The 282,814-nt window shown below is 57.4% G+C and overlaps 2 protein-coding genes, 2 long non-coding RNA genes and 1 other non-coding gene across 7 annotated transcripts in view; 2 read left to right on the forward strand and 3 right to left on the reverse strand.

Moving 5' to 3' along the window:
- The first annotated feature begins 534 nt into the window (after positions 1 to 534).
- LOC128313314 (uncharacterized) lies at positions 535 to 197,460 on the forward strand. Its single transcript, XR_008293834.1, has 4 exons — positions 535 to 2,973; positions 46,985 to 47,533; positions 107,134 to 107,239; positions 194,896 to 197,460. It is a non-coding gene; the product is annotated as an uncharacterized LOC128313314 (long non-coding RNA).
- On the reverse strand, positions 93,671 to 102,693 carry LOC113604385 (uncharacterized). Its single transcript, XR_003426302.2, has 3 exons — positions 101,493 to 102,693; positions 96,268 to 96,382; positions 93,671 to 96,019 (listed from the first exon to the last, which is right to left on the reverse strand). It is a non-coding gene; the product is annotated as an uncharacterized LOC113604385 (long non-coding RNA).
- A 15,362-nt stretch (positions 197,461 to 212,822) lies between the features above and the next one.
- LOC128313313 (translation initiation factor IF-2-like) lies at positions 212,823 to 215,002 on the forward strand. Its single transcript, XM_053211166.1, has 2 exons — positions 212,823 to 214,390; positions 214,602 to 215,002. Exons 1-2 carry the CDS (start codon positions 213,666 to 213,668, stop codon positions 214,603 to 214,605), a joined length of 729 nt encoding a protein of 242 aa, XP_053067141.1. The 5' UTR covers positions 212,823 to 213,665; the 3' UTR covers positions 214,606 to 215,002.
- An 18,830-nt stretch (positions 215,003 to 233,832) lies between these two features.
- Positions 233,833 to 233,917, reverse strand: TRNAR-GCG (transfer RNA arginine (anticodon GCG)). Its single transcript has one exon. It is a non-coding gene; the product is annotated as a tRNA-Arg (tRNA).
- A 42,542-nt stretch (positions 233,918 to 276,459) lies between these two features.
- Positions 276,460 to 282,814, reverse strand: part of IRF8 (interferon regulatory factor 8) — a 22,638-nt gene continuing 16,283 nt past the window's right edge. For 2 of the 3 annotated variants that reach the window (XM_027076351.2, XM_053211161.1), the window contains exons 7-8: positions 280,304 to 280,690; positions 278,607 to 279,473 (exon numbers count right to left, since the gene is read on the reverse strand). In XM_027076351.2, the coding sequence (XP_026932152.1) occupies positions 279,070 to 279,473; positions 280,304 to 280,690 (791 nt within the window). In that variant the 3' untranslated portion in view covers positions 278,607 to 279,069. Of the gene's footprint in view, positions 279,474 to 280,303; positions 280,691 to 282,814 lie in introns of all 3 variants that reach the window. The other variant, XM_027076352.2, reaches the window with a different exon arrangement.

Below are 282,814 nucleotides of genomic sequence, written 5' to 3' on the forward strand. Positions count from 1 at the left end.
GCCTGGGTGGCTCGGTTGTTGAGCGTCCGCCTTCGGCTCAGGTCATGATGTCACGGTTCGTGGGTTCGAGCCCCGCGTTGGGCTCTGTGCTGACAGCTCCGAGCCTGGAGCCTGCTTCCGATTCTGTGTCTCCCTCTCTCTCTGCCCCTCCCCCACCCACGCTCTGTCTCTCTCCGTCTCTCAAAAATGAATAAACATTAAAAATTTTTTGAAGTATTTATCATCTCTCTCTCTCTCTCTCTCTGTCTCTCTTTCTCTGAATATCTGTCTGTCTATCCATCTGTCTGTCTCTTCCCAGCAGGCAGCTCACCCAGACGGAGGGCTTGTTCCCAGTATGTACTCAGACTTGGGACCCTTGGGTCAAAAAGTCTGTTTCCTGTGTCCCCTCCTGCCCACCGGAGGCGGCCAGAGGTGGAGAGGAAGGGGGTCTTCAGCAGGATGTGTGAAATGAGAAGCGGGTCGAGGGTCCACTGCCAGGAGTCTGTCGCATGCTGGGGGCAAGGGGGTTGGGGAGGAGGGGACGGAGCACTGAGGAGGGCCAGAGAAGGGCTGGCAGGACGGGGGGCATCCTGCTGCAACCACACCACTGGCACTGTCACGTGCTTCCTTGACCCAGTGCTCATGCAGTTGAGAGTCCTTTCTGTGTCTTCAACACCTGTAAGAACCACATAACCCCAGGGCCTTTGCACATGCTGGTCCCTCAGTGGGGTGTGTGCTCTCTCAGCTCATCCCTCGGCTGGCTGCTTCTCATCCTTCGGTCTGAGCTCGGTGGCCACTTTCTCAGAGAGGCGGCCCTTGCCTGCTCTGGGTGTCCCACCAGCCTGCCCTGCCCTGTTCGTTTTCCTCAGAGCTCTAATCGCTCTCTGGAATGCTCTGGTCCCTGTGCTGTTTTATTCTCTGTGTTATCTGTATTCTCTGGCCACCAGGGAGGGCAAGGATCTGGCCTGCCCAGCCCACAGCTGCACCCGCAGTGCTGGGATGCAGTAGGTGGTCAATAAAGCCTGGTTCCCATCAGTGCTCCTCCCACCCCCGCCCCCCCCCAAGGATAACAGGGCCTGGGGTGGGGGTGGGTTGTCGGGGTCGGAGCCGTGCAAAGGAAGAGAGCTTGGAAGCGGGTGAGCTGGCTGCCTGTGGCTCTTCCTGCTCCAGTTCAAAGTCGGCCCTGCCCCTGGAACTGCCATTGCAAGTTTAGATTGTTCCAGAATCCCGCTGCTGACTGTTCAAAAGGCTCCCAGCTGCTATCAGGAAACAGCTCAGGAAGGTCTCCGTTAAACACCAAGAAACTGAGATGCAATCAGCCGGGCTGGAATTCACGAAAAGTGCTAGCTCTGGGGTTTAAGAAAGAAAGAACGAGTTTCAGGGCGAGAGGAGGCAAACCAGCAGCCGAGCCCTGTTCTGCGTCCACCTGTCAGGCGCGGGCAAATCCGCTTCTCCCGTCCCAGCATCAGCGGCAGGAAGAGGCGGCCTCCCGCCAGGGCCGCGGCGCGTCCTCGCGTCCTCACGTCCTCGCCGCCGAACCCGGGGATCCCGCTGCCTGTGGACAAGAACGCTCTGTGACTGATACTTCTTCCTGCTCGTTGGCATCGGCCCGGAATCTTCCAGCCGTGGTCTTCAAGGCCAAACACGAACCAGGATTTTCCATTATGGCTGCAATTTCGGCTCGTAACTTTATCGCTCAAACTAAGCCCACTTCAGAAATGCCATAAACTAATTGTCACTGAATAAACTGAAACTTTTGAGGAGTTTATGAAAGTGATTTAATGAAAAAAAAGAGGGAAAGTAGAAAGCAAATGTTGCCTACAGAACCGTTGGCAAAAAGGTAAAACCTCGCTGTTTCTTTTGAAAGCGTGCCCCTGACTTGGCCGGGAGCCCCGTCCGCCCCGGCCCCGGTGCCCGGTGTTGGTGATGCTGTGTAAGATGCTTGTCTTCTCCGGGGAAGCCGGTTGGGGGCCGCAAGTAAAGGGGGCACAGACCAGATCAAACCCTCGTCCAGCGGAATGAATCCTGGTTCCTTGATTAAAAATCCCAATAACAACCAAGTGAATGTCGGGGTTAAGTGAATGCGAGTTAATTACGAAGCTGTGACCATTTTCACAGTTTCTGAAGCTAAACACGCCAACGCAAGCTGTCAGTTTACGTTAGGCGATCACTTGAGCGACTACCGGTTCACCGTTTCACCTCATTCCTGTTAAGAAACAATATACGAAGGGTATAAAGTGATCAGCTCTGTTTATGCTGAGGAGCCGGGTTGTAATGTCAGCGCACAGGAGCGGGGCAGAGGGAGAGCCTGTTCCTGGCTTCTGCTGATTGTTTATGAACGAAAATCTTTGGAGAAACTTCCAAACACCGACAATCTGGGAATGGTCAAGCGGGAGCAAAGCCCATCAAAGCATTCCCAGCACGGAACAGGGAGAGAAGCACGTTTCCTCCCCGGTGGGGCTGGTTGGCAAGAGGGGGTCCGTGGGACACACGGGATTTGGGGTCTGTTGAACTCCTACGAGAAGAAGCCAGCTGGGACCCATGAGGGCTGACTCCAGCATTTTCCGTGACTGCCGGGATGGAGCAGCGTGCAAGCAGTTGTACGAGTCTGAGCTTCCTGTTGGCTGAGGAGAGTGGGGTCGGGACGGGGGTCTGCCTCCCACCGTGGCCGCAGAAGAAACAAGAACCTCCTGCCTGGCACCCCGGGAGTGTCAGGTCTTCTGTGAGAACGAGACGCCAAGGCATCGGAAACCAGCCTGAATTCTGTCCCATGTATCACGGCAGCAGCCACGAGAGCCCGGAAGAATGTTTTCTTTAGTTAAGCCTCACTGAATGGGAGGTGAGGACACACGGCCCAGCCGTCCCTCAGCGGAGGGACGGACAGACGGAATGTGGCTTGCACGGACAACGGAATATTACTCAGCCTTAAAAAGGAAGCAGATTCTAACACCTGCTCCAACGTGGACGGACCTTGAAGACAGCACGCTGGGGGAGGTAAGCCCGTCACAACAGGACAGACACCGTAGGGTCCCCCTCACGCGTCCGGTCCATGGAGACAGAAAGCAGATTGGGGGGGGGGGTGGCGCCGGGGGCTGAGGACGGGGTGGTGGTTGGCGTGTAATGGGGACAGAGCTGTGGTTCGGGAAGGTGAGAAAGTTCTGGAAGCAGACGGCGGGATAGCTGCACAACACGAGTGTGCTCGATGCCCCTGAACCGACCCCTGAACACGGTGAAAATGGCAAATTCTGTTATGTTTGCCTCACAACAATAAAAGAAAAATAGTGTATGGGGCTCCCGGGTGGCTCAGTCAGTTGAGCGTCCGACCTCAGCTCAGGTCACGATCTCACGGTCCGTGAGCTCGAGCCCCGCGTCGGGCTCTGGGCTGACGGCTCGGAGCCTGGAGCCTGCTTCGGATTCTGGGTCTCCCTCTCTCTCTGCCCCTCCTCCACCCATGCTCTGTCTCTGTCTCAAAAATAAATAAACGTTAAAGAAAAGAAGAAGAAAAGAAAAATAGCATAAAATAGGTGTGAAGTTGAGACAAAGGAATACGTCCCAAACAAGTAGGCTTGGTTGGCAAAAAGGAAGCACTCGTGTATTTAAATATTCATTATCGTCATTATTACTGGCACCCCATAAATTCCTGTGGGTTGCTTTATGAGGGAGAGAGGGAGAGAACGAGGGAGGGAACGAGGGAGAGAACGAGGGACAATTGCCTTCTATTACTGATCTACAGCGGATGCGTCTAGAGTCGTTTTAAGTAGAAACACGGCCCCTGTGATCGTGTGAGCCGGGCCTTTAACATCAGCTCAGTCCTGCTCCCATGATTGCGGCCCCTAAAGTATTTGTGGGGCCTCCGGTACGTTCTCTACAGCCCGAAGCTGTGACCCACGGGACCACGGATCGCCCACGAAAACCCAGGACACGGGGCCTGCTCACGTGTCACCTTACGTCTCCAGTGAGTTAGACCATCTTCCAGACACTCTCCAACTTGGCCTCCACTTCTGTCCTCCCCACGGCGCCTCGAGGGCCACGGCAGGAACCATCTGTGGATGAGGAGCAGAGAGGGGCAGCCTGGCCACGGCCACGGCCACGGCGGGGCTGTCCCCGGCTGGAACAGCCTGGTCCGAGAGCAGAAACGACCTACCATCCGGGTTTCTATCTCGCCGTGGGGCACAGCCTCTTAATGGCCAGGTGTTTTTAATAAAGGGCGGCCGATTCTGGCTGGTATGTTGCACAAACACGGGGGAGGAGAGAGGACGACTTTGCCCTTGGGACGTCCATCCCTCGGACAGGGCCGGTGTCACGGCTGATGGGAGAAGGCGCCACAGACACCTTCCCCTAGAGACTCACTGCCCCCCAGAGCGAGCCGCACCTCCTCGGGGAGCGGCTGTCCCTCACCCCATCTCCCTCTCCTTCCCTCCTTCCGTCTCCTTCCCTCTCCTTCCTTTTTGCCTGGAAGAATGTTTCGGGCGGCTGCCAGGAGAGAGACCCAAAGCTGGGCACCAAGTCCGGCTTCTCCCACAGGAGAGAGCACTGTCTTTCGTCGGAAGGTACCCACTCGAGCTAAGCCCCCGAGGGCGTGCAAAGGAGGCTTCTGAGAGTGTTTCTGGGGTGCTAAAACCAGGCCGTCCCAGGAGAGCAGGAGTGAGCCGGTCACCCAAGCCCCCAGGCCGGGCTCCAGGCCTCTCGAGCTTTCCTCTGGCTTGAAACAGATCCCTGCGGCCCGGCCGCATCTGGACTGTGATCGGAGCCCTGTCTGCTCGAACCCCTAATTGGATATCTGGCAGTTAACGAGGGCATCTGATCTTATCGCCTTCTTCTCTGGCAAGCCTGGCTCCACCAAAATAACTTTTCTCTGGAAATAAAATAATACAATTAATGTCCTGACTGTCTAAAGCCCTCTTGGGTGACCTCAGCTCTAATGGTTTAATAGGTGTCCTTCATCCGTTAATTACACAGAGTGCTCATTAAGTCAGAGGCATTTCTGCTCAAAAACAAAGGCTGGGACGGATAGCGGTCGTGCACGATGAGAGGAGTTCGCAGGCACCGGGGATTTTTCGTTTTCTCTTCTCTATGTGGCGCTAAGATGGCCCCATCCCCCACACCCCACCCCTTCCCGGGGCAGGAAAACGCATGCCGCTCGCTCTCAAGTGTCTTGACTGCATTTACGTCACCTAAGAATTTTCTTTTTCTGGCTCGCTCTCTGGCATCACCCGGCCGAGAGGCTCCAGGAAAATCGTAAACCCCGATGAATGGCACCGCGGTAACAGCCTGTCCCGCTGGAACACATTTGTGCTTTTTGTCTTGTGATGTCAAAATGAGCTTGGCCGGGAAACCGAAGCCGCCAGCTGAGTGCGGGTTTGGCTTTCTGCGTCTCTGGGGTGGGGGCGGTGGGGGGGGGCGGGGGGGGCAGCCCGGGGCGGGGGGGGCTGAGTGAGGCCCGGCGGGCTCCCTCCGTGTCCTTGGTGGAGTCGCTTCACCCACCTCCGCGTCTGTAAAGTCAGGCCGCTGAGCATCGCCGCAGACCTTTGCCCCGACGGCCCCGTGAGGGCCTCCGCCACTCCCTCCTCCGGCTTGGGGCTGAGTGTGTCACACAGGAAGTCCTGGACGAAGAGGAACTCAGCCTGGCTGTGCCACGGCGTAGCTGTGTGACCTCGGGGCAGGCACTCCACCTCTCTGAGCTTCCACAACTGTGAAATGAGGGAAGACCGGAGCAGCCGGGAGTTTCCAGCTTTGTCTCATCCCGCGGTCTCGCCGTCTGTGGAGTCCTGCCCCGGACGTGACGTGTGTCAAAGGACTAAAAGCGGGCTCTGTCTGAGGCCGACCGTGTGCTGAGTGCCCCCGGCCCCCTCCTCAGGAGGGCTCTGGGCTCTACCCGCCGCAGCAGGTTCCATGCTGGGGGCTCTGCGTTCTGCGACCGCACTTTGGGCCTTCCTGACTCCCCTGCATTTGCCGACACGGAGGGCGTCTTCGCGTTTGGTTTCAGAAGCTTTTGAAGACAGGCCCGAAGCGCAAAGAACGGAGATACCGCCGTCCGTTTCTTAGCCGCTCTCCGAGTGAGCGCACCCCGTGTACTCAACAGGGTACCTACGTCCAACTTGACGTTGCTTTTCTGCCGCCCGGGGCCCAGCGACACACACGTCAGAGAATACTTGCGTCTATCAAATGAATTCTTTCCCCCCTTACGGTCCAGGGGGAAACAAAGTCCCGACCGGTTAGTAGACGCCTCAAGTGTCCATCCACTCGTGCCGGGACCTGGCCACACCCCAGGCCGGGAAGCGTCCTGCAGAATCCTCACTGGGCCCACGCGGGACGGGCCCAGAGACACCACCCGAGTGTCGCCAGGGGTGTCGAGGACCAGGGACAGTGGACGGCACAGTGAGGGTGCCCGCCGCACGGGCCCCGGTTGCAGACAGGACTGGGTCACCCGACACCACGGGTAGGTCTTCATACCGTGCTGCGGGGGGAGGCCAAGGAGAATTCCACGCATTTGACACGAGACCGCCGAGGCCGATTGCTTGACGACACACGGGCGCAAGGGACAGTTGCCCAGGTGGTGGGACGGGATTGCAGAAACAAAGCAAAGGGGTGTGTGGTCACCGGGCCCCGGGAGGAAACGGGAGCCCCCGCAGCTGACGGCTGTGATGGACCAGCCCTCTGTACGAGAGTCGAACTAAACACTCCTGAGCAAATCAATACATAAAAAGGGAAAAAAGAAAAATTCACACGCAGGCCCTGGGGGTCCGCAGAGAAGGAAGCTGACTCCTCCCCCAGCAGCCTCGGCCCCCCTGCACTCCGCGGGTGCCCCTCTCATCACCCCGGGACCCCTGCCCGCCCCTCCCACGAGTGCAGGGAGCAGGGCATCCGGGCCTGATCCGAAGACGGGCACGAAGCCGCGCGTGAGGGCTCCTCCTTGTTCTCCGCAGCCCCTCGCGGTCTGTGGTCCGTGCTGGGGGACACTGGGTTTCCCTGTGGAGGGTGTGGGCGAGCCCACACGTGGTCCACGGGCCAGCTGCGAGAAAATCAGCCAAGCCGCCTGACGCAAAACCCCCAAATCCCCAGGGTCTGCCGCAAACCAGGCCCTCCAGGGCTCAGGTGAAGGAATCTGGGGGTTCTTTTCTGCTCGTCTGTTTAATTTTTACCTAGGTTTTCGGGTGTCTGGGTTGAAACCCAAGTTAGAGCAAGGAGTGAGTGTCTCCCCAACCTGGTCTCCAGGTGCCCGGACGGGACTCCCCTGCGCCCCCTGGTGGCGAGGACGAAGTGCGCTAGGTGAGCCTGCGTTGAGAGCCCCCGGGGGCAGGTGGGCGTCAGGAGGATGGAGGGGAAGCCGCCGTGTCCAGGAAGGTCGCGTCCCGGGGGATGGCGGCGGGCGATACGTCGTCTGATCTCAGTACTGTTTTCACATGTTGCCTGTCCTGAGTCCAGAGGAGTGGCTTTTCTGGTGGGATTTTCGTCGTGGCCGGACCCCAGGGGGATGGTTTGCTGGAGACCTTCCTCCTTCCTTTTACGCACGTCTGTTCAGGTCTACGGGTAGGCCAAGCTCACCGACCCCCGTCACCGCTCAGAGGCCTGTCTGCTGGTGCCTAATGAGGAGGACACTGGCGTCCCCTGCATTTTATTAAGCGGGAAAAGCTGGCACTGTGTGCGTGTGAGAGAGGCTTCTACGCGTTTTATCCCAGTGGGTGAATTTTACCTCTTTGTTGTATCGGGCAAGTGCGGAGAACCAACACGAGCCAGAACTGTGCTGGGGGCTGGCACATATCCATGTGTGAACACATGTGGTCCCTGTCCCCCAGGAACTTGGAATGTATCAGGGAGGAGCATGTAGTCAAAGAACCACACAAACATGTAATTAGGATCGGAAGACCTGATGAAATTTAATCTGAGTCGACAGTGACAAGCCAGGCTGAGAGCACTCAGAAGGCAGGAACGGCATGTGCTAAGGCCCTGTGGCAGGAAAGGGCTTCCCCAGAGCAGCATGGGAGTCCATGAGAAGATGTGGGGTCGTGTTCTGTGAGTTTCTACACCGGGGAGGGGCTTCAGCAAGGGGTTGACATAATTCCATTTATATCTTTGTTCTCTCTGACACAATAAATGCACATAGTTAAGAAAGATCAAATAATCCGAAAAAACGTTTTAATAGAAAACACTGGCATGCTGCTTTACCCCAGCTCTTCCCCAGTTCCATTCCCCAGAGTAAGCATTTGGGACGCTTTTGGTTTCGTTCCTTTGTCATAAGCTCTGTGTTTTTATCCTGCTCACAACAGTAGAGCACATCACCCATCATTGAATGAATGAGTGAACGAATGAATGAGTGAATGAATGGATTCCCACCCCAAACCCGCCAGAGCCGACTCAGGAATAGCGTCTTAAGTTTTGGAAGTACCAGAGAAGCCAGCAGCCTCCGCCCCAAGCAGATCCAAGCACTGCCTGTGGGCCTGTTAGGAAGGGTTCCTGCTGTATAAGTAGGAGTGCTACCTTCTCGTGGGGGCTGCATGGACAGGAGGAGGCAGGACACATGATGCCGACAGCCTGGTTCTGGGGCTGGGGGGGGGGGGCGCGGGGGAGGGGGAGAACAAAAGCCGGGGCTCCATTTTCCCGGACAACCGTCAGGAAAGATTAAACCCAGCCGTGGGCCCGGGGCTTCGTTAGTGGCTCAGTGCTCGCGTGCGGCTGGGTTGTGGCATCTTAGTTCAGATGACAACAGCCATCAGGCCCTGGGCTGGGCCTGTGCCCCGTACCTCACCAAGAGCTTGGTGTCACCTCACTGGCTTCATCCTTACCAGCAGCTTACGAAGTGTCACCCTCCACCCCCACCAGGCACCCAGAGGAGAGAGCTTGTCCTGCACAGCCCCCCGACTCCAGCTCAGCCTGGTGACCACTGTGGGTGACAGTCCCTTGCCAGTGAGGAAAGGGACCCCCGAGCAGACACGGCCGGGGGTGAGGGACACTTGGCAGGGCCTGAGGGTTGAGGAGCAAACTGTCCTGGGGGCAGGTGCTGACCGGCCGGCCAGCGTGCCCCTGCCCTCTGCCCACAGGACCTCTAGCCCCGCCCTCTGAGTCTGGCGGGCCTGGGCCACACTCTGGGCTCTGCCTTGACCCCTCTGACTTCCTGGGAGGTAACTAGGATTTGCGTGCAGCTGGCCCCCTCCAGGCCTGGCTCTCCATCCCTGTGGGTGCATCCCTGCAGGCAGGGAGAGGCACTGGAGGGATGCACAGAAGTGGGGAGACACCTAGGGAGGGTGGACGGCTCAGCTTCTTGACTGGACGCTTCAGAGAGCTTCCCGCAGTCTGTCCTTCCTGAAGAAGGCTCCTGAGAGATGGGGCGTGTGGCTTGTTTTAGATCAGGAGTGGGTGTGCAAACGGATAGAAAGTTGTAAAGAATCCCCAGGTAGGGTGTTTGCCGTTCTCTGGTCCTGTGCGCGAAGCAGTGTCCTGTGACGGACAGCCGGTGTGTGGGGACCTTTTATCTCAGCGACATCAGCGGCAGGAAACTTGATAGGAAAATAAATTTCCCAGGAGAATGCCTATCACGGTCATCAGAAATGGCAGGGACCAGCCCAGAGTATGAGCTGAGAGCAGAGTGGAGGGAGGGAAAGGCAGGGAGAGAATGGTTCATCCATCCTTCCATCCATCCACCCATCCATCCATCAATCCATGCATCTATTCATGCATCTATCCATCCATCACCCATCCATCCATCCATGCATACAGCCTTCCATCCATCCATCCTTCCATCCATCTACCCATCCATCCACCCACTCATCCATCCACCCACCCATCCATCCATCCTTCCAGGTGGTCATCCTTCCATCCATCCATCCATCCATCCATCCATCCATCCATCCATCCATCCTTCCATGCATTCATCCTTCCATGTGGTCATCCTTCCTTCCTTCCATCCATCCATCCATCCATCCATCCTTCCATGCATTCATCCTTCCATGTGGTCATCCTTCCTTCCTTCCATCCATCCATCCATCCATCCATCCATCCATCCTTCCATTCATCCATCCATCCATCCATCCATCCTTCCATGCATTCATCCTTCCATGTGGTCATCCTTCCTTCCTTCCATCCATCCATCCTTCCATTCATTCATCCTTCCTTCCTTCCTTCCTTCCTTCCTTCCTTCCTTCCTTCCTTCCTTCCATGCATTCATCCTTCCATCCATCCACCCTTCCATCCATCTACCCATCCATCCATCTACCCATCCATCCATCCACTCATCCATCCACCCACCCATCCATCCACCCTTCCATCCATCTATCCATGCATTCATTCAACAAGTACTTGTGGGCACCTACAGTGTCCCAGGCTCTGCTGTCTGTGCTAGAGATGCCATTAAGGACCCTGTCCTCAGGAGGCTTATGTTCAGGTGTGGGAAGACAGGTGACAATGTGCAGCATGCAGAGGCACTGGTTTCTACGAAGAAAAGTCAAGCAGCATGAACAGGGTAGAGAGTGTGCGCTGTGTTATTTAAGTAGGGCTGTCATGTAGTCTGTGATCAAGTCATTTGATCTGGAAGAGAGTGGTGACCACAATGTGGATGCCTGGGGCTCTGAGCTCCTTGTGGAGAGTGGGTGCAGAGATGGCTCCATGACTGGGGGACAGCAAGGAGGCTGAGTGTGGGGAGCAAGTGTGGGAGGGACAGATGGGGCCAGGGAGGGCAGGGACCAGCTCATGCTTCAGGCCATTTTAAGGGAATTGGATTGTATTGTGCCCAGGTGGGAGCCCTTGGAGGGTTCGAGTAGGTCTAAAGAATCCAGTTGTCTGTTGCGTGAGAATTCATTGGTGGTGGGCAAGGTACAAGCCGGGAGGCCTTTGGAGGGCTGTTTGATACTCCAGATGGGGATGGTAGGGCTCTGGGCTCCGCCTGAGGGGAAGCAGGGGAGGGTGAGGGAAAGAGAGGGAACCTGAGTGGGAGGGGAGAGAAGGAGGAGGAGGAGGGAAGAGAGAAGAGAAGGGTGACCCACAAGTTTTCCGCCAGAGCGTCTGGGAGATGTTGCCCATCAGTTACGATGGGGAAGACTTGGGAAGGAGCAAGTTTAGAAGGTTCAGGGGTGGGGTGAGGGCAGTCGTGGCCTTGGGCTCTCAGGGGACACTTTTCAACCATGGGAGCCTGAGGGAAGGTTGGGAATGCGGCCAGGCCCGGGCAGCAAGACTCCTCAGTGCTGTCCCCACAGGTCCCCCACCAGAGGTGCCGATTCTCCGTCCCTGCCTGGCCTCCTGCAGGGGACGGGGCACAGTGCCCTGGCCACGTCTCCCCCCCAGAGGCTCTTCCTAAACCCCTGTGTCCTGGCTGTAAGTCCAGGCCTGAGCCCCCCAGGGCCCCGTGCCCCATCTTCCCACAGACTGGTCCACCCACTCCTGACTGCCAGTGTGCCATCCAGAAGACCTTGCATTTCTTCCTGGAGGGCTACCTGAAGGGGTGTAGAGCCCCCACACTCCATGCCCTTTGGCTCCAACCAGGTAGAATTTACATTTGCAAAAGGACAGGGAGTAGAAGGCCAGATGCACAGTGAGATAGATAGATAGATAGATAGATATATTATATATATATATATATATAATATATATATAATAAATAGATATATTTAATATCTATAATAATATAGATATTATATTTAAATATAGTTCTACCTAAAAACACTTATTTCTAGAGGATACATAAATATATAAGTAGGTATGGGGCACCTGGGTGGCTCAGTCGGTTAAACGTCTGACTTGGACTCAGGTCGTGATCTCACGGTTCCCGAGTTCGAGCCCCGCATGTGGCTCTGTGCTGACAGCATGGAGCCTACTTCAGATCGTCTGTCCCCTACTCTCCCTGCCCCTCCTGCTTGCACTCTGTCTCTCTCCCAAACGGAAATAAAAGCATTAAAAATAATAAAATAATAAACATATAAGTCTGTATTATGTTACATATAGTATATAAATTAAACATATCAATTATCTTGTGATCATTATTAATTATATAAATATGTTTATGTTACATATCCATACTTTGTATGGATCGAAGTATAATTTCATATAAATGAATGATATTTAATTATTACACTTATCAGTTATAATTACAATATAAATATTATAAAGTATATAATTACAAATATATATAAATACAGATGTAAAAACATTTATATGTAATAATGAACTATATAGTACATAAATTAAAAATAACATTTTATAGACTATGAATATAATAATAAATTATAATCTATATTATGTACTTATTCATGTAGTATATAAAAACATAATAAAATAATTACTAGAACACAATAAATAAATCTATAAAAATAAATAATAAGTAAGTAAATACTTTTTGCTCGGATGCAAAAATGTATACAAAATATACGAATAAACGTCTGTAACTTTCCAAGGAGCTTATCCTGCACCCTGCCTGGAGAGAAAGCCCAGGGAGGGCAGGTGTGCCTGCGTTAGTCTGCTGGCACGTGACTGCGAGCAAGGCTCTCTTGGGAATAACTTTTAAATGGAGAAAAGCCATTTCTTAGCAGGAGGCTGAGAGCTCCGAGGCTGAGTTGTGTCTGAGCCCAGGCCTGCCTCCCGGCCTCCCGTCTCTTTTAATCAAAACGCAAAGGTCTTTCCCAGAGTCCCTCTAAGAGCTGGTGGGAAAGCACATCGAGTGTTCCTCAGGAGGTTTATGAGTCCTGTTAGGTTCTGGGGCAGTGCCCCCGAGATAAGACACGAGCAACATGCAAAGAACTCGCTTGGGATGCCTCTCGCCCTGCAAAAATGCAGCTCCAGGAAGGAGGGGAACCACCCTGCGCCCCTCCCCCCAGACCCTCCCAGGTCCTGGTTCCCAGGGGCTCTGTGCCCGTTGCTGGCTGGCGGAGTAGACCTTTACTGAGCCCCGCCCTGGGCTGGGGGCCGGCCAGGGCCTGGGAATTCACACAAGCAGATAAGGCGCTCCCTGTCCCTTCCTCTGACCCCAGGAGCCTGGCAGACCCACTAAGTGACACGGGGTGCGTTTTGCATCTGCTCTGGGAACTTGGGAACCGGGCGTCCCGACAGAAAATAACCATGGTAGGAAAACTTCCAAACACCCATCGCAAGAGTGTGTACTGAAATGTCCAGAAAGGTGTGCAAATCACAGGTATGCAGCTTGGTGAATTTTCCCAACTAAACAGAGCCCTGGGACCAGCCCCTGCAGCCCCCAGAGCCCCCCACACCCCTCCAGCTGTGCCTCCCGCCCTCCCGCCTCCTGATAAGGCTTATCGGGCCGACGCAGCTGGGAAGGCACAGCCACCACGAGTGATGTGCAGTAACGGATTTATTGCGGGGATTAGACCGTATGTGGGTGTGGGAGGCGCTGCGGAGGGTTAGAGACAAGCCCTGCCCAGCCTTCCGGGAGCGTCCCTGCAGCGGACCAGCGTGGCTTGTGGGGAACGCGGGGAAGCAGGCTCCCATGCGGGCTGTCGGATGGGAGCGCAGGCAGAGGAGTCCGTGGGCGAGAGCTGCTTCTGTGGCGGGTGGTCTGCGAGGCCGGCAGCTGGGAAGGACGGGGAGGGAGCAGAACCAGGCACGACCCTCCAGCAGCTCGGTGCCGGCTCTCACCAGGGCGGCCGTGCCACGTCCGGAGCCCTTCCGGCTGGAGCGCACACCCCTCTTTCCGCCAACTCCAGCCGCGCCGGGCGAAGCGGCCTGGGCTCAGCCGCGTGTTCGCAGCCCGACACCCACACGGTTGGAGCGCGGATCCGGGTCGCCTGTCGGCTCGGCGGTACGTCCCGTCCGCGGCACGTTAACCAGCCGCGTTCCCGTGCGCAGCAGGAGATGTTCGTTCTTGCGTCGATATAGTGCATCGTATTCACTCACTCAGCTACGAAGGGCCTTTGAGCGGTTTCTGGTCGTTGGCGGTCAGGAGGCACAGGGCCCGCACGCGCCAGCACATGCGTTTTGGTGGCCCCCACACACATTCTCCTCGGTTTGCGCCCCAAGGCGGGCTTCCCGGTGAGGCTGGCATCCAGCTTTGGGAAGGCCAGCCGGTCACCCTGCTTTTTCCTTTCCAGCATTGCCTGTTTTTATTTAGTCTGTGTCTCGAGTTCGGGTTTTGACGACTCTGTGACCCGCAAGCTGAGATCGTGCCAGGGGCCCCTGGGTTGGGGGAGGGCTGGGCACGCACAAGCCGAGGAGGAGGGGGCCCTGCGTTGTGGCTTGTTGATGGCCTGCCTCTCCCGCCCCAGACGGGAGCTCCGTGCGATCAGAGACTGTTAGCAGAGTGAGGACCCTGGGAGACGTCACGTCCTGGTCCCCTGAGGCACAGGGCAGCTGGGGCTGCTCATCAGCTGACCTTGAACCCGGGAGCTTGTGCCGGAATACTTGGTGTCCCCGAGGTAACCACGGGGGTCCTTGGAAGCGGAAGAAGGGGACAGAAGAGAGCAGGGTCGTGGAAGTTGGAGGTGGGAGAGGACTGGACCCACTCCGGCGGGCCGTGAAGGTGGTGGACGGGCCAGGATGCGGCGCCTCCGGGGGCTGGAAAAGGCCGGAACCAGAGTCTCGCCTCGACCTTCCCGAAGGAGCCAGCCCTGTAAGCGCCTTGAGTTTAGCCCAGTGAGACGCCGCCATATCTCCGACCTCCAGACCGTAGGAGAGCACATGTATCATTTAAACGACTAAATCCGTGGTGTTTGCTTCAGGAGCCACAGGAAACGGGCACCGCCTTGCTCCCCGCTGCAGCCCCAGGGCCTGGCCCACCGTGGACTCGCGGTATTTGTCGAATGAGTCCGCATAGGGGAGGCAACCCTGGCCGTGTGCCAGCCACACGGTACACAGCCGGGCTCGCGGAGGCAGCCAGCAAAATGCAGGAGACCCAGGTAACTTTGAATTCTAGATAAACAGCAAAACGTTTTTATAAAAGGGGGTCCCATGCTGTACCAAAAAAGTCATTCATTGTTTCTTGGCCGTTCAGAGTGACCTGGGTGTCTTACATTTAATTAGAAGGTCATATATGCAGTCAGTTCCCCGATCGCTAAGTGTGTTCCAAGTTTACAGCTAGTTAGGGGCTGACACGAGGCTTGAAGGCAGACCCGTGCGACTCCCAAGGACCCCCTACACCTTCCACCCTCCTGTTCCTTATGGTGACAGGATGAGCTGAACGCGTGATCCCTGGCAGGATGCACCCTTCCCCCGCCATTCCCCACGTGCTTTGAGGAGGCGGGCCTGAGGGAGGGATGACTGGGCGAAAGCAGACACCGCGCAGCCTCTGTGGGCCTGTGAGGCCACGTCCCGTCCAGTCACTGAGCAGGAACCGCAACGACCGACGCGGGGCCCGCGGCCAGAAAGACCTTGGCCACTTGTGTCTTTCCTGCCAAGCCGGCATTGCCCCGAGCGGGGTCTGAGGAAGCCTGGTAAGGAAACCAGGGGACAAGGGAAGTCCTTCCTTCGCGGCCAGGAACCCTCCGGGAGGTGAAGCCGCCGGGATGCGAACTGGACAGGATCGGGCCGTTCTGTTTCAGGGACAACAGTACAGAAACAGGGTCCGTGGGGAACTGTCCCTCCCCCACGGCGCACCGCCCCTGACGCTGGCCACCCCGCTGGCCTCACAAACACCTCCAGGAAGTGCTCATACGTACCTGCACGAGCCCAAAGATAGCGTGGCGGGCAGCGCAGGGGGGAGGCTGGGCTGCTGTGGCAGCAGGCTTTTCGTGGTTTTGCTCCTTTTACTATTGGTGAGGACTCCAACCCACCTTGACTTTTCAAAGGAAATTAAACCCTAAGAGACGGAGGGGCCTGCCCAGGGTCCCGGAGTTCAGCAGAGCTCTGCCCGCCCCAGACGACGGGGGCCCGACTCCAGTGAACGTTAACGCCTCTGAGCCGGCACAGGGACTCCCAAAAGCCGCCAGCTTCAAACAGATTTCGGGTTTTGCGAGCTCGGCTCTGCAAATAGGATCGTGCACTTGGAGAAGTGAATTTTGAAGGGCTCCCTAACCGAGTGGAGGGCGTGTTGTCAGGCATCCTGGGGGCCCGGGACGGTGGTCCGTCAATCCGGGGGCTCTGGGGGGAGCTGCACAAAAGGACCACTGACAAAGCTGAGGACAGGGCGTGGGGACTGCAGGGCGGAGGGGCTGGAGGGGCGCCGTGGGCTGTCACCACCCAGGGCAGGTGAAGGGACACAGCCCGGAGCCTGCGCGGAGGAGGAAGGACCCCCGTCCTGCTGCAGGACAGGCCATGGCAGGCCTGCCTCCGTTTCTCAGGCAACACCCTTCTTCCCACCCCCCCCCCCACCCCCGCCCCGGTGGCCAGGCTCTCACCTCACATTCCTCAATGTTTTTCATTGTTGCCGATGCGAGGAAGTATCTGGCCTCTGTCTCTTCGTCTGGGTCATAAGAGGAAGCTCGGTGGCTACATTCCTGCCCCTGCCAATCCGTGTGCCGGCTTCCTCTCCTCTCTGTCAGCTTCCTTCTTGCTCACACACCTTGTCAGGACCTTGGCTGTCCTGTCACCATCTCCATGCCCGGCCTGAAAGGCCACACGCCCACCACCCCCTGATGGCCCCTCCGTGTCGCCCACCTCACGGCCTCCCGAGAGTCTCCACTTCCACGGCCAATGGATGAGCTGCATGCCAGCCAGCGGCCAACCGGCTGGGCCAACGGAGGCTGCCCAACACGGCCACCGCCACTGACCCAGAGAGGCCACGCCAGCAGCAGGAAGCATGCCTAGAAAGGGCCACTGAGGTGTAGATGAAGTTGTCACTGGACCAGGTTGGACAGAAACCCGGCGATGCTTGGGCGCTGCCCTTCCAAATGACCTCCCGCCATGTCTGCCTGTCAAGGACACTCTCCAGGTGGGAGAGCGAATGTGAACTCAAAGACAGCCGGGGTCCGATAATCACCCACCCGAATCCCTAGGATGCCAGCCTTGGGGCTGGCAGCCAGGCCCAAACCCGGGACAGGGTCGGATCTGGGGCTCAGATGCGGGCAGGGGAGGGGTGTGGTGCATCGCCTCCTAACTAGTCATTAACCTGTTGAGAACAAAACAAGAGGGAAGCAGAAGGGACATCCCCTTTTCTTGATGGATGCTGGTAAGTTACAGTGCGCCGTGTATCGGCAGGTCAAGTTCATTCTGATACCCAGTCTCAGGTTTAGGCAGATCTGTCCCGCCGCCACCCCCCCCCCCACCCCCCCCCCCGTCACAGGCAGCCCTGGACCAACCCGGGCCTCCCCTCTCGGAAACCTGTCCCTGCAAAGCTTAGAACGCCAAGGAACAAAGCGGAATGCATACTTCCCGTGCAGTTTCCTCCCGAGAGACAGAGGAGGCAGGGGGGCAGGGCTTAGCACACCCAGCTTCTGGCTCTAACTTCAGCAGCCCTGGGAAGGAAGGGCTGGGTGAGAAAGCAGAGATGCCAGGAGTGTTCCGTGAATGGGCTCCTTCCATGTGGAAGGAAACATCGGGGTGGGGAGGAATCGTTCTCCCCCAAACGGTAGCAGAACTCACAATTTAAAGGCTTAAACAATAAGAGAAATTATCTCACGCAGGAACTGTCTCAAGATCAGGTGATTCTAGGGGTGGTTAATTTAGCTTTCCCACTCTGCCCTTCCTTTCTGCCGTTTTCAGCCTGTTGGATTTGTCCTCAGCTAAGACCCTCATGGTCACAAAGTGGCTGCAGAAGCTTCACATACGCATCGTCACACAACATCCAAGAGCTGGTGGGTGGCACCATTTCCCCTGCGCCTCTGTGTTAGGGAGGACATCCTGTCCCCACGGGCTCCCAGCTGGCACCACACCTCCGTCCTCAAGTGGCCAGAGTTGCCTGTTGCACCCATGTGGAAAGCACGTGCTGCTGACAGACCGTGGAATGAGCCTGATTGGGTTAGACCGAGGGGAGCACTAGGGAGGGGTCAGGTCCCCGGAAGAACATGGCAACCCCGTACCTGAACAAAGTCAGGGGTCTGTTACCAAGTCATGCAAGGGAGGAAGGCACAAGGCTGGTCACGGAGTAGGGAAGGTATAGGACGGGTGAACCAAGAGAACTTGCCCTTCCCCCCGCCCCCCTCCCACACAACCCCTTCGACTTACAGAGACGGTTGCAGATCAAGTCTTGTAAATCGGATCCTTATCTCCTAGGGGACATCACGTGCCGCCACACCTGTAAAACCAAACGCTTCGGCTCAACCCGTGCCTGCCTCAGCTCCTTCCGGGGGACTTTTCCGCACAGCCGGCCTGGCTGAGGGGTCGGAAAGAGGCGTTTCTCAGGCTCGAAGCCTCTGAGGGCGGAAGCCGCCCGTGTCCCAGCTGCCGGGGCAGCCCGGGGCTCCAGAAGCGAGTGCACAGGCAGGGAAGGCCTGCGGGCGGCCTTCAGGGCCTTCCGACTGAAACGCGCACGTCATGGGTCTGGGCAACCTTGCCGCTGATTCAGCGTTCACGAACTGCTCTGGAATGTCAGTTCTGGGGGCGGAAGCAGTTTCCATGGTGACACAGCTCTCCCTGATTGGGGGGGGGGGGGGGGACCTTGCCCCGGGCTCGGCCGAGTCACTGAGACACAGGTGCAGAGTTCACGGAGGGGGGTGTTTCGGCCTTCATTTCGAAGTTCTCGCTCACGATAACGAGGGCTCTCAAAGCGGGTGTGGGGGATGGGGTGGCCGCAGTCACTACGATGGGGTTTCCCTGGAAGGCGGGGGGGGGGGGGGGGCCTGGGATTACCTACCTGCTCGTGTGTGGGGCTCTGGCAAGGGTCAGGCCCCCATCACCCGCAAGGCTGGGGGGAGTGTGACCAGAGGCGGGACTTGTAGGGGACCGGTAAGTGCTGGGGCGGGAGACCCCAACCCTGCCTTCTTGTCCCGGGATGGTGTCGTCCTGTCCTCAGAAGGTAGCCCTGATCTGTGAACACCCCCGTCTCTCGGTCCCCACAACACGCCATCCAGCAAAAACGTGTCACGTGTTCACTTCCCTCTTCCCAAGCAGCCAAAGAGAAAACAGATGGTGGGAAAGGAGCCAAACGCCGCATGGTCTGTTTTCTCCCCCAAAACATTACAGCATCTTCTTCGCGGGGTGACGTGGGGAAGAGGTCTCGTGCCATCGACTTCTCAGCCGCGTGAGTTCGCCAGGAGTCTGGTCACGAGGGAAGCCTCTGGTCCGTTTCTCCACGGCTGGGGGAATCCGGCAGGACTCCACGCTTCGTGCCAAGGCCAGCCGGTCCTCCAAATCCAATTACCTGAGATCATCAGCGGCTTTGGACGTGTCCCCGGGTGACTGTTCAATCATTTGTTGCTGGAAAGCAGTCGCGTTGGCACACGGCCCCATCGGTCGCCTTGGGGCCTCAGTCCTAGAGCCCTGCCTCAGCCTTACTTTCTCGATGGCTATTACAAGAATTACGGTAACATAACCGTCCAAAATGGCCCGATGGCCATGACATAGACGATTCTTGGGCTCTGAGTCATTCGACCAACTTGGTTGACTTCTGTCGTCAGTGACCCAGTTTTGTTGGGAGACAGGGATTGGATTCCTTTGGGCTAAGCTGGGGAAGCGTCTGGGGAGTTCCTACCCCCTCCACCCTCGTGCATTCTGGGCTCCGGGGCACCTTTGCTTTGGTTCGACTTGAATCGTGGTAGCGGGAACCCTGGCACCGTGTGTGACACCCACGAGGGCCCTGAGAGCGGGGGTGGGCACCCCACAGACACGAAAAGAGCTGGAGGAGAAGCTTCGTGTTCGTGGACACAATCACGCGGAGCCCAGCGGCTAGGAAAGCGGGGGGGGGGGGGACCCACCGGGGCTGCAGGTTGGGGGGTCCACCGTCCAACCCGATTTACCACGGTTCTGGTTTCTGCCTTGCTCTTGCATTTGTTCATTCCAGATAACTGGCCTGGCCGCGCCCATGACTGGAGCCTTTTCAAGTCAAGGAATGCGTGTCTGTGTGTGTATGTCCTGGGTCCCCCCTTAAGCCGTCGGTCTTGTTGTGCAGGGGCCCGGACACGCAGACATGGAGAAGCTCCCTGGGAGCGTCAGCTGTCAGGGACAGAGTACCCCAGGGGCCCGGAAGGATTGCTGGGGGGCCCTGCAGGGGAGGAGGCTGTGCGCACACACATTCACTCATTCGTTCAGTCAGTCATGAGCCCTTTATTTCGAAATAACTTCGGATCTTCAGAAAAGTTACCAAAGCAGTACAGAGAGTTCTGTGTGTTCCTGTATAGGAACAGGGACACTGTGTGTGCATCCGTATATTTATTATGTATATAAATTTATTAATATATATTAAAATATATAAATGTATAAAAATATATGTAAATATATATATTTTGGGGGGGAGGGTTCAAGATCTGATCCAGGAGCACAGGTTACATTCTTTTATCCTGTCTCTTTAATCTCCTTTATTCCAGAACATTCTTCGGACTTCTTCAGTCTTTCAGGAATGTGACATTTTTGAAGAAGGAAGGCCTGTTATTTTGTTGAATGGCTCTGTTTGGGTTTATCTGGTGTTTCCTCGTGATTGGATTCAGTTTATGACGCTCTGGCAGGAATACCCCCACGGTGACGTTGTGTCCTCGTCAGGGCCTCATATCAGAGACCGATGATGTCGTTTGTCCCGTTACTGGTGACAGTCACTGATCCCCCTGGTTCGGGGGTGCCTCTCCTCTGTAAAGTCGCTGTTCCTCTCTGTGTAAATGATAAAGCATCCTGTAAGCGATACTTGGAGACTGTGCACCCACCCGTCTCCCTGCCGTATTTCTCCTGCCCGTGTTGGACCCGTCAGTAATCTTGCGTGACCTAAGTACCACGAGGGTGGCTGACTTCTGTATCCCGTCCTTCCTTCTACATTTGTAGTGGCTTTTCCTTTTCCACCTCTATTCCCGGGGTTATAACCCGCTAATCCCAGCATCTGTGGTCTCGCTCCAGTTGTCCTAGATGGGGCCAGCGGGAGCCCCTGCAGGTGACTTTGACGTGTCCCCGGTACTCACCAAGCTCTTCCCTGCGTCCATCACAATGGGATGCCTCAGGCTCATCTTGAACTCTCCCCGCCACGCCTTGGGATGAGCCCCTCTCCCCATACAGATTTGACCCCCTTCTTGCCGCGTATTTGCACCCCACAACTGGTATTTACGTCATCTGATTCGTACGCCGGCACCGTCTCTGTTTTCGTGCACCTGCTATGCACGAAATGTAAGGCACTCTTCTCAGGAACAGACCGCCGAGAGGACCCAAGAATAAGTCCAGGCACAGGCTTCTTGGACTCGGTGCACGGGCGATGGCCTAAGAAACGTGCTGGCTACCCGGGGCTCATGTTCACCCCACCAACCACCCACCTGAAACTTCGCCTCAGGCCCCGGCAAGTCAAGCCCAGCTGGTGGACCCGGAGGATTGGAGGATGAAAACGGCTCCACTCAAAGATGAGGGGAGCACAGCCCTGGTGCACGAGGGCAAGAATGCTTAAGCTCCAGCTCCAGGGGGTGCCCCAAACCCCCCCCCCGGGGACACGCTTTCAACGCTTTGCTTTGCATTTGGAAGCCTCGATGAACACAAAGAGGTAGAAACCACACAAAGGTGACGTTCTGCTGGTGAGGTAAGCCCATATAGTATCTTTGTGCAAAGTAGGAGAAGATGCTTTGCCCCCCCCACCCCCCCACTCTGCTCCGGCAAACAGAACCCTGAGCCATGTGTAAGTCTTGTGAGTGCAGCGTGGGCTACCCACTCGCTGCCTTGGCTAGGCGCCTTGTGCAGTGGACGACCTGTATGACTGTACCCAGCTGCTCAAAATCAAGAGCGTCCTGGATGTTTTCTTTCTGCCGCAATTTCTACTGACAGTCCACAAAGAACAAAGAGGGCAACTGCGCGGTTAAATGTTAGCACGTAGCTGTGTACGGATTTCAACTCCTCAAAATCTTTGCTTTCTTGAATTCCAGGCTCAACTCTTGTTAAGGGAAAACTAGGTTAAGAGGCTCCTTGTCAGGACCTTTCCTTTGCTTATACCTCTGAGGAGGTGCTGGGGGTAAATAAGGGACCAACCGGAAGTTTGCCCGCGCTGGGGAAATAGCATTTCTGGGGCTGCGTGACTACCCGGTGGCCAGAGTGCTGATCGGCTGTGACACAGGGAGTCAGGGTCATCCCAGGCAATGCCGTGAGCATCTGAGGACGCGGGAGGGCGTCTCAGAGGGCAGACACAGGCCACGAGGAGAGTGTGGAGTGGACGGGGGGAAGAAGCAGGAGCTTCTTGGAGTCTAGGCAAGGGGGTGGCCTTCTGCCCATGCATTTTTATCTCCATTTCGCAGAAGAGACTCAGGGAGCAGTGAAGCTGCTGCCTCTCGTGAGCAGACAATTACTCACCCCTGCGATGATGGGGCAAAAAGCTCCGTCCGCATTAGACAGCTTACGTTGCTCTGGCCGTGGACCGTCTTCTTCACGCACATGACATCCCCTCACTTAGCCTCTGCAAGGGTCCTACCTTTCTATAGGTAAGCAATATAGGTGTTAGGACTGGGTGAGATGCATTTAACCTAAAACCCAAAATAGTGGTGGTTGTAACATATAAAAGCTTATTTTTCTCGTTAGTAAAACAAGTGTAAAAATAGGGAGTCCCGGGTCAATACAGTTGTCAGGGACTCAGATTCCTTTCATCATTTGCTCTACCCTTAGACTTCATGGTTCAAGATAGCTGCCAGAGCTCCAACCATCATGTTTGCATTCCAGGCAGCAGGGAGCAAAGGAAGTGTACTATTTGTCTGTTTATTTCTCAAGGAGCTTTTCCAGCTGTCCCACCCAGTAAGATTCATACGTTTCCTTAGCCGACCCTTGCTGTAAGGGGGGCTAGCAAATTACAGTCCCTTCAGTGAGTACATTACCTCCTGGGATAAACATGGGATTGTATTACTAAGTAGATTAATCAGGGGGGGCACTGGGTGGCTCGGTCGGTTGAGCATCCAACATCGGCTCAGGTCATGATCTCACGGTTCATGGGTTCGAGCCCCGCGTCGGGCTCTGGGCTGACGGCTCAGAGCCTGGAGCCTGCTTCGGATTCTGTGTCTCCCTCTCCCTCTCTCTCTCTCTCTGCTCCTCCCCTGCTTGCGCGCTCTCTCTCTCTCTCTCTCTCTCTCTCTCTCTCTCTCTCTCAAAAATAAATATTAAAAAAAGTTTTCTAAATCAGGTAGGCAAGGTGCTGAAATAAACTCCAACTCTCAGAAACTTGATAAAATAAATGATGTTTTGTGCTCCCATCACAGTATGGCACCGAATGAGTGGTGGGGTGGGGTGGGGTGCTGCACTGGGTCCGTCAGAGACCCAGGCTTCCGTTTTGTGGCTCCCCCTCCTCCGGGCGCTTAGAGGCAGCAGGTGGGAAACCCGGCGGGGACTGGGAATAGGGGGTTTGATGGGCCGGGCTGGAGGGGGCACGTACCGCCCCACTTACACGCCATCGGCCAGAGCTCGGTCAGGTGGCCACCTAACAGCAAGGAGCCTGGGACATGTCGTGCACAGAAGGGAGAGGGGTCACGGGCAAGTGCCGTGGCCGTGGGGCACACCGTGAGCGTGGGGCCGGGCTGTGGGAAGGGAAGTCACGGGCCCACGCGGGACTGGAGTTCAAACCGCGGGACCCCAGAAGGAAGAGCCAGCCTCCCTCCTTGGTGGCGGAGAGACTGAGCCCAGGGCTTTGGTGGGACGGCATCCCCTGCACTGTCCCCTCCCCGGAAGCGCGGGGGGCAGACCCAGCCTCCTGCTAAACTTCCTCTGAAGGATACAATTAGTGGAGATCTCCAGACAGGGGCAGAAAAGTGCGGCCGCCCCCCATGACCTGAATGGATCATTTGTGGCTCAAATGACAGACAAATGCAATAATTAGGCCTATTTAGTAAAGAGGGGGTGAAAGGTCAAACTAGGAGGCCAACTGTCTCCTGTTACCAGCCTGGTGACCACATCGGGCGATGTTTGCACAATAAAGCACCGTCGGCCGTCCAGGAACTTGGTTTCCAGGAGGCCACACCGGGCTTGCGGGACCGAGGCGGACCGTGTCCCTGACAAGCCCCCAGGGCTGAGACGCTCTCACCGCCGCCGCCATGGTGTTGTGTCACAGCGGGGGTCGGGGAACGGACTCGGGTCATCGCGGACAGACCGCCTCCTGCCCTGCGCTCTGACTCCCCAGCTTATCGCTTTCTTCTTCTTCTCCCCACAAAGCTGATTTCATTTTATTTTAACCCAAAGCAGATGATCCCCTAAGCCCTTCTGGTGCTCCCCGCCTGGGAGGGTTTTCTGAGGGTCCCGCGGGCTCGAGGGGTGACAAGGGCAGGGGCAGCCGGGCGTGGGCCCAGGATCACGGACACAGAATGACAAGTACGCGGCCTCGCTCCCCTCCTCCCTCCCTCCTGTGGCTCCTTCTCCTCTTCTCCCCGACCTCCAGCCTCCGGCTCGTCGTCCACACGAACACAGTGGGGACTGGGGTCCTTGAGGATGACAAAGCCAACACTGTCCCTGGAGCCTCGGCCTCCTGCCACGTCCTCCCCCGCCTGCAGGTGTCGTGCACTTGAGACGGTGGGGAGGGCTCAGGTGGGACCCGGCAAACAGCTCCCAGCACCCGGAAGGGTGGAACAGCGCCTTCGCAGCCTCTGTGTCAGGCATCTCCGGTCAGAGGAGAGGACGCTGGGGGGGCCGCAGCCCCTCCTGTGAGCCCCCTCCCTCCCCCCGCGCTGCCCACGAGGCTCAGAACAGGGCCAGGTGCCAGCCGCGTTTCTCAAATCCCCTTCTAGACCCTTCCTGCAGGGGGGGACAGTGGATCGTACACAGACCCCTCGTCCCCCGTTGGTTTCGTGCTCCTGGAGCCTTTCCACGACTCACTGGGAGCCGGGGGCAGGGAAGACAAGCTCATGACTGCAGGGACATCACAGGGAAGCCGCCCAGCTGTCTGGGCTCAGTTTCCCCATCTGTGAAATGGGTTTGTGGACATCACGGGGAAGCCGCCCAGCTCTCTGGGCTCAGTTTCCCCATCTGTGAAATGGGTTTGTGGACATCACGGGGAAGCCGCCCAGCTTTCTGGGCTGTTTCCCCATCTGTGAAATGGGAGTGAAAGCTCTTGTCTCAGCATTGACATAGGAACTGAAGGCAGGCGGCACCCCCACGGCCCTGGTTAGTGGGGGCCCCCCGTTTCCTTTTGTAAAGACTCCCCAAGGCCTCCGGGGGACAAGGGTTGCTCCTTCTTGCTTTGGGGGACCCTTTGGAAAGCCCCCTTCACATTCTCTCCTCATTCCTACCTGGTTATTCTTGCTCAAAAAGGCAGATTCAGCTGGGGAGGGGGCAGGGGTGAGGGTCATTGTCCTTGAGGGGAAGGCTTCATCCGGCCTGGTCACTCAGGAAAAATGGCCATCCCAATGTTCCGCCCCCTTTGGCCTCAAGAAGCCAGGAGGCCAGAGGCTCCAGGCCAGAGCCCCCGAGCCTGGCAAATTCTGCGTCCGAGCTCATGGAGCCTTTGCCAGTGCTTGGGGTGGGCACGGCAGGGTTTGGGGAATCTGCTCTCCAAATACAGCTTCCTGGTTCTCACAGCAGAAGGAGTTTTATGATTATCGTTTTTAGAAAAGCCTCAGTCTCTTTCCTGCCCGTCACACCAGGTTTTGCTCTGCCTGGTGCATGAAGGTGCGGGGAGCAGAAGCCAGCAGACCCGGGGTGATGCCCAGGGAGGGTATCGCGTGCGGGAGTCCTGCCTGGGATTCGGGCACCCCGCGCGCACGGCCACGGAGGGGAGGGGTACCCGAGATGCTTGTCTGCTCACAGTCTGCCCCCCGCCGAAGTCCAGGCAAACCCCCGCCGGGACCTGAGACCCGGACGGGTGGGGGTGGGGGTGCAGATAAGCAGCCCCCGCCAGGGAGGCCTGGCCTGCCAACGTGCTTTGTGCTTTGTCGGAAGGAGAGCCGGCAGGAAGGAGGCTGCTTTGTTTGTTTGTTTGTGGAGGACGTCCTTGTGCGCCCTCGAAAGCCCCCTTGACTCCGGGGGACAAGCCGGGTCCCTCGGGAGGGATTGTTTTTGTTTTATTGTACAAATTAGAGCCCAAGTGTTGAAGCCGCCGAAAGACACGGCCCTCGGAGCTGAAAATGCTGGAGATACGTTGACTGAGGGGAAAAACACCACGTTGTCCAAAAACACAGTGCAGGTCAACTCCAGAGACGCCTGAGGCCCTCCTCCCGTCGGCGAGGGTCTGGCCTCCCGCACAAGGTGAGACTTGCCAGGATGGGCGTTTCTGTCGTGCGGAGACGCGACTGTTCTCACGCCCGGCACCAAATCAGCTTCTTCTTCCAGGAGTTCACCTTCAATCCTTGTGGAAAGCCAGGCGCTTGAGTCACCTCTGGGCGTAGCCAGGGACCCTCGACTTGGGCTTTTCCGGAGCCGGGACGGGTGGCCGCGAGGCACGGTGAGGGAGACCCCCATCGGCCGCCCGTCCCGGCCTCCGGAGCTGCAGACGTCGGGCAGGGCGTCAGCACCCTCGCCTGGGCTTGTCCCCGGCCCACGGGGCCGGTCACGCTGCCACCCCCGGGACCTCAGCGCTGCCCAGATGAGGAGACGGGGGCACAGAGAGGCTAGGGCACGTGCCGAGGGCCGCAGAGTAAGCTGGGAAACCCGGCACCAAACTGCGTCCCAACCGAGTACCTTCCGGGAGCACGCGGTCCTCGCCTCACACGCCTCTGTGGGAAGCGTGACTCTGCCAGCATCCGAGCTTCGGACCTACAGAAACGTCCGTGTTGTGCGGCTGAACCCGACAAGAGGCATCCGGTGCGGGAGCCTCAGGCAGCTGAGAGGCGCGTTCCCCGGGCGGCTGGCGGCCCTGTGTGCAGGGCGCGTGTGCCGCGGTGGGAACGGCCGAGGGCAGCCGTACCGCAGAAAGTCACGGTGGCCCCCGGGGAGAAGAGTGTCACTTACAGAGAAAAGCAAACTGCGGGGCTGGGGGGTGGATCCGGTCTTGAAGCTAAAGACAAGGACCGTCTCCCCCCGGAGACTGTGGGCCTGACTCTTGCTTCACTGAGGAAATCACATTTTCCGGGGTGGACTCAAAAATACTAGAAATATTAACACTTGGGACGCCTGGATGGCTCAGTTCGCTAAGCGTCTCACGCTTAGTCTCGGCTCGGGTCACGATCTCACGGGGCGAGGGTTCGAGCCCCACGTCGGGCTCTGTGCTGACAGCTCCCGGCCTGGAGCCTGCTGGGAATGCTCTCTCTCCCTCTTTCGCCGCCCCTCCATCACTCGCGCTGTGTCCGTCTCTCTCAAACATAAAATAAATAAAGCTTTAAAGACACGTATGCTACCCAGGCTGGCTGCACGGAGATTCTGGCTCCTTGCAGCCCACCTGAGTGCTGTGTTCTTACCCACGTCTCTGGAATTGTGCGAGACAATTGGATATTTTTGTCCCCATTTTAAAGATGAGAAAATCAGGAGAAAAGGCGTGTAAGAAGCAGCATCTCGAAGCCCTGGGTCCTTCACTCCGGGGGGTCACAGCCGTCTTCCTCTCTGCTGGAATCTGTTTCCCAAAGAGCCTCGTGTTTCTGGCACAAGGTCACTGAAACCGACTAAGACGCAGACGTCGGTGCCTCGCTTCTAACCTACTGCAAATCTGATTTAGTAAAAATCCGATTTCCACTCTCTTGTAGTGGGTAAAAAAGAAAACTCTCTTTTCCGCGAGGTTCTGGTTTCGGTGCCTAATTAGGTTGGTTCTACCATTATTGCGTTTTCGGAGTAACACATGACTTTATCATGAACATGGAAACCGCAGCGCAGATAAGCGAGGGAGCCGCACCAGATGCTGGCACGCCGGGCGGGAGGGAGTCGGGTTCAGCTGACACGCGGCCGTGTGCAGCTGTCACCCGCACCCTGCACTGAAACGGCCCGTCCTTTCCTCCATGCGTTACTGTCCTTGAAAGGAACATTGGAAGGGAGAGGGCAGGGGTGGCTCAAACTGATCAGAACCTTTTCCAGAATGCAGCCTTGGCTGTGTTCCTCTCCAGCATTAAACACGCCGGGCCGGTTCTCGGCGGCCGCCATCCCCCGGCCTCCTCCCGTGTCCCGCTTTCTGGAGTCCACCCGGTGCACAGACATCGTCCCCAGAAACCTGAGCGCGGGTCCTCGCCAGAGGAAACTTCTGGGCCAGCTGCTTTGTATGGCAGATGTTCCGCTCAGATCCCCAGCCTGGCACGGACAACGGGGATGTTTGGGGGGCCGGCATTTCCCGAGACCGAGGGGACTCCTCCCTACCACTGACGTGCACACCTTATGGAGCTCAGTTCTTTGCAAGCACAGAGAAAAATTCCGCCCCAGGGCTGTGATCACAGTCGAAGGTGCGGAGGGAGTAAGCCACCTGTCAGTTAGCTGGAGCCCCAAAGGCTTCGTGGGTTCGAGCCCCGCGTCGGGCTCCGTGCCAACGGCTCGGAGCCCAGAGCCTGCTTCGGATTCTGGGTCTCCCTCTCTCTCAGCCCCTCCCCTGTTCACACACCGTCTCTCAAAAAATAAATAAATGTTAAAAACAGTTTAAAAAAATTTTTTTAACATTTTTGAATAAAAAGAAGAACTTTTCAAACGAAATACGTTAAGTGTATCAACGTAACTTCCTGCAGATGAGTTTCACAATTGTGGCGCGTATGCGTTACCGACGGCAATGGCATTCCGTAGCTGACATTTTGTTTCCTTGACCAGCATCCCTTGAGCACCTACTGTGTGCTAGACACTGTATTCAGAGCAGAGAGTAAGACAAAGACCCGCAGCCCCCAGGGGACCTCGTGGTGGACTTGGTGCTGGGTGGGGAAGGGAGAAGACGGAAAACAGATACCCGGCGTGCCGGATGGTGGGGTGGGTCTTGGAGGAAAGAGAGAGGAAAACAGAGGTGAGGGAGAAGCACTCGCGGTTCGAACGGGGAGCTCGGAAGTCATCGTGAGATTACCGTCTGTGCGCATTGAGGTGGGTGTTACGGCGTGCGCCCATTTTAGAGGTGAGGGAACCGAGGCTCAGCAGTCAGCTAAGGTCGTCCTAAGGTCGTCCAGACGGTGTCCCGATTCAGATTTAAATCCAGATTTGCCAGATGCGGGTGTCCAGGCTCTTAACCGTTTGCTAACTCCTTACTTAGCAGGGCACGTTCCTTCCTAACAGTTCAACTGGTGTTCTCGCGTCAGAGCCAGCCCCCTGCCCCCAAGCCTCAGCAGAAATTATTGTCCCTCTTATTGATGAGGAGACGGAGTTAGCCAGTCCCTCCACCCCGTCCGGGGGCTCCGTCCCACCGGGCCACCGGTACCTCTGAGAGCGAGGGACCCCCTCCCTGGCCAGATCTGCACGGAGGGACACAGTGACCTCTGACACGACTCGGTCTGCAGAGCCCCAGCACGAACAGACCAGAAAGCTGAGAGCACGCAGATTTCCGTGAAGATTGGGGCGTTTATCGCAGGAAACCACCTTAATTGCTGTTCACTTAAGCCCCTGCTACCCTGCGTGACCGCAGCTAGAGATCTTGATCTGTGCCTCGGGACGGGGGGGGGGGGGGGGGGGACAGGGAAGGGGGACCAGGTCTGCGGAGGACCTTAAGGAGACCGGCGGCCTCTGGGTATCTCTTCTACTCTGTTTGTTTGTTTTCATTAAAAATAAATAAATAAATAAAAAACAACCCAGCGTCAAAGTGGGTCTGCTCTGAGGGGCGGGGCTGTTGCGGAGGGCGGTGGCCCCTCCCCAGAGCCTCGTCTTCTGCAGGGTTGTGCAGGGGTGAGGAGCATTTGACTGTGCTCAGCCTGAAGCTCTGCTCGGGGTGGCTCACCCCTACCTAAACCAGCCTCTGCTGTGAGCAATTTCCTGGGCGTAGCTTTCTTCCTTTTATATACATTCCGCTACATCCCCCCCTCCCCACCGCTCTTTTTTTTTTTTAATTAGGAAAGGAATAGATGCTTGTTTTGACAAATGCAGCCAATATAGATGATTACAAATAAAAAGCAAGGCATGTCTCGCCTCACTCCATACTGTTGGCAGACTGGGAAATAGTTTGAATTTTCCTGTAGTTGTTCAAAGCCTCTTGTTTTGTGTTTTCTTTACAAATTAGGATTGTTGTGTCCATATTGTTCTTCAGCTTGCCTTGTCACTTACTAACTTACCGGGGATAATTCTCAAAGTCGGGATGAAAAAGTCACTTTTTTCCCACCGGAGTATTGGATTGATTCCATGAACAAACCAGTCGATGCAATTTCTTAAAGTTAGTCTTTTTCTTTGCCCAGTGAAACACGCATAAATCAACCTATTCCACCTTTTCCTTGGGCTGCCGGGAAGCTCAGTAAAAATTCCATTACTAGCTGACGTCATGAATCGCCCCCTCTCTTCCCTCCTAGCATGAAGTAGGTGACACTACCCTCACCTTCCATACTGTGACATCGGAGTTATTTTGTACAAGTGTTTACTCTGTGCTCCAAATTATAAGCTTCTTGCAAGCAGGACACATGTGCTTTTCATGTTGACTTTCTTCCTCGAACCAGGGCCCAGCACGTGCACGGTGGATCGTGTTTTATGGTGAATTAATGAAGGTACCTATGATGCCTAGTATCCCCTGTTCCTCCCTTTCACTGGCTTTGTTCCGTAGGAATTTGTCAATTATCTTGGTTTCCGTTCGGCTTTGTTTTAAAAGATGTGTTAAATTATTTGGGGGCCCAGGTGGGATATAAAACTTAATTATGCTTAAAACTAAAGAAAGATCCATCAAAGCAATGGGACAAGCTACTAAGTCAATTCCAAATCATCCCAGAAATTGCAGTAGGAAATTTCTCCCTGTGTCCCTGTGGCCCCTGAGGCCATGCTGGACAGTCCCTCTCCTTCTTACCAAGCTTGTCTCTGTGGAGACCTGGGGGCAGGATTTGTCTAGAACCACCACCACTTCTGATCCCGTTCTCTGCAAATACCCCTTTCCGTAACCTACCCCCCCTTCCCCATTACTGCTGACCGTGAGTGTCAATAGCCCAGCTCTATCAATAAACCAAAGCTGGACCAATAAATTCCTTCCACCTTGGCAGATCTTCCCACAGCCATGATGTGCCTCATCAATGACACAAAGCCTGATGATGTCCAGTGATGCCCGAAGATGTCCAGTTATATCTAGTGATGCCCAGTGATGCCCAGTGATGTCCAGTGCTTCTCAAAGATTCCCAGTGATGCCCAAAGATGCCCAGTGATGCCCAGTGATGTCCAGTGCTTCTCAAAGATGCCCAGTGATGCCCAAAGATGCCCAGTGATGCCCAGTGATGTCCAGTGCTTCTCAAAGATGCCCAGTGATGCCCAAAGATGCCCAGTGATGATCAGTGATGCTCAGTGATGCCCAAAGATGCCCAGTGATGTTCAGTGCTTCTCAAAGATGCCCAGTGATGCCCAGTGATGTCCAGTGCTTCTCAAAGATGCCCAGTGATGCCCAAAGATGCCCAGTGATGGTCAGTGATGCTCAATGATGCCTAAAGGTGCCCAGTGATGCCCAGTGCTTCTCAAAGATGCCCAGTGCTTCTCAAAGATTCCCAGTGATGCCCAGTGATGCTCAGTGATGCCCAAAGATGCCCAGTGATGCCCAGTGATGTTCAGTGCTTCTCAAAGATGCCCAGTGATGCCCAAAGATGCCCAGTGATGGTCAGTGATGCTGAGTGATGCCCAGTGATTCTCAAAGATGCCCAGTGATGCCCAAAGATGCCCAGTGATGCCCAACAATGTTCAGCAACGCCCAGTAATGTGAAGTGATATCCAATCATGTCCAGTAATGCCCACCGATTCCCAAGGATGCCCGTGACATCCAGCGTTTCTTAGTAATGCCCAGTGATGTCTGATGTTTCCCGTGGTACCCAAACGTGCCCAGGGAAGCCTGGTGGTGCCCAGTTGGAAGGGCTCTTTCTACAGCTGGAGTGCCAGCCCGCTCTGTGCACACTTCCCCTACTGCATAGCTGGGAAGCTTCTGGTTCGGTCCCATTCCAGGGGGTGTCCCTCATGCATCTGGCACGCTAGAACCAGACTGCCCTGTGTGCATATGTCCCAGTGTGTGCTGGACTCTTCATGTCCGTAAAGACTCGTCCTCAGACTACATTTCATAGCCCGTGACATTCCACATGACGAGAGCGGCATTTTCCTATGTTGTTGTACTTTCAGGCTGGCTCCAGCTTTTCGGTCCATCACAGAAGGCTTTGCTGGCCATGTCCGCAGTCTTATCTGCACACACCTTAATTACGTCCCAAGGATCTGCGCCTGGAAATACACACGCGCGAATGACCACACTGCTGAACCGTCCTTCTGGAAAGTTCTACCACCCGTACACCCCAGCAGTGCCGCTGTGCGTTGGTGACGGGCTTTTAAAGACGGACGTCTCCGGGCACCCGAGTGGTCAAGTGGGTTCGCGTCTGACTCTCGGTTTCAGCTCGGGTCGTGATCTCACGGTTTCGTGAGTTCAAGCCCCGTGTTGGGCCCTGCGCTGACAGTGAGGAGCCTGCTTGGGATTCTCTCGCCCTCTCTCTCCACCCCTCCCCTGCTTGCACTGTCTTTGTCTTGCTCTAAAAGTAAATAGACTTAAAAAAAAGAAAGATGGATTTCCCCAGGGCTTAGGCGCTCGCTCACTCTTGGCTGCATTGTTACAGCCACATGGGGAGCTTTTAGAAAGGAAAACATTTGCAGTAAGTGCCCAGGTGATTTCAGGAGGCAGACGGGCCAGAAACCCCCCAAGAGGGACCCTGCTTGCTCCTGCGCTCCTCTGTCCCTGGTCAGCGCGTGTTTCCGGAGCACCTGCTGTGAGCCACACTCTTTTCTTGGGTATCGGGAGCACACCAGGAAAAGCGCCTGCGCTCATGGGGTTTGCCAGTCTGAACGCACCACGGCCTGGGCGGCCAGGCCCCTTTGAGTCTGTCAGGCAAGCGCCCGCCACTGAAAGGGCAGAAACCCACCCACTAAGGGAGCCGGCGGGGCCCAGGCTGCTTCGGGCCGCTGTCTCCCTCCCCTCCTTCCTGGTGGCTGTTGCAGAGGAGATCAAAGACTCGGACCTTCCAACCACAGACATCCCCCCCCCCCCCACTTTGTCACTTGGCCACTGGGAGTTTGGTGGTGGGCGGGCCTCTCCGGGCAGCTGCAAGGGTCATCCGCAGGCCCCCGCAGAGCAGCGTGGCCAGGTCGTGCGACCGTCCCTCCTTTCCTGCCCCTCTCCACCCCTGCAATTAATTCTCTCTGAGGCCAGTCCAGAACTGATGGCCGCCACACTGGGACTCAGGCCTGGCTGCTGGGTGCCCGTGGCAGGGTGGCCTAGCACGTGCCTTGGCCCCCATTCCTCCCTCTTCCCTTCCTTCTTCCCTCCCTCTGTCCTCCCTTCCTTCTTCCTTCTTCCTTCTTCCTTCCGCCCTTCCTCCCTCCCTCTTCCTTCCCCCCTTCCTCCCTTCCCCCCTTCCTCCCTCTTCCCTTCCTTCTTCCTTCCCCCCTTCCTCATTCCCTTCCTTCCTTTCTCCCTCCCTCCCTCCCTTCTTCCTTCCCCCTTCCTCCCTCCATCTTCCCTTCTTTCTTCCTTCTTCCTTCTGCCCTTCCTCCCTCCCTCCCTCCCTCTTCCTTCCCCCTTCCCCCTTCCTCCCTCTTCCCTTCCTTCTTCCTTCCCCCCTTCCTCCCTCCCTCCCTCCTCCCTTCCTTCCTTCCTTCCTTCCTTCCTTCCCCCTTCCTCCCTCCATCCTCCCTTCTTTCTTCCTTCTTCCTTCAGCCCTCCCTCCCTCCCTCCCTCTTCCTTCCCCCTTCCTCCCTTCCCCCTTCCTTCTTCCTTCTTCCTTCCCCCCTTCCTCCCTCCCTTCCCTTCTTCCCTCCTTCCTTCCCTCCCTCCCTCCCTTCTTCCTTCCGCCCTTCCTCCCTCCCTTCCTTCCTCCCTCCCTCCCTTCCTTCCTTCCCTCCTTCCTTCCCCCCTCCCTCTTCCCTCCCTCCCTTCCTTCCTTCCTTTCCCCTCCCTCCCTCCTCCCTCCCTCCCTTCCTTCCTACCTATATTCATTCACTTACTCCTTTTTCACTGCTGTGTCCCTGGGGAACAGGACCAGCCCCTGCTGAAGCCCCCTCAGCTGGCCAGCGGCAGACCCGGGGCCGGAAGTCCGGCCCCGCACAGTGCTGCGCATGGGGCAGGTGATTCGCAAACACCTCCTGGTTGTTGAGTGAACTGACTCCTCTCATTTGGGCTCTCGGTCATCGGTGTACGTGGCCCAGGTGCCACGTGTGCATACGGGGCTCAGACTGGGGACGGAGGGACGACGACGACAAAAGGTTTGGTGACCTGGTCAGTGAGTGTGGGGAGGGAGCGGGATGTGAACAGGGACGGTGGCTGTGCGGGGACCTTGGGCCTGGTCTGCATGAGGTGGAGACTTTGGGAGCCATCGATATTAGCAGACGTTCAGTTGTTCTCACAGGGAGCAGACAGAGACGCGGCAACGTTCTGGGTTTCCTCGGATTTTAATTACAGAGCTGAAGCACTTCCGTTCAGGAATTTGGAGGAGCAGAGACCATAAGCCACTCAAATAATCTGCACCGAGTGAAGGTTGCCCCGAAGGAGAATGCAGCCCCGCTCCAGGGAAGGTCAGCCCTTCCTCAAGCCTGGCGGGTCTCTGAAACTGCCGTGCGCGTTCTGAAACGGAGGGCAGCGGCCCGGGGGCTCTGCCTGGGAGTCACAGACCCGAGGCCGGCACCGTGGGGGACACGCCTTGTTGTCAGACCCCCCGGTGCTGCGTGGAGGTGGGGGGGGGGGGGCGTGTCCAGAAACGTTAGTGCTTCCCTTTGAAGTCTGTGAGTGGATTGTCCTCAGAACAATAATAAAAATGAGACAAGACCCGCTCGCGGCAGGTGGAAGCCGGACAGAGGTTTCGCTAGAGAAAGTCGTGTTGGTGAAAGCACGCAGGCTTGTTTCTTCCCCGTGTTACCCTCCCGAGAGTGAGCGCCTGTGCGCCGTGGGCCTGGAAGGGGTCGGCCAGAGCCAAGGCCACGGCTGCCTGCGTTTCCCTCATTTGCAGGCCGAACCTCGTGCGTTCACGTAGGCGTCTGCAGGGTCCGGGGCTCCGTACTGGCGGTCTGCAGAGTGTGACGGGGACACGGGGGCTCCTGAGTCTGGGGCGCGATGCACGGCACCCGAGAGGGTACGGCAGGCTGGCGGAGACGAGCAAGAGAGGGGTTGAAAGGGTGGACAGAGACCTGCAGGGAGCGAGAGAGAGAGAGAGAGGAGGGGGGAGGAGACGAGAGACAAAAAGGAAACAGAGAGAAGGACAGAAGTGCACACCCGTGCGGACGGATGGACGGGGACAAGCAGAACGGAAGGCGGAAGGAGAAAGAGAGAGACAACTGGGCAGAGAAACGGAGACACAGAGAAAGAAACGGACCTGGAGAGAGAGACGCACAGATGGAGGCAGAGACCCGCCCTCTGGTCTGCGCCCCGAAAGCACTGTCACCCCCCATCCCCACCGCGTCCCGCCTTCACATGTGCCCCGTCTGTAGGCTGCGCCCCCCTTTCGTTCAAATAGAAAACACAGGTGTCCTGTTGAGACACAGAACTTCAAACATCTGAGCACCTTCTGGGGAAGCTTCCATGGGCAACCGCGTCCAGGAACATCTCAGCTTGCTTAGCTGGTGCCTCACAAGCGAGGCGTGCCCTCGACTCCACCCACACAGCTTTCGGGGGCCCGGGGCCCTGGCTCCCCTCCCGGAGCCTTGGACATGAGAAGAGAGCCCAGTGTCTCATGGGTCTTCAGTGGGACCCAGGGGGACCCGGGACACCCGGGGACCCCGGGATCCCCCGTCCGGGGTCTTGTGGCACAGCCCCTGACAAGGTCCCAGGGTGTCTCAGGGGGTTATCTGTATATTAGGACCCTTTGGGGTCTTTTCTGGGAGGACACAAACAGGAGACACCCCTTCTTTCGTGCCATTCTTTGCGGACAGGTAAGAGTGGAGCTGGAGGTACGGTTGAACATGAAGCAGAATCTGAGGACACGGACCCGAGCTGCTCCCCGAGGCTCCCCCAGGCTGCCGCATCCCCCAGGAGCACCCCAGGTTCCTCGGAGCCGACAGGGCGGGGGTGGGGTACAGACGTGGGGCATGCAGCACGGAAGGGTTGGGGTGCTTAGGAGGAGGGGCAAGAGAAGAGAAGAGGAAGAGGAAGAGAAGGAGGGATGGGGAGGGAGGGTGGGAAGGGGAAGGACCAAGAGAGTGAGATGGGGGAGGGGAGGGGAGAGGACACAGCAGGACAAGCAGCTTCCCCAAAACACCCCTGCTCGGCTTTCCCTGGAACCTCCCGGAAGCTCACGGCCAGGTGCAACCTGAACCACGCAATCCCTTGGTCAAACGTGTGAAATGAAGGGCCGGGACCTGAATCGACCTCCCCCCGCTGCAGCTCTGATATTCTGGAATTCCGTGAAATCATCGTGTAGCGGAGTCCTAATCAGGGCGCGACACCGATGGTATCGCGCCCCGTGTGCGCACTGCGTTTGCGGTAAATGAATATTATTTCATTACGAGAACAAATCATTATTATTGCCAAGCAGAGAGCAAGTGGGGCCAGGGATGATTAAAACCATACTTCCGACGACTGTCAGCTCCTGTACAAAGACATTGATCTCTCCTCCCGGGCAGCTAAGCCTGGAGAAATCCGCTTTTAATTACCAATCGGCATTGACTTAATGTACCATAGCTGTCTTATCACATTTAAAGTACATGTCTACTTAAGATATTTAATTTAAAGTGATATCCTTAATTTCCTCATGGTTTCCAAAGTTTATGTTAACCGTAACCTGCTCGTTTGCAAACGCTCTCCCTCTTTGATTGCAAGTCTGATCCCACACTTTTGTCTCCAGTTACCCCAGGGTCGAGGCCCGAGCCCGGGGTTGCTCATCCCTGCCCTGTCCGGAGTTCTGCGTTTCTGTGGCGCGAGGTGATTGTGATCAGGCCTCCGGGCACGTGACACTGACGATGCCGGCCGGCGCGGACTTGCGTGGCTGCTGGGTGCCAGGCAGGGGGCTGCGCTCGAGAGGGGTCATCTCCTGGCGCCCACCTGGCAACCCAGTGGGCAGGGGCCTCTACGTGCCCGTTTACGGAGGAGGACGAGGAGGCCCCGGTCACGCGGCTGCAGGGCAACAGAACCGGGAGCCCCCCCTACGTCTGTCTGCCTCTTTTAAGCATGACGCCTGTCCTGACAGACCTCGTGCCAGGGGCCCACCTGGGAGCGCCTGCTGGCGGCCCCTTGGGGCACATGGGCCAATAGCATGTGCGGCCAAAGCCTCACGCCAGGCGTCCCTCGCTCTGAGCCTCGGAGCAGGCATCCGCCGCCCCCTCTTTGCAGAGGGACATTCCACCTGCCCCTCTCCCCAGGTGACAATACTCACCTGTTGTGTCTCTCCCCACGGTGCTGCCGTTAGGCCCGGCCTGGAGGGGAGGGGGGTGCTGGGGTGCTCACGGCGCTGGTGCAGGGCCGAAGGGGCAGGACCAGCTTGGCCCCGCGGAGTGTGACTGCAGGTGGAAAGCCCCAGCCCCACACGGTGTCGCCGCCCACTGCTGAGGCAGGCGCTCCCGTCTGTTGCTAAGCCGCCCAGAGCAACCGTCCACGTCCACGGGAGCTGTGCCTCTGCCCCCTGGGTCGCTCGGTTTGAATAGACTCCTCCCCCAGGGGCAGCATCAGTCATGAATCTGTCGTGCTCTGTCCTTATCGTCCTTGTTCTCTTCCTTATCATCAGATATTTCCGGGAAAGAGCTGCCCCGTTTGAATTCCATAAGCCTCCATTAAGAGATTAAGTGTTTGTTTTTTTTTAATTTGAGAGGAGAAAATAAATGGATAAATCCCCCCTAGAAGGGAATGATGGGCGCCCGGGTGGCTCAGTCGGGTGAGCCTCCGACTCTCGGTTTCAGCTCGGGTCGCGATCTCACGGCTTCATGAGTTCAACCCCGCGTCAGGCCCTGCACTGGCAGCGTGGGGCCTGCTTGGGATTCTCTCCCCCTCTCTCTCTGCCTCTTCCCCGCTCGCACCGTCTCTGTTTCTCTCAAATAAATAAACTTAAAAGGAATAGAGCGAAGGGAATGACCTTGTAGGCTGGCCGCAGAGAGACTGTGCGCGGACCCTGGGGCCAGACCGCCTGGTTTGAGCCCGGGGAGCCTGGGACAAGCTCTGCGTCTGTCCCGTGCCGGTTCCCGCACCTGCCGAGCTGGGCAGGCGGCGCCCCAGCATGGGAGGGCTGCGGGAGGTGCTCTGGGTAAGTGCGCGCTCTCCCCACGCTGAGCGATGGTCACGCCAGTCCATGCTTCGCCGTTACTATTCGTTAATGACACGCCTGCTTCGCAGGGCGCCTTTTACCAAGCATGACGTCAAAACCTGCTGGTGAGGTTGGCAAACAGAACCTGCTCGCGAAAGCTCCCTCCAGGTCACCCACACCCCCCAGATTTGTGAGATGTCTCAGATACCTGGATCCTCCCCCTTTAATGCGCAATTGATTCCATTTACAATATGAAATTATAGCCCAGATTAGTCCCAAACGCTTAGCAGTGAGAACGGGTCACTCTTCGTCCATCCGTTCCGCCCGAAGCCCCCAGCCACCAAGCAAGCATCCCTGTCGTGTCTCGTCCTCAGGATCTTCCAAGAAGACCAACAACATGCTTGATCCTAAGTGACGCGTTGAGTGGTTTCCCCGCCGTGTTTCCTCCCCGGGTCATGGCAGCCAAGAGGCAGCGCTCCATTTCATGGATGAGGGTCCTGAAGCTTTTAGGACTTTGGTGAACCTCCCAAGGACACGCGCGTCCTGGTTGTCCACGGAACCCGGGCGCTGAGGCGTGGCGTTGCACTAGGAAGGGATAAAACTGACAACCGAAGACCGGGAGCGTCTGAGAGCACGTTGCACAGACGTTTCACGGAGGAAAAGGACTGAGTCAGTCCTAATTCCGTCAAAGACCTTACCGCACACAAGACCAGGCGGGATAAACACATGTGACTATTTTAGTTCCCCAATGACTAAGGCAATGCTCATTTTGCAACTCTTTTCAGAGCGCTAAATATATATTGGTTGCAGATTGACACAACTCTTGAGATTGTCTAAGTTTCACTCTTTTTATTTTGTAAGTCCTTCCTTTGCGATGTCTTCAGTTGCAGAGAGAAGTTCAGAGTTTTTCAATGTTTGCAAAAAGTTTTCCCTGTTAAATGTCAACGGCGAGTGCTAAAACAACAAAAACCAAAACAAACAAACAAAACATTCTATGATCTTCCCAGAATTATGGATTGAAGGGATCTGAGATAATTTTGGATCTGGGTCAGAGGGGATCCTCATTAATTAAACCCTTGGGCCTGGGAATTCTCCGGGGGCGCAGCGAGGGCTCAGGGCTCAGGGACCCCTGAAATTTCGGGTGGAGCCTGGGAACACCCGCCCCCAGACACAGGCCTCACGCCTTTCCTCATCGTTCTCGGCCTAGCTCATGACTCACAGCGTCCTGGGAGGGACGGGGCTCAGCACACCCCATGGCACGCCCACCCCAGTGTCACAAGGAAAGGGTCTGGCCACTCCCCTTCCTCTGGTCACCTAGCTGGTCGGTATTTGGAATCCACCAGGAAGTAGGTACTTGGGGTAACAAAAAATGTGTAATATTTTTGACCTAATTTCAGGAAATCACAAATACCCATTCCAGAGCAGTTATTCTATTTTTTTCCACTGGGAAAGGAAGTTTGCACACTTTAAAACATTTTTTTATCATAGAGGAATAGTAAAATAAATTATGGCACATCCATAAGTTGCCATATTGGACACGCATTAAAACGACGTTTGCACGGGTCCTTTAATGATGCGGGGACATTCTTATGAGATGCTGACAAGGGAGGGCAGCATGATACAAAACTCCTGACGCTGGCTTTGTGTAAGGATGCGTCGTATGAGACACGCACGTGTGCACACACATGCACACGCGTGCAAACGTTTGCACACACATACATACACACGCGCACGCACGTGCACAATGCTTTGTGCACAAGTGTGCACACACCCATATACACGTGCGCATGCACGCACACACCCGCACACATGCGTGTGTGCACAAACACGTGTGCACGCGTGCAAACGTTTGCACGTGCACAATGCTTTGCTCACAAGTGTGCACACACCCATATACACGTGTGCGTGCACGCACACACCCGCACACGGGCGTGTGTGCACGCGTGCAAACGTTTGCACACGCACACATACACACGCGCACACACGTGCACAATGCTTTGCACACAAGTGTGTACACACCCATATACACGTGTGCGTGCACGCACACACCCGCACACATGCGTGTGTGCACAAACACGTGTGCACGCCTGCGAACGTTTGCACACGCACACATACATGTGCGTGCGCGTGTACGCACGCTTGCACACAAGTGTGCACACACGCACATACACACGTGCACACACGTGCGCCAGACAGAAGGCAGTTTGCTGCCGTGCTGACTGTGGGCACTTCCGAGCAGCGGGACTGCGTGTCGCTTTAATTTTCCTTTTTAAAACTCTCCTAGATTTCCTCCAAGCAAAGAATATTATATTTATAACCAAAACCGGAGGATTCTTGTAAAGCACCGACTCTCTGGAACAGAGACTGTTGAATCAGGGTATGAAGAGAAAATTAGCAGCAATCGTGTTGTAAGCCGGAAGGTTTCAAAACGATCTTTAAAAACGTAAATCCAAGGCTTCAAGTTTAATTCAAACTTTTGGAAACGAGCAGATCCCGTTACACATGCTTATTTCTTTCACGTTTAAGCAGCCGCACGCAGGAGTCAGATTCCAGTCTCCCTGGCCGCTGCAAAGGCCGTGGCCGGCGTCGTTTCGGGGAGCTCCGCGAGGGTTCTGACCGCTGCCTGGCCTCCCTGGTTTTCCGTTTCTCCCTCCGTGTACCTTTTGGTGTGAGAGTTCAGGGGATCGAGATTCAAACCCGATTTGCGGTGTGGTCCACAAAGACCAAGGAGTATCCCCGTCCAGGCTAATTACTTCTTGTTTTGTCTAAAAAGTGAGGGAGCTTGGAGCTGGCCCCGGGACAGGGTTTCCAGAACGTACGAAGCATGGAATGGCAGGTCACGACACACCCGCCTCGCAGGCTGTTCCAGGCCAGAGGCCAGACCCGGGCGCCCAGCGGGCAGGGGCTGACCCTGACCTCCCGGAACGCGCCCCTCACCCCAACCCCGGAGCAGCCCCTCACCAGCCCCCGGCTCGTCCCCTGCTTGTTCCAAACTGGTGGGTCTGGACGCAGGCCCCGGGGTCAGCGCCAAGGCGGGGCGCCACTTTGCAGAGCTCACGCAAGGGCCTCTGCCCGAAGACGGAGTAAACAGACTCTCCTTAAAGGTCACTCCTTCAGGCTCCAGCTCCGGCGGCCAGAGGAAGCTGCAATCATTTTTCAGGGCTGTAAATGCCAGAAGAAAAACTCACCAAGCCACAGCTTCCCTCCATGCCCCTCGTCCGCCGAGCGCCTTCTCACAAGGCATTTCCTTGCCAAATAAAGATGCTTTTTTTAAGCCTGAACCCGGAATAGACCTCGAGTAACCTTTACACAAGGGTCTTGGGAGGCGAGGGTTTAAATTTAGTTTGCAAGCCTCGGTGGCCCCAGCCCGCAGGCCCTGGCCCCCGCGGGCACCTTCTGCCCCGTCCTGGCGCTCTGTGCACGCGGGACTGCCTGACTGACAGGTATGGACCCGGGGCAGAGTCTTTTCCATTGAAAGGGGTCGCAGCGTGTGCCTCTGTCGTGTTTTATTCTCATTGTTTCATCAGGTTCTGTTTGCTTTGGTTTGCCACAAAAGGAAAGATTTTATTTCTACGACCCAGTCTCCCTGAGATTAGATGTGGCCCCCTGTTGCTGGTTCATCCTGAGGACAGAGGAGTCCTTGAACAAGCAGGAGGGTGGGAGTGAGGTGAAATTTAAGGATTGATTTCAGTAGAGCTGAGACGTCTCCTTTCAGACTCAATGTGCCTGCCCCAATGCCCACATCCCGGACGCCCAGCTCATGGATGAACATGTCCCCTTTAAAAAAAAATAAGAGGTGGGGGGGAATGCTCTTTCTCGGTAGGGCTCAACCCTTTAAGGTGTTGGACTAGTTCGTACCAGAGTGTGACTGACTGATGCCAGAGCCTTGTTTTCAGAGATCTGCGGGCTAGACATACAGAGAATGAAGTTCTGAAGAGTAACAAGAAGGCGAGGGGGGCGGCTGGGAAGCAGGTGGCCGAGGCTGGAGAGGCAGGGCGGGAGAGAAGGCGAATGCGGTCATTGTAATGTCGTGTGTTCCCCTGTTTCGCGCAAAGGCGTTTCTGCAGGAAGAAAATCCAGTGTCTAAAAGCAGCTCGCGGAGGGAAAGAAAATAAGGGTGAATGCCGTGGCCTAATTTGGGTCTATATCAATTAAATTATGCTGTAGCCACTTTTGCCTTGTGGACCGGCGACATCTTGAGTCAACAGGGACATCCTGGAGGCTGGGCCAGGCCTCCTGCCTCCCGGGAGCCCCAGCACCCAGCAGGGCTGTGGTCACAACGCCCGAGGCTCTCACTTCAACAGGTTTGGGACAGTGGCTCTCGTTTCCTTGGGCAGCTAGAGAAAACGTCTGTAGGAGAGCCTTTGAGGAAGATTTTGAGGAGCTATCGATCTGTCTATAGTTTGAGAAAGTATTTTCTTTTGAAAGTCAGGTGTCTAACCAGCTTCACGTGTCCTTTGTGAGTTTCCATGGGCCGGAGAAAACAGCTCAGCTACTCTCTCTGCCGCTGTCCTGCTCTGCGACCCTCAGCAAGTTCCTTAGCCTTCTGTGTCTCTGTGAGCTTGACTGGAACAAAGATGGAATTAGCCACGTGCTTCCAGCATCCTCTGGCGCTCGAGATGCTGTTCACGGGAGGGACCAGCGCAGTTCCCGGGCAGGGCTGGGAACCCTCGGACCCTCAGGCGGTGGGGAGCCCGCCGCCCCCCCGCCCTCGCCATCTACAGGAGCGCCCAAACACCAGAGGCAGGACCATCTCTTGAGAGAAAGAGACGAGCCGGTTCAAGGAGGTGTGGGGTGGGGCTGGACCCATATTTGGAAAGCCGCATTTGCAGCCCAAAGACCCGGGGTTTAAATAGATGTGCCAGTCCATAGGTGCGTAAGCAGCTGGTAACTATGTGCAAAGTACTTTTTATTTTTAAGACAGAAGCAACATGAGCTCCTCCTTCCTACCTATGACATTGGCAGACCGATAGATTGGCAGAGGGTCAGGTGATACACCGTGTGAGGCAGGAATGGGACCCACGTGCAGCCTGTCAGTGGCCGGAAACTCGGTCACTCCTTGCTGAGACACATCTGTGTTCTGCGTGTGGGCACCTTCTGCTCACCTGGGGAGCTTACCCAGGGAGATTCGAGGTGCGGTGCTGTTGATGGTGCTGTGAAATCACTTATCGCTGAGCTAGAAGCAAAAGCAGGCCAGCAGCCGCGTGTCGGGTCCGTCCCCTTTTTGTCTCCTAGGACGCACGGGTCTCTCCGGGTATAATTTGCGCAGACAGACGTTGAATGAAATTTGACCAAAGCGTTATTTCTCGGTGACGAGGTTTGGGGTGGGACGATCATTCCTCTCTCCTTTCTCCTTTGATGATTTTCTTCCGGAAATTTTCAACGTGAAATTTTAAGTCGTTTCAAAAGAGTATGTATGTCCTAATTTTGCAAATAAGGGTGAAACGCGTAGCTGAGCCCTGCAGAAACTGTGAGCCGTGCCACGGGGGCCGGATCCACCTCACGAGAAGACATTCCAGGACAGGGAACTTTCAAGGACGACGGAAGACAGCTGACGGACGGCAGAGCCCCGCGGCCTATCTGGGCCGATGGGGTGATAGCCGCTCATGGGGCCTGGCTGGTTTCAGACCCAGGGCTGGTTACAGACCCCGCAGGCCCCAGCCTCTCTCTCTGAAGTAAACAGGAAGCAGAGCCCGGCCAGGCGCTGGTGGAGGACCTGTCTTCCCGGCTGCGAGCAGAGATCGGCCCCCACCCCACGCAGACCAAAATCCCCAGGAGACAGCAGGGTGGATGCTGGACACACGCTGCCCGCAGTGGACTCCGTGATGCCCAGCGTCCGCGTCCACACGGCACCTGCCCGTGCACACAGGCGCCCCCTCATGTGGGACCGTCGAGATCTGCCGGGGATCCTCGCCACGAAGGGGACAGCTCACCCAGGCCACACGCAGCCTGTTTGCAAGCCCACGTATTTGCGAGACGAGCAGCTCGAGGGGCTGTTTTGTGACAAAAGACACAAAAACATGGACGCGTGACTAAAGTGCCTTGAAATAGGGTTTATCAGAATAGAGGTTTTCCCTTTTTGTTGCTATTGTTTTTGCCACGCTTTTGTGTGTGTGTGTAAAGAAACAGTTTTAAGCGATTTTAAAGGTGTGGGCGTGGTAACTCTCCCTCTAATGGCAGCAATAAATGCCAGTTAGCCAGGACCCAGGGGTGTTGTCAGTGCTTTGCATCTATTAACTCACACCCTTCTCCCCACCATAGGTCCTCCCCATTTTGCAGACCAGGAAACCAACCGAGGCACGCAGAGAGGTTGAGTAACTTGCCCAAGGTCACACAGCTGTCAAGAGGCAGCCCCATAATCTGTGTGTGTGATCCCTTTGTCACAGGTCTGCAGCTGGAGATGTGACACTGAGAGTCACGAGTGCCTGTAGGCTGCTCCCTGTCGGGCTCTGCCGGGACATCTGTGTCCTCGTGTCTAATTAGCCCGCTTTGTGCGGCTAAGTCCCAGTCCCCTCCCGTTTCACCAGCGAAGGAGATGTCAAGTGACCCAACCAGGATCACAGACCCCGTGAGCGGGGGGGGCCCGCATCACACCAGGTCCGTGTGAACAACATCTGTGTCTTTCCACACCTGCTCGTCATCCCCATTCAGTGAAATGTGGAGAAACAAAGGAGCATCCCTGCGTCCAATCGTTGTCTGATGTCGATTCCGTGACGTTTCGAGTCTTTGGAGACGATACACTTATAGGGAGGGAAAAGAAAAAATGTCCTTGGAGAAAAACACAGCGACCAACTCAGCTTTCCTCACAGGAGGAGCCCATTGCAAAGTCCCTGCATGAGAATGACGTGGCAGTCTAGAGGCTTTGACCGTCTTTGCCCCACAGAAACGCTCGCCCCAGGGGGCTCCTCCCTTCCATTTGCACGACTCCGAGGAGAGAACTGATCAGGGGATGTGTCCTGCGTGCCTCCCTGGCCGCCCTGGGAAAACGTGCCCGGACCGGCGGCCCCTGGGTGGAGATGTGTTGGTTGCTGGAGCTTCTCCGGCCACCGGGCTGCTGGTCGTGGTGAGCCTCGTCCCCGCCCTCCTGTGTGCGTCCTGCTCACAATGCAGCCAGTGAAACTGGTTTCTGTGGGGCCAGACCCCTCTCCCGCGCTCTCTCCCGCTCCCTCCCGTGCGCCGAGAGCCTCTGGATTGCATTAGCTTCATAAATAACACGTCTGTTGTCAGATTTTCCCCTGGTGAGGAAAGGGCAGCTGGGGAAGCCGGTGGGTCACGACCTTCATGTTTCGCAGCGGGAGTCAAAACGCCTCCCATGCCAGGTCGGGAGCGGAGGGTCTGTGTTATGCTTGCGCTGGGCCCTGACAGGCACATGTGATTCCCGCGCTGGAGGGACCTGGGGTTTGTTTCACGGCCTGCCCGGCACCGAACATCTGCTGGGAAGTGGGAACGACCCCCCACCCCCACCCCCGCTGAACCTTCCAGGCTTGGAGCTCTAGCTCGGGCACCCAGCCAGGGAAGGGTCGCGGTTTCTCGATGCCCAGGTTCAGCAGCGGTGAACGAAGGGCACGGCGGGTCCCGAGCCCGGTCACCTGAGGGCTCTGTCAACCGAGGCTCCGGGCCCAGAGTCGGCGCTCAGCGAGTGGCAGGTGTCGCTGTGCCCTTGATCCCGAAGACACGGGGTCTTTCCTCTCTGGAGGCCGTGCTTCCTCCTTCTCCGCCCCAGGCCCTGCTTTGGGCAGGCTCGCAGCTCCCTCGGGTGCACGAAGGCCTGCACGTGGGAAGGAGCTCCAGGCCCAGAGCGCGTGCTTCTGGCTTCGGGTCCGAACCCTCATCTGCTTCCACGGGCGCCGGGGACAAGGCCTGACCCTCAGTTTAATGCCCGCGTCCTCACTGCCTATCTCTCCAGCGTTTAAGTGACTCTGCATTACCTCTTAGTGGTCTTATAAGAAAAGGAAAACTTGGGAGATGGGGGAACCCAGGGGAATGGGAAGATGATACACCCGTTTTGTATCAGGCACCTGTTTCGACTTTTAGAATTCCGTCTTCGCCGTCCTCCTGCTGACGGGGGTTTTAGACCCCTCTCCCGGACAAGTGCAGGGAGATTCGTGACTTGCCTTCGTCACCCCTCCCGTGGGATGCAGCCTGGACCCCAGCCCCAAGGGAAGGTCAAGCCAGCTTGGGCACTGGGATGAAAGCCGTCACCCTCCCACGGGTCCCGACCACGGGTCCTGAAAGTATATTCCGGTGAATTCTCTCCCCTCCGGCCAGGTCTTCCCTCTATTACGCTAATACAGTCCATTCCCTCTGTGCCTTTGTAAAGCACAGCCCTGCCCATTTTAGTGACCTCAGGGTTCCTCCTCTGTGGGAAGCCTCCCTACTATTCACTGATAATTTCACACCATCCCGAGGAGTCGGGACAGGACGGCATCTTTCCTCTCTGCTCAGGGTGGCAGATCTTCCCCAGCGTGCGTTTATGCCCCACACGGACTGAACACGGAGGGTCGCCCCGCGGGGACGGGCACTGTGGCCGGCTCTCCGGGTCTCACTGGGGCTTCGTGTGTGACCTCCTGCGGTCCTCAGAGCTCGGTACCCTTATCATACCCATTGTGCAGATGAGGACACTGAGGACTGGTGCACCGGGGAGCTGGACCTTGAAGGATGACCCGTGGTAATGGAGAACGGATTCTCAGGAGGCAGTTTCTGAGCTCTAAATCCAAACAGAGCCCGGGCCCAGGGCTGCTGACCACCAGCCAGGAAGTCGCCTGCCCAGCCTCCCCGCATCCCAGCCCCGTTTTCCCCTGTGTTCTCCCTACTCTCTGAGAATCTCATTTCCTTCTCTGCCTCTTGTGTGCTTCCCCCTCCAGATTACGAGGCCTCTGCCCTGATGTTCACCGTTACGTCCTCGAGCTGCACCGAGACCTCTCCTGGCGTTAAAAACGCATCGGACCTCAGAAACAGTGGCCTGGGTGGTGCGCGGAGGCCAAGAGAGCAGCAGAGCAGAGTTCAAAGGCACGGCTCTCGCCTGCTTCTCCCCTGGAGGCCTGCTCCCGGGGGGCCCCCGGCCTGCAGACCCTTCTGTATGGGGGTGCGCCCAGGGCTGCCATCCGCCCCCTCCAATCTGCACAGCTACACCCTTGAAGGGAGCTTCAAAGCGTGTCTGCCGATAGATCAAGCCTTCTCTCAGCCATGACAGCCCCCCATTGCTCGCCTCCCCAAATAAACCCGCGTAATGAAGACAGATGGCCCCGGTCAGCCGCCGGCCCCAGGCAAGGCCTGCAGATGGTGCTGTGGGCGGCCGGAGGCCACACACCCCACCCCGGAGCGGTGCTCTGAGGTGTCACCGGGATGGAGACTGGCCTCAGCCTGCACTCCCCCCATCGCCCTGGGGGCAACACCTCGCCACGATGAGCCTGGTGAGTCTGAGTAGATGGGCCCCCTTGCTAGGCGCGTCTGGAGCCTAAACCACCGCCAGCCCCGCCTTGGCCAGCGGGCAGGGGCTTTATTCACCTGGCTCCCCGTTAGGGAGGTGGCCTGGGATTCGGGAGCCCTCTGGAGATGGCAGAGTGGCCCGGGGGGGTCGGGGCCTCACCCTGGGGTGTCTGAAAGCGGGGCCCCGACGGGGAAGAGCACCTGCCCGCCTCGTGCCAGCCCACGGAAGTGGGGGAGTCCTCACGGGAGGGGCAGGGTCTCTGCGAACGTGCTGGGGGGGGGAGGGACAGCCGTTAGCGAGCGCTCCCCAGGGGCGTCCCACTGGGTGGGGCTTTCAGGTCACAGCCTCAAGTGTGCCAGGTGGCCTCTGTGTCTGAGGGTCACCTGAAGGGACTGGTCTGCAGAGGTCACTGCCCGCTGGGAGCTGGGTGGGGGCAGGACGGCGGCCGCCTGGTAAAGGGTGGCCGGTGTTCAGGGCACCGGCCTCAGCGGGATGTGGGCCACTTGCTGGGGGACAGTAAGAGTCACACGGGGGCCCGAGGGGTCCGTGAGCCATGGCCCCGGGAGGCTGGGTCCACACACCCCGCACACCAGCTGCTGTGAGCGTCCCAGCTCACAGATGGGGGAGACTGAGGCCTCAAGGCCCAGAGGGCCTGTGACCCCGAGACTCTGCCCCCTCGGCTTCTCGCGGCCAGTGGTCTCTGTCGCAGGGCCTGACCTGAGGGGGCTCCAGCGGGGGCCCCTGGAAACGCCAGGGTCAGCCATGGGTCTGCAACATCCAGGCGTTTCTAGACGCTTCTCCAAATCTCCTGTGGCGCGGGGGAAAGGCGCGGTGAGGCGAGGCCAGCCTTGTGTGCGTGTGGCGTAGGCAGAGGCCGGGCAGGCGGATGCCTGTGTGGTCCGAGGGGGCCTCGTGTGTGTGGTCCGTCACCAGCTCAACGCTGATCATCTGTCCAAAGGCTGCTAACTGCCTGCCGATGAGCACTGTGTTTACTTTAGTCCTGTCTGCGCCCACTGAGCTCCGAGCGCTGTCTCCTTCCAGCTGGACCTGCTCAGGGCGGGGGGGAGGGACACGGGGCACAATGGACAGGCTGTAAACGGGGCTCCGGACAAATCGAGACATCCCCCCACGGGCCGCATCCCCTCCATCGTTTCTCCAGCAGCGTCCAGCCTCCCCGGGGGCCTCTGGCCACCACCCCAGGTTGGCCCAGACGGACCAGGGTCATGAATCACCCGCGCCGAGTGGGGCCAAAGTGCTGTTCATGCTGCTGACCACGGACATAAACACGCGCTTGTCTGGCCGGGGCTTGCGTGTGTGTGCACACGTGTGCGTGTGCCCACGGCGGCCGCGTATGCGTGCCTGTGTCTGCATGTGTGGGGCGAGGGAAAGACGGATCTGTTGGGAGGTTTGGCCAAGTGTTGGCAGGGGTCTGCGGGCCCCCGGGGTCTACCCGCCGCATGGAGATCCTTAGCGTCCGTCCACTGCTCCGGGGTCTCACGGTGGGGAGGTAAACGCACTGTGCAAATACGTTTCGGAGCCCGCTTTACGACGCGCTCCAGAGGCTGTGTGGGATTCCGTAGAGTCAGTGGACGTGTTCTGATGACTTCCCCTCTTTGCCCCGATTTTACACGTTTCATCGGCAACCTGCTCTTTAATATTTACTTCCTCTAAATCATCTCCGATATTATGTGCAATGAAGAGGAATGGAAAGGAGACAGAGACAGGCGCACAAAGAGAATGCCTTTTTTTTTCCCTTTAAACTGTGGAGGTTCTGGAAGGTCTAGTTTCAGTGGGTGTCAAGCTGGACCTTTGCGTTAAGAAGTTAAGCCTGCACAGGGTTCGATATGACCAGACGCCACGTGCAGAGAGACTCCGAGATTCAGAGCAGTACTTTCTGAGCCACGTGGCACCTCGGTGGCCACCCACTCGCTCACCGGGGGGCACGAACACAGTCAGAAATCGGGTCCGTGAGCCTCGGGACAAACCGGTCGTCTGGCTTCCAGTCCAGGTCAGTTAGGAAATGCGCAACTCGAACAGAGACGGGTAACTCCATCACGAAGCTTATGTTACAAGAGAGAATCAGGATTTACCTAGAAAATCAGCTCCTTCTTACTCACCCACGGTGCTAAATGCAAACAGCTTAGCTGGGCTTTTGCTGTTGTTGGTGCAAAGATAACAGATGCCCGTGTAGAACATTCGATTCCCAAAAACCGTAAAGATGTATTTTTAAAAAAAAATTTCCCCTCCCAATTTCCCGTCCTAAGTAAGTGCAGGCAGCGTTCGGCGGCCCCCCAGCCCTCCCCACCCCAGGCGTCTCTTCATATAAACACTCGCTTTGAAAAAGCTATTGGAATCATATTGGGCTGCGAGTTTGGAGCCTGATTTTTTTCAGCCTAACGGTAGACATCACGGGCATCTCTCCACGTCCACATGTACCAATCCTCCACCACTTTGTGGCTGCCCGGGGCTCCTTCACCCTTGGGATGGGTGATTAGGTGTGAGCGTCTAGTTTTCGCTCAAGCAGATTGACTTTCTGGGCGGCATTCTTTGATTGGATTTGGGGGCTTGCTCCCAGGCAGGAGGGGCTCAGGAAGGATTTAAGAATTCTATGGGAGAGTTCTGGACTTACGGCCCCTAAAAATGAGGCCCGAGTAACATGCAGACGCCCTGGCTCAGTGTGCCTTTGCAGTGTGGGTGGGGAGTGGACACCAGCAGAGAGCAGAGACTGGGGGAAAGGAGGGCCCAGGGCACGTGACCGGACAGCAAGTGCCCCTGAGTGGGGACCTCGGGGCAGGAAGGCCGCCATGGCCCCTGGATCCTGGGCAGGAGAGACGGCTGCTGGGGGCTTGTGTGTGCACGCGTGTGCATGTGCATCAGCCAGAAAGAAAACAGAAATTCCCTGCAAAGGGAAGGATGTGTCCATCTTCCAGAACCGTCTCAGAACCTTGTAACAGCCCTCCCTCTGCCTCAGTGACATGAGGCGTTGCTCACAGAGATTCCTTCAAGCCAATCGTTTTGTTACTTATCTCAGACATGTGCTGTCTCTCCCCTTTGTCAAGTTCCCCGAGGCCTGGGAGAGTGTCGCCTCCTCCGGGAAGGCTTCCGGGGCTCCCGCTGGTCCAGGATGGATCCCCGCACGCACTCCTGTCTGCTCAGTCATATGTACTGCAGGCAGGCCTGTCCCCACTGGGGTCCCTCCCACATCCTGTCCTGTCTGCACCGCCACACTGCAAGCTCGGGGTCGGGGGGCACCGGCGTCTCAGGACCTGACCCCGGTCTTTGCACATGTGAACGCACAACACCGCGTGTGGGTGAGCAAACAAACCGTCGCTCTGAGGCCGCAGGCCCCCGGAAGCCGTGGCTGGTGCTGGGGTTTCTGAGAACACCAGGCTCGGAGGATGAGACTGTCCCCGGGGGCAGGGAGCAAGGGGAGGGGAGCGAAACCCTTGCCTCAGGCCCAGAATTGAAGGAGGTGCTGAAAAAACCCAGGCGTCAAGAAGAAAGGTCTAAATGAATGCAAACATAAATCCACGCAGAGTAAAATCTGACATCTGTAAGCAGAGACGGGACACAGGTCTGGCTCAGGGCGAGTAAGGTGGTTCGGGCAGGGGAGGGTCAGGTCTTGTCCTTCCTGCAAAATTCTGCTGTTTTGTTTATCGTGGGGGTTTTGCATTCATTATGAATTTTTTTAATATAGAAGTACAGTTTCTGTCTTGATGGCTGAGTTTCCAGTGCCCCCTTAATCGTGGTGCTAGAGGAAGTGCCTCCCTCACCCCGCCCTGGTGTGGCCCCGTGACACGTCTTGTCCCCGGTCCCCAGTGCCAGAGCTGGGATTCAAGCCCAGGGCTTCTCTGCGAAGCCGTTGGCCCCGAACCGTAACTGCCAGCAGGACCCCAGATGCGCCTGGGCCCCTGGGGCTCCCGGGGAGAGCACATGGAGGGAGGGACGGGCTGAGCTCAGGACCCACAGAAGTCACTCAGTAATTAATTCTCTTTGCTCCGTCCCCCCCGCCCCCAGCCCCCAGTGCCTGTCACAAGGTACACAGAGGTCCCTTACAACCCACGGGGTCGCTTCTGTATCAACGTGGCACGGTCACCCCGGGCGTGGCAGTGGCTGCCCTCGGGACTCACGCATTAACACTCCGGGAACAGTTTTGTGGACACGAGTCACGTATCTCACGGGGAATGTACACTTCGCTTACGATGTTGACGGCAGAACGTTTTCCTCGTTTTACTTAACGTATGATTTTTTTTTTAAACAAAATGTTCCCGGAACCCAGACCCTCAGAATCTGCAGAAGGGAAAGTTTACAGGACACACGGGAAGGGTCATTTATAAATTGATTTCGCTGCTGACCAAACAGTTGGGCCTGTCGTCTTCTTTTTTTTTTCCTTCAGTGAAACGATAACATTCTTAAAGCCAGCCCCTCGCCCTCCGAGGTAGAGCTCTGTTTTGCTAAGATCCAGACAGGTCCTGTCAGTGCGGGCTGTCTGCGGTGCTGGCTTCGGGGGCCCGCAGCCTGCCGGCTTTAACGGAGCTGGGCGACCGATTCACTTAAAACAGCAACAGCAACGACAACAACAGTGTAACTATTCGGTGGCACAGGGTAGCTTCCTGAGCAGAGCGTATCCGCCATGAAGACAGACGGGGAGGGGAGCAGGAACAGAGACAGGGAAGGCTTCTGTGTGGCTTGGGGGGGCCGGCTTGGGCTTCTCGGAGACTTGGTCCCCTGACCCGGAATGTGGGGACCCCACACCTCCTTCCAGGTGGGACGGGCCGTGCACCGCCTCTGGCTCCGGGCTCGGTCCCAGAGGGTCTCCGCTGTGTCATGTGCCATCCTCCCCCCGGAGGAACAGATAGTGTCCAGGAGGGAGAGGGCCATCTCAGAGGCGGGAAGGCTCGTGTTGGGCTTGGATGCCGCTGGGGGAGGTGGTGAAACATCCTTTAGAAAAAGCTTTATGTAACATCACATATTGAGCACCTGGGACGCGCCGAGGCCTCCGCTAAGCTGCTCCAGGAAAGCCCGACCGACCGCAGTGGGCTGAACGCCGCGGAGGGACCAGGCGGGACCCGGCTGGTCCTGGGGGAGGGAGGGGAGCCGGGGCCGAAAAGGCCGGCCTCAGCTTTCAGGGCTTCGATCCCCATGTCGGCGTCTCTCTATTGCAGGGGGGCTGCTGAGCCTCGACTTTTTGGGATTCTTGAGAAACAAATCATGGAAACGGTTTGCAAAGTGCCCTGTGTTTGTCGTAGAATATCTGGAAAGTGCCGCAGCACAAAAAGGAGGGGAAAAGGCACACCCAAGTGCACCGAGAGGTACCAGCTTTTCACGTCTTGGTATTTTTGTGTGCAAATTACACGCACGCACACACACACGTCAGGGAGGAGCAGTGAGAGCATTAGCTACTGTTACTACTGTTATTTATTTTCTCTCATCCTTATAAAAACAGGGCGACCTGTGCATGTGCAGATTTTGCAAATTACTTTATGTAATTGCTTGAACATTCCCTCCCTCCCCCCCCCCCGCCCCCCCCCCCCCTTCACTGATTTCCTACAATGTAATTCTTCCCGGCCTGGGAGCAGAAAATTGCTTCCGACTGCTACCCCAGTCCCCTCCCCGTGTGAGTCTCTGTGCTCAGCAACGCCTCCCGGGCAAAGGGCACCTCGGGGCCCACGGGCTCTGGGAGGCTTCCAGGACGAGCGACCCTGGCGCAGTTTCCGCCCGGCTCTTGATTCTGAAGTCCTGTGTCCCGAGCGAAGCCACCTGGGGGGTGGGAGGGAGCAGACCAAAGCAGCTAGAGCAGGGGAGTTTCAGGGCTCCAGGCAGTGACCAGGGGAGACTTCGGAGGTCCCCTGCCCCGCCCCCCTGCCATGGGATTGTCGCAGACCCAGGCCAGGAGGGCTGAGTCTTAGGGGAGCCAGTAGCGCTTCCTTTCAAGGCTCCTTTATCAAGCAGAGCCTCCAGCAAAGTCAGGGAGAGGGAATCTCAGTTCTGTGATGAGAAGGGTGCACATTCAGGGGCAGCTCCCGCTCCCCTGGGGCTCTGCCACCACTGGGGCTCCAGTAACAGGAGCACTGGGGTCCACACCCCTGAGCAACCAGGTCCCGCATACTGTGGCTGCCACGCCCCTCCCCTCCTCTGAGAGCCCCCAGAACCCAGTGTGGGAAAAGTCAGGGCTTCGAAGTCCGTCTTCTGGGAGCACAAACCTGGAGGGCTGACCTCTGCAGGTAAACTGCGGCCCGTGTTGTTCTGACCTGACACACAAGCCCCCTCCCCCCGCCCCAGCAATGGCCCCATCTCGGGCTCCCTCCCTTTCCAGGGACAACACCCACTGGACAAAGTGGGATTCTCCGTAATTTTAAGTCTTTCCTCTTAGGCGTTTCTGTCCCCAACTTTAAAATGTTCACCATCACAGGCTCAGATGGTGATTGAGTCAAGGCTCAATCTGGCCACCCCCCTACCGCGGTCTTTTTGTTCCAAAGGGAAGCTGGCAATGATCTTGCCCGGTGAGAGGTGGTCTAAGGGGGGCAGCTGCGGTGGCCCCAGGGCTCCCCTGTCCCGTGGAGCCGGAGGACTCAACTGTGCCACCCCTCCCCCAGCAAGCCCCGACCTTCCCCTTCACCTTTGAGGCCCGACTCTGGAGGTGGGGGGCAATCGGGGGATTTGGGAAGGTGGGGGTGCCCCATAGCCAGTGGGGGGGGGTGGTGGGGAGGGGAGGCCACGTGGAGGGAGAAGGCAGGAAGGAAGTGTGAAGGGTGCAGAGAATCTCCTGGGTAGTGAAGGGAGTGCTCGATGAGCAGTGAGTGTCAGAGGCCAGGGAGCACCTTAGTGGGGAGGAGGGGGAGAGGGAGGGACCGAGTGGCAAGCCGAGCAGGGGAGGGAGGCGGCAGGGGCTCCGATGTCACTCTGACCTCCCTCCTCGCTAGCTAGCTCCTGTGTGTCTCTGCCCTGCACCCGCCCTGGTGCCCAAAAGGAGTGGAATGTGACCCTCCCGACCCCCCATCCCTGCTGCTGGCCCCTCCACACACCCAGCTCTCCATTGTGCCCCTCCACCCCCCGCCCCGTCCCCCACAAAGGCTCCGGCACAGCGTCGTCCTCCGGGCACCCTCCCCCCACCACAGGCCGTAGGGGTGCGGGGCAGGGTGCTATGTTTACAGGGACAGAGCCCTGCGGGGAGAAATACAGGAAGGGCTCAGCTGGGGGCCTCTCCCTGCGGCATCTCGGTGCTGAGCTGTGGATTGGAGCACTCGTGGCCCCTCCGGCACAGTGGCCTCGGTGTTGGGTGTCTCCAGCAACAGCCACCTCCCCCAGGGCCAGCGTCCCGAGAGGACCCCGGGAGAGCTGCCCGCGGTGCCGTGATCTGGCCTCGCTCGGAAGGCACAGCGGCATTCCCACGGCACTCAACCGAACGAAGCGTCCCAAAGCCCCAGATTCAGGGGGAGGGGACATAGGCCTGACCTCTCAGTAGCAAGAGAGCGAGGCTGCCTGGGGGGCGGGGGACGGGACATGGGGTCGTGGCCCATCTTGGAGGGAGCTGCTCCTTCTGTTGGAAAAGTGTGCATTCGGTGCTTGGAACACCTCCGGGAATGACCTGACCTGTCTACAGATGGGTCATGGAGGCGGCTCAGGTGGGGCTGGACGCTTGGCCAAAGCCACAACTCTATGGGGCGCCTGGCGGCTCAGGCAGCTAAGTGTCCGATTTCGGCCCAGGTCCTGATCTCACGGTCCATGGGTTCGAACCCCGTGTCGGGCTCTGTGCTGACTGCTCGGAGCCTGCAGCCTGCTTCAGATTGTGTCTCCCTCTCTCGCTGCCCCTAACTGGCTCATGCTCTGTCCCTCTCTCTTTTGAAAATAAATGAACATAAAAAAGAAGCCACAGATGTAGATGGAGGTGGATCTGGAAGCAGCCCTGAGTCCGGGGAGAGGCCGCAGGTGCTTTAGTGGAGAAGCAGGATCTTCAGACTCACTGGCTGCCGGGGGTGGGGGCGGGGGCAGGGGGCGTTACTCAGACTGGGGTTCATCTAGTTCCCGGCAGGGTGGCCTTGGGCGCATCACTGCACAGACCGCTGGCAACATATTGAAGCAAAGATCGCCTGAGCACCTACTGTGCGCGGACATTCCATGTGTTTCCACGGATTAACTCATCAGATCCTAACAACACTGGATGAGGTGCGATAATGATCATCCCCGTTTCCCAGATGAGGACACCGAGGCACAAAGACCAAGGTCGTTGCCAGCAAAGAGTGGAACCAGGGCTTGGGCCCGAGCACTGAGCCTGCAGAAGTTCTGGTCTCCACCACGACACCGACAGGAGCTGTGGTCTGGGGACTGTGGTTTCCAAGTAACTTAACGAGATGTCGGGCTAATTGTGAAGGTCACCAGTGAGCTGTGTGACATGTCCCCCGACACAGCAGTTCAGCACTGCCCGTCAGGCCGGCCTCTACACACGCCACACGATCCCCGCCGGTTTTCAAACCCCAGCCAGTTCTCTTCGTGCAGCCCTCGACAAGGACGAGCCTAGCTTCGGCATGTTTATCGGAAACAAATGAGCGCTGTTCGTACAAGCTCAGCTAACTAACGAGCATTTGGTCTCCCACAGCAAGACTGTCGAGGGAGAGTGGGATGGCCCTGCTGTCAGAGCCTGTCTGCCTCGTGGTTGCGAAAGGGCTGCCTGGCCTCCAGCCTCCTCACAGCCTTCCTATCAGCCAGCTGCTGTTCCAAGGGCTTTGTACATATTAGCTCATTTAATGCCCCCAGCAAGCTGTGAGGAAGCAGCTCTTTTATGACAAGGGCACCGAAGCCCGGGGGGGTTTATGCAGAAGCGACAGGACTGGTAAATGGCAGGGGTCTGGCTCCAGACGATTGGGTTCACAACCACACTCCTCCATCTCGCTACCCAGCACTATTTCGGACAACTAGAAGGGTGGAGAGAGGGGGGTCTCCCGGAAACCCTCAGTTTATGCCTCGTTGGCCAGAAGGGCATCACAGAGCCACCTGTCCCTGCAGAGGAATCTGGGGTGACACCGGGGTCCCAGTAGCAAAGAAGGGTGCAAACCGCCGGGGGCAGCTGGCAAGACTGACAGGCAGGTCGCCTGTCTCTCTGGGCCTCATGCTAAGTTCTCCCTGTGGTGGCGGACAGAGCCCCGGGCTCGGGTCTTGAGGACACATTTGGCCTCCACAGACAGGACGGGTCAGCTTGGTGGTACCGGGAACTCTCACCCCGGGGCCCGGTGGCTCCGCGCTGTGGGTCCCCTTCCTCGTGAGCCAGGGTCACCTGGATCCGTCGTGAAGAGACCCAGGCGGACGGCCCCCGGCTGACACGTCGGTCCTGGGGAGCAGAGTGGGGCCCAGCCAGGGCTCCCCGCAGGCGTGCCCGTAAAGGAGCCACAATCTGTAGCCCCCCCTTGGACAGAGGTTGCCGTGTTTCACGGCCCTGCTGCGGAGCTATGTTGAGTTCGTTTTGCTTTGACGTGCCGGGGAGGACAAAACACTCAGTGACCTCCTGTCTCTAAAGCGGCTCTTTCTTTCAAAAGGGTCACGAGTTTTAAGGCTGACTTTGCACCCGGACGGGCTAGGTCTGAGGGTGACTGGCTGGTCAGGAAGCCCTGTGTTTAGACCCTGACCCCCCGCCGCCCCTGCTCTGTCATCTGGGGGAGCCACTTAAGTTTGCGGGCCCTCATTTCATCATCCATACAATGGGTGTAAGACGCCCCTCTGATTTGGCTCATGCCAGAGGGAGGGGGACCAGCGGCACCGGGGAGCATCAGCACCCCTCCCGGGCAGCCCGACCGGCCACTCAGCCCGGCCTTGACCTCCGCTTCCGCAGCTGGCCCTTTAGGGAGAGCCCGTTAGTGGAGACGGGGCCACGGGGCTCTCGCGGCTGGAGCGCTGGCCCTGCCACTTCCTGGTCAGTGACCTTGGGCTGGTTGTTTTACTTCATGGGCTCCGCTTGGAGAAAGGTCTTCAGTGGCTGCTCCGGAGACACCTGGCCTCTGCCTGGAGGGCCAGCGGGGGACCTGGTCCAGGGGCTGGGGAAGCGGAGCCAACACCTGTCTCCGTTCCGCGAACCTTCTGCCGTACGACTGGGCGGGGCAGGAGCAAGGGCCTCCGTCAGTTCAAGGGGATCTGGACACAGACCAGACAAGCTTCCCGCCCCTCTGGCTTCTCTCACCTTCCTGTGAACACAGACTCCTTCTGCAGAGGGCTCCAGGGGGCGGGCCGCCTGAGGCCAAGGTGCACGTGTGACGCCCTCACTCACTCATTCATTCGTTCCAAAAACAGGCGCCGTGAGCCTGCCACTGCTTCGGAGCCCCCCTCGCAGCCCCTCCCTACTGGAGCCCGCGCGGCCGCAGGGGAGCCCGGCCGGTCACCCAACAAGCACGCGGGTGGACTCGAAGGCCCGCGGGGAGGGGCCCACCTCTCCCGTGCCTGCACCTTGGACAGAGGCGTGGCCTTGAACCGGGGGAGCCGGGGCTGCGGGTGAGGATGGGCAGCCAGCTGGAGCTCTGGGCTCCAGACTTTGGATTCACAAACCGGGACAACCCTCCCCTCCGACAGAAGAAGAAATCCCCTGCGGGGAGCCAACCTTGAGCGGTCAGAGTTTGGTTTCCTTTCTGCCGACTAAGGGCCCTAAATGTGCTCTGTGCTGTTACCATCGTGTCCCGAAGGTCGTGTCCCAAGTTAGAATGGACGGGTCTCACTGCCCCTCCCTGGTCTCCTGCCACCTGTCCCCATAGCAGATCCCACCTACCTGGACCCCTTCACCCTCACCACGTCAGGGTGCACCTGCCCAGCTTTCCTCCTCCTGGGGCTGCCTCTGGTCTTTGCCTGCACGGCAATCTAGAAGTCCTGGGTGTTCAGTCAGTCTCTCCCTCTCTCTCTCTCTCTCTCTCTCTCTCTCTCTCTCTCTCTCTCTCCCTATCTCTCCAATCTCTCTCTCTCTCTCTCTCTCTCTCTATCTCCCTCTCTCTGTCTCTATCTCCCTCTCTCTCTCTCTCTCTCTCTCTCTCCCTATCTCTCCAATCTCTATATCTCTCTCTCTATCTCCCCCCTCCCTATCTCTCCAATCTCTATATCTCTCTCTCTATCTCCCTCTCTCTGTCTCTATCTCCCTCTCTCTCTCTCTCTCTCCCTATCTCTCCAGTCTCTATATATCTCTCTCTATCTCTCTCTCTATCTCCCTCTCTCTGTCTCTACCTCCCTCTCTTTCTCTCTCTCCATCTCTCTTGGCAACGGAACCCTTTGATAAATACCCAGCTGCCTCTGCGGGGATAACTGAGCACTCATGTACACTGGGTCCCAGAGTCTCCATAGCAGGACTGAGCTCAGTGGCCCATGATGTTTCCTGGGATCATCAACCAAACAGACTTCACTTAAATTCTGTCTCTGCATCTCTTGGGCAGGATCCCAAATTAAAACAGTCCCCAGGAAATCTGGCCGCCTTTCTCAGGCACCAAGGCTCTCCCAGACCAGCCCTCCATAGAAGATGCTCCTAAGAAGTAAACAAAAGTGAAGGACTCACAGACTCATGGCGACTTCCACACTTAGGACTGCCCCATGCGAGACTCAGGGAATGTCCCAGAAGCACCCCCTCCCCCCCCACCCCGCCCCCGGATGTTGCCCAGCTCCAGCTCCTTGAGTTGCCGGGAAGGTTTGGTTCTCGGCAAAAGGAGACCCGGGCGCCTGCTGTCACCAGCAGCCAAAGCGGGGATGTTATGAGAAGGAACCTTAGCCGGCAGCTGGAGATGGGGTCCGGGTGGGGAAGACCCCGCCTGAGAGGTGGCAGTCTGTCCCAGGGGCACTCCCTCTGCCCTGGGTGGTGACGGCAGGCCTGCTCGGCCAGACCGTGCACGGTGATGAACTCATCCGAGCCGTCCATGAATGCACGGACAAGGCTCCGAGGGTGGGCTCGCCCAGCCTGACGATGGCGAAGGCTTCCTACTCTTGGTCCTGGCAACCTTGACCGTCTGCGGTGACACAGAGCTGGCAGAGGCTTGAGGGCTGTGCTGGGTGAACTCTGCACTCGTGGTCGACTTAGGGAAAGAGAACTCGCTGTAGAGTGCCCAGCCCAACAACCAGCCACAAAGATGGAAAACCAAGCTCAGGAAAAAAGCAGCAGAAGAAAAAAAGACCCCAGGAGAGTGCAGGAGTCTAAGAAGCAGGAGCTATTTGATGGGCTCTGTAGGTCACCCCTGGGGGGGGGGGTGGGTATTGTATTTCTTTAAACACGTGTGCATAAAAAAAAAATAAGTAAAAAATAAACACGTGTGCGTATAGCTTTACTACTGCCAATGTACACATATGCGTCGAATCCTCGTAACGATCCTGTGAGGTCAGTAATGTTATTTAATCCCCGTATTTTAGACAAGGAAACGGAGGCAAAGGAGAATTTAAAATGACTTGCCTGTGGTCAATGGCAACCATAGCAAGAAGCAACAGGGTTGGAATTTAAGCTCAGGTAGTTTGCTTTTGGAATATTATTGCTTTTGCCATTAGGGTAAAAGTCCAAAAGATGGGGGATCTGGCTATTGGCCCCATGAAGGTCTTCAGAAGTCTTTCTTCTCCGCTTGGCAAACTTTTTTTTTTTTTTTGAGGTCTCACGGCCCAAGAAGGCTGCTGGAGCCCCATCCATGGCATCCACATTCCAGACAGAAAAAAGTGGTGGTGACGGAAGGAGAGAGACAGAAGGCAGTCCTCTCAGCCGATCAACACTTTAAAATATTTTCTGGGAAGAGCGACACAATAGCTCTTGCTTACATCTGAACGACAATAATAGATTGGCTAAGATTAAGTACATTAAAAATAAAGAGGGGCACCTGGGTGGCTCAGTCGGTTAAGCGTCCGACTTCGGCTCAGGTCGTGATCTCACCGTGCGTGGGTTCGAGCCCCGCGTCGGGCTCTGTGCTGACGGGTCGGAGCCTGGAGCCTGCTTCGGATTCTGTGTCTCCCCCTCTCTCTGCCCTTCCCCTGCGCGCGCTCTCTCTCTCTCTCTCTCTCTCTCAAAAGTAAATAAACACTAAAAAAAGAAAGAAAGAAAAAGAAAAATCCTTTTGCACCAACCTCTTTTTCTGGGGCCAGGTAGGAAGATCCATGTGAGGTTATAATAAAATCTGCCGTATCCTGACTAACACTAGAATTCCCGCATTTAAAACCTCTTTGTGCCGCTAGTGACTGCACAGCTGTCGTCCTGCAGGTGCGGAGCCCAGCTGCTGGGGTGCGGGCGGGCTTGGAGCCGTGAGCGAGCCGGTCCGGTTTCTGTGGGTGGGTTCAACGGGCAGTGCCGTTCCCCCGGGACAAGGCTTGCTCTCCAGTTCTTACGGGTGTAATGAAATGAGGTGCTTTGCAGAGAAGACCCTCCCCTGTTTACTTCTGCGCCCCAGAGAGGCAGCAGTCACCTCCTCCCTCTGGCCCTGGGAAGGTGTGACAGCCCACGACGGCCCCTGCTTTGGAGCCGCTCTAGTAGGCACGCCCGGTGTCACCCGCAGAACCCCGCGGGCAATCCCGTCCGGATTTCAGCACCACATCATGTCAAGGACATGTCTGGGGTTTGTTTGTTTGTTGGTTCGTTCATTCGACTTCCCGTTGGGACTTCAGAGCGCAGTATCCGGGGCCCCTCTAGGGACCTGGGGACAGGTGGCGCTGGGGCCGTTTGGCCCCGATTCCAGGGGGTGGGGGCTTCCTTCTAGCTCTTTGCTTCAGCCCTTGAGCCTGGGGGGTGGTGAGGTGAGGGCTTCGCTAACTATCAGCAGACAACTTTCCGGCTCTGAGCCTTGCCACGCCTTCTGGCTAGCTGTCACCCTGGGCGAGGTGGGTCGCCCTTTCTGGCCTCAGTTTCTTCATCTGCAGAGTGGGACGATCACGACTGGTAAGCCACGGGTGCTTCCAGGCATCGTGTTTGATTAGCTGTGAGGCCCAAACAAAGTGCCCAACGGAGAAGCTGAAGTCGTGAGCGGTCGTCTTTCCGTCCCCTGCCAGAGTTCTGTCCCCATCCCTGTATTTTTATCTCCCCGCCCCCAGGATGCTTCTTCCAGGCAGCAGCCTCAGGAGCTGATTGACAGTGACCTGGGCGTCTCCAAGTGTTCCCGTCCTCAAAGTGCGCGTGCCACACAGGGGCTCGGTCACCTGGTGAGACGCGCTTAGAGGCAGAGCCCGAGCACCCCGTGCGGACAGTTCCCGGGAGGGTGTTAGGTTTGTCGGTGCCTCTGAACTGCCTTCCCCTGGGGTTTTTAAGTTTGATTCCCTTGGCTGAGAATTCAGATCTCGGCCTCACCACAACCTCATGAAATATTAACAGCTTCCCCGCTGGAAATCGTGGCGGGGGGCGGGGGGCGGGGGGCAGGCGAGAGCAGCGACAGCACTTTCTTCTAGAAAACTTGGTTCAAGCGTGCCTGCCGCGCTGCGCGCCCCAGACCCTGGCCAAGCCTGTCTCCCTGATTCCTCCCGGCGCTCTGTTGGGCTGGGATTGTTTCTACTCCCATTCTAGAGATGAGGAAACTGAGGTCACACGGGAAACCGGAGGCTCGCCAGGGCCGCGTCGGTGGTCGGGGGTGGGGTCACGCCCGGACCCTGAGTTGGGCTGGGGATCCACCCGGAAGGATTGTGCCCAGCCCTGATTCTGGAACTTTCCCCAGAAGGCCCGTCCCCATCAGGGGAGCACCCGCACTTTCTCCCATATTCCACGAGGTCAGGCCCACGCACCCCACGCCTCCTTGGCTGGTCCCCAAAGCCCCCCGCGGCCCAGCCCCCAGCACCGCCAGCTCAGGCCGCCTGCGTTCCTTGGCAATGGGCCACACTCCTCCACGGCCCTGGGCTGTCTCTAGCGTTCTCTTCCATTGGCGGCCGTGGGCACGGCCGGCTTTGGTGGCCCCGCGTCACGCTCTCCCTGGCTCGGGCTGGCGCCTCCCTGGACATTCTTCTCGAAGCTTCTTTTCGCGCTGTGCTGATGTCCTCCCCTGTCGGCTCCTCAGGCTGGAAGGGACCTCCAGGGCCTCAGAGTTAGTTCATCCTCTCAGAGACAGGAAGAGTCGCCCTCGATGCTCCTGAGAGAGGTTTTCAGGTCTTCAAGGTGACCCCCCTGGCTGACCCCTCCCCAGTGACATCGATTTGACGCCTGGATGGACTTCTTTTCCTTCTGAAATCAATCCCAGCCTGGGTGTGAATCCCAGTTCTGCCATCTAATACTGTGTGACCTTGGATAAGCAGCTCAACCTCTCTGGGCCTCGTTTTCCTCCTCTCTCAAGTGAGACCAGCAATAACCCTCGCCTCACGGGATCATTGTGGCGACTGTGTTGGCTGAGGCACCCGGCCTTAGAGGGGCGCCCGGTGCACAGCAGGCGCCCGGGGCTTGTGGGTGCTGTCTCCAGCACATGTGTGGTGTTCCGGAGACCCGAGTGCCTCCTCGCAAGTCTAAGTGAGGCTGTGCTGTCGTGACTTTCACAGCCCTGGGTTCAAGCTGAGGCATATCTGGACTTAAACCCTGGAGTCCCCTTTTAAAAACAGCAAATCACACAGAAACCTGTGTTCCGGCACTTTGTTACGCAACGCTCTACGGGAGGGAAAACGGTACCGAAGAAAGGGCAAAGCGTATTTTTCGTCCAGCAAACTGAAATACCAGGCGTTAAAGGGAACGTGGGAATTTTCTGGCATTAAAACACTACTGCTCAAAATAAACCAGAGAATATGAATACCAGAGAGTTATGGACGGGTTAAGGTTCCAGGGGAGGCTGGAAAGGCTGCTTGCCGGGGTCATAGACAGCTGAGCCCGTGGGACTCCAGCGCCCCGGTTTCGGCCAAGACTCTTTCCCATGATCCCATGGCAGGACAGAAATCCCACCGGCTCTGGCCCTCCAGACACATCTGCGAACCAAGCAGGTGCTCCCGGCTTCCAGAAATGAGCCAGCGTCTCTGGATGTAGCCGAGGGGACAGATGGGAACGCGTGAGCCGTGGATATGAAAATACCACGAAATGCCTGCGTGGGGAGGTGGTATCCAGGGGAGCACAGGGGTCTCCTGATGATTGAAACGAACCGGTGAGGGACAGTGGGGCCCCAGGGGTGAGGTGCACAGGAGCTGGCAGGTGGCAAAGGGCACGGGACTTACTGAGCCAAGTAGAAAGACTCCTTCTTTGACTCCAGGATGGTTCAAGCGCTTGCCCCACACACCCCCTGAGAACAGAGCGGCCGGCCTCCGTGAGCGCCACATCCAGCCCAAAGTCAGTTTATAGGAGCGGTATTGAGTTTCTGAAACAAATTCACTAGGTGAAACCGTGGGTTCACGAAGGGGAAATATTAGGCGGCGGGTGGGGACGGGTGGGACCGTTTTGCGGCTAGAACCCCGACATTTTAGGGGCCGGGCACACAACGGAGATTATATGCGTGCGCCAGCCTGGGCGGCTCTCCAGGTCAGGACTCCTCCGTGTGGGCAGCGGCCCCCAGGGTGCTTCCGTCCCACGGCTGTAGCCTCCCGTCAAGTGTAGGGTTTGCCGCAGGACGGGGAAGATAGTCCCGGAGGGCCTTATGCAGGCAAGTAAATGCACAGCCCAGGAAGGGGCACATGGCACCTCACAGCCCACTGGCCACAGCCAGTCCCACAGCCCAGCTCAACGGCAAAGGGTGCTGGGAAGTGAGGTCTTTTCCAGGTCTAGGAAGGTGTAGAGATGCTCAGGCTGGTCACAATGTCTATGGGAGTTCCAGGACAGGGGCAGAAAAGAGACCCTTTTGTCCTGTATCTCCTTCATTAGTTAGAGGAAGCATTTCCCACATCCCATGGGTCACAAATGGGTCAGCATGGCCATTGCTAAACCAGTCACCGATGGAGGGAGTGGGGTTACGATGGCTGTCTTAGACTCCTAGGAATTTGCTCCTGAGCTGAGGTCTGAGTCACCTCCTTGAGGGATGGATAGTTAAGCAAAGTTGGGGTTTTCTTAGCAAGACAGAGGAGGGAGGAACCACATCTGGTCCAGATGGATGGATGGGTGGGTGGCTGGGTGGGTGGATGGATAGAGGAAGGAAGGAAGGAAGGAAGGAAGGAAGGAAGGAAGGAAGGAAGGAAGAAGGAAGGAAGGAGGAAGGAAGGAAGGAAGGAGGAAGGAAGGAGGGAGGGAGGAAGGAGGGAGGGAGGAAGGAAGGAGGAAGGAAGGAGGAAGGAAGGAAGGAGGGAGGAAGGAAGGAGGGAGGAAGGATGGAGGGAGGGAGGAAGGAAGGAGGAAGGAAGGAAGGAGGAAGGAAGGAAGAAGGAAGGAAGGAGGAAGGAAGGAGGAAGGAAGGAAGAAGGAAGGAAGGAAGGAGGAAGGAAGGAGGGAGGGAGGGAGGAAGGAGGGAGGAAGGAAGGAAGGAGGGAGGGAGGGAGGTGCCTTGCCTGTACGGTCCTGCGGAAGGGGCCGTGGGGGTGCGGCGGGAGGTGTCGCGGACGGAGGAAGAAGGGGGGGGGGGGCGGGGGGGGGGCGGGGGGGTGGGGGGGGGAGGCAGGATGAAGGAAAGCAAGGACAGCACGGCATGACAGTAATGAGTAACTTGAGGTAAGAAAGGACGGAGGGGTTCTGTCGTTCGTTTGGGTCGTTGTCTTTCTTTCCTTCTCCTTCCTCCTTCCTTCCTTCCTCCCTTCCTTCCTTCCTCCTTTCTTCCTGCCTCCTCCTTCCTTCCATTCCTCCTTCCGCCTTCCTTCCTTCCTTCCTTCCTTTTCTTTCTTTCCTCCTTCCTTCCTTCTTCCCTTCCCTTTCGTTCCTCCTTCCTTCCTTCTTCCTTCCTTCTCCTCTCCTCCCTCCCTCCTCCTTCCTTCTTCCTTCCTTCCTCCTTCCTTCCTTCCCTCATCTTCCTCCTTCCTTCCTTCTTCTCCTTCTCCTTCCTTCTTTCCTTCCTTCTTCCTCCTCCTTCCTTCCTTCCTTCCTTCCTCTTCCTTCCTTCCTCCTTCTTCCTTCCTTCTTCCTTCCTTCCCTCCTTCCTTCCTTCTTTCTTCCTTCCTTCCTTCTTCCTTCCTTCCTCCTTCCTCCTTTCCCTTCCTTCCTTCTTCCTTCCTCCCTTCCTCCCTTCCTTCCTTCCTTCTTCCTTCCTTCCTCTCCTTCCTTCCTTCCTTCCCTTCCTCCCTCCTTCCTTCCTTCCTTCCTTCCTTCCTCCTTCCTTCTTCCCTCCCTCCCTCCCTCCTTCCTTCCTCCTTCCTTCCTTCCTTCCCTTCCTTCCTCCTTCCTTCCTCCTTCCTTCCTTCCTTCCTTCCTTCCTCCTTCCTTCCTTCCTTCCTTCCTTCCTCCCTCCCTCCCTCCTTCCTTCCTTCTTCCTTCCTTCCTTCCTTCTTCCTTCCTTCCTTCCTTCCTTCCTTCCTTCCTTCCTTCCTTCCTTCCTCCTTCCTTCCTTCCTTCCTTCCTCCCTCCTTCCTCCTTCCTTCCTTCCTTCCTCTTCCTTCCTTCCTCCCTCCTTCCTTCCTTCCTTCCTCCTTCCTTCCTTCCTTCCTTCCTCCTTCTTCCTTCCTTCCTTCCTCCCTCCCTCCTTCCTTCCTTCTTCCTTCCTTCCTCCCTCCCTCCTTCCTTCCTTCTTCCTTCCTTCCTCCTCCTTCCTTCCTTCCTTCTTCCTCCTTCCTTCCTCCCTCCTTCCTTCCTTCCTTCCTTCCTTCCTCCTCCTTCCTCTCCCTCCTTCCTTCCTTCTTCCTTCCTTCCTTCCCTCCTTCCTTCCTTCTTCCTTCCTCTCCTTCCTTCCTCCTCCTTCCTCCTTCCTTCCTTCCTCCTTCCTTCCTTCTTCCCTCCCTCCCTCCCTCCTTCCTTCCTTCCTCCTTCCTTCCTTCCTTCTTCCTTCCTTCCTTCCTCCTTCCTTCCTCCTTCCTTCCTTCCTCCCTCCTTCCTTCCTTCCCTCCCTCCCTCCTCCTTCCTTCCTTCCTCCTTCCTTCCTTCTTCCTTCCTTCTTCCTTCCTCCTTCCTTCCTTCCTTCCTCCCTCCTTCCTTCCTTCCTCCCTCCCTCCTTCCTTCCTCCTTCCTTCCTTCCTTCCTCCTTCCTTCCTTCCTTCCTTCCTTCCTTCCTTCCTTCCTCCTTCCTTCCTTCCTCCCTCCTTCCTTCCTTCCTTCCTCCTTCCTTCCTTCCTCCTTCCTTCCTTCCTTCTTCCTTCCTCCTTCCTTCCTTCCTTCCTTTCCTTCTCTTCCTTCCTTCCTTCCTTCCTTCCTCCCTCCTTCCTTCCTTCCTTCCTTCCTCCCTCCTTCCTTCCTTCTTCCTTCCTTCCTCCTTCCTTCCTTCCTTGCTTCCTTTCTTCCTTCCTCCTTCCTTCCTCCTTCCTTCCTTCCTCCCTCCTCCTTCCTTCCTCCTTCCTTCCTTCCTCTCCTTCCTTCCTTCTTCCCTCCCTCCCTCCTTCCTTCCTTCCTTCCCTTCCTTCCTCCTTCCTTCCTTCCTCCTTCCTTCCTTCCTCCCTTCCTTCCTTCCTTCTTCCTTCCTTCCTCCTTCCTTCCTTCCTCCCTCCCTCCCTCCCTCCTTCCTTCCTTCCTTCCTTCCTCCTTCCTCCTTCCTCTCCTTCCTTCCTTCCTTCTTCCTTCCTCCTTCCTTCCTTCTTCCTTCCTTCCTCCTTCCTTCCTTCTCCTTCTCTCCTTCCTTCCTTCTTCCCTTCCTTCCTTCTTCCTTCCTCCTTCCTTCCTTCCTTCCTTCCTTCCTTCTTCCTTCCTCCATTCTTCCTTCCTTCCTGCTTCCTTCCCTCTTCTCCTTCCCTCTTCCTTCCCTCATCCAGTCCCCACACCGGGCACCCCTTCGCTACCCCCCACATGGACCGAAAAGTCCCACCCAACCATCATACCCCGAATCCTACACTAACCCCCAACCCACCTTCCTTTCCATCACCATACCACCCCCAGATTCCTTCCCACAACCACTAAAAGTATAGCCTCGTCCCACCCAAAAAGCCAGCCCCCCCTAGTCCTCCCCTCATGTCATACAGTTCCGCCAGTGTGATTGCCTGTCGCCACGCGGATTCCACCGTTCCGTGCAGCACAGGATATCCATGGAGCCCCCATCCCCTCCTCCAAAAAATGATGCTACACTGCCGCCACTGCTCAACCACCCCGACACGATGTGCCATGACCCGAGAAATCGCATCCGAAGTCCTACATCCCTCGCCATGGCCCGTAGATTCCAACCGCCCCTCGGTCCCGTGGCCCCGAGCAGGAGCCCGCCCGCCGAGGACGTGGTCCTGTTGTCGAGTTCCAGACCCTCCCGGCCTCGGGTTCTTCACCTGTGACATGAAAGTCCCTTCGAGGTGACAGTGTCTTCAACCGCTGGTATCTGAGGTTGCGGGAGGAGCAGGAGAGGAGGCTGCAAGGGGCTGGCCGGCGCGTGCCGGCCTGGAGATGTCAGCTGTGGTCCGCGAGGGACGGGACGATGAAGGGATCGAGGCGGCTGTCTTCCTGGTCGGAACCTGACTTGCACGAGAAAGGTGTCTGTGGCTCTTGATAACTCAACCTACCCCTGGGCTCGAGCTTCGGTCCCACTGGTCAGCTGACAGCTGTCGGCTCCGGGGCCTCCCTTCACCCGCGCCCGATGGTGTCTGAGCAGTAGGCAGGGCCCCTGAAGAGCCAACGACAGATGGAGGGAGACACGCCTGCCCTTGGTGTTGATGTCCACGTGGTCACCACAGACAGCGTCCTCCTCCCTGTTCGGGTGTGTTAGCCCCTGCCACACCACACTCAGGGCCACCGGAATCCCGTGGGGCCATCTGTTGCCCTCCCGGCGTACGTGGGCTCACGGCCATTCCCTCTTGGCAAGCAGGGGACAGGATCTCATTTGCATAATTTAGGAAGAAGGTTCAGCTTATGTAACAGAGACTCAAAGGTCCAAGGCCTGTTTCTCTCTCACGTTAGACGCAGACAAGCCAAGCTGAAATTAACCAGTGGGTGGAGGGTGTCAGGACTGGGGACGTCAGGTCTTTGGGGGGGGGGGGGTGGGCAGAAATCTGGGAGCTCTGGCGTGCTCATCTCCAACAGCAGCGAGGTTTCGGAGAGCCGGTCCAGTCGGGAGGCCAGGACTCGCAAATGGCCAAGGTGGATGAGGGGCGCGAACAGACAAATGTCTCTCTTTGTGCGGGATTACTCAAGGGACGTGGCCAGCACGCCCCGCTGGGAGGGGGGGCCCGGGGAAAGCGTACACTCAGGAGATGCACAGTTTCATCCTAAAAAATGCCCAGCCTCCCTTCTGATAGCGGCCGTCTTCAGACCGAGCCCAGGCTGCCTTGGGGACGGGCTAGAAGATGCTCAGAGCATTCCCCTGGCTGCACCGGTCTCTGAAGCCCGGTTGCGGACACGAACTAGGAGAAAAAGAAGTGTGGGTTCCCAGATCTCCACCACTTTACCTCCCTCCGCCTCTCCTGTCGATGACTAGAAGGCCTCGGTTACTGGAAGAGACGTCCTTTTTGTAAACAGTGTCTGGTCCCTTCTATGGGACTTTCCAAATGCTGCCCCTTTTCCCAAATCGAATGAGGAAAAGTGAGTTTGAAGTCACGGGGATTTAAAACTGAAAAAGAAAAAGAACTTGGTAAGGGTTCTCGGTGACGGAAAAATGTTGTTCTGCAGAAACGCTGGTAAGAGGCCACCGGGAAGGCGGGTACAAGAATAGGCTGAAGAAAGCATTAGTAACTCTGAAAATACTTCGTATGATCGCGTGGGCCCCATGAACGCGCTCGTCGGTCGTGTGTGTGACCCGTCCTCTCCCCGCAGCTGAGTGTTGGTATTGCGTCCAGACCACGGACGGAGAAGACAAGACCTCGCTCATGTTTAGGTGTCATCGGGTGAGCGAGTGACTAGGTAACAGTTGACGTCTGCGTAGTGCTCGTAACTTTTGCATAAAAACCGGGCAAAGAGAGACGTGCCTCCGTGCTACGGTCTGTTTCTGTAACGTACCCCCGGCTCGCAGGTCACAAGGCAGTGGCCTGGACGTCGGGCTCTCCTCTGCTGTCCCCCGGCCCCCGCAGACCAGCACCTCTTCTGTCCCACGTTCCCGCTGCTCACGTCGCGTGAGCACAAGGAGGGGCCTTAGCACGGGCCGGTGGATTTTCCTTGGGCCACCCGTGCGGTCAGAGGCCGAGGAGGGCTGTGAATGCCTCTCTGCTGAGTGCCGCTTCGGGAGGCCCCAGATGCTGCAAAGAGCACGGGGTGCAGGAGGGGAGACCTCCTGGGGCCGCCAGAGCCCAGGCTTTGAGTCCGCCTCCGGCGGGGGCCAGTCTCGGCCACGTGCCCCGGAGGGATGCCACCACACCGTGCCTGCGGACCCCAACTGGCCGGGGAGGCTCGGAGGAAACGGTAGCCTCATCCAGAGCGCCCCGGGTGGGCAGCCAACTGGGCGCTGAGCGGTCAGCACAAGGGAAAGGGGCAGCTTGGCGGGCAAGCAGGTGGAAAGCAGGGGTGCTGAGTAGGGAGACTTGGGTTCAGGTGTGGCCTTCCACACCTGCTCCAGATCCTCCCACCTACGACTAAAAACCCGGAACGCAGCACGACGGACCAGCCACGGGGAGCATGGAGAGAGGAGGACAGGCTGCTTCGGGATTTTGGCCCCAGAGGAGGGGTCGGCAGTGGCGTCCCCGGATTTCCTAGGGCCTCCCGAACATCCCGACAGAGCACTAGAGGAGCCTGGGAGCCAGAACCATCAGCGCACGTCAGGCAAAACGATGCTCCAAGGAGACATTGTTCCCCCCAGAACGAGGTACCAGGAAAAGTGTGGGTGAACAGAACAGAAAACCTTTATGACGAGACCGTCCTCCAGCCAGCCAAGCTCTGGGGGGCGGGGGGAGGGCAGCTGCCACTCCCCTGTGGTTTCAGGGTTGCTGAGCGGGATCCCCACCCCCTCGTGCCACCACGGAGGACACCCTCCACCCCCACCCGGTGGCATCGGCACAGCCTGTAGACAGTAGGCTCAGTAACAAAGAGCCCCAGACTGGTGGCTTAAAACAACAGAAATGAATCCTCTTGCCTTCTGGAGCCAGAAGTCCAAAATCAAGGTGTGGGAAGGGCTGTACTCCCTCGGGAGGGTCCTTCCTGCCTCTTCCAGGTCCTGGGAGCTCCCCACGTCCCTGGGCTGGTGGCCGCCTCCCTCCGGCCTCTGCCTCTGTCTTTACATGACCATTTCCCTGTGTGTGTGTGTGTGTGTGTGTGTGTGTGTGTGTGTGTGTGTGAATCCACATCTGTCTTATAAGGACACTAGTCAGTCCGGGTCGGGCCATCCGGATTCACACACACACACACACACACACACACCCCTCAACCCAGAGCAGGTGCTTTGGACCTGAGACACAGTAGCCCAAGAACCAGCTGGGCATCATTCTGACAAGCAGGGACACACAGGGCCCTCCGACGATCAGAACCCGGGTCCTCATCTAGGAAACACAGGTGAGCACCAGCTGTGCGTGGGACTCGGGCTCACATGTGTGGGACACGAGGGAGGGAAGGGACGTGGTGCAGGCCGTGCCGTGTGGGTGTCCTGGGATTCCGGGCTGAAACCCTTGTTTTTGTGAGCTGGTGGGGGACAGAGCCGCCCAGCTGGAGTGTGAATTGGGGGGGGGGGGATTTGTAGGATCACAGTGCTCTTCCTGAAGCTCTTTGGTGGTGGGGGGGAGGGTTGAGGGATCCCAGATGGGGCACGGAGCTCACGGACGCTGCGCAAAGTGGTTTTCAAAGGGCCAGGGCTGTGGCTCCCGGAGTCATCTGGCCCAGAGTAATGTAAACTGCCTTCCCTTCTAGACCTACGGTTTATTTGTACAGTTTGGGCCGTTTCTGTAAATGTTTGACCCGTTTGGAAATCCAATCCAAAGGGAAAGCAAATTGGGGCTTTTATTTTGTGCGGTGGTGTTCTCATCAGCGGTGCCGACATTTAACCTGTTGCGACGTATCAAATGCTGCGTTCGGCCAGCGAGGGGAGGAGAGGGCCTGTTCTGTTCTGCTCTGTTTTGTCTCTTTTAGAAACATGTCGAGGTGGAGGGTGTGGACGTGTGAGACGGAACGATCCCCTCACGCCTGGAGCCCCCAGCACGTGGCACAGGGCGCCGATCTTGGATGGACGGAAAGCCCCGGAAGCAGATAGTCGGGGCTTCCCGGGTCTCCAAAGAGGCACACTGTGCCTCACTTCAAACCACGAGCATTTCGCGCTTTTCTTGTTGATCGACGTGCTGCAGATACGCCGATGCGCTCAGTAGACTTACGTGGCTTCTGATAAAATGGCCAATTGCCCCCAGCTTCTCTTCTAACAGATTAATCTAGATTTTCACAAAGCCGGACTTGCTAACCTTTTGGGGGGAGGGAGAGAAAAGAGGAAGAGAGTGTGAGCGTTGTTGGTACCTGCACAACAGATTCCAGGTCGTTACTGTGACTCTGGTGCTGTGTGAGTTCTGGGATTGGAGATACAAACCACAGGAAACCGTTCAGCGGAAACTTTCCAAACCTTGAACCCCGGGCTCGGATGGCCTGGGTCCCGGCCCCTCACGGGGTTGCTGACCAGTTACGAGGTCCCCCATCTGGGATGTCACTTCTGTGCACACCAGATGGGACGCAGTCCTGCTTCGTGCAAGGTGTCACCGGGAACGTGAAGGAACAGCCCATGGCCCGTGGCCCGTGGGAGGGGCCAGACCTCAGTGCGGACAAGACCCTTGAGAGTCCGGATGGAACTTTGGACTCAGGGCCCCTTCCCCAGAGGGTCTGGCTCACCGACCAGGATCCAGGCCCAGGAGTCTGCTTATATGCAGGGGCCCTGAGGCCGCCCTGTGCTGTAACTGTGGGAGCAGAGACCCCGTCTGCACTGTTCTCTGCTCGGTGCCTGGCACACAGGAGCAGAAGCATGGCCGGGACCTGGGGGGTGACAAGGAGCTTCTGAGAAGCAGATGTACCGCTTGGTGTCAGGGTCAACAGGAGACAGGCCACTCGCATCAGGAGAATTTCAGGAGGGTCTGTTGACAAAGAGAATTCTATTCAGGTGGGGTTGGGGTGTGGGGGCCCCCGGGGGGAGAGCACAAAGGGGGGGTAGGGGACAAGGGGACTTGGGGGACAAGGGGAAGGAGAGATGGCAAGACTCAGGAGAGAGATTGGTGTAGAAGTGTCCGCCGTGAGGGAAACAGTGACCTCAGATTGAGGTCACGCCCACCCAATGTGACCTCCCAGGGGAACACCAGCAGGGAAGGAGGATTCCTGGTCCCTATCCTGCTCGGTCTCCCTGTTTTCCCCGAAGCTGTGCTCACCCTGGACTCACGGGGCACAGGGGCTGAGGACGGCAGAGACCCGGAAGGCAACGTCCTAGATCGTTCTCCAGGAACTCTGCTGTCCCCACTGCCCACATCCGCCCCCTCTTTCCTGGTCTGTTGTCACAGCCTCCAGACTGGAAGCCTCATGCCCTTGCAATCCCCCTTGCATAGGCCAAGAGCTGGGGTCCTAACACGGCCCAGATCACACCCTCCAGGGCCGCCCTCCCTGCAGGCCCCGTACCTGGGGTTTCCCTCAGCTTCTTGCTCCCACCTCCCCTGCACGCCCCCTCCTCACTTGTGCAGGCACCACCCTGGGGACCGGGAGTTCCTGGTGATTTCCTGCCTTTGAGCCTTTGCACGCCTGCTGCTTCCGGCTACCGTCCTTCGCCCTGGTCGCCGAGGGTCCTTACGTCTTCAAGATTCTGCTCTGGTGCACCTGCTCCAGAAAGCCTCCCCTGACCTCTAAGGCTGCATCAGGCCTCCTTCCTCCGAGTTTCCGTGGAATCTCGGCCCCTCATAGGAATGATCCCACATAAAGGGAGTTTATGCAGGAGCCGTGTGTTTGCAGGTTGACGTGGACATTCGAGGTAGGGACCTAAGGAAGAATTCTCCCCAAATGCCAAGGGGAACTGAGACACGGTCAGGCTAAGCGTGCGCAGTATGAGGTCCTGTAGTGATGATGTTGTCATTGCTGATGAGGGACACACCTCCTGTGCCAGCCGGGAGTCTGGCCGTCCCGTGCTGCGTGGGCATCGTGGAGGGCGTTGGCCAGGCTCAGCCCCGCTCCCTGAGAATCTTCCTGGGTTCAGTAAATGCGTTGTCCTTCAGGCCACTCCCCCTGTACCCCTGAGCCCTCGCCAGCGGGGGAGCCCCAGACCGGGCATGGACTCGGTCCTGATTTGGAAGATGGAGAGGCCTCTAGTCTCCTTGAACTAGGAGCCAGCTCGTCCCGGGGCTTTCGCCTTTCAGCCGGGTCTGCGGTCACATCTGCGCTGTTCGATTTCACCTAAGTCAGCCGCACCCAGGGTGGCGACCTCAGCCCTGCGGGTTTGGTGATCCTCAGTGCCAATTACCAGAAACGCCATCTGCCAGGGCCGTGCTGCCTTCGCTCAAGCCAGCAGCAGAGAAAGGCGTCGTTCCTAAGGTTAACCGAAACCAAAGTGAGACCACGCTGCTCCTTTGGGGGAACCGGCCCCGGCCCTTTGCCATCCCCCCACCCCCACCCCGCCCCCACCGCGTGGTGTCGGAGCGGGTCCCACCCACCGCACATTTTGATCTCTGTACAATCCACCTTTGCGGGGATCCGGGGTCTTTGAGGGGTTGGTTGAACCAACAACCCATGTGGACGTTAGCCTTTGGGGGGCAAACTGGGATCATTTCTCTGCCGGGCTACACGTCTGCGCTGTGGGGATTTTCGCCTTCACAGAGGCACTTGTGAGCTCTAGGATTATAAAAAACATAGAAACCAAGTCACAATAATTGGCGCAGAGAGAGGGGAGAGCAGAGTGACTGAGCCAGTGGGGTGTCGAGTTACGTCCGAGGCCAGTTGATTTCTAGAACCTGTCCAACCTTCTCGCTTGTCGGCAGTGATGAAATTGATTGTGAACCAGCTCGCCAAAGGTCTCTCTGGCAAGACCCAGCTGGCCGTTCTCCGCGGGGCCTTTGGCTTTTCTGTTGAGCAAAGGCTCAGTTCACAAGAAACAAAACTGAGCAAAGAGTGTAAGATTCCTTCCTGCAATGTCCGTGATGACTGAGAGGGTTTTATCTTCCCGTTCTGGGCTGTACCATTTTTTAAAGGTATCTTTATAAAAGTTGATTTATTTCTGTTTATCTTTTAAACAGCTTGAGATCTAAATGCAGGTATCATGAACTGGTTGACAATTCAATGAGTTTGGGTTCATGATATTATTAACTTTTTTTTTTTTAAAATTGTGGTAACATACACATAACACAAAATTTTCAGTTCTAACCGTTTTTAGGCATACAGTTCGACGGCATGACTTACCCCCCCCCCCCGGTGTTGTGCAATCACCCCCGCTCTCTGTTTCCAAACATCTCACCTCACCTCCGAAAATACCTTTTTCAAAGGAATCGTTGTTAACCTCCCCACGGATTGTGAGAATATCCAGATGAAAAGTGAAATAAAATCGTCAGGCTTCCTAAAGGTATTAACCCCAAAGTGCAGACACCTGGCTCAACTGGTTACTAGAAAGTTCCAGAAGGGACTGGTTCCTGAACCTGAGCTCCGCGGAGGAAGGGAATCGGGCACAGCGTCTCCGACACCAAGAGCTGTGTTCGGCCTCCGTGAGCGCGTAGTCAGTGTCTGTGAGATTTATTCTTGGAAGTGTCTTAAATTCGGGGTGTTGAGTTGGAACCACATGGCTGGGTGTGGGATGGTCGGCCAAGAAGGCAGGAAGGACTCTGTGGTGCGGTGGGGGGAGGTGGTGGGGTCCGGATCGGGTGTGTCCTGGGGCCCCGGGGGCCCCACCTGCCCACTCTCCACCCCATTCCATAAACACCGCGGTCTGCGTCTGTCCTCACGCTCTGTATTTTTTTTAGGACTTTTTATTTAACCTGAGAACTTTTATTACAAGGAGAGATGCTCATAGCATATTAATAAAAATGCAAAACCGTATTGCTCGCGATTATAGTGTTGCGTTAAAAAGCATCGATATGTCCGCTGGGCGGCCCCATGCGGCTCGGTCATCTTGCGGGGCCCGGGCCCCACGCCGTCCTCCTCGACTGCCCCTGACCACACCTCCCGCTCCTCCCCTCGACTCAGCCACACGGACGTCTGCCTCCCCAAGCACCTGCTGCTCATCACTTCCACTTTGCGCTTTCCCGCTTTCTGGAATGGCCTTCCCCAAACTTCCACAGGGGCGGCTAGCAACATCCTTCCTCTGAGAGCCTCTCCTGCCCACCCCACGTCTCCTTCTCCCCTTAAAACCCGCTGTCACCATGACCCGACGTCTGTTCATCTCCAGCCCGCACCCCAACCGGACCGGGAGCTTGTCCTGTGTGCCGTTACGGCCTCAGTGTCTTGTGGCACATAGTAGGTGCTCAACTAATACCTGTGGAGTGTTCCAGAGTCGCCCAATGGGCAAGCGAAGGGCGGCCGTCTGGAGTCCCACCCCACGCCTTCTCGTCCTGTCCCGGCTGTGCCGGCTGCCCCCTGGCCCCGCCTCTCATACCCCGTCCCCCGCCCTTCCCCTGCGGGCTGGGGCCTTGTGCAGGATGTAGCACTCCCTCCATTCCAAAGGGCTCAGACGTGAGGTGACCCCGTGGACGGATGCTTGGGGCTGACCTCCTCTGCGGGGGTCACGGCTGTGCAGGTGCTGGCTAGGGGGCTGAGTGATTCTGCAGCTGGGCTCCAAGCCCCTCCGTGGTCAGTGCCTCCGAAACCTCTCCGGGAGCCAGCCCCGCTTCGGGAAAGGGGCCCACGACAAGATTACCGCGACCCAGCCCCTGCCTCTGACTCTGCCGATGCTCTTTCGGTCTGCAGCCTCAGAGTGATGGAGAGACCCAGCCTCCAGCCTGGCCGTGCCGGGGGGCATGGAGACCCTGGCGAGATCGGTGCCAGCCACCTGGAAGGCTGCCTGCGCACCCCGCAAAGGAACCTCTATAAAAGGGATTCAGAAGCCGGTTAGCACAGCCCGGCCCGGCTGGTTACTCAGCACTGGGTGTCCAGAGCTCACGCTGTGCAGGGCGGACCCTCGTGGGGTAATGGCCCGGTGCTGGAGTCGCCCTCAAACGGCACGGAAATGCCGGGCATGGCCGGCCGGCCAGTGCTCCCCGAGGTACCCGGGCTGTAGGACAAAGCGCCCCGGTGCCCTGAGACGTGAGAATAGACCCGGCAGGTGCCACCCAGGAAGCCAGTGCTGCACCAGGACCAGGGGAGCTGGAAAACCCCTGCTTCCTAAAGCGTATTGTTCGGAGAGGGGTCGGCTGGTGCGTGCCATCTGGGTGTGCGAGAGTCTAGAGGCCAGGACACCTCGGGCCGAGAGGGGCGTGAACGTACCTTTGCGCCACGCGCTCCTGCGCCCGCCGATGGCTCCCTCTGGACACCGCCAGTTTTGCGGGGAATTTCTGCAACACCTGAGAGCAAATGGCAAGGCCCTTCCAGGGGGCAGTGGCTTCCGATCAGAGGGAGGAAGGCAGCCAGCCTGTGGGATGTTGGGAGACCTGATGGCAGAGGCAAGCGTGGGGCTGGGCAGGCAGCAACCCGTGCAAAGGGCAGAATCGCTTTTCTTGTTAGAAAAGCACGCGCAACACCCTCCCGGTTAAACATCATCCCCAGTGCTTTCTCTCTCTGTCTCCTCTCCTCTTCCCAGGATCCCCAGAGAGGGGGTTGAAAGAGGGAATTATCCTGAATTTTGGCTGCAGAACTGGGCTTGATGAGGTGGCTTGTCCAGCGTCCGGTGGGTTCAAGCGACCGAGTGGAGTCCGGGCCTGGGGAGCTCCCGCTGCGGGTGGGCCCCCTCCCCACCAGTCCCAGCAGTGGGGGCCGGCAGCGTTTTTAATCACAAGTATTCAGTGGATGCCAGCGCGTCAGCTCTGAGACGTTAAATCCCTCCCCCTCTGCCCTCGACATCCGCAATATTAACATCCTCAGGGGTCACTAGTTGCCCTGTTCTGCCAGTTACGCCGTGGCATGACTTCTTCCCCTGTTTGTGCCAAATATTTACACACCTGTTTGGGGCGGCAGTTTGGAGAAACGCTTTGGGGTGAGCGTGCCCTATCTCCACCTCCCGGCTGCATTCCATCCGGACCGACGGGAGGAAACCCGGGCATCTCAGCTGTTTGGGGGGTCTGCCCATGAGCCACCAGAACGGCGAGAACCCTGGTTCCATCTGGCACCCTCGGACGTTTGTCGTCCCAGAGACACAGCTGCATGGGCGACGTGGTGGGCTCTTTATTTACCGCATCCCTTCGGTTTTACTGGGGTCCCCATAAAACCCGCTTGTTGAATCAGAAGGTTTATGGTCCTGGCTGTGTTCTGGGGATTTCATATTCCGTGTGTCTGGTTTGTCATTTTGAGAAAAGCCACAAGTTTTGTTTTGTTTTGTTTTTGTGTTAAACAAAGGAATTTCAGGATTTGTGGGGAAGCTACATCCTGCAAAAAGGAAGAACTTTTTCTGGGACATTTTCAAAGAAATAGAAGCTACAAAGATCGAGACCCTTCATCTGGTGTTTCTCAACCTTTAATTTTGAAGTTCTTAAGTCTCTCTTTCTCTGTCTCTCTCTCTCTTTGTATCTCACACACATACACACACACACACATACACACACACACACACACACACACACACATACACACTGATGAAATAGCTAGAGACAAAAAAGGCAAGTTTCAGGAAAAATAGTAATCTCCACAAAATTTCCAAAGCCTTCTTGGTTCTCGTACTTAAACACAATTAAAATTTGCTCGCCAAGGTGAGAAACGCGTGTCTGTGATCTTATGGTTCGTGGGTTTGAGCCCCGCGTCGGGCTCTGTGCTGACAGCGCGGAGCCTGGAACCTGCATCAGGTTCTGTGTCTCCCTCTCTCTCTTCTCCTCCCCTGCTCCCGCTCTGTCTCTGTCTCTGAAAAATAAAATAAACATTAAAAACAAAAAGCAAACTTTTGGTAGGCAAAGCCACTATGGAAAGCCTATTTTAATGTAACGTCACCCGACACGGATACTTCACCTGTTTGCATATTTATGCACATTAAATGTACGTCTTCATCTCAGGGACAATGGATCATACTTGCCAGAGTACATTGTTAGGGTTACTATGGATGTGGACACAGCACAAGCCAGAGCGCGGTAAAAGGGTCTCCAGAGTGGCTCAAACTCAGACACGGCACAAACCAAAATGAACGACAAGGATTTTTGCAACAGCTCAAACCCGATCGCTAATTTTAATGGGGTTAGTGAGAGCATCTTCATTCGGGGTCTTGTGAATAAAACGCCTTTCATTCTGGCAATGGCGGAGTTGGTTCATTAGATAGAAACGCGCACAAGAGGTCTCTCTCTGTCCTCGCATTGTTTGAAATGAATGACCAGACGTAGGGCTCACGTTCCCCCTCCCACAAAACAGCAACAATCAAACGACCCCTGGGAGAAATGGCAGACGGAGGTCTTCCCGTGAGGACGGCAGACCGTTTCCCCCAGGACAGGGAGGGCCATGTGGAGCCACTGGCCAGGCGCGCTGTGCAAAAGCTGTGTCCCTCCTCCCCGGGTGAGACCAGCACATTCAGTGACAAGGGAGAAATGTGGCAGCTTCGGCTGGTCTCAACAGCAGGGTTTACAAAACCCACGTCTGGCAGAAAATGTGACTTGGGACTGACCTAATTTTTATGCCTTCAATGTGTATCTGTGGAGTCGTAGATGCGGTCTGAAATCCTTCGTTGTGACAAGGAGAGCGTGCAGGGAGGTGGACGTCCCCCTGCACCGTCTCCGGGGGGCTCCTTCCCGCCTGCCGACGGGGAGAGGCGGCTCTGAGGCTCTGGTTGAAGGGGCTGCACGCAGGACGCCTGGCCCCGGCCCCGGGCCGAGCACCTGCAGAGCCCAGGGGTGCGCCCCAGGCCGCTGGCTCCCAGGCTGGGCCGTGTCCCCCACACGCCATCGCCCATCCCCACAAATACAGGGGGCAGCCCAAGTTGCCCCTCGGTCCTGGCACTGTGGCTACGGCACCTTTTTATTCTCAGAAGCGTCCTGACCGAGATAACAAACGGTCACCTTCCTCATAAACACGTGTAAACATACATTCCCTTAGTGACTTGCGGCGAGTGCTGGATCCGGCGAGTTTGTTCTTGGGCACACGGAACCGACCCTGGGACCCCTCCCCCCACACACTGTCTCTTAAGTTAGAGTCAGCTGACATGTCACCACAGGACACCTGTGTTCCGTAAGGAAGGGCCCAGCTGCCTTCGGTGGTGATTGGAACTTGCTGCAAATGGGCCATGGCGTGTGTGTGTGTGTGTGTGTGTGTGTGCGCGCGTCTGCATGTGTGGTGTGTATGCTGTGTGGGGTGTGTATGGCGTGTGCATGCATGTTTGCGTGCGTGTTTGCACGTGCGTGCGTATGGCATGTGCACACGTGTGCGTGTGTGCATATGTATGCGTGTGTATGCGTGCATGTGTGTGGTGTGTGCATGCATGTGCGTGTTTGCACGTGCATGTATATGGTGTGTGCACACGCGTGCGTGTGTGCATGCGTGTGCGTGTATATGCATGCATGTGTATGGTGTGTGCATGCGTGTGTGTACAGCGTGTGTTTGCACATGCATGTATATGGCGTGTGCACGTGTGTGCGTGCATGTGTGGTGTGTGCATGTGTGTGCGTGTTTGCACGTGCATGCGTATGGCGTGTGCACACGTGTGCGTGTGTGCGTGTGTGTGCTGTGGTGTGTGTGTGGCGGGCACCTTTGGGAGAAGCGGGGCAGCAAGCCTGAGCAGCACAGCCAAGCGGGCCGGGCAGGCATCCACGGCCAACTCCAAACCCTGTAGGTTTCCAGCCCCGAATTTCCTCCATTTGCAGCAAAGGGGACAGGAAGTCAATCTGTTCCTCTGACCCCCCAGCAGGCTTCTGGCAGCACACGTCAGGTGTGACCGCCACTCCCACACTCGGGGTGGAGGAGGAGGGCGGGAAACATTTTGAGCCGAAGCGGTGCCTTCTTGGAGCTCAGCCGGCCAGAGCTCCCTCGACGAGTAACTTGCTCAGTCCCAAAACTCTGGAATGAGGGCCGGGAGTGCAGAGGCAGGGAACCTCTGGGTCTGCCCAGGTGTGGGCGTGGAGGGCTGGAAACAGCCTGCAGGGCAGGGCAGGGCAGGGGCCGGACACGGGGTGTGGCCTGCTAGCTGCCTCTGAGGGGCTGTGGCCAGGTACCATCGTGGACAGCTGAGACCGTGTGCCCCTGCCGCACCTCCCCCTAGATGTGGGTGGCCTGGGGGGAGGGGTCCGCACACCACGATTCCCCGGCCACCCAGGGAGAGGGTCGTGCCTACAGCAAGCCGGCTCTCTGTTCCTAATGGACGCACAGGGGTCACGTGCAGGGTCGAGATCTGACCAGATCGGCCGCCACGGCTGCCACTCGCTCCCGGGAGCCACGGGCAGTGGCCTGGGATGCTCAGCCGCGATGCCACCAGCCCTGGTGGCTCGCCCGTTACAGACAGAAGTGCGTGGTGCAAGGGCAAAGCCGTCAAGGCGTGTGTCAACACTGTCAGCGGCCACCGCCGCGGTCTCCCCAAAACCAAACTGTCCAGGCCGGCAGGCCGGCTCTCCCACCCCAGACCGTATATAGATCAGAATTGGCGCGTGTTTGCCCCTTAAGACCACACACGCAGCCTCGGTGAGAAGGGAGGGGGCACGGTCCCTGGGCTCCTTCTCGGCCGGTGCCCCCAACCGCCCCCCACCCCACGAGGACCGCGGTTCACAGTCACATGTCCACCACGGCCCTGACCTCCGGCTTGGCGTGCCGAGGGGCCGGGGGATGGCAGCGAGGAAAGGAAAGCACCTTGAAGGCGCAAGGAAAAGGGCAGGAAGGTAGTTTCATATTTTAAAACGCAGGTTACGCCCCCACCCGCCGGCCTGGCTCAAATTAACCGTCCCCGGGGAGGTGGGAAGCTGCGGCTGGGCGTGTGGACCTGCCCTGCGGAAGGCGACGCTAAGGTCGGCCCCGCCAGGCCTGTCAGGCGGTGGGGTGATTCTGCTCCCCGGGGCACGTGACCGGAAGACAAACGTGCGCGCGTCCGCGAATGCGCAGGCGCGCCCGGCTCCTGCGGCCGCAAGGTGGAGGCCGCTCGACGGTCCCCCCGCGGGACAAGGGGCAGGGAGCGTGGGCCGGTGTCCTCGGCGGAGCGGCCCAAGGCCATGAAGACGGACTCGAGCCCTGCCACGGGCGCATCTCAGTGGTGAGGAGCCCAGAAGCCGCCGCCCACAGGACGTTCCCAGCAGGTGGAAGCCTCCAGGACGCGGGGGGCCGGGAGAGCCGCCGACTTCGCAGGAGCGGGCCCGCGGACGGGAAGGGGCTTCGGGGGCGCCCGCGCCGCCGTCCTCCCTGATGAGGGCGGGGGCTCCGCGGGGGCGTTCCTGGTGGTCCACACGTAGGACCGGACACCTTTCCGTGTGTGCTTCGCGCAGAACATGGGGCGCCCCGCATTGCGTAGCAATAGATGTGTGCACCAGACGGTAGGAGGGAGAACGGCGGGCTGGCTGCGGGGCCTCGAGGCCCGATCCACACCGTACTCGCTATGGAAAGTGAGGGGTATAGGAGGTCTCCGCGGTGAGAGCGTGGGCCTCTCCAAAATGCTGTGGGCCCTCGCCCCGCAAAATGTACGTATGATGTTCTGCAAGCAAACTGCGGGGTCTCGTGGCCCATCCGGTGACGCCCAAAGGGGCCCACAGATCCCAGGCTAAGGAGCTCAACCCGGGGTGACTGGGGGTGCCGGGGTTAGGGAGCAGGTTCCGGAGCCCGACACTCTGAATCTGGGCCCCATCACCTTCTCGCTGAGGGGTCCTGGGGGCGGGGCTTGCTGTGGACGCTTCAGTGTCCTTGTCTGTAGGATGGGGATAGCGAAGCTCGTGGGGGGAACGGGTCCCCCTGGGGCTGGGAGGACGTACATCCCAGGAGGGCCTGCTCTTCTGCCCCGGGCTCATCTCCTCGTGCCAATAAGAGAGTATTTGTAGCGATAATAAAATAGGTCCATGGATTAACTATGTTCCTCCCTCCAATATTAGGGCTCTACAGGTCAGAGCCAGGCAGGACTCCTTCCTCAGGAGCACCAGCATCCCCTGGCTCCCCAGCTGCCCCTAGGCCCTGAGCCCCTCCATCTGAGGGTGGCTGGGTCTGAGAAGGGGGTTGCATCCAGTCAGCTGGCCCACTGTTGAAAGGAACCGGCCCCCCAGGTGTTATGGTAACTATCACCTGTGCTGCACGGCTGTAACATCGAGAACAGCAGGTGGTCTCCACTGAGGGCTCCCTGTGCTCAGAGTTGCAGTGAACTCTTCAAAGCACCTTCCAAGTCAGGGACCGTTTATGTCCGTTTTACAGAGAAGGAAATTGAGGCTTAAGGAAAGTAAGGCAATGTTAGTGATTGCTGAGGTTGGGATTTGACCCAGGCAGCACTGGTAGCCGTCTCCACTGTCACACAACACCCCCTTGATGCAGGTACGGGACCGTTTTCTTCATTCCTCACTTGGCGAAAGAAGTGCGTAAACTGACTACGACGTTTATAAAAAAAAAAATGACATGAACCCAAGTCTAAGCATCAGCAAACACCAGGAAAATCCTGCTAGAGGCACATTGTACAACATACCTGACCAGTATTCCTCAAAACTGTCAAGGTCACCTGAAACAAGGAAAGTTTGAGTAACCGTCCCAGCCAAGAGGACCCTAAGGAGACGTTGATAACTGTCATGTGATCCTGGATGGGATCCTGGAACAGAAAAACGAAAACAAAACACTACATGAAAACTAAGAAAATATGAATAAAGTATGGACTCTAATTAATAATGATGTAATAGTACATCAATATTGGTTCATTGATTGTAGCAAATGTACTATACTAATGCAAGATGTTAACAATAGGGAAACGGGGTGTGAGTATAAGGGAACTCTGCACTATCTTCTCAATTTTTCTGTAAATCTAAAACTATTCTAAGAAATAGTCTATTAAAAAGAATAAGATGATTGGCTATCTAGAAGGATGGATGGATGGACAGGAGGATGACAGGATGGATGGGTGGATGGATGGATAAATGGGTGGGTGGATGGGTGGGTGGATGGGTGGGTGGATGGATGGATGGATGGATGATGGGTGGATGGATGGGTATGTGGATGGATGGATGGATGGATGGATGGATGGATGCATGGATTGGTGGGTGGGTGGATGGATTGGTGGGTGGATGGATGGATGGATGGATGGATGGATGGATGGATAACTGGGTGGATGGATGGATGGATGGATGGATGGATGGATGGATGGATAAATGGGTGGATGGATGGGTATGTAGATGGATGGGTGGATGGATGGATGGATGGATAAATGGGTGGGTGGATGGGTGGGTGGGTGGGTGGATGGATGGATGGATGATGGGTGGATGGATGGGTATGTGGATGGATGGATGCATGGATGCATGGATTGGTGGGTGGGTGGATGGATTGGTGGGTGGATGGATGGATGGATAACTGGGTGGATGGATGGATGGATGGATGGATGGATGGATGGATGGATGGATAACTGGGTGGATGGATGGATAAGTGGATGGATGGATGGGTATGTGGATGGATGGATGGGTGGGTGGGTGGATGGATGGATAAGTGGATGGATGGGAGGATGGATGGATAGATGGGTAGATGGAAGGAAAGGAAGGGAGGACGGAAGGTAAAGTGATAAAGAATCACAGAACATTGACAATGGCAGAATGTCAGTGATGAATATATGCATTTCACAATGGGTAGCTTTCCTGTATGTTTGGAATTTCTTCTAATATAATGCTGGGAGGATAAAAATGATCAGAGGCTAATTGATGCATGCAACTCTCACGATTTGGTCTCCTTATTCCTTTGCACTTTGCACTACTCTGCTGGTGATGAGGGTAAGAGTGGCTCCATATTAAATATTTAAATGAATATTTAATGTTCATGAACACTTCATCACCGTGCCACTGCCTGAACCTGGTGCCTCTGGAATAATGCAGTGTGGTCCCCTTTTACTTCCAAAGTGGATCCACATTTTGTCAGGATAGGCATCAAAGGCTATGAATGCCAGGGTAAACTGGGGACTAAAGAATGGAGACAGGGGCCCTAGATAATCACCATTGAAGTCCTCACAACACACATTCGGGGCCCCTGGATGGAATTGGGTTTTTTTCGAGTATGTTCCAGTCACCTCCTGCTCACGCAAGGAGGACAGTCTCACACTGGGGACTGAAGAATCTGTCAACGCGTTGGAAAAGTGTAACAAAGAGGGAAATGCGCATCTGGTGACGGACGGACAGCACTGGGCATGTTGCTGCTACCGGGGCGGCTCCTCCTCCGCCTGATTGAGCATGGGATGCACAAACAACCCCAAATGCTTCCAATCTGGTCCTTGAGGAGAAAGGATATTTGTGGTAACGGAGAAATTTGCCACCCAGTGCTGTTGCTTTGGTGTCGTGTTTCTGTGGTCGCAAGTTATTCATCCAAAATTGGTCTCTGCTAGGAAACAAGAAAAATATTCCATACTATAAAATGAGATTTGAAGTGATCTTCCTTCCCGAGGTTGATATTTGGGGGAATGAAAAGAAAAAAAAAACAATCAAAAGAAGAAAAGGAAATGTATTGGGTTGAAGAAATCCTCCTGCCTTTGAAAGGTGTTTCTCATATTCTGACCCTGGGCTTTCTTTTCCTGGAGCCAGGGTGATCTTCCCGCCATACCTTGGAAGGTCTCCAATCTTCTCCACATGGATGTCGGGGCGCATTCTCAAAGGGCTAAGATTTAGGGTGCACCCAAATGTGGACCCCAATTCAGACCGCCATAAACACACCATGGAACCCCAGTAAGACGGCTGAACTCCCCAGACTTGTCTTCTCTACCCTCCAGTTTCCATTTTAAAAGAAAGATGTTTCTCAATCAGCCTCTGGTCCAGTCCCTGGAAAATCTGGATGCATGCAGTGGCAGCACTTGCCAGAAGGGCAGAACGTGGGGTATCTGGCTGAGATCTCCTGCCCACACCCGCCCCAGGCTGTGCATCTGCAGGATGGGCGGCTGGCCCAGCCACTTCCAATGTGGGAAGCTACGGCCCCTGGGGGAGCTGATCAGCCCCAGCCCCAGGGCTTCTAGCCCCACCTAGTCCCATGCAGATCTTCTGGAGGTGCTCAAACTGGGGGTCCAATCCTAGTCCTTCAGTGTGACCAGTCGCATTGCTTGAATCTTGCAAAATGGCACCGTGATAATGCCCACCCCTGGGATTTTGTGGGGGAACGACTGAGCTGACCCATGCAAAGTGCTTACCATGGCACCAGACCAAAGCAGTCGCTCAGCAAATGGTCCCCATAACTATGAGACAGATCCAATTCTGGAAGGGTCTGGTCTCTCTTCCCAGGTCTCAGGCCTTGCCTGCCTGCAGCTGACAGGTAAAGGAGCTGTGTTTGAAATCAGGGAGCCTGGGCTCTCAGCTTTCTGCAGGAGTGATGGGCAAGTACGGCTGGGCACTGAGCTGCCGCCGATGAAGCCGCCTTACCTGACTTGGAGATGCCTTGGTTAGCCCCCTGGTCTTCCAGACGTCCCCCACCTTGGGGACAGGTTCAGGCCAGGGAGGAACCATGCACACTGCTTTTCCTGATCAGTTCCCTGATGTGACGTTTAGATACACTAAGGTTGCCCTCTGTATGTGCTCACAAGGTGAGCAGAGATGGATACGTCCGCACAACTCCTCACCGTTCCCTCAACGTCACATGCAGCCTGTGTCTCTGGACTAACAAGCATTACAATGTGATCAGCTTTGCTTCCTGTTGTTGCTTCTGATGACGGGCATTTTGGGAAAAGGACAGAGATTTTCAACCAATAGATAAGGGACTGGAACTTGCTGGGACAGGTGCCCTAGCCCCACAAAGCCCTGCTTTGCAGCGACATGGGGCTGTGGGCTGATAACCGACTAGCTCAGTTGGAGAGGGTGAAGCCACTCAGCGTGGATGCGGGATCTCTCTGGGAAGTGCTCACGAGGATAGAGAGAGCATGTTTCCTCGTCACTGATGCCCTTACAAATGTCTCTCCACCTGTCACTCGCACTGCGGACCCTTTGCTTAGGGAACTTGGGACCTGTGGACAGAGCCAAAGCCCAACTAGTGATAGGGATTCCTAGAACTAGTCTACTCTGTGCCATTTATTGCTTTACCCATCCATTTACTCATTCAGCAAACATGCCATGTTATCTCCTCTGGGTCAGGTTTGTTCCAAGATAGTGGGTACTGAAATGCCTCTGCATCCCCAAAGCCCAGACCACCAGTGCTTGGCACCTGGTAGGAATATATTTTTGAGGAATGGATGGATAGATGGATGAATAGACAGGTGGATGGATGGATGGGTGGATGGATGGATGGACAGGTAGATGGATGGATGGATGGATGGATGGATGGATGGATGGATGGATGGATAGATGGGTGGGTGGATGGATGGATGGATGGATGGATGGATGGATGGATGGACGGACGGATGGACAGACAGGTGGATGGATGGGTGGGAAGATAGGTCACCTTCACCCTCCAGGAAGGTAATCTTTACTGTGTCCCCATAAAATCCAAGCAACAATCTCTTTTTACCTTTTTGTTTCTGGAAAGAAGTGGACAGACCACCCAGATGCACAGACCCAGCCTCTCATTCTTACATCCTCTTATATCCTACATTGACTGGGCACCTGCCATGTGTTCAGCATCATGCTGGGTCCCCAGGGTCAAGACTACAAAGGAATATGGTGGTAGGTAGGCCTTTATCAGAGGGTAGGGATCTTCTGTTCCCATGGCCCTGCCCAGGTGAGGAATCTGAGATCAGAAAAGTTAGGGACTCAGGCAAGGACACCCTCTGTGCTGCCCTGAGAGGCCAGTGTCTGCTCTGGCTGGAGCTCTGAGGTGCCCATGCTGACAAGAGCAGCATAAGGGAAGACGGAGTGTAACTGTGGACAGGCTCCAACCACCTGGATTTGGAGGGAGGGGCAGTGTGAGGGCTGAAGCGCCCAGGGATGGCTCCAAGGGCAATGGGGCTAGTAGACAGCAGGCAGTACCTCCGGTGCCATGGGCTCCCAAGAGCAGAGAAGGGGAGAAGGAGTGACCAGCCTTGGTCAGACCAGCAGCTGAGCCCCCTCAGACCCAACCAGCCACTGGGACCACCAGGACCCAGCCTACATCCCTCCCACCCCCGGCCCCAATAACCACCTCGATGACCGTAATAGTGGTGGATAGACTTGACCCTGACTGTGTGGGGGCCCCTGAGCCGAGAGTCCATTTCACTGTTGTGTTTGACTCTGCTGAGGGAGGGCCACTAGGGCAGCCCCATCATACAGGTGAGGGACTGAAGCGTGCAGTGGTCAGAAGGTTTGCCCCATGTCACACACTAGAATCGGCACCTGTGATGGCTTGTCCTCATGGCTTCTGTCCACGGCCATCTCTAGGAACAGCTCCTGCTTGTTGCCCTGGGGGGGGGGGGGGTTGGTCTATAAGGAAGGGTTCCTTGGGGAAGCTGAGACCCTTGCCCCTGAGGGCAGCCACTGAGTGGCGGTCCTGAGCTTGGATCCCTGTAGACTGAATCGCCCCTGCCCTGTGCCGCCTCCTGGTAGCCGCGATCCTGGGCCTGATTCCAGCTTGCTTCCTTTGAGCCTCAGTTTCCCCATCTGCAAAAGGAGTGGGTTCATTGATAGCAGTGGTTCTCAGTCCACGGCGGCATCGCCCCCAGGAGCATCCAGCATGGCACGGTGGGGGCGCGGGGGAGCGTGGAATGCTGCACAGGACGCCCCAGCAAAGACAGATCTGGCCCCAGTGTCATCGGTGCCGAGGAGGAGAAGTCCTGACCTAGCAGGCGTCAAGCTTCCAGAAACTAAGTAGATGCCAAAGTTCATCAGAAGTGGAATTCTCCTTCAGGATCTTGAAAAGAAAAAAAAAAAAATCCTCTCTCCTTTTCCCAACGCGGGCCCCAGGAAACCCACTCGCCAGCCTCACACACAGACCCTTGCAAAGCTGCAGCGAGTGCTTGGAGGGTGATTCCGATCCAGACAGGAAAGTGGCTAATTCCCCAGAGCACACCCCGAGTTTCTGACTATTGAACATCTGCACACGCTCGCGACTCCACTCTTCCTGCCGCTCAGTGCCGGGGCAACGACTCCCTTCTTTCATTTTGTTTTCCCCTCCCGGCTGCCCTCAGATGGAAACCTGGTGAACTCTGGCTCCGGCTGCAAGAGCATATTTCTAGAAGGCTGCACGAGCTTCCTTACATATATCGCAGTTCCTGAGGGTGATGTATCACGTTACTAATTCCCTTAATTGCATGTCTGGGCTAAAAACAGACTTTCTTAGTTTTCCTAAGAAGTTACATTCTTAATGACATTAAAACACTGTGGTAAATGAAGCTAAATGTTAACTGATGGACTTAAATCATGAATCATGATTCATGTGTTTACCTAAACTTGTTTATCCTTCTTGGTCACTCGTTTTGTAGGTTTTGCCAAAACTGAGAGAGGGATCGTGGTGTCAGATTCAGTATCTGGAAATAACTCAAGAATTCTTGTTTTCTTTCGATTTTTAGCCCCGGCCTGAGTGGATGCTGCAATCATGTAGTAATCAAAGAATTAGAGAGCAAAAAGGCTGCAGGCTGATTCATTTCCCTGGATTTTTGCAGAGGATGGGAGGGCGGCAAAGCTGTAGGGAGAGATGACGTTTTTCCCCTAAGGATGAAGAACTTAAAACTTGCGTTGTTTGGTTCTTTCCAGTTCAATTTTGAAAAAAATGGAAAGCGAAGATAGATGGGTGATTTATCGTAAGAGGCAACAGCCACAGAGCACCCACTAGACGCCAGAGGCCCTTCTAAACACGCCGTGTGTGTTAGTTCAGAGTTCTTCCCACAGACCCAGAAAGCCAAAGCAGCACCCTTCCCAGCTGCTGGGATCCAGTGAAGCCAGGCGCCTTCTCCAAGACCACATGGCTAGTCAGGGGAGACTCTCGACTGGAACCCCAGGAGGCTGGTGCCTGCTTCCTGCCCGGGGATCGAGCTATGAGGTTCCACAATCACATGCTTTCTTGGGAATGGAAACAGTCCACGACTGAAACTCATCTGTAACAAGCATTATCGCTTGTAAATCCCTCTCCACCAGATAAGTTGTCACGTTGACTTCATGATTTTTTTTTTTTCCTCTCTGTGGGTTGAAAGTGCTATCTTTTGGTCTGTCTCCATTTCTCTCTGTCTCTGCCTCTCTCTCCTGGTCAGCCACATTTTATTTGTAGATAATTTATTTTTTTTTAGTAAATAATGCATCGTCAAAATTATCCAACAGGACACTTCAGACCTGCGCATTTGATTCTTTGTACATTTTATCAAAAAAGAAAGCCCATAGACAAATACTGGGCTCTAGCGAATTGATACTCATGCAAAAGAAACTGGGAGGAAGCACGCTAATATCTGCAGTTTACTTTGAAAGGAGGGATGGACGGATGGACGGATGGATGGATGGATGGATGGATGGATGGATGGAGAGATGGATGGATGGAGAGATGGATGGATGGATGGATGGATGGATGGATGGACAGATAGATGGATGGAGGGACAGATGGGTGGGTGGATGGATGGATGGATGGATGGATGGATGGATGGATGAACAGATGGACGGATGGACAGACGGATGGAAGGATGGATGCATGGATAGGTGGTTGGATGGATGGGAAACCAAGCACAGCAACATGCTGACTTCAGAGCTGAGAGGGTAGGCACATGGATGTTCACTGTACAACTCTTCAACCTTTATGCATGTTTCCAAATTTTCATCAAAAACATTGAAAAAAAGAGGGGTGCCTAGGTGGTTGGTTCAGCCTCCAACTTCAGCTCAGGTCATGATCTCACAGTTTGTGAGTTCGAGCCCTGCATTGGGCTCTGCGCTGACAGCGTGGAGCCTACACGGGATCCTCTCTCTCCTTCTCTCTCTGCCCTTCCTGCTCTCTCACTCTCTCCCTTAAAATAAATAAACTTAAAAACATAGAGTATTGAAAAAATAGAGAACGAATATTCTTGACAGAAATTCAAAAGCCACATGTTAATAGTAAGTGTTCCGCCACTTGACCCTGCCCTCAGTCTCTCAGTGTCTCTGGCCCCTGTGGTTCTGGGTACCCTTCCAGGGGCTTTCAATGCCTATCTCAGCCCATGTGCTCTCTTTCTGCCCATGGTGATGATAAAGTAATAATAACTAATGATTGTACAGCCCGTGCTCTCTGCAAGCACTGTCCTCAACGTTCTACACATACTGATTTGCGAAACCTTCTCCAGAGCCCTGCAGGGTGGGTGCCGTTATCCCCACTTTACAGTTGGACAAAGTGAGGCAAAGAAGGTTAAACAAGGTGCCTGACACCACCCAGCTCATGGGGGAAGGCGGGGAGCGGGGGGGGGGGGGGAAGCAGACGGCATGCAGACTCTTCCACACTCAGAGGCCCCCACTGAGCGATGTGTCCCAGGGATCACTACCTTTGTGAATCTGCCTCTTTATTCTGAAGGCTGCACCCGTCCTTTTCGGGATAGATCCCAGTTCACTGACTCACCCCCCGTGCATGAACGTCTAGGTTGTGTCCAGGCTTCTGCTCCCGCATGCAGTGCCTGCAGGCTTCTGAAAGTGCACGCGCCCTCTCATGGTGGGGCAGACCCCCAAAGAGTGGAATTGCAGGGTCCCGGAGAAAGTGCATGCGAAATTTTGGTAGTGACCATCGTATGTCTGTCCAAACAGCTTGTCCTGCATCCGCTGCAGCCAGCTACATGTGAGAGCCCCTGACCCTCACTCCAGCACACACACTGCTCATTTAGTCCACGGCGCAGCACTGCGCCCAGGTGAACGGTGCCCCCCCCAGGTTGTGTAGGGCGCAGCATGCGTGGTCACACCTAGCGCCCCTGAGATACTGGAAAAACAGCCTCACTGTGGTTAGAATTTGGTTTTCCTTCACTGAAGATGAGCTAAAGCATTGTTTTATAGATTGAGACTCCTTTCTACGCCCTTTCCTTTAACTAAAACATTTTCACCCCCAAACTGTGGCTGTAGGTGTTGGTTGACACACAGGCTTATCCCTCTCCCCCAGTGTGCTCCCAGAAGGTAGATGAGAAAACATTCATTTTACTGCTCCGAAGGAAGAAACAAACCATAAAAGGAGACAGGGAATATGACAAAGAAAAGAAACCTGGGTTGTGGAAGCCTGCGAGATCCCTGGGCCAAATCACCCCTTTGAATCTCATTCCGGTCAAATCCCATTCCAACATTTTCCAAGAGGCTGAGAAAGGAAATCTGCTGGGAGCGGAGGGAGAGAAACGCCCAGGGGGTGTGTGCGTGCGTGCGTGCGCGAATGCACACGGACTCCGCGTGTGTTTCAGACATGGACTTACGAGGACAAAGAATAAGTAAGAAAGGAAAGAAAGGAAGAAAATACAACACAAACCTTGTGTTCAGGTGGGCAGCGTGCCGGAAAACCCTGCAGGGGGATCTCAGAGTTATCGTGAGGGTCTTTGCCGCTGTGTCCTGAATATCTAGAACATTCCAACCCGGGGTGCTCTCAGAGAGGAAGTGGTGGGTTCTCCTGTGCCCTGCACTCCCCGTGCCCTCTGACTAATTCACTGGTATTTATGAGAAGAACACAGCTTAGCGGTCTTTTTCTGATCTAACGCATTTGGAACGTAACTTAGGACAGTATTCCGTGTGTTCTTGCGAAACCGTTCCCGGGTCCCCGTGCCCTGAAAGCTCGCCGTTCTTGGGGACTCTCGGGCAGCTCCTGAGCCCGCCTGTCAGGGAGGGACGGTCCGCAGGTCTGGGGTAGGAAAACCAGTCTCGTTTCGGTTTTGGGTTTTTTTTTTTTTTTTTAATTGTGATGAAATTGCAAACTTACATCCTGAGACTAAAATTAAATGGAGGGAAGGTCTGACGTCGTGGGTGGTCTTCCTCAGGCGCTTGGAAGGAGGGGTGGGGTGGAGCGGGAGAGTGCGTTTAGCAACGTTTCCAATAGGGTAATGACAGCAATAATGATAGCTGTCCCACTTGGGAAGGGGAAATCACACAAGCCTACACGGCGACAAAAATAAACAAGCATGCAACGCTGGCCAAGGGGCCCGGGGTCCGTTCTGAACTTGAAAAACATCAAAGCGAAGCCAGTTATCAGGCCGGCCAGGCTCCAGGCTCCGCCGCGTCCTGCCCGGCACTTTTTATCGGCTTTGGACGGGATCGGAGGACGGCCGCCCGGCACAGCTGTGGGAAGGACGACCCGCAGACGGAGGGGAAGACGCCGAGGTTGAACAGGGGTGCCCGGGACCCCGTGCATCCAGATGCCCTCCGTGCCGCCCCTCGGGGTGCAGCAGGGACAGCAGGAGCCAGACTGCGGCCCCCGGGGCCTCAAGACCCCGAGCGTGAGCCCAGCCCTGAGCCCCGCTTCCCTGTCCGCGCAAACGGGGGGTCCTGAGGACGAAACGCAGCCGATGCTCAGCCGGTAAAGGCGTTTGAGTCTCTGTCACGTGCCAGGCACGGTTCTGGCAGTGGGAGGAAAGTCGTCACAAAATAAGGCCTTAAGAGGCTCTTGAAGAAATCAGGTTAGAATACAAATTCCAGAGAAATCAGATTAACAGCTTCCTGGTGCTGAGGGAAACGTGCCGTGCCACGACCACGTGCGGAGGCGGCACGACCCACGTCATGCACACCCGTGAGCTCACACGCGCGCACGACCACAGGTAGATCTGACAGAGATGTGAGTGACCAGGTGGGTGGTGTCAGCATTGAGACGCCGCTGGCACCTTCGTACGGCCGTTTTGCGAAACGTTACCCCTGGGGGATCCACCTCCCTGGACCCTCTCGTACGACTAGGGGCGACTCTGCCATGATCTCAGCAGGAATTCCAGGAAAAGGAAGACGAAGCCCCTGGGCTCCCCGAGCCCGTGTTCCAGCGGGGAGTGTCTCCTCCGGGGTGTAAACTGGGCGCGGAACCCCACCTTCCAGCAGGCGTCAGGGGCGTGGACAGCGGGTAACCGGTAATAGCCCGGTTAGGGACACGGGATCAGTCCGGGTCTCGCTGGGCTGGAAATAGCCGCTCGAACTGGGTTTTAAATTGAAGGGGTTTGGGGGCACCTGGCTGGCTCAGTCGGTGAAGCATCCGGCTCTTGATTTCGGCTCAGGTCACGATCTCACGGTTCATGGGTTTGAGCCCCACGTCGGGCTCTATGCTGACAGCACGAAGCCTGCTTGGGATTCTCTCTGGCTGTCTGTCTCAAAATAAACAAATAAACTTAAACAAAAAATAAATTGAAGGGGCTTTAACAACAGCAACATTTGCAAGGTGTGGGCAAGGTCTGTGGACCTGGGGGAGGGATGGGAGGCAGCAGCAGGGGACTGTAGGGATGAGGGGACACAGGTGACATCATGGCAGGGTGTCCACATGGAGAGGACCCCAACGGGAGCTGTGACCTCAGGTAGGGGACACCGCCCGCCAGGTGGAGGTGGCCCAGCGGGGAGGGAGCAGAGAGCACCCAGCCTCCCTCCCCTCACTGTCCTGTGGTCCACGGAGCCCCCGCTGCCAGCTCCAGCCGGGAGCACAGGCCAGGGTGGGACGATGGAGTCCAGGCAGGTCGGCCGCCAAGGAAGGGAGGACTGAATCGGGAGGGGCGCGAAGAAGATGGTCGGCAGGACACCCATCCATCAGGATGATCTAAATTAAGACGCAGAGACGGGCGTGGGCATCTACTTGAGCATCGCGTCCTGGGGCCCCAGTGAGGGGGAGCACGCTGGGCAGCTGGGAAGGCAAGGGCTTGGGGCGCTCGCGGTGGGGGTGAGGGTCTCCGGGTGTGAGTCAGAGGAGCGGACCCCTCCCGGGAGTCATCGGGCTGCCTGTGGCTGAGGTCCGGGCTTTGCTGGCAGTTTGCTGCCCCACAGGTCACTTTGAGGACCAGAGCAATGCTTCTCGCTCCCTGGGGCCCCGAGGCTCCGGTTGCCGCTGTAAAGGCACTGGGGCCACGGCCGTGAGCAGCATGCACACACACAGAGCCTCGCCCGGCTTACAGCAGGCGGGGGAGAGCTCACGTAGCTGGCACAAAACAAAGCAGAGAGGAAGTTGGAGGGAGCTGCCAAAAATAATTGCCACCAACCAGGTGATTAGAGCAACAGCAACTTATTCTCTCCCAGTTTGGGAGGCCAGAAGGCCCCAATTCACGGTGTCACAGGGCCTCGCTCCAAAGGCTGGAGGGGAGGATCCTTCCCGCCTCTTCCAGGTCTTAGGGGCCCAGGCATCCCTCAGCTTGTGACCGAGTCCCTCCTCTTCTGTCCCTGTCCTCCACAGCCTCTCCTCCCCTCTGGTCTAGGGAGAGGATTCAGGGTGGTCTCCTCTGCAATTCTTAACCTAATCACATCTGCAAAGACCCTTTCTCCAAACAAGGCCCCATCCACAGGGTGCAGGGATTAGAATGTAGACATACTTTGGGGGACCATCCAGCAGCCCCCCCACCACCACCACCACGGTGGTTATAGGGAATGGGGAGCTTGGCGGAGCGGAGGAGGGAGAGAGACCATCTGGGCAGGGAGAGGCGAGGGGAGGCATCGGTGGGGTGCACCACCATCAGCCCTGTGAAGGAGCAAACCCTGAGGGCGGGGGCCAGGCCCAAGGTGAGGTGCTGCCCTCGGTCCTGTCCTTGGTCCTGCCCTCGGTCCTGTCCCCGCCTCTCATGGCCTCTCAGCCTTCTGCCCCGTTTTGCACCGTGGCTGGTTTTGATTGTCTACGCTGTGTTTACTCGTCGGATTGATTACCTCGTGTTGTATAACCTGGGCCGCCACAAGCCGCCATCTGTATTTTACAACATCCAGAAAGCCCAGGCCGGCCTCAGGTGTTGAGTCGGGAGCCTGGGTCTGTGGGAGGAAGAACTTTGCAGGCGGGGCTGCATAACCCCGGGGGGCCCAGGGCCGAAAGGAAGCACCAGGCCCCTCCCCGCTCAACAGTGATGAATTTCAAGACAGTGACACTGGGCGTTAAACCCAGCGGGACTCTTGCGACAGGGACGCCCGCTGAGTGGCAAAGGGTTAGAGAATCACCCGAGTTGATCCAAAAACAAACACAAAACCCAGACTGATCCCGGGTCCCACCCAGACCAGTGAGATCAGAAAGTCTGGGCGGCCCGGTAGCAGCATGTCTTAAGGCTCCCGGGGTCTCTTCCTTAAAGGGAACCCATCGTCTCCCACAAAGGCCTGCTTCTCCCTGGGAGGCAGTCTGCGGAGCTGCTGAGGTGAGGCGGCGCTCACCGGCCACTCTGTGCGTGCTGGAGGTGGAACTCTGGCCACACACCTCGGTGCCCTGGGGACAGCCAGGGCTGGGAGCTCAGGGGCCAGGTGAGGGCGTTGCAGCTGTTAACGGAGGTGACATTCTTCAGACGCGCCCGCTGCTGACGGCTCCCGGGGGGCCCTGTCAGTGTTGGCTGTCCTTACCAGGCACCCTGGGCCAGCACAGCGCCCGCACGGCACGGTGTCCTGCAAATTCTTGTGAGCGTACAAGTCCGGGGTACGAGAAGGGAGGAACGCCGTTGTCCGAGGCGTGCGGCATCCCTGGGGTCTTTTCCTGACTCCCCATTTGGGCTTCCTGCGAACAGCAAGGACCAGCTTGAGCCTTTGCCTAAACTAAACAGCCCCCCTCTCCAGCTCCCACCCCAGGAAAATATACCCTACACACACACAGCCTACACACACACACACACACACACACACACACACACACACACACGTTCATTTTCTTGGCTCTTCATTCTCCTTTTACAGTTCCTCCAGTCCTGATCCTAAGACTCCCTTGATTTTGCTCCGGGCCCAAAGCAGAGCACTGAAGGCACACACCTTCTCTTGCTGCAGTGGGTCAGCGGTGGCTGAGGGTCAGTTCAACACTGGGCTCCCACCAAGCTGGGACCCCCAGGGAGGCACAGAAGAGTCAGAGATACGGATGGAGTCCACCCTGCCAGGAGCCAGAAATGTGATTTAGAGGAAGGGGCCATGGTCTGTGTAGTCGAGGAGAAGGGGCATGTGGTCTAGAGGTGGACGGTCTGGCTTCAGAACCCGGGCACCACCGTTCACCGGCAGCGTGAACCCGGGCAGTTACTTAACCCTTGCTATGCGTGGCTTCCTCATCTGTAACCTGGGGATGGTGCGAGTGCCTTCCTGTCTGTGGCTGTCGGGAGGACGGGATTAATGTTAATATTAATGAAGATGGACAGGGGTGCCTGGGTGGCTCGGCTGCTTACGTGTCCGACTTCGGGTCAGGTCATGATCTCACGGTCCGTGGGTTTGAGCCCCGCGTCCGGCTCTGTGCTGACGGCTCAGAGCCTGGAGCCTGCTTCGGATTCTGTGTTTCCTTCTCTCTCTGCTCCTACCCCGCTCATGCTCTGTCTTACTCTGTCTCTCAAAAATAAATAAATGTCATAAAAAAATTTTTTAATAAAAATTTAAACATAATAAAGATGCACAGGTCCAGGAATTTAGTAGATGTTCAGCGAAGCTTTTCCGGGCCCCTGAAGTTGCTTACGGTCTAATAGGAACAGGATGCCCGCGGAGGACCGAGTAAGTTGGGGTGAATCTAGGGGAAGGGTCGGGTGGGGATTTCAGACACTCGGTGTCATGGAACCTCAGAGAAATCAGAGCCCCCCTTCTCACCCCAACTGTGGTGAGTGATTCCTTTTCCCTTTACCACCCTGAAAGCGGAATTATATTACAATTCCAATATATCGCGTTTATTTTTGAAAATTTACATATTCCTCAACTAACGCCGTTTGTTACAGGACAATTGGAACATACAGATAAAAAAAAAAAAGAGGAGGCCAAAAACCCACCGTGTTCCACCAGCCGGAGATGACAGTGAACATTTTGGTCAATGTCCATCCAGGTTTTCTTACTTAAAACACAGAAATGGGATCGCCGGCCTTCTCACCCACTCGCCTGGCTTCCGCCCTCCCCCGGTCACTGACCACCACCCCCATCCCCGCCTTGTCCAGGTCACCAGTTACCTCGAGGTGACGATTTCTGTGGCCACTTGGCTGATTTCACAGCCACCCTGTTGTGATGACACTGCAGTGAGCATCCTTCTCGCTAAAATTTGCATCTTCTTTATATGCAAACAGATTTTTAAGTTAACCCCGCCCCCAAACGTATCAAACCCTAAAACTGTGGAACTAGCAAGGACCTACCTGATCCCCACCTCTGCACCGTCTTCCCCCTCGGGAAGCCAGTGCCCCATCAGGACAGACTGGTGATATGGCAGACAGCACCCCCCACCCCCACCCCGGGTGGGACTCCTCTTGCCCAGGAAATAGGATGGTTCTAGACACACACTGCACAGCCACACGTGGCTACTGAGCCCTGGCAGTGTGGCTGGTCTGAACTGAGATGTGCTGCCGTATTTTGAAGAGTTAGTATAAAGGAACTTTAAATATCTCCATCTTCACATTAACTACAGGATAACGCGTTGGATATATTGGGTTAAGGTATTTTAAAATCAGTTCCGCCTGTTTCTTTCTACATCTTTTTTAACGCGGTCGCTAGAAAATTTCAAATTACATGTGTGGCTTGAGTTATATTTGCATTGGACGCCGCTGGCCAAAACACGCCCCCTTTTCACACCCGCGAAATTATTTATGCCTGTCAACGAACGTTGTGTTTGCTTCATTTCACCACCCTGACAGGTGAAAATTTCTCGTCTTCGTCTTGTAGATAAAAATGGGTCCCTTGGGGCACGTGGGTGGCTCAGTCGGTTAAGCGTCGACTCTTGATTTGGGCTCAGGCCACGATCCCAGGGTTGTGGGACCGAGCCCGGCTCAGCGTGGGCCCTGCTTAAGATTCTCTCTCCCCCTACCCCGTCCCCCTCCTCTGCTAGCTCTCTCTCTCTCTCTCTCTCTCTCTCTCTCTCTCTCAAATACAGAGATAAAATTGAAACAAATGTACCCCTTGGAGAGATGTGACATTTGCCCGAGATCACAGCGTGCTGAAAAGAGCGTGCTCTAGAACCGGACCTCCGTGCAAGGCCAGGGCGTGTGCCCCGCGCTCCTTGGAAGCCCACCTGCCTGGACTGCGGGTCCAGTCTCCCATCCTGCTCGCTCTGGGCCTGCGAGGCTTTGCGCCACACTCAGCCCTGCGTCCCTGAGGGAGTCTGGACTTCCGGGGGACTCGGCTCTGATCCCGTAGGCCTCAGGGAGCCAGGACAACTGGGGAGAGAGAACTGAGCCCTCCCTGCTCCGCAGCCCTGCCCTCCCTTGCCTTCCCCGTGCCCTTCCCTGTCCTGCAGCCCTGCCCTCCCCTGCCCTGCAGCCCTGCAGCACTGCCCTCCCCCTGCCCTCCCCTGCCCTCCCCTGCCCTGCAGCCCTGCAGCACTGCCCTCCCCCTCCCCTCCCCTCCCCTGCCCTCCCCTGCCCTCCCCTGCAGTGCAGCCCTGCAGCCCTGCAGCTGCCCCCTCCCCTTCACCACCAAGAAGAACACAGAGCAGAAGGGAGGGTGCCACACTGTCTTGCTGGGTCCTGTTCCCGCTAGGGTGACTGTTGACAGGAACACGTCACCCGAGAAGACAGATGCTGGCCTGGTCCTCAGGCCTCAGTGCCAGAGGCAGCCCTGGGAGGCCTCTTCTCTGTAAATTACTGCATTTATTTAGCCCTTGAAGGTTTTATACGGAGCCTGCTAGGCCACAGAGGTGGGGCATCCGGTCCCCCCTGACGGCCACACCATCCTCTCTGTCACAGGGACACTGGAACCAGCCTGGCTCAGACCCACCCCCTCTGGCCATTTCTGTATGTATTAGAGGCACTTGTCAGTCGTGCTCAGATGTGGTTCTAATCGTCTGTTTCGCATTATCGACGGCAACGTAGTGAGTTGGTGAAACCGCACAGGCTCGGGGGGCCCTCGGTCGGCCTCTGACGGCCCCCCCACGCGCCTCCTGGATGGGACCTCACAGCTCGTCATTATGAGGCACCACCACACGCCTGGCACGGGGCTTGGGGCAGCCAGTCAACTAGACGTAGCTGCGTCGTTTCCTCAGGGAGGAAACTGAGGCGGGAGGGGCGGAGGCATAGCCAGGAGGTGGAGGCATCAGAACGTTAAGGGGGCTGTGGCCTGCCAAGGGTCTCAAATAGACCGCCGGCCAGGTGACAGCACGGGAGTGCCACGCTGGGATTGTTACGTGGACCAAGAAGGCAGGACGGCGCCTCGGGAAGATGCTGTTGGAATAAGCCGTTATCTCTCCCTCTGTACACAGATCGGACCCCCCCCCCCCCGCCCTGCTGGTGGGAACGTGGAAGGGGCGGGGCTGTGGAAAACCGTCCGACAGCTCCTCAGAAAGTTAAATCCGGAGTGTCCGTGAGATCCGCAATCCCACTGCTGCGGACGTAACCCAAAGCTGCGAACAGTGCAAGTGTCCGTCAGCGGGGACTGGATGGACAGACCGCGGTCCGTCCAGGTGGTGGCCTATCGCCCAGCCGTACGAGCCCCGGGCACGGCAGGCAGCAGCTGGGAATGGTGATGCGGGGGGCAGGGAGACACAAAGGCTGGCAAGCTGTGGGGCTCCGCTTCCGTGAAATATCCCAAAGAGGCAAGTGAGGGAGACGGAGGGCGGATGTGTGGTTCCAGGCCAGCCTACAGAGAACGGGGAGTGCGAACGGGCCTGGTGTCTTTGGGGACGACAGAGATGTCGGGGGACCACACAGAGGTGGCGACTGCACGATGCCGTGAATGTGCCGAATGTCATGGGTTCGGACCCTTCAAAGGGTCCATTTCTTGTGTTTGCTTTTTAAAAGGGGCAGGCTCCTTACGGCAAGCTTCTTTCAGCCACAGGGGGTGAGTTTGCAAGCCATCCTTCCCACCTACAATCTCACGAGAAGTCTCTGTGCCCCCTTCCTCCGGCTCCAGTTTCCCCGGGGCTGGCCTCTCCATCAAATTCCCCACAGGCAGCCACGAATGACAGCTGTTCAGAGGGGTGGCCCCTGTCCCCACGCCTGAGCTCTGCAAAGGGAATTGATGCTCTCACAGACGGAGAGCCGGCTCCTCCATTTCCATAACACCCCGCAGTTGCTGTCTCCCAGTGTGGTAGCTAATGGACCAGATGAAGGTGTTTAGAAGTGAAGTCAGGTGTCTCAGAACCACAGTGGTGACTCCAAGTCCTGACTCCTTAAATTAGCAAAAACAAAAAACAAAAAAACAAGGCAAAGGCCTGAACACCAAGGTGGAAAGATACAGGCGCTCGTGGGCACAGCTGGGGGACGGGTCCGTGAACTTACAGCCTCTCCACGCGGTGACTTGTCAGTGTACACACAGGAGCTTAGAAGCGTCCACACCTTCTGAGCTGTGGCTCCCGCACCGGGAAGTTACCGCAGGAAACAAACACACGCGACTCGCGTCCAAGGATTTGCATCCGCATCCTCGTGTACGAAGGTGCCCGTCCAGGAGCAGCCCCCACGTCGGTCAGGAGTAGGACGGGCTGCGTCCTGTCTTGGCTTTTCTGCTCACTCTGCAGAAGCATCTTCTTTGTTGTCCACAACAGGGTTCGGTTTTTCAGTTTTAAAACATACGTGTTCCGGGGCGCCTGGGCGGCTCAGTCGGTTGAGCGTCCGACTTGGGCTCAGGTCCCGATCTCGCGGTTCTGGGGTTCGAGCCCCGCATCGGGCTCTGTGCTGACGGCTCGGAGCCTGGAGCCTGTTTCAGATTCTGTGTCTCCCTCTCTCTCTGCCCCTCCCCCACTCGTGCGCGCTCTCTCTCTCTCTCTCTCTCTCTCTCTCAAAAATAAATAAACGTTAAAAGACAATTATTTTTAAATATACGTGTTCCCAAATGATATTTTAAAGGAACAGAAACATTTCATGATACAGTGGTTATGGGGAAAACAGGATCTAAAATTATATCATTCTAACTGTGTTATACACATGTACATAAATGGAGAGAAAGAGAGAGAAAATATAGCAAAATGCGTAAAGTGGCTAATCCCCAAATGGCAGGGTTATGGATAATCAAGAAATTATTCCTTAAGTGTTTCCCTTTCTTAATCAACTTTCTATACTGAATGTTTTGTTTTATAATAAACATACGACACTTACTTTACAATAGGAAGAAGTGTGGTGGTTTTCAGATCCCCCACTCGTCAGGAATTGAAACGGCAAATATAAGAAAAGGCATGAGGGGCAAGTACGTCTAGGATTATCGCTTAAGGGGCTGTTGACACTACGAGATCCCATGCCCCGCTTCCTCCTCCAAGGAGGCAGGGGTGGGGTGTGGAGATCCCTCGGGTTTGGTAGGCTTGCTAGGGGGAGACTGGGTCTCAGACCTGGTGCTGAGGAGGGCGGCCTCCCCTGTGAACCGGAGGAACCCGCGGCCCCCAGTCCCAGCAGGGCTCTGGGGCCCAGGCCCAGAACAATGGAAGGTGTTAAATGTCTGTTATTCCAAGCGAGCCGAATTAGCCGACTTCAGGGTACTTAAGACCCGTGCCACCCTCCAGAGAGCCCTCCTCCTTCAAGTGCCGCAAAGCAAACCTCTTATTGGCGATGCTCTAACTGTTGAAAGATCACAGGCCCTTTATAGGGCCTGACAAACCCCAGAGACCCCGGAGGGAGGGCGGCAGTGAGACTCCCAGAACGGTCAGGTCAGCGACACAGGCTGGAGGGGCAGGGGGAGGCTTCCCCGGGTAGGAGAGGGAGCACAGCCCCAGCCACCGTGCTGAGACCCCCCTGGACACCAAGGGCCGGACTCTCGACAGGTCTCGGGTTGCCCTGATCTCACCACACCCTGCAGGTCGGGAGTACTGAGCCCAGTTTATAGGTGTTTTTAAAAGGGAGCTCATGTGGCCCCGTGAGGAAGCATCAGTCACTCACCCATCCGTTCAAAACTATGTACTAAGGCCGGACGTGACAGGCCCTGTTCTCCACGCAGGGGATACAGCAGCGAACGCCACGGGCAAATCTCTGACCTCCCGCAACTTGCGTCTCTGGGGGAGCGTGAACAGACCCGCAAACGTCAGGTCATGTTAAGGAAAAGGAGGGCAGGGCGAGGGGTACCGAGTGGAGGGCCATGGGGTCTGAGCAGACACCTCACTTTCCTGGGAGCCCTGCTCCCCTTTGGCCTGAATAACACGGTCGGCTGTGCTGACGTCACATCCCGGTTGTGACCTCATGCCGAAGCTATGCAGGGCGTCACCACTGAGGGAAACTGGCCGGAAGGTATACAGGGATCTTCCCAAATTATTCCTTACAACTGTGTGTGTGTCTGTAATGATCCCCAAATTAAAAGTGTTTTAAAAACCAAATAATGATCAACCTCCCCCCCCCCCCCCCCCAGTAATAATCTTAGCTCCCATCTGTCAAGTGTATGGAGAGACTATAGAGGCTGACGGCCCTCAGCCAGACCGCCTGGGTTCCAATGTCCGTTCCACGTGTGGGTAAACTCCTAACTGCTCCGTGCCTCAGTATTTGCATCTGAAAAATGCGTCCTAGGTGGTCCCTACCTCCTCTGGTTGGTGCCAGGATGAGCTATTTCTGGGCCGGTGCCCCATTTGGGCTGTTTGTTTCTTATTGTTGTGACTCTGCGGAAGGTTCTGGAAGGCTCTGGGCTGGCCCTTTACAAGCATGGATCATTGCCTCACGTAATTCTCACAGCCACACTTCAGAGGCAGGAGGAGCCCCCTTTTACAGCCTGGAGATGGGAGGGGGGTCCCAGAGCTGAGGTCAGGTGGGCAGGGCTTAGAGGGCATAGGGGAGGCTCCTGGGCCTACCGAGTAGAGGGGGGGCCTGGCCTCTGGGGTCAGAGGCTGCGGGAGGCAGTTTGGCCGGGCCCTGGCTCTGCAGAAGCCACAGCCCCATGGAGAAGCCGGGACAGGGCTGGCTCCCATCTCCTCGTAGGGAGGGGCCGCGTGCCTCCTTCCCGAGCCTGCCTCACTCTCCTTCTGTGTCAAGCCCCGAGGTTTGTCTCGGCAAAGAGAGGCTTGGCATTTCCAGAAAGGGTTCTTCCTTCCCTGAGAACAAACAGACCCCAGCCCGTCACCAGCCCCACGGGAGGCCCGACGGAGGAGGAAGGTGGCCGCGCGTTCCTGCCTGTGGAGGGCAGGCTGCGCGTGTGCGGGGCCACCCCAGCTGAGCCCCACCTTGTGGGGCAGCAAACGGAGGCCCTCAGAGGCAAGAGCGCCCCACGGAGAGGAGCAGAGCTGGTGGGGCCAACCTGCTGCTTTGACACCGTCCGAGGGGTTCTCCGAGATAACATTCCATCTTCCGGCTGCGGCGCCCGCCTCTCTTCCCCGCACTGCCGACGGGGTTCCCACCCCAGCTCTGGCACAAACTACCTGTGTGCTTCAGGGCAGTCACCTCCACTTACCCCATCTGCGAAATGGGCACAAAGTAACACGCGCCCCATAGGGTGTTGCCATGAATGAGGCCGCGTGAGGCTCCCCGACGGTGTCTGGACTTCTCGATACTCTACGCGAAGTCTCATGAAGGAGGCTTGCGATTTACAAGGGACCAACGGAACATGAGGGTTACTTAGCACAGGTAATTGGGCTGTACGTTCCAGTTCATCAAGATGTGCTTTTTTTTTTTTCCCAGACGAATTTAAAATTTTGTTTTTATTTTGTCCTGCTACCTTTACCAAGGAAGAGGGAGCCACGCGAAGATTCGAGAGAGCTTTGTGGAAGTCCCACTCTGGGCTCAGAACCTGTCTGTTCTTTCAGTTTGGACGCTAGGCCCTGGGCCAGGAGTGGGGTGTGCAAGTTAACGAGGGGCCCCTCGGTCGCCCAGATGCCCAGCCCAGTGTGCACGCCGCGGGCATCCTTACCGATGCTGCATCCCTGGACCAGGGCTGGCCCACCATGCACACAGCGTCTCCAGTGCGCGAGTTACCAACAGCCAAGCCTCTGCCGTGTCCAGTTAGACGAGAGGAAGCTCACAGAAGAAGTCTGCACCTGGAAGTTTAGGGTCAGGACAGCGGTCTCAGTCCCTGACTGTTCACGGAACCCCTGGGAGCCAGTAAAAACATTGGTGGGGACCCCCGCCCAGCCTAAGGCCTCCCCGATCTCTGGGGGTGGTGCCAGGCTTCCGCACCGTCAAAGCTTTCTGGGGGACCATCAGGGACAGTCAGGGTTGAGAGCCGCCAGGGGGCGGGGTGGGAGGCTTAGGGTGGGAGCAGCAGGGGACGAGCTGCGGCCAGACGGTGAAGGGGAGGGTGATGCGGGGTCCCCCTGCCCCTAGTGGACTTTCCTCCTTCTGCTCCTCGCCACACGTCCCTGACCCCACAGCTTTCTTCTCCCCTCCCGCCCGGCCCATCCGTCACCCCCTCCCCCCACCGTGTCCCAGGCCGGTCACACGTCCAGTCTTGCAGATGGTGCCTCTCCAGACCCCCGGGCTTCCTGCTTTGACGCTCGGGGGGTGGAGGGGCTGCCTCTGCCCTGCTGGGAGCGACGGCCAGGCTCCCCAGCCGCTCTCACTGACCCAGCCGGAGCGGCACGTGGGGTTCTTCCACAGCAGCCCTGCTCCAACGCTGGCCTCGGTCCCCTGGGCCCCTGCCCGTCCACCCAGAGTCCAGGCCACCCTCTGAGCGCCTCCCCACCAACGCATTCCCAGCTGTCCCGTCCCCTCTGGCCTGACGAGGGCTCCGGAAAGCTGAGCACAGAAGCCGCTGTCGGGCTGCCCGCCGTCCTGCCCTGAGGCTCCGTGGCCGTCGCCGGGGCCACCGTCCCTGCGGGCAGCATGCACAGGTGTCCGCTAAGAAGGGGGCAGCGGCACCTGTCCGGGAACAGGCACGGCAGCCGGGGGTGCCGGACCGCTCCCACGGTCTCGGCACCAAGGCTTTGCTGCCGCATTGCCGGACGTTTTCCTTCACCGCCTACGCTGCTGCCCAGGGTGACTTGACGGGAAGGGTCAGGCCGTGGGTCTGAGCCGAAAAGTAGACGGCCCGTCTGTCCGTGTTGGGGATAAAGGGAATCAGATTTCCTGAGGAAGGGCCCTGGGCGACATGGGGTTTTTAGGAAGGGAATCCATAGGGTCTGACGATGCACGTGACTGCATCTCAGGCAGGTGAATCAGACGGGGGCTGTGGGTCCCGGGTGCCCCGTCCGATCCGTGTCCAGTCCATTGACAACGAAAACCCTTAAGTGAATATAAAGATCACTTTGGGGGTGAGGGAAGAAAGACAAGGCGTAACTCCCCCGCCCAGGCGCATGGGTCTACTGGGGCGCGGGAGGGACTCAGCCTGCTCTCTGAGGTCCGGCTTCGAGCTGGTTCCGGGTGCTCCTGCCCGCGGGTCAGGAGACTTTAACGAGCTAGACGGTGGTCGCTGAGAAGTGCAAAGACTCTCAGCGAGGGGGACGAGCCTCAGCGCGTCACCAGCCCCCACCCTTCTCACAGAAGGAGAAAACGTGGCCCGGAGGGAAAGACGCGCCCGTGGTCACACACACCCAACTCCCCTCCCGACCCTCTGCGGAGACCCCAGACCCGGCTCTGAATTGGCCGGCACACGCACACAGACCTGGCGTCTGTCATGAGCGAGCAAATGTGGGGAAGGGGCGGGATCTTATATTCCCAATGATTTTTTTTTTCATTTGAACGTAGACATCTGGCGTCCTCTAAATACATCAGAAAAACGTAAATCGTGTAAAACCCATCAGAGAGTGGTTTTAGGTTTGGCGGGAGCACGGGTCAGCGGCTGCCCGCTGCACCGTGGTGGGAAAACGTGGCTGTGCACACGGGTGATCTCGCCCGTGGCCCATCACCCCCGTCACCAAGGTGGCCAGGCTACACTTTGTCTGATGCATCCACGTGAAAACGTGGGCCAGCGGCCTCACGCGCATTGTGTTGCATTAACCGTTTTCAACAGCTACCTAAAACCTTTCCTGCTTTCGTTTTAGGACGACAGGGCGGCGGGCAGGGGAGGGGGGTGGGGACACCAGTTCGTGGAGGAACAGCGTGCTTCTGTCTGAAGAACACAAATCCCGGGCACACCAATTAAGCCTCAAGACATGCACCCAGCCAGATTTCTAGTCCCACGTCTAAAACCCTCCTCAAAAGACATTTTCTGTTTGAGACATATTAAACAAGCTTTATTTAATAATGCTCGACTTGACTTATCCAGTTTAAATATTTGCTCTGATCAGCAACCATCTGATCCTGGCTTCCTTCGTTCCTGGCTGAGGAATAATTTCTCCGGGTTATTTTTCTTTGGTGCAAAGTTGATCCCAGAGGCAGGGGAACTGCTCTCGGGTTCCCTCCGCGTCTCTGGTCCGGGCCGTGGGGAGAAAGGAACAGAGCCATAAAAAGCCTACGCCCCAGGCCGCTTTTACAAAGCGGACAACTGTGCCGTTGACGGAGGAACATGTCGTTTAAAAGACTCCCCCTAAGCAGCTAATTATAAGGAGAGATTTCTCTTCTTAAAGGAGAGCATCAGAATGTAAGGAAATTCCCAAGGAGGTGACCTTTCGGGCGATGTATTCTGTCCTCCGCCGTCCGCTTCTTCCCATTCAGGGATCTTTATAACCATCGCTTACACCAGATGCAGGGTCATCCGTCAAGGGTCGGGGATTCCAGGGTGGCACGGAGAAGATTTAACCTCTTAATTCACTATGTTTTAAAGGAGGGAAGGACACTTGGATTTCTACTAACTTTGGGGACCCTCCACAGAGACGTTTCGGTTATTACTGTGGCTATGATTCAGATTTCATTGTCAAGGTTTAAAACACAAGACTTTTGTTTGTTTGTTTCTTAGGTTTTACCTTTGCACACTGCCTTTGAAAATAGCCACCTTGACGCCCGTGGGCCTGGCCATCCGTAACGACACAGACCTCTGACTGTGCTCCAGATACCAGCCCAGGGTAAGCCGGCCAGCGGCGAGGGCAGTCGGTTATCTGCATGGCCTCTGCGAAGGGGCTCTGCTCCCATCCCGGGAGGGGTCTTTCTCGGTGAGAGGGACGTTTGTGATTGCGGGCCAGCGCCTGGTTTATGGACCCCGGCCGGGTGGGAGGGTGCCGCCCGCCAGCCCGCGGCCTGCGCCGGCCTGAAGTGTTTACCGCTGGGGTGATTTACATCGTCCAGGTGTTCGTTTGGGAAACATCTCAGCTCAGCTGACACGGCGATTGCCCTGCATTTGCAGACTTTGGCATTTTTCTGTTCCTGGCGATCCAGGGCCCAGAGAGACGGTCAAAAAAAAAAAAAAAAGTACTGAGCCAAAGTGGGTCGTCTCCTGTGATGGTCACACAGGCCGGCCGAGGAAGCCCCAACCCCATGCCCTGCGTCCTGCCCCACGCGGGAAATTTCCCGGCACGGAGTCTGTGCCCCCTCATCAGAGTAATGTCTTCTTCTGTCCGTTGGCTCTTTGGCCTCTTGGACGCTGCGTAGATGTCGTCCCAGGCTTCCTCTCTGCCCTTTTCAGCCCCCCGGTGCTTGGCCAAAGGGCCCCTGAAGCTGTTCTTTTCTTGGGCGAGATTCCGGGACCTTGGGTATGGCAGGCACATTCTGGAGAGCGAGCCGGGGTTGGTGGGGGTTTGCTCTGCGTGGACCAGCCTCGGCTAGGGTGCTTACACTTTGAGGGACCCACTCGACAGAAGGTTCTGCCGCTTTCCTCGATTTCTGCTCACAGTCAGTGCCGGCGCGATTGTTAGTGTTTGTCCCTGGGTTCGTGCCAGGAGGTCCTAACACCCATCCTGGAGCAGCCGTGATTAAAACATGCCCCAAGCAATCAAAACGGCTTTTTTGTTGGCCAAAAAAATACGTATTTTGTGTTTAATCCGATCCCTCCCATCCTCACTGAAAGGAGCCTGGACATCGATTACGCGTCTATTTTTACACCTCTACTCCTCTTTTCTCCAGCCACTTCTGATAAGTCTGGTGAAAAAGGAAACAGCTGTATTTTTGCCTCATAGGATATTATATCAATGTATACATTGGGGTGGAGGCAGGCAAGGATGCTCGCAAAGGAGTTGAGAATGATTCTTTGCCTACGTTTTAATTTTCACAAACACCCTTCTCGCCGATTCAGGGATACTGGGCTGCTTTCAAGAGCTCATTTCAATTTCCCGTTTCTCTCTCCTTGACAAAAACGTCTCCAGAAGCCACAGTCTTCCTCCCTACACAATCTGCAGACAGAAAACGTCGGGTCAAACACAGACGGATAAAGAGTAGGGGCCGTCAGACCCAGGTTTCACAAATGATACAATTCCTTCTGTTTTGAGTCCTACATTTAAAACAGCCTTTTCAGCCAGTGATTCGCACACTAACAAATTCACCAAAAAAGCATTCAAACTTCCCGTTTGTGCTCCTTTCTCCCGGATTGTAAATACGTGAACCTCCCACCACAGAGAAGTATCATCATTTTGCCACACTAAACGGCCACGTTTTCACCAGCAGCGAGACTGTTTGAAGTGATCGGCCCTGGGGCGAGAAAAAGAAAATTCCAGCAATAAAACAAAAATCTTGATTTCTAAACATCAGGCCGAAATCCTTTCAAGTGACCGTGGACTCCCCGGGAAAATGGTTTTTCTCTGTTATCGTTCACAGCCCAGTATCGAGACGCGCCGTGGAAAATGTCGTGCTGGTTCGAAGAAAAAGATCCCGTGTTTGAAAAGAACAGCTTTTGCCTTTGCTGCAGATTTCCTAACTGTGTGTCTTTGTAAACCTCTGTCCTGAGTCTAAATAGGATGTCTCCACAGATACACGAAAATGCATGGGACCGCGGTCTGTTGTAAAGAATTGCCTGAGAAAGTTGAATTTTCAAACGCGAACACAACGTTGGCCATTGCCACCACAAGCACGGTTTCACTAAACGACCAGATTCATTTATTCTAACCTCTCCTGGAACCGTCCCAAAAAAGCAGGTGACTATTGAACAATTTTGTTTTTTCATTCTCAATTACAAGCGGGATAAAACGAACGTCATTCTATGGAGTCTGAACGTTAAAATGTAGGAGGGAGTTCGCCAGGATCTGGTAAATGGCTAAACAGATTAGTAGCCTTACTTTTTAACATATAAACATCTGAAACCCGTTTCCTGTTTAAGAAGAAGAAGAAGAAGAAGAAAAAAAAAAAAGGCTAGGTGGATGACCCCGGGTACTTTTTTTTGATTCACAAATGTGAATTGTACATCATGGCGGAAAAAAAAAATGGCCCACGCTTGGTGGTCTTTCTACAGTCTGTATATGGGAGAGAGAGGAAAAAAATACAAAAATAAACGTTACCTTCTCACTTTCGGGGTGGGCAATGCCATTTCTACAGCGGCGTCCCGGGCTCTGGTAAATGTTAAGGCTGTCACCACAGACAGAATCCCCATGGTCTGTGTGCCTCGATAGAGTCCGAAGAAAAACATTCCCTGCATTCCTGCCGGCTGGTCCTATCTCCAGGCCCCGGGCTCGGCCCTGCAGACCCGTGTCACCCTGTCAAGCGGCGTAGGACACGGTTAATCTAAACCTACGCCTTCCCCGGCCAGCCCCCGGCGGCAGGGCGAAAACCAGGACCGGTTTGCTGTGAAGGCGCCACACGCAAAGTCGAGGCTCTACCTCGAGGGTAGAGCAGCAGCTGCAATTTGTTCAGCTGAGAAGGGCTTAGAGGTTCTGGCACATTCTGACAAGATAGATTTTATAGGGTTTGCGCTAAAACTTGATATTGGAAGTTGGGATTCCAATTTTATGTCTCGAACGATAACAATAGCAGCTGGGACCTTTAAGAAATGTGTTGTATCCCTTGTATTTAAGAGTTACATAATAAAAGCTATTTATGTCAAACCCCTTATAAGGGAAAGATTTAGCCTGGATGTCAATATAACATATAATACTTTGTATATTCGGATAGGGAGAAAATCCATATCAGCACCGCAAATTATTTTCGGTCTGGAGTACCTGATATGTGGGGCCTTTAAGATTTTAAAGTAAGCATCGCCTTGCTTTAACTCGCAAATTCACTGAGTGGCGTTTTGGGGGGGAGGCGGCGGGGGGGGGGGAAGCGGGGGAGGGATACTATTTCTTTTAAAAAAAGCAGACAAGTGCTGATGAATCCTTATTTGTTTTTCCACGTCCCTCTGGTGGAAAGACACAAAGGCACGCAAACACGCTGTTGTTTGCTTTGATTTTTACGATTTCCACGGCCTGTAACACAGGCACTCGCTGGCCCCGCGTGCTGATGCCTCCCTGCTTGTCTGGAGGCAGCCGTCGCTTTGGGCAGTGACCGGCGGCCGGAATGTGTTCGTTCCGACCAGCCAGACGGTCAGCCGCTCAGAAGGAGAATCTCTCCGGGGGCTGCAACCAGACCCCGCGGCCTTCCGCAGGCGGATTTCAGCGGGGCTCAGGGTGGCCTCCTGCTGTCCCAGCGACAGCACACCCGATGGTTTCCGAGCGGGGCGATCGCACCGCCTCACCGACGGGGCTCTGGCTGACGCTGGCCGCTCGGAAATGACCACGTGGCCCCGCCAGGCGCGCTTGTTAGAAAAGCCCAGCTTCCTTCTTATCTTGTCTGCTCAGACAAAGAGCAGAGCCTGATCGAGAGGAGCAGAGAACCCCAATTAGCGAGGCCCAGAATCTTCCCCCCTCCCGGCACCCGCTCCTGTGGCTCAGCCCCGCCCTCGCTCTCGTCCGACTTTATCAGGCCAGTGTGACCGGGTTAATGAGCAGAGCCCGGCTGGGTGGTGGCGGGAACGGTCATCCGGACAGAGGCCCCGGGGACAAACGAAACCACGGCTCCTCGGACCCCACTTAAACTCGCCAAAGCCCACGCTCCGTTTCTCGTCCTGAGGCCACAAGTTGAGCGGGGGGGCCCCCAGCAGACGAGAGGTTGAACAGGGACACTCCTCAAGCCTCTCCGCTGTCGTGTGTCGGAAGCTTGCGGCTCAGCAGAAGGTATCTTCCTGTCCTTTCCTCCTTCCCTCCGAGCCCCGCGCGGTGCCCTCCCCAGTTTTCCCACGGAAACCGGCACAGGACAGGGCAGGCCTTCGCAGCGTGTGGAGTTGGGCGCTGGCCCCTGGGCGGCCGTCAGGGAGCACGGGGGCCCGTGACGGGCGTCCGAGGACAGTGTGGGTGCTCAGGACACGAGCGGGCCGGCACACGGGTTCTGGAGACACGTGCTGTTTATCCACATCGCCCCTCCCCCCCCCCCCCCCCCACCGGTGACACCCTCGTCCACCATCATCACCTCCACCACGAGGAAATAGCAGGAAAGGGAGATGCGGCCGCCCCTGCGGAGGAGGCTGCTTGGTCCCCAGTGATGACCGCGTGGCTGACGGCCAGCCGCCTGGAGGCCATGCTGGATGCCAGACGTCGTGCGCCGTTGCATCAGCTTACGGAACAGCTAGTCCGACCCCCACGACAGCCCAGGGGGCAGTTTCTCATTGCCTGCACTTGGCAGAGGCAGAAAGAGGTCAGCCTCCGAAGACCAGATGGCGGGGCAGGGGCACAGTCACAGGGTCAGGAGCCAAAGCCATGCCGTCTGCCAGCGGGTCCCGGATGTAGCCTCTGTGCCGTGATATCAGGGAGAAAGCTCGGGCCACACCACCCAAGGGCAAGCCCTGGCCCGTCTCCTGGGCCTGTCACACCGCCGTCTGGAGCCTCCCGGTGCTTGCCTGCAAAGCGGGGCCGGCACTGCTGGTCCCACCTCACAGAGGTGTTCAGGATGGCAGAAGGAGACGGAAAAGCGTCCCTCACATCCGAAGTGCTCGGCAGACCCTAGGTGCTCGACCTGGGGCCTCGGCCACTTGACCAAGCCCCCTGTCCGCTCACCGAATGGGTCACAGACCACCAGGTCCGTTTCACGAATCCACCCGGGAGCTTGGGCCATGTTCTCGGACATGGGATAGCACAGCTGCTGGGGACACACAGTGGGGTCCCCCCGTGCCTGCCCCACGGAAGCCCAGGCCGGCGGCAGAAACCCTCGGTCCCGCGGGGAAGGCAGGCACAGCGCCCGGGGCCCCAGCCCTCGCCGGGAGGGACCGCGCAAGGCCCCAGGCCTGGCCTTGGGAGTCACATGACATGCCATCACAAGACCGCACGCGAGCCCCTGCAGGCTCGCCGCCCACCCACCGGCCTTCCGCCCACCCTGGCTGCCCTCTGGTTTCTGTTGCGTCTGTTTGGACGGCAAACCCCCGTGGGACCCCTCCTTCTGCACTCTCTTCAAAGTCCACCGGCCCCACCCTTCAAACAACGTGTTGACGGTTGCACAGGGAGCCGCAGGAACAATAAACAGGCCCGCATCCTGCAGCCGGCCTGCTCCGGGCATTCCCGGCCGCAGAGGCCAGGCGGCATGGTGGCTGGGGGCTTGGGGGTCGGGCAGACCAGGTTCAAATCCCACTCTAGCTTCCCGTGAGCTGAGTTTGCTCAGGCCAGCAGCTTGCCCTCTCTGGACCCCAGCTTCCCCGGCCAGAAAAGGACAACAGACACGGGCAGAGAGCCGGTTTGCAATAAATGCTGATTATTGTACTGCTGTTTCACTGAGGCTATAAAAGGAAAACACCTGAATGTGTTGAGAGCAGGAACTCATTCTTAAAAAACAGGATGCTGCCTGTTTTTTCAGGGCTAGAGGGAAGGCACACGGTGGTCTGGCGAGGCAGTGAGCAGGGGCACTCTGCCTCGGGAAACCCGGGTTTGGCCTGGTGCGGTTTGTACGTGCTTCCTGCGTGACCCTGGACCTCCTTCTCCTTATTTCTGGACCCTTCCTCCGCCTGTACACGATGTCGCCCACGTTTTCTCCCCACCTTCTTCCTCCGGCTCCCGAATAAAACCTTCCGTAAGACACCACCTCAATACAGACACCCCGCTCTCAGCCGCCCCGGACATTCTCACGGCACCCACCCCCGTAATTAGAAGAATGCTGACTTGTCGCAAATGTGAGAAAACCTGAAAGTGGAGGGATGATGGGTGATTCTCTTCTGTAGCCCGTCTTTTCTTTCCACTTCTTTTAAATTAAGTTTTTTATTTTATAAAGTATAAAGTTATTATAATTACATATAATTATAATGAAGTATCATACAATGACAAAGTTCTAATATAACTATAAAGTATTTTTTAATAAAGTACAATTAACATAGAATGTTCTGTTAGTTTCAGGTGTACATTATAGTCATTCAACAATTCGATACGTACTCGGTGCCCATCACGACAGGCGCGCTCCTGAATCCCCATCACCTATTGCCCCCGTCCCCCCACCCACCTCCCCTCTGGTCACCATCCGTGTGTTCTCTAGGGTTAAGAGTCTCTTTCTTGGTTTGTCTCTTTTTTTGTTGTTGTTGACTTTCTTAAATTCCACGTATGAGTGAAATCATGTGGCACCTGTCCTTCTCTGACCGATTTATTATACTCTCTAGCTCCATCCATGTCACTGCAAATGGCAAGATTTCATTCTTTTTCTGGCGGAATAATGCTCCTTTCTATATAGGTACCACGTCTTCTTTTTTCTTTTTTTTTTTTTTCAACGTTTTTTATTTATTTTTGGGACAGAGAGAGACAGAGCATGAACGGGGGAGGGGCAGAGAGAGAGGGAGACACAGAATCGGAAACAGGCTCCAGGCTCCGAGCCATCAGCCCAGAGCCCGACGCGGGGCTCGAACTCACGGACCGCGAGATCGTGACCTGGCTGAAGTCGGACGCTCAACCGACTGCGCCACCCAGGCGCCCCATGTACCACGTCTTCTTTACGCATGCATCTGTCGACGGACACTTGGGCTGCTTCATACTTTGGCTATTGTAGATAATGCGGCAGTAATCATAGGGGTGTGTGTATCCCTTCGAATTCGTGTTTGGTATTCTTTGTGTAAAAACCCAGGGGTACAATCACTGGACTGCAGGGTAGACCTACCTTTAACACTTTGAGGACCCTCCGTACTGTTTCCCAGAGTGGCTGCACCAGTCTGTGTTCCCACCAAGAGCGCTCAAGTGTCCCTTTTCTCTGTGTCCTCACCAACGCCGGTTGCTTCTTGTGTCGTTGATTTTAGCCATTCGTTTTTTTGTTTTTTTTTTTTTTTCCTTTAGAGAAAGAGAGAATGCGGGTGGGGGAGAGGGGCAGAGAGAGAGAGAGAGAGAAAGAGAGAGAATCTTAAGCAGGCTCCACACTCAGCACGGAGCCCGACACAGGGCTCCATCCCACGACCCTGGGATCATCCAAATGAGCCGCCCAGGCATCCTGATTTTAGCCACTCTGACAGGTGTGAGGTGGTATCTCATCATGGTGTTGGTGTGTATTTCCCTGATGATGAGTGACGTTGAGCATCTTTTCATGTGTCTGTTGGCCATCTGGATGTCTTCTTTGGAGAAATGCCTGTTCATATCTTCTGCCCATTTTTAATTGGGTTATTTATTTTTTGGGTGTTGTGTTTGGTAAGTTCTTTACATATTCTGTGGGGTTTTTTTAATGTTTCTTTATTTATATTGAGAGAGAGAGCGAGAGTAGGGGAGAAGCAGAGAGAGAGAGAGGGAGAGAGAATCCCAAGCATCTGCCTGCTGTCAGTGCAGAGCCTGATGCGGGGCCTGAACTCAAGAACTGTGAGAAAGGAAAAAAAAAAAAAAAGAACTGTGAGATCATGACCTGAGCCAGAAACCAAGAGTTGGAGACTGAACCAACTGAGCCACCCAGGTGCCCCAGTTCTTTATGGGTTTTGGATACTAACTTTATCCGATATGTCATTTGCAAATATCTCCTCCCATTCCATAGGTTGCCTTTTAGTTTTGTTGATTGTTTCCTTCCCTATGCAGAGGCCTTTTATCTTCATGCGTTCTGCAACATATCTTTGAGTAAAGTCTCACATCTTCTCTCCCCAACCCCTTCTAGGAATTTCTCCTGACAGGCACATGGTTGTGATGACAGATGTAGCTGTATGACCCCACAGCCCTGCAGCCCTGACGTGTACCCCACCGCATGGGCACGGCATTCTAACGGGTGACCACACCCCTCTCTGTTGTGGGTGTTGGTATAATTGCACGTCTGTGTTACATGTTTATCTCTGTAACGGAATATTTTACCCAGAAAGCTTTGTGCCGTATCTCAGTTATTTGGGAGGCCATGGATTTACAGTAGTCATAAAACAGAGTCCAAGGCTACCAGCCTTTGATGACCCTTGGTTCATTTTAATGGCACTAAGGAGCCCCACGGGGGGACATAAGGCACCTCTGCCCAAGCAAGCAGCCCACAGGTCAAAGTTCAGTGGAAGTGACCCTAGGGCCTTTGCCTGTGAATTGCAAGAACCTGCATGAACTCAGACTTTTACTAAGAAGCAGACTTGGGGGGGCGGGGAGAGGGGGACGTTTTCTTTCAATTGTCACAAGTTCTCTGGGGGAGAACAGCTTTATAGATGAGATTAGTACTAAGAGAATTATTTACAGAGACTGTGGGGAAACCATTTCTGCTGATTAAGGGCACATCTAAAAGAAATGAAGAAAAATGAAAAACCTAAATCGCCATGCTGGGGCAAGGACAGGGACAGTCCTTCCACCGTGTCATCTCTTAAAATCCACACCCAAACGCAGGGGAGGGAGGTGAGCGGAGCCCAACCACAGGCTGCCAGACCAGCAAGGCCCCTCAGGATTCCTGTCTTCCGTGGCCCTTCCGTGCAAATGCACACTAATCCCTGGGGTCTGGCTAAAGTGAAGGTTCAGGTTCAGCAGGTTGAGGTGGGGCTGAGACTGTCCATGTTTAACCAGCACCCAAGGATGCCCGGAGTTGCTGGTCCCTGAACCACACTGAGTGGCCCTTGATTTTACCTAGTCGCTGGGAGTGGCTTCCCAAGCTCCTTGGGTTGGAGCATTCAAGACTTTAGAATCACCAGGGGAGATTTTTCAAAACCCAGTACCTAGGCCGCATCCCAGACTAACCCAGAATCCTCACACGGGAGGCCCAGGCATCAGGACATTCTCACACATCCCAGGTCCTCCGACGTGCACCTCATTTAGATGCTCCCTTCGTCTGGGCTGGGCAGGAGGAGCAGGAAGCTTGATCGACGCACAAGAGAGCCCCACCATTTAGGGTCCTGGAAGCTCGCAGGAAGGGTGGTTTGCCCAAAGGGCAGAGTTAACAGATCCCAGCATCAAATCAGGGCATCCAACGCAAGGGCGGCACTGAGGAGGCTGGTGTTTTTCCCGGCACACGGAGGGTGGAAGTCAGAACAAAGGCCACCCCTGGGGAAAGTATAGGCTGAGAAGGGACGGGGCTAACGGGGGAGCCCCGGGTACTGGCGATAGCATATGTCTCCACTGAGGTTACGCATCCGTAACACTTGTCAAGCCGGATGTGTAAGATTTGTGTACTCTATATACTTTTTGGATGTAAGTTAAACTTGAAGAAAAAAAACATTAAAAGCCAAGAGAGAGAAATCTATATGCCAAGTAAGATGGCTGAGGGGCGCCCGGGTGGCCCAGTCGGTGGAGCGTCCGACTTCGGCTCAGGTCGTGATCTCACGGTCCGTGGGTTGGGGCCCTGAATCCAGCAGCCTGGAGCCGGCTTCGGATTCTGTGTCTCCCTCTGTCTGTGCCCCTCCCCCGCTCATGCTCTGTCTCTCCAAAAACGAATAAATGTTTAAAAAGATTAAAAAAAATAAAACAAAATCAAATCAATACTGAACCGTAAAAATCAGAAGTATAGCAAAGCTTTTCTTCCTCTCTTCCATGTATTGACTACCAAATCCTTTTTTTTTTTTAATTGAAAAAAATGTTTTTTGGAGGAGGGAACTCAGGGAGGGGCTGGTCATCCAGGTGATGACAGAGGAAGCTGGTCTCAGAGACACGGAGGGTCCAGCCTTGGCAGCTGCTGCCATGAAAGAGGCTCGGAGTAGGGGTGAGTGTCAGGTGTGGGAGAGCAGGTCTCCGGGAGCTCTCGCTGGAGAAGCAGGTGCAGCTGAGGACAAAGAACCCAGCGTTGCTCAGGGCACCAAGGGTGGTCCGAATGTTAGCACAGGTGCACCTCGCACCGTCCCCCCCCAACCCTGCCTCTTCTCCCCGAATGTTGCGCCCGGGAACAAGTCTGACTCATTCACGAGACGTGATTCATAAAACGCGTTTCCCAAGTCGGATCGAGAGGCGGGGACAGAAGTTCATACCGAGGTGTAAGTGACTGTCTCCAGGCCCCTTCCCCAAGCCAGAATTGCTGCAGACCTCTGGGAGGAGAGAGCTTTGAGGCTGGGAAGGGGCGGCCAGGACCCTCCAAAGCAGGAAGAGTGGGCCCCAGGCCAGTCACCGCCCGCTTTGACTCTGCAGCCCTGCAAGGAGCACAGAGGAAGCTCTGGGTCAACGTTGCTGTCGTTACTGTCTGTCATGGGAGGTGTCAGTGAATTTGTGCGTCCTCGCAAGCGTGGGGTCCCTTTCTCTGGGTGCTGAGGGCGTGTCGGCAGGTTCTGCGCGGGGCCTGGGCCATTGCACCCAAAGTAGAGAGACGGACAGTCAGCACTGGTCCTACGGAGGCTGAGCCCAGACCTGTGGGGAGACGTGAGGGCGGAGGCAGCCCCTCCTCCGGACAGCGTGACACTTGGGTGCCCCGGGACGGGCCAGTGAGCAGCATCCGGTGACTCGGGATGGCTGTCCTGCGCTGTGGGAATCCCCGAGACCCCTCCTCGCCCCCACGCCCCCTCCCCTGGGGTGCCTTCGGTGGCTGAGTGTATCTACTGCCCTCCGGAACTGGGGCATGACCACAGGCGGGTTTGGGGACCCACTGGACCCGCTTACGACACATCTGAGCTACAACCCCGCTAATCCTCTGCCCTCCGTAAGCCCCTCCTGGGACTGGTGGGCTCCTATGGTATGGTGGGCCTCCTGGATTAGTGTCCGTTCGAAGCCAGGGTCCGGGGATCCGCCAAGAGACCTGATTGCCCTCTTTCCGCCATGCAGTTGCCTCCGTCAATGGCTGCTCTTGTCCCCGTCCAGCCCTGCCCTTGTGAGCTGTGTCCTCACACGGTGGCCCGTTCTCACCTTCAGAGAGGGTCGTATCATCCGCTGTTCAAACCTGGGAACTTCTGAGTGTACGTGGGACAGCAGCCACAACTCGGGACAGACAGAGCGGGACGTGTGGCCGCCATCACCCATGGACAGCAGCCAGAAGCGTCTGGGTGACTCATAGCGCTGCAGGTGTTGGGTCTCGGCGCCACACCCCCCACCAGTCTTGTCCTACCTCTGTAGCCCAGACAAGCAGGCTTTCCTCTGCCCACTGTGCCTCTGAGCCGCCGTACAGGCAGGTTCCTCCTTACCTGCCTTCCCTTCCCGTCTGTCTGCCTCTGAACCCGCAGCCCAAGAGTAGCTGGGGCCTCTCTACGGTGAGGTCTCTTTCCTGTCACCCTCACCACACTGTGGTTTGTCATTTCTGCTGTATGGCGGAGACAGGGCCACCCCCTATGTGGTCCCCACTGGTGTCTGCCGTGGGCACACGGCAGACAACCACAGATACTCGTCGAACGAGCGTGGGAATCTCACTGGATGCCTCCGGCGGGGGAGGAAAGTAGCCGCCAATCCGCCGGGACTCTCGGCGAGCCGATGCAGCTGGGTGACGCTTTCGCGCACCGTGTCCTGATGTGGAAGACAGCCATCCCGTGGAGAAACATGGGAAGTCTAGAGCAACGTGGACAGCTCATAGTTTTCCCAGCCGTGAGCAGCCCCAGGCTCTTGCCACGCGCAGCCCCATGGCCTCTCCTGAAGGGGGAAGTGCGGACAGGGAGAGACCGCCTGGGACCTGGTCTCTGTGGGCAAAGCGCACCAGGCAGCACCGGCAGGGCAGCCGTGGCCGGGCGACACGGCGCCTTTGCGAGCACCGTCAGGGCAGCGCCACCCTCTGGGCAGGCCCGGCACCGCACCGGGCTGTGTGGTTTGGTGAGCTGCCTGGGGGCCCGCGGGACCGCCACCAGCCCCCTCGCCAAGGGCAGTGGCTCAGGGAGCAAACCGTACGGCTGCCCACGGCAGCCCCGGGAGGTGCCACGGACAGCGTGCAGCCCGGGGGAGCCCTCGCTCTGACCTCGGGTTCCGCGTGGAACCCCCCCCCCCTTTCCTGCCCCGAGCCCCAGGTTACGGGAGCAAACCATGGCGATGCCCGCAGGGCGGCTGCACTCAGAACAGTCCCTACTCCCCGCTGCCCGATGTCATACCAATGCTATTTCCTTTCATTATAAATAGGAATCGCACTCAGGGGTACGGCCTCGTACCCCCTCGGCCGCTTTGTACTTTAATCAGAGCTTTCCTGCCGAACATGTTTATCTTCCAGCAGAGAGGTGCTAATTTGGTCTTGCAGGAGTGGATATCTGCTTACGTCCCTTCTACCTCGGAGGAAGATAACCGAACGCGCATTATGTCATCTAAATACAGCATCCTTGGAGATCAAAAGGCATAATGTATACATCTGCCAAAGTTGATGGAGCGGCCATTGGTGGACTTTTCCGCCGGGTCGTGTGCGATTCATTGATAGGCATGCTTCGCGTTTCTGTGAAAGAAACTCCCAGGCGCTCTGTTTGTGCCAGTTGATTTCAGTGATATTGAGAGGTTTTGAAATGAGAGTCCAAAATAGATGCGCCCTCTCACCCCTCTGTGTAAGCCCTCGCCGCAGGAAATGGCACAGGTTCAAATTTTCATAATGGAAGCGCCGTGGGACTAGATAAGGCGAATGTCCCTTACTGTGACGTTTCAGTGTTTAAAATAGAGTCAAAATGATCCATAGCCAAACTCCACCTGAGCGTATTTTTGTCTTTGGACGCGAGTCCCGCCTCTGGGTCTAGTGCCCGGTCCTCACTTTCTTGGATCCCATTTTGTTGTGAGCGTGCACATGCCAACACACACACACACACACACACACACACACACACACACACACACACACGTATTTGAACCAAACGGCCGCAAAAGTAGACGTACTCTTCCGCGACGCATTGTTCCCTGACGTTTTGTCTAGTGTAGTCTAGGGATCTCGTCCTTTGCTTCTCGAAGTGTGGTCCCTGCACCAGCAGCAGCAGCACCCCCTGAGAGGTACCAACATGGAACCGAGGACCCACCAGCCTGCGAAACGATGGTCTGCAGCGTCATCAATTGGACGAGCTCCCAGGCAATGCACACTGATGGCCGAGAAGCTCCGGGCCGGTCTGTTTCCTTTTCTGAAGCTCTGTCTCTTTTTGTGAGTTGATTGCCCTTCTCTAAATGGACCAACACATTCTTCTGTGCTCCGTGACCCAGGGTTTAATTAACCTACTTGGGGACCCTGGAGCCAGCATTCTTTGGGCTTCACGTGGCTTTGTTGGGAGAAGAAATTGATGTTTGCCTACAACTGTGCGCTCAGGAGATGCCCCAGATGGGTCTTCGAGATGCAGAAAGATGAAGGCAGATGGTTGCCTCTTGACGTAATGGTGCTGCCTAACAGCCAACCACAAAACCTCAGTGTCCTAAGGACAGTAAATTTTTCTTTGCTCATGTATCTTGAGCTGGGCAGCGCCGCCGACCTGGGCTGGGTTTGCTCACATGTCTGGGACTGGTAGGCTGTGGCTGATCTGGGCTGGCCGCAACCGGGACAAATGGGAAGTCAATGCGGCTGCATTGTGTCTCACGTCTAGCTGGCCAGCTCAGGCACGTCCTCATGGCGTGGCAAAGACACAGGAAAGCACATCCCAGTGCGGGAGCTCATAGCGAGCCCCTACTTCCCTTGTGTGGCTAATGTCCCACTGGCCAAAGCAAGTCACACAGATGAGGCCAACGTCAAGGGGCGGGATGGTTCTCCCAGCCCGCGGTGGGAGAGCCCTTCACAGTCACATGCACAGGCATGGATGTAAGGAGGGGTCAACGACTGGGATCACGGTGTGCCACCCTAGCTGTGTGACACTTCCAGATACTCAGATGGCTGGGAGACAGTGTTCTAGCTCACAGTACCGGTGAGAGGCTTGGATTAGACGGGGTAGCTCCAGCAGACAGCGGGGTGCCTGCACACAGGGCGTGCTCCGTAAATGGCCGCCATGACTTTAATGGCGATAATAGCTCAGGATGATGGCAGGTCTCGTATTCCAGCCCCAGGGGCCTGACTCTGCCTGTTCTTCAACTCTACAGAGAACAGATAAGGCTGTGCTCTGTGTCTGGGAGCAGAGAGAGTTGGAGTGCGTGCGTGCGTGTGTGTGTGTGTGTGTGTGTGTGTGTGGCCAGATTACCCAACGCTTGCTTTAGTTGCCCGTAATGAGGTTGAGGCTGGAGCAAACTCTGATTGCATTATGCAGACACATTTCCCCACTAATAACCACACTCAGAGCTCTTGCCCAGCACCCAGCCTTGAAATCTGCAGCTGCCCCTGGAAGGATCTCAACTCTCCCTACACCTCCCACGAAGATGAAAATGTGGCCATTATTTTAAGAGCCCAATAGACATTTCCATTAGCCTGAGGGTAACATGAATACACATTTTTATGCTTTGAGGCAGATTTTTTGAAACCGATCTTATTGAGGCAAATTTTATTTACAACAGAATGCGTCCATCTCAAGTTTTGACCAATATATACACACTGCAACCCTAACCCCGACGAAGATATAGTTTGTTTCGTCCATTTCTGTCTCCACTCAAATACCGCTGCCCTTCCCAATAAATCCTCCTACGCCAGGCAACCACTCATCTGATGTTTACAGCTATGGGTTACTTGCACCTGTCCTGGAACTTGATTTCAATGGAATCACGCAGGATTTACTCTTCTGTGCCTCGCGTCCTCCACACAGAATAATATTTCAAGCTTCGTCGATATTGTTTCTTATGTCAGAAACTTGATCCTTCTTATTATTGAGTTGTGTTCCACCATACAGATTTATCACTGTGTGTCCATTAACCTGTTGATGAACTTTAGGGCTTTACGCAGTTTTGCCCACTTAAATAAAACTGCTCTGATCATTTGCATGCTAGTCTTTTTGTGAACATGTGCTTTAATTTCTCTCGGGAAGAATTCCTAGGAACTTAATCGCTATGTCTTTCAGGAAGTGTATGTTCCACCTTATTAGAAACTGCAAGCTGCCTTCCCAAGTGACTGTGCATTTTATACACCCACCAACAATGTGACAGGGTTCCAGTTGCTCCTTTTCTTCGTCAACACTTGGTAGTGTCAGTGTTTTTAATTTTAGCCATTGTGGTGGGTATGTGATGTTGCCACACTATAGTTTTGATCTCCATTTCCCGACGACTAATGATGTGGATCATCTCGTGCGTCTCGTGCGTCCATTAGACATTCTCCTTCTTGGTGAAGGGTCTCAGTCCTTTGTAAAATTGTGTCGATCGTCTTTTTAATATCGTGTTGTAAGAGTTCTTATGTATTCTGGATACAAGCCAATATCTAAGTATGCATACTGTAACCATTTCCCTCCATCTGATGCTTGCTTTTCCATCTTTAATAGTCTTTTTTAAAGAACAAATATTTTTTATTTTGAATTTCAATTTATCACTTTTTTTTATTAGTGTGTTTTCTATCATGTCTAAGAAATCTTTGCCTGCCCTAAGTTTGTGAAGGTTAGAAGCTTCGTAGTTTCAGCTCTTGCATTTAGATCTTTGATACATTAAAAAAAAAATTTTTTTTTAATGTTTATTTGAGACAGAGACAGAGCATGAGCGGGGGAGGGGCAGAGAGAGAGGGAGACACAGAATCCGAAGCGGGCTCCAGGCTCCGAGCTGTCAGCACAGAGCCCGATGCGGGGCTCAAACTCACAGACCTCGAGATCATGACCTGAGCCGAAGTCGGGTGCTTAACCGACTGAGCCACCCAGGCACCCCTAGATCTTTGATACATTTTAAATTGATGTTTGTATGTGGTGTGAGGTAGGGATCAGGGTTGTTTGTTTTTTCTTCTCCATTTGACGATCGAGTTGGTCTTCACCAGGTTCAGTAAATTCCCTCCTTATTGGCTGAGTATTGAATTGTGTCAAAAGCTTTTTCTGTACCACGTCACACACTGAAATACTAATAAACATGAGCTGCAGAAATAGGTAATAATCACCAGGACTAAATAATTAGGGATGGAAAGAAGACTCATTCCTTCGGTGGCTCTATTGCCCTAACAGCAAAAGGCACGTGTCAGCTGGTGGCCCAGCAGCTACTTGCAAATCTCTTTCCTTATCTATCCAGGCAATCACTTTTCCAGCCTTTCCTACAGAGAACACACGACCCAGTTTGGGTCAATGAGCCATGAAAGAAAGAATGTTATAAGACTCCTGGAAAAGAGTTTTTCTCCCTGATAAAAGGGGTGAGGTTGCTTCTCTTTCTACCTGTCTTTGGAAGCAATCCTACAATGGTACGATGCCTAAATAAACATCTGCCACCTGTGACTATGCTAGAAGGTCAGGAAGATTTCAGAGATGCTACCCAGAGTCCTGACATCACTAGGAAACCCATTCCACCGTAGGATGGAGAACCCCAGACGTCTTATTTGGGTAGATAATTTATTTATTGGGTGTGCCAAATCATTTGGTATTTTAATATTTACTTAATACAGGTTTCTCCTCCAACCCCTAAATCCCATTCTGGTCTGGAATGAATCTTCTCTAGAATGAAGCAGCTGTGTATTTTCATTACCAATTCTTTCCAAACATGAGAATCAGAGGAAAGACTGATTCCACAAGGTACAAGCCAGGGGATGGGACCTGCAGAGCACTGTGGAAAGACTGCTCAGCCTGGAAGTTGCAAGCCTGAGTTCTAAGGCTGCCAGCCTCCCCAGCACCTCCAGGCTTCCTTCATTTTCACAGTGTCTCATGCTCCTTTCCTTATTCAAGACTTCCCTCTGCCTGAAATACTCATGTCTAACCACGCTTTCCTTTGTCTGGCCAGTCCTACTCATTCTTCAGGTCTCAGTTTAAAGATTACTTCCTTAGAGGGTACTTCCCGATCCCCCAGGATCCTCTCTCCTAGGACGCTGAATTTTTTCTCACAACAATGACCCCAACTGAAATTAAATACATGATTTGCTCTAACCTGTCTCCTCCACTGCTCTCTGAAGAGGGGGATCTGATCTGCTTGTTGGTGCCCTACTATGGTGCTTAGCACATCAGAAATCTTCAGTATGTATCTGATTGGTTGAATGATGGATGGATGGATGGATGGATGGATGGATGGGTGTATGTGGGTGGGTGGGTGGATGCATAGTTGGATGGGTAGGTGGGGGATCAATGGGTAGGGAAATGGATGGAGGGAGGGGCAGATGGATGGGTAGGTGGATGGATAGGTGGATGAATGGAAGGGAGGAAGGAAGGAAGGAAGGAAGGAAGGAAGGAAGGAAGGAAGGAAGGAAGGAAGGAAGGAAAGATGGGTGGGTGGATAACCGCGTGGATGAATGAATGGATGGACAGATGGGTGGATGGAGGGAGAGAGGGAGGGATGGAGAGATGGATGGATGGATGGATTGAACTGTGTTAGCGCCAGCTTGCTGCATGACCTTAGGCAAGTCATTTCCATTCTAGGCTGTAGTTTTCTCATCTGTCACATAAGGAGTTTGAACTGAGGAGTGAACTGAGTGTCTAAGAGTCCATCCACCACCAACTCTTCATCAGATTCACTCCAGATGCTCAGATGTGGCTTTTTAAAATTGGCCCTCCCCCCATCTATCCATTTACGTTCCACCACTGCTGGTGACCCTGCAATTGTTCCAGAAGCTCATTCCAAAGAAGGATCCCATGGAAGACAGCTGGAGCTGGTCCCCTTGACTACCCCCAAGATGCTGGGTGCAGTGGTTTACAGACATGGGAGGGCTGCAGTGCCTGGCAGTTTCTCCATGATGCCAAGTCCCCATTCCCCTTGTTCTGTGATGGGAAGGCAGGAGTTTCGGTGGGTCGGTGGTAATCGTCAGAGGCGGCCGTACCTATTTGCTTCCATTCCAGCACATCTGGTCATCATCACTCACACGGTGGATAAGAAGAGCCCTCTTTGCAGATGAAGGACCTCAACCAGTGCAATTTCCTGCAATGCCTATAACGGGCTTTTACATCTACATGGCGGGTGCTGCAGGGGTTTAATCCTGAGCACCTGGCTGCACGTGGAAAGCTCTTCTCGAATCCACACCTGCACACTGTGTATTAAACCTCTGACACACACCCTCACTATCACCCCCAGTGGGATCAGAGGCTAAGGAAATCCCATCACATTTACTTTACCCTTTTTGTTCATGTCCTCAGGGCAGAGTCACTGGCTTGTCTGCCATCCCCCCCCCCTCCCCCAACAGCAGGAATCATGACAAGAGGTGACCAGTTACTGAACCTACTGTCAGGACCACTGCTAGGGCTATTTAGTGCTCTCCCTCTCTCTCTGTGTGTCTCACAATTCTTGATTATGTATTCTCGTCTCCATTTGATAGAGGGAGAAACTGAGGCTCAGAAGCATGCTCACCCTTGCCCAAGGTCACACAAGCGAGAGTGGTGGGTCTGAGAGTCAAACCCAGGTCTAAGCCTCGGAGGCAGAGCATGTGTTCTACTCCTGGCTGCCTGTCCAATAAGAAGGCAGGGGGCTAGACAAGGCGGCGGGGGCTAGACAAGGCGTCAGTCATGGAATCAGAACCAGGAAAGCAGGCTGCCCAACAGCTTTGCCTGCGGTGGGGCTGGGGGGAGGCAGGGATGAGCAATGAGACACTCACGGGGACCTCCTCTGGGCTCACAACCATCCGTCCCAGAAACCCTCAACTGGAAACCAGTGCCCCCCGCCCGAGATTGCCATATAGCTCTCTGAAATAGGGATAAAGCAATTTTTTAATAAATGAAAAGGGGATGTGTAATAGAAGGAGATTCTGGAGAGGTCCGGAAATAGGATGCTCAGAACAGCTGCCACGTGTCGGGGCAGACGCTAAGAAAATCTCCAAGACGCCGCCTTGGAGCGTCGATGTTGCTTAGATAACCGCTCCGTGCAACCTTATCCACCTGTGAGAAAGATAGCCTCCCACCAACGCCCGCTACTGGCCTTAAGTGCATTACTTGCAGCTGACAGCATTCCTAACTGACACACGACTTAGGCCACAAACCACCTGTGACACACCGAGTCCCTTCAATGGCTGCTGGTGGGGGAAGGGGGGAGAGCTAGCTCCTTGGCCTATATTCAGAGACCCCTGTACCCAAACCTCCCAACTCCCCTGCCACAGATCGTCTTGGGCAAGCCACCCGATATCCTTTGCCTCTCTCCTACAAAACCCCACCGCAAATTCCAACTCATGCATTGTGAAGGGATCCTTATCCAGTAGGAATAATAGCCACCGTCTGTTCTGTAGCTGCATTCCCAAATTAAAAACAACCAAAAAAAAAAAAAAAAATCAGGGAGAGTTAGCCTCCCCACATTCCCAGCTCAATAAATACAATCAAATGATGGCAGATGAAAATCAAACAGCCAAGTATTCCGTCTGAATCGGGAATCTGCAGCCCAGATCCTCCTGGGTAAAGCATGCCCCATCACCACATCATTACCCAACCCTGCCATTAGGGAAGGCAAACCCGTACTTACAATCACAATGAACGTAATATGTAACCAGGAGGCAGCTTGCTTCCAGGAAACGTGGCTGAGCCCGCCCCATCCCCCAGCTGCCCTGCCCGCCTCCTTCCATCACCCGTTCCTGGTTCTGTGCTCAGCAGAGGTCCCCGTGACATCAGACACCTAACATCTCTGTGTCCCTTCTGTGTCCTTCTGCCTCCTGCTGTGACAGAAGCTGTCTCTCTCGGGGCATCTTCCTCTTGTCTGATGCTAACGCGTGCCTTTCTGATTGCGACTCGCTCTGCCTTCAGTGAGATTGCAAGTCAAGATCTCAGGGCCAAAGGTTTTCTGTCTCGCCTTGAAAATGCACCTTGTGGGCCCCGGTGAGGGGCAAAGGGGCAGCAAGCATCTTCCGTTTGCCTTAAAGGAGCGTGAGTTAGGGCAGCAGCCTGGAGGGGCAGGTCCCCACCATGTGTGTGCACCCGCTGGTCCGTTCTCCTAGGTGAACCGGAGATCGCGCAACAGTGCATACGTGGATACAGCATGAAGCGTTGTTTTTATAGCAAAGCCCTGGGAACAACCCAGATATTCAGCTATACAGAACTGTTACACTGATCAATTGGCAACGAAAAAAAGTGTGCCGCCATTAAGAAGCATCTTCGTGCGGAAGTGTTAACGCCAAGAGACATTAATAATAATCCATAGACACGAATGAAACATGCTGAGTGAAACAAGTAATGAGACGAGGCCTGTAGCTGCACACTTCTACCTACATTCTCGTAAGTGCCGGCGCGTGAAGAACGAGGCATGTCTCTCGCGAGAATGCAGTGGAGAACCAACCCCTCGGTAGCACGTGCACAGGGCAGTGTCCCAAGTGCGCGGGCACCCTCATACTGAGCGCCTGTGCACGCATCCTTGCAATGGTCACAGCGACCCTCTATTACGCACCGAGGCTCCAAGCCACACAGCTGATCAATATCGGATCTGGGATTCCACACCAGGAAGTCCGGCTTTTTGGCTGTATGCTGGAACACAACTGTCTGCATTGAATACGTCAGAACGGTCGTCAGCAGAAAATGGGGCAGGCAGAGAGGACGAGAGGGAATAAACCGGCAAGCCGGTAAGGTGGCCTTGCAACCCTCTTTGTGAGAGGTCCAAGGAAGGGAGGGCAGAAAGGAAGCCGTACGCAGGGGCAGGTATACGTACAGATACAGGTACGGAGAGAGGCAGGGTGCAGACGTGCGTGGGTACAGATATGCACAGTGTGACACAGCTGAGACTCTGGCGTGCCCCTGCTTCCTAGGCGGATACGCCGTCCCTGGGATCCTGTGTCTCCCACCCGCCCGCTCCCTTACCCTGGTCACAGCTGACTTATTCAGGGCTTAGCACTTAACCCATAGGAAAAATAATCCACAAGCTGGCCAGAGATCTCTAACCTCAAAAATGCTCACAAAGGTTATTTGATTCACACAGGCTCCAGAGAATTTGAGCGAGCGACATGGAAGGGATTCTCCAGCGAAGGTAGCACTGTGACGGAGAGAGGGCCATGCGGACGGGAGGCCGTGGGGCGGTCCAGGGGACGAGTTGTGTGCCTCCCATGGCGGCTGCAACGTAGGTAGAACAGGGACAGAACAGGGCTGTGGGGCTGTGCAGACAGGGGAAGAAGAAAATCTCCCAAGGCCCAGTGTTCCCCCGGAAGGCGGCCTGGACTTCTCGCTGCATGGCAGTGGGGGGTGAAGGCAAAAGCTCCAGACAGATGTCTTCAGACCTCCGTGTGTACCCCACTCTGTGCGTCGATTTCCCCATGGGGCCCCCAAGCGTTCGTAGCTCCAGACGTCGGTCGGTCCCTGGTCTTTACCTCCCCTCCCACGTGCTGGGCTTCTGCTCCTGCTTGGCAGACCCCTTCCCGTTGGCCGTGAGGCCTCGGGCAGGGGTTACCCGGACTGGCCGCCCCCACCGTGAGCAGGGACAGAGCTGTCCCAGGGCTCTCTCAGCTGTGTCTTCCGTGAGCCTCTTAGTGCCCTCCTGCCACCACCATTGACGTGCCCTTAAAACGGTTAATTACGACGACTTTGTGACTCTGAGAGGCCAACTTGGCTACGGACGCCATATGCCTATTTCTCTCCTTTCTCTTCAATTCCTGGGGGTGGGAGGGACCTGAACTTGACCTTGAAAACACAGAACACTTCCTAGTATTGACAACTTGTCTTCGTCAACCAGTTAGCACTGGGATGGTGTTCCCGAGGGAACGCGGAACTCAGCGCACGAAGCGGTTAAGCTAAACCATGAGCCTGGGAGCCAGGGCTCGGGGCCTCTCCGTCGCTCCGCGGCCCTGTGTGGTCCGGGGGCCACTTGCTTGTGACCCCCGATGCCTCTGTTTCCCAGAAGTATAAATACCGATGTCCTTTCCCGCTTGAGGCTTTTCTTCCCCAGAAGCTCAAGTGTTGAACTAAAAATATTTGCTCAAATGTGAAAATGAAACCTTAGAAAGTCCCATGCATACAGGATGTCTGGATTCTCTCTTCCTGTGTGTGTATTGTAGAGTCCAAAAGGCAGTGACTCTAGCTGGAGGATAAGGGTTCTAATCCAGCCCACAGATGAACAAACAGCGGCTTCACCCAAGCCTCTTGACCTCCCTGGGCCCCAGTTTTCCATGTGTACAAAGAATGCTGGCCCAGATTAGTGGTTCTCGACCTTGGTGGTACATTCGAGTCATCTGGGGAGATTTTTTTGTCAATGCAGATGCCTACACCCCACCGTGGATCCATTAAGTCTGAATTTCTGGGTGTAGGGCCTGGGCCTTGGAATTAGAAAAAAAAAATTCCCCAAGTGATTCCCAGTATGCCGCCAGGATTGAGAGCCTCTGAACTGGGTTCATGGTTTTAAAACTATTTTTAATCAGATTCGTTTCTTTAAACAAACACACTAGAGGCCCCGTGTGTAGAGCAAATCGCATGCAGTTGTTCTGTTTGAGGCCGGAGGGCAGAGAGGGGTCCAAAGTCCTGCCCACCCAGCCTCTCCTCCTTCCGCCTTCCGACCCCGGAACCAGCCCCTGGGACCCCTTGCAGCCCTGGAGGCCCCCTCCGGGCCCTGGGACCCGAATGTTCTGCCGAGCACGGTACAAAAACTGCTGGAGACTAGACAGTTTCCAAGACTGTGTAAATAACTAACGTTCTGCGTTCGTGTGAGAACAGTCTCCATCTGGAGCAGGTATCTGGTTCATAAATATCGTCACGAACCCATTAGCTCAGTGAAACCGAGTTTCCGCCCTAGATCGTGTCTGGTTGTAGAACCGGGGCCGACGCTGGACAGTCGGGAAACTCGTCCAGCCGTGACTTCCCCGGGGCGCTCTCGCCAGCCGGGGGGCTGCCCGGGCCCCTCCCTCTCAGAGACCAAGGGGAGACAGAGGCCCATCGTGCTCTAGTTCACACGACCGCGGGCAAGGAACAGCGGCTCTGGAAGTGACCCTGGAACCACCCAGCTGGCACGTGGGGACAAGTTCAGGGGTGTTCACGGGGGGAGCCCGTTTTCCAGACTGAACGTGGAACTTGTATCCGAAGTCGGACCCCCCGTCAGGAAGTCCCAGTTCTAGGCCTGAAGTATTTAAAACAAACTTCCCTTTGCTCTGCAAGTTCAGAAACACGAAGGTGCGAATACAGTCCTGTGGGAACAGGGCCAGAGTCCCCAGAAGAACAGTGTGTCGGGGGGCACGCAGAGGGAGAGCAACACGGGAGCACGACAACACGGACAGCGAGAAATGTCAGCATTGCCATCAGAGCCCCGGGCCAGGATCAGGGAGTGGCTCCTGAGGCACCTGCCCCGCCAGCGACGTTTAAGGCGCCACTAAAAAACTCAGCACTCAAATAAGAAACACTTCAATGCCAGATTTCAAACAATTCCGTGAGGAAAAAATATGAACGTCGCAAATGGAAGATCGATACTGGGAGTTTCTCCTTGCCGCAGGCTCCAATATGGCTCAGGTTGGTGAGGACAGAATCCTTTGGATGGAAACGAAGAAAGCCTCATTTGGCCTATTGTTAATGATGGTTTCCGGACAGAAAACCAAAACTGTGTCATCCAACGGTTATGATTACGGAGGGCTCATCGCGGTCCAGACACTTTGCCAGTATTCTCTGCATTTACTTCTCACAACCTTTCTGAAAAGAAATTACCATTTTACAGATGAAGAAAGTGTTCCCCGACCAGGGGTAACTGGACACTAAGACCACCGAGGCCTCCTGGGCCTTGGTGGCCATGTTTAATTGTGCTTATGATAACTTTATAAGGACAGGATACGTGTTTTTACTGTTAGGCATTTGGGCAGGTCACTTTTGCTTTGCAAGTCAGTTGGCTCAGCTCTAAAGCAGGAGTGGGGCCTGACTGATTGATGTCTGTGCATCTGAGGACATCTGAGGACATCAGAGTCTGTCCTCCAGCCGCCCAGCCACCCAGCCACCCAGCTGGACGAGCTCCAGCCACCCAGCTCGTCTGTGACCGCTCTCCCTTTGACTGTAAGGTAAGCTGGGGATTACCTAGACCTTTCTCTGCAAAGGGAAGTAATTTGCCCCCAGGCTGAGGAGGAAACCCTCTCCGTTTCTCCTTTAGGCTTTCGTAACTTATTAGGCAACCTTTATAAAGCTTCACGATAGAGAAGCCCTCCCGCTCGGACTCTGATGGGTGTATCAGGCAGGCAGCCACCTTGCTGAATGTTGGTTCAAGAAGGCAAGTTTCTGACTCAAGCCCTGAGAACACAGTTGTTTGGGGCATAGCTGCAAGGCAACACTCCCACGTCTGTCCTGCTCCCGCCTCCAGCAGAGACCCAATGACGTGGAAGGTAGAGAATGACACAGAAAGAGACAGAGGACTGTGCTCAGTCGAAGTGCCCCTCGTCGTCAAGAAGAGAAAGGGTGAACACATGGAGAGAGCGGGAGTCGCCTGACGGGGGTGGGGAGAGTGGGATCCCACCCAAACCGACTTTAGTTTGTTGTTCGAGGAATTTCCAGGAACCTGGTTAACAGGCCTGACGCCTAGGGCTTGGATGTATACAAAAGCAAACGGTCTTAAAATGAGCAGAAGCAAACAGTGAATGCCACGTAGCTGAGAGCCTAGGCCTCAGGTAGCCGAGTTCTAGGCTTCCGGAGAATGTTTTAGGTGTGGTATCAGACACACCCTGGACAGTGTCGGGTGGGCGTGATGGGGCCATGCGGACAGCAGTTCTGCCCTTCTTCCTGGGCACAAGGCTGGGCCACGTTTTCTGGAATCCCTTGCGGTTAGACGTGGTCTACGGCAATGAGCAGAAGTGACACGCCCCCCTTCCACACCCGGCCTGTCAAAATCTCCCTGTGCTCACTTCTTCCACCCAGGGACCCAGAGGGGCCCACGAGCACAGATGCGTTCAGCCTGGTTCCTGAACACCAGCACGGGGCCGAGCACCCCGTGGATTAAGTGAGGAAGAAATAGACTGTGTCGGGATAAAGCCCCGAGACGTTGGGGTCGTGAGTTATGGCACTCGGTTGGCTCTAATACAGGGAGCAAGTGGCACCGATTTGAAGGAATTCCGTTGTTGAAGCAAACGAATATCAGGAGAGGCAGAATGAGGGCATCTGAGAACCTGCCCCATATGAGTTCATGGATTCCCTTTCCGGAATGTTCCATTAACGTGGCTCTGCTCAACACTCTCAGAACCTGCTTCTCTGGGTTCAGGGCTGAAAATTCCCAGGAAGAAGGATGTTCAACTGGATCTTTTTCTCCCCCCACACCTATCCTTCCTTCTGTCTTTCTCTGTCTCCTGAGATTGTATCCCCACGCAACCTGCCAAGGAGGCTGAACCCTTGGAGCCCACTTCACCTCTCTCCCTCAATCCCTGCAGCCACTGATCACCAAGAACAACTGCCCCAACATCTGCCCAATTCAGTGCATCATCAAGTGTCTCCAGGACAACAGCCAAACCATGGAAGCAGTGCAAATGTCCATCGACAGATGAATGGAGAAAGAAGACGCAGTACATATATACAATGGAATATTAGTCATCAAAGAGAATGAAATCTTGCCATTTGCAATGACGTGGATGGAGCTAGAACGTACTCTAAGCGAAATAACTCAATCAGAGAAAGGCAAATACCACGGGATTTCACTCATTCACAGAATTGAAGAAACGTAACAGATGGACATATGGGAAGTGGGCGGAGGGGAGACGAGAGGGAAACAAACCATAAGAGACTCTGAACGATAGAGAACAAACTAGGGGTTGATGGAGGGAGGTGGGTGGGGGATGGGCTAGATGGGTGATGGCTACTAAGGAGGGCACCTGCGATGAGCACTGGGTGTTCTATGTGATGATTCACCAAATTCTTCTCCTGAAACCAATATTGTACTGCACACTAGCTAACAAAAATTTAAGTTAACCATAAATAAATCAACAAAAATGAAAAAAATAAAAATCTGCGTTCTGCCACCAGAAAAAAAAAGAACGTCTCCATGGTACATACCAAAGCTGACTGTATGATTATCCTAGGGCACAACACTTCTGGTCCTAGGTACCTACGCATCAAAATGAAAGTGCACGTCCACCAAGAGACACGTAGGAGAATGCTCATGGGACGTGCGTTCACGATAACCCCAACTAGAAACCTCCACCAACGGGAGAATGAATAAATACACCGTGGCATGTTCATACAATAGAACAGTATTCTGAGAACAAGAGGAACCACGTTCTAATACTTAGAATAACATGGCTAAATGTCGAACGAAAGAAGCCAGGCACACCCTGCATGAGTCAGTGCATTTATGAAGTCCAAGAACAGCCAACATGAATCAATGATTCTGGTGAAAGTCAGAGTGGTGGCTGCCTCCGGGAAGTTGAGCTTTGGCTGAAGAGAGAGCCCAGGGAGCCTCTTGCGGGTGCTAGAAATATTCTGAGCCTTGACCTGGCCGTGTGCATATTTCAGAATTCACCGAGCTGTACCCTTCATCACTGGTCGCTTCGTTACAGGCATGTAATCTTCAGTTAAAAATGATAACACGTCTCCCCCGTTCCACCACCGTCAGTGGCTCCCGTTGCCTCCAGAAGGGCCACTTCCGTTAGCAAGGCCCAAAGGCTCTTCGCGACTCCGCCTCCCCTTGGCCGTCTTCGTCACACACATTCCATCAGTTTTGCGGGCAAGCTGCGCCCGTCTGTGGCTCTGTGTGCCTTCACAGGCTGTGCCTTCTGCCTGGAATTCGTCTCTCCTCCCCGTCTGCACAACACGTTCGTCATCATCCTCGGGGCTCCGGTCAGCGCTCACCTCCTTGAAGCACACCCTGATCCTCTGGGGAGGGAGGAGAGGCCGCCCCCACCACGCACCTGTTCATTTCCTACGGCCGCCTGAACAAATTACCACAAACTAGGCGGGTCAAAACAAAATAAGTTTATTCCGTCACGGTCTGAGAGGCCAGAAGCCCAAACCCAAAGTGTGAGCAGGGCCGTGATGTCCCCAGGGGCTCGTTGGTTCCGTGCCTTTCTCTTGGCTTCTGGTATCTGCGGCAATCCTTGGCACTCCCCGGCTTGTGCGTGCCTCGTTCCTATTTCCGCCGCCTCACCCCACGGCCTTGTGCCCCGTGTCTGTCTGTGTGTCCCTTTCTGTCTCTTACAAGGATGCTTTCATGGAATTCGGGCCCACCCCCATCCAGCATGATCTCATTTCCGTCTTCACCTTAAACACACCTGCAAAGACCTTAATTCCACAGAAGTCCCGTTTGGAGTTTCAGGATGGACGTAAATGCGGGGCGGCGGGGGTCGGGGGGGGGGGCGAGAGTGAGGCCATCTTCATTCCATACCATCAGTCACTTGCGCGGAGCCCCACGGGCAGGAGCTCCAAGCAAATGTCCAGGAAGTAAGTGACGAAGGATCCAGAACATGCTGCTTCTAAGCCTACCGGTGCCTTCGCTGGACTCGATATCCCAGCCGTTTGCTCGAACGCCCTGACGCGTTCTCCCCTCTGAAGGGTTCCGCCAGGAGTCAGGAGCAAAGGGAGAAAGTCTCAACGGCCACCCGGCTCCCTTCCGTTCCAGGAACTCTCCGCGCCAGCAGCCAAATGATTCAGTAGGTCTCAGGAACTCCAAGGCTCTGCCACGGAGGAGTTCGATGGGAAAGATCAGATGTGCACTGTTGGTGTGGGAGGGGAGCCACGGACGTGTCCCAGGAAGCCGATGGAGGGCAGAAGGTGGGGGCTTTTTACGAGCGTTCGTTCCAGCTGTGGGTTGGCGGTTTGGCCCCCGGAGCGGCTGGAACCAGGCAGCTCGGCCTCCGAATTCCAAGCTGCCTGCACTTACCAGGAAATGGCACGGCCTGTAACTGGGGTGATCCCTGCCGCCGTCCCGGGGCCCCTGGCAAGTGGAGCGAATATGCAGCCTCTCGCTGGCCCGTGGAACCACCTGCATTCCCGAGGACCCCGAGGGCTGTGGGTTCTTTCTGGGGGGCCGTGGGGATGCCCATTACGTGATCGTCAACCGGGCCTCTCTGCCCCACTCTGGCCTGTCCCTGATGCCAATTCCCCGCCCAAAGGCTGTCTCCTGACACTCCCAAAGCTGCTGAGCCCTGAGAGGAGCGGCCTGGTGAGTCTGCACCGTGATGTGCCCGTGCAGAAATGGGGAGGCTTCTTCCTCTAGCCTCCTGTGTCCTCCGGGGACCCGGGCTCCACCCGTCTCGCGGGGCCACCCGAGTATGCTCTCTGTCTCCTGGTTGCTGGGGAAAGAGACAGAGTGTTAGGAAGGCAGCAGCTTCCTTAGAAGAAGAAATGCAGATGCCGTGTGGTTATGTCCACTCACGTCCTGAAGGTGGGAACGTGGTCCTGGGGCCTCCGCGAGCTTCAAGGGAGGCTGCAGGTGGGTGGTCAGGGGCCTGATGAAAACCCAGGGACTTCCCTGGAACTAATGTAACACTGTGTGTCAATTATACTTCAGTCAAAGAAACAAACTAGGGGGTTTATGAATACAGGAAGAAAGAGAGAAGGCTATCGGGGGGCAGTTCGCATCGTCCTCAGGGGCTTTGTGGAGACTGAGCACAGGGCAGCCACGGGAGCTCGTGGAGTGACGGGGCAGGGGGGTGGGGTGCGGGGGGATGCACACTGAGGTCGTCAACTGCCTTCTCTCTGGTTCTGGGAAAGGGAGGAGACCTCTGCGTCCTGTCCCCTTGTGGGAGCCATCAAAAAATGCCTAAAATTAGTTTGGAGCAAGCGATCTTATATGCCATTGGAGGGTCATGGTTTGCAACAAACTACACAAGCCGGAAAGTCCCATCAAAAACTTAAACATGAGATTATCCGATCTAACACTTTGCATTTCTAAGAATTCATTCCACAGCTAGAGTCACATGAGAGGCAAAGACGTTCTCGAAAAACGTTCACCGCGGCATCATCGTTACAGTAAGACTAAAAAATGCCCCAGGCGTCCGTCAGCAGTGGGCTGGCTTGATAAATTATGCTAAATCCACACCACAAAATACTACACAGCAGTCCAAAGCAGTAAAGCGTATCTGTGTAATAAAGCAGCCTCGTGAGAGCCGCTCTCTCCAGAACACAGATACCTCAAGGACCCAGAACTCTCTGTGCACCGGGACTCCACACGTTCAACAGCATCAGCACCAGAAACAGACGAGAAAACAGAACGACAGAAATAAATCCCTAAAACTGGTGGGTTTGGAGTTACCTGGGCAGGCACACGTCTGCTTCCCGCGTCTGGGCCTCCGCCTGTTGTGGGTGTCTTGTGTTCGCTGAGCCCCACTTGGGGGTCCTTTGCGTCTGGCTCCTCTCACTCCGCGAAACGTTTTCGAGGTTCACACCGTCACGTGCGTCCGCGTCTTTCCCCCCGCCATCTAATACTCCGCCGGGTAAAACATTCCACTGGTTTCCCTGAGTCTCAGATTCTTCCCAGCAACAGTGAAAACGGCAATCCGTGATGTATCTGCCCAGCAGCCCCACGTTTCCCTAGATTCCGTCTACTTGTGGGGTCACCGGCTAGGACCTCTTGCCCCAGCCGTCGCCTCCGTGCGAGATTTCCAGACAGGGCCGCTCAACATCTCACCGTTGGCTGTGGCTTCTAGTCCAGGCGAGCTGGGAGGCCGGATGGGAACGGAACCCACGGGGGGCAGGTGGGCAATGTTACTAATAATGGTCGGCCCTTTGGGGGCCTTCCTCTCCATCGAGCCTGCCCCTGTCCTGCAGCTGTCAGTCTTTGGGAGGCAAACGGGATGAGGAACACAGAAGGGGGGTGGGGGGGGGGGCGGTCAGAGAAACAGCCACAGCCAAGAGAAGGCAAGGTGGTCAGGCAAGCACAATACATGGAGATGCATGCCGCCTCCTTCAGGAAGCCTTCCCTGACTGTCCTTGCCCACGGTGATCTGGATAAAGGGAGGGGGGAGTCTGGACACCGAGACTCAGATATTGACTGAGTCACTTGCAGCTGTGTGTCTTGGGCAATTTACTTCCCTTCTCTATACCCCAGTTTCCTTATTTGTCATACAGATTGCATATTCCAGAGATGACCACAACAGTATTCATCCGTCGTGCGTATCTATGGTCTGACCCTCCTCCAAGGGGGAGCTGGGGTCCGTGTCCCCTCCCTCAGTCCAGGTGGGGGGCTTATGACTCACGGATAACCACAGGAAAGTGGGTGCAGGCTCCCAAGGCTTATCAGAACGGGTGCTGGCATTTCTGCCTTGTTCTCTGGAATTCTCGTGCTTGGGGCACTGGGCCACCGTGGGCAAGCCTGACTCCACTGGGCCACCATGCTTGAGGAAGCCCAAACCCTGGGGGAGCATTTGAGACTCGGGGCCCTCTCAGCCCAGGCACGAGCCTTTAGATGATTCCAGCACCCGCCCGACCCCCCCCCGCCCCGCCCGGCCACAGAGTTCTCCCAGCTGGAAGCCCATCTCCGCTGTGTTCTGTCCAAATTCCTGACCCACGGAGGCCATGAGCCTAGTAAATCCATTGCTGTTTCGGGCCACTGAGTTTGGGGCGGTGTGTCCCACGCAATAGCAGCTGCAGGAGAGTGTGGAAGGGGCCACACCACACCCGGCTTCGGTGGAAGGTGACCCAAGTGGCAGCTTTCCCCTTTCTCCTTCAAACTCCTATGCTGTCTGTTCTCCAAGTAGCACCCGGCACCTCCAGACTCAGGGACGTTAGTGAAAATTCAGCCAAAATACATCATGTCCTCAACTGGATTATGGGCATCGTAAAAAGCCTTGCTCATCCCTATACAGGTGACCTGGCACACACCGGTCCTCAGTTAATATCTGATGAAGGAAGGGAGGGAGGGAGGGAGGGAGGAAAGAAGGACTGGCCAGCTAGAAACACCTAGAAGGCAGAGACCTGACCTTGCTCGTCTGTGTAACGCCAGTGCCCTGCACATAGTAACTGTTCAATTAATTCTAGCCTGCAACTTTGGCATAAACCATGATCATTTCTCTTAAAGAGCTTTGAGCTTTTTCCCTCTTAGTTGGATTTTTTTCCCTAAAATTCTTTACTTTTTGAAGGATAATGCGGTAACACAAGCCAGCCCTGGACTATCTGTTTAATCTTCTTTCCCCTAAATATTAGCTCAGTGGGAAAAGGAGCCTAACCTCTCTGTATATTTTTCTCTGTGTATACTTTTGGCCAGAAGGCTGGAAAACCCAGCACTAAGCAAGATGCTTGGAGATTCCAAGAAAAGATGGAGAGAAAAATCTCCTGCCAAGGAAGGAAGAAGGGTGTCGGGGGGGCAGGGACAGATGTGACACATCTCTTCTAGAGGGGCTCTGTGTGAGGACGTGCCTGTGTTATGTGTGCGTGATTCTCAGTGACAAGCGTGTGCACCTCCTCGACCCCAGGGGAGGACGGCTTCCAGCCGGGTCACTGCTCGGACCCACCTGAGCCAGGCTGGGGGCACAGACCCCTTTGCTTGAGTCCCTTCCCCAAAGACACGCGGGGCTGAACTGGGCTGACGGCTGCACGACCCGGCCAGTGTACTAGCGATCGATGAATTTTACACTCAAACTGGGCGGACTTTGCAATATGTGCATTTTACTTCCAGAGGCCGTTTAAAACAATTATGTCATTGGAAAAATTGCCTATACAGATATGCACATACATATATGTAAATGTGGATATATACACACGTGAGTATATTGCACACACATACACATCTGTACACACACATCCATGCGTACATATGTATGGAGACACATGTATGCACACATGTACATGCACATACGTACGCGTTTATAATTTAATGCGTAAAGAAGAAAGGCCCTTTGGAATTGGAAGCGTCACAGACTGAGAGGCCGGAGCCTGGCTCCCCCACTCACGTGCAGAGTGGCCCTGAGCAGGCCCCTGGCCCTGTCTGGACCACGTTGGCCATTCCCTCCCTCTTCTCCCCAGAGATGTTCCTCGCACGACAGCCGGAGTGACCCTTTGAGAACAACAGCCCTCTGGTCAGAACCCAACAGTTTCCCATGTCTGTCAGAGTAGAAGCTACAGTTCTTACGATGATCGCCACGGGTCCTTCCAAGACCCTAGAGTAGCGGTACCCAGCAGATGGAATGTTCTAGAACTATGCCATTCAGTATGGTGGCCACTTGAAATGCATCTAGTGTGGCTGAGGAGTCGATTTTATTTTAAGTAACGTAAACGCAAGTGTAAGCGGCCACGTGAGATAGTGAGTCCTGAATCCCTAGACTGTCTGTCATCCCCCTCCTCCTCCCCACCTCCTGACTTTCCCCTCATTCTCTCTGATCCGACCATGTTGGACTCCTCACTGCCCTTCCCCCTCTTCTGCCTCAGGGCCTTTGCACCAGCTGCCCCCCCTGTGCAACTTCCTTCTTATGTTTCCCACTCCCAGCCTGGAAGCCCGGCCCCTTGAAAACAGGTACCCCTGCCTGTTCTGTACATTCGTGCTTCCCAAGCTTTTGGAACAGTGCTTGACACGTAGCGAATGCTCAACAAATATTTGTTGAATAAAAACATTGAACCGAGGCTCCTGCTGTGGTTTTGCTCGTGGAGCAAGGATGGCCTGACCATTCAGTGCGCCCCACGCAACCTCCCTGCTTCCTTCTAGCTCACGGGATCCCAGATTCCCTAACTTTCCTGTGTCTGAGCAGGTGGAAGGCTTTGGACTGAGAGGGCAAGCCGCCCGTGCCCAGGCATCCCGGCTTTACGCGGCTCACAAAGACGCTCGTGCTCTTAGCCCGACTGGAACAGGCTGGCAGGTGGGAGGAGAGTCCCCACACACCCCTCTCCCCTCACTGGCACTTCCCGGGCTCTGCTGCTCCCGCCTCGAGTGGAGAGCCCGGCACAGCGAACGTGTGCGATCACGCACCTGCCAGCTCCCTCCACTCTCTCCCTCGCCTTCCTCGCATCTGGGAGAGAAGGCTTATTAGCGAGAAGCCAGGGGTTTGCATTCCCACAAACACGCAGCAAAGGGAGACAAGAAATGATTTTCCCTCTTGGACCGACCCCCATCACGTGTGTTTCCCGGTCTGCAGGTCGGGTCCAGCTTCTCCCCTGAACTAATTCACCCTTCGAAACTCTCCAGGAGTCTGAATGCCCCCCAAAGTATAGACGCCTCCTACACTTCGTCCCTTCTAGAAACTCTGCTTTCCTTTCCTTTGTTCCGAGAACTCTGTCCACGTAAGGGTACCCAGGTCTCCCAAAATAGCGGAAAGGCCGTTTGCTTCCTGGCTGCTGGACCCCCTTATCCACGCTCCCTGCAGCCCGGGGACAGCTTACAAGGCGAGGCTGGTCTGCTCGCTCATTCCAACAGGGCTCTTACTCTTGTAGCCAAACTAAGCCTTGAAATGGTAGAGAGACATTTAGCTTTCTCTTCTGCCCGGCTGACAGTGGGTTTACAGTTTATAATCTGGCCTTTGTAAAAGCATTTGTCAGCCTGGATATTTCATTTTAAGCCCGACCACCCACGCAGAGGGCCAGGCAGGAAGCGGCCCTTCATTCGCACCAACAGCCGACTTGGAGGCTGGCTGCAGAATGACAGAATTCAGTCGCAAAGGGGGACTTTTTTGGCATTATCTCCTCCGCATCTCCGGGCAAAGGCAGCCCTTGTTTATAAGAAGCAATTCCTGAATGCTAAATTTGGAAATTCTACGTGTCCCGCTAATCCGCTGGCCCCGAGCGGGACCGGCCCTCTCGAAGAAGCCTCTCCGCTCCCCCTCGGGTCCCCAGCGGGACCTCCCGACGTGACCGTGAGGGCCCCGGGTGCTGTGGGCCGAGCAGCCAGAGGCCCACTCCACCTGAGCCCAGGTGGCTCAGGTGGCGCTCCGCCGCGGGGGGCGGTTTTATGTTTAAGTGCTGGCCTCCCGCTGTATGTAAGACGGCTGTCCCCGGGGCCGGCCCAGCCCAAGCTCTGGCAGCATCTCAGGGGTCTGGGCTGTGGGAGTGGACATAGAAGGAGGGGAGGCCGGTACAAAGGCGGCATTAAGTGATACGGAATCTCGGTAGCCCAAGCCGGCCTGATTAGCAGGGAAGGAATGTAATCTAATAAGTAACACTCACGTTTTATCTACATTTTGCCTGAAGACATTTTCAAGGGAGGAAATAACACCGTTTCGGGCGACGGGGGAAGGAGACAGCGTCAGCGATGGTTCATTTCCAGAGCTCACTCCCCCTCCTGCACCCTCCACCTGAGCCAGAACGCTGGAATTCGGCTTCGAGCTCTCCCGCTGACTCTCCTCCCCCTGCCAGACCTCCGCGGTCCGAGCTGTGTGTGCACATGACCTCCTTCAGGGAATCCGGGGTGAGCTGGCTGGTGGGGACGCAGACGCATAAACCCAAGGCGCTTCCCGACCCTCTCTTCACATCTCTTCTTGCCCTGGAGCTGGGGTGACTTTTCTGCCACCCACACAAGCTAGGTGCACCCCAGGCTCCTGGATCCTACTCAGAGATGCAAAGAACTTGGTCATGTGTTTGGAGCGTAGGCTACGTGCCAGCAACTTATTCGTGTGGCTAAGTCTTCATCCCAGGTCAGTTTGGGTGTCTCTCAAGCAGAGCCTGAGGCAAGGATTCTCACACAAGTAGATGATCCGGGGAGCAATCCCGACGACACCAGTAGGGGAGTGAGGACGTGAGGCAGGGAAAGGAAGGAGGGTGCAAATGCACCTTTTCAAGCAAGTTACGCACCGCCCCCCCGGGGGGGCCCCTACAGAGTAATCCCTCTGGGGAGTTCTGTGGAGCAGTGGACAATATGCACCTCACACCTTCCCGTCCTGAACAGACTGGGACCCGGGGGGTTCCCCACCAGCTCACTGGCTCCGTCATCATTGGCCGAGCCTATTGTCCACGTAAACAGGACCAGCTCTGATAGCTGGACAGAGCCCTCAGGCAAAGGAACACAAGTGCGGTCAGTCGGAAAACGGGCATTTGCTTGAATAGTGAGGGCGAGGGGTATGGATGGGCACAGAGAACCCAAGGTCACTTAAAAAGAAAGGAATGGAGACAGACCCAAACCGAGGTGGCCTAAACGTTCTTAATCCTCTCCCCACCGCCTCACTTATCAAACACAAACCCTGGTTTGTTTGGCATAGAGCCCTCCCTCCGAACCACACTTTGGTTTCTGTTCATGCATTATCAATTCAAACGAATGCCCATGAAAGCATCCTGGTTTCTTACAAGAGACACATATTTTATTTGGATCGATTTCTCATATGCTACATTGCAAATACTCCAACCCCAAAGGTTAATGTTACCTTTAAAGTGGCTATAACCAGATTCCACTGGGAATATCCAAGCTATACCCAATTTCACCAGAAGTCTATGCCAAAGCATATTTTACATTCTAAAAATTAAGACTTTAATAAAGCTGTGGAGACTAGTTTTTCCTGCATGGATCTTCGGTTGGACTGAGCACTTACTCATGTAGACATGAATGGAGTAGCTCCTGGTCTCCTAAAATGTTGACGAATTAAGGCAATTTCTTCTGACCTGGAATTGAGAGAGAACCCACTAATGGTGCCATTAAAGATATTACAAATCTAGGGGTGAGGGGTGGATGAAAAAATGGTTCAAACTCATTTATCCAGGGAAATAGAATAGTGTTACACTACTATTTGTTTTTACAGTGAGATTATTTTACATTTTCCAAAAGACATAACATTTCTCTTATTCAGAGGATCGATTTAGCTTATATAAGAACTTACCCTCCCACTTATTTTATATTAAAAAGCTCAAAAGGGATGCCTGCATCCTCAAAGTCATTTGCTAATAATGTTCACATAGACCAACGTACTGATTTTGCTGATGTCACATATCACATGTAAGCAAACACACACACACACACACACACACACACACACACACACACACATGGTGGTTTCTCAGACTTTTCACTTAATAGCGATCCTTCCTGCAAAGCCTTATGTAGAACTTCAGTATGGGAAGCAGACAAATACAAAGCTGTTTCGATAGAAATCGGGTAAGGAGTTCTGGTTGGATCTCCGATCTCCCCTCCCCCTGGCATAGTGTCTACCCACGTACCTCCAGGCAACCCCAAGGACTGAATAAACCAGCCTGAATATGGCGACTCAAGACCAGTCTGCACATGACACCTGCCACATGAGAAAAGTAAGACCAAGCGATGTAGAGTCAGTTGGGTAACACAATGGAGCAAATCGACAGGCTGACACAGATCAGAATCCAACTCTCTTAACTCTAGGCTGCCCTCCAGAGCCGTAAGTAAACTGGAAGATGCAGCAGAGATTCCAGAAGGGCCATGCCTTCACGGTGCAGCTAAAGGGACCCTAGAGGTAAGGCTACTCCAGACCTTCCCTAACAAAGTTAAAAACAAGCCTCAAAAGGATCAAGCTGACTTTCAAGTAACTTAACCTCCTGCTCCTGCCAAAATAAATTTCAACCCTCTTTAAAGGAAGACAACCAAATCCAACAACTCAATAACAAGCATTTGTAATGTTTGGCATCCAATCAAAAATTACTAGACATGTGAAAAGCAGTAAAATGTGACCTATAACCGGAATAAAAATCAGTCAAAAGAAACAGAGCCAAACAATGACAGCAGTGTTAGAATTAGCATGGAAGGACTTCAAGCTACTTTTCATAAGTAGGCTCAAGGATTTAAAGAAAAACGTGAACATAATGGACAAAGAATTGGAAGGCACGAGAAAGAGCTTAACTGGAAGTTTAGAGCGGAGAACGCTAACTGGAAGATGAGATTTCCACTGGGCGGGCCTCACAGAAGATTAGTCGGTGCAGAAGAAGAGATCTGGGGCCTCGTGGCTGCCGCAGGGTAGACCACGTACAGCAAAACGGTTTCGTGGGACGACATCAGACAGAATGACACGCAGGTAACTGCATTCTCAGAAGAGCGGATAGAGAGAGAGAAAGGAGCAGGACAGTTTTCGAAGAAGTAATGGCCATCATTTCCCCCCATTTGATGCCAACTGCAAACCTACTGACCCAATAAGATTAACGCAACCCAAGCAGGATCACCGCAAAACCACACCAAGGCACGCGATGACAAAGTTGCTGGAAAAGGGCAATAAAGCACAAAATTTAAAATCTGATGGAAAAAAGGCACATTGAGTCCAGAGGAACAAAGGTAAGGATCTTCGCAGACTTTTCATCAGGAGAGGGAGTCGTCGCGGCTGCAGGAAGCTGGTGAACAAGGAAACCCAGCTGGATTAGGAAGCCATGCTTAAGCCTCTGGATGGAAACCCATGAGGCCCCTACAGTGATCTGTGCCAGCAAAATGTGTGCCTCACGTGCCACCTCTCTATTCGTGAGATCCGTCCCCTTGTGGTAGACCAGATCACTGTTGGACAGCATTCACTCCCTCCTGAGCCCCATCCTCCACGGGAGGAACGTATTTCTTCGCCACTTGACTTTAAGCTTGGCCACGCGGCTTGCTCTGGCTAAGATTTAGCAGAGGTGTGACATGTGCTCACACAGTTGGGTTTTCCTTCTCGCGATCCTGTCTTTGACCATGAGTAGGACGTGCCCCAGCCACAGTCTGGCACAGACGGGTCCACCCTCGATCAGCCAAACCTAGCCCAACCTCCGCCGACCTCAGAGATGCACGTGCACGAAATAAATAAATAAATAAGTCCTTATTCTTACATGCCGTTGTACAGCTGCCTTTCCTTTCAAACCCATCCTGAAATATGTTCGAGTATTCATTCTGTCGTCCGGCTGTGCAACCTAAGCAAACAACTTGGCCACTCTGGGCTTCATTTTCCTCTTCTGTAAAACAGGGATGTCGGGTGGAATCAGAGGGTTCCAGAATTGGCCTTAAATATAAAAGACATCTTTCGCTATTTTCCCACTCAAAGCACATTTGGGAAGGGCCTCTCTTCCATGAAGAAACTAACTTTGTTGAATTATAATTGATTAATACAAATTAGAAAATCGAATAAAGGCATATATAACTAGGAGTCAGTTGGGCTCAAAGACACGAAATATTATCCCATTAAAGGGTATTTAGTTAGCACAGGCAAAAAATAATCACAAGGCAGTGTGTGGTTTCCCAGGGATCTCATCACATAAAGTAAGGAACCCTAGGACCGCTCAAGACCATCTCCCAAGGATCTATGTAGGGGATTCTCACTGACATTTATGTCTACAAGCTTTGCTCAGCCTAACCATGTTTGGCTCCCCAGAAATGGTGGCCAGCCTCCGAGGCCATGAATTTGTGCTTTCTTTGCTGTCCTTAGCTGGTTTTTAAGATGTTGTCGGTTATTCCCTGAATTCTTCTCACTGTCATTTCTCTGCCCAACATTTCCTCCATGGCCTCCATAGAGCAACTATCTCAGTGTGGGCTCCCCATGAAGGCAGAGCCTGAGTGGGTGCCCGTAGACTCTCTGGGAGGTACCTCCGGGAAGCATAAGTCAGCAAGAGGGGAAGTAAGTCGGGGGTGGGAGACGAGACGATTAAACCGCACCCATGAAAGGACTACCGCTGTAGGAACAGGGACCCGACGCCCGGGGTCTTCTGACAAACCGTGTGCAATACGCTCCAGAGTTACCCTGTTGAGGGACTGGCAACCCGAGGTATTTACCCACCAAATCCCACCCCTCACCGACTGAGGGTTCCTCCAGGACAGGTTCCATCTTGGCGATTCTGGGCCGCCCTGCACGTGCACCGACAAGAGTCCCGGCAATGCCAGAGCAAGTCGTCAGGCGGACGTGAGAAACGGGGTGCAGAGGGCTGAGCGGGGAGGCACTTGGGGTGCCCGGGAGCCGCGCAGCACAGTCTTGGGTTCGGGGGACCGTATGTCAGCAGCACCGGCTGCCAAGGGCTACCCACTGCCACGTGCGGACACGAGCCAGAAACCACACCCCGCTCTTCACAGGCGTGGTGTCCTTGAACTCGCTAATTCTATGCAGTAGGTGTTCTTGTTCTCCCATTTCCCAGACGGAGAAAGTAAGGCTGAGCAGGGTCACGTACCTCGCCCAAAGTCACCTAACTTGTGACCGAGGTAGCCGCGATCGGGACTCCGGCCTGACGCCTGCCTCTCGAGGGCTAGAGAGGGTCTGTCGTGGAGGCCGTGACTCCGGAGGGTCTGTCGGCTCTGACCTCTGACCTCTGGCACACCTCAGCTCTGTGTAAAGTGTCACCTGCTCTCCGTCCCCAATCCTCCTCGGGTGCTCCCTGCCCACGCACAGGTGCTCACCACCTTAATCCCAGAGCCGTGGCGAATTCGACCAGGCCGCCACTGCCCTGCACCAATGGACCCCGAGCTGCCTCTGCTCACAGAGGCCCTGCAGATGTGTGCAATTAGAGGGCGGGGAGGGCCTGCGTCGGAAACCAGAATTCTGCAAAGGATGCCACAAGGACTTGGTCAAGAATACCAACCTCATGTGACCGGTGCCCAGGGAGCAGAGGAGGCAACCGTCATGCCTCCTGGGACAACGCTGAATCCTCCTCTGCCCGCAGCTAAGAAGAGGCTTTCAGGAAGAACAAAGGGTTAGCGGCCTGGATGGCCAGCACGACCCTGGCTTGGCTGGTTAGGGTAATTCCAGGACAGACCGTAATTAAGCTGCTTATGGTTTTGGCTTTGAACCCACAGAGCTCAAGGCAAAGGGAGAATATGATCTAAGAGCCAAGCCCATGTGGAACCTTCAGAGAGGGACGCGAGGGCTGTGGCAAAGCCCACCCGTCCCCCAAGCCATCTGTCCTAACTGCCCGCGGGGGCCTCACGGTTGAAGGAGAAGGGAGGACCCGGGAGCCAATGAGACGTGAGTTCCAGTCACTAACGAGTTGTTTTCCTGGAGCTCGAATAACAAATGGCCCAGACTGGCAGGGAGGAGGGCGCTCGAAAGAACAGAAATTTATTCTGGGGGCCGCAAGCCCACAGTCGAGGTGTGGACAGGGCCAGGCTCCCTCCAAAGGCTCTCAGGAGGGTCCTTCCCACCTCTGCCAGCCTCTGCCACCGCTGGCCACACTCGGTGTCCCTGGCTTGTGGACACATGCCTCTCCGCCTCCGTCTGCACACGACCTTCCTGCCTCTGTGCCCCATTTCCCTCTTCTTATAGGGTGTCAGTCCCTGGGTGAGGGCCCAGCCCGATCCAGTATGACCTCACCTTACCTCAATTACGTCGGCTAACGCCCTGTGTCCAAAGGAAGTGACACTCACTGGTACCAGGGGTCAGGACTGGGACACGTCTTTATGGAGGACACAATCCAACCTAACGGCATCCTCCTAGCCTCTCCAGACAGAGGCCACTCACTCAGCGTGCATCCAGGGCGCCAGTGCCGGTCTGCTTAGGAGCGTTTACAGCAACGTGACACGGCCGTGACATCGCTGTTCCCAGACTATCTCTGGTGAAAGGCCAGATCTTTTTATTTCCGATTCCTCCTGGTTGGATCCAAAGACCTACTGCCCAAGCCTAAGTATTCAGCCTTCGCTCCCGGCAACCCACTTGCTGGCCTTGACCGACAGCAGTGGGCTGGTGCTGGCATTCACACACACGCACACACACGCACACACACCCATACACACGTGCACACACATGCATATACGCACATACACATATGCCTGCACATACACACATGAGCACACATGCATACATTCGTGCACATCACACGTGCACACACATATGCAGACACATGCACACACATATGCACACACGCTCACACACACGCCCATACACATGTGCACACACATGCATACACGCATACACATATGCATGCACATCGCACGTACACACATGCACACACATACACTCATGCACACATGCTCATACATACATTCGTGCACATCACACGTGCACACACATACATCTGTACACACACATACATTCGTGCACATCACACATACACACATGCATACATGCTCACACATACGTACATTCGTGCGCCTCACACGTGCACATGCACACACACACATTTGTACACACACATACATACATTCGTGCGCGTCACACGTGCACACATGCACACATACACATGCACACGCACGCACACACACATGCCCGTACATACGTGCACACACATGCATGCACGCACATACACATATGCATACAAACACATGCACACACATTCATACATTCGTGCACATCACACGTGGACACACACATGCACACACGTACACTCATGCACACATGCTCATACATACGTACATTCGTGCACATCACACGTGCACATGCACACACACATGCTCACACGCACACGCACATTCATGCACATGCACACGTACACACACGCACTCGTGCACACACACGCACACTGCACCTTCCCCACAGCAGAGCTGCCCACCCTGGGGGCCTTCGCCCCGAGCCCCCTCCTCCAGGCAGCCAGCCTTGGCGACCTCGGCCGGCAACAATCCTTCCAAGCTGTGCTTCCCACTCCCCATCTTTCCTGTGGAAAGTAATTCAGTCTTTTCAGGGACGTTCACAGTCGGGAAACTTCGGTCTCAGAAACAGGTTAGAAAAGTCTACAGAGCGGGCTGTAACGAGACCTCAGGATAGGTTTTGCGGCCCACCTCTGACATCAGGAAGCATCCCACTGACCAACAGAAACGAAACCGCTCTTCACAGAGCCCGCTGCCTCTTGCAGCATCGTTCGGGCCCGCAGGAAACTGCAGGTGGGAACTGAGCACGTGTCCACGCCACAGCCGGGAAGAGCCGGGAGCGTGGCAGATGCGGGAGTCACGTGGGGACAGGCAGCGAGACGCGGGGCCCGCGGTGGACTGGCTCTCCCAGCGAAGCCCACCACCCACAGCTTGAGGAAGAAGGTTGTACAGACACAGCGGGGACCCTTGGGAGGGCCTCCCCCTGGAATTGTACTGGGGAGTCTCATGCACGTCTGTCCAGTTTCCTACATAAACATGTACCTACTAGTAACACAGAGCCGAGTTTGACATGGTTCTCCACTCCTTATAAATAGTATTATTCTGGGCGTCTCCTTCTGTTAGGAATTATTCGCCCCTGTCGGCGCGTGTAGCTAAAATCCATTCGCTTTTCACCGCTAGGCAGTAGTCCGTGCTGTGAACACGTGACACTTTATTTCTCCTCGTGTGAGGGGCATTTGGGCTGGGACATCTGCCTGCTACTCCACGTTGTCCCACCGTAAACATTCTTGAACTAGTTTCCTGGTTCCCATTTGGGGGATTTTCTCCAGGAAGCGTTTCTCAAAGTGGAGTCCCCAAGCTAGCAGCTCACTATCGCCTGGGAACTTGCTACAAATGCAAATTCTCGGGGCGACTGGGTGGCTCCGTCGGCTAAACATCCGACTTTGGCTCAGGTCCATGATCTCGTGGTCCGTGAGTTCCAGCCCCGCGTCGGGCCCTGGGCTGACAGCTCGGAGCCTGGAGCCTGCTTCGGATTCTGGGTCTCCCTCTCTCTCTGCCCCTCCCCTGCGCATGCTCTGTCTCTCTCTTTCTCTCTCTCTCAAAAATAAATAAGCATTAAAAAAAAAAAAAAAAAAGGAATGCATGTTTTTTGGCCCCACCCCATCGCACTGAGCCACTGCAGGCAGGCGTGAACAGGGGCGAGGGAAGGAACTCGTGACAGGTAAGGGAGGCACAGCCTGAGCCCCACGGGCCCCCTCAGCAAGCAGGGGTAAGGACGTCATCAGAAAGTCACAAACCGCCCAATTTAAAAATGGGCAAATGATCTGAGTAGACATCTCTCCAAAGAAGACAGACAAATGGCCAGTCGGCACCTGGAAAGATCGTGCACATCGCTCGTCCTTAGTGAAACGCAAATCAACAGCACAATGAGGAGGCTAACACCTGACCCTCACTAGAACGGCCAGAATCAGACAGGCAGGTAACAACAGGTGCCGGAGAAGACGGGGAGAAAGCAGAGGCCTCACACACTTGTGGACGGAACGCGAAATGGGGCAGCCGCTCCGCAGCTCTTCGGAAAGTGAAACAGAGTTCCCGTGCGACTCAGAAATTCTACTCTTAAGTACACACACCCAAGACAGAGGAAAACACATGTGCACCCAACAACGTGTGCGTAAATGTTCAGGGCAGCATCATTTATACTTTTTCTGTAGCTTATATTTATAGCCCAGAGCAGAAGCAACCCAAATGTCCATCCGATGAGATGGATGAGCCAAACGCAGCTCGTCCACACGCTAGGATACTACGGAGCCATTCAAAGGAATGAAGTTCTCACACGTGCCGCAGGAGAGATGAACTTGGAGCCTTCGGATTCCCTTTATACGCAACGTTCAGGACGGACAAATTCATGGAGACCAGGCAGATTGGTAGTGAGGCAGGGGAGGGAGGGAGGGAGGGGAGAGGGAAGGTGACTGTTAGTTGGGTACAGGGCTTCTTTTTGAGGTGATGGGAATATTCTAGAACCAATCTGGTGATGAGCGCAGAACTCCGTGAATATACTAAAAGCCGCCAGATTTGCATGCTTTAAACGGACGGATCGTCTGGTGTGTGCGTTATTCCTTAGTAAAGATGTCCACCCTGACACACGCACACGGCGGTCGCATTGGAAATGTTCGTGGACCGCTCTCCCTGTTCCTCTGGCGGGCTGGAGAACAGAATCGGTCAGGAGAACATAGGGACAAGCGTGGGGCCCAGCCGCTGACTCAGACACACCCGGACCCTAATCCCTCCCCGGTGCGTGAATGCCGTCAACCACACGGCCCTCTTTGCCTGTTCACTTCCCCTTCTTTGCAAAATAGGCACTAACAGGGCCTAGCTCCTACAGCTGCTGGGAGAGTCAAACGTGATCGTGTGTGGGCACTGGCCACAGGGCCTTGACACGTGCAGGACCTGCCTCAGGGTCACCAGGTGACTTCCGCTGCTGCCGGCCGCAGGCCAGGGACCGCTTGGGACCCAGAGGGAACTGCGTCCCGAAAGTGACAGCCTGGAAAATCAGGAGTTGGGGTGGAGGGCGTGGGGTGTCAAACCCTGCTCCTAAGGTATTTGGGACAAGGTTGGGAGAGGCCCCAGCGCCTGCGAGCATGTTTCTTCCTGACGCGGAGAGGGACCCCGCTCCCCAAGTTGGAGAGGCTCAGAGAGATCCTTCTAAGCTCAAGGATTACCATGGAGGAAAATGATAGAGGACAGGGGCCATTTCCCCCCAACTTCAAAGGCCGCCTCGGAGTGCGGCCCGGTGCTATCAGGGTATCCCAGCCAACCCCCACCTCTGCTTGCAGGGAAAAAAAAAAAAAAAATCCTTGGACAGGAGCCATCTTTAACTCACTTGCTGTGTCTGAGGCCCAGACACATGCTGTTTAGACAGCCTGTTTCAGTGGGTGGTCAGGCCGGGAGACCCGCGCGCAGAGTTTACAGAAGGTCCCGGCACAAATGAACTGTTGACGACCAATTGGAAAGGCTCAGTGAAATCACAACATGTAAAATGTGAAAAGGGGGCCCTTTTCCATGCGGGGGGGGGGGGGGGATGGGAGAGAAGAGGAAAGAAAGGCCCATTTGGAAAGAATTCAAGCAACCACAATAAGGCAGCGCACAGGAGTCTGGCCATCAGACCCGTGTGCCCTCCGCAAAACGCGGCCCCTCCCTCCCCGCTCACACACACACACACGGCTTTTTTTTTTTCAAAGCTTCATAGATTTAAATAGTTTTTCTGCATCAAATACAAGAAACAGACCGACATTTTCTCATCCCTGTTATGTGGCAGGCTAATATTTGGCTATTTACGCTCCATTGGAGACCATTTCTGGGAGAACACGGCCCCTTTCCAGGTTGGTGGCCACCCGCCCCCACCTTGACCGCCAGGGCTTGGCGAGGTCTGAGCGAGGAGGGGCGGCCCCGCCGAGGGTTTGGGCACAAAAGCCCGGCCGGGACCGGGGCCGGGGAGCGGCTTCCATCCATCGCGAGGATCCCCGCTCTGCAGCACAGCCCATGGGGGAAAGGGGGGGAGCGTCCTCCGCGTGGGCCTGAGCACGAGCACCCGTTAGCACGCCACGTGGGAGCATGCATTCTAGAATCTGCTCACACCGGCTTCGTGTTCAGCCCCCCAGCAAGTCCCGCGGTGGTGCCCAGAAGCTCTTGGGTTTCCATGTCTGCGCCTCCCTGTTACCCTACGCACATCCAAGAACAACCCACAGCTTTATTCTGCATGTTTTGAAAAGGCATTAAACGCGTCAGGTTGACATTTCCTTTCGAAACGTTTAAATTTTGCTCCAAAGCACGCTTTTGGAGTTTGTGGATACGGACATGAAGCGTCGTGGGGATGGACTATGTCGGTCCCCCAAGCTAGGCAGGTGGTGAGCAGGTACGCACCCCCCCTCCACACACACACACATGCTCTGGTCGGTCCCATGGCCAGGGGGGTGTGAGGGGCGGCAGCTCCGGGACAGTTGCACGAAATGCGCATTTGCGAGAATTCCTCCAGGCAGGAAAAGTGCTACGTATCCTCAGGCTTGCCGGCTCTGGCCGGATCGCCGTGCCACCGGGGCTCTGGGGGAGAGTCTCGCTGCTCAGCGTAGGCGTCCTCGCGCGACGGGGCTTCGTCAACAGCACGAAAGTCACTTGTGGTCGAAGTGGCCCCACTCCCGCGGGTCGGCGAGCCCACGCACCTCTCCGGGCACGTTAACACCCGGTTCCGTCTTCTGCCCGGGCACACCTTGCCTGCTTTTCTGTTAGGTTCTGTCGCTATTTGTTGGGCTGTTTAGGAGCCTTTCACATGCCTGTGTGATTATAACACTGGCAAACGCCAGCGCCCTGAGGCTGGAGGGGCTGCTGCGAGGGCATGGCAGATGTCACCTGCGGACGTCACCTCCTGAGGACTCCCAGACGGGGAGGCGGGAGGCTGGCAAGGAGAGTGCTTGCGGGCAGGACCCTGACGGAGCCCCGGAGCTGTCGGGGAGGACGGGAGCCCCTCCTTCCGGTCCGGGGCTCCGCCGGTCACCCCCCTTCTGCCTACGGGTGCGTTTGTCAGGGAGAAGAGCATTTGGGCTTTTCGCCGTAACGCGCCAACCCCTTTAAGGTACACACGGTGCCCGTGCAGGAGTGGCCCCGACTGCGGAGTCGGGAAGCTCCCTTTCGGGGCTCCAACAGGTACGTTTCGGTGCGTTTGGCACTTCCTTTCCGCAGACACCTGATTTTACTGTATCGTCTCAGGTAAACGTCCACCTTACTCTGGGGGGGCCGCTGACGGATGCCAGTGTGGAGAACGCAGCTCCAGCTGGGGCCTGGGGGCCGCGCGGGACCCCATCAGACCGGTGTCTCGTCGTAAAACGACACCGAGGACCCTTGGTCTGCAGCCAGAGTTTATTGCCTCGAAGATGATCCGAAGGAGGGGTTACGATTCCAGAAAATTCTTTCAGGTCTCCGTTGGCCCCATCCTGACTGGCCCTGCCAGCCACCCGTTGAGAGCGGGACCCCCAGGCCCCCCGGCTTTCGGGTCCAGGCCGACAGCGGGAACTCGGACTCTGCTGGGAAACCCCTGCCGAGCGTTACCGCGTCCCCTCCGTTCAGCGCCCCACACCCCATCGCCGCCTGTCACCGCCATTGGCAGTGTCCCCGTTTACAGACACTGACACCCGGGGGCTCAGGAGGCGACGCACCTTTGCCGAGGCCCCACAGCTGGAATTGAAACCTAAAGCGGATGCCAGAAAGGTGCTCTCTCTCTGTCGCGGACTCTCCCGGCCGCGGGGGTGTCTGCTTCCGGAGGCCTGCCGGGAATTCCGGTGGGCGCCGAGAGGACGCCTATCCGTGTCCGCAGTCACGTGTTCGTCGTCACGTGGGTTGGGGAAGTATGAGCCACCCAGGCACCTGTCACACCGCTTAGGTGAGGCTACCGGGGCCGGACGCGGTCGGTGACGCGCACGTGCCCTGAGCCGCCCACCGGGGTCCGAACCCAGCCCTGCCCTGGCCGGGTGACCTCAGACCCATGACGGGACTTGGGTCTTGTTTAGGAGTCTATCCACTCATCGGTTCATGGGCATCTGGGTTGTTTCCAGGCCTCCGGGCCGACCCATAGGAGGCGTTGCGGACGGCGACCGGTGCGGGAAAGCATGCAGTCAGCGTCAGGTCTCAGGTCAGATGTTTAAAGTAGTTCTGCTTAAACCGAAAGTACTTTCTAGGGACAGAAAAACGGTACCAGCATTTTGTAGATGTGGAAATGATGGCCCCGTCGGACACTTAGCGTTTTCAGAGCGTGACTCTCAGCCCCGGGCGCGCCCGAGAGCCGCGGGCGGGGCCATCAGCACCTGGCCCCACCTCAGACCGCGTGGAGCACCGCGGGGTGCGGCCCAGGTCAGGAGGACGGGGACCCCAGGTAACCTGCGCACAGTGGGTCTCCTATGTGTGCACAGTGGGTCTCCTATTGCGGGCACAGAGTGAAGACGAACTGGAAAGGAGGGTGAGGGCTGGAGACTCGGGGGACCCAGATGGGGCGGTGGAGACGGGGTGGGGCTGAGAGGTGACCGTGAGCCCTACTGCCGGGTTGAGGTCAAATGTACATTTAACTGCTTTAAAGTGAGCGATTCAGGGGTGGTGCACGCGTTCCCAGTGCTGGGCAATTGTCACCAGTATCTGATTCCAGAATACGTGCATCTCCCCAAAAGGACGCCTGTCCCCATTTGCAACGAATGGCAGGAATGGGGGCTCCTGCCCTCCCGGCCCCAGGCAACCACTGGCTTCCTTTCTGTGTCCGTGCATCTACCCGCTCTGGACTTTTCTGTGGAGGGAACACACGGGCTGTGGTCTCCCACGAATGCCTTCTCTCGCTCGGCACGGTGTTCCCAGTTTGCCCCCGTGGTAGCTGGGAGTCAGGGCTTTGTTCCCTGCCGTGGCTGTGCGTCCAGGCCACGCCTCAGTTATCCACTCATCGGTTCATGGGCATCTGGGTTGTTTCCACTTCTTGGCTGTTGTGAGTAATGCCGTGAGCATTTGTGTGCAAGTGTTGGTGTGGATGTGTGTTTGCGTTGCTTGGGCAGGCACTAGAAGCGGGCGTGACCCAGAACGCCACTCCTTGCAGAGACCAAAGTCCCTTGTTTTAAACACAGATCCTTGCAGCTAACTTTGTTTTTGAGAAGCTACTGGCGTCTCAAGAAGTTTCTAGACCCTTTTCTTTCTCCCTCTGACTTACTCCTAAGCAGCATTCCCGGCTTGCCCACAGTGACGGAGCTATCGGGGGTCCGCGCAGGGAGGGCCACAGGCGGCCTGGGGAGCCCCCGCTGGGCCCCCTCACCTCACCCCCTGCCCTCACCCTGATCCGCAGATCAAGGTGGCAAGGCAAGAGAGGGAGGAGAGCAGACGGGCTCGAGGAACCCGGCGTGGCCCCTGGTCCGCTGCCTGTGGGCCCCTCGCAGACCCCGGCCTTGGCACCTGTCGCAGGAGGTGGTCAGACAGGAGGCTGTCCGAGACCACCACCGGCTCTGAAGGACACTGCATGGGATCGTGCTCGCCTCATCTCCCCCTGCCTCCCTACAAGCGCCAGTTCTGGGGTCCAAGGTCACATCCGAGCTGCGTGACTTCCTGACCTCACGGGTCTCATTTTCCTTATTTGCAAAATGCGGATAATAAATGGGTCCAGCTCCTACAGCGGCGGTGAGGCTTCCGAGCGTCAGGCACCCCCAGGGTCGCGTGCGCCCCCAGTGTCAGCTTTTGTCGCTGCTGTTTAGCCACCAGAAGAAGCTCTTAGCCCCAGCCTGGCCCTCAGCTCTCCAAATCTAAGTGGAGAAGGAGGAGGTAGAGGGGAGGGTGGTGGGAGGAAGGGGAGGAGGGGAGACGGGGAGGGACAGGGAGAGGAGGAGGAGGGGGGCTCTGGGAAGGAAGAAGCTGGTTCGAGGGAACGTGTGAGAAAGTGGCCGTAGGTCTCCTGTCCTCATTTCAAATGCGGGCTTTAATTACACATATGTGGCTAGCAAAGAAAAATATGAACCCCGAGAGGGTCACGACCTCAGAGTACGTTTTTAAATGCACAGAGGAAATCCCCAATTTGATGCTGCTGGATGGGTAATGTTTTTATTCTTTTCCCTCGCTAAAACCTGGTGCACGACCTTCAGCCGGAAAAGCAGTGTTACCTTGACACTTGGCTTTTCACGTCAGGAAAGGGGCTGGGGTTTGCTGTCGCGGTGAGATCCTCGCTGGTGCAGAGACAGGGTCCTGCCCGCGGGAATCGAGCCAGATGGCCCCAGATGCACCTTCCGATGAGATCGGAAGCGGAGCCACCTCGGCAAGGGGATGGAAGGCGGAGACGAGGTAGAGACGAGAGCCAAGCACGTTAGCGATTTCCAACGGTAAACACGAGGACGCGGAGCGTTGCTTCCCGTCGAAAACCGTACTGCCAAGTTCAACGTCTAACTTAGCAACAGGGCTGGAACCTGGGCCACCGAGCCCGTTGGTCGGTTTCCCAGGCGACAGAACTGTCTGTGACCACACGGCAGCTCGGCGAGCCACTTAATCAGGCCCCCACATGGTGTGTGCCGCTTTAATCAACAAAACTTGTCTTGCTGCAACCGTTTTCATGGAATTTTTTTTTTTTTTTTTTTCCGAAATGACTTGCACATTTCTCAGAGGGTTTGGGACATATTTTGAATTTCTCCGGATGCCACGGCGGTGAGTGTGGGTCCGCGTGCCGGCTTCCACCGCCGCCCCTCCTTCACTCTGCCCACCAGGAGCAGAACAGACAGACAAGCTCCCTGCCCGCAGGGCACAGACACTCTGGAAAGCAAAGCCAGCGGGGAAGTCAACCGCGTGGGGCTCGTGTTAGGAGGGCCCAAGCGCTTGGAGCCGGGACACGGGAGCAGGTGCCGATCAGGCCGGCCCCCGTCCTCCGGGTGTCAGGGCGCTCGCCTGCTGTTGCCTTCGGGATCGCGGGATCCGTGCTGGGAATGGTTTTCCTTCTGTCGCCATCCTTGAACAGGAGGTTCTGAGCCACCGGAAGGAAAGGCGTGGAGTGCCCGCGCAGAGACCAAGGTGCTGGCTTCGCCCTGCCGCGTGCGCAATCCGGGCAGCTCCCGGCTGATTCCCACGTGAGGCCAGGCTGGGGAGCCCGGCTTAATGAGGAGCAGAGCGCCTCTCCACCTGGGGTCCCCCGACCCCCGGCATCAGCATCACCCGGGAGCTCGCTGGACATGCAGATTCTGGACCAGGAGGTCCGGGGGCCGGGGCCCTTGGCACACCCTCCGGGCCAGCTCGCGGAGGGAAGCGGGGCGGGCTCTCCCTCCCCGCCCCGAACCATCGCTAATGCTGCCACCGACACACAGGAAGCAGCGCGTATCACAGCCATTCCTCTCCCGTCTGGGCTCTGCCCTGTGGTTGATAAAGGCGGCCCTCGGCTCGCGGAGGCCCCGCGGCTAATTAGATCCAGATGCGGCCTAATGAGCCCTGGGGCGGTGGGGCCGGGGCCCGGCAGGCACTTGAGCCCCCGACTGCCCAGGCGGGGTGCGCCTGCGCCCCAGGCCTCCTTGTCCCCCAGACACGGTGGTGACCGTTGCTTGGAGAGCCACCACAGAGAGGGGACAGGAGCACCTGCTGAGTGAGAGGGGGTGCAGGTTAAAGCAACTGTGCGTGCCAGGGCCTTGGCAGGGGCGTGGGAGGACCTGTGAGGACCGCGGAGGCCCGCCTCCCCTCCCTTCCCCTCCCCTCCACTGGGAGGCCCTTCTCAGAGCCCGTCACCTCCCCTTGCCTCTGCACCCTCCTGAGGGGGCCCGGGCCCGGATGCCTCACTGGAAACCATCAGGCAGAGAGGACCCCGCGCTGGGCTGTGTGGCCTGTCTGGGTCTCCGAAGGGCGTGTCCACTCACCCCCGGGGCTTGCTCGGGGAGGAAAGAGGGGGTGTTTTCCCTTGCTCCTGAGAACCTTCTAGACCAACTGCAGCCCCATCAGAATCACCCAGAAGGCCTGTTCATGTGCAGATGGCCCCACCCCCAGACTTTCTGGTCCAGAATCTGCATTTCCAGCAAGCTCTCGGATGATGCTGATGCTGCGGGTCTGGGGACCCACTCGGAAGCTCTGCTCCAGATTAACCCGGGCTCCCCAGCTCGGCCACACGGAGGAATCAACGGAGAAGATGTCCATGTTCCAACACCTGCCAGCCTGCTTCCCAGAGATTAGCAAAGGATGGACTTTGGGGTGACCTCCCATTTTGCAGGTGAGGAAACTGAGATCCAGAAAGCTCAAGGCCATGCTTGGGGTCACTCCTAGTCAGGCACCACCTGCTTTCAGATGGGTGCTGTTCCCATGAAGTTCTGTGGCCTCCTTCGTCCTCTGGGTGGGGGGTGTCTTCCAAGAGTAAGCACCTGCGGGAGCAAAGAAACGCTGAGCTGCAAGTGGAAAGGCCAGCGTGTGCCTGGAGAGGGTCACTTCTTGTTCCCAGAGGGCCCGAGATGAGTGACCCTGACTGGTCCCGTGGCCCTCATCCACACAGCGATCAGAGACCCGCATCCCCCTTGTCTCGTGGCTCCGTCTCTTCCGTCATCGGCTTCCGAGGTCGACGGGTGTATCTGAGCCAGGCCAGCGGAAGGGAGAAGGGCACAGAGGATAGCGGGGAGGTGTGGCCTGGAGGTGGCTCTCGTCGTTTCTGCTCACGTTCCGTTGACGCAGTCTGGCTCACGGCCTCACCTGACCGCGAGGGCCCCTGCGGAACACGCGCAGGCTGGGCTCCGAGGAAGAAAAGGAAATCGGTTGTGAACGGCTCACTGATCTCCGGCACAGTTCAGCCTGAGCTGGGGGGGTCCCACGCCTAGGTGTATTCAGCCCCCAAGAACGAAAACACATTTGCACAGGAGACGTGCCGAGAAGAGGTTTACGGCAGCCTGCTTCCCGAGAGCCCCTCCTGGAGCCGACTGGCTGTTGGCCAAGTGCCGGCCAAGGCCACATCCGCTGCACCCACACCCGTCCCCCCAGATCCCCTGGTCCCAGACTTCCGGTCTTCCCTGTGTCCCTCCTGACTCTTGGATTCACCCCCTTAATTTCCTTTAATCCTGCCGGGAGAGGAGGGCAGGCTGCAGTGACCCCTGGAGAGACCACAGGGAGGGCCGTGGAGGTGGATGTGGTGGTCTCCTCGTCTGTGGTCCGATCATGCCTTGGGGTGCTTCTCTGCCCTTCCCCTGCTTCCTGAGGTTTGACCCCAGAGCCAGAGAGATTTCAGGGTGACTAGTCACAGTGGCTGCTCTGGGCCATCTGCAGAACGAAGCAGAAATCAGGAGCCCGTGAAGGACACCTCTCACCCCAGAGGGGAGAAGGGGGCCCACGTCCAAGGACGAGGGGGCCGTGAGCCCGGCAGAGGGAGCTCAGCAAACACGCATCCCCTGGCGCGGGCCCAGCTCCACCCCGTCTTTCCCCCTGTCCTGCTCCACGTGTGCCACGTGGACATCTGTCACCAGATCCAGGGCCCCCCTGGGTGACCCGGGACCGGCCCCTCCTCTCAGGACCACTAACTTAATTGCATATTTTTTGTCAGACAAGGTAACAGTCACTCCTTTGTCAAATAAGGTCACGGGCACGGGTGCCGGGGATTAGGGCGCGTCGTGTCTCTCAGGAGCTGAGCCACCTTGGAGGCCATGGCACAGCCTTAGAGCATTTGAACCAGGGAGGACCTCGGAGGGGCTTGCGCCAACCGCCCGCCCATTTACAGCTTGGAAACGGAAAGTGCAAAAGAAGTCATTTGTACAAGAAGCTGGTGCCCAGGTACACGGGATACGGGGTGCGGACAAGCACCCCAGTCGGGGTATCCCCGGAGACGAAAAGATTGCCCCAGGCACTGATAGCAACAGTAGCGGGAGTGGTGACATCCTGCCCGATCTTTGCTGAGCGTTGACCCCATGGCCACCCTGCACGGGGTGCTGAGGACGCAACTGTGAACCCAAAGTGTCTTCCTCACAGAACTCACCCTCTCGCCAGAGAAACAGACGACAAAGTATCCCATGTTCCAGAGCCACGCACTAAGGAAGGAGAGCCGTCCGAGCAGCGGGGACAGGAGGGTCAGGAGCGGGAATCCTGAACTCTGAGCTTGCAAGGCCAGGGAAGCCCTCACCGAAAAGGGGTCGGGATTGAATAAACCCAGAAGGAGGGGAGGGAAGAACTTGCCGATGCCTGGGGAGAACATTCCAGAGGGAACAGAATGCACTGAGTGCTGAAGCAGACGCGAGCCTGGAGCACCGGAGCATCCACAGGGCCCCACAGCTGGAGCAGAGAGGCGTCTGGGGTGTAATGGACAGGATCGGGGAGAAGCTGGGCACCCGGGGGATGGCGGTCGTGGCTTCACGGCAGCGTGTCCTGGGTTGACGTGTCCCGGCTTTTCATCCGAGCGTCTGGCTAACACAGGAACAGAGTGCGGGGCAGACGGAAGCGGGGAGAAGCCAGCAGGTATTGTTGGGGTGAGGACGGAGGGGGGCTTAGACCAGAGAGGCCAGAGGGAGGTGGCAGAGAGAGCTGGACTGGGGCCAGCGGGATCTGCTTGAGACTGAACGTGGCACTTGAAGGACGGAGGAACAAGGCCGACCCCGGGGCTTTTGGCCTGAGCAACTGGAAGGAGAATAATCATTTCTTCTCTCTTTGATATCCAGCTGTGGACAAAACAGCAAAGGCCCTTGCCTTCTGGACTGTACAGCTAGTGCGGGGGAAGCTCGTGAAAAAAAAAGAAAGATGGGAATAAAAAAAATACATGTAAATTACAGTAAGTGCTTAAACAGCAAGCGAGGGGAAATGCACTCTCTAAGAATGTCAGCTCTTGGCGGGCAGGAATGCCTTATTATCCTCCGCTGGGGCCCCGCTGCCCGGAAAGCACCTAGCAGTGTAGCACCCGGGGATCAATAAATATTGGCTGAAAATGACGAAGCACAGGGGAGGCCATGGTCACTGAGCCCTACCCGTGTGCCAGGGAAAGAGCACAGTGTTTTCGTATGCAGCCTCTCATACCAGCTTCACAACCTTCCAGACGGTACTGGTACTGTCCACATTTGATTGATCAGAAAAGGTGTACCGATGAGGCCAAAGATCTACTCAAGGTCAGCTAACTAGCAAATAGCACAGATGGGACTTAAACCCAGGCGTCTGGCTTCAGAGATCCTGACTTTAACAGTCACGTGATTCTGCCCCCAGCTAAGCTTCATGCAGTCATCTACCCACCCAACCACCCACCCACCCAGCTACCCACACACCCAGCTACCCACACACACACCCAGCCATCCACCCACTCAACCACCCACCCACCCAGCCAACCACCCAACCAGCCATCCACCCACCCAGCTACCCAGCTAACCAGCCATCTACCCACCCAACCACCCACCCACCCAGCCAACCACCCAACCAGCCACCCACCCACCCAGCTACCCACACACACACCCAGCCATCCACCCACTCAACCACCCACCCACCCAGCCAACCACCCAACCAGCCATCCACCCACCCAGCTACCCAGCTAACCAGCCATCTACCCACCCAACCACCCACCCACCCAGCCAACCACCCAACCAGCCACCCACCCACCCAGCTACCCACACACCCAGCTACCCACACACACACCCAGCCATCTACCCACCCAACCACCCACCCACCCAGCCAACCACCCAACCAGCCACCCACCCACCCAGCTACCCACCCAACCATCCACCCACCCAGCTACCCACCCAACCACCCACCCATCCACCCACCCAGCTACCCACACACCCAGCTACCCACACACACACCCAGCTAACCACCCAACCAGCCACCCACCCACCCAGCTACCTACCCAACCAGCCACCCACCCAGCTATTCACCCACCCACCCATCCACAGAGCCATTTGATCCAGCATCTACTCAACCACCCATCCATCATCCATCCGAGCGCTCATCGAGCACCAGCTGTGTGCCAGGCCCTGGAGAGACGATACTGATCAAACCACACATGCTCCTCATGTTCTTGGAGATTCCAGCCTACAGGAGGAGGCCACAACTTGAAAGCTGAACCTAGGAGGATTGGTGGTGTGAGGCAATGAGTATAAACAGAGACACATCTGTTGGTCGTGGAATCGGCTCCACCTGGAATGAGCTGTCGTCGCACATGGAAGCCAGAGCTTGGCCTGGAGTGGCTGAGAATGTGCTCAAAAGTCCTGCCGTGACAGGGCTGACCCAGGAGCAGAATTGTGAAATCACGCAGCCTGTCCATAAGCCTCTCTCTCTGTTTGGAAACTTCCAGCACCCACACCAGGGCTCTCACGCTATCCTCTGAATGCCAGAGCCTCCCACTCAGGCTTCCTGAGCTCCAGAATTCTCTCTCCCTCCTAGCTTCCTTGTGCCCTGCTCCAGGACCTCAAGTCCCTGCAAGCGCTAAACCCCAGTCCCCAAGTGCTGGCAGTGATCTCGCATCAGAGCAGCAAAAGGTTAGGACACAGGAAAGAGACCCTGGTCTTCGGAGGGTCTTGAAAGGAGTGTATCAAATGGTGGCATGTCTGGCACGGTAGTGGACAGCCTTTATCTGACCACCCGGCCGCCGTTACTCCCACTTCAGGGATTAGCATCTCTGTTTCCTCTGGGGAACTGTCCTTTTCCTGTTCTCCCTCCTTGAGGTTCAGGTGTGGATGACGCCACCCCCCAGCTTCAGGCGCAAACACAGGACCCAGGCCCAGATAGCGCAAGTCACAGTGGGGGGCTCAGAGATGCCACATGACCAGGCCTGTAAGAGTCACCCTCAGTGTATTGCTGGGACAGCAGAGAACGAAGCACATTCTTCGCCTTGACGTGATGCGCCTTGAGTGGTTGCACCTCGGTCCAGAGTTCCCAGAGACTGGTACCCGGACCAAATGAAACCGACCTAGAGAAAAGCAGAGCCAAGGGAAGGGAGAGGGGCAGACTGCCACATTAGCCAAGGGCCTGGATCCAACTGTGCCTGAACTCCTGGCTCGGGGGGGCGTTGTGTTATGAGTCATAAAGTCCCTTGTTTTTATTACTTAAATGTGAAGCGAGCCGCTGCGGGGAGGCCGTGCCAAAGGCATCCTCACCCCAGATGCACTCAGGTGAGGCACGCAGTGACCGCACCATCCTCTCCTTTGGTTTCTCAACGACCCGGACCCTTCCTTTTCCCAGTGAAGCCACAAGCCTCTCATCATATTTTTAAGTGAAGGTAATTGGGCGATGTCCGCACACCGCTCAGCGTCCTGCCCCGCGTCATGGAGAGAAACGTGATCGGAAAGGACACTAGTGTTAACGGTGAATTACTTCCGGGAGGTGGGATTTCAGATGATTTTAATTTCATGCCTTGCGGCTTTTTGTTTAGCACGTTGCCAATTTTCTATCGTGAAGAGAGATTCCTTTTCTAGTCAGACCAAACATGAACTTTGTCTTAAAGGAGAGAAGGAGGGGCGCCTGGGTGGCTCAGTCGGTTGAGCGTCTGACTCTTGGTTTCGGCTCAGGTCATGATCTCACGGTTCGTGAGTTCAAGCCCCACGTCCGGCTCTGCACTGACAGTGTAGAGCCTGCTTGGGATCCTCTCTCTCTCTCTCTCTCTCTCTCTCTCTCTCTCTGTCTCTCTGTCTCAAAATAAATAAACTTAAAAAAAAATAAAGGAGAGAAGGAATTAAAACCGGGAGGGATGTGGACGTGGAAGCTGGCAGGAGGGACACAGGTGGAATTTCAGCCCGTGGTACTTTAAAAAGGCCATGAACGTGGGGTTTTCTTTTTGGGTCTGTAAAGCAGCTGCCAAAACCCAGAGCAGCCTGGAGACCAACACGGACAGGGCACCCCAACTAAGATTATGGGGTTTTTCCGGTGATAAAGGTTTCTGATGTGGAAGGAAATGTGTTGTGTAAATGCACACCGCAGACCCTGAAAGGGCGCTCCAGAGCTGTCCACACTGCAGACCCCCCTAACTGATCACCACTCCCCTCCCACTGAGCCCAGGCAAAGCTGCGTGCCGCCTCCCGGAAGCCGCCCTAGCCGACTGAGCTGGCAGAGGGGTTGAGACCTAGATGCCTCCCGGAGCCTCGGGAGGGCCCCCGACTTGAGGAGCCCGTGCTCAGCTGGGATGAGGCAGGGAGCCCAGAGGCGAGAGCAAGCAGACCCGTTTCGCGGACGAGGGCAGAGGTCTCAGACTTGAGGCCGCCTCGGAATCACCCGGAAGGCTTGTGCTCAGACGTGCATGCCGTTACTGATTCCACGGGGGCGGGTGAGGCCTGAGAACCTGTGTTTCTAACAAGTTCCCGGGGGATCTGGGGCCGCTGGTCCGGGAACCCACCTTGAGAATGGCCAGATTAGAGCAAGAAGAACCCAGAATTTGTCACTAGGGTTGATTAGGAGCCAGAGATTCTCGACATTAACTAACTGAGTTCAGATGTGTTAGGGATCCCACCTGACCCCCACCACCGGCCCCCCCCCAGCCCGAGACTTCGACCCAGCTGGTTTGGGGTGGGGTCAATATGGATAGTTTGGAGAAACCTCTTGAAGCCACCAGGTGAATCGTTTGAGCTGCAAACCAGGGCTGCAGGCCTTTCCAAAGTGTTCGGTTTCTAACCCTTTAACCTCTTGCTCCTTAAAATGTCCATTTTCCTTTTTATTTACTTATTTGTTACTTGGAGGGATATACATTAGTTGCAATTGTTCATGGCTATAACTTCAGCTCCAAAGATGAAGCTTGGTGGTTGGCACTTAGTGATTACCTACTGAGTGACTCATTTCTCTCAGTGGCATGGGATCTAATAGGATCTGCTGGGCCTAGTGGAGCCCGTTGAAGGCAGAGCCATGACGTCTGAAGGGGTAAATCTAGAATATGCTGTTTCCTCCAAGATCAAGGTGGATAAATCAGCCCATATGGAAACCCTGATTATAGTAAATGCAATGGAAGTGCAGAGTAGGAAAGGAGGAGGGAGGGAGGGAGGGAGGGAGGGAGGGAGGAAGGAAGGAAGGAAGGAAGGAAGGAAGGAAGGAAGAGAGGAGGAAGGAAGGAAAGGAGAAAGGAAGGAAGGAGGGAGAGAAGGAAGGAGGAAGGAAGGAGGGAGGGAGGGAAGGAGGGAGGAGGAAGGAAGGAAAGGAGAAAAAAGGAAGGAGGGAGAGAAGGAAGGAGGGAGAGAAGAAAGGAGGGAGGGAGGGAGGAAGGAAGGAAGGAAGGAGGAAGGAAGTAAAGGAGAAAGGAAAGAAGGAGGGAGAGAAGGAAAGAGGGAGGGAGGGAGGACTTGGATTCTGAAGCCTGGGTACTTTCCAGAAAACCGGGCTAAAGGGAGAGCTGCCCCCAAGGGAAGCTGTAGCTGCAGCGGCGGGAGCCCCCACCGGGAAGTCACCAGGACTTTCTTCCCGGCCTGGGGGAAACGGGTCAGGGCTTTGGGCGACCGCTGGGGCGCCGGGAAGCATAGCGTGTGGCCTGCAGGCCGCGGGCTTCTCGCGATGTCTTGGGGGCCCGGACCCGGGGATCCAGACGGCCGACGTCTCTGGGCGAGGGGCTCTGGGCCCCGAGAGAGGCTCCGTGCTCCTCGTCGCCCTGGAGCCTCCCTGCGTCCGGGGACTGCTGTGGGACCTCTCCTCCAAGGGGCGGAGATCCTGTCCGGGAACGTGTGTCCCGGCAGGCGTGGGGGTGGCAAGTTCCACAGCCCCGCCCCGAGGCCACACAGGATTGCAGGGCTGTTTCTCATGCGACACCAGTCTCCGCACAGGGTTGGCGTGGCAGGCCCCTCCTCCTGTGGGGCATCTCTGCTCCGTCCCAATCAGTTTCTGGGATTGAGTCCTCTTTCTCTAAATAAGTAAATTAGCTCTAATACCCTTATTTGCTATCAACCTTATAAACCTAATGCAAACCAGATGGGCCTGGCTTCCCGAGCCCCCCACGCTGCACGGCCCAGCCTCCTTGGGTCCGCCTTGGCAGACTGGCTTGCTCGGCCCCTGCACCCCTCCTCACCCCTGCATACACAGCCCCCTGTGAAGGGAGAGCGTGTTTGGACTGCTGCCCAAGCACGAGGCTTCCCGGGGAGAAGCTCGGGGTCCACCAGGGATCCCTCGTTCTCCGCGGCAGCCCGCACCACACCCCTGCTTCCCCGTCGCATAATTTCTTCTTTTGCAACCAGAAAGCATCAATGGTCTTTACTCCTCATCGTCAAAAGTGGCGTTTTCATTTCAGAAACTCCAAAAAAGACAGGTATGAAAAGAACAAAAGGTAAAATGGCCTATCACCTGTGCACAGAGATGGTGAACCACAAGTTTCTCTGGAACCAGAGTTTCATCTGGAGCAGAGGTCAACACACTTTGACCGTGAAAGGACAGTCGGCGGATGTTGGGGGGGGGGGGGGGTGGGTCACATGGCCTCTGCCGAACTCGGCTGCCAGAGCGTGAACATGGCCAGAGACAGTACGTCAAGGAACGGATGAACGGATGGGATGTGTACCGATAAAACTTGACCAACAAAACAAACCAGAAAACAGGTGCTGGGCCCCGAGGAGCCCACGAGCCGTAATTTGCCGACTCCCGGCCAGGAACAGTGCTGTGCAACACAAAGGAAGTCTGGGCCACGAGTGTAATGTAACATTTTCCACCAGTCACATTCGAAAATGTAAGAAAGCAGCAGGTGCCATTTGCACCCAGACTGTATTGTATTTAACCCAAAAGTCTCATTCTAACGTGAAACAATATTAAAAATCGCCGATGAGAAATCTTACACGTTTTTTTTGGTACCGACTCTTCAAAGTGCAGACTTTATTTGTACACCGACAGCACATCTCAGCTTGGATGAGTCTCGTCCCAGATGCTAGGGAACCATGTGTGGCTAGTCGGCCACCGTACCTTACCGCACTTCCCGCTGGTTGTTTTTACAAAGTGGCATCTTCCGCCCCCGCCACTCGGCCGTGATCGGTTACTTCACCTCTCCATGCCTAGTTCCTCATTTATCGCGTGAAGATCGCGTTATCTCCTAGTGTGGCTGTAAGAAGTCGGTGAGCAAATGCTCACAAGTCCTGCCTGGGGTCTGGAAAACAGCAGACACCCAGCGGGTGCAAAGTCTTTGGTGGACCGTCAGCATGAGGCACAGCCACAGAAAAGGATGATTCTTGTCTGCTTTGTCAACATCCCCACCACAAAAAGGCAGGGACTTTTGGAAGTCGACCATCCAGCCCAGCCCCCAAAATGGGGAGGGGGCGCCTGGGTGACTCAGTCGATTAGACGTCCGACTTCGGCTCAGGTCACGATCTCACGGTGCGTGGGTTCCAGCCCCGCGTCGGGCTCTGTGCTGACAGCTGAGAGCCTGGAAACTGCTTCAGATTCTTTGTCGTCTTCTCTCTCTGCCCTTCCCCTGCTCACACTCTGTCTCTTTCTTCACCAAAGACAAATAAACATTGAAAAAAATGTTTAAAAAAAAGAAAAAAACCATAGGTATCTTTAAAAAAAAAAAAAAAGGTCGCTCAAGCAGAAAGGCCTGGAAGCCGTTAGTAATAACCAGCACGTGAAGCATTTAAAAGTGTCTCTTTTAGTTCATCAAAAATTCAGTGAGTTTGAAAATCAGTGAATGTGATTTACCACGTTAATAGATTAAATAAGAAAAACCGTGATAATCTTAGTAGATGCGGAAAGACATTTGACAAAAATACATCCTTTATTCACGACCAAAAAGAAACTGTCGGAAAACCAGGAATGCAAGGACACTTCCTGACCCTGGTAAAAGGGTCTTCAGACCCTACAGCTAACATCAGACTTGCCGGTGAGAGCCTGAGTTCTAGTCCTCCAGGAGCTGGAACACGACAAGAATGTCCTCTGTCAATTCCCTCATTCATATCACACTGGAGGTCCCAGCCAATGCAATCGGGTAAGAAAAAGAAATAAAGGGCATGCAGATTGAAAAAGGAGAGATAAAACTGTCCTGTATTTGCAGGTGATATGATTATCTATTTAGAAAAATCCCAGAGAATCTTTTAAGTTCCAGAATAAGTAAATAAGCTTAGCAAGATCACGAGACAAAAGGTCAAGATGTACAAAGAACTAACACACACCTCACACTTAACCCAAAAAGTAACTCCAAATGGATCATTAACACTCCACCCTAGGAGTTATAGGGATGAAACCCTGAATCTATTTTTGTTGTTGTTGTTTATTTTTGAGAGAGAGAGAGAGAGAGAGAGCATGAGCAGGGGAGGGGTAGAGAGGGAGGGAGACAGAGAATCTGAAGCAGGCTCCAGGCTCCGAGCTGTCAGCACAGAGCCCGATGTGGGGCTCAAACCCACAAGCTGTGAGATCATGACCTGAGCCGAAGTCAGACACTTAACTGACTGAGTCATCCAGGCGCCCCAGGACACTGTTAAAAGAATGGAAATATAAGGGTGCCTGGGTGGCTCAGTGGGTTAAGTATCCAACTCTTGACTTTGGTTCAGGTCATGATCTCCCAGTTCCTCAGACTGAGCCCTATGTCCAGTTCTGCACGGGCAGTGTGGAGCCTGCTTGGGATTCTCTCACTTCCTCTCTCTGTGCCCCTCCGCCACTCTCTCTCTTTCTCTAAATAAATAAATAAAAACCTTTTTTTTTAAAAGAATGAAAATACAAACAACAGATCTGGAAAGAATATTTCCAGAGCAGATATCTGATAAAAAAAAAAAAAGAAAAGAACTTGTATCTGGAATATATAAAGAACTCTTACAACTCAGCAAGAAGAAAACAAACAGACGGATTAAAAATGAGCAACCGGTCTGAACAGACACTTCACCAAGAAGATATATGGATGATAAATACCCTATGAAAAAATACTCAACATCAGTGGTCATTAGGGAGATGCAAATGAAAACCACAATGAGATATCACTACGTGTCTATTAGTATGGCCAAAATCCAGAAACCTGGTGAGAATTCTCATTTCTCGCCGATGCCACAAAACGGTAGAGTCGCCCCTGAAGACAGTTGGACCGTTTCCTATAAAGTTAAACCCTCACTATATTGAGTCGAAAACTCGTGTTTACACAAAATCATTTATGTGAGTGTTTATAGCAGCTTTATTTGCCCAAAACCGGAAGCAACAAAGATGTCCGGTGACAGACGCGTAAAGCGTAGGGCGCCCATACGGCGGAATACCACTCAGCAATGGAAAGGAGTGTTCCCGCTTCGTGTGGCAGGATTCACTCACATGTGTTTTGCTCAGTTAAGGAAATCAGGTCCAAAAGGCTACCTATTACATATGCCATTTATATGACAGTCCGGAAAAGGAAAACTTATGGAAAACCGATAAGTGGTCGCAGGGACTTAGGGAAGGGACGTGACCCAGCGCGAAGGGGACACATGCAGGGGACTCTGGGGATGGTAGGGCTGTTCTGTGTGGCGCTGGGTGATGGGCAGATGAAAAAAAAATTAATGGAAAAAAGGGTGAAATCTGGACAAAGTCTGTAGTTTAGTTGATGATAATGTCCCAGCTGGAACCTTGTTGTGCTGGCCCACGTCCCATGGTTGTGAAAGGTGACAACATTTGGGGAAATGGAGTGAAAAGCGTATGGGAACTCTGGGAGTTATCTTTACAATGCTTGTATAAATCTAAAGTTAGTCCAGGATAAAAATGCTTCCTTGTGTTTTAAGCCGGTGAGTCTCTTGGGTCACCCCCTCTCACTGGCCGCCCTCCACGTTCGTCTTGTCCGTTCGGCGCTCTGCGCGTTTGCACGGCTCGTATCTCCCTGTCCTCATCCAGACAGGCGACAAGGCCTGGTGGTTTGGGGCACAGAAGGAGAAACAAGGCCCCATTCTTTCCATTTACAGAGGAAGAGCCGGGTGCCCAGAGACGGTGAGGGGCTTGCCCCACGCCACCCAGGACGCCCGTGCTGGCTGGCCCTCCCTCCACCTACGTGCTCGCTAACCGCCAACGTGCAAGTGCCGGGTCAGACTCAAGGCCGCGGTCATCCGTGTCTTCACGGGACACCTCCAGGCCCTCCCTCCTGCAGCACGCGGACAGTAGGCTCCCACTTCCACCCCCTCGCGCCGGGATGGGTCCCAGGACTACTTCCGCCACTATATTGTGAGCAAAAGTGCCATAATGGAACATCTCGTTACAGGTATGACGCCCCAGGCTCCCACCTCCCTCGGGCACGGGGGCTGGCGTCCGGGTGGTGGCTGCTCTGTCCGCCTGGGGCGCCCCGGGGCCACAGCGGGGGGGCCCTGTCCTGCCTTGGGCGCATGGAGAAGGGGAGGGGGCCGTCGGCCTGCTTTGCAGTGAGTCACTGTGACCCGCTGTGACTGAGGGTCACTTGTCACAAAGAGTAGGGGGTTCGTGGGCGCGCAGTCAGAAAACCAAGGAGGGACACAGGGCACGTCACATCAGCTTGGAAAATTGGGGGTTGCTGTCTCAACGCGCGGTCTTTTCTCATCACCTGGGCGGCGGGCCCAGCCCTTCCTGGGGAGGTCGGGGCAGGGAGAGGAATGCCAGCAGGCGGCCGTGTGACCCCGTCAGGACAGAGTGGTGCCTCGGCCGGGGAGCGATGGTGGTGAACACGGTGGGTGACTGCATGCGGACACAATGCAACGGTTCCCGATGGCCACCGACATTGACAGAGGGCAGTGGACGCAGCGGCAGGTCCAAAACACAACCAGACGGGTCCGGCCAGGCTTTCAGAGACTCTGGAGCCCGAGACTCCACCTGTCCCGACCTCCCTGGGACCTGGTGCCCCTTCCTACAGCCGGGAGATGCGAAACAGCCCGGGCCTGCGTTCTCTCCGCGGAGCCCTGTCATCTGTTCGGTTGCTCTTAAATTCACAAAATGACTTGTAACTCTTGCTCCTGCCCCATCCCGACCCTTGTCCCGCCCCAGATACCCCAGTGCGGAGGCTGTGGGTCCCACACAGGTGTCCAAGGTTTGTCTCCCTGCCTCCCGGCTTCTCAGATGCCGGCGGCTCCAGGAAGGGCCCGGGACTCTCCAGCAGGTCGAGGAGAATAGTGTGCAGCTTGCCCAAACACTGACTGCAAAGCGGGTTTTTCCACAAAGGCTTTTACGGGATATGAAGATGTTGGGGGGGGGGGGGGGGGGCTGCCTCACGGAGCTCCCTGGCGGTGCTCTAAGGGGCCATTACCAAGTCCTGTTTTGCAGAAATAGGAAAAAAGACCTGGGGAAGGTGAGAGATGTGGTTTGTTCAAGGCCACAGGTGGGGAGGCCAGAGCTCCAGGGCCCAGCGGGAGCCCAGCCTTGAACAAACAGCAGCTTCCCCACGGGGGACAGCAGGTGCATCTGTGGCCCCCCATCCGAGGGCAGCCTGGGCCCCTGCATTTGCTCCAAGGTCCCAGAGTTTTCCCGTGTCCTGAAAATTCTGTCCCCAGAATCATCCCGGCTTCTTGTGTCCTGGTAAGACGGGCCACCCAAGGCCGTGGCCTCACTCCAAAGGCAGCACCATTCCTGGATCTCGAGCAACCCGGGGGGGGGGGTCCCATCCACCCCAACGTGCCTGGACCCCCAGTAGTTCCCCTCTCACAGGCTCAGGCAGGTGGTGCTGGGGGCAGAGGGATCGAGGAATCAGCACTCACTTCCCTCCGGGCAAGAAAGGCCCCCATCGGACCTACTCTAGGAGCATCACCATCACAGGGGGAGAGGGGGCAGGGTGTAGGGGTGAGGTGGTAGACCGAGGCGGGGTCCTCCAGACAGAGCCGCGTCGGGAGTGAGCAAACGGGTCTCCGCTTCCTCGACCGTGGAATGGGGCGAGCCCTTACCCTCGGAGGGTCTCTGGGAAGACACATGGGTCATAAATGCACAGCTCTTAGAGGGGCCCAGGGCCAGAGCTGGTCTGCACGTCATCAGGGCAGTAACTGCCTCTGCTTAGTCACCGCGACCGTAATCGCAGGATAACAGCACGCCCACGCGTGCGTGCCCCTGGCACCGGGCTAGGTACTTCCGGGAGCTCTCCACACTTCATCCTCGCCGCTGCCCCGAGGCAGGAATGAAAACCCGAGGCTTCGAGTGAGGAGACAGCCTGCAAGCGAGCACCGCCGGGCCTCACGCTGCCGGCCTCCCAGCGGGCCTCCCCGGCCCGGCCTCCACGTCGCCGCCGCCTCGTGACCGTCGCGCAAGTGGCTGCGTGAGGGGGAGGGATGCAGGAGGAACCCAGGCCTCCCCACCTCCAGCATCCGTCCACACCCTGCGGGAGCCGAGGAAGACATCTCGGCCAAGAGGTGGCCAGCGTGTGAGAAGCGCATCAGCGGCCCCCCGACCCAGGCCCCGTCACCTGCTGCCCGTGACCTCGGCAGAGCCCGGAGGGCCCCGGGTTCGGCTGCCTCCTCTCACACGGAGGGTGAGGGCCGTCCTGAGGAAAAGAGGGCTTGGCCCACGTCGTGGGCTCATGGCCCCCAGAGATATGAGTCCACGTCCTGACCCCCCAGAGCCCGTGGATGCGACCGTATCTGAAGAAAGGGTGTTTGCAGACGCGATGAAGTTAAAGGTCCTGAGATGACGTCATCCCAAAACATTGGGATGGACCCCAAATCCAGTGACAGAGGGAGAGTGAGGACACGGACAGAGGGCAGTTCACATGAGGAGGGAGGCACAGGTGGAGGACGCGGCCAGAGCCCAGGGGGTGTCGGGGGCCCCCCAGGAGCTGGAAGGGGCAGGAAGGACCCTCTCCTGGGGTTCCACAGGGCGCGCGGCCCCGTGACACCTCGGCTTCAGAGCCCTGCCCTCCTGAAGTGTGACAGACTGGGTCTCCGTGTTGTTCGCCCCCGGCTTCGTTAGGGCACCTGCAGGATGCGTGGGCGGCTCGGAAAAGGGCAGGTGGCCTTCAGTGGACAAGCGTGTGTGGAGTAGCTGCCACGGGGCCCCTGGTCTGGCACCGGGGACACAGCGGCGGACGTCGTCCCCCTCATGCTTATTCATCAAGTCCCTCGCGGCCCGCCCGTGTCTAACAGAGAACAGACCTTAACCCCACGCCAGGGCACAGGGGGAGGGACACCAGAGTCCTGATCGTCTCCGTTCCCCTCCCCTCTGGATCCACCCCGGGGCCTCTGCTCCGCAGCCTCCTCCAACCCGCGATCTGGGGACGTGCCTTCGGCGGCCAACACAAAGGCCCTGGAAAGTTCGAGGCCTGTTTCCACAGGGCCGCGTGCTCAGAGGATGCCTGAAGTCTCGGGGGCGGGGAGTTCCCAGCCTGGGCCTTCGGGGTCTGTGGAGAAGCCCGGGGCTTCCAGCTTCGTTGGTAGGATTCCAGGCTGCCCCTGCGGACTGGACACCAGGCGACAGAGGCCTTCGAGAGACGGAGACCTGGAGATCCTCGTGAGGGAGGAGAAAACCAGGGGGGAGGCCATCACCCCTCCCCCTGAAGCCCTGCGGGCACTCGCCCGCCGCCAGACGAAACCCGGTCAGGCTGCCCGGGGTCGGCAGCACCGCCTCCCGGGCCTCACACAAGTGCCCGCCTGTGCGACATGATCTCGACAGCTGCATTAAATCGCAGCGCCTGCAAGGTGGACCCCAGATCTGCCGGAATTAAGGGCATCCTGATTCCGAACAGAGTCTGCTAGTTCGCTCCCAGATGAAAATCGAGTCACCGTCAGGGATGGGAGCCCTGTGATCACAGGGGGGTGGTGTCCACGGAGGCTGGGCCAGCAGCAGCCGAGGCCGCCCACGGGCCACCCGCCACGAAGCCCGGTGATGACTTAATCCATCCCACATGGAGCCCTGGTGGGCGCTGACCTTTGCCCATTAACCCCGCGACCCCGCTGCCCTGGCTTGGGACTACTGTCTGTCCTCGATAACCTCCCCGCCATAACTCAGGCCTCGCCCTGGCTGCAGAGATGGGCTGATAACGTGCCGCGTTCTGGGGTCAAGTTAGCGGGGCTCCGCCGACAGCCTCGCTGCCTGGGAAAAACAAAGCCCTTGGAACGAGGCCACCGGGCTCCGGAACGCCTTCACACTGGACACCTGGAGGGAACCGCAGAGCAGCTCGGGGACCGAGACCCCCATCTGGCAGACGGAGGGGCCAAAGCCGCCCCAGCGAGGCTTCTCCTGGGCCTTGCAGCCCGGCCGAGGAGAAACAGCCTTGCTGTCTGCCCTGTTCCCATCTTGCAGAGACCAGTTATGGGCACGGACTCAGGCGCCTCGGGAGAGCCCAGGGGTCCTCCGGGAGGTGACCTGTGAGTATGGACTTGGCTTCCTGCTGGGGAGCAGGCCTGGGTCCAAACCCCACCCACTCTGAACCTGACCAACCTTGCGCACTGCACAGATGTCCCCTGAGCCTCTCCCTTCCTGACATGACCCCACGTGTGGCAAAATCAGATCTGGAGAGAAAGCCAGTCCACCGGGCGTGACTCAAAGCCCCAAAGTATCTGTGGACACTGAGGGAGCGTCTTCTGGGGGGTCCTCTGGGAGCCCCGGTGTCCTCGCCAGGACCCCAGGCAGGTCTCCAGGGCTGGTGCCGACACAGACAAGGCATCACCCTAGGACTCGGTGGGCGGCCAGGGGCTCTCGCCACCGCCGGGGCCGTCGAGAGCGGAGTCTTGTCTGATTCTCAGACACAGGAAGTGCTTCAAACACACCTGGAGATGTGCAGGCGGGGACTTCGGGAACAGGCTTGGGACGGGGCAGTGGGCAGAGGCTGGCGAGGTTGGAGGAACTCGGTGGGAAAAGCCGGGCGGGCCAGGAGCTGAGCGATTTGGAAGCGGGAGGAAGTGAGCAGTGTGCCGGGCACAGAGAACAGCTGACCTTGAGTGTTGACCACGGTGTCTCTGGAGCCCGCAGCCACCCTGCATGAGTGCCCTCGGGGCCTGCAAACTCGCGGGTGCCGAGCTGTGGCAGGTGCAAAATACCGCACACAGCACAGGCTCCCCCTTGGACGCTCGACCTGCGGGAGGCTGACCCGGCAGGTTGTGTTGGGCACGTTCTGGTTCCAAGATAGAGGCAAAGAGGCAGCTTTTTTGGACCCCACTGCCCCAGGGTGCGTTCAATAGTTCAGAGACTCACCGCTCAGAGCGGGGTCCCCAGACCCCACCCTGGGGGTGCTGAGAGGCCGCGCTCCCGGATGGGAGGCACTGGGAGGTGGGAGGCGCCCCCGTCCCACGTATCCTGCAGAGGGGATGCCAGCGCCGGCAGCCGGCCCCGGGGCTGCGCGTGGGGTGTGCTCGGAGCCCTGGCTCCCTGGACTGCGCCGTGGAGTCGACGACCACTTTCACGGGGTCAGAGTGAAGAAGGGTGTTTGTAGAGGGCGTAGCATGCACTGCAGGAGACCCTCCACTTGTTATCATTATTCATCGGCTTGGCTGTGGGGCATCACCTCCTTGAGGCACGTGGAGGTCACCCACAGGAGAGCTGGGAGGTCTGGCCCCCGGCTGCCCCCTCCAACTGGGAGACGAAGTCCGTCAGAGACCCTCCAGGCCGGGACGCGTCCGATGTGGCCCCTGTGAGAGCAGGTGTCCCCGGCCAGAGGCCAGCTCCCCTGGCTACAGACAGCCCAGAGAGCCCTCGGGGATGGGGCGATCCCACGGGGGCTAGGAGACGCCAGGGGCCCCCCTGTGCAGGAGCCGTGGGGCTGCCCTCCCCCAGTCCTGCTGCCCCCTCGTCCTGCCTTCAGGGGCCAGCACCAGGCACCAGGAGTTGTTCAAGACACGTGCTCGCCGAGTGAGCCCGAGGAGGGACGCTGGGCCCCTTGCCCACCCCACCCCACCCCCGACACCCTCTGACCTGGGACACTGGCCCTGGGGAACTGTACCTGACACACCTAGCCTTTCGTTCTCCGGGATTCTTCAACCGGGAAGCGAGCTGTGTGCTCACCGTTGCCCACTCGGCAATATCTGAGACTCACCGAGCAGGGCAGACACGGGAGTCGGACAACGATGACGGCGACCCTGTCCCACGGAGGGACCAACCCTCCCACAGCGATGCGCTTACCAAACAGGGTCGCTTTGTTGCGTTGAACCGCACGGCGCGTCCCGGGCCTCGGAAGAGTGGGAACCGTGCCCAGAGGACGTGCGACTCACCTGTCCCGCCCCCGCAGAGATGCGCGCCATCGCCGTGCTGGACAGGAGCCTCCCCAGGAGCCGGAGCTGACCGGGCGGGTGCGGGGGGAGGGGCCCGGGACAGGAGCGGGGGGCCCCAGGGGGGGGACAGCTGCAGCCCGTCTGACTAATGGACGGGCCGCCGCTCCGACAGGCCTCGCAGACACCCGGCCAGATAAACGCACCGTCTGTCCGGGCCATTTTTCCTGTGCTATCTCCTGTCGAGGCCCCGCTGACACCCTGTCAGCCCGCCAAGTGACGGATGGCCCCGGGGAGCCGGCCCACCCCACCTCGTCGTCGTGCAGACCTGCGGGGCTCCCCAGAGCCCACCTGCTGCTACCCTGAAGGCGTGCTGCTCTTTGGGGTGCACAGGGGGCACCCCAGACTCCAGAGCGTCACACACGTCGGCCCACGCCGTGCATGCACCCACGCGGACGCACGTGCTGCCTCGAGGCGGGGGGCTCGGCAAGCCCGGCTCTCGGCAGTTTTTCTGCGATCACACGGCTGGACCCTGAGCTTCTTGCCGACCCCCTGCACGCATTCATAGGGGTCCCGCTCAATCCCGAGGGGGCCGAGCCACCAAAGGCACGATGCTGGACGAGGAGGCGAGCTGGCCACCACGGCCTGGGCAGGGCTGTCTCAGACCCCGCCCCCGGGGAGAGCTGGCCAGGGCTTCCCGTGCCCCGAACCCCCAAAGTCGGTCAGAAGCAGCACTCCACCTTCAGGCCGTGAACTTCCTGGGAAGCGAGACAGAACGAGCCTCACGTGCTCCCGTTATGAAATGGACGTGCGAGAGTCACGTGGCCACGGCGAGTAAACAGCGGACCATCCGCTCGTCCCCAGCCGTCTCCGGGGAAATGACAAACGCCGGATAGAACCGGTGGGACCCCGGAGGCCGGATGCCCACCATCGCGGACTGTTTATGTTTGAGGCCGTCCTGGAAGAAAAATGTGAGAACGCCTTTCCAGAACATGGCAGGCAAGCGAGGCCTGCCCGGGTGCCAGGGAAGCCGCACAATAGGGCAAGCGCGTAGAGGAAGGGTAGGGCCGGGCACGGCTGCCACAGAGACGGAGCGCGGATTCAGCCCTTCCCTCCGCTTTCTGCCCAGATGCTGCAAAAAAGGGACCTGGGGTCTGCTCCCCCGCCTGGCCCTCGGGGCCTGGCCCTGTCCCTCGGCCCGCCAAGTCCTGTGAGCCAAATCCGTCTGCTTTGGTGGCCTGTGCAAACACTGAGTTTGGGGTGACGGACGCTCCAGACAGACGGACGCACAGGAGCTCCGTGTGAGTTATCGGTGAAGCCCGGTAAAAGCAGGCCTTTTATTTTATTCCAGCTCAAACGCTGTGGTCCGTTCAGGAGCAAGGCGGGTGTCTCCTCGCAAAGGACGGGGCCCTCTGAGCACCAGGGAATCAGGAGGCGGATCGTGTGACTTCCCAGGAAGCTTAGCTCCAAGGGAATCTGGCTCTTGGGCAATGTCACCGTTCCTGGCCTCACATCTTAATAAGAACCAACTTTCTGGAGGTATTAACCCAGGAACAAACATCGACCACGTTCACGAAAACCCCAGCGTGTGCCAAGTGTTGTCCGTCAAAACTCACTGACCCCCGAGGGAAGAGCCGGCTGCCTCCATGACCTCGTGTCCCCGGGGGGGCTCCGCCTTTTCACCAGCGGCGTGCCCGCGGGCCAGGGGCTGGCGCCCGTCTGCCCGGGTTTCCTCGCCTGTAAGGTGGACGTGGTCACGGGGCCGCCATCGCTCAGGGGCCGTCCTGAAAACGACACGGGGGGGGGGGGGGAATGCACACAAAACTCGGGCTCAGGAGTCCCCACCGGGCAGGAGGTGGGTCGAGCTGTGTCTCAGAGGGACCCCAAGACACGGGAGTCGCTTCTCTCGGCCACAGAGGCCAACTCTGCTCCCCTAAGGGCACGGTGGGCCAGGGTCCCCTTGCCAGGGCGTTGTCCTCATCCCCCGGCCCAGAGCAGCCCCCCAGCCACCATGCACCCCCCGCCCCAGAAGGGCTGCAGGCTCCGGGCCCACCCAGAGCCACATCCTCGGACCCGCTGGCCCGCGCTCCGTCACACGGCCACACCCGGCTGCAAGGAGGCGGGGCAAACAGCATTTATTTGGGGTGGCCCCTGCCCTTGCTTAGGATTGGGGTGTGACGACAGGGGTGAAGGGCAGGCAGGTGTGGGGACGTACGAGCCGTCCCAGCCACACCCCGCCAGGCAAGCACCGTTCTCTCCATTTCACAGATGGCACCACTGAGCCGCCTCCGAAGCCTTGGGCGGACGGGGACATTGTCTTCTCCCACCAGCGCACGGGATCTCACCCGACAGGCAGTGCGGTGGGGGGTGGGGGCCGGGTGGGCGTCCCGTGGGGCCTCCGGGGGAGAGACCACCCTGCCAGGCCCGCACGGGGCCTCCTCAGGAATGTGCACAGGAGGCCCTTCCCACAAGGCCATTTTTCTCACCGCCTCGGGGGATTAAGATAGCAGACGGGGAGCCTCTCCCCTCCTCCACACGCCCGCCTGGCTGGTGATGCCCAGTCGGGGGGGAGGGCCGGGCGGGGGCCGGCTCTGCGCTCTGCTGAGCCCACGCCAGCAGGGCTCCGGGGTGCCGCCTGGGGCCAGGCACGGCGTGGCATCATCAGTCTACCACCACCGGCAGCCACGGAGGCCGGCTGTGCGCCTCTCCCCAGCCAGGACTCGAGGGCGCAGAGGCACGGTCACCTTGCCCAGGTGACTCGGTGACTCGGGAGGGCACGGCCACACCAGCCAGGTCCCGCGGGGGTGTAACCGTAGCTCAGCACGACCTCCGGACAGGTGCTTCGCCCCTGCGTCTGTGACGGCGAATCTGGAGCTCCCCTCGGACGGGTGCAAAGAGAACGATGTGGCCACGCGGGGCGCTGGCCGTGTGCCGCCTGCCCTCCCCGGCGGGGCTTCCCCGGCACAGTCTCCCCATCCGTCGCCCGGGGGGGACAGTGGCTGCTCCCCTGCTCCTCTCCGTCGGGAGAGGGTGACAGCAGCTGGCATCGCCGTCCTCATTGGTACTTGTCTTTGCGTTTGAAATGAGACCAAAAGTTGAAATAACCAAACGCAAGAGAAAAGAGGCAGAGGGGAGGGTGCAGATTAGAGGGAGCTGGGACGGGCCGGAGACGCCTGGAAAGGAAGCCCAGCCGCCGAGCGGACCCGGCGCCTTTGGTGCACCTGCTCGCTGCAGAGGCGAACACAGGCACCAGGGCAGCAAGAAGGGCGATCAACGCTTCCACAACGTCTTCCATTTCCAAGCCTGGCTCTCGCCCTCGGAGAAGCCGGGCTGGACACGGGAAGCCGGATCAGGGAAGCCTCGAGTTCAGCGATGTCCAGCACCGGAGGCCCCCCCCACCCCCCGCCACGGGGACGAGGGCTCCGGAAATCGTGCCAGGACCACCAGACAACGCACACAGGATGGACACCGGGCCCCCTGGAGGCGGCCCCGAGACAAGGCTCCGGGAACGAGCAGTGTGTTTGGGGGTGACCACAGCACCAGCAGTGGGGGGCAGGCGAGACCCCGGGGGGAAGCCCGCCCCACCGGGTGCTCCAGAGAAGGAGACCACATGGGCCAGCGGGCCAGGCCCCCGCGCGCTCCGGGAGCAGGGCAGCGCCCACCCGACCGGCGACCCAGGGCAGGGAGGGGGCAGAGGCTGCCGGCGGGTGGGGCCCACGCGGGCGGCTGCACCTGCCGACATTCCTTCCCCTTAACCGCACTTCCCTGCGTTTTATGTCATGTCCTCATTAACGAGAAAAGTAACGGAATGTGATGAAAGACAGAATGGCCCCGAACCCTCCCCAGCGGAGTCAGCTCTGCGGTGTCACGGTCCCTCCACCACCGGACACCGACGCGGCTCCCTTCCAGCCGGGTCCTTGCCTCTGGCCGCGCGCACGCCCCCTCGGACGCCTGCGGCCCATCGGGCGACACGTCGTCAGATGTTTGAACGAGGACGGGTGTCCATCAGCCTGAGGCCATCGCTGCCGGGCTGTGGACACGCGTCCTGACCAGGCCCCCCGGAGACAGAAATCCCTTAGCTCCTGGCGGGCAGGACTGGAGGGACCCCGGCGGGAGACTGCCTTCATTTTGGCACGCTCAAACTAACACTACAAGGTCGTCCGTGCAGAGGAGGTGTCCCTGGTACAGCGGGCGTCTGGGCTCCGTGGGGACCCGGGCCCTCCTCCCACCCCTGCTAACCTGGGGATGCTGTAGGGATGCTCCGGGGCTGCAAGCTGGGACCCCCCCCCCGATGCCCAGCCGTCCACTGGCACGTGCCCTCCCTGCCTTCGACCCCACGTCGCAGGCACAGTCCCAGGGCAACGTGCCAGCCGACGCAGCGGGTCCTCCCCTCTCTCTCCCTCTTTCGCGTTTTTTCCCTCGCCACGTATCGAGTGTCTAACCTTCTCCCACCCAGACCCGCTCTCAAAAATAACACCTTCCCCGTCATCCACACCCCATGTGAGTCAGATGGCTCGGAGGGTGACTGCTCTGCGGGCAAAGGGGCACACCGGGGCCTTGGAAACAGCCAGAGCACCCGGGGCAGCCGAGCGCATGCCCACCCTGGGTCCCTGCGGTCGAACGCGTACGTGTGGGCACGAAGCCCCACGTGCAAGAATGCTCGCTGCAGCTGAGAACCGGTAACCCCCGGATGCTCACCGCCCGCACCGTGCGATGGACGGGCCCCTGGGTTGTTCCATGACACGGGACACTTCAGAGCAGCAAGACCGAGGCGCCCAGCCACCCCAGAGGATCCCAGGCAGCTCCACGGCAGGGTCTGGGGCGCCCCCTGTGCGTGTGCCTCCAGCGCAAAACTGGGGTCCTCCCCTGAGCAGAGTACGTTGAGAGCCACCTCCTGGAACTCTGTGTCTTGGGGACAGTGGCTAGACCTGAAACCCTGCAGGGACCAGCCGTGCTGTGTGACCTTGGGCAAGTGACTTAAACTCTCTGTGCCTTCCTTTCCGCCTCTGAAAAGTGGAGCTAGTGATACCTGTTGCTACCATACGTGAGATAACACAAAATCTTGTGGAGCTATGGTGGCTGTGGCAGGGATGCGATGCCTTGCTCTGTTTGGGACACTTGGAACATTGCCTGCTGCCGAGCCAGATGGCCCACGTGACCAGTATCCTTAGGCAGTGCACGGGGTGGTACACAGATTACAGGCTTTGGAGGCCGGGGCATCTGTTGGCTCAGCTGTCTCCTGTGTGTCCTTAAGAGAATCGCTTAACCTCTCTGACCCCAGTTCCCCATCCATAGAATGGGTTGTTCTTGGGACACAGAGAAGATAATGCAGCGTTTAAAATGCACAGCATGGATCCTTGGGTGGTAACAGAAAGTGATTTTAGGTGGTCAGTGGGCAACCCTTTTGTTTTAACCGTAAATACATTTATGTTAATGCTCGTTAGAAACAACTTCAGAATTAACCATCGAATCCATCACTTTCCGGGACTTATTACTGAGGCTGGGTTTCCTTTTGCACTTATAAATGTCTTCTACAGCAACTACGTAAAGGAGAATATTTGTAACTAGCACCAGGGGAACAGAGACAGGGCGCTTGGGTGCCCCGCCCGCGGCCCCTCTGCGACCTGAGTACCCCCACCCCGGCCCCGCCCCACTGTGGCCGCGTGTCCCTGCTTCTCAGCCTGGGCCAGGGGACCGCGCCAGCCCTGCGGAGGGCGGCCTGGGGGCTCCAGGAGCCGCCCCGCAGCACAGACGGGCGTCCTGAGCACGTCGGCTGGCGCGGTCTGGTCGGTTCCTCATCGAGTCCTGCGTGGGGCTTGTGCCTCGCACAGTTATCAATAAGCTCTGTTAACGAACCCTTTGGCCCCTCTCCCTGCCTGTCTCCCTTCCCCTCGGCCCTGCCCGGGCCCTGCGTGGGCAAGAAGCGGCCACAAGCTTCCAGAAGTCCCAACCTCAACGTGTCCTCCAGGCTGCGCTCCTTCTGGATGCCGTAGGGGGGACCCGTTCCCTCCTCTCTTTCTGGTTCTGGAGGCGCCTGCACCCCGTGCTTCGAGGCCTCTCTCTCCACCTTCGGAGCTGGCAGTGACAGCCTCAGCCCTCTCCCTCTTCCTTCCTTCAGGGATCCTTGCAGTGACGCTGTGCCTGCTCAGATCACCCAAGACACTCTCCCTGTTTTAAACTCTGGAACCTAATCCCACCTGCAAAGTCCCCTTTGCCATGTAAGGTCACATACTTGCAGGTTCCAGGGATTCCAGCGGAGGCATCCTCGGGGGCCAGTATTCCGCTGACCACAGATTTCCTGGGCCACCCTCCCCACCCCCTTGAGGCTACCTGTACCGCATCCTTGCCTCAGGCTCTGCTTCTGGGGACCCAAACCCACCCCCGAGGACACACACCGCCCCGCAGCTCTCGCTGCACCCTCAACCTGTGCTACGAGGAGCCCATGTGGGGCATCCGTATGGAATCTGACCTCATGCCGCTGTGATCCCCACTCGGATCCCAACACACCCCCGTCAGCCAGTGCTCCTGGTGGCTCTGGAGTTTCCCCTCCGGAGTCTCAAGTTTTGTCTCAAGGTCGGTCCTGATGGCCTGTTCACCTAAAGGAAAAACCCCGAATGAGCTTTCCCCAAACCTCCCAGAGCCCCTTTGCCTCCCGTAGCTGGGATCCCCAGGCCACCGGCGCATGTGAGACGGAGGGACAGGACACCCTGCTCAGGGGAGGTGACGGCGGGTCTCTCTTGTGAGAGGGAAGATTTCTCCCTGCGTTCCTGGACTCGGGAGTGGAATCTGGCTCTTCCCCTCCCTCGGTAGGGGATCCTGGGCCAGCTGCCTTATTTGCCTAAGCCTCCACTTTCCCATCTGAGAAATGGGATGACATTTACCCTCCTGAAAGGGTGATATTCAAAGCGCCAAACAGCTCACGCAGAACAGGCATCAGGGGCTCGGGGCAGGGCCAGTCGTCAACCACAACACAGCGGAGCGGCTCTAAGAGCTGAGCCCTGGGCTCGCCCACCCCCAGGGCCGGAATCAAGGGTCTGACGAGAGAATGCCGTGTTTAAGCAGCGGCAGCCGTGACGAACGGTTATCCCTCCACCAGACGTCACCGATGCTACCTTGTGGAGCGAAGGACGAGTTCCTTGGCTGGATGCAAACGGGGCCTTTTGAAAAGCACATTCAAATAATTGCACAGAGAGCAAGCGCCAGTGAGTCGGTTCCTGGGACGACACCACAGAGGCCAAGGCCGTGCTCGAGGACGAGGCAGAATCGGGGTTGGCCACAGCCCCGCCAGGTCCGGGCTTTATCTCGAAAATCAGAACGCGTGTCACTCGAGGCAGGCACCTAGTTGCTCCACCAGAACATCAGATCTCGGCGTCGCTTGCCCGAGAGGCCCGGGAACTCTGGCACAGGGCCGTGCCACTCTGCTCCGGGAAGGCTGCTGGCCAGTGCCGCCCCTTGGGCACACGTGGGGACAGCGTGACCAGGAGCCAACAGCCACAGACTCTGCCTGAGCCCAGCTGTCCCGTCACCTGCCCAGGGACCCACGCTCTGAAAAGGCCCAGCCTGGCTTGGAAACCAAGGGTGGCCGCTCCTGCGCTGAGTCGCTCGGGAAAGAGCACCGGTGTGGCCACACTGCCCAGGGTGGATTCGCGTTTCCCGTGTGTTCCACACGTGGGCATCTGTCCGGGGCCTGCGGGAAGGTGGGACGGAGTATGGAGACAGGGCCAGCCCTTCCCCCGCCGCGGGGCCCCCAGCAGAGAAACCGGGCAGGGGGAGATGATGGAGGGGCACCCCGGAGGCAGTCTCCCGGAGAGGCCCTTGCCCCCAGGCGGCCCCGGGGTGGGGGCGAGACTCAGAGCCGTCCTGCAGGTCCGCCCGCAAGCACAAACCCACACGCGGTCAGACAAGAGCCGGCCCCGTGCCACCGAGCCCCTTACATATGTGGTCTCATCCGTCGTCCCAGAAGCCCTGCCAAGTGGGTGCTATGCAGCAATCCCATTTAATAGATGAGGAAGCCGAGGCCCGGAGAGGTTGGGTAACTTGCCCAGGAATACACAGCCAGTGAGTGGTGGAGCCTGGGCTCGCGGTCGGTGTGTGAGATGCTAAACTCCTCTCGACCCACGGAGGGGCTAGAGGTGTAGACGTGCAATGTGTCGTCTTAACATGCATCCCCTGGAGTCCAGTCGGTGCCACTAACCTAAGGGAAGGGGAACGTGGTCATCTGAAGGAGAGGTCGTTGGCTTGAAAGCAAGGATTGCTCCAGAAGGAGCTCCCTGACCACCGAGCCCCCAGCTGACACCCCGTGACTTGGGCTCCTGGTCTGAGCGGACACAGGCAGAGACCCACCCCAGGGACCCCTCCTGTCAGTGCTCAAAACTCCCACCTGCCAGGGCCAGCGTCCCCACGCCCGGGGGCTTCACGTCCTGGGTTAAAGAGCGTCCCCTCAGAGTGCATGTCCGACCAGAACCTGTGAACGTGACCTTATTCGGAAATAGGGGTTTTGCCGGTGGAACTAGTTAAGTGAGGTTGTACTGGGTCAGCACCGGCCATGAGCCCGACCGCCGTGGTCCTCAGAGGAGGGCGGTGTGAACACGGAGACACGGACGCACTCTGCAGGCTGGGCCTCCAACTCTGGCTCAGGTCACGATCTCACGGTTCACGGGTTCGAGCCCCGCATCGGGCTCCGTGCTGACAGCTCGGAGCCTGGAGCTGCTTTGGATTCTGGGTCTCCCTCCCTCTGTGCCCCTCCCCTGCTTGTGCTCTCTCTGTCAAAAATAAATAAAACGTTAAAAAATTTTAAAAATATATGAGAGAATAAATTTCCGCTGTTCTTAAGGCCCCGCTTTGTGACATCGGTCACAGACATCCAGAAGCAGCTGCTCCAGCGGAGCACAGGGCAAGCTGCAGGGGCTGGGAATGCTCTCAGCCGGGGGCAGATGGGAGTCCCTTGGATGGGACATCAGTGGGGACCGTGTGTCACACCCTCTCCTGTAGGACCCCAGCAGGACCAGGTGCCAGGAGCCCACGGGGGGCCACCTCGATGCCTCTCCGGGTTGCCTCGTCTCACCTCCCCACTGCCCTGCTGATGTCGTCCCAAACATGCAACGTGCACACACCCTCGCCCCAGGGTCTCCCCCTGGTGGGGAGTAAAATGAAAACACCACCTCTCGCCATCTGGACACACCTCCAAGGACAGGCACTGCGAAACTGCAACCAAGCTTTCTTAAATACTCACTGAGTGTCTCCCAGGAGCCTTGCGTGGGATATTGCAGACAACACAGGCCCAGATTCCGGGGTTGTGGGCAGACCGAGATGCCTCTCACTGATGCACTAACTGCGGCCGGGGGGCGGGGGGCTCACCACTGAACGTTGCCTTGTCCATCTTTGCCTAAGATGAGGGTTTTAGCATTGCCAACCATGATTCCTAAGTGGACTGACCCAGGGCACAAAGCCTCATAATAACTCAACTCACAGGAGACAGATGTATATACCATAACCCGTATTTAGAGAAGGCGTTGCCTTTCTGGAGACTGGAGTTGCCCGGGCTCCCAGACACCGTGCTGCCAGCCCGCTGACATAGAGACCCAAAGGCTTCTGGGAGAACCAGGGCCGGTCCCGACACTCACAAGGTCTTGATGATCCTGCTGCCTGTGCCCTGAATGTGTCCTTTTCTGCGCCCCCCCCCCCCCCCCACACACAGAGCAGGGACCTTCTCTGTGTGGTTCGCAGCCGTGTTTCCGGGGTGGGCACAGACTTGGAGGCTGTGCTAACTATTCAGGAGGTCAGGCTCCCTCCAGTTTGTGCCCTTGCTGTCCCCGTGTCTGACCCTGTGGCACCCAGCCAGGGGATGGAGAGGCACAGCACCCGCGGCACACGACCCGCGCCCCGGATACCTCGGTAAGAAACAGCAGCCTCCTTCCCCGCTGTGGCTCCTGCGGGCGAGAGCCAGGCACGTGACCCCCCCCCCCACCCCGGATGCAAAATCATCTGGGAAACGGGGTCCCCGGCCCGGCAGCCACACCCGAAAGACCGTTCTACATGCTGGGAAGAGGAGCATGCTTCGGAAAACAGCCAGCGTGCTCGGCATTTGATGGATCCATTGATCGACGCGTTAACGAGCGAACAGACCGCTGGAAAGAGATCTCGTGACTGCTGGCGAAGCGTTGAGCTGGCCCAGGGACCCTCGGGGCCGAACACGTGAGCTTACAGACGTGCCGTCCGCCCCACACGTCACCACCAGGTGTGTCCCCCACTCACGGGGCCTTCGCGGGGTCCCGGAGGCCCACTCGCCGGCCTTCCCCACCCCGAGAACCAGGCCCAGGGGCAGGGGATGTGCCCAGGGTCACGGGGCAAGCCTGTCGGTGAGGAGCGGGGCCCCCGGCCACCTGACCCCCCAGGCCAGGGCCTGGGCCGCTGCACGGCCGCTAGACCCTCATTGTTCAGCTAATTACCGCAAGTCCAGGCCTGCGGAGCCTCTGTGTGGGGACGCTGTGTAAACATTTCCTCTTTGGCAGAGCAGGAAATGAAGGGATGACAAGGTCAAGTGACTTTCCTCGGCTCCCGCTGTCCTGCCCGTCATCCCAGGCCCCGCCCAGGCCTGCTGGCCGCCTTCCCAAGGCTCCTGAGCTGGGCTGGGGGGAGAGGGCGGGGGCGGGTGGCCCCACATCGCCCCCCAGCATCCTGCCGCCTCCCTGCTGGACGCTTTGGGGAAAGTCGCTCGACCTCTCTGGGCGTCCATTTCCTCCCTGCCAAGTCCCTTCCCCGTGGGCTTGTATTAAAGGACACAACGTGAGCAAAGCGTTTGGCACAGACCCTGACAGGGAGTGGGTTCTCACCATTGTTTTCCTATTTTTAAGATCTACTTAAAAGATTATTCACAGAATTGTACACTTTACGATGGTTAATTGTACGTTATGTGATCTTCACCCTGATGAAGATTATGTGTGAGACTCTTTTCTCCTCTGTCCCCTATCATCACACACACACACACACTCACACGCTCTCATCTCTTATCACACTGAGATCTCACAGCACGCCTGCAAATGTGCCCCGCGTCCCCAGCCTGCAGATGGGTAGACTGAGGCACGGAGAAACGAGCCACTGGAAGTCACACACTGGATTAGTGGCAGGGCCAAGCTGCACTCAAAGTCAGGCACATACACTGACTGCAGGTCTGATCTGCCGGGTCTGCCCCCAGGTCCCACACGGGTCACGGGCGCTGATGCGGTACCTCTCCTAAGCTGCTCTCCCCGCGCCCCCCGCCCCCCCCCCCGCCACTGACTTTTCTGCTCAAAGGAACTCCACGATGAGTTAATCCGACACCCCATTTAACAGAAGAGTAAACAGACCAGAGAGGTTAAGTGACTTGCCCAAGGTCACACAGCTAATTAGTACCAGACCAGACACACAGCCAAGGCTTCCTGCCTCCCCCGCCTGGGCGGCTCCTGGAGTCTTCTGCAGACATCTTCGGGGGGGGGGGGGGGGGCTCAGCTCCAGCGACAGGGCTCTGTGACCGTGCCGCCAGCCAGCGGGCCAGTAGAGAGGGGCTGTCGCAGGTTCGTAGGACTTTTAAAACTCTTTAGGTGCCAGGCTCCGTGCCTGAGCCAGTCAAAATCTGACCCGTGCCCCAGGTCTCTCCCTAAGTGTTCTCAAAAGAGAAATGTTGCTTTGAAACTTAGAAGGAAGCAATTTCCCAATTGCCCGTGCATCACATCCACTTATTTTTTCCCCCTTGTGTGGACTGTGGGATTTTTAAAAAAGATATTTCCCATTACAAAAAAATAAGTTCAAAGAGAAGAAAAAAAAAAAAAAAAAGCAGCGAGCCCCTGTGAGCGCCGCGGGACGCCAAGCTGCCGGGAATGGGTTGCCCTCTGCTGGACAAACGGGGTATAGCCGTCTTCCGGACCTGGGCTCCTGAAGGGCGTAAGGAAGTATCTGCGCCCCCTTCTCACTCTCCAAAATCATCGCGGACCCAACGCAATGGCTGTGGTGCTGCCCCCAAGCGGGTTTGCAAGATTCCCCATAACTAGGAGTCAGATATGCGCTTGGAGGACGACCCGTCCGGGGGCGCGTGGGTAGCTCAGTGGGTTGAGCGGCCGCCTTCAGCTCCGGCCGCGATCTCGTGGTTTGTGAGTTCGAGCCCCGCGTCGGGCTCTGTGCCGACAGATGCGAGCCTGGAGCCTGCTTCCGGTTCCGTGTCGCCCCGCTCTCTGCCCCTCCCCCCACTCATGCGCTGTCTCTCTCAAAAATCAAAAACGTTATAGGATCACCTGTCTGGTCCCTTGGTTGGTTCGCCAGCCACGCTCTGTGTTGAGCGCCGTGCTGGGACAGGACAGGTGTGCCCACTCCTGCTGGGGCCACAGACAATGAGCAGTTGAACAAATTACCCCCACGAAGCAGAGCAACACAGGCCAGGTGTCAGTCCACGCTGGGAAAAGGCATCAGGGCGGGGTGGGGGAGGCGGGGAACCCGGGGGACCCAGCCTGTCCCGTGGCATGGTGACAGTGGGGTCAGCTGCACCCACTCAGGGGAACTAATGGCGGGGGCCAGGGTTCCCACCTGGTCACCCGCGGAGGGAGGCAGCCCTTGTGGAGAGCTCTAGTGGGGAGCACACAGCCTTCTGGAAGTTTCTGAGCACTCGAGGGCAGAGGCAGGCTTCTCTGGGCTCCCCTGCCCGTCCCCCGTCCCCAGTCCGGCCCAGCTGGGCCTGTTGTGCTGAGCAAAGGCCTCCGTGTCCAAGGCCACTGCTGCCCCCACTTAGTTTCCTCTCAGGAAGGGGCCCTGCCTCCCTGTGGCTTAGGTCATGATGACAAATGGAGGGCAGCTGACCCCTAGCCCCGGGGTCAGAGGGCACCTGCATGTACCCACGCCAGGCATCAGAGGAGGGGCTCGGCCCGAGACGGGAGGCCTGTACTTGCTCAGCACATTGGTCCCTCTAAGGGGCAGGCAGCCTTGAAGCAGAGGACGTCGTGTGGCCAAGGCCGGCCGCATCGGCATCACCAGGGAATCTGAGAGAAATGCAGGGTCCCGGGCCCACCCGCAGAACCAGGCTCAGCCCACTGGGGCCCCGAGGTGCAGGGCCAGCGAGAGGGGCCCCGAAGCCCGAGCCAGAAAAGAACCACTGTGCGCACTGCCCACTGCTGCTGGCGTGGCCCTGCCCTCCCCTTCCCCTCCCTGCACCCTGGCCTCCTGGGCTGGCTGAGCTCCCTAAGTGCCCCCGCCCCCCCCCCCCCCCACCGGCGACAGTGCTCGCACCCGTCAGCACTCTCCAGCAGCCCCCCAGAGAGGAAAGCGCTTCTCAAGCACTGACATGTGAATGAGCCGGGGAGGAAGAGGGGGCCTCTAGCCCTGGGACACCCTGGCTCCACCGCCCAGGGTCTGGGGCAGCCCCCGGGGACAGCAGGGCTGTGGGGGCGACGTGTGGCCGTGGCCCTTGGGCCAGAGGAAGGACAGTTTGAAAGTGTGCGCTGGTCGGGGGGCCCGGGGACGAGGCCTGGGCCCCTGTGGTGGGAGAGGGGCAGGTGGGCCAGCTGGGACTCTGTCATCGGAAGGCCGGTGGCCAGCTCGCTGCTCAGGCGGGAACTGGCCCACACCTGCCCAGCACTCAGCTCACGCACGCACTTGCCTGGGCGCTCCTCCACTCTGACCCAAGTGGTTAAGTTTGCGTTAGGAAATTTTCTTTTTTTTTTCAACATTTTTTTAATTTATTTTTGGGACAGAGAGAGACAGAGCATGAACGGGGGAGGGGCAGAGAGAGAGATGGAGACACAGAATCGGAAACAGGCTCCAGGCTCCGAGCCATCAGCCCAGAGCCCGACGCGGGGCTCGAACTCACGGACCGCGAGATCGTGACCTGGCTGAAGTCGGACGCTTAACCGACTGCGCCACCCAGGCGCCCCATCGTTACGAAATTTTCAAACATAGTAGAAGCGACTGCGTCCCATATGTCTGCGACTTAGACTCAGCGATTAGCTTTTCGCCAATTTTTCTGCGCAGCCGATAGTCATACACGTTGTGGAACCCACTGGCGTCGTGCGGACATGCACGTACTTCCGTCCTAAACATCACAGCGGCATCTCTGAAAACGGAAAGACATTCGTCCCTGCGATCACGATGCTGTTGGCTCACCTAGCACAAGTAATTCCCTAATCGTCTGCCACCTGGTCTGTGTTCGGATCTCCCCAGAGGACCCCAAAATGGACCAGGATCCAACGGAGGCCTGTGCGTTGCACTGGGGCGTTTTTACGCCAGGCCAGGGTCCCCGGCTCCCCTGATTTCCCCGTGCGCTGCACCGTTGAGGAGACCAGGCTACGGCGTGCAGAGTGGCCCCGACCTCAGCGCTGGGATGGGCCCGGACCGCAGGCGAGGGAACTGAGGCCTGGCAAGAGGGACCCCAGCGACGCCCCAAAACGGCATCTGTCGACACAAGCTGGTGGAACGGGATCTGCCTAGGACAGAGTCACGGCCCAGTCGGGACAAAGTGCCCAAGGCCATCTGCCAGAGCTGTCAGGACCCCCTCGGCCGCAGGTGGATTCGTGTGGACACGGAAGATGATGTGGTTCCACCAACGGGCGCCAAGGATCGAAGGACAGACTTGCCCACGGCCGCCAGCAGATGGGTGCTAAGCATGCCCGGCTCCTGGCGGCTCCGTGGGGCGCACGTCTAGCCCTCGGAGCCCCAACACCCCAGCTGCGGCGATGAGCCTACAAACAGGGTGACGCCCCACCGGGCGAATGGTTTCCGCGTGTCCTTCCTCCAGCGTCTTCGCTTCTGCCTCGATGGCCGGGCACCTGGGACTCTCTGAGAATGGTCCCAGAGCCCCGGCTTACCGTGGGGGAGTCTGGAAGCCGGCTCTGCGGTGTGGCTCGCCCCCACCCCGAGTCCCCCCCCCCCCCCCGGTGCCACACGGGCCTAACAATAAACCGGTTCCCACAGGGTTCTCAGGGCGACTGGTTGGGATAATCCACAGAAAGCACTTAGCCCACAGCCGGCGCGGCATAGGGCTGTCTGAAACCCTTACTGTCGTCCCTTTACCATGAGACGCTTCACGTCCCTACTGGGCTGCGTGTTACAACTAAATGGACTGAGTCGCCGGAGGCCACTGAGAAAGGTCTGATTCATTTCCAGGGTCCAGGTATTTGAAATCACACACCGCGGCTACTCTCTGCGTATCATCTCAGTTAAACCCGCAGACAAATCCTGCCGGGCGTGATGTTGCCAGATGGGGAAGCAGGTGCAGCACCTGGGGAGAGGCGAGCTGCCCCCCACCCCGGCTCGCAGCTGGCAGGGCGGCGGGACAACGGGCCTGCCCGCGGTCCCCATCCCCCCCTCCCTCCCCCAAGAGCCCTGGATGCGGTCGGGAGACTCCCGGGTGCCAGTGTTTGCGTCTTCTCTGGAAAGAGGTCTTGAGCACGGAAATCTGGATCCGTCGTCCCACCTCCCGTGTCTTCTGCTGTTCATCAGCCTTGGAAAGCAGCTAAAATACTGCTTCCGCCTCGCGGGTTCCCATGCAAATCGCTCCCAGAGCTGGGGAAAGTGCGGTGCCTTCAGCAGGTCACAACCTTCGCCTCTTCCTCTCCTTTCCGATGCAGGAACTGAGTGTAGTTCCTTTCTCCCCACGCCGGCCGCCGGAGGAAGCCGCTTCTGGCCACCGAAGCCTGTGCCGGCAGAGGCCTGGGTGGGTGGGCTGCCGGCTTCCTGCCTGCCCTTTGCCCCCTGTCATCCCCGGCCCAACCCCCACCGACCCATGGGCCGCCTTCAGTCCCACGTTCCCACTGCTCCTGCCAGGCAGCCCACCTGGATTTCACCCACTCGCCGGGCGAGGGTGGCCAGGGCTGGCGGAGCGGCCTCCAGTGACGCAGCCAGCTGTCCCCCCACAGGACAGCCGCCAACCACATTGGGGACCCCGGAGCCCGCAGGTCGTGGGTCGGACGCTGTCTACACGGCTGCCCTACTGCACCACGGAACAGAACGGAGGGAACAGACCACCCACGATGATGTCAGCGAGCATCCCGCCCTTGAGAGGGACCTACTGGGCCAGTGTGCAGGCCCTGGTCCAGCTGCAGGCCGCATCCCATGCCAAGAAGCTGCCGTCCGGCTTGAATGCTCCTAGGAGCGGGGAGCTCGCTCCTTTCCAAGGAGAGGAATTTATCTCACGTAAGGAGATGATACTGGCCTCGCTGCCCCCTCCTCCATCAGACCTTTGAACCATCCCCCAAAGCAAGCCAGCTGCGGCCCTGAGACCCCTGAACTGCCCTTCCTCCCAAGACTTCACCGTGTCCCTTCACCCTTTCTCTGGCATTCTCTCTGAACCGGCTGGTGTCTGCTCAGGGAGCGTGCCAAGCCGCAGGGCCTCCCACCTGCTGGCCTCCCTGAGCGCCAGAGCGAGAGAGATGCTCCCAGCGGCTCAACTCTGTCTCCCTGCAGGTGCCGGGACCCTCCCCAGCACACGTCCACCCACACGCCTCCCGGAAGAGCAGAGGCCCCGGGTTTTCGTGCGCTCTCGGTCTCCGGTAGAACTGAGTGGGGAAAGAAAACCCACAGGAGGACCCAAGGGGCGGGGGGAGGGAGGGGGCAGCCAACCGGCAGAAGGGGCCCTAAGGCTCAGCTCGCACACCAATGAGGGGAGTCCCGACCCCCGTGCTGGGCCGGCCGGGGCTGCTGGGGCATCAGTCGTCAATACCCCTCACAACGTCCGCGTGTTCAACCGAGCCAGGCCGCTGCTCGGAACGCAACCAGGGAAGACGCTTGGCTCAGCGTGCTTACGACGGTGAAAATGGGCAAGAGCACCCACACGCGCCCCCGGCGGGGCCGGTGATGCGGACGCGGGTGTGGCCCTGGGATGCTGCCCTTCAGCAGCCACTGAGAGTGTGGTACGAAAGTGCTCGGGAGGATGTGGACATAGGCCCTCAAGACGCTGTTAAATGGAAAAAGGAAGGGCGCCTGGGTGGCTCAGTCGGTTGAGTGTCCGACTTCGGCTCAGGTCACGATCTCCCGGTTCGTGAGTTCGAGCCCCACGTCGGGCTGTGCGCTGACAGCCCAGGGCCTGGATGGAGCCTGTTTCGGATTCTGGGTCTCCCTCTCTCTCTGCTTCTCCCTGGCCCTCACTGTCTTGCTCTCAAAAATAAATAATCATTAAAGATTTTTTTAAAAAAAGATTCTCTGTCTCTCTCTCTCTCTCTCTCTGCCCCTCACTGGCTCACTCGCGTGCTCGCTCTCTCTCAAAATAAATACATAAACTTTAAAAAAACAGAAAAAGGAATATAGACGTAACAGGACTCTGATTTTGTAAGACTCCGCATATATACCCATACATGCAAAGAAAATATCTATAAAATCGTTTCGGCTGCGCTCCACGATCTCTACACGTCATTTCTGAAGTGTAGGATTACAGGTGATGTGTGTTTAATACTTCCGTTCATCTGTGCATTCCAACTATTTTGTGAGATGCTAACTCTTGCTACATTGACGTCTTTGAGGCATGATCTGCGTCCAAAACCGGACCACTCTTTTCAAGTCTACATTTCATCATGTTCTCACGAGTTTGTACCGCCCACGTAACCCCCACCGCAAACGAGACACAGAGCTTCCCGTCATCCCCGAAACGTTCCCGTGAGCCCCTCTTCCGACAACCCCTGCCCCCTCCCCCAATCCCGGCCCCAAGCAACCATTAATCTGCTTCTCGCTACTAACTTAGGTCCACCTTTTCTAGAGTTTTGTAAAAGGGGAATCACGCTGTGTATGGTCTCCCGCGTCTATGTGCTTCCACTCGGCATAATGTTTTTGAGATTCGCCCACATTCCACGAACCAGCAGTGGTTTCTTCCCTTCTCGTAGCTGAGTAGGATTCCACGGTGTGGCTATGCCTCGGTGTGTTTACCGACTCGCCCTTGATGGGCATCAGGGTTGTTTCCAGTTTTGGGCTGCAATTACGAAGTAGCCGTGAGCATTCATGTTCACATCCATCCGTGGGCGTATGCTTTCCTTTCTCCTGGGGAGACGGGCTCATACAGTAAATGTATGTTTGGTTCTAGAACAATCTACAAGACTGTTGTCCACAGTGATTGTATAATGGTACGTTCTCACCAGCAACAGAAATTCCAGTCGCCCTACTCCTCGTCAACACTTGGTATTGTCTGGTCTTTAATTTAGCCACTCGAATGGGTGTGTAGCTCCCTGTGGCTCTAACTTGCGTTCCCCTGAGGACTCATGTGGTCAAGCATCTTCAGTGTGCTTGATGACCATTCGTGCATCTTTTTGTCTGAAGTATCTTCTAACTTTTTCCCCATCTTTTCGTAGGATTGAATGATTGTCCAGCGTAACACATTTTTGTTTTGTTTTGCCTTTAATATACTGGATAACGGTCCTTCGTCCGACGCACGCGTCATGAATATTTTCTTCCTACCAGTGACCACGGTGGCCTTTCCCATTTTCCTATGGTGTCTTTTGAAGAGCCTGAGTTTTAAATTTTGCTTAACATTAACACATCAATGTTTTTCTTGTACAGTTTACATTCTTTGGGTTTTTATCTACGAAACCTTTGACTACCCAAGGTTACGGAGATCTTCTCGTATGCTTTCCCCTTGGAATTTCGTCGTTTTGGCTGCCATGTTTAGGTGCGTAATGCATTTCGGTTTAATTTTGTGAATGGTGTGAGTTAACGTTCAACGTGCATTTTTGTCCGTCACCCACGATGTCCAAACTTGGAGCCGCTGGCCACAGGTACCAGCTGCGCGCTTCAAACGTGGCTAGTCCGAATCAAGACGCGCTATCCGTTAAGAATACACAACACATCTCAGACACTTGGAGCCGAGAAACAAAGTAAAATGCCTCACTGGGGATTTTGCTGATTGTACGTTGAAATGACAACATTGTGGGTATGCTGGCTTAAACAGACTACATTATTAAAATTAACTCTACCCATTTCCTTTCACCTTTTTAGGATGGCGGCCGGGAACTTCAAATCACGTGTGCGGCTCGCATCGTGCTTCTGCTGAACAGCGCTGGGCCCAGTGGACACCCATTCCAGGAAACGACTCCCCTTCCCCTGAATCACTTGACCACGCACGTGCGGTTCAGTTCATGGCTCTCTGCCCCGTTCCACTGGTCCCCACGTCTGCCCGTGAGTCACAGCCAGGCCGTCCCAATTGCCACGGCTTTATCAGAAGGCTTGAGATCGGGTCACGTAAGCCCTCCCACTTTATCCTTGTTTTCCCAATGTGTGTTTGCTCTCTTCAGTTCTTTCCATCTCCGTGGTGGTTCTCACGTCGGCTGGCCAGGGTTGTTTTTGTGTTTGTTTTTTTAAGGCTGTTGAGATTTTATTAAGATGACGTGAAATCCGTAGATCAGTTTGGGGAAGGCTGACATCTTAAAAACGGTGAGTCTTCTGGGCCGTAACGTGGGGTAGCACGCCGTTTCCTTAGGTCTTTGTTGCTGTTCATCAGCAAACCGCCCATCAGCATTACGGTTTCACTTGCCCCGAAATAGGTGATGGTTTTGATACAATTTTACACGGTGCTTTTAGGTTTTTATTTTCCAGCTATCGATTATAGAAAACGTGACCCAATTTTGTCGTAAAGCGATCTAGTATTTGCTGTCTTGCTACATTCACTCACTGCTTCCAGGAGTTTTTTGGCGACCTCCTTAGAAACTTCTACGTTTACAGTCGTAACCACATGTTCTTCCTTCTTTCCGGCGGCTCCCTCCTCGTGATGCCTCCCCGCACCGGCCGTGCCCTCGGGGGGCAGACTGCGGTGTGCAAGGGGTGGCGGGCACCCCTGTCTCGGCCCCTGTCAGGGACACAGTCAGCCTGTGCTGTTGGTTGGTTTTTATTGTTGTCGCTAATGTTTATTTCATTCTGAGAGAGAGCGAGCGCGCTTGCGCGAGCAGGGGAGGGGCAGAGGGAGAGGGAGACGCAGAATCCGAGGCAGGCTCCGGGCTCCGAGCCGTCAGCACAGAGCCCGACGCAGGGCCTGAACCCACGGACCGCGAGATCGTGACCTGAGCCCGAGTCGGACGCCTCAAGGACGGAGCCCCCAGGCGCCCCAGCCTCTGCTGTGAAGTGAACCACAAGCTGCAGGCATCCATTGATCCGTGAGCCTTTCTCCGGTTCAGAAAGTTTTCCTCCTTCCCAAAGCGAGAGTTTTCATCGTGAGCTGTTGTCAAATTCTTGAAACGTGTTTTCCGGCCGTACCAAGATGGCCTTCTGGTGTTTTCCGCTTCACTCCGTTAACGAGGGTATTCTCGTGTGCCGGACCAGCCCCGCTCGCCTGGGGTAACCACTGGACCCTAGCGCCCCGTGTGCTGGGCTCTCCGCGTGACGGAGGGAGGCTGGGCTCCGCCCTGACCCACTCACCTTAGAGCCCGGCCGCCCCAGGCACCAGCAAAGGGCAGGGCTCCCAAGCTCTGTTCTCTCCAGGTTCTCGGCAGGGAACGTCCCCAGCACAGCTAGAGGCTCCTGGATGCTGCGAGCCACATCCAACAACAGCATCCACGTGTCCTCGGCAGCCCTGCAGGGAAAGGTGCCCACGTAAGGCCGTGACCGTGGCGGTCTGTCAGCACGGCTTGACCGCAGGAGCTTCAGACCCCGCCTGTCATCAGGTTCGCTTAATCCCCAGAAAACGGTCTAATCCATAGCGTCCCCCGCAGGATCGAGGACAGAAAGTGTGATTTATTGCTGCTGAAGTGCGTCCTTTCATATTTCCAAACTGCCTTAGGGAGCAATTTCTCACAATGTCAGCAGCTGGCTGCGGAGAAGAGGGAAGGGGCAGAGCCAGGGGCGGGAGAGGGGCCGCACATGCTCCCTCGTCCCTGGGAACCCGGGACCCCACACCCGGGACGCTGCTGACCACCTCGGGCGGGGAAGATGCCTGGCCCCGCGTCCTCGGGAGGGGGCTCCTAGGGCCCTGGCCCCGCGTCCTCGGGAGGGGGCTCCTAGGGCCCTAGCGTGACCGGCTTCCTGGGCCTGCAGGAGGAGCCCGGGTCCTCCCCACTTCCTGCCCGCCTGCGCCCAGCTGCCTGATTTTATTAGAGCCAGTTGTCTGTGAGTTTCCTAGAAACAAAAGGGGCTGATCTCATCCGCCTCGCCCAGAGAGATGAAATGCTAGCACAAAGGCCTTCGCCTCGGGCCCAGGGCGTCTCCAGGACCACCTCCCTGAGTCCTCACGACCCCCCGGGAGGCCACTTGTACCACGACGGCCCCTGCCCAGGAGGGGAAACTGAGGCACGGCTGGAGTGGGGCCAGCACTCCTCAGGCACTAGGGTGGGGCTACAGCAGGAAGCCCCAGGCCTGCCCCTCGTGACCTGGGTTCCCAGCAGCCACCATTGCCTTCCCGGCACAGCTGAGGACAGGGGCTGGCGAGGTCGGGGCCCCGAGCTGCCAGGGGCACGGGACTGAGGCTGCTCATCTGAGGACCCGCGCTCACAAGTGACCGTGGCCCCGTGACCTCCCGGGGGGGGGGGGGGCACCGACACCACCCCCAGAGCGGCACCGAGAAGCCACACCGGTGACCTGCTCCTGTCCCGGCCGTAAGCTCCGTGAGGGCTTGTCCCCAGAGGCCAGAGTCGTGCCCGGCACGCGTGGGACTCCGTGAACATGTCGAACGAATGAACGACAATACTTAGCGTTCCCTAAGCCCTTGCTCGGGTCGGGGATGGCGCTCAGGACTTGCCCGCGCGGATGCGCCTCATTTTTACCTACCGCACGCAGTCAGAACCCCAGCACAACAGCGACACTTCCGTACGGTCGCCCGCTATCCTGGCGGCCAGCGGTCTCGGCCAGGTCCAGCCGGGCGGGGGCTGGGCGCTCACTCACCTGTCTGGCCCCCGGGGCTGGTGAGACTAAGACCCGGGACTGGAGGGGCTCGTGGTCACCTCCTTCCCCGGGGTCTTTACCCGTGGTCTCGGTGAGACTTCCGGGTGGCCAGAATATCACATGTGTTTTAAATCTACTCCAGGTGCGTGCAGTCATCTATCTCCACTTCACAGATGAGACAACGAAGGCACAGAGAAGTTAAGCGGGCGGCCCAAGGTCACACAGCGAGTTAGTGGAGGAGCCAGGATTTGAGCCCTGAGTCTCTGCCCTTGACCACCTCCCTGTGTTACAATTCCAGGGGCTCCTGTTCCCCTGACACTCCTGCCTGGATCCCAGACCAAAATCCCACTTCTTCTTTTTTTTGTTGTTTATTTTTGAGAAAAAGAGAGAGAGACAGAGAGAGAGAGTGCAAGCAGGGGAGGGGGAGAGAGAGGGAGACACCGAATCCAAAGCAGGGTCCAGGCTCCGAGCTGTCAGCACAGAGCCCGACGCGGGGCTCGAACCCACGCACCGCGAGATCGTGACCTGAGCCGAAGTCGGACGCTCCACCGACGGAGCCCCCCAGGCGCCCCCAAAATCCTACTTCTAATGAGAGGGGTAAGTTGAATCTTCAGTTCCAACCAATCAATATTTTCGAAGCTCCCTGGAGCCCCCAGCCCCAGGTTAACCCATGGTGACGCTAACGAGGACACAGTCCCTGCCCTCGGGGAGCTCCGGGCCAGGCAGGGAGACAGGCCGTCCCCCCAAGGGCTGCCGGAGAGCTGTTGGTGAGACCACGGAAGAGCTGGCTGGCCTGGGCAGAGGGGACAGGAGCACGGACACCTGGGGATCTGACGGGACTTCACCAAGGACACGTGACATCTGAGGGACTTAGGGCGGGGCTCCTCGACCTGACCTCAGCATGGCTGACATTTGGGGCCACATGCTTCTTGCCACGGGGTCTGTCCTGTGCATCGTACAACTGCACCCCCTAGCTTTGACCAGGAGCACCCACACCGCCAACTGCTGACCACGAGAAACGTCTCCAGATGGTGCTGAATGTTCCCTGGGAGCAAAGTTACCCCTAGTGGGGAACCACTGGCATAGAGGAAGGAGCAGGGTGTTTTCCAGGTGGAAGAGACAACCTAAATCCAGGCAGGTTCAAGGTGGGGCTGAGAGGTGGGCTGTACGGCAAGGGAAGCCAGCTAGCCTGGGAGAGCCTTGGATATCTCGTCGGGAAATTGGGACTCTGTCCTGTAGGCAACAGGGCGCCGGGGAAGCAATGATTATTAAGCGAGGGAGTGAAACAAGAAGGCTTACTCCTTAGGAAGATCACTGTTAGTGGTGTAGAGGCAGGGAGCGTGGCTTAGAGGCTACTGCACTGATCCGAGCAAGAGAAGACAGGCACACACAAATAGGAATGTCACCGGGCGAGATTTGCAAAGCGCTGCGGGAATTTGGAGCAAGGAGATGCTGAAGACAGAGGTGACGGAGGCGAGTTCCAGCCGGTGGGCGCTCTGCGTTGAGCCCCTAAGGGGGTGGCCAGGAGGGTAGGGGCCTTCCTTATTCCTTGCTGCTGAAGAGGCATATGTCATCACTGAAGCAGGGCTGCAAGTGAGCCTGGCTGGAGGGGAGGGCACATCTTCCCGATGCCCGGTGGAAGGACCCGGATGGGCTCCTGGAGCCACATGCTGGGAAGGGTGTGCCCCCACGAGGTTCAGGCGGGTGTGCTGGGGGAGGGTGCACAAGGTGGGTTGTGCACGCACATGCCCATCAGGGACCCCAGGAGGAAGCTCCCCATCCCCCATGTTTTCACAGCTGTCCGAGCCCCCACGGGGCCGTCCTGCCCAGGGGCCACCCCCTCAGCCAGAACAAGTCCCGCAATTTTCCCAGAGTGGGAAATCCGAGAAGGAGAACCTTGATTTCAGGTGGCCGAACACGGGACTGTGGGTGAATCCCGGTGACGTGGCCACGGGGTCTGGAAGCGTCTCCTGCAGCCCCTTCCGCCATCACTCTGCATCTGTCTGTGTCTCGCCCCGGGAGGACCAGGGAGGTCCCGTGGCACGCAGCCACGGGCGTCATTGCTGCGTGACCCACATGCCTTGCTCTGTGCCTGGCACGGAAACGATGCTCAAAGAACACGCAGGAATCCAAGCTGCCGCTTGGCCCATGAGACAAGTTCTGGAACCAGTCCATAAACATACCTTTGAAAGACCAGCTCCTTCGGCTCAGCTATGCGAACAGTCAGCACCTTTTTATCCAAAGAGAGCACTCTGAGCCTCTTTATCTGACCCCCGGAGACTCAGCAGGGCCTGCGGGCTCTGAGCAAAGGGCCCACACAGACAGTGGGAGGGAAGCGAGAGCCGCCGGTGCAGCCTGCCGAGGCCGGGAGGAGCCCCGTCCCCCGGGTTCCGGCACGTTTCCAGCTGTGACGCCCCGCGTGCCGCCCCAGGACTGACCTGTGCACAAGCAAGTGTTGTGGGCTGAACCTTTGCTGCTGTTTTCTCCCGCGCGTCTGTCTGCTCCGACGGGCGATGTTTCCTGACGGCAAGGAGCGCGGAAGGGGACACCGGGGCGCCGTCCCTGCGGCCAGGCTCTCGGCTAAGTGTACGGGTCTCACTTCAGCCTCGTGGGCTGGCGTGAGCTCTCAGCGGGGCTCCCTCAGCCGGCCCCTTGGACGCGGTCGGTGCACCTGTTGCATGAGGGCGTTTGGGGCTCTCCTTATCCCTGTTTTGCAGACGAGGACGCCAAGGTGCAGAGAGGTTGCTATCTCATCCAAGGTCACACAGCCGATAAGCAGCAAGCTGGGAACGAATGCCTTTAACTAGGAAACCACACAGAGTCTCCCGGCATTTGGACCCCTTAGTACTTGCTGGGTGGGCGCAGTGAGCCCAGTGGCTGGTGTGCACGTCATTATCACCATCGTTCTTACCAGGGCTCAGGTGTGACGGGCAGGGCTGGCGAACGGGAGGGCAGCTCCCGGGACGCCCAGCCCGGTGCTCTCGGCCCCGTGCCCAGCCTCCGTGTGCCAGCGTGGTTGCCCTGCTGAGCGCCCTGGGAAGCCCCACCTCTGCCTCCTGGGGACCTGGGGCGTCCACCCTCAAGGGTTCCGGGGCTCTTCCTACCCAGGGCCTGGGCCAGCTGTCCGCCCTGATCCCCTGCCCGGAAAACTCAAAGGTCAAGGCAGTGCAGAGACCGAGAGCATGGGCCTGGGGACTCTGGTCAGGCACTCACGGCAGACAGGCTGCTGGACGGGCTTCCTCGTGTGCGCTTCCTGGTCAGGACCATGGGGACAAGGGCAGACCGACCTCTTAGGGCCGTCATTTCCTTTCCCCAAACCAGCGGTGTCCACGTTCAGCTCAAGGTGGGCAAGCTCCTGTGGACGAGAGCACAAATCCCCCCAGTGGCCAGGCCTGGGCACAGCAAAGGTTCCATCAGAGCCGGCACAAGCTGTTGTAGGACCTGCGGCTCGGGGGGAGTGGGGGGGTGGGGTGGGCAGCCTGCGGGGTGCCCGGGGCAGCGTCCTCCCGGGGTCACCGCCGGGGCGCACTGGACATAGCCATGCTCCATGAGGTCTTGGAGATTCATTTGCACGGTGGCCTCTGTAAATGCTCCAGTCTTCTCCATTGCTGGCGGTCTTTCAATGTCTGCACATCCCTCCGCTGGCTTCCCCATCCGCCCGGCTGGACACTGGGTCATCTCCAGTGTGGGGTCTCACCAGTAAAGGCGCCAGGGACATCCTTTTACCAGTCTTCTGGGGACCCGTGCACGCACTTCTCTTGGGCACGTGGCCCAGAGGGGAACTGCGGAATGAGTTTAGACCCCGCAGGCAGTGTTGGAGAGCTTTCGGGACATTCCAGATGGCGTAGTCCGCAATCCTCGATACTCTGCTGGGCCTGAGCTGGGTCCCGCTGTGACTGTAATTCACGTTTCTCTGGTGCATAATGACGCCTGGGAGCATCTCATGTGCTTCCTGAGCATTTCAGAGCTTCTTTACGGAAGTGGTAGCTCTGGGCTCTTGCCCCACGTTTATTTGTCTTTTTCTTATTGATTGGTGAGAGCTCTTTATATATTGTAGGTATGACTCCTTTATCAGATATGTGTGTTTGGAATATTTTCTCCCAGTCTGTGGCGTGTCTTTTTGCTTTCTTAAAGGGGTGTTTTGGTGACCAGGAGTGTTTGATTTTGCCGGAGTCCCTGGGACCGACTTTGTTATGGCAGTGCCGTGTGCGTCCCCTCTTGGAACTCTGCCCACTCCAAGGTCCTCAGCGCATCATCAATGAGCACATTCCGGTGCCCTGTTTCTTCCATTTCAGCCCTGCAGACTTCACACGGTCGGGGAGGTCTGCCCTGTCCCTGTCCCCAGCCCCTGGCACCACACCCAGTGCACCGTGGGGGGAACCATGGGCTGGGGGCATATGAGGTGCCCCCCCCCAAAAGCCCAGGCTGTCCCTCACTGCCTCCCCCCTCAGCACTCGGAGAAGGAAGATGCCCTGTGACAGAGTCCCGGGTTCAGAAGGCCAGAGCACAGAGTGGACTCCCAGCCAGCTGCCCTGCCCACTTCCCCAGGGAGCCCGCCGGGACCTGAGTCATCTCCCAGCCTGGCCCGGACACCAGGGCGTCCCGGGAGCTCAGATCTTCCCAAAAGGGAAGATCAAAGTCCCAGCCCCACTTCAGAGGCAGGAATTTGATTGCAGAGATAACTGGGCTGTGGGGTGAGCGAGCACAGAGATAACGGGAGGCGGATCATCGGGTCATTTGAAACCCTAACTCCTCATGCACGTGAGAGACTCCCCCAGACCCTCTCCTCCTGGGATCCTCGCGGGATTAGAAACCCTCGGTTCAGGAAACTCAGAGGGAAAAACCTCCCGTGGGACCCTGGAAGGACAGGGCAAGCAATCCAGAAATCTCCTGGCTCACAGGACGCACTGACCGAGGGGTTGAGAGCAGCTGTGGCCGCTGCCTGCCTGCACCGACTGCTCTCGTGGGCCTGCGCCCGTGTGTTCACCGAAAGGCATGTTCTAGAATGTTCACTTTGGTGCTGATGCTAACAGCCCCCAACTGGAAGCCACGGCGGGACCGAGAGGTAAATCGGGGCGTGTCCGGACGATGGATGAACGTGAGTGTGTATGGTCACAAGCCACACCTACGAGACTGTGTCTCCCGACGGGACCCTGACAAAGGAGCCGGACGGAGAAGAGTAAATACTCCACGACTCTGTTGTGCGCGTTTCAAACCCGGATGACCTCACGGTGCTGCCGGGAGTGAGGAGAGTGAGTGCCCCGGGCAGGGGGGCACAGGGGCCTGGGGGCTGTCCTGAGCATGTCTGCTGGCTCGGCTCACAGACTGTCATCTGCGCGTCCCCCGCCCCCGCCCCCTCGCCCACATGTGCTGTGTACCACAGTCCAGGGCTTCTCCTCAAAAGGGAGGGCATCGATGGGGCGCCTGGGCGGCTCGGTCGGTTAAGCGTCCGACTTCGGCTCAGGTCACGATCTCACAGTCCATGGGTTCGAGCCCCGTATCAGGCTCTGTGCTGACAGCTCGGAGCCTGGAGCCTGTTTCGGATTCTGTGTCTCCCTCTCTGTCTGACCCTCCCCCGTTCACGCTCTGTCTCTCTCTGTCTCAAAAATAAATAAATGTTAAAAAAAAATAAAAAAAAAAAGGGGGGGAGCATCGGGGAGCCTGGGTGGCTCAGTCAGTTGAGCAACTTCGGCTCAGGTCATGAGCTCACAGTTCGTGGGTTCGAGCCCCGCGTCAGGGTCTCTGCTATCAGCAGTGAGCCGGCTTCAGATCCTCTGTCGCCCTCTTTCTCTGCCCCTCCCCCTCTTGTGCGCACGCGTGCTCTCTCTCTCTCTCTCTCAAAATAAATAAACTTTAAAAAATAAACCAATTTTTAAAATAAATACAATTTTAAACAAATAAAAAGGGAGGGTGGAGAAAGCTGGGCTTGCCCCTGGCGGGTGGCCCGACGGCCCCGCACCGCCCTCGGCTTGCGAGCGGGACACCGGACAGAGGCCACCCCGCGTGCGCCAGGCTGACCCGTGGACACTTGGCTGGAGCCCAGGAAGCCCGGGGATCGCAGAAATGGATACCAGTGATATAAATGTGGCGGGATCAACAGGGTCCCGCGTTTCGTCCGAAGACAGAAACAGGGATGGAAGCACGGAACAGAGACTGGCCGTGTGAGGAACAGCCCGCCTCCCGCTCCGAGGACGGGCTATTTATTTGCACAAGAACCCACACGGCTCTCTTTTCATCCCCTCTGGAGCACATGTCATGTCGCCAGGAATTTCATGGCTATTAAAAGCTGCAAAGGAAAAATCCTCTTAGAACTGCCTGTTCGTAGCGACGGGCAGGCCGGTCCTCAGAGCAACGAGGTGGTGAAGCTGTGGGAGCCGTGACGGTCCCCAGAGGCCACTGCAGATGAACGCACACCCCGCCCCGCGGCCCAGCGGGGCCACTTCTGGGCCACCCCGACCAGAAGACGCACGCCAGAATGTTCGCGGCTGCCCTACCCAGTGCCCACCGACGGGAAGACGGAGAGGCGACTCAGGACGTATTCTCACCATGGAATATTCCACAGCAATGAACTCGAAATCCGACAGCCACAGACCCACAAACGTGATAACGATCAAGAGAAGCCGGGCACAGAGGCACGCACGCGATAGGACTCTGTGGCCATAAAGCCCGAATCAGAGAAAACCACTGCGGTGACGGGGTCAGCACGGCGGTCCTGGGAGGGGTCGTTGTGGGAACGGGACGGAGCAGGGACTCTGGGGGAAAGTGGGGGCAGGGCCACGTTCCGTGCCTTCTCCTGGGAGCTGGTATCGCGGGGGTGCCCACCTGGTACCCATCCCTGGGTGTCGCGCTTTTCCGTGTGTACATCCTACTCCGGTAAAAACTTAGTGCACGTTTAAAGCACGGTTTCTAAACGTGGCCTAGCTCTTGACCAAAGAGCTGGAAAATCACCCCAGGAGGAAGGACCTTCCCGAACGACCCCTGGGAAGGCGGGGGCTGACGAGCCCAGGCGCGGAGAGGACAGTGCTCGGGCACGAGGCCACCGTGTCTCCTCCTTCTCGCCAGCCCAGGGCCCCGCGCCCAGAGGTGGTCAGTGAGGGCGCCACAAAGAAGGAATGCTTCTGAGCAAAACTCCGTGTGGAAGCCGCCCTGCGGCCCCGAGACAGGGGACAGGCTTTGCCGCCAGCCGCAGAGGCCCACGGGTCTGGGGCCAGAAGCAACCGTCCCAGATGGTCTCCGCATAGTCCGGGACGGACCTGGACGTCCACACCTTCTCCTGATGATTCACCAAACGCTGGTGGGGTTGCAGCTGCAAGGGGTTTTGCAGATGTGAGTGAAGTCCCTCACCCGTTTGTTTTCAGTCACTCTAAGGGCGATTACTGTGGGTGGGCCTGGCTTAATCAGTAGCAAGGTCTTCATAAAAGGATGTAGGTCTTCCCCGAAGGAGACTCCAGACAGGCGCGGGGTCTGCCTTCCCTCCGGATCCTCCTTCCCGTCTGCCGCCTGAGGACCACAGCTGCGCCCAAGCCCACGGGACCCCGGCCTGCTCATCGCCGTCCTCCCCGGCCGCCTGGCCTGCCGTCAGTGGCCGTGCGCGGCCCCCACAGCCAACACCTGGTGATAAACCTGTCCCTCTTTCCATCCATGCATCCCTCCGTCCATCTGTATATCCCACAGCGGGATCTAGATATCTGGGCACATCGCCACTACACGTGTCTGTCCACCCGCGCGTCTATACCCTCTTCGGCTTCCCCGCCCGAGCCCGGACACCGACGCCTGTGTGTCCCCCCACCGACAGGTGCCAGCCCCAGGGTGATGGCTAAGCGCCCACCTGTTAGGCAGGCAGCCCTGGCCGGTTGTGTCACCTGTGACCTCCCAGGCTCCTCCCCTGCAAAATGGGACAATCGTAAAGCACCTTCCTCACCGTCACCGTGAGGATGAGAGACGTCAGCGCAGGTAGGGCGCCTGGGGAATGCCTGCAGGCGGTAAGGACCGTGCGCGGGTCAGCTCTCATTTCCTGCGCGGGCGGGGCTGAGAGCGCGTCCGTGTCTCCCTCCGTGCCAGAGTGGGGGCTGGGCTCTACCTGTGCTCCCTAAATCTAGGTCCCTCGAGGGGAACCCTCCCTGCTACGGTTTCTGCGTGCCACGCACACTTGTTTGCTTCCCTATGTTTCTTTTGCTCGACTTCTTGTAACTCAAAACCTCCTTTAGAAGGGAAACTGCCCACCTGCGGGAGCAAAGGGGATCCAGTCTCACCTTGGACACGGGGAAGGCCAGCATGGAAGGCGGCACGAAACTCCCCACCGGGCTACAACCCCCAAACCCGGGGGCTCTGAAAGACACACGATTTGGGTCTGGTTTTGGTTTTCTCTTGCTTTGTACATTCAGCGCGTGCTCACCGGGTGGTAAAACCTCGAGGTCGTTCGGTGTATTTATTCCAATCCCATGAAAATCGCGTCTCGCTGAAGAGACAGAAACAGAAAGAGAGCCGTGAGCGAATGGATGGGAGCCCGTGCACCTGGCACAGGCTGAGGGCTGGGGAAGCCTTACGGGGGTTCGGGCGTCCCTGGCCTGGGCGTGTCAGCCGCCTCTCCTGCGACGGGCGCTGGGGCTCGGCCGGGAGCCGCCAGCATGTGACAGGGTGGAGGCTCACAGGCAGCGGCCGTGTTCTCCACGCACTGCGTGTCGTAGGCATCAGGGTTCCTCGGTGCCAGAATACACTTCTCCAATTCAACAAGAAGACGTTTGTGTCTCCTTTCCGTGCAGCACGGGCTGCCGAGTCCAAAGACCCCCAACTCTGTCACCTGCTAAGCACGTACCCGGGCAAGTCACTGGGCCCCGCAGAGCGACCCTCCCACCCTGGACTCGCGCTCCACAACCGATATGCCCGCTGTTGTGATATGTGACAGCTCTCTTCGTGTCGCCGTCGGCCACAGCTACACCCCCATGGGGACGGCAGTGCTGGCGGGGGGGAGAGAGGCCCCCGGGAGCCCCCTACCAGGCTGGCTGCCACGGTGGCCCTTGGGGACCCTCCCTCTGGCCCTGCCCAGTCCCGTTCCTTCCCCGCCCCCCTCCGGACTCCCACGCACGTGCTGGGAAGAGTCCAGAAACCCCCAGCATCTTCCGTGCTCCCTTCTCGTGCCAAACGAGGGCCCGCGGGGAGAGAGGAGCCTCAAGGCCGAGGGAGGGTGGTCATCCTGGACTTCGGAGGCCAGCAGTCCCTCTGAGACTCCGTAAGGACAGTGCTCGGCAACACAGCTCTGGAGTTCTAGGTGGTTTCCATGGCTCGGGACTTATAACCTTATTTTCTTTTTTCCCATGTAAATGCCTCGGCCCCCAGCCAGCCTCTGACCAGCAGCTTGTAATTATCCGCGTGTGGAGAAGGGCTTGCAGTGTCATGGGGAGCAGGGGCCGGAAGCCCAGGAGCTTTCCTGCTCCCCGGGCCACGAGGAAGCTCTGCAGGGGAGGGCAGGCCAGTCTGGGGGGACCTGGATGTGTTCTCAGAGCCACACCCACTCGATTCCCTTGTGCCTGGAAGTGCAGTCCATGAGGGCAAGGGAGGACCCGTCCCTCCCCCAGGACCGTATCAGTCAGTGCACCAGGTGCCGTAACAAACAGGACCCGTCCCTCCCCCGGGACCGTATCAGTCAGCGCACCAGCTGCCGTAACAAACAGGACCCGTCCCTCCCCCGGGACCGTATCAGTCAGCGCACCAGCTGCCGTAACAAACAGGACCCATCCCTCCCCTGGGACCAGATCAGTCAGCGCACCAGCTACTATAACAAACAGGACCCGTCCCGCCCCCGGGACCAGATCAGTCAGTGCACCAGGTGCCGTAACAAACAGGACCCGTCCCTCCCCCGGGACCGTATCAGTCAGCGCACCAGCTGCTGTAACAAACAAGACCCGTCCCTCCCCCCGGGACCGTATTAACCAGCGCACCAGCTGCTGTAACAAACAGGACCCGTCCCTCCCCTGGGACCATGTTAGCGCACCAGCTGCCGTAACAAATAGGCTCTGAAATTTCCACAGCATCACACAACCGAAGTCCATTTTTCACTCTGGACGTAACCCAGGGTGGATCAGCATGGCATCACACACTCATTCGGGGACCCAGGCTCCTTCTACCCGTGGCTCCATGTCCCTGGGGGCATCCAATTTCCTCTCTGGGATGCTCCCAGTCCCGCCAGCAAATAAAGGAGAAGGTAGAGAAGGCACATTGTTCTTAACCATGGGGCCCGGAATGGCCCACATCATTTCTGCCTCGTTCCTGGGGCAGGAACAGGGCAGCCGGTCCCACCCAGATGTAGGGGCTGGGGTGAGCCGTCCTCCCACACCCAGGGAGGGGAGACCACACCTCTTGAGGCTGGCCTATGGCTGCTAGAAGACTCATGAAATACTGGCTGAGGTCGACTGCATGCAACCCCCAGCCAGCAGCAGTAGGACTTGCTTTGAGCACCCCGGGATGACAGTTCTGGGGACTCTGGAAGAGACTTAGGCTGCTATTGCAAAGGCTCAAATATCTCTGTAAGTGTAGAATGAAGAATACACTCTTTGGCCCACCCCATCCAGCAACAACACTCCCTCCTCATCTGTGAATTTATTCCTCACCCTACAGACCTTCCCCCTAGATTCTTGGGTGGCCCCAAGAAACAGCAGGCTCTTACTCTATAACATCTACATTACAGGCAAGTGCTTTCAAATTGCATAAATGCTATGCACATAGCATTCTATTTGTGTGGAGAAATCTTGACAGTAACTCCATGCAAATCAAGAAAGGCTCTCTTGTGCGGTCAACAACCTGCACAACCGTGCCCAGCAATTCTGTCATAAGTTCTGTCATCTGCTCAGCCTTGGAGTGGGAATGGTGTGAGCCAGTCCTCAGCCCAACCATTGAATCACAGTGGGAAGGAAATGAGGTCATCTAATCTGGCGGTTTCGAAAGCTCCACTCCATCTCCCTCTAATTCTCTAAAACCACTGGTCCAGTCCAACCTCCTCAATTTCCTACAGAGGCTCTGAAGTTCAGATGGACCTGGGACTTTCCCAAGGTCACAGAGCCCTGTGATTGGTTAAAATCAGACAGCACATCGGTTTCAAACTCCCAGTTTGGCCATCTGGACCAGCACTGCTCCCCCACCCAAAATAAGGGTACTTCTAAGTACAAGGGTACTTCTAAGCTCTCTAGCTGCCATATTTTAAAAAGAAAAAAAAATGCAAATAAAAAAGAGGGGCGATCATTAATTTTAATAATATATGTTCTTTAACCCAAAACATCAACATGTAACATAAGTTAAAAATATAATAACGTACTTCACGTTCCGTATTTCATACTAAGTCTACAAAACCTGGCGTCATTTTACACGTTAACACGTCCTAATTTGGATGCTAAATCTTCACCTAAAATACTTGATCTGTATTTAGAGCTATAAAATTTATACTTGGAAAGGTAGGTTCATATCCCAAGTTGACACAAACATGCTTTGGCGTTTCCTTAACAACTGAATCGGGGATCTATGTTCACGTTAAAATTAATTAAAATGAAATAAAATGGACGTCTCAGCCCCTGGTTCACACAGGCCACATGACAAGTGCTTGGGGCTCGTGGAGACCGTGAAGAGGGGTTCAGCTCCGGAACTAGGACCAAATCTACCCTGAGCCCTGGGAGCCTTCGTGACAAGAAAAATACGTTCGGGGCGCCTGAGTGGCTCAGTCGGTTGAGCGTCCGCCTTCGGCTCAGGTCATGATCTCGCAGTTCCTGAGTTCGAGCCCCGCGTCGGGCTCTGTGCTGACAGCTCGGAGCCTGGAGCCCGCTTCAGATTCTGTGTCTCCTTCTCTCTCTGCCCCTCCCCAACTCACGCACTCGCGCTCTCTCTCTCTCTCTCTCTCAATAGTACAATAAATAAACGTTAAAAAAATTTTAATTAAAAAAAAAAGAAAGAAAAAACTGTGAGGATGACCTCTTCCCCAGGCGCATCGGAGAAAGAAGCGATCACGCTGGGAACATAACAGGGGCTCGGAGAGCACTCATCATTCTCCCTCTCCTGTGGTCCTGCCCCTGGTTTCCCAGGGCTCCCGTCTGACACATGGCGGCATCGTGCGGCCCCTCGGGCTCCCACGGCCGAGTCTTCAGCAAGAACAAGCCGTGGGGCCACCAGTGTGCCTGGGGACACCCTAGACGAGGCCTGGACGCGGAACCCGGTTGATGGCGAGGACCGGAGGCAGAGCCAGTGCCCCGACGCCCCACAGACGCACGGGCCCCGTGGCTGCGGACGGTCTGGTTGCGGTTATGGGGCCTCGGGGGGTGGTTCCCACGTCACCTACTACTCCTTTCCTAGGGGTCCTGCCCCAGGGCCACCAGCTGGGTGCTTAAAACAACGGAAACACGTCCTCTCCCAGCTCTGGGAGCAGGAGTCTGCGATCCGGGTATTGCCGGGCCCGGTTCCTTCTCAAAGGCTCTCAGGGAGGATCCTTCCGGCCTCTTCCAGCCCCAGGTGCTGCCGGCCATCCTCAGCGTTCCCGGGCTTGTAGGTGCACCACCCGGATGCCCGCGCCTGTCTCTACACGGCCATTGTCCCTCTGTGTGTGTCTGTACCCAGTGTCCCTCTCCTTGTAGGGGACGTAGGATCCACTCTAGTCCAGGCCGAGCTCATCTCAACTTTGTTACATCTACAAAGACCCAATGTGCCCAAAGGGCACGTTCACAGGCACAGGGCATGGGGGGCGGTGAGGACTTGCTCACATCTTTGGGGGGACCCAACTATGGTGCTTTATAACCACCGAATTTCAGTCCACCTCGGAGGCTTGTGTCTCTGCGGTGCAGACAGAAAACAGACCAGGAGTGGTGGGAACCTAGCACTCTCAGCTGGTCCTCCCCAAGCCGGGGCTCCCAATCCGCTCCCTCCACCAGGCCCCTCTGGAATCTCTCGGGCTCTTCCAGCTCAGAAACTGGGACAATGCTCTGTAAAACCCCAGCCGACCCGTTCAGGTTGGAGCCTCCCCACTTAAGTGACCCAGGGTGACAATTCTGATTGATTACGACCGCTTTCCTGGGGACTCGACCAGGATTCTGGAAAAGGCAACTTGATATTTCTCTGTTCCTTCCAACCCCAATGAACCTGGAGCACAAAGTGGAAAACTCCAGACACAGCGTGTAAAAATGGATTTTCCCCTAATTAGCCAATGAGGGGAAAGCCAGGGGCAGCCTGTCTTACTCCCGCAGAGGGACACCCCCACCTTCTGGAGCCCCTCCAGCCCCCACCTGGCCCCCACGCTGCTCGGCCCTGTGCCGAGAGGCAGACGAGATCAGGCAGAGGCTGAACACAAGCACCCAGTGGATGTGCACATCCGGGACAGCCACCTCGGGGACCACACGGGCCCTGCACCGAGAAGCAGAAGGGCCCTGGAAATGTCCACAAGATCCGTCCTCTAACCTGGCCAGATGGGCTCTGGGGCGAGCACGGGTGCCAGCGGGGGGCCCCTCCAGGCGGCGACGGGGCGAGGGCCAGCTCCTGGGAGAGGCTGGCAGCCCAGAGCTGAAGGCTGTCCCCAGGTGACAGTGGGGGCACGGCTTCTCCAGATGCAGCCACAGCCTTCGTCTGGGGAGGATGCGGCTTTGATCACAGCCCTGTGTCTGCCGGCTGGAGCCCGACCGTTTTCCTGCATCTCATTACGGGAGCGCGGGGCTGCCAGCACATGAGACAAGCCTGGCATTCTCTCTTTGACCTAATAAAGCCTTTCTGAATTGCTCTGCTCGTTCCTGGGGAAATGAGGAGGCCTGCTCCAATTACTGCCGTAAGAAAAGCCTCTTAGAAAATGCCGGAGTGCGGGCAAAGGAAGGCTCCTCCTGCCTGCCCGGGAGCAGGGCTCGGAAATCCCAGGCGCCTTCTCCAAACAGCCCCTGAGAGGAACCTGTGTGGCGCGTCGGGCTCTCTGGGAGAAGGTGGGGGCCTCTGGGGGCCTCCGAGGGCCCTGTTTTCCTCCCGCAGGATAGGGGGGCTCTTGTCTGCAAATTGGCAGGTGAAATTGAGCATTAAGGAAAAGTCAGCCTGGCCAGGTCAGGGTGGAGGCAGAAAGAATTTGGGTTTGGTAGGAAAGATGGCAAAATATAGTGGGGGGCGGGGGAGAGGGAGAGAGAGAGAGAGAGAGAGAGAGAGAGAGAGAGAGAGACTTTCACAAGGTGCTGGGTCTCTGAATTACAATGAGGCAGCCTTGCAGGACTCGGTCAGAGACTGTCCAGTCTGGGTTTGGAAAACGGTGGGATTGATTAGGTTGCTGTTCAGAGACCTTCACCTCCCGCCCTTACCTCCAACTCAGGAGAAAGGGACTCTAGAAATTGTTGAGCCGGGTGTCGCAGGCGGCCGACCCCTGGTTGGCAGGAGATTTAGGGAGTCCAGGGAAAAGGGAAGGGAGGGAAAGGAGTGGAAGAAGCTGGGTGAGGAGACCCTATCCAGGAGAGGCCCCAGTTGTCTCCATGGAGAGCAGGACAGATGGGGTCACCCCCCCCCAAGAGCTGTCCCCTGGGGGAGCAAGAGTTCCAAGCCTCTAAACCCCCAGGCTGATCAGACCCTGGATATGAGCTGTCTCCTGCTGTGGCAAAACGGTAGAAAATTACACAAACAACTGCACACATTGGTCTAAGACTGAGCTCAGAGATGCAATTATACGTCAGATTTTCTTAAACAGCGGATTTTTCTAATGAGCTTACGTTCATAATTCTGGTGGAGTGTTGGTGTTCTTGTTTTTAGGATAAAGGCCTAATTTGCTCTGCAGGGTCAGTCCCCTTGAAGCAGATTCACTTTTCCGCGCACAGCTTATCTGCCTCCAACTGTACCCATGCCAGACATCGCGAATCAATCACAGAACACACGAGGCCCCATGCCAGACATCGCGAATCAATCACAGAACACACGAGGCCCCATGCCAGACATCGCGAATCAATCACAGAACACACGAGCCTCCCTCTGACGACAGCCCTTCCACCGTGACCCTCTCTGTGCCTGAAGCTCGCTCCCTCCCTCTCCCCTCCCGAGGCTAGGTCTCAGTTCATGTTCGCCTCCAAAACTACTGTCCTGGCCATCACCCTCTCCGGACCAGCTGTCTCTGCCCGTGCCCACCCGATTACAGCACCGCACGGGTCTGCTCGCTTTCTGTCCTTCCCGCCAAGTGTGAGGTTCCTCAGAGCACGGGTTAATGTCCCGTTCACCGCGACCCCAGGGCCTGGCACAAAGCCCCACGTACTAGGAACGCGTGGTGAGCATTGCAGAGGTGTCCCCAGATCCCTTCCATCCTGCCTCATCGTGACATAGACACAGGTGAGGAGGAGGGGCCGAGCCTTCCCCAAGGTTCAGGTGTGAGTCCTTATCAGAGAAATCAGCCCAGGTAAGTCAGACCTAAAATACACACAGCATTTTATTCCTCTGGCCAGAAGGACTGGTCCCCGAATGGACACGTGATCCATCTGGGGCCAACAAGATGTGATGGGGCACTTGCTGGAAGCTTCTGGGTTCAAAGAAGAGTCCATTCTTAGGAACAAGCTCTATCTCCTTACGAACGGAGTGGTTATAGAGGTGATGCCTGGAACTTTTGCAGCCCGGAGTGCTTAATAGATGCCAGGCTTGGTAAATGTCAACAACTCTATGAAGCGGGTACTACGGCCATAGCCCTTTACAGGTGACAAAACCAAGGCCCAGAGAGGCTAAGGGACTGGCCTGATGTCACAGAGCCGATGGGCGGCGGAGCCTGGGTTTGAACTCAGGAGGCCTGTGGCCCCAGAGTCGGAACACTGAACCGCCTATCGTGTCACGACGATCGTGTGCATTTGCCACGTCAGGACATTCTACCTGGAATATCTCACCAGACGTCAGAGCAACCCCACAAAATAGCATTACATCCCACTTGACGGATGGCAGAGCCGTCTCTGAAAACCAGGGGAAATGCTACATCCGTGGACGGGTGGATGAAGATGGGAGGCCGGACCCGTCGAGTGGCCCTGACTCGATCCCCGTGCTCCCGGCCAAGACTGGGCTCGGGAAGTTCCCGTCGCCCCTGGAGCAGGCCCTTGGGACCGAGAGCCTCATCCTGTCTGGGATCGCCGAGGGCCGCCCTGGGCACCGAGTTCCCAGTAGCTTCAAAGGGAGCCCAGAGCCAGCGGAGGTCCCAGGGGGCACGGACAGCAGGAACGCCCGCCTGGCCCCCGCCGCTGTCGACGCGCCCCGCTGTCAGACGTCAGAAGCGCGAGGCGGCTTTGGTCTCGGCCGTCGGCGGATGCGACCAGGGCAGCGCGGAGCCAGGCGCTTCTGGGAACCGTGCCGGCATTTCCTCGTTTCGTCAGCTCGGCCGAAGCGCCCCAGAAACCACATGCAGAACAAAGTCTCCGGGGCTCTGTCTGGAAGGCGAGAGGATTAGGGGGGAAGAGGACGGCGTGCCACTGGGGAGCCTCCCCAGGGCCTGGGAACCTCTCCAGGCCTCCCCTGAGCCGACCGGCTCCCCCCGGGATGGCTCGGGGGCCTCGCGCTGCGGGAATCACAACCGGCAGGCGGCAGGGGCCGCCCGTGTCCTGAGCGGGGGCTCACCAGCCAGGGGTGCGGGCCCTCACGGGCCTGGTCTCAGCCCCTCAGACGCCCCGGGGTAAGGACCTCGCCGTCCCTCTTTCGCACATGGGCTAAACAAGGCTTGGGAGCCTGGCGGGCGACGGGGCCGGGTGCCAACGAGTCCGCTGCGCCCCAAGGGCCGCGCTGGGATTCTCACGTGCTTCTGTTTGCCTTGTTTTCACAGATAGCGTGGTGCAGAAACAAGAAAATAGAGGCAGTGTCATGGAGAGTCTCTGCGTCTCTTACAGATGAGGAGACTGAGGCCCAGGGACGTGAGTGACTTTCCCAAGGGCTCCACCCGCTCTCAGACGGGACAGGAGCCACTGGGGCTGGAATCAGAGACTCAGATAACTTCGAGGTGCTCGTGGCCGAGGCTGGGCTGGATCGAGGGAAGCAGTGAGGGGGTTGTGCGGGTTGCCGTGGGCGGGTCAGGAGGACGTGAGTGAGCATGGGGACCAGCTGGCCGTCCGACCTGCCACCAAAGGCCCGCTCAGAAAGGCTGTCATGGACCTGAGCCCCGACACCCCCACGTGGAGGTGGGAGTCAGCCAGGTCCATCGGGACCACCCTAGTCACCAGCCTCTGTCCCCAAGCCCTGCTGCCCACCCAGCAACCTACTCAGATGGGAGGGAGGCTCCGGGAGGGAGGCTCTGGGTGGGGGAGGGGGTCTGGAGGCCTGGGGGGAGGCCTCTGGTGGGGATCCGGGGAGACCCCGGGCCAGGCTCTGGGATGGGGAGGTTGGCTCTCAGGAAGAGGACAGGGAAGGCAGCCAGGAGGCACGCTCGAGTGCACACAGCCCCCCGAAGGGCGGACACACACCCGCCCGTGTTCTCTGCGCTCCCACAACCCAGGCGCCCACTGGCTCCCCGGGCAGGTCAGGACGAGGGTCTGGGGATGGTGGGCACACACAGCCAGGCAGGCTGCTCCCCAACCCAGACCGGGAGCCCTGCTGCGTCAGGTGCCCTCCCGGTGCCACCGTCTCTGCCCGCCCCGTCTGCCCTTCTTCCCCGGCTCCAAGTTGGCCCCCCTGCATCCCTGTGGGTGCGGCTCTCGCTCCACCTGCTTCTGTTCTCAGTCCTTCTCCCCCCACCTCTGCTCTCTCTGTCTCTCTCTCTCTGTGGCTTGCTCTGTCTCTCCCTCCCCACCCCAGGGGCTTCTCCCATGGACATTCCCGGGACAACCCTCTCCCCCAAACCCCACAAGCGACCCACTCTCGTGGCCTCAGAGCCCCGCTCAGAGCCACACGCCTGGGACCAGAGGCGGCCAGGAGACGGGTGTGGGCCTGGGGCAGGGTGGGTGGGGGCTTCGTTGTGGGGGCTGCAGGAGGCAGAGAGCAGCCGGCCCCTTCCCTGTCACCCTCCGAGTGGGCTGGGGGAGACCTCTGCAGAGGTTTGCATCTCGTCAGTGGCCTCCCCCGCCCCCGGGGGCTCCCGGGAGCAGCAGCCTTCCTGAGCCCCCCCCCCGGAACGTGTGGAGGGACGGGCTTGGTTCTCCTGGAGACAGACGTGCCCAGGATGGGTCTGAACCCATCTAACCTGCTTCTCCTTTCTTCCAGAACATGCTTTGTCCACTTCAGGAATCCTGGACCTCCTGAGGTCTGCCTGGAGGTGGGGTCAGCAGCGCCCCCAGCCCGGCCTCTGGGGCTGCTAGGGAAAGCCCTGGGGCTGTGGAGCCGGGGAGCAGCACAGGGGCAGAGATAGACAGGGGTGGGAGGTGGGAGGGAGGACGGGAGGAAGGTCCGGGGCGGCCCCGAAAGCCAAGAAGCAGGCGGGCTCGCCCCACGCGGCACAGGAAGACGGTGGTGACCGAGGCCAGCCCCGGGCTTGGGAACACGTGCCTGCTACCAGCTGGCCGTGTGACCGTAGCTTCTAGAATCTTTACACAAGAATTGACGGAGCCTCTGCTTCCTCCCAGGAGCACAGGGTCTAGAGGCAAACGCGGCCGAGGAGACAGCTGCCCAAGCCTCAGACACACGGGCCTGGACTCTGGGTTCCAGTCCCCACTCTGCTACCTGCTGGCTGTGTGACCTGGGGCAGATGACTCAACCTCTCTGTGCCATCGTTTCCTTACCCAGAAACCGTGACTAATAATCCGCAGCATGGGTTTGTCAGGAGAACGACACGAATCGATACGTGGAAGGCGACTACGAGCTCCCCTGCTGGACCACCTGCCAGGAGGCGCTGAGCAGGGCGCCTTCCTGCCAGTCACCCCACGTCAGTCAGATCAGCCGTGAAGAAGCAATCGGACAAACCCAAACTGGGGGACGGTCTGCAGCATAACCCCCCTGCCCTGTGTAGAAGACGAGCCCACGGTCACGGTAAGAACGCTCAGCCCACCAGGCCCACATGCTCAGCCGCCGAGTGCCACGCGGGGTCCTGATCCTGAGGGGGAGCCCTTGTCAGGCAAGCACTTCTGGGCCATCTGGTGGCCGGGGACCGAGGGCGGATGGCGGGGACATGGAGAGCTCCCTTGCCCCGCGCTGGCGGCTCTTTCGTAGGTGTGAGATGATGTCACGTTTTAAAAAAATATACGAACAGGTTAAAAAATAATAGAGCTGTACCCGCAACCCACAATAATGGCAGTAAAACCCGGAGCGAGATCAGCAAATGTTCCGGAGCGTTAAGGACCTGTTGGGAACCCACCGTCCCCGCCCCCCCGCCAGACTTTCTTCCCGATTAAGCAGACTTCTGTCCCCCAAGTAAGCCCGTGTGTTTAGGGCTCAGCCCCGCCTGCCTCTCCATCTGGGAAACTTTCTCGTGCTAGGGAGACCCAGAGCTGTGGCCTCAGGTAGGCAGCCTGAGCAACTCTCTCTCTCTCTCTCTCTGAGCCTCAGTTTCCTCATCTGAAAGCGACCCGCAAGTGACAGCAATGACACGAGGCAAATGTTCAAAAAGGCAACAGAAAGTAGCCCCGTGTGAGGCTGTTTCTAGGAACCATTTTCACGTCTTTCCTCCAAGGCCAGGGTTCTTGTCCCCTACCCCTTTGCTTCCTTTCAAACACGGGCCTCCAGGCCAGCAGGCTCCTGGGCCGGATGCAGGCCACCTCCAGGCTGGACAGGGTCCCCTGGAGCCACTGAGCTCAATTCGAGGCCTGGGGGGGAAGTGGGGCCATAAACCTCCCCCGGCCCAGTGACAGGATGTCACGGGAGATCAAACCGTTATCAGAATCAAAGCCGCCCAGCTGATGGATGAGACTCCAGGATCCAGGGGCCCAGGCGGCCAGCCCCTCGCTGTTATGGGGCTCCGAGAGCTGCAGCCCCCTTGCCAGAAGGCTCGGCACACTTTAATTTGGGCCAGAAGGTGACTTATGGCCTCCCGGGAAAGATGCTTATCTCTCTCCGCAGGCAGGGAGGGGACCGAGGTGTCAGCAGGCCTGGAGAGGCTGAGCCGGGAGGGAAGGACCAGGCTGCCGGCCGGGGCCTCCCGTCCCCACCCTCTCCTCCGGGCTAGTCCCGACAGCTGGAGCCCCACATGGCTTTCAAATGGCCCAGAGCTCACATTTTGTCCACAGCCGACAGATGTACCAGCCCAGAGCACGTCTCCCAGGAGGCTCCGGGGGGAGAGGTGGGAGTTGGCACCCTGACCTCATGCGCAGGGTCAGAAGATTCCAGAAGGGCCAGGCCGGTCTGCAAGCTACATAAAGCCCCAGCCTCAGGGGGGCCCCTGAAGGTTCACAGAGCTGTCAGCGTGTGATGCCGACCATGTCAGGGTCCCGGAAGCTCAGTCAGAACCCGGAGATGAAAGGGACTCAGCTGTCGTTGCTGGAGGCGCCAGAAGAATTCTGGTGTGGTCTATGCCGTTCGGCCGCCTGGGTTCGAATCCTGACTCCGGTGGTGCTCCTGCCTCCGTCAAACAGGACGGGCAAAGGGGCGTCCTTCAAAGGGTCACCCTTCGGACTCCGTGAGCCGCTGCTGCGCCTGGCACGTGCCCGAGATCGCTTTATTGTTATTACTATCAGGGTATGGACCTAATAATAACGTCCGGGAAGGGCTGTGGTGATGGTGCGGGACTGCACAGCCGAGGCTTTGCTGTTTGACTTGTGTTTTCCAAACCTGCCTTCCTCCTCTAAACGCGGGTCCGAAGCTCATGAACGCCGCAAGAGATGCCCCACGCGGCCAGGCCTGGGGTAAGGTGGCCGTTCCCCGCCCCCCCAGCTCTGCTTCTTGGAAAGACCCCGGGCCCTGCAGGGCCACACTGCGCCCCCTGCAGGCTCCTCCCAGTATTGGCAGCCCGTGTAGACGCTGCCCCGCGCAGAGTGGAGAGGATCGCGGTGCTGCCCCGCCACGTGCGCGAGAAGCTTCCCCACGCCGTGCGTGTGCGTCGGGTCCCCGGGCCCCGCAGCCCCGTGCTCCAAGACTGAGCCCCTCCGGTCAGTGTCGCGGGCCACCCCCACCCCCACCCCCCACCAGGCGCCACACGCGGCCTGTGCTTCCCCTTGTTTAACGGGGAAGGAGCGAATGGGTAACAGAGAAAACAGGAAACCCTGTGGAGACACATGGCGGGGGACGGACGAGCAGGACAAGACCGGGCAGGCCGGGGACGCCGATCTTCAGCGCTCCGGGGATGGAACAGGGACTCTGGACACCGGGAGGCCCGGGCTCCAACGGTCCTCTGCCCCCCACTCGCCGTGTGGCCCCAGCACAAGACGCCCCGTTCTGGGAGCCCCTGATTTCCGTGCGCAAAAACAGTCCGCAGTTTCTCCCTCGTGCACTGTCTGCCACGTGAGCTCCCCTAGCCCGGGGCGTGTCCACCCGACGCGGTGGCGACGAGAAGGGCGGTCGCAGGGAGCCCATCCGCCCCCCCCCCCCCCCCCGGGACATCTTCAACGTACCAGCTCCAGGACGCACCGTGGGAACCGGCCGACGGCTGGGCAGGGAAGGCAGAGGCGGGCCCAGAACTCGTCCGTAGGGGGAGGCCGCGGAGGACGGTTCTTCGGACGCCGTGTGTGCGCCACGCCCTCGCGCGCCGCGTGGGTCCCTGTCCGGGGTCCACCTCGGGAGGCTGGGGCGGGCGGGGGGGGGGGGGGGGGGGGTCCGCTCGCCCGGGGTCCGCAGGGAACCTTGGGCAGAAGCAGGGTCCGAGCACGCACCCGCCTGGCGCGGAGGCCTGGTTCTTCTGCCACCCGGGACGGACCCTGTACTCGGGCCTTTGCGGGAGTCGTCAGCTGGAGCCACGCCCCGAGGGGGCACACCTCTGCTTCACAATTCCAGATCACCATGGTGGGCAGCTTGCGTGTGTCCCGGGGGCCTGCTATCCTCGGAGAGGCTGCGTCCCCTGTCTGGAGGGGGGGGGGGGCGCCTTGACCCCCCCTGACAATGACGGGGGTGGGGGGAGGGGGTCTTTAAGAGGCAGTACTGGGCCTGGGGCAGATAAGGACCAGTTGAATGCAGGTGATTATAGAATGTAACTTGGCCACATCTGACCTCCAAACCGGGGGAAGCTGGGCAGACCACAGCCCTCACCATTCGTCTTTGGAACTCCGGCTCTGGGATCATGGGATCTGTCAACGAGAAAGGATATTTGATCTGCAAACGTCCGATTCATGCGACACGTCCCGGGGTGACCGGGAGGCGGGCCGCACTTTGGGGAAGCGCGTCCAGCGGCCCGACCGCTTCCTCTTAATTCTTCTGGGTGCGTGAGTTCCCCCGAGGGTCTTTTCTTCTGTGACCCTGCCGCCTTCTCACATTGTTCTGTTTTTCTGACAACAGCCGGTTGCCCAGGCAACCCCCTGGGGAGCCCGAGTCAGACCACGTCTTCCCTGCCGGGAAGTTGAGCCCTTAACCCATCTCTGCATCCTCCACCAGCCGCCTCTTGGCGTGACCTCAGAACACGCGCGCCAAACCCCAGGCAAAGAGCTCCCCTTCCCTGCGGGGACCCTTCCCCGGGCGCTGAGCCCCGCGGCCAGAGGCAGCTGGGCTGGGACCCGGAGCCAGAGCGGCCCCGAGACCTCACGCCCTCCCAACCCTTCCTAACAAACATACACAAAGTGCCCAGGTCCGTGGTGCGGAGCGGCCCACGCGAACAGCACCCAGAGAGAAGCAGAGCGCCCCCGCCAGAACGCCCTCCGCCTCCTGACTTCCAACCAGCACAGCTTTCTTCCGCCTGTTGCTGAACTTGATACAGACCGAGTGGCACAGCGAGTGCCCCCGGGGGGCCTGCACCGGCCGCCATCACGTGGGTGAAGCCACACACGTGCTCACGCTCCGAATCGCGTGGCCCGCTGGCTAGTCCGACCCTCTGGTCTTTACGGACGAGAGCCCAGAAGCCCAGAGCGGGAATGTGCCTTGCCCGAGGTCACACAGCAAGGCTAGCAGCCCGGTCTTCAGACTCCACGTGCGTTCAGTGGGCTTTCCCTGACCCCGAACTGCGGCGGGGCCATGGATCTCGAAGCGTGGCCAGGGGACCGGCGGCATCGACGTCACCCCGGACGCTTGTTAAAATGCGCATCTCCAGGTGCTGCCTCGCACCTGCGGAATCCCAATCCCGGAGGAAGAGGCGCTGGGGCTCTCTGCCTTTTGGCGAGCGGGTCGGGGGTTTCCTGGGCTCGGGGAATCCCTGCGAACCCCGAAGGAGCACCGTGCAATTCTTCGTTTTGGCCACTAGGGGGAGCCAGCGCCCCAGAGACACAGTCTCGCGCCCTCCAGCGAGCCCCAAACAGCGAGTTTTACCTGGCGGCTCCGGGGAGAGCCTCACGTGACGTGACACCAGTCGGCAGTGTTCAGGGAAAAGTACTTTTGTTAACACGGGAGGCAGGAGACCTCGGTCCCCGTACCACGGGTCCCTCCTGGGCCCCAAGCATCCCACCTGTGGCCCCAAGTGGCCGTGGCCTCGGCAGTGCCCTTCGCTTCTGTGAGCTCCAGATTTCCCCCCCCCCCCCCCCCCGTCCGCAAGGCAGGGCTGTCTGTCGCACCCTCGTGGCCTCTGAGTCCCCACCCCCGGCCTGGATAGTTCACAAGACGTCCACTGACGTCCTTAAGACATTAGGAAACGCGAGGCAGTGTTGTCACACTGTGTGACTGGAGGGTTCTGTGCCTATGTGTGAGGTCCGGAACTGTGGCAGCCACCTTGGGCCCATGAGATCCCCAAGGCAAACATGATGAGGACGGTAATGCTAAAAACGGAGCCGAGCCTGGAGCTTCCTTCCCTCGGACCCTCTAGCGAGGCAAGTTAAAAAACCTCCTGACGCCTCACTCCAGCCGGGACTCCCCCGAGTCCACAGCGGGTCAAGGTGTGGGGCGCGAGGGAGCTGCCCGGCAGGTGGGTTTCTACGTGGTCACGCAGGGGCCCCTTCTGCGTCACACCAGCATGCTACCCGCTGCTTCGGTAAATCAAAGGAGGTTCCTAGCGCCGCGCAGCCCGCGGCTGGCCTGTCTGTAACGAACACCGTCTCCTTCCGCGGGTTCCGCCACCCCCTGCGTGCAGCCAGGAAGCTCCCACCTAGAGCCGCCGGCTTCCTACGCGGAGGGCTGCCCGCCCGGGCCCACGGTGCAGTGAGGGAGCCCAGGCACCTCGTCCTCACCGCCAGCCGCCTAAAGCTCTTCTGATTACGCGTAGTTGTCATCTATTTTTGTTTTCCACTCTTTCCTATCAATTGGGCACGTATGGATACACACACTGTCGTTTCACGGGGACAACTAACGCGGGGGATACAAGCTCAGAAGCCCTCATCCATCCCTGGCGGGTCTCCCAAGAGCCCCTCTCAAATCTGGATCCGCATGGCATAAACCTCATCTGTAACGAGGAGACTGAGGCTCAAAGAGCTCCCCTGCCCGCGGACGTGCGGTGAGAGCGGCCCGGCTGAGGTCGCCTCTCCTCCGAGTTATGTCACGTCAGGTCGGCGAGCCACGTGCTGAGAAGGCGGGCTCAGGGCCCTGCATTCACGTGCTTCCCAGGTAGGAAGGAGAGAGAGTGCGAGAATCCGGGGAATAACTATCCCGGTGTGTGAAGACGGAGCCCAGTCCCTCCATGCCTGTGGAGCTGTTTCCGAAGACGCCGGACCGAGGCTCCCTCTGAAGGGCGATTATCTGGTTGCAAAACTGGGATCAGCTCTCCCCCGAAATAACAGCCTTGGTCTCCTTGAGCGGAACTGAGGGGCAATCCCGACTACGGTCAGAGGCCCTGTACTGCTCCCCGCTGACCCGCTTGTGATCAGGGCAGGGGTCAGAATCCCCAGGATTACCTCAGTCCACCCTCCGAACATCACAGCTCCTAAGAACCTGATTACTTTTCCCGCTGTCCCACCCCCGCCCCACGGGGCCCCCTAAACCCTTCGCTTAGGAGCGACACACAGCCGATTTAGAAAGGCACAGAGCAAAGTCGGGCTAATGACATAAGCCGTGATCCTTGCCCTTACCGGCACTCACGCCAGCCCCGCCCCACGTGCCTCGGCCATCTCGTCACTTTTCTCAGCCTCCCGAGGCCTCTGCCCACCCCCCCCCCCCCAGCTCCAGGGGCCTGTACTCCTAAGCCATGGTGGCCTCCATGAGCTGCACTCGGCGTCCCCCCCCCCCCCCCCGTCGTCACTGGGGTTGTAAGGTCACCCGCCGTAGAAACTTGCAAATCACTCTACGGCGGGGCTCTCCAGACATCAGGGGAGGCTCCCCTGGAGCTTGGAAGACCCCGAGCCCCCGGCCCGCGCCCCGGGAAGGTTGAAGGAGAGCCTCCAGGGATGGGTCAGCGGTTGGTGAACGTCCCAGACGGTTCCACCGTGCAGCCCGCGACCTAGACGACCGCATAAGGGCAGGGCTGTCAGTTAACAGTCTCTGTGGGTCACCGTGACCGAGGTAAAAAGAGACAAAATGAATTAATTTTAACAGTCTGTTCTATGCCCCCCGATATATCCAAAATGTTATCCTTTTAACATGTAACCCGGCATGGAAACATTTACTAGCAGGGCGTTTTAAGTCAGTCCTCTCTACGAAGTTTTGGAAATCAGCTGCAGATTTCAGATTTGGGGGCGATCTCAGTTCAGACTCACACGTGGCTACCACACTGCACGCCCACCTGGCCAGATGGGCAAATCCCCACTCTACAGATGGAGAAACTGAGACACCGGGAGGGGAAGGCCCTAGCCCCGGCCCCGCAGCTGGGGGCAGCAAAGGGGAGGCAGACACAGGTGTCCCGCCCCGCCCGGGGCCCCCTCTCCTCCCACACACAGCTCCAGGTGGTTCCTGGCCGCATGCCCTGTCTGGGGACTCCCCCAGGACGTGGGAGGGCACGGTGGAGAGCAAGGCCCCCGGTTCCCGCACCCCGGAGACCGAGCCATCCCCCGGGCGGGGTGGCTGAGCGCCATGCCGCACGCCGGGAGGACTTCTCCGCTGTCCGTAGTCACCCTTCCAGCCGCCCTCGCAGGGCAGTGGCGGGCACTTGGGGCTCTTCACACCTCGCCCGGCAAGGCGCCCAGGAAACAGCAGGGCCACGGGGCAGGGGCGTCTCCAGAAACCGCTGAGCGCAGACAATCCGTAGGACGGAAGTTTCCAGGGGTCCCGGCATCATGGCCACCGGGCAGGGGCCACTCGGTCCCCGTGGCCTGCCCGGCCCCTCCTGGTGGCTTTCCTCGACAGAACCCCTTCCACTTCTTGGGGACTCTCGGTGGCCCACCCCCGTCACCGTCACTGCTGTACTCTTTCTACCGTCAGGGTTCGGCTTGCGCATACGTGAGTCTTTCCCCACCAAAGGGAAGGTGCAGCAGGAGGCCGGATCTCCCACCGAGGCCCCGCGCCCCAGACGGGGGGGGTGGGGGGGGGGGCCTGACGCCCAGCCGCTCCGCCACAGCCCGTAAATGACCCCATTCACCAGGTCCGGGCTTAGGGAACCTGGAGACGTGCGTGTGGTGTCTTTAGCGTGGGGACTAACCCGGGTGCAGGTTTGAGGGGGAGAAGGCCGGCACCAGATTCACGGGTTGGTGTCCGTCCGCTCAGGGGTGGCAAGGCGTGTCACCCCTGCCAGCTTAGAGCACCCCCGGGGGCCCGTGGCGATGACGGATCCTGTGCAGTAACGAAGCATCCAGGAAAAGGGGCCTCACTTCCCACCCAAGTGGTGGGACAGTGTGACTTCTTTTTCTTTCTTTCTTTCTTTCTTTCTTTCTTTCTTCTTTCTTTCTTTCTTTCTTTTTCTTTCTTTCTTTCTTTCTTTCTTTCTTTCTTTCTTTCCTTCTTTCTTTCTTTTTTGAGAGAGACAGAGCACAAGCAGGGGAGGGGCAGAGAGAGGGGGAGACAGAATTCAAAGCAGGCTCCGGGCTCCGAGCTGTCAGCACAGAGCCCGACGCGGGGCTCGAACTCACAAACCGTGAGATCGTGACCTGAGCCGACGTCGGACGCTCAGCCGACGGAGCCCCCCAGGCGCCCCTGTGATTTCTTTCTTCATGGAGCAGCTAGCGCTTGGGCGTATTATGGGCGCCTGCCCCCCCATAGATCTCCTTCTCGGCTCGTCCTGCCTGGGGTCTGCCTCCTGGAGGGGCCCGATGCACACAGTAGAGCCGGAACAGCCCGGGGGGTACTCAAGGCGGGGGACGGGCCCCTTTTCCCCGCGTGGGCAGGAGCCGAGGCTCCAGCACTTTCTCAAGGAAACACTCTGAAGCCTTGTCATCCTGTCGGAAACTTCAGAAGCGTGTTCAGAAAACACCCGCTCGGTGGCGTTGGCGCTGGGAGAGCCCTTAGCCAAACCGTGGCCCCGGGGCATGACGGGAGCAGGCCCAGGTGCTGTGGGGAGAAGGACGATGGCCGTGACTCTCGTCGGGGAGCACGCACCCCAGACCAGAAGCACATTGAAACCAACTTCTTATATAACTCAGCCCATTCTTCCTCATCTTTGTGGTCAGTTTTCTAGAACCCACCAGCAACTTTTTGGTTCACCTTCTGGTTTTGATGTGTTGTTCTCCACCTTTGAAAGGGGAAATGGTCAGGGGACCTCAGTATTTGTTTTGTTTTGCTTCATCTTTACTAATGAAATGGAGGCAGCTCTGCATCACGGCGCACCTGGCCGGGGCAGCGCTGAGCCCACCTGCCCCAGGGAGGGGACACGGACCGTGAGGAAAGGGGGGCAGGAGCCACGACTCAGGGACGCGAACACAGACTCCCCTGAAGTTCGGGGAAGCCGGAAGGTGCCCCGCGTTGTTGACTCTGATCTTGGTGGCCCTAAACTCTGAGCCGTGTTCTTCTCCCCGTGACCACGTTCCATCCTAAAGGACATGGTGCGACGTCCCCATTTTACAGATGGGCCATCTGACACTCGGGGAGCTGACGCTGCCCCCCCGGAACGGAGAGGTCAGGTCCCAGCCCAGGGCCCTAACCGCTGCCCCAGGGAGGCCCCCCGTGTGCTCGACACTTACCAGGTGCTCAGCTTTAAAGACGAGAACCCCTGACCTCTGTCCTCCAAGAGTCACTGACCCGTAAGCGAGCCCCCAGGCTTGGGTCGTTTCAGACAGATCCCCCCCACCCCACGGCAGGGCCAGGCGCTCTCACGGCCACAGCATCGGCTCCGACGTGAGCCCGCTCCGTGGTCTGGGACAGGGACTTCCCTCGCCTGGGCGTCAGCGTCCTCACACGTGAAGTGGGGCTCCAGCGCCAGACCCCCAGCGCTCAGATCTGGGCGGTACTGCGTCTCCTCAAGTGAGCTTGCCCAGACTACCGAACCCCTCTGCCCCAGCTGCCCCGTCTGTGGAATCAGCCTCCTGCAGGGACTTGTCATGAGAAGCGTCAGCACCTAATAAGCCCCGGCCCTGGTTAACTGTACGTAACTCCAAGGGTGGGGGTGAGCTCCGGAGGTAGCTGAGGGCCGGAGCTCCCCTGCAGGTGTGGGAGGCCGCGGACCCGGATTCCTGCTGCGCCTGTGGTTTGAGAGCCAGAACCCGGCTTCCCGGAAGGTCTCCCTGCAGTCAGGTCCCGTCGGCCAGCCTGCAGCGGGTGTCCGGGCCCAGCTCACGTGGGGCGCCCCGCAGCGTGGCCGTGAGCGAGGTGTGCGGGAGAGAGGCCAGCCCTTCGCCAGAGCCCCTCTCCTTGGCTGTCATCGGGGGACACCGTGTCGTCCCTCCCGCCTCCGTCAAGGGGGGATGAGAATTCCCGCCTCCAGAGCTGCTGCGGGAAGCTGAACAAACTGTAATCATTATAATTATATTAACAACGCCCGCTTTATGGAGCCCTGGCTGTGTGCTGGGTGTGGTGTGGAAGGGTTACGTACGAGAGCTCGTTCCATCCCTGCCACGATCCTGTAAGGTGGACGCCGTTCGCTTCCCCGTTTTGCAAAGAGAGACACCAAGGCACGCGGATATGAACCGGGGTGACGGGGTGGGAAGGTTACCCGCACAGGTGTCTCCTCTCCACACCGGCCGTGAAGCAACAGGGGTCAAGACTCCTCTTTCCCGGGTCTTAATTGTGGCGCTCGGCCTCAACTTTTCAGGACTCTCAGGAGGAGAACCAAGGAAGGGTTCGGTGTCTGCGCTTGGGGCAGCGACAACCCTGGGGTTTCCCGGAAGCTTCCCCGGTCCTCAGAACAAAACTCAAGAATGTTTAGAGGCAGCCGCGTCCGATGCTAGGTCCTGCCTGCGAGAAACCCGCTGTAAGTGGGCTAAGTGTAAAGGCAGGGGAGGGGCGACTCCGGGAGAGACGCCAACCCCAGTCAGAGAGAGCAGGGGCGGCTTTGTAAACGTCAGACAGAGGAGATTTTGTGGGAACAACACGACCGGTGACAGACGGACATCTCCTAACTAAAGGGGTCGATTCGTTGGGAAAACATAACCAGTCTCTATGAACACCTGCTAACAGAGCTTCAAAAGAAAGCCCATGAAACTGCAACACATCCTCTGATGTGCCCAAAGCGGAGAGAAGACAGAGCCAGGGCCGTGACAGGGTCTGAACCGAGACTCGGGCTGAGGGAGGGAAAGGCTGGGACGGAAGAGCTGGCACCGAGGCCGAAGACGGGCATTTCTCACATTCCGTCAGGCTGGCGGGGGGCGGGGGGCACCCGCTGGCACCACTAATAGAAAAAGCAAAGGAACAACGAGGTGGTGGGGGCGGCGGGCGGGGGACGCCGACCTTAGTTTGGGGATGTGCACGGTCATGCGGCCAGCAGATCATGCAGGCTGGTAGAAATTTCTGGAAGGCAGTAGTAGAAGCAAGGCAGCCAGAGGAAAGCTGGTGCTGGGGGCGGGGCAGCCAAGAGGTTATAACCCTGACACCGTCCAACAAGCAGCCTCCTGAGAGTCCCGGCTTCGGCGTCTGCCGAGCCCCCTTGGTGGAAACACGCCCACCACCCAGATACTTATCCGGCACTCAGTCCCCCTAAGTGTTTGTTGAGCGAATAAACAGACCGGAGAGCCACAGCCTCCACTTACGAAATCCCGGAAGGAACAAAACCCAAATCTGCATGTGTAGGTGTGTGTGTTTCAATAAAGCCACAAAGGAGAAAACAGGAGTAAACATCAAGTCCCCCAACGCAAACTGGAACCGACCCTCCAGCGTTCCCCAACGAATGACCCAGAACAAAACAGGAACATCCAAGGGCTCTCTGGCCGGGCTCGATATTTCGCTTTGACTCTGCTCCATGACAGCGGGTGCCGTTTCCAACAAAGAACAAACGTACTTTCTGCTTCGTGTCGAACAACTTTCGGGCGCAGTCCAGGGGAGGCCCAGGGGACAGGGGATCGCCGTGCTCTGGGGCCCCGAGAAGTCCAGCGCCCAACCCTGGGAAGGTGTGTGAGGCCACAGGACAGATCTGGCCACAGGTGAGAAGCAGGACCCCTCCTTGCGGCCAGCACGTGACGTGTTTGACCACACGTGGTCCTGCTGTCCACACACACGCACACACACACACACACCTGGCCAGGTCTGTTCCCTCTCCCGTCAGGGTCCACAGAGCATGGCATGTCTGGGAGGAACGCCCAGGAACGCTTCGGTGACTCGCACATACGGAGAAGCACAGGAAAGCACCTGCCAGACCACACTTTGATGCCGTGGGGGGGGGGGGGGGGGGGGGGGGGTTAGCAGGATCTCACAGCGACAGCCCGGATGGTGTTTTCGTCCCGTGACATCGGTTCCAAAAGGTCAGGAACGTGCCCGCAACGTCCCCCAGAGAGCTTGCCCGTCATGTGAGCACGTCATGTGGCCTCTCCAAGTCCAGTCCCGGGCCTGCCCCTGGGACCTTGGACAGGTGCGTCTCTCCAAGTCCATAGTCTGCACCCGCACAGTGGGGACCGTGATGGGTGTCACAACTCCCAGTGGCCGTGAGCGTCGCCACACTAGGAACGTGACCTTTGACACCAGCGGTCTCAGGGGCAAAGCCTGGTTCTTCCTCCGGCTCGCTGCGTGGGAAGCATGGCCGGCCTTCGTCTCCAACCATGTCTTCACTTTCTCCTCCATAAAACGGGGACAGTAAAGTGCCCATCATGTGGGGTTTGGGGCGGGCGAAGGAGGTGCAGGACGCTTTGGCACAGGGGTTCGGGGACCACACGCTCGCCCTTTGGGGCTGCTTGTCCCAGAGCCCGCTCCCAACTGCTGCTCGCAGGCGTGTGTGCTCCAGGCGGAGGGGGAGACCCGGTCCCCACCCCCCACACCCCCATCCCAAAACTACATTCACTGTGCATCCTTGACGCGTCACACGCAGGGAGGCCTGGAACCAGCTTCTCAAGAAAGAGCAGCTTTGATGGCTAAGTGGTTAGAGCCCCCAAAGCAGCCACCGGAGGCCAAGAGCCGTCCAAGGAATGACACATAACCCTTTAATGAAAAGGCGAAGGCTCGGAACAGCTCGGCCAACCAAAGCTCCACGTCTGGGCACCGACCTTCCTTCCGAGCTTCCTGGAAGCGAGCAGGGAAGGCGGCAGGCTCTCAACCGCCAACAGAGGCACTGAAACTTAACCTCATCGCGGCCCTGGACTTGGCTCTGGGGGAGAAGCCTGTCAGAGGCGCTCGTGTAAGTGACCCCGAAAGCGAAACGCGGACGCCTGAGAGAGTAGATCTGCCGGGGAGGACAGACGGACAGGCAGGCTGGCGGGAGGGGCTGGGTGGCCCCCATTCGGCGTGGCTAGCGAATCGAGTACGGGACCGGGCGTCTCAGAGTGTCAAAGGAGGCGCCACTTACAACGATAGCAAAACAGGCAGAAACGAGGCCTGCCCGTGCAAATTCGGACTGCGGCCACTAGCGGTCACCTCTGCCGTCACCCGGTGTTTGGGGCCGGGGGCGGAGGGCCGTCCGCGTGTGTGACTTTTTAGTGATTTGACCTAATGGCCACAGCTGACGTTTGTATGGGCGATAAGACACTCGAGGGCCGGCCGGCGCCCTTGGGCTGGGGACCACGCTGGGCCCACCATCGTCCACCTGCTCTGAAGGGAGGTGACAAACAGCTTTCCTGCGAGGCTTTCCACGTGTGGCCCCCGGGTCGTGGAAGCCACGGACACTTCGGATACCCTTGCTCATTCTGGAGTGTTTGGATGCCCGGCTCAGAGGCTCACTCCCCTCCCAGCTGCAGACCTCCCTACCGCTTTTTCTTAGCTGAGAGTTCGCCGTGCTCCCGTTTGGGCCGTGACACTTCGTGTTCCGAGGACACCGGACAGGGTTCCTTTCGCACAGCCCATCTGACATGCTCCCCGTAGCCCCAGTATTTTTCCTAGGTTAACTACTGTCTGGGGGTAGGGGTGGGGGCAGTAGGCCAGGTCCCGCCTTCCTCTGGAACAAACCTACGATCAGAAATAACTCTCTCGGTTAAGGATAGCGGGCGGCTTCTGAGCAGCCCAGCGTGAGCCAGCGAGGTTACGGGCTACAGAAAAGAACTTCAGAGAAAACTCCTTTTGACGTCCTCTCCTCCGTTCAGTCGGCACAAGGAGAATTCTCCCGGTGCGAATAAACGTGATCGGTGAGTTCACACACAGAGGTTTTTAAAACCTTTTACGTCTTTGGCTTGTTCCGGCAGTTCTGAAAGCATTTTGGGTGACTGTGCGTCCCAAGGCGTCACGGCGAAATGACTTCTTTTTAGACGGTGTCGTGTGATGTAGAGCCTCCCCTCGGCGCGTCCTGGCCCCAGAGCCTGCTCGGCCTCCACCCGGGCTCAGATGTGACGACGGGGTCCCGCCAGCCTGCACCACCGCGGGCTCCTCTCACAAAGCCCTGAGTGTTTGCTGCTTTCAGTTTTCCTGAAAACGCAACCGTGATGTGACTTTTTCTGCTTTTGACACAGGATGGGTCCCCTAGAGTGAGAGAGTTAACAGGTGAAGACGGGGCCCGGCAGTGGCCACACGGGGGGGTCCTCAGGCATCGTGGTGTCCCGCCTCCCCTTAGAAAGGGGGAAACCGAGGCCCAGCGACAGAGCCAGAACGAGAGCCTGTAGCTCTTAGTGCCCCGGCTGAGGTTGTAAATTGATGCTGCAGGCTCTGAGCCCCACGTCCACCAGACTTTGCTTCCCCACCCTGCAGGCCAGCATCACCCCCGCCGGCCGGCCGGGCTGCCACCCTGCTGGGCTCACACCCCTGGGGGCGTCATCGTCTCTCTCTGCAGCATCCCCCTCCCTCGTGGTGTGAAATTAGGAACAAGGTCCTGCAGCCCCTTCGGTGGCAAGAAAAAGGAGCTCCGGGGGACTTTCCTCCTTTCCTGCCAGTCAGGGCTGGGCCCCCAGCAGGACAGGGCTGCAGGGGGGGCTTGGGCAGGGACCGGAGGGGGCTCGGCTGTCAGCAGGGATGCCCAGGGGGCAGGAAAGCAGCCCCGGGCCTTGTCCGTCTCGTCGCCTCCCCCCCGGCCCCCCGCCCTTCTCCAGCACCTACAGGCATCTCCCACACTCCCAGGTGCTCTGTAAACGCCCCCCTGGTGGCTTGAAGGGCCCGCACCCCTCAACTTGCACAGCGGCACAGCTCAGGTGCCGATGCGCAGATCACGCACCCAGGCCTTGGCAGATCCCACGTGAACCCCCCAGAAGGCCCCTGGTGCCCCGTCCCGGGCGCCGCTCGCCCCCCCAGGGTAACCCCAACCTAGCTTCCAGTGATGGGGATCCCTCTGGCCTGCTTTGACCGTGCACGGGTGCAGTCATGGTGTGGACTGTTTCTGGTTTGCTTGGCCAGATGGTCCGTTTGGAAACCATCCGCGCTGTTCGGTGTGGCTGAGGGTCGTCAGCTCTCGGCTCCCTAAACACACCAGGACGGGGAAGGCCGCGCGGCAGGACGTTCGTTCCCACTCTCTCAGGTTAGAAGAACAAACCGTAAGGCCGCGGCAACTTCGTGTCTGTCCGTGCGTCTGACATCGGGAGAACACGGGGAATGGGGCTGTACTCTCTTTCCAGTTCGTTCTGTAAACTCGGCATGATGTTTTTAAACCCGTCCGTGCTGCTGGCGGGACCTGCGGCGTGGGGGCCGCACAGCCCTGCCCACCCCCGATCCCTCGCACGCGTCACACGGCCTTCCACATCCCCATCCCTGTCCCCTGAGGGACCTCCGGGCAGGAACTTCTTGGGCCACACGTCCACCCTGCAGCCCCAAAGGCAGCTTCTGGACTAGGTGGTGAGCAAATACCCCAAAGTTTCAGGGCCAGGGGAATTGGAGGAAGGGGTGCCGCGACCCGCCAGCAGGGGGTGCTGCCTCCCTTGGGATCTTTGAGGCCCTAAGGGTCTCAGGAGCTTGGAGAGCCCCTCCGATGGATGGGATGGATGGAGTGGGGCTGTGCCAGCCACACCTGTGCCTCCACGGTGACCCCAGTGACCCCAGACACTGTCTGGAGCTTCCCTGAGCCCCGCAGGTCGACCGCTGGCAAGGGGTGTACTGCAAGAGTGCATCGGGCAGGAAGGGGCCCTGACACCCCCACACACCCACACGTCCTGCTCTGCCGTCACTTGGCCATCGGGAAGGGAAGGCAGAATTCGAGGAGACACCCTCGGGCCCATCGCAGCATCTGAGAGGTCAGGGCCCCGCCCCGGGAAGCCAGGCTGCCGGCCAGCAGCCTCTGGCGTCTTCCAGAAGCTTCTCCCACCTCCATGGCCCTGCCCGGCCTCTGCACCTTGCACCACAGGGAGAAGAAGGAAAGTGAAAATGAAGGGAAGTCGAGCAAGTACTGAGAGCAGAGTCCCGGGGCAAAGCACCCCCAGGTCAGAGGCAGCCGTGCCCTCATCCAACCCGCCCAGGGCTGATGCCATGTGAACCTCGGGCATGACCCTCCGGCCTTGGTGACAGCGCTGGGCTCCGGGACCAGAAAACGTTCCTGCCTTTTCTCCTTCTCCTGTGCTGACTGGTCCCGTCCGTGCCCTCGGCGTCCTTTTACCCACCCAGCATGCACTGGGTCCCCGCTGCACGCCGGGCATGTGTGTAGGGACCGAGGGGCAGCGGGGCTGGAGCCACGTTCACGAGGACCTCCAGCGTGCACAGCCACCGGCGTGAGGGCAAGAGGCCCGCCACCGAGAGGGGTCACACTGCTGTTCCTGCAACTGGGTTCTGGCATTTCATTATTCTTTGTAAGCAGGCTCCACGCCCACGGCGGGGCTTGAACTCACAACCTGAGATCAAGACCTGAGCTGAGATCAAGAGTCGGATGTGGGTGCTTAACCGACTGATGGTCCCTGGACAAGACGGGGAGGTTCCTCCAGGGAACGGCTGCATCCCTCCCACGCGTGCCCTTAAAGCAACCGTTTCTTAGTAGATGAGGGCTCGGGGTTTGTCTAAAGTCACAGCAGCCATCACCGTGTGTGCGGCACTCTGTCCACGACATCTCACATGCATCAACTCATCAGGATCCCATTTCACAGGTGAGCAGGCTGAGGCCCAGTGACGTCAGCAGACTCCTCAAGGCCACGCAGAAAACTGGGGCAGAGAGAGGGAGGCCCCAGCCCGGGCAGTTGGTTCTAGAACCCCCCAAGCCCCCTCCCGAGCTGCGCCGCTGGATATAAAGCCTGCCAGCGGGTCCAGATGGGGCGGCCATCCACCCCAATCCGCCTCCTGGGTCCCTAGGCATCTGGAGCACAGGAGAAGCTTCCAGAAAATGAAATTTTTTCCTCCAGCAGGCTCCAGTGGCTTCGAGAGGCTCTGAGATGTTATGGCTGTTCAACACCGGGAGTAAGCGGAGTTCCAGGAACACCGGAAGCTTCATGACCACTCCTGTCCAACTTTCTTTTTCACTTTCTTTTTGTTTGGGTTTTTTTTGTTTTAATTCCCCACCCCGTGTTTTGTTTGTTTCTTCTTTTTTCTCTCCAACTTCGTGTTTCCCTGTGCTTTCCAGGCTGCCTGCACTGGGCCCGTTGCATTTGGAATTAAAGACATGTTGTTTTACGTCACTCGCTAGACACATGTGTGTGCTGTCTGTCACCACCAGTCAGAAGAAAAAGGAATGACCAGTGCAATTCAAGCAAACGGTCAGGATGGTTTTCTGCATCATTTTCTACGCATTTTTTCTTTCTTTTTTTTTTTTTTTTTTTTAATGTTTATTTTTGAGACAGAGACAGAGCGTGAACAGGGGAGGGGCAGAGAGAGAGGGAGACACAGAATCCAAAACGGGCTCCAGGCTCTGAGCTGTCAGGACGGAGCCCGACGCGGGGCTCGAACCCACGGGCCGTGAGATCATGACCTGAGCCGCAGTCAGACGCCCAACCAACTGAGCCACCCAGGCACCCCTCTAGGCGTCTTTTCTAAGCAGACACGACCTCAAAGAAAATCCTTTGGAAACATGCCTCCTTTTCAGAGAGAAACCAGGAGCCTGACCCGTCCCCGGGTCCGAACACGGAAGCCTCGGCTTCCCCATCTGACGGGTATCAGCTCCCGGCCAAGGCGGAGCTCAGGACACCAGGGGTTCCGAGCTCGGAAAGTCGGGGGGCTGGAAGGCGAGCCCACAGTGGGGCTCTGGGCCACGGGCACGGGACCGCCACAGCGCGGCTCGCTCCTGGCTGGCCTGCCAGGAGCTGGATCCACGTGGGTCGCTCACCCGTGCTGCGTGTGGCCACCGCCGGGAAACCCCGGAACAGCCAGAGCCAGGAGTCGGGAAGGCAGGGACTCGAGGGGGGCGGCGACCTCGAGGGGTGACAGGGCCCCCCAGCCGGCCCTGCTCTGCGTACCGGGCTCCAGAAGGCAAACTCTGGGCGGCCGCACGCTGGACACCAGGGAGGAAAACCCGCTCGTTCCGCTGCCCTTCCGGTGGACCGGGAGGCCCTGACCGGCAAGGACCGGGAGGCTCGGGGACAGGCGTCTGCTCGAAATCCCGGGGCCGCCCCCTTACGGAGCGGAGCCTGCCTCGGAGTCGGAGTCAAAGGAGACTCAGTCATGCCCTGGAGGCTGGCAGGACGGACGGGACCTCGAGGCGGGCGGACTAACGCTTCTGCCCCACCGGAGAGACGCTTGGCGAGGGCCTTGGAGCCTCACACACGCACACCCCCGTGGCTCGCCCTCCCAAGTGCCTTCCGTGCCTGAGCGTGAGTCCCGGCTGGCGGCCAAGACCCTCTCCGGCCCCGGCGGAGGCCTCGCCGCAAAGTCACCGGAGGGCTTGGAAGCTCCGAGGAGGCCAGCGCCCCGGACAAACGCGGGGGAGAGGGAGTGGCCACCCTTCTGGGGCCGCACCGGCCTGCGGGGCTCCGGTGGCTACTCCCCCAGGAGCCAGCGGACTGGAGCACCTGGGCCTCGGCCCTGGAGCCAGGCTTCCTCGCCGCCCACTGCCGCGCCGCCTTGGGAAAATGGCTCCACCTCGCTGGACTGAAAGGCCAAAAGGAGTTCTTTTCTCCCCGACTCACGGGTTCCACGGGCTGGGGCCACGAAGTGCCCAGGACGGGGCCCGGCGCATAGTAAGAGCTCAGTAAGTCAGCTCTGTTGTCACCACCGCCCGTCCCTCCCAGATGGCAGCACCGGGATCCGTGCTGGGGCCCCGCCCAGCGCCTTTCTGGCCGTCCTTGGAGAGGCCACCCAGGAGACCGTCTGGGACCCCAAGCCTGGAGGACTATGGGAGCCACTCCCTGGCCTACACACTGGCACACGAGGCCACACGTGCATACACGTGTACAGGCACGTCGTCACGAACATCCACGGAGGAACACGCTGGCCCACTGGCAGCAGCCCTCCCCTCGCCCCCCCTCCCCTCCTCTCCTCTCCTCTCCTCCCTTCCCCTCTCCTTCGCTCTCCTCTCCCCTCCCTCCTCCCTCCCTTCCCCTCTCCTTCCCTCTCCCCTCCCCTCCCCTCCCCTCCCGTCCCCTCCCCTCCTCTCCTCCCTTCCCTTCTCCTTCCCTCTCCCCTCCCCTCCCCTCCTCTCTCCTCCTCTCTCCCCTCCTCTCCTCTCCTCCAGTGTGAGTAGGACGGGGCAGGGCAGGGTGGGTACGGTGCCAGGGTACAGCCCTATTGCTCAACGCCAGGACCACACTTGGTCTCAACGGTCAGGGACCCGACTGTCAGAGCCCGCGGGACCTTGCAACCAGGCCTTTGTGGGCCACGGGCTTTTAATACTTTTAGAGAAGTTGGGTTTCGGCCAAGTTCCTCTGCTTCAGATTCTTCCCGGGCTGGTGGGCTCCTGCCCCACTGAGGCCTGTCGGCCGCCCCGGGCGCCCTGAGGGGTCACAGGGGTCACCGCGGCTGCCGAGGCACCCTCCAGCTCCCACGCGGGGTGCCTGGCCGGCCGGGGTGGCTCACCCCAGCCCCCCAACACCCCCTGTCCGGCAAACTCAGACCGGGCGCTCCAGGAGGCACTGCGTTTCTCTCCACCCTTTACCCCTCAGCTTCTCGTTTTCTGTTTTTGTCCCCCCTCCCTGCCTTTTCTTTATGCAAAAGATCTGGCTCCGAGCAGCTAGTGAGCCAAGGGGCACCTTCACTTCACCCCTCGCTGGGAAAAGGGCTGCGTCCTTCTCTAGGCAGTCGGGGGACTCCACTCGAAGCCCCCCGGGACGTGTGTCCTTTGCGTTGCTGTTTGCGGAGACAGACGTGGGCAAAAGTCATTTTCCAACCTGCCCCTAGGCCACAGTCCACAAACCGGCTCCCAGCCTGGCTGAGCCCCGGGCCGTCCGCGGTGCGGAGCTGGCTGGCTGGGACGCAGCCCCCTCGCGGCCCGGGACGGGCCCAGCAGCCCGGAGACGCCGGACAGGGAAGGGCGGAGGGCAGGTGCCTGTCCCTGCCCTGAGAGGGGCACCGGGTTGCAGAGCAGGAGGTCGGGTTGGAAAATCACCGTCGCATCTGTTCAAGACCTTCCGTTCCGCTCTTGTCGCTGCCATAGCACCTGAGCACAGATTCAGCAGGTGAAACCGACACGGACCCGTCACCTCTCGCTTCTGGGAGCCGCAGGTAGGACACGGCCTCGTTGGGCTGGGGTCAAGGTGTCCACAAGGCCGTGTTCCTCCTGGAGGGTCCGGGGAGGAGTCCGTTCCGGTGGCTCTTCCAGCTTCTGGAGGCGCCCGCTTTCCTTGCCCCGTGGCCGCACCTCTGCCGTCAGAGCCAGCAGCGTGGCAGTCCCCGACCTGTCGCCCCTGCTCTGTCCTCACGTCTGACTCCTCACGTCCTGCCTCCCTCTCACCAAGACGCTTGTGCCCCCACTGAGCCACCCGGGTCTCCCAGAACGATCTCCTCACCTCGAGATCCTTGACATAATCACATCTGCGACGTCCTTCTGCCATGAAGGTCACAGACTCTTCGGGGGGGGGGGGGGAGGGGGCTTTGCTCTGCCCACCACGGCAACCCGGGGCAACTTACGGGGCATCTCCTGCCTCCTCCACGAAATGGTGGTGGTGACGGTGAGACCTGCTCCCGAAGGGCTGTTGGAAGGACTTACGTGGTTCATGTTCACGGCTCCAACAGCCACGCCACGATCAGAGCGGGCGCTGTATGTGTGTCTGTCGAGTACAAAACAGGGAAGCCGGCGCTCCCTTCTGGGTAACTGACTTGATCTAGAACGTGTGGACTCTTCATGAGCCGCGGTGTCATTCTGCCTCGATCCCTTGCCACACGCGGCCCTTTGTTCTCCCAGTGCCCAGGCCACGCCTGGCAGCTGGTCAGCTCTCCTGGTGCTTGGGGGCGAAGGCGTATCAAAAGCCAGACCCCCGGCTGTCAGGCTTCAGCCAGCAAACGCTTCCCGGACGCTCCCGTGGACCAGGCATCATGCCAGACACTGCACACATCGAGGCGAAACAGCAGAGAGAGACGCGCTCGGGTCTTCGGGATGTGGCCCGGTGCATGCGCAGACGGCCGCTCTCAGATGCTCTCAGATGCGGTGAGCACGTGGCCCCTGCTGTCCCGCCGCGGCCGCGTGTCAACCTCGTGAGTTAGGGAGGGCCAGGATTCCTGCGCCGTTTTAAAGGTGCAGAAACTAAAGCCCAGAGAGGCTGCTCAGACCGCCCAGATCCCACAGCCAGCGTGCCGCCCAGCTCCCGGGTCTCCAGCCAGCCCCTTGGCTCCTCCCCAGCCTTGGGGGTGAGGGCGACCCCGTCCACAGGGAGGCCGGGGAACTACCCACCCCCCTTGTACGCCACGTGAAACAGAACAATCGGCGGCGTTTCTACGAGGTCAGGGAGGAGCGCGTGTCGGGAGCCCCCACAGCGGATCCAGCGCGAAGGTGCCCGAATGCCCCGCACCCCGACCGACGCACCCCACGGAGATTCGGGGTCCGTGGCCCGGGGTGAGCCTCTCCAAGAAGGAGAAGCAAGGCGGGTGGCGGGTGGGGGGAGAGATCACGGGAGAGAGCTGGGGGGCCACCGGGCAAGGACCCCACTGGGAAGCAGGGAGAGCAGGGAGGGGCTAGGACAAGCCCAGGATGGCCGGGACACAACCCCAAATTCAGGAGGCCCAACGTGAGCGTAGCTCGTGTCCCTTGCTAAGTAACAAATCGTGACCGTGCCTATTTTCACCTGACCTTCACCGTCCTCCGCGGCGCAGAGCCGTGACAACTCAGGAAGTAGCAGGTGGACTGTGTCCCTTCTCAAAGCGCAAAGGCTCTCCCTCAAGATCCCGCCCTAGCCAGGTGCACCCGAGGGTCCGACACGGCCGCCCTGAGAGACATGTGTTGTGACATCGCCAGGGTGGGCCGCACACGCTCCCAGGGTTCAGGGTTGGTTTTTCTGATTACCCTTGAAAACTCTGGCCCGGAGCCCCTCTTTCATAACGTGGCTCAAAACATTCCCACAAACCGTTACAGGGTATTTTAGGCGACACATCTCTATAACCGTAATGCTTTTTAAAACCTGGGTTTTTTTTTTTCAGTTTTGCCCTTTTGCAAGATAACTGTTGTTATACCGATTCAGAAGCTCTTTCTATCAGAACTGTTCTCGGCCAGAATTGCTCTGCAACGCAGCGCGAAAGAGAAAGCTGACCCAAGGGCGCCGTCCCCCCCCCCCCACCCCCGAGTCCAGCCCGGGCACCATGCCGTGGGCATTCCGCCCAAAGCAGCAAAAGCCACGTCCTCTGGCTCAGGGTCTCCATGCTGAGCACTCCCCGCAGGGAAACGCAAGCCTGGGTCACCTTCCTTTTCTCCTCTGGAGCAGGAAAAGGCATCACTATTTGAAAGCAACTGAGAACACAAGGCATCACGCCGGTCCCACGGCAGGAACCCCAGACCCGGGGCCGGTCCCACGGCAGGAACCCCAGACCCAGAGTCGGTCCATTCAGACCACCTGCGGGTCCACATCACTGCGAAAAACACCCACTCGGAAACTAAACACCCCTCCATGTGCAAAATCCAGACACCGCAAGGCGCAGAGCAGTGCGCCTGGTATAATCCTATTTTTATAAAAACAGAACACCCGCTCGCGCCTGGCAAGGACACCTAGCAAACTGTGAGCATCACGTATCTCTGGCTTTTGGAAGGTCGAGGAAGGAGGAAGCTTTGTTTCAATTCTCTGGCCACACACAGACCCTGTCTTGCGGGTGCTTCTTACATTTGTACGTGTTTTTTCCTTTAAAAAACAACGAAGGGAAGATATCATTGCGTACCTAGCATTTGCAAGGCACCCAGACGAATGCTGAATGTCGCACAAAAACGCGAAGCGGCAAGAAAAGTAATTACGGTTTAATTTCACTGAGCACCGACCACGTGCTCAGCAACGTTGTGAGCGCTTTGCGTACGGGATCTCATTTGATCCTTCAGCAGCCCTTTGAAGTGGATGCTGCTTTTCTCTCCGTTTCTGGAAGAAGGGGTGGGTTCAAATGTTTACCCAGAGGCACCCTCCTACCACCGCGCTTTTGAGAGTCTCCGTGTTTTGTGGAACGCTCGTACGTTTTTAAACCACTGTCCTTGTGCGTCCGTTTACGCTTCACCCTGTCGACGCGGGGACCTCAAACAGACAAGGATCAAGAAAGCGTTCCTCGAGCCTCTGAAACTCCAGGGACAGCATTCCCAGGACATCTGTCTCGGGCAGCAAATATTTGGAAGGGCGTTTTTTTTTAATTTTTTTTTCAACGTTTTTTATTTATTTTTGGGACAGAGAGAGACAGAGCATGAACGGGGGAGGGGCAGAGAGAGAGGGAGACACAGAATCGGAAACAGGCTCCAGGCTCCGAGCCGTCAGCCCAGAGCCCGACGCGGGGCTCGAACCCACGGACCGCGAGATCGTGACCTGGCTGAAGTCGGACGCTTCACCGACTGCGCCACCCAGGCGCCCCTCGAAGGACGTTTTAAAGTACAGTTCGCATCACATACAATGCACAGGCTCCAAAGATGGCCGCATGGAAGCAACGTCCCCTGAGCTGTTCAGAGAAAGTGGTTGAGAGCTTTGCTTACAGAAGCGGGTCCTCAATACTTACAGATGTGGTTTGTTTGGGACGCAGATGCCATCTAGAGATTTGGTTTGAGGGTATCTAATTCCCTGTTGTTGGTTTTGTTTGTGAGTTTGCCTCTCCAGCTGCTGTTTAGCAATCCCGGGTATTTTTGAGGAACGTAACGGCGCGGGTGGCAAGAGATTACACCACAGACTTTTCAAAGCCGATGGATCGGGTGTTGGAAGCGGGGCTGCCACACACAGTGGCACAGTGTGTGCACTGCACAAAGCACCTGGCTTTCAGGCAGAGTTAAAAATGCAAGCTGTATGCGGCCTTCTCTGAAGCAAGGGGCTCTTTTTTCTTTACACAAAAGGCACGGCAGGCAGTTTGCCAAGCCCCAGGCCTGCAGGTGTTCACCCAGAGGGGGAGCCTTTTTTAACCCATCTTCCCAGCAGGGGTGACTTTTTCCAGTTCACAGAGTGCCATATAGGCTCGCTGGAGCTGGCTCTGGACCGGGAGGGCCAGTGGAGTGAGGGAAGAGAGGGGCAAAGGCAGCCTTGAGGAACACCTGTCCGTGAAGGTCAAAGGAGGAAGACAAGCAGGTGTGGTCTGATACAGACACGAGGCTCTCAGGAGTTCCGTTTGCAATGAACGCAAAACTTTCGCGGGCCCTCCACCTTGAGGTTGGCCGTGAACCCTCTGTTACACACTGACGAGGGCGGCCAGAACTCCAATCTGAGATTCCCCTCGAGGCCACGCCTGCCGTCTGTCGTGCGTGTAGGACCGTGGCGGGTAAGACAGACGCTGCCCCAGCCAGGCCGCTGGCCTCCAACCGGCAAGATTTTCATTAGACAGCCGTGTGTCACGCCTGCTTGCCTGAAATCGCTTCGCCGAGAACCGGTTAGTCCTAAAAGAAAGGAAAGGGGCCCCTGTGGCACTCTCGGGGCAGGGCTGTGGCGACTTGTATCACACGGAGATGCAAGGGGCTGGCGCTAGAACCCCTGGGAACCAGGCGTGACCGGGAGGGGAGACACCAAGGCAGTGCTGGCGGAGGGAGGAGGGCATCGCAGAGGGAAGGGGGCAGGGGAAGCCAAGGGAGAGGCCAGGGCCGTCTGGCCCGCACCCGCCTTGTGAATTCGGCCCTCGTGCCTTCACTCACTCACTCCATCGGCACGCACTGGCCTCTGGTGCGCCGGTCACCGGGCCAAGGCCGGACACACGCAAAGGAAGACACTGTCCCTGCTGTCATCTCTCAAGCAGCATAAAAATAATGGGGCGCCCTGCATCAGGTGCTGCGGGGGCGTTTTAGCTGCAACAACTCACGGACCCTCATGTTAATCCCTGGAGACGGACGCCGTTTTTAGCCCTGTTTCCTAGAGGAAGAGGCAGAGGCAGAGAGAGGGGAGGCCGCTTCGCTGAGCTCACACAGCCAGGATCCCCTGGCTCTGAGGCCTACACTCACCGACTCAGAGACGTCCCTTTGAAGTAATATTTTACAGGTAGCATGTTGTCCAAATATTGGACTTTAAGAGGAATAAAGAAGTTTCAAGCCTTGTGCTACCTAATGAACACTGTTGGTTTGAGTAACTCCAAACTGTCACTGAACAGAAACTCAATACAGGGAGTTTTTATGACCCAGGAGCTGGTAGTTAGCCTGGGTGCCTGACCAAAGGTCAAAGTGAGTCCACTGTAAAAGGGGGGGTCCCCAAGGGGAGTAAGGAAACAGGTGCAGCAAGCCTACAGTCACATGACGTAACACTTTCCCTCCATCCCGCTGGAATCTCCCTGCATGACAGAGTGATAAGCATGTCGGGCCGACGCGCCCTGGGCTGTCCCTAAAAGACACCACCCCACACTGGTGCCCCCCTGACTGTCCCTAAAGGACACCAACCCCCACCGGTGCCCCCCGGACTGTCCCTAAAGGACACCAACCCCCACTGGTGCCCCCCGCACTGTCCCTAAAGGACACCAACCCCCACCGGTGCCCCCCGGACTGTCCCTAAAGGACACCAACCCCCACCGGTGCCCCCCGCACTGTCCCTAAAGGACACCAACCCCCACCGGTGCCCCCCCAGACTGTCCCTAAAAGACACCAACCCCCACCGGTGCCCCCCGGACTGTCCCTAAAGGACACCAACCCCCACCGGTGCCCCCCTGGACTGTCCCTAAAAGACACCACCCCCCACTGGTGCCCGCCCGGGATGTCCCTAAAAGACACCACCCCGCATCACAGGACACTTGAGGGAGGCTCTGAGAGGCTGGTGTTGGAGAAAGACTCAGGGTAAGACTGTGCGGAGGACGTCACCCGGAAGGAAGCTGGGTGGCCACTGCCGTAGGAATCGCCACGGTCCCGCCAACGGCAACCACGGAAGGAGTCCTTCCATGAGCAGCAGTGGCCTGTGGCGGGTGGTAATCCCGTGGCCCGTGGAAGCAGGGGCGGTAGTGAGAGGAGCTGCAGCGACAGCATAGGTCCCAGGAAGAGCAGCAACAGGGCGGTGGTGACAGCCGCCGTGGCCCAGTGACAATGGCGTCCGGGGTCGTGGCGGTAGGAATCGCCGCGGCGGCGCCGTTAGCCAGAGTGACGCAGCGGCAGCCGGAGGAGGCGTCGTCGGAGCTCCAGCACCGGTGGCGCCCATCGCCGTGGTAACCGTGAGCTGCGGAAGCAGTGACGGGGGCAGTCGTGGCCGTGGCGGGGGGGGGGGGGGCAGGGGGCAGTGCCGAGTGCATTTGTATATTCGCGTAATGCTCCCGACACACTACCGGCCGTGTCCCCATTATACAGATAAGGAAACTGAGGCACAGGCATATTAAGCGTCTCACCCAAAGTCAGCCCACAAGCGTCGAAGGCAGGATGTGAAGCTGGCATGTAGGGAGGTCTTAACGGGTGGCCGCCCCCGAGCTGGAGGACCCCAGGACCTCTCAGGACCTGTGGGTGGCGGAGCTGAAAGCCACACGGGGGATGGGAACCACCGGCCAGGCACCGAGTTCCAGCCCGTGGGAGCTCATGCTCGGCACTGGGGACGCCGGATAAGGGCAGGGGACCCTCGCCAAGAGCTGCAGCCACTGGACAGAAGGTGAACAGGCCGCAGGCCATACAGGGCGCTGAGGGGCGGACACCCTGGGTGCGGCCCGGCCAGGCAGGTGTCGCGGGAGGCACGTCCGAGCCAAGGGCCGCCTGATCCAGTGGTGCAGACCCGTAAGCTTCCAGGAAAGAGCCTTCCAGGCCAGGGAAAGGGCTCTTGCAAACCCCCTGCCCCCAAGGCAGGAAGAAGGGGGGCTAGCTTGGGGGAGCCCCAGCCCACAGGCACGGAGAGGAAAACGCTTTCCGCCAAAAATGTTCTTCAAAAATACACAAAACCTTAAAACGTCATTTACCTCAGCACTTTTGCAATTGCACAAAGCAGCGAGACCCCCCCCCCCCCTTCCCTCTGTTCCCTGGCAAATCGGGGGAATTACTCGGCAGAGGAAGTACAGGCCTATCAAAGTCACGGACACAGAATGGCCCAGACGTCTCTGTCTGCACCACTCGGTCACATGCGTCTCACCGTCCCTCCCCAGCAGCCGCAGCGGCCAGAGCCTGTGGCCGGAGAGAGTGCACAACAGGGCAGCTGGACGGCACCACCCGAGGGCAGGGGCTCCGGACCCGGTCCTCGGGCCCCATGCGCGGAGCGGACGCTTTTCGCTTCTCGTCTGTCTCCACAAGTACTTTCTGGATGGCTGGAATTTCTTGCCATCTGACTTCCAGATCGACCGTGTCAGCACAGTGACGAAAGAGCCCCAGCTGGAGAATGAACGCGGTTGCCGGGGCCCCGGATGAGCAGAGTAACTTAGCACGGATCGCTCAGGCCCCACGGGGCACCCAGAAAGACTCAAGACGACGCGAGGCCCCCAGCCAGGGATTCACCACTTGGACTCACGGCAAAGAGCCCCGGGCACCGTCTCTCGGAACGAGGCGAGCACGGGTGGGTAGGAACACGACAGAAGTCAGTTCTGAGGGCTATTTTCAGCCCACTGGGCCACCAGATTCCAACCACAAAGGCAAATGAAAAACCAGAAGTAATGAAATGATCTAGCCAGCCAGAGGGGACTTTGGGCAGCAGAAACTTTCATATTTTAGGTAATTTCTTAAAAGAGCAGAACTCATTACGGGCCATCCCCCCTCTACCAGAAGAGTGTGGTCTCTCTTGTCACTGTGTCGTGTTTCGTTCCTTCCCCCACCTTGTTCCCTCTCGCCCTCCCCACCGCCCCCTCAAGAGCCATCACCACACCCCCAAAGCCCAGAGTTCCTTCTGGGGTCTCTTTTGCAAAACTGAGCCTCGCTCACTCATTCTGGAAAAACGTCCTGACACTTTACTCTGGTTCTGTTTTACGTCATTTTTAGAGCACACGTGGGGAGCTCGGACGGTGCTCAGCACCAGCTGTATGGTGAGCACAGCAGGATGTATAGACGTGTCCAGTCACCCCAAACTAAACTCAAATACGGCTACACTCGAATACGTATAAACACATACGTTAAGAATTTGAAAAAGAGAGAACCATGTTGGTCTTGAATCTGTTCTTTACGCTCAGAGGTGGCCTTGGAGGCCGTGTCGAGCCATCACCCCTGCGGGGCAGGGGGGAAACAAGAGGTCAGATTAAGGCTGAGCTAAATCTTGTGTCCCAGTCGGGAGCCCTGGGGCCACCTGCCAGTCGCCGCGGTGTTTTCTTTCTCCACTTAAGTATTTGCTCCCGATCTTTCGTGCATCCTGTGAGCAGTCAACCTCAGGAACCATCTTTTTAAATTTTTTCAATGTTTGCTGATTTATTTTTGAGAGAAAGAGAGAGCGCGAGCAGGGGAGGAGGAGACAGGGAGGGAGAGAGAGAGTCCCAAGCGGGCTCCGTGCTGTCAGCGCAGAGCCCAACGTGGGGCTCGAACCCACGAACCGCGAGAGCGTGACCTGAGCCGAAATCGAGAGCCAGACTCTTAACCGACCGAGCCACCCAGGGGCCCCCGTCTTTTTTATGTTTTAAAGTTCATTCAAAACCTCCGACACAATTCCCCCATCGAGTGGCGTTAAGACCATCTTGCACCTCCGCCTCTCAAAGCACGATCGGGTCCCCCGGGAGAGGGTCAGAAGTGCCCGGTCTCGGGCCCCGCCCTCTGGGGTGAGGACCGGCTTCCACCGCTGTCCCTTGTGAACCCTGGCGACCTCACGGGGGAGGATGCCACGTGAAAGGCACCGTGCCTGCTCGCAGGTGCCCCCCGCTCAGGGACAGGCAGAGCACCCAAGCTGGAAAACGTTAGCTGGCCGCCCAGCCAGGGTGAGAAGCAGACAATACCCCCTCTGGTTTTGGTAGAAGGGCAAACAGACACCCTGGGTGAAGCCGCATCACCTCTGCCAGGAAGCCTTTGTGTGTCCCCTAAGACAGGGTCTGGCCCCCCAACTCCGGAAGCATTTCCCCTGCAGGCTGGTGGTTTCAACGTGGCATCATCTGAGGAAGTTGTTTTAAGTACAGGTGCCCAGGCCCTGTGCCCTGGTCAGCAGAATCAGGATCTCGGGGGCTGGGGGCCCCCCCTCCGTATTCTCAGCCGCTCCCAGGTGCACCTTCTGCGCAGCCAGGACCGAGCGCGCCCGCGCTCACTGGCTCGCACGGTCCCCAGTCTGCCCCCGCTCTGTGTCTCCTCGCCCCCACGCCCCCCAGGCCGGCCGCCCCCGTGGACGCCCCGAGTGTGATTTTCTGCTCGTGCGCCTGCTCATCTGGACGGCGAGCTTCTGGAGCTCAGTGTGCCTTAGGTCCCCACCATGTACAAAGTCTCATTAAATACGTGCATAACTGAACCAGACAGCCAGCTGGAATTAGAAGCACGGGGCACCAGCCCCTGCTTCTCTCGACATTGCCCGTCACGCCCGGCCGGGTCCTCACCTCTGCTCTCGTCTGAGCACAGCTGTCGCCGCTGCACACCCCACCCCCCACCGCCCCTGCAGGGCCAGGCCCGCCTGCCTCGCTCAGGGGCAAGCGCTCCGGCCCAGGCCTCTGGGGCTCCGTGCTAGTGCCTGGGAGCTCGCCAGGTCGACCTTGGGCGTCCACCGTGACCTTGGCCGTCAGGTTGCTCTTGAGCACGTAGGTCTCCTCGTGTCTTGTTTCTGAGCCTTTTCTCCCGGGCCTGTGCCCCAACTAACGGTGAGTTGAGTTTCTTGCTTGCTTGTGACATCTAGTCCCCTTGTCGGGGCCCTGATGTCTTCTTCTATTCCAGGGCTCCCCACTCACATGTAGGTCCAGCTTCTAGAACCCTCCCTGCTGTTATCAGAGTTTCCCACACCGACCAGAGCTGCTTGCACAGGCCTTCGAGCTTCCCCTGTTCCCAAATTCCTTTGAGCTTTGCTCTACATAGCAAGACCCTCTTGACTTCCTCTTGACTGAGTGCATTTTGGCCTGGGTTGACCTTGTCCGTGTAGACTCTGGCCTCCTGGCCTGGGTTTCCCCCCGTTTCCCACCATGGCAGCCGTGTCTGTGCTCCCCTCCCCCGCACCCCTCAAGCCCACACTTAATTCTTAAGTATCCCGTGCTTAAATATCCTGTTCTTAAGCTGAACATGTTTGGTGATGGACGTGAAGACAGACGGATAAATGGCAGCTGGATGGATGGCTGCAGCGATAGATGATAGATAGATAGATACCAATAGATAAATCAGCTGAACTGCCTTGATCCTAGAAGCCCAACACACCTAGCAGAGATCACTGGATCAATTCAAAGCTTACGGCTGTGTCTACACCCACGGTCTACAGAAGACGGCCCCCGTCCTCTGGCCAATCAAACCTAGAGCGCTCGGGCCCCCATCTTCCAGGGGAGCCAAGGGGACAGTCCACAGACAAACTGAACCGACCCCTGGTCACACCCAGCGCTTCCCTTACAGGTCAAGGTCACTTTCCTCACCCGTAAAACGGGGCGACATTCGCTGTACCTACCCGCGTCCGTGTCCCAAGGCCACTGTAACAAACTACCACTAACTGGGAGGCTTACGGCGACAGAAATTTCTTCTCTCACGGTTCTAGAAGCCAGAAGTCTGACATCTTGTTTTGCTGAGCTAAAAATCAAGGTGTCAGCACGCTGGCTTCCTCTGGTGGCTCCAGGGGGGACTCCACTTCCTCCCCTCCTCCAGTTTCTGACAGCTGCTGCCTTTTCTCGACTCACGGCCCCGGGGCTCAGCCTCTGCCTCTGGGCCCACACGGCTTCTACTTCTCTGCGTGCAATCTCCCCCTCCCCCATCTCCGAGAACACTCGCGATCGTGTTCAGGGCCTACCTAGACCCCCAACACACTCTCCGCGCCCCCCAAATTGGAACTCGGTCGCATCTGCAAGGTCGTCTTGGGGCCGGAGAAGGCGGGGTTCGCAGGCGCCACGCTTTAGGACACGGACTATCTTTGGGGGGGCCGTTACCCAGCTGACCACGTCGCCCCGTAAGGGTGGCTTCAGGCACTGCCACGGCCCTACCAACATCGGCCGTCTCAACACCACCACGGATCCAGCTCAGTTCTGGAACCGACGTGAACGTGGGAGCAAACGGAAATTTCTGGGCGTCCTGTGAGTCCAGAAAATAGAAATGGCACTCACTCGCTTGTTCGGGAAACCGGAGCCTCTGCCGTTTTTTTGGCTGAGGCCGTCCACTTTTCTGTGGCCACAGACCCTTGCGCCCCTTCCCTGAAAAGGGTCGGTCAACACGGCTCACTGAGAGACCCGATTTGGAGGAATGATTGCCTCAGCACCGGAGCACAGACAAAGCAGAAAGCTCCCCGTTGCGGTGTCACTAGAAGTCAAGAGAGTCTGAACCCGCAAAAGCTGAGAAGGGAGAGCGGAATCCACTTTCCAAGAAGCTGGTGGATGCCAGAGATACATCGTCTCGTGCCAAGTCCCGGGAGCCCCGGGAGCCTGCCCCGGACGAGACCCTAGGCCTGCACATTAGCATGCCATCTGGTTCCTGCCCCGTGGATGACCGAAAACAAAACAAAATAAAACAAAACCCCAAACCGAGACATGTAAGAGGGAGTACAGAAAAGGGTGAGTTCGACCTCGGGGAGGGAAGACTGCCTGTGTTTTTCAGTGCATTTGGGGCCATAAAAGAACCAGCCCCATTAACCCCTCAGAGGCTGGAGTAAATTCACTTTCTTTTCAGATCCTGACGAACCCCCGTGATGGATACGTGACCGGGAAATGTTGGTAGGGGCTGGGTATTGAAATTTCTATCACATTTTTCTTTTGTGCGATAATTGCAGCAGGGTGGTGAAGGACGGGGCTCACCCTCCGCAGACACTGCGAGCGTATTTGTGTGTGTTCCGTCAACACGCCCACAGCTCACTTCCAACCGATCAACACATAATATCAACAGAGAGATAGAAGGCAAATATGGCAGAATGGTAACAGCTGTTGAATGGGGGTCATGGGTAAACACTGGCGTCCATCATCCTTAACTGCTCTGTGTGTTTGACAAGTGTTCATAATAAAAAGCTGGCGGGTTGGGGGAGACAGGAGAGATGACCGAGGGAAGCCGGGTCCTTCCGATGGTCTTTCCAAGACTCCACTTGATGGGTGGAAGGAAAACCTTCAGGGAACTTGAGCCAAAATGCTGAGGGGCGGTGGGGAAATGCTGTGAGTCGCTCCGTGTCTGGGAACAGCCCAGTAAATCCGATGTCGGCCAAGGGGCGCGTTAAAGGTTGGTCACTGTAGGGGTTTGCGGGTGGGAGCAGACTTCTGAGTCGGCTGTACGTGGGACGGCTGTTCTGACACAGAAGAATCCGGAGACCCCGATTTCCAGAGGGAAGGACCCCACAAGGCTCACACACTCACGGTCTTTCGGCCGTGATGAACACTCCCCTCACCCTCCCTTCCACCCCCTCTGATTAGTCTCCACCAATCGTGCAATCATGTCCCTCCAGAGCGATTGGCCCAACAATGGGCACGTGACCCAGCTCCGGTCAATGACTTGTAAGACGTCAGCCAGGGTGCTTCTGGGAAGAGGCTCCTCACTCCCAGCAGAGTGCCCCGGAAGAGGTGGTCTCTTCTTGGTCTGGATCCTGTCACCCGAATGTGATGTCCGGAGCGACTGCCGCCATCTTGTGACCAAAGACAAAGCCAGTGTCAAAGTTGGCAGATGGGAAGGACCTGGGTCCTTGGGGACATCTGTGAGCCGTGGGAGCAGCTGACCCTGAAGGCCGCCCATAACTCCCCACTAAGGAAATAATAGATGTCCTTATTCTGTAAGTCTGTTGGACTCCACTTCTAGTATTTCTGATACAAGACCAGGAAGCAGTACCGTGCCAACCCACATCAGGCCTTTGAGTTAGGAAAGGTATCTCTTCCTCCAGGAAGACACCCAGCTTGGGGAACAGGATGCAGCTGGCTTTCAACCCCAACTTGCCCCTGATTCCAGGAACCTCTGCCCATGAGCGACCCACACGGTGGTCATAGAGGACATCTGGCAAAAACCCCGGGGTCCCACCTGCCAGGCTGGTACCTCAGCAAGAACAGAGACATTGCTCCCTCCATTCCTGGATGATCCTGGCCTTTGAGAAGTTCAGGATGGTGCCAAGGGGTGGGGCAGCCGTCACCCTCCAACTCAACCCGCCGTTCGTGCATACTTAGTTTTGAACAATTCCCATTTCCTTGACTGTTATCCAAAGAGCTGTTTAACCACCCCCCACCACTTCCTTTCCAACCAGAGTGGCCCGTGAGCACCCCTCCTGGAAATCCTGGAAACGTGGCTGTGGGGGGAGCTCCTCCTTCCGTCCGCCCCGCACCCAACCCGGTGGGGCTGCGGGGACCGTCACGGTGGCCAGCTCACAGTTTCTGAGACCCTGCCTGCTCTTGGCTCAGCTGAGGACCAGAGGCGGGCGGATACAAGCTTCCCACGAAACATCCTCAGGAGCCAGATGTTTCCAAAGTGCATCCAAACCTCTGCCCGCTGGCCTCCCCCAGGGCTTGGGCTCGCTGACCTGGGAAGCGAGGGGGCGTTGGTGGGGCCCTGGGGGATGGGGGGCAGGATGGAGTTCAAGGGCCGGGAGAGTATTTTGGTCTTGACCCCTGGGGCTCCGTGCGAGAGGTGGCCGGGCCCTCGACTTCTGTTTCCCATTCTAAAAGGAGACCGCGTCAGCTTCCCCTTCTGACTCGGGCTGAATCCCACTGCTGGCGCATGGCGAACCGTGCGGACCCTGCCCAGGCTTCCGCGAGACCCAGATGGGCACACTGGCTGGCCTTCTCCCAGCTCCAGGAGCCCAGGACACCCCACAGAGGCAGCTCGGGCTGGTGGTCGGAGGTGGGGAGTTTGGAGTCCATGGGATCCAAGTTCAAGTATCAGCAGTGCCTGCTCCTGGACGTGTGACTTCACCTCTCTGGTCCTGCTGGCTGTCTAGGAAAGGGGGATGTAACGCACCCCCTGGGCCTGGCGTAAGCGTCCGGAGACGGGTCTGGTTACCGGTAAGAGTTCACCGCCCTTTCCAGTTTGCAAAGCACTATGGCGGCTGTGTTACCTTAGTACCTAAATAGCTGCTGCTGGGGCTCAGAGGCGGGCTGCACCTGTTCCCGAAGCAGGAGGTCAGCTGGCTCCAGGCCCCGTGCCCCTCGCTGCCCCCTTTCCGCCTTCCCGCTGCCTCTAAGCTGTGGGTGCCCAGCACAGCTGCCTGAGAGGCCGCGAGCGGGCCCTGGTCGAGTTCCGGTGTTGATATTAACGTGCTGGATGACTTTGGGCAAGAGGCTTCCCCTTTCTGTTCTCACTGTCTTTCAGAGTCGAAAGCCGCATCATCTCCAGAGTACCTTTTCCCAAATTCGACAGGCTGAGAATCTTCCGCTACCAGGGAGGTCGACTGCCTCACTCATGTTTGTATCCTCACCGCGAGCCGCTCTCGTGCCGGATGTCAGCTAGACGCTCCGAGTGCATTATTCTAATCCTGACACCAAGCCCTGGGGGGGAAGCCATTTTGTTCCCATTGTGCAGACAGGGAAACTGAGGCTCGGGGAGGAGAAAGGACTTCGAGAAGGCCACACCAGTGAGTGCTAGAGATGGGCTTGAGCCCACGATGATCAGGCTCCAGACACAGCCATTCCCAGAAGGTGCCTTCCTTCGGGCCCTGTACGGCTCTTTGTAAACGACCAGGCTTCACCCTTGGCCGTCAAACTTGGGAGCGAACAAATCACACAGTGTTGGCGATTTGAGGACGGCCAGAGCCACGGAGCAGAGAAACCCATCCAGCATCCCTCTTCCGTGAACATCCACCGTGCACCTGTCCCGTGCCGGCCTGGTGCTGGGTGTGGAGTTCTAGACAAAACAGGACCTACCCGGCCTGGCCCCGAGAAGCTCTGCCCGGCAGGCAGCATCGCAAGTCACAGACGAATGCAAAACGGCGCGGCAAGAGCCCAAGCGAGGGCCAAGGACTTTCCGATGAAACCCAGAAGGTTCCACTCAGGTCTCGCTTTCCGCGTACATCTTCCTTGCGTTTTCTCCGCTTGAGGCCGTGCACACGTCGGAGCCCCACTCAGTGGAGGCTGGAGAGCTGTTTCTCTCACTTCTGCGTTGCCCGTCGTGTACAACACATGCTATGAAGGTAGCACCGGTGACAGTTTTCTTAACTGGCCCACGAAGCGGTGAGGGGGCAAGTGGGTGAGGGAGTTAACGAGCGTAACACTTAGGCTTGGAGAGTGTTATTTTCTATGTGACCCGCGCGGGCGTAGAGCCCGTGGTGGTACCTTACTTACTGAGGACGACCTTCGTTTACACAGGACACGTGAGCTTCTCGGTGGCTACTCACAACTTAGGACCCAGCACGTGGTCCGCGAATCCGCTTGTGCATCTCGGGAGCTGGGCTCTACTGTTGACTTGGCTGCTGATCCCCTGAGACGTAAAATCAATTCTTCCCCCCGCCCCCCTAGCCTCTGCATCCCGATCTTTTGTATCCCACAGAGAAATCTGAGCGCCCTCCCCGCTCCTCAGAGGTTTACGAGGCCGGCGACGTTCTGGAAGGCACCGCGCCAGCCCACGAGGGGTAACGACGAGCCTCACGTTCCGCGGACCTCACGTTGGCGGCTTGGATCAGCCACACTGGGAGTGGTTACCCCACAGAAATTGGCATACATGGGGTTTGTTGTTGTCGTTGCTTCTGGAAAAGAGTTGAATTTCTAGCAGGACCTTTCTGGTGCACCACTTTAAACGGTCCAAATCTCTTCGAAGTATCTGGTGTTCTCTTTAAGATCCCTCTGTGTTTTGCAATTACCCAGAAAACATCATCTTTTCTGTTAATAAAACATTTAATGGCTCATTGTGTTACTCTGTCCACCCCTCCCTAATCCCTTATCGAAATGAATGCTCCAAGAAGGCTTCTGGGTTTATCCTGTGCGTTTTTACGTCCGCCCGCACCCGGCTTCTCCCGTTTGGAGAACAGAGCCTGGGCAAAGGAAGCGGGGACAGGTGGAGCTGAGGAGAAACTGAGGGCAGTGCCTCAGTTCTATACGGTGCCAGAGTACCAGGGGCACCTCATTAGACATCTGTCCCCACCCACAGACTGTGCTGCACAAGGGACTTCGGGCGACGAGGACCGGTCAGTCGTGGCTCATTGGTTGTAACAAAGTTGCACAGGGGCGGTCAGGGGCGCAGAGGAGCCCAGGGGGGTCCCGACCCTCCACATCTTTATTCACCTGCATCAGGATCACCTGCTGAGTTCACGAGAATGCAGATTCCCAGGCCTATCACCCCCAGGAATGAGCCCCTTAAGGAGGTCTCTGTCTGCAGGTGACGGTGCCCAGTCCAGCAGTGCGGGGGGTGGTGGGGAGGGGCCAGCAGTGCATGGGGGGGGGGGGGGCAGAACACGAGGACCCGGGCCCCGTCCAGCTCAACGAAGGTACCAGAGCCGTCCCCCGACTCACACAGCCTGGGCCCGAGCCCCCCTCTGCTGTGCTGTGTGACCGTCCCCTTCTCGGGACAATTCAACCAGACACCCCGTGGCTGGCAGGTCAGCAGGCCGTGAGCCCTCAGCAGGGGGGACAGCCCCTGGGAGCCCCCTCAGTGCCGCGCTCGTGGGGCGACTCCTCCTCTGAGTCTGCCGCCAGCCTGAACCACCAGCCAGGGCAGGCATTTTATCTCTGTCGACAGAGGGGCCCCCGCGGGGACCTGGGCTCTCAAGGACACAGGTCCAGCTGCCGGCAGGGACACATCAGTTCCCTTTCGGAGTGGCCGACAGTGACCCAGGCCACACGGGCTCAGCGACCCACCCGGCCGCTTGCCAGGAGCTAAAATGCAGTGGGAGACACCTTCCCCTCCCCTCCTGAGTGGATCTGCCCGGTATTCGCCACAGGGATCACCACCGGTTACTTCCACTGAGGGACTTCGGGCTCTCCCGCTCACCTCTGTCCTCGGGGCCCTGGGAAACAGCAACTGTCCCCGAGCCCTGGTGGAGGGGAGGATACTCATCTCAGGCTGTTGAAGCCACTTGGCCAAGGCCACCCAGACTGGAAACAGCTGGGCCGGGACTGGAAGCCAGGACAAGCCCTTAACCATCACCCGGCCATGGCCTGCGCCCCGGGCACCGGGGGGCTGAGGCTACAGGCTTGTTGAAATGAACCCTGAGCCACTGCTTGGCCCAGAAATCTAACCGGGAAACTAGCGTCACCGAGACTGAGAGCCCACTGTGCGCGAAGCGTTCTCCACGGGTCATCTTACCTCACTGAGACCGTTGGCAGGGACCGGCCGGGTGGCACTGAGGCCGTGCCTGGAAGTGAGACTGCCGTGTGTCCGTCCCGCCTGCAGCGCAGTGAGCTCTGAGCAAACCCGGGGCTGCCTGGAAAGTCGACACAGGAGGCCCCCGGGACTCAGGGAGGGCGAGGGACACACCCGAGATCACACAGCGAGCTGCTGTCCGAGTCTGTGTTAGAACGCGGGCTGGTGCTTTCCTCTGCTGGTTCCGGCACGATCCAGCCGGCCAGGCTCCCGCGTCAGGAGCAAAGCGCCAGCCAGAGGGGAGCTCGGCCCCCGAGAAGACGTTCTCGCCCAGGCCGCACGAGCTGGCTCATTTCTCTTACTTTCTCGTCTGCGTCAGATTCAGGATCGAGGCCCCGGAGCTCCGTTCGGCTCAGGCTGCCCTGGGCCAGGTCGGCATCACCCGGACCACTCGCGCTCTGCTTCCCAACGCGGGGTCATCCACCGTGGGGACTGAATGGACCCTCGCATGGATCACTTGGGTCTCCGTCCGTAGATGTAGCCTAACATCTCCAGGACCGAGGGGGCCAAAGAGCGCCTAAAACGGCACTTCTTGGGTCTGGGATTGGCCCAAATTAACTTCGTGCCTATCAAATTAACACCCTGGAATGTTCATATCTGTGGTTTTGGAGCGTGAATGAACCAGAGGAAATCCCCAGCGGAAACTCGCCTTCACGGAAGCCAGCCACGGACAAGCGCTGGCACACGGCCACACCTTCCAGAAACAACATGGGCACCCACGTCAGGGCACCTGGAAATGTCCACCACCCTCCCTGGGTTTGAATGTTCGGTCAGCCACAGCCGCTGACCTCCTCCTGTGTGCCAGGTACCTGCAGAAGCTAGACATGCACAAGACACAGTCCCTGCCCTCATGGCATTTACCGTTTGGCGGGAAGCCACCAACAGCATTAATGTCACAGGGTAGCAAGTGCTCCCAAGAAAAACAAGGCTGGACAACAGCGGAGTGAGGACAGCTCTCTGAGGAAGTCACATCTGAGCAGATCCCTGGACGAAGTAAAAGAAAAGCCACGTGGACGATTGGGAGGGATGATCTGGGGCGGGGGGGGGGGGGGGGGGAACAGCAGTGCAAAGGCCCTGAGGTAGGACCATGCCCATCACATCTGAGGGCAGCAAGGAGCCCTGCGAGGCTGCCGTGGGGTGAGGGGTGGGACAGAGGATGGAGAGCTTGTCCCCCAGGAAAGCCAGTCCTGGACGTCATCCCAAAAGAGAAAGCATGCAGCATCGTGCACAAGGATCAGAAATTTCCAGACCACCCCGACGACCACCCACACGCGGACAGCTGAATGGAGGACGGCATACGGGCTCTGTCGGGCCGATTCTGTAAGAATGGGGAAAACCTGCATGATATAATGTTAAAAAAAAAAAAACCAACACAAAACACAGAACTTTCTTAATCACAGCTCAGAATATGGTCTCAAGCCGGAATGAAGACCAAAGCTGTTGGTGTGGTCTGGGGGGGGGGGGGGGGGTGGGAGGGGGAATGTGGGGAGCAGTTCTTTTTTCCCTGTTTCAAATTTTATATAATGCGGTCGCTATATTATTTTTATAATTTTCAAAAAAATTAAGGTGAAAGATGTGTCTCAACCAAACCGATGGCAGAGTGAGGGAGGCAACGAGAAAGGTTAGTTTCCCTTCCTCACGATACCAAACCCCCACCCCCAACACACACACACCGATGTTTCGGGTTTTCTCACCGGGGCCTTCTGGAACGCAGCCAGCCCAGGGGACGCCATGCTCAGCCCCAGAGAGCCACAGGGCTTCCTCGGATTGGGGGAGTCCTGCCCCTGAGCATAGCTAGATTTCTAGAACAGGGCACATGACCTGGAGAGACCTTGCCCCCAAACACCTCCCGGCTTCTGCCCGACACCCCACCGCGTGAGGCTCATCTGAGCCACAGGGATTCCTCCGAGCCCCCAGTGGAGACAGCCCAGCGCTCCCTCACGTCGTATCCCACGTAAGGCCAGCCTGGGGTCCGGGCTCACCGCCTCCAGCCCAGAGTGAAACAGCCCCCCAGCCGCTCTGTGGCTGTCCCCACACTTGCAGGCAAGTCAGAGGCACAAATGCCCTGCGTGGCCACCCCCCCCCCCCCACCTTGGTGCAGGGCACGAGGCCCGGAGGGGACTCACAAGGAAGCTCCTGCTTCCTTCTGCCCCCGAGCTCGCCTAAACCTCTCTCCTTCCCCAGGTGCCGCCCAGCCAAGCTGGCTGCTGCTTCCTGAAGGACACTGCTGCTCTCTGGACTGAAGGCAGCCTGCTCACCCAGCTCTGTGTTTGGCTGAGCCCTTGACATCGGCTCAGATGTCCCCTCTTCCAAGCAGCCCTCCCTGACCTCACCACATCCCAGCGAGGACCAGGAGCCCATCCAGGCCCCCCCTGCCCACACCAGCACCCGTCCTGACCAGCCGGGTGGGAAGAACCTGCCTCCTTCCCCCCAAACACATCCCTGGGATGCCAGCCCACAGGCCATGGTGCAAGAGCGAGCCCAGGTTAGAGAAAAGGCAGCATGAATGAGTGGGAGAGGGGCTCATGTGAGCCTGGGACAGACGAGGCACCCGAAATAGGCAGGAGTGCCTGGACGGCCCCCGCTGAGAGAGCCATGGTATTGTGGGCTGGGGAGAGGTGGCCGGTCCAGGCTTGGTGGGGAGGGACCAGCCAGGCAAGCCCAGCCCCCAGCCCCCCAGCTCCCAGCCCCCCAGCCCCAGCCCCCAGCCTCCAGCCCCCAGACCCCAGCCCCAGCCCCCAGGAACCCATTTGCCTTCTATGTCATGGGACAGGATACTCGCCGGCAGAGAAAGAACCTCGTATCTGCTAAGTGAGCCCCCAGCACCGGCAACCTCTGGGCCTGCGCTGGCTGACCGGGTCCCCTGGCGCCCGAACGGGGCCGGGTGGGTTTCCTCCCCCAGCCTTCCCACGCAGCTTTCCACGTGATGAGGGTCTTTGTCTCCCAAACAAGGATAGGAAATAAACTGTCCTGTTGTTGTATTTTTTTTAAATCTCGTTGCAAAAATAAATTCAGAACATAGAGAAAAAAATCCAAAGACGAAACCCACGAGCGGACTCATTTCTACACCCGCCCTCCGAAGGGTCGGCCAGGTTTAAAGAGGACCTACGTGGGGGGTTCATGGCCACGCCACGGCCACGCCACACATTCCAGTCCCCAGAGGAGATTTTCAAAGTGCAGGTGCCCGGGTGCTGCGGACAAGAGAAGGGGTGGCCTATGGCCTTCAAGAACCATTCGTTTGGGTCCCAGATCTTAACGGTTTCCTATTTTCACCTTCCTCTATGTTCCCAGCTGGACTCCACTCAGCGCGCAAGGGGTCTGATTAAGTGAACAGAGACTGCATCTACTCAGGCTGCGGGGACCCACGAGCCCCGGGGTCATGGAGAGCAAAAATGCAGAAGTGTGCAGTCCGATCAGGCCTGCAGGGTCTGGGGGTGGAGCAGGGTGGTCCCCTGGCCTCCACACGAAGGGTCCAGGGACCCGGCCAGAGCCCCCACCTGCTGTGTGGTCTTGGGCAAGCCAGCTGGCCACTCAGAGCCTCCGTTTGTTCAACTGTGTAACGGGAACAATGATTAGACTGAGAAGTGGTCGCCAGGGGTCTCCCCCCCCCCCCCCGAGACACGCACGCCCAAATCCCCTGTGGATATGTCAGGTTACGTGGCAAAGCGGAGTGACGGCTGAAGACGAGACTGTGAGTCAGCCGACTTGAAGACAGAGAGTGGCGGGTCGGCCAGAGGGGTCCAACATCATCAAGGGTCCTTAAAAGGGGAAGCGAGAGTCAGTGATGCAGGTAAAGGGGGCTCCACCCGACGCGGGTTTTGAGGGTGCGGGAGGAGCCCCGGCCAGGCAAGGCGGCATCTCTAGGAGCTGGGAGCAAAGGCAGCGGGTTCTCGCCCTGGAGCCTCCAGAAGGAACACGGCTCGGGTCGCGGCCCGGGTCGGCGGGGGCCTGTGCCAGACTTCTGGCCTCCAGAACCATAAGCGAGCACATCCGCAGGTTCTAGGCCGGCAAGTTTGTGCCAACGTTACAGGAGCCACAGCCGACTAAGTCACGCGCTTCGCAGGGTTGTGGGCACCAGGCGAACAGGTGCACATGCAGCGCGTGAGGTTCAGGAACGGAAAAGCTCGGCCAAGGTGGCTCCGTTGTTGAGGGAGCCTGAACTCGACGCCCTCACCCACGTCTTCCCCCTTTAGCGATAATGTGTAAGTCCTCACCCAGCTCCACGCGGGACCGCGGGGCGAGCCCGCCCTCCCCGCTCCTGCAGCGCGCTGACCGCAGGCCTGGGTCGTCAGGCAGAACCCCGCTCCGGTCTGGGGAGCCCGGGCGTACGGTCGGACCCAGGAGAGGGCGGTCATGTCCACCTGGGCATCACTGTCTGTGGGACCTCCTGGCCCGCGGCTCCTTTGAAAACACAGGCCCCCTGAGTCAGGCTTTCTCACGACCAGTATCTTGGCAAAATACACTCCGTGGATTTTCAAAAAGATGCTTCATTTATAAAAAAAAAAAACAAAAAAAAAACAACAACAATGGAGTTTCGCTCAGAGAACTGTTTGTTTCTGAGAGTGTGGACCCTCCAGCCAAGAGCCCCGGGGGGCCCGCCTGCCCTGGGGTGGAAGAATCCGGTTTATTCCTCTTGCAGGGAGGGCGGACCCTCCCGCGGGAACCGTGCATCGAGCAGGTGTTAGAGCCTTGGGTGGGCGGCTTGGGGAGGGTCTAAGCGAGCGCGGGGTCCCCTCTGGACTGGGTGCTCGGCAAGGGGGGGCCGCTCCTCTAACTGCAGGGCAGGGGGCAGCCCAGATGGAGCCCTCATTTGAGCCGAGAGTGGAGAGTGCTTGCCATCTCGCAGGCGACACGGTGACCCGTTCCATCTCCCCGGCACTGGCCTCTGGGCGACCTTGTCTGAGCCTGGTGTCCTGGGAGGCGGTTTGCACCCAGCCAGGAGCCAGGACCGTGCCCGGGGGGCCAGGGGCCCTCTGCTTCCTCAAGAGTAATCGAGTGAGCCCTTCCAGAAACACCCCACAATCCCTGCTTTTCACACTGGCCACCCCCTCCGTGCCGGGCGTCGTAGGAGATGGTTCCGGGCCCCACACCTCTACGGGCTCATGCGCAGAATGAAGCCACGTTTTCCAAAGGATTTTTTTATGTCACATTAGTTTCATGAGTTTCCAGGGTCTCATGGAAGACAAGGGTTCCCTGCACTATTTAGTTTCGGAAGCACTGGGCTTCGGCTGCAGGACTTCTCAGAGCCTTCAATGTGTTCCGAAGCACCCGAAATGCACAGGAAAAACTGGGGTACTTTCAAGCTTAGTTTGACTACAAACAAAGTTTGAAGTTTCTTTGTCCGCTCTGGAAGCTGGGCAGCTTGTGGGAGAGAGTTTATAAAACGCAGAAATAAGGGGGAAGCTACCACAACGGCATCCGTGGGAGCCAGGGAGTCCTCACAGCGAGTTCCCGTCGCAGATACTCCGTAGCACCGGTGTGCGGGGCTACTGAGCGTGTGGACGGGGTGCTGCCGTGACCACTTAAGGGCAGGCCTGCTGGCTAAAGCATGTGGGAGGGCTCAGCACCGCGCCTGAGAACTATGGAGGCTCCGAAGGCACAGCCCCGCTGGGCCCTACGGGGTCTGGCCCCAGCCCGCACGCCCCGAGGCCTCGGCTTGTCCCCTCGCCCCTTCCCTGCCCTCTGGCTGCCAACACGAGCCGCGCCCCTTCCCAGGCGCCCCCTCGGCCCGGAAGCCTTGTCCTCACTCTGGGCGAGCTGAGCTCCCAGCAGCATCTCTAGCGGCCCTTTCCTGATTTCTTTTCTAGCACCTTCCACGCTGTGAGTAACACGGGCTCCTCGGGTTTCCATTCGCCCCGTCTCCAGCCCTAGAAACAAACGGGCTGTGTCTGTGTCGAAGTCTGTCTCAGCCACCGGCCCTGGTGCCGGGCTCGGCGCACAGAACGTGCTCAACAAACCCGTGTTGAGTGAATACACGAGTGTGAGGCCGCTGCTGAGTATTTTCATACCCCCTCCGGCAAGGGGGCCGTCAGCATTCGCCTCGCGGGTCCCCAAGCTCTCCGCCTGCGTCCAGCCGCTCGGAGCCGCCGGCCTCCCTGAGAGGCGGGTCCCGTCCACGCACCCATTGCGCAGACGGGAAGCCAAAGCCCGCCGCGGCCAGGGGCCTACGAGACGGCCCAGCGGGTAAGCAGAGGAGGCAGGGTGTCCGAGCGGGGCTCCGCCGTGTGGGGTGCGGGCCGGGGGCCGGGCCTGCAGGGGCGCAGGCCGGGCGTGGAGGGCGGGGGGCTCCAAGGGGCTCTAATTCGGTCTCTCCCACACGGGCCGCCCGCAGCACCTGGGCCGCCCTCTCACTGGAGGCGCCGCAGAAACCTCAGCCGGCCGTGTTGCAACCCAGCAGCCCCGCCGCCCGGCTGCTCAGGAAGACGGGCCCCCGACGCAGGCACAGGTGTCCGGAGAGGGACGGGCCGGCCCCGGCACAGTGTGGACTCTGGGCCCGGGGCGGGAGCGAGGTGAGACCCCGAAACCGGACCCCCGACCAGTTCCCCTTCCGCCGCCCACAAAACGCGGGACTTCCACTAACGATTCCTCTTTGGGAGTCGCTTGTTCCCTAGGGCAGGACAGGCCGAGCCGGGCGCCTTCCGTCCCCAACTTCGCGATTTCACTTTTCTTATCAGAAAGGTGCAGGTGACTCATCTCGGGAGCCGGGCACCTTGCCGCCGTGGAGCTGCCTGGATGCGCGGGGTCCCCGAAACCTCTCCGGTCTCCGTGTACGTGTGTCGGGGCAGAAGCCTGAGGCGAAACGAAATCAGAACGAGAAGAGTCGCAACAGAAAGGAGAAGAGCCGGGCGGGTCCCACGGCCCCGGGAGCCGCTGCCGGCCCCTCCCCCCGACCCGGGCCCGGGCTCTCCTCTGGACGCAGAGCCCACTCTCGATGGCCAAGCTGGGGACACAGTGCCATCCCGGAAACGGACCCCTTCTCAGCCACGCAGACCCGGCCCCACCAGCGGCCGCTGCCGGACACACAACCGCTTCGCCTCCCTAAAGCCTCGGTTTTCCCGTCTGTGAAATGGGGCAACGGTACCACCCACCCCACCAGGTTAGAGAGGACTAGGTGCGCACGCCCATCACCGGGGCCGTTGATTCAGATAATAACTGTGATGTATCGAGCACCCATTTCGATCACACAATATGACCCAGCATTTCGGTACGGCCTTCCGGTCGTGCTCTGAGCACTATTCCCCATCTCCTTACACGATCGGTACGGTGAGCCAGTGGGTCTGGGCTTCAGACCTGCTGCGGCTGACTTGGGGTCCCTTGTTAAGATAGAGTATAGAGTGGACACCCAGCCGGTTAGGGATCCACACGGCATAGAGCTGAAAATATCACCAGCCCCGTGGTTCATGCGCAGCTGAGCCGACCCCAGGTGGTCCAGCGCCTGGACGTCGACCTCCACCACGTGCAAGGACACTCAAGGACCAAGTGCTCTGTCACCCTGGAGCCTTGCAGGAGGAGTAAGGGAGGCATACGGATGGGGACAGAAGGCACAGGGGTGTGGGACACTGGGGCCAAGAGAGAGGCACTTGGGAGGGAGGTGGGAGAAGAGGGGCGGACAGGCGTGTGAGCAGAGAGTGGGAGATCGGTACTGGCCCCATAAAAGCCAGGTTCTAGAACATTCTCTCTGGCTCTTGTGCAGACGATGGGGCAGAGCAGGCCACCTGGAGACCCACTGGGAGGCCATCATGACTTAATTACTCTGAATTTAAATAGCCACATGGGACTAGGGGCCACCGCATGGGACAGCCCGGCTCTAAATCACTACAGGGCTTGGGGCGGTGGGGAGGCTCGTGACGTCCGATCTGTGAGGCCAAGTGACGGTCAGTTGCTATGAAGAGAGCAGATCAGAAGGGTGGCCGGGTGTCTGCAGGGAGAGGTTGCCCCACCGTATGCAGTGGTCCAGGCAACAGTAGCTGCTGGCCAGGAGGGGGCAAGCTGGCCAGGGAGGCTCAGATGTCAGCGTCTTCGGCCTCCTTGGCTGAGACACAGGGGCAAGGAAGGGAGGCGGCCATGGGCAGCGAGGGCAGCGGCTGAGATAAGGAGCCTGGTCTGAGATGTGCTGAGTTGAGGTGTCTGTGGCCCTTCTACCAAGGTGGGCGTTTCTTAGATACCTGCAGAATCCGTCAGGCCCGTGTGAAGACATGGGTTAGGCGTCCCCAGCCTGCGGTGGCCGCTTTCTCACGGCGGGACAGGTGGCCTGGCAAGGAGACCAGGCCTGGCCTGGCAGAGCTCAGCCTTAACAGGCAGCAAACCAAGTCACAAACTGCCACCTGGCGACCCGACCCGACCGCACTTGGTGCTGAGGAGGTCTGAGCACCAAGAAGGGAGTTTCCCCTAACCTGGGGCACTGCCCCTGACCCCCCGCACAGCAGGAGCCGCGGGCCCCAGCCTCTTACCCACGAGCTGCCCCGTGTCTCTTCGCCTGGCAGCTTCCTCCAGGCACCTGCGTCTGCTCCGCTGCCTGGGCCAGATGAGCAGGGAACTCGTGCCCCGGGGGGCAGCGTGTGTGTGTGTGTGTGTGTGTGTGTGTGTGTGTGTTCGCTGCCATTACTCTCACAATAACCCTGAGAAAGGGGTGCCAACTGCATCACCCACAGTTCAGAGGCAAGGAAGCCGAGCACAGAGAGTTGAAGCCCTTGCCTGAAGCCACACAGCAGGGAGGTGGCAGGGCCAGGCTTCCGGCGTGTTCCAGCATGTACGAGCCCCACAGTCACACCCCGATCATGACACCAGCGTCGGGATAGTAAGGGCCGCCAGCCCCTGCCCCAGCCTCTGCGTGCTGTTCACCCCACGGGGGTCCTCTCGTCTCCCCCACCCCCTGCAGCCCCGGTGGTTGCCGCTTCACTGGAGGAAGCTTCTCTCTTCACACTCGAGACTCAGGGTTTAAAAATAAAGAAAAATAAAACTGATTCAAAATTAGCACAAGACTCGCTACAAAGAACACAAGACACGGTTTCCTGTGTATGTGTGTTTTCTTCAGTTTTTTTAAGACTTCCAGAAAAGTTTCCTCTGCAAAACTGAGACCAAAAGGGTAAAAAATGCAAATGTGCTGGTCCAACCTTGAACCATCATCTGTACCCTGCCCAGGGAGGCCACAGAGACTCAGGAGAGAGAGGGCCAAGTCCCAAAGTCTCAGGAACTCTAAAAGGGAGCTCCCTAGAACTGTGTGCAATCGCCAATACTTTGGGCTCCAGCCTGGAAGGGGCAGCTCCTTGTACCCTGTGTCCTGAACCTGGCACCATGCTTAGTTTGATGGATGGACGGATGACGAGTGGATGGTTGGCTGATGGATGCATGGTTGGATGGATGGATGGATGGATGGATGGATGGATGGATGGATGGACAGACAGATGGGTGGGTGGATAGATGGATGGATAGGTGGGTGGGTGGATGGATGGATGGATGGATGATGGGTGGGTAGGTAGGTGGATGATGGGTTGTGAGTAGGTAGGGGGAGCTGGACAGGTAGATAGGTGGGCAGGTGTAGGAGTGAGTGAATGAACATAGTGTTTATAAAAACTCCATCACTTGACAGTCGACAGAGCCAGCCCAAGAAGAAACCGCTCACAACCTCAGGTCTGGGACTCACACGCACTCCCACCCTGCCCTCACCTGCTGAGCCCCCAGTCCCTCACCATCACCAAGGAATGGAACCGCCAGTCCAGGAGGCCCCCAGCCTAAGAAGCGGAGAGGCTACGTGCTGAGAGCGCAGGGCCCTGTGTGGGACAGGAGACAAGAAGAGATGGTGATGAGCCAAAGTGAGTTGTTGGGTGAGGCTGGGAGGCGGGATTCTGAGTACCTGGCCTTGGGGGGAGGCTGCAGCTTCTGGGGATTCGGGGGGGGACAGGCCCAGACAAACGTGTGGGACATCAGGCAGCCAGAACCCTCTCTACAGAAAAGGCAAACCTCACCCAGGAGTCCTGTTACAACGGAACAGACCTTTCTGGGTAAAAGAGGGAGCAGCAGCACCCCCCCCCAGCTCTAGCTGGGACAGGCCACGGGGGGAGTCCCGGCAGAGGAGGGAAGGAGCCGTGTGGTCCGCGAGACCATGATGCTGCGTGGCAAGGCCGCGACAGGGTCAGGCCCTCCAAATCTCACTCACTTCGGTTTGGTAAGACCCAGATCGATAAGGCTGGGACACACAGAAGACTGGAAATCCCAAATTTGCCGACTCGAAAATCTCACCTCCTCCCATTTGAAAGTGCACCCTCGTGTGCCCTCCGAGGGCAGGGCAGGGGGAGGCAAGGTCAGGGCAGTGCGAGCAGTGAGCCCTGCTGGTGAAACCCACTGTCTGTGTTGCCCACCCAGCAAGAGCCAGGTCTCCTGCGTTCACGCCTTTCGTCCCACAGGCATTTACGGGGCAGCCCGCGCTTTGTGACACAGGCTTCTGGGGATGCAGACAGACATGGGCCCATCCCCCTTGAACTTAGTGTCTGGCAGGGGAGACAGGCCCCCCAAAAGGAAAAACTCGCACGCATGAGTACGTAAGTGTTCCACGAGGTGGTGCGCTCAGCAAGGGTGAGACGGGGCAACAGTCCTAATCTGGAGGCCGATCGGGAAAGGTTTTCCCAAAGACGCGGTACTTAAGGAAGGAAGGAAGCAGGGGTTCGCCAGTCCAGGGAGAAGGGGAGCGGACTCCAGGCAGAGGACGCGGCATGCACCGAGGCCCTGGGGCGCACAGGAGGGGTGGGGCGTGCTGGAACGAGTCCGGCGTCCCCGGAGCTGGGTCGGCAAGGAGGAGCGTGGAGCGAGAGAGGGCTCGAGGCGCTGCTGGAGCGGGGCACTCAGAGTCCTACAGACACCCGAAGGGTTTTGGTCCTCACCCTGAAAGCAATCAGAAGCCACCGAACGGATTTAAGGGGTAGAGCGCCCTGCTCCTGGGCTTGTGAAAAGATCACGCAGATCGACCTTCTAATGAACGCCTCGAGGAGCTGCGTCGAACCGCTGGACGGCCAGTGCCGGGAGGGCCACAGAGCCCACTCGGCCACTGCTCTCTTTGCAGACCCGGTGCCCGAGGCAGAGCGGCCAGGGTCAGTGCCACCCCACCGGCTCCTGCCTCGGTTACCTTGAGAAAGACCCCCAGTGTCGGGAAAACAGGACCTGTTTTCTTCGAGAGCGTGGAAAGGGGTCCGGGAAGCCTGACGGGTGACCACGGTCAGGACCCACAGCGAGAAGTCACCTGTATGACGTGCTGAGAAGCGCCCCTCACCTCCGGGTTCCTCCCACGACCTGCAACCGACAGGCAGTCTGCAAAGCGCCCGGCTGGCTCCCCTCAATGCTGTCGGGGCAAGTCCGGGAAACTGTCACCACCCAGAGGAGCCTAAGGACACAGGACGACTGACCCCAACTTGGGTCCCAGAACAGGAAAAGGACACTGGCTGGAAACTAAACACAGGCTTAGTTAACAGGAACCTGTCACCACTGGTCCACTGGTTGTGACGGAGCCACCACACTAAGGGCTCGGTGAGCACGGGAGAAGTGGGCGGATGGACGTCCGCTGACGAACCACGCTGTCCCCGTCACTGGTCAGCTTCAAGGCAAATCCGGGTCGCTCACCCAGACTCGGGCAGTTTGCTCACCTGGACATCACTCAGCCTTGGTTTTGTCATCTGAGCAACGGGAATAGTGTTTTGATGAGATTCTCGGGAGCGACTCAACAAATACAAGTTGCCTTCATAACTGGGATGAGGCCCGCTCATCCACAGGACACACATTTATTCCCCTACACGCCACGCCCCCCACAGAGCCGTCACCGTCAACGGCCCAGTCCGGGAGCTGGAGACTCGTCATCTGTCTCCTCCAGACTCCCAGAAAGCTCGCTCCAGCCCGACCCTCTGGGCCCATGACATGCGCCTCGGTCCCCATTCAGCAAGCGTTCGGGCGACGAGAAAACTCTCGTGTGCTGAACGGTTCAAAGTAAGAACAAAGGATCCGTATCAGAGGGACAGTGTGACGGTAAGTTCTGGAACATTCCGGCCGCTTCCGAATTCTGCCCCACTCACACAGTCCTTTGGTTGTTCCTTCAACAGACACCCCCTTGAGCACCTGTGACGTGCCAGGGAGCAAACTGGACACCCAGCTAGCGGCTGGCAGCTTGGGTCTCTGCTGTAAGCACACAGGCTTTTTAAAATGTCTTTGGCATTTGTGAAGCACTCCTGTCTGAAATGAAACAGAAATGGTAAGCCTCATTTAGAAAATAATTCCTTTCCTCCCACACACGCTACACCATGAGCCTACGATGTTGTTCAGATTTTCCAACTACGAATTTCCTTTAGGTCAAGCCCGAGAACCCGGAGGAAGCTAAGGAAGACGTCTCGAGAAAGCCTCGTGCTCACAGCGGTTTTGAGTGGAAATACGGTCTTCGCTGTGACTGCATCATGGTTGAATTTCGCACCAGAGAAAGGAAGGACCGACGTTAACCTCAGAACGAGGAAGGCCGTACTAGTCACACACAGAAAAGCAGTCCCCTGAGCCAGAAGCCGCGGGGGCCGCGGCCCCGGGAGCCTGTCGCCAATGTTTCCGAGGACAGCTGGAAGGCGGGCCCTGGGCTGGCCGAGCCAGAGTCTGGCCGAGCAGGGTCGGAGATGGAGGGAAGGCAGAGGAGGGAATACCCGTCCGGACAGGCTGGCAACAGCGAGTGGGAAGGAAGTGGCTTTGTGAGTTGTCGACCTCACGGCAGGCCGAGAAGCAGAAACTTAACCACACAGGGTACAGAGCTATTTTCAACCTTGGGGTTTTCACCCCCTGTCCCCAAAGCGATCGGGCGGCCTGGCTCCCGTGTGACACTGGCGGGGCCCTGGACTCATGGGACAGGACGGGAGACAAGGCAGGTCTGAGAAAGGCACGTGGGGCAGCAGGCCCCCGCTGTGGAAGCTGAGCCTCGGTTTCCCCACCCGCTCAGGCGGGTTCTGAATCGGTCTCCTCCCGAGGCTGCAACAAAGGACCACAAACCCAGTGGCTGAAAACAACACACCGTGTCCTCCTCTGTTCTCTGACATCTCGGTGCACACTGAGGCCAGACGTCCGGAGGTCAGACGTCCAACACGTGTCTCCCTGGGCTCGAGCCCAAGCGTCAGCCGGGCTGGTTCCTTCTGGAGGCTCCAGGGACCAGGTTTCCTCCCCTTTTCCAGTTTTCAGAGACCACCAATTTCCCTGGTTCGTGGCCCCTCCGCATCTCCAAAGCCAGCGGGATGGCCCCTCCAGTCTCCCTCTGACTCCTCCCCTCTCCCCCTTAGAGGACCCTACGGGGACAGCGGGCCCACCAGATCATCCAGGACCACCGCCCCATCCCCAGGCCCTCGACCCCGCCACACCGGCAAAGCGCCTTTGGCCATGAAGGGATCGTCCTCACGAATTCCTTCTGAGCACAAAAATATGGACATCGTCGGGGGGCGTTTCCCCGCCTACCCCAAGTTCCTTTCCTCTTGAACCTTCGAAGATTCTGGGCAAGGGAGAGGAGTCTTCTCTACCAAACACCATCAGTGACAATGGCGGCAAATGTTCGTGGCGGCCTTCCTCCCCCACAATGCGCTGTCCCACGTGACCTGCAGCAGTGAGGCCCTGTCCCCACCTGTCCACAGAGGGGTGAGTCGGGCTCGGGTGGGGAGTGCTGGCTGGCCTGTCCACGTTCACACGGGAGAGAACGGCAGGCCCGGGCCATCGCAACCCACACCTTGCCAGAGTCCGAGCCCTCGGCCACCTTGACGTAACACCGGTTTCGTGTCCAAGGTGGGAACCACACTCACCTAGTCGAATCAGGATGGACCAAAGGTCTGAGAATCAAGCTTCTCAGCCCCAAGAGCTCTCACCCACTGCTGGTGGGGATACAGAATGGTACAGCCACTCTGGAAGATGGTTGGGCATTTTTCTCGCGAAGCTGAACGTCGGCTCACCCTACAGCCCTGAATCGGTGCTCCCAGGTGCCCACCCAGAGGAGCTGAGAGCTAACGTCCACACAAACACCTGCACACGCACGTTGTAGCCGCTTCACTCACAGTGGCCAAGCGGGACAAGAATGGGAGCAGCCAAGGTGGCAGGGAGGTCACTGAGATGCCACGGAGATGCCACCAGTGAGCCACTGAGGTAGGACAGAGTCCAGGCAGAAAGATCACACCCGCCGCCACGGGGTCCCGGCCGCCTCTTGCCTACCTCCACTCGGCCTCTTCCACCCTTGCCCTCCTGACCTTCCCAGGGCAAAGCCCTCCTGCCCTTTGCCAGTCTCCCGTGTGGTCCTGATAGTGGGTAAGGAGGCCCCGGGGATGCTGGTGAGGACACCATCTCTCAGTGGGGGAGAGAAGGGCATTAGGGGCGCAGAAGCCAGGAGCCCGCCAAGGCGAGGACGCGTTTACCCTGGGCTCACTGGGCAGGGTCCAGGGCCCCCTCCCCAGGACCATCTCTCTGCGGCTTCCTGCCCATTTGCCAGGGGAGGAAACTGAGCATGAGAGGTCCCAGTCGTGCTCCCACAAACCGGGCAGGGCCGGGGGGGGGGGGGGGAGGCAGGGCCCCCCTGCTGACCTCTGGTGCCAACGGCCCTGCAGCCCGAGGGAAGGGAAGTGATCCAGGCCCGCATCACACTCAGGAAGCGAAAGGCACCCTTGAGGGAATCACCTTGACTTTCAGAACGGCCCGTGTCCCGCACCTTCCCCCGAAACTCCCGGAAAACAGTATCCTCTTGAGTCACCTGTGTGTTGGCTCACGTCCTGCTGCTCCGTGGGCCACGCGGCTACTGCCACCCGCCGTCTTCGTTGTGCACAAAGGCCCCGTGGCGCCCCCAGGCTTCCTGACGGGCCCCCACCTGCCCCCTGCTGCAAGCCCAGGCCCCAGCCGGAGACGCCGCCCTGCCCCCCGGCTACCCCGTCCTGCCCGCACCCCACGTTCCATTTCCATCCTCTGAACCCCTGGGCCTGTGTCCCACAGGGTCCACACGCTGCCTTGGATACAGGACACACCTCCGGCCCCCTGGCGGGAGCCCTTGGCGAGTGAGGGAACTGGGGCGCTCCCGTAGTGAAACGTGTGCCACCTCTCAGAGCCCGATTCCTGCGGCCCTGGGAGGAAGACGGTCTCCTGTCCCGCTCCTCCAAGAGAGGAGTGTCGTCAACACCCACAAGAACACAGAACCTCAGGAAAGAGGCGTCCTTTGCACGAACAGGACTCCCGTGGTCAAACGGGCACCAGCCGAGGGCCCTGCGGAGGTTAGCGAAGGCCCGGTCTCTCCCGTGCGGCGGGTCTGACGCAGAGCTTAACAAGCAGCTCCAAAAGGCTAAGGAGAACCAGAGAGTAAACACTGCTGGCTTTGGGGGCCGTGCGGTCTCTGTTGCAAATGCTCACCTCTGTCTCCGTAGCACAGCAGCGGCCAGAGACAGCACGGAAACACGCGAGCGCAGCTGCGTTTCAATAAAACTTTAGTGACACCGACGGGCAGTGGGCCAGATTTTGCCAGACTCGCTGACCCCTGGCCTAAGGGCACCAGAAGATGGCGCTGGAGCCAGGACTGGCAGGAGCAGAGCGGTCACCAAGGTGGCGGCGTCCAGAGGGCCAAGAAGAAGGAACAGTGCCTGGAGCCCAGGGACAGTCACAGGCAGACCACTGCACTGGGGGAAGCATGGCTGACTTGGGCAGACGCAGGGAGAAGGCGGGGGTGAGCGCACCCTGGCTTCTCTCCTCCCTCCCTCCGACTTCCTGCTGGGGCTGACGCAGCTGGAAGGGGGGGGCTGGGGGAGCCTGCCAGCGCGACCATGGAGGTCCGCTTCCCAGGGAGCGAGCAGGTGGGCACTGAGCAGACAGGCCCTCTGGGGGCTCTCTTAGCTCCCTCTGTCTGATTCCACGCCCACTAAGCAGTCCCCCAAATTGTCACCTGCCCACAGGAAGAGGCTGGCCCAAATGCACCACCTTGAGCACCGGGCCAGGCCTAAGCACTGTGCATCAATGACCTCCCCCGAGGTCAGGGCTGTTACCCCCACAGCAGCCGCGTGTAGTAGGAGTGACAGATCATTTAGAGCCAAGGACGCTGAAATTCAGAGAAGGGAGGTCATTTCCCCAGGGTCTCACAGCTACTCAGCAACCCGCTCAGGATCTGAGCCCTCCGCCCGTGTATGTGCCCTTGGCGCGCGGACCTCGGTGACAGCGGGGCCCTTTTCCCCACCCGTCTCCCCCTTCCTCCTCCTGGTCTCCAGACCCAGCCTCCTGGCCCCTCCTGGCCTGCTGCCCAGCCCCCAGGCTCCCCGCCCCCCTCCGTCCTGTGGCCCTGCCTGACCCAGTGATGCAACAGCCCGGCCAGACTTGCAGTTGAAATATTCCGAAATGTACAGTAGACCAGGCCGCCTGCTTCCTGCAAGCATCGCCCCTGCCCCTGTCGGGACCCCGGGGCAAACGAGCAAGGGCAGGAAAGCAACAGTCGCTTTATTTCTGGGCTCGGGATTTCTAACCGGCCCGGGTTGCTCAATGTGCGTGTTGGACGAGTAGCGGGGACGAGGTCAGAAGGAAGGTCTCGTGCAGGAGCTGCAGGAGGGGAAATGCCGAGCGGAGGGGCACATCTGGGGCGGCCGGGTGCTCCGTGATTTTTGCCCCCAGAAGCTCTTCGAGAAAACAACACAGGAAGCCCTTGTGTGTCTCTGAGAGATTGTTCTTTTCCAGATTCTTTGTTCTTTCCGGCTCCCTCGGGTCCTTACGGTTGGGTGAAAAGGAGGAGAGGGTGCCCTTCAGGTACCGGGTGATGTGAGCGTGTGTGTGTGTGTGTGTGTGTGTGTGCGCGCGCGCGCGCGTGTGCAAAGCCAGGAGCCGGGCCGTCTCAGAAACGTCCCTCCCGAGGAAACCTAGCTCCACACCACAGGCCGATCCAGGGCAGCTCAGATCCCCCCCGTCACCGTCGAGAACCCTGATCTGGATCCACACGGCTAACCCACCCGGGCATCAGGAAAAGCCTTTGCGCGTCCTGAGCACAGACCACCCGCGTGCTCAACGCACCCGCACTCCGGGGCGGCTTGCTGTCCCTCCCCTCTCTCCCTGCAGACCCACGTGGCTCCTCTCCCCTGGGGAGACAGCCCGTCTGGGAGGGAAGCCAGTGACCCTGGGCCTCCAAGCAGAGCTTTGAACCTGAGAGACCTGTGCATTCACGTGACCCCGCGGAACCCTCAGAGAGCACCGTCATCCTTCCAGCCTGCACGGTGGGGGGAGGAGGAGACCCGGGGTGGGGGGGGAGCCAACGTGTCTTGAGCACCTACTGTGGGCCAGGCAGCTTGGAACACCTGCCCTCTGCAGCCCTCGCTGCAGCCCCCACGTCCGTCCGCGTGCCACGGTGGCCTCTCCACCGACCCACCTGCACCATCAGAGCCCTGACCCACCGCATGCACACATCCGGGACTCGCTCAGCAAACGCCGAGTGCACACCTCTGCACACCGGGCCCTGGTTCACATGGTCCTTGCCTTTGCTGAAGAGCAGACAGTAAATAAGAAATTACAGTATAATTCAGGGGCACCGGCGGTGGGGGGGGAGGGGGGAGGGCTCCGTCGGTTGAGCGTCTGACTCTTGATTTCGGCTCAGGTCATGACCCCAGCATCGTGGGATCGAGCCCCTCGCGGGACTCCACGCTGGGTGTGGAGAGCCCGCGTGGGATTCTCTCTCCCTCTCTCTCTGTTCCACCCCCACTCACATGCGCACACGCGCGCTCTCTCTCTCTCTCTCTCAAAAAATAAAAAGTGTTCAAAACAGAAATTACATTAGGGGCGCCTGGGTGGCTCAGTTGGTTAAGCTTCCGACTTCAGCTCAGGTCACGATCTCACGGTCTGTGAGTTCGAGCCCCGCGTCGGGCTCTGTGCTGACAGCTCGGAGCCTGGAGCCTGTTTCGGATGCTGTGTCTCCCTCTCTCTCTGCCCCTCCCCTGTTCATGCTCTCTGTCTCAAAAATAAACATTAAAAAAACAATTTTTTTAAAGAAATTACAGTATAATAAAAATTATGCTATAATTATTTCCATATTTATATACTATAACATAGTTTCAAACTCTTAATCATTATATAATCTAATGAATAATTATTATATTTATAAAGTTACACGCTTCTAACGAGAGATGATCAAATAATTCTAAAATTAGGTCAAGTACATAAACAATTTGTCACATTATTGAGTAAGAATTTGCAAATAATTGCATATTATCAGTTATAGTTCTTGTAAACAACACTACTCTCTAAGACTTATCAATATGTAATAATAAAGGAATTTAATTACATAAACGATAAATACAAATATGCTTTTTCCAGTACTTGCTGAGGCCAGGTGCTATCGTAAGCCCTTGTAACCCACAATCGGTGGTTGTGAGGTGATCAATCACTTCAAAATAGGGGATTACCCCTGTTTTACAGATGAGGGAACTGAGGAACAGAGAGTGTGATTTTCTCTAGGACACACAGCTAATAAGCCCTGAGCAGGAAGCTGAACCCTGGGCTCTCTGGCACATCGTGCCTCTGCTGAGAGGGTGGCCACACTTGGGGGAGCTTCCCGGGGCCCCAGTGCGTCCCCTGGCCCTTCCTGCTCCGGGACACACAGCCGATCCCCACCTACCGGTCGCTGAGGGGGTGGCCGAGACGTCCCCCACTGCCAGAGCCCCCTCTTCCTGCACGAAAGGCAGGGGGAAAGTACCAGTCGCTAACGCCCCCGGGAGCAGCCTCAACCGGCACCTGGGGGAGGAAGGTGGGTGCGGGTCCGGGTCCCTCCCAGGGGCCTGGCCCTTCCAAGTCCAGCAGGAGCACTCCCCAGTAGCCATGGGGTCACCTCCATGGGCTCCTGTCCCCCCACCAGCCTCTCCTGACAGGACTCCGCACACAGACTACTTACACTCCATCCTTGCTTCAGGCTCTGCTTCTGGGGGCATCAGAAGCAGGACCCCGCACGGCTTCTCGGTAATGACCATTCACACCAATAAACCGCCACCCGCTCGGCAAGCACTGTTCCAAGTTGCTTCGAGGTGCTAACTCACTTACCCCCCACAAGCAGCCTACAAATGGGAAAACTGAGGCCTGGGGGATCTTCCCCACCCGCATTCATTCACTCAGCTCCAGAGCTGGAAGCTCGACCCACCATTCCCAGCCCCACAGAGACACAGCCAGCGGCATGACCTTTCGTTATGGCTATTGTGGTCACGCAGACGGAGGATGGCAGGAAGGAAGGTGGCCCTGAATGAAAATTAATGAAATCTGGCCATTTGCAACAGCGTGGATGGAACTGGAGGGTATTGTGCTGAGCAAAATAAATCAGAGAAAGATAGGTATCGTATGATTTCACTCATGTGTGCAACTTAAGAAACGGAACAGAGGATCACGGGGGAAGGGAAGGAAAATTAAGATAAAAACAGAGAGGGAGGCAAACCATGAGAGACCCTTAAATACAGAGAACAAACTGAGGGTTGATTGGGGGGGGGGATGGGGAAAGAGTGATTGGGTACTAAGGAGGGCACTTACTGGGATGAGTACTGGGTGTTATATGTAAGTGATGAATCAGTGAATTCGAATGCTGAAGCCAAGACGACACTGCATGTTATCTCACTTAAGACTAAAATAAATAAATAAGTAAAAAAAATAAAATAAAATTAAATTAAATTAAAATAAATTAAATTAAAATAAAATAAAATAAATTAAAATAAAGTAAAATAAAATAAAATAAAATAAAATAAAATAAAATAAAATAAAATAAAATAAAATAAAAAGAAGGATGGGATGAATCTGAATCAGGGAGACACCACTCAAGGCTCTTGCCGTTGCGGCCAGGTTAACCCCCTCTGAGAAGATCCGTTCAGGCCCCATCCTCACGTCTGGTGGGGACGGGGTCCTTTTTACACAGTAAAATACACCAGAGTCACGCCCTGATTGGGGATCAGTGCTCCCAAGAGAAGGGCTACTTCCCGAAGAAGGGCAGCGACCACGACGGAGCGAGGAGGTCTATCTGCCTGGGACTTGGGGAATCAGGGCAGAAAGGAGCTGGGGTTGAAGGCGCTGGGGTTGCAGGGGTGGGGGCAGAAGACTTGTTTAAATAAAGGGCAGGTGGGATGCGTAGGAAAGGAGATGCTTCCGGGCCCCGGAGGCAGTTTTCAAACATGGCCACCAGCACTTGGACACTCCTGTCACGAAGAGGCGGGGGCCCTGCTCATGCTCCTCGCCTGTGTGGCGTGTGACTACGTTGGCCAACAGAACGTGCCAGAAGTAACTCTCAACAGTGTCCGAGGCCAGGTCACAAACAGCCATCCAGCACGCCCCGGGTCCCCCGCGCTACCCCGGGGCCGCCATTTTGTGAGGAAGTCCCAGCTACACAGAGAGGCCGCGTGCGGCCCCAGCTGTGCCCAGCCTCCCAGCCCTCCCGGCCGTGGGCACCGGCCACGTGGATGAAAAGGCCTGCGGAAGATTCCACCCCCCCCACCCCCAGACGCCGAAGTCACCCGCCGCCATCCGAGCCTTCCCAGCTGACACGCCAGTCTTCGTGGAACAAGGGGAGGTCACACCATCGTGCCCTGTCTAAATTCTGACCCACAAAATCCATGAGCAAAACAAAATGAAAGTTTGAAGGTAGTGAGTGTGAGGGGTGGCCGCCCCCATCCCTGAAAGGCTCCATCTAGATGCAAAGGCAGCCCAGCCAGAGCAGGAATAGGGCCCCGAGGTTGGTCACGCCATATCAGCCACTGTTTCCCCGCAGACATATTGCGCGCAGTATATATGCCCAAGAGGAAGAGAGAGATTATGAGCGGGCCAAGACATTTACTGCCTCCCCCTACTTTTAGTGAAAAGAGCCAGACTTTCCACTGAGAAACCACCCCTCCCCCTCCCTCAGCCCACTGAGCTGTTGTTAAAAATTACAGTCATTAGTTATAGATCGTTCTTTACAAAGAATTTCTAAATATTTCTGAGTAGTTGAGTTGCAAAAGTTTCTCTCGTGGAGAGTCTGACTCACTCACACGAACTTCTTCCTGGTTCCCACAATGGCTTCTTCATGGAGAGAACTTGTCCCCAGCAGCACATAGGGGTGCGTGCCCGGGGGACCCCTCCAGGAGGACTCTCCTAGGACCCCAGGCCCAGCAGACCCAGTGGATGCTTATCAGAGGGGGGCCGACATCTTAATTCACCACAATCTTCCATCCCACATGGATTTTGCAAAAGTTGGTGTTCCTAAGGGGCAACCACTCAGAAAGTGATGGTTGAGATATCTTAATTTGTGTAAATGTTTTTTAGAAAACAAAGTGTGAAGGCTGCTCGTGTGACAGAATGTCTCATGAGCCCGTTCCCACGGGCTGCCCTTAGGTCCCAGCAGCTACTTGTCCAGAGGCAGCCACACACCTCAAAAGTCAGTTCAGCTCTAGGGCCCTAACGGCATTTTCTTTTCTTTTTTCATTTATTTTTATTTGTTTTCACGTTTATTTATTTTTGAGAAAAAGAGACACGGAGCACAAGCAGGGGAGGGGCAGAGAGAGAGGGAGACACAGAATGAGAAGCAGGCTCCAGGCTCCGAGCTGTCGGCACAGCGCCCGACGTGGGGCCCGAACTCACGGACGGCAAGATCGTGACCTGAGCTGAGGTTGGACGCTTAACTGACGGAGCCCCCCAGGCGCCCCCCTAACAGCATTTTCTAAGCCCCCGATTATTCCTGAAGCACCTCGTCCCTGAACCCCGTCCTCTGCGGATGAAAGTGCTCAGGCCTCCCTCCTCTCCCTGCGAGCAGCTGAGTGAGAAGCGTCTTGTGAACCGTCCGCACAGGAGAGTGGAACTCTGGGGGAGAAGCAGACTCAGTCAAGTTTCCACATCTGGCCCTGATGAATCCTGGGCAGAAAAGGACTTGCTGATAAACAAAGTGTCTGGTTGCAACCTCGAAGGTTTCTAGAAAGCCAGCGATTGGCCCAGCAGCCGCCCTGCCCGGGTGTCACAGGCCAGCCACAGGCCTTGTCAGAAGGCCTCTCACACTGAGCTGTCCCGGGACACGAGTCGGCCCCGGCCCGCCCAGCATGGAGGGGCCCGTGCCTTCTTCCCCCTGTCTCTGCGCTGAGGAGGACAGTCCCAGGACCGCGTGGTTCGTCTGAGGCTGCAGAGAGAGTGCACGTCGCCCATAGACGGAGCCTGGTGGGGGACCCCTCTCCCCCTGGGCTGGCCGGGGTCTGGGCCTCCCTGAAATGGACCGACTGGTCCTGGGTTGTTCACGGGGCGTGTCTCATGAGGCAACCTCCAACCGGACCAAACTGGGTCCTCCCGTGTCCCCGCTGTCTGTGTCCCTAAGGACCCAGCACAGTGAGCATGTGTGTAAGTGGAAGGATATGGAAGGATACATGACCCCATCGTGTGCGGCCGACCCAGGCCGGGGGGCCTTGTGCAGATCACGCCCAGCACTTTCCAGAAGAGCGGGTGCTGTCCTTGCCGACCTCCCACTTGCTCCACACCCTCCCCCACACACCCCTCCATCAGCTCATGGGACCCCAAACAGGACCCCGGGCTTTAATAAAAACATACCATGTCCCACATTTTCTCCAGGATAACCTATATGATCTGTGAGCCCCCGTACCTTTTCGCTACTGTTTTGGGGATGAGTGAAAAGCAAAACAAAACAAATCGACAGGCAAAAAACCCTTAAACTCCCAGCGCAGCATTGTTTTTTAATCCCCACCCCCTTGAAGAACCCAGAACCGAGTAACAGTGATGAAATATTTTACAGTGACTTCAACAAAAAACGGAGCGTGAACCAGCTTTTAAAAAGGCACTTTATTTTAATAAAGAATAAAAGAGATCAATATACGCTTTAAATGGATACAAAAATAAATATTCATTTAGCATATTCAAGATACACGCTTTACCATTCGTTTGAGCTAGAAACCGAAAGTCGCTGTTCTCTGATGTAATTTCAGAAAACGGGTCTGTTACCCCCAACAATGTGAGGCCGGCTCTGTCCGCCCAAGAGGAAAAGCCACTCTTGCCGCATTTTCCTATATTTTCAGGTGAATTCAAACACACCTATAGGGCCTACGACCATAAAGTCTCACTACATATGCCACGCCTGCGTCACCTTCGTGGAGGCAGCCACGAAAGTGAACCAGTCTTCCTCGGCTTGGATTTTAAACCAGCGACTCATGGTTACAAGGGGGCCAGGCTGGCAATCTCGTCCCCCAGATCCCGGCTCCTCCCACAGCTCAAGGTGAAAGCCGACAGGCGAGGTCCCTTCGTGCCCCGTCGCTGTCAGTCAGGGCTGGTGGCCACGAGGCTGGGTTACGAAGGAGAAAGAACGGGGTGATGACTCTTCTCCCCCTCCCACCCCCGCTCCACAGAGAGTTGGGGGGAAAGCCCGCAGACCCTCCCCGACCCTGCCAGGGGTCCACACTGCAAGTGGGACAGGCTCGCCCCGGCCGCCGACTCCCACTGGCAAGTGCCGGCAGCCGGCCACCCTCTGCCAGTCCCAACACATCGCACAGGACACACGGGCGGGGAGGGGGCACCCCAACCTAGCGAAATACAACCGGCTTTTTTCCCAGAAGAAAACGTTTAAGTGCTTTTCAATGATGAAAGTGATTTCAGAGCGGTTGTGGAGACGGGGAAGGTCGACGGGAAGGCTGGCCTGCCGCTGCCGTTTTGACACATTGTGGGGCAATAAATGCATCTGATTGGACAGGAAATAGCGTGACGTTCCTCTGGGGCTAAAACTGGGACTCCTCCCCTGGAGTCCCACCACAGGACTCCATTGAAGAGTAGAATCTGGTGTGGCCCCAGGCCAGGGAGTCCGAGGGATGGGGAAGGCCTTGTCCCTGCCGCCATCCACCCTGTGACCAGGGCAGCGGTAAGAAGCCGACACCTCTCATCCGCAGTCCCCAAGCCACCCGAGCCGCGCCCACACGCTCACCACCACCGGCTCGTCGATGGGTTGACAGAGTCAAAGGCACAAACCAAAATGCTTGTACAATCTACAATTACTTTTTGAATCTGTGGTTTCTATCCTGCTCACTTTAGGTGAAAAAAAAAATATATCAAAGCAGTTTACAATAGGACAATTGAAAGAATGAGTATTTTTAAAAACAGGTCAAAACCATTTAGAAAGAAGAAAAAGTGAGGGCTCTGGGGTGATTGAATTACAGCAATGAAAACACACACACACACACACTTAGCTCGAAGCTTCCAGGCAACAAGGGCCCAGAGGAAAAATCTTCATTGTCTGGAGGTGAAAACATACCAGCTCTCCTGGTGATGGAAGAGTGCCCTCCTGGCAACAGATCCCAGGAAGGAGGTGCATTCCTGCAACAAGCCAAGAGTTCTGTGTTCACTTGCTAAAGGGGGGCTGCTATCTAAGTTTTTCTAAACCTTATTAACGTGCTTAAAAGCAGAGACGCTCCACGCGGAATCAAGCGTATCAAATCACGAATCTATGGCTCTAACGCGAGGTACAGACAAAAAGCAGACTTGTTCTGACAAGTTGATCTCCTACTCCAATTTTTTTTTTTTCCTGGAAGCAGCTATTTGCTAGTACAACTGAATGCCGAGTCTTTGGAAATATTGATTATCCCGAAATGCTAAAAGAATCTAGCAACTGATGATAATTAGGGGAAATGCAGGGAATACATGTTTTAATCACTGGTTGTACGTAGTTACAGCATCTGGATCGTTCGGCGCACTTTCCTACGTTTATACCTGAACAAGAGGCGTGACGCGACTCTGTGTCGAACATGAAGCCCTCACGGGACGCCCTTACTAAATTAAGAGCAGATGAAGCCCCGCCCCAGGCCAGAGGGAGCCCCATCCTTAAATAATTACGACAGTAATTGTAATAACGAAACGCGAGACGCGGGCAGGACGGGGTGCCCGAGAGAGAGACTTAAACCGTGATCTGCTGGTTTTCTCTGAAAAAAGGTCTCTGGTGGGAGGCACAGATGTCTGGAAACATCCGGAAGACCTGGTCCGGCTGGGGCTCCTCGGGAGGCTGCACCATGGAGCCAGAACCGCAGCTCTTCCTGGCTTCCTCCACCAGCTGCTGGACGTAGAGCTGCTCGATCTACAGGGACGGGCACAGGTCAGACGTGGAGGTGGGAAGCCCGGTGGCCCCGCCTTTGGCCCTAGCCAGATTCTCGGATTACCCAGGCCGAAGCTGACATTGAGAACCTCCACGTGAGTCCCACACGAATGAGCCCCAAACAGGCGGTGCAAGGAAAGGGCAAGGGGTCTCCCCACAGGGTCCCGACCTGGCAGCCGGTGGCCAGAACTCCACCATTAGGGTTTCATTCCTTTGACTAGATTAAACAAGGGCTTGCAAAGCCCTGATCCGTTCCTCAGACCTTGAGGCAACTGAACCTTGCTAGAAAGGTAGCGTCTTGCTAGAAAGGGGGTTTTGACTTCAAACACAAACATACAAGAAAGGCAGGGAGAGAACACAAAGATTGTGAGTCCCGGAACGTGGGAAGATGGTTCGGAACGGCAAGAATGGCAGATGGCAGGAATCCACCAGCCCCGCGTGGAGGTTCGCCGTGCGCCCCGGGCCTGCCTCTGCCCACGGGTGGAGCAGCCCACTCCCTGTTCTGCAGCCCAAGCGCAAACTGGGTCCCGCCGTGCGGGCCAGGAGATCCGGCCCCGTGGCCAGAAGCCCCACGGCCGCCTGTTCCTACCTGCACGAGAATGAGTTTGGATCGCAAGGGAGTCATATCTGGAAACTCTTCTCCAAAGCACAGCACCACCCTGCTGTCGGGAAGCCGGCTCTGGTTGTTGTAGAACTGTTGGAGCTCTGGGGAGACAGGAGGGGGAGGGGCCCCTGTCGACGCCGCCGGGCCCCGCCACGCTCTGTCCCCGGGGGTGCTCCCCGCGGCTGTCACACCTGAGCCCACCTTTCCGGGGCCCCTTCTCCAGGGAAGCCGCCGGGACTGCTCAGGCCGGGCGGCAGGAGAGGCCTGACCCCAGCTCTGGGCCGGCGCGGTCACGGGGAGAGGAGCAGAGAGCTGTGGGGACGCAGAGAAGGCAGCGGCCACGGCACTGCAGGTGCTCACTGCAGACACCCTGACCTGGAGGTGACCTGGGAGGAGGTCATTCCAGAACCCTGACCTCCAGGAGGAGCACCCGGGGCGGGATCCTAGCCACATGCCCCACAGAATAAGTCACGACAGCTACCCCGCAAGCGCGAGCGCCGTCCGCGGACTCAGCGCGCCTCAGAATGTGCACATCAAGCCCCGGGGGGCCTTGCCGAGATGCAGGTCTGACCCCGCAGGCCTCGGCGGGGGGGGGTGGGGGGGGGTGGGGGGGGGGGCTGAGACTCCGCACTTCTGACCGGCCCCCAGGTTACGGGCACACTCGGCGATGCACCTGCGAGCTACCGGGTCCCTTCATCCCCCCAAGGGCCACACGGGAAAGCTGCGGTCTCCACACGCCCATTCACACACGGGGCAGTCAAGGCACGGAGCGGTTCCCCAGGATCGCTGAGCAACAAAGCGCAGAGCAGGACCCCCCACCCCCCACCGGGGTCCCCAGCTTGGCGGCGTGGGGGGGGGGGGGGGGCGCGGCCCGCGGGAGGGAGGCGAGGTCTCTGCGAGCCGGGGGAGGCCAGCCGGCGGTGGTACCGACCTCGGAAGAACTGGCTGGTGTCGAAGACCTGGACCACCTCGTCCCGCTCCAGCTTGTTGGGCCTGTCCCTGCGCGGGACGGCGTTGCCGCTGCAGAACACGCGGCCCTGGCACCGGCGCCTGACGAGCACGCCCTGCCGGCTGCTGTGCAGGAGCACGCCCCGCTCCAGGTGCCCGAACAGCTTCCGCGTCACCTGCCTCTGCCGCTCGCTGGGGATGGCGTCGGCCGGCGGGAAGCACACCAGCTCCAGGCCCTCGGGCCCGAGCAGCCCGGCGCCGGGCGGGCCCGGGGGGCTCAGCGACAGGCGGCATCCCTCGGGGCGGGTGGTGGTGGTCCGGCCCACCAGCTTGCCCCCGTAGTAGAAGCTGATGACCATCTGGGAGAAGGCTGCGGGGAGGAGGAGGGCGACAGGTCAGCTCCGCCAGGAGGGGGGGGGGGGTCCCCGGTCCCTTCCGGGCCGGTGCCCAGCGCTCTCCTTCCTCCCAAGCAGGCCGGTTGGCTCCTCGTGTGCCTGGGACCCCTCGGCATTGCGGGAAGTTCACGCACCCCTTCCGGAAACGGTGTCTTTGTGAGCACGAGGACATACGCAGAATCACTCAGGAAGCCAGTGACTCGAAACACGAAAGAACTGTTCTCGTGCTCTCCGCCCTCCCGGGGAAGGTCGCAGGGACCAGTATGCTTTAGAAGTCAGTAGAACTGCCCCGTCACACAGCACTCTGTGACCGTCATACGACGTCATATAATACCCGTAAGCGACACGCCGTGTAATCCGTTACCCGACAGATACACCGTCGCTCATGCTACGGAACAACGGGGCCCGTGACCGGATTCACAACGGACAGAAGTGTGAGATTTGAACTCCAGGTCAGGAAGAACAGACACGTCCTCGTTTCCTTGACACATTCACAGCCCTCTTGGGGTTCCTTGGATTTCAAATCACGAATCCCTCCAAACCCTTCATCTAAGCCTGTTCTTAGAAGAGTCTGAAAATCATTCAAATTAAGTCAACGTTTCCCCAGACGCGCTACACTTAAGAAGGTCGGGGAAGGAGGCTGGGCGGTGACCCAGAGTTAAGTAAATGAAAGGATTATTCAATTTTCGGGGCGCCGGGTGGCTCAGTCGGTTAAGTGACCAACTGGCTTAGGTCCTGATCTTGCAATTTCTGAGTTCAAGCCTCAAGTGGGGCCCTGTGCTGACAGCTCAGAGCCTGGAGCCGGCTTCGGATGCTGTGCCTCCCACTCTCTGTGTCCCTCCCCCATGCACACACACACGCATTCTCTCTCTCTCTCTCTTAAAATAAATAAAAACTATTTTTGTAATGACATTTAGAGAAAAAGAGCACGTTACCAGGTGGTACCCAGATATGAAAAACCATCGTGAAAGTGGGGCTCCAGTAACTGAAATTTGGGAACCTTTAAGCTAAGGCAGGAATGAAGACAACAGCTAACTTCTGCGACAGTCCCAGAAAAATCTGCATTTTGATAGCTTTAAACTACAAGAATTACAGGCACTATCACCAAACTTGGTGAGTTTGGGGCACCTCCTAAGGGTCCCAGAGGAGTCCAGGGCTGCCTTCTAGAGCCACACAAACTGTGAGCTGCCCACCCGCATGGCAACCCCTCGAGTTGTGCAGTGCACCACCCACACAACAGTCAGGGGCAGCCCTGTGGGTGGCCACCTGCCTCACCCAGGTTAATACTGCTGTGCACTTATAATTTCTTGCCCCCCCCCCCCAACTGGGCTCTGATTAAGAATCATTTGCTCAGTCAAATAATAAGACCCCCCGCTGCTGTGGGCACAGGCTCCATCTTCCCCCACATGGGGGTTAAACGGCATTCTAGAACCACTCTGGGTTGGGAGCTTCAGGTGTTCCGGTCCAATTCATTTATATGACATGTGGGAAAACTGAGGCCCAGCTGAGGTCACCCAGCTGGTGAGTGACACGTCTCGTCCCGTCCAGTTCCCCATCCTGCGCACTGTGCCAGCTCTGGGACATCTGCATCCCCCGATGGCACGCTCCACTTCCTTCGCTCCAGAACATTTCTGAACTTTGTCACAGACGGATGAAACACTACAGACGACTCTTGTCACCACTCCGCACCCTCGCCCCGCCCCCGCCGACGCTTTATCTCACACCAGCGCCTCGCGGCCCAAGGGAGCCACAGATGGGTGCTCTGGAGAGGCCCAGACGAGGCCTCCTAGGGACCCCAGTGCCACAGGGCAGCTTAGCTTGGGGCCGGTTCGAGCCGGGAAGGCCTGAGCGACGACCGCTGCACCCGCAGTGAGCAGCCAGCAGAGACCCACGGAGAAGCCGCCACCAAAGCCACCATGTGGCTCTGGCCAGCCCACCTTGACCTGCCCTGCCCCCACACGGCCACCTGGCCACCGGGGGACAGCCGCCCCACAACGGCAGCAGAGCAACGATGCCAGGAGCACAGACTCCCCGACGACGTGTGAGCCCAGCTGTGACTCTGTGCCTCAGTTTCCCCATCAGCAAAGCAGAGATCGTGG

Source organism: Acinonyx jubatus, chromosome E2 (assembly GCF_027475565.1).
Source record: "Acinonyx jubatus isolate Ajub_Pintada_27869175 chromosome E2, VMU_Ajub_asm_v1.0, whole genome shotgun sequence".
Lineage (NCBI taxonomy): Eukaryota > Metazoa > Chordata > Mammalia > Carnivora > Felidae > Acinonyx > Acinonyx jubatus.

Excerpts from the sequence above, each read along its gene's own strand:
- LOC128313313 (XM_053211166.1), top strand. The coding sequence starts at position 213,666 with ATGGCAGAGCCGTCTCTGAAAACCAGGGGAAATGCTACATCCGTGGAC.